Source organism: Vulpes vulpes, chromosome 14, assembly GCF_048418805.1.
Source record: "Vulpes vulpes isolate BD-2025 chromosome 14, VulVul3, whole genome shotgun sequence".
Classification (NCBI taxonomy): Eukaryota; Metazoa; Chordata; class Mammalia; order Carnivora; family Canidae; genus Vulpes; species Vulpes vulpes.
Window position 1 is genome coordinate 106523606 of NC_132793.1, and position 263027 is coordinate 106786632.

Sequence of the window (263027 nt, forward strand, 5' to 3'; positions counted from 1 at the left end):
TAACATCTTCCTCACTGCCCTCTTCAACCCCTTCTGGTCACCATGGCAACTGGCACCGGAAGTGAGCCGCAAGGATGCATCAGAGAAGATGCAGGCTACAAAGCTTAGGAAGGTGGCCTGCACAGCACCAACCTGACCCGCTCTGGCCCCTCAGAGATGTTAGCCCACTCCAGCTGGGTGCACTCCGGCCACCTTCCTGCCTTCTTGGTACCCTTACCGTACCTGCGTACCTGCCCGTTAGGGCCAGCAACGGCCTCCGTCATGTTGGAAACATGCCTTGCATCTGTGTCTGCCCTCCCTACTGTCTAGGATACACTGTGCTCCAAGGTGTATGTCATTGGGAAAAAAATCTGTCTTCACGGAGTCCCTGGAGAGTTCTTTGCATGGGACCTGGAGTGCATGTGAAATTTTCTTCTACTGCACACTTGTAAATTGCACAGACCGCTGTGCTTATCCCAGCCTTCAAGCTGCTCCATCATCAGCATCCCAGGTGTGGATAGCTAGAACCCAGGGCACAAGTCCACCGGGGTCGTTGTTCAGGGGCTTGCCAAGATCGGAGGTTCTCTCTCTACAGTGCCCTGTCTTTATTTATTCATTTATTTTTAACTCTTATAGAAAATTTGAAGTATCTGCCACAGTAAATAGTATAATGATTCCATGCACCTATTACCCGCTTCAACAATCTTTGTCGCCAAACTTGTTTCATGTACACTCCCCACTCTTGGATTTTTTTGAAGCAAATCCTAGACAATTTATGATTTCATCTATAAATATTTCAGTGTGTCACTAAAAGTTGATAATTACCTTAAAAGTAACCATGATTATCATACCTTAAAGATTAAACGTAATTCCTAATATCATCAAATATCCTTCCAATATTCAAAGCTTCCTGATTGTCTCATAACTTCCTTTGCCTGATTGTTCAAATCGGGTTTGTAAAGGAGAGTACTTTGTGATTGGTTCATCTTTCTTTTAAGTCTCTTTGGATCTCTAATTCCCCCTCACCCCACCACCACCTCCTTTTATTTTTAGGTGTGTTTGTTGGAGAGATTGGTTTTTGTCCTGAAAAGTTTCTCACAGTCTGGATTTTGATGGTTACATTTCCGTAGTGTTGTTTGCTGTATTTCTTGTAAAACGGTGAGTATGTCTAGAAGTTCAGGCAGATTCAGGCTTGATTTTTCTTGTGAGACTGCAGCAGAGGCCGTGTGTGCAGTACCTCCCTAGGGGACTCGGAAGGTCCAGTTCCTCTCTCCGTGCTGTCAGCAGCCAGCGGTGGTGGCTGCCGAGATCCATGGCTTCACTGGAGGTTAGGACACAGGGTATCCTAAAGCCAGCATTTCTTCATTTATAGCTAGATACTTCCACGAGAAGTGAAGCCCCCTCATCTACCATGTGGTGATCCTGCCGGGTGGGTTACGTGGGAAAAGCAGATGTGTTGGATTCTTCTCTGTACCTACTAGTTTTCAAAGTAAGGAGTTGGTTCTCTTGTCATTCTTCAAAGGGAACCAGTGCATTTTGGTGTTTTGGGTTTTGCTGGGTTTTTTTTTAACTTTTTTTTTGGGTGTCACTATGAATTTGTAGATTGAAATATGTTTGCCTTTTGCTCCCCTGCAGGTGCTGTCCACGATTGGCCAGAAGAAGCCTCTTTGAACTTACTCCGAAGCCTTTGGTAGGAGCCTCGTTGTTTTTGAGAATGTCCTTGCCGTTTGTGTGACAAGAACCCCCATGTTCGTTGGGTACGTGTCCTGTGTCAGCCCTGCTGTCGGGAGGCAGCATCCAGGGCCGGGAGAGGGCTCTAGTTTTGATTCTAAGATAGAAGCAGAGTCTGAGGGCCCCAGAGGCAGGCCACAAGCACAAGAGCTACTCCGTCCTTCGTCTGTACTGTCTTTTGCCCAAGACAGCACTAACAACTTTCAGATGTTCCCAGCACTGTGGGCTGCTGGTCCTCTTCCCTTGGACTCAGGAATCCAAGCCGTTTCTGACCAGCCCCTTGGTGCAGGGGCCTCAGTGGAGGCAGCAGCTTCCAAGAGCATGTGACTCGATGGGCAGGGGTCACTTGCAATCAAACTCTTACCTCGGGGAGGAGGGTTTCCTGGGCCTGTTGCTTAGTCGGAATATGGAGCTTAGTTTCTGGGCAAAGAGCAAATTTTCACAAGGATTCTGCAAACATTACATGTTCTATCCCTGACAAGTGGATCGTTTATCCTTCTGGAAAGGCTACCTACAGGACTTGGAGAAATTTACTTAACAGCAAAACAGATGACAGCCACAGTTTTCTAATTCCATCGGTTCTTACCAGAGGGAGAGACCTATCAATCATGGTGCATGGGGGGGGAGGGGGTACTCAGGGGCTAAAGTGAGGCTTGGCCAGGTCTCACAGAGCAGCTGTACCGCGGGGAACAGGATTTCGGGATGCCAGCAAAAACAACATTCGCTTCAGAAACAATGTGTAGGAAATATTTATGGAGTCATGAACTCTTGCAAAGAATATAATGAAATGCAAAAACTCGGAGAAAGTTGGAGAAAAAAATCCAGTTCTCAGAAACTCATGGGATAGGTAACGAGTTTTTTTCTCTTCTCTACTGTCAGGAGAAGGTTCAGAAAGATATTAAGTTCCCTTTGAACATCTTTTTAAAACATAAACGTGTGCTGTGATTGGATTCAGAGAGCAAGTCAGGGAGCAGAGGTATCAATCCCGGCTCTGCCCCTGCCCTTCCGAGACCCTGGGCCTCTGCCTGCCCCTCTGCACAAAGCTGGGGGACAGAGGCTTGACTGGCTGCGCAGGAGAGGCAAGCAGAGCCCACAGCGTCCACCCCTGGGGGGACGGTCACTTTGACCACGACAGTCATGGGATTCTCTGTGGCTATTTAATGGAATGAGGCGGTCCTACATGTCCTGGTGTGGAAAGATGCTCAAGCTATATGAAGTTTGACCAAAAATGAGCGATGGTGATTCTTGTTTAGTGGGGGAAAAAAAAACAAAACTATATGGTCCACTCTTTCCAGTAAAAACACAAGACCCTAGATTACACACACCACACTGAACAGCAATTACCTCTGAGGATTGGGTGTGTTTATTCATTATTTCTGTATTGTTGGAAGTCGTTTAGAATGGGCATTATTACTTTGGAAATTTAAAACACATTTTCATTTAGAAAGTGAGAGAATCTGATCCCCTATGTTTGGGCTGGAGTCCATGAATCTGAATTTTCATGAATTTTCTTGTTCCCCAAGTGATTTCAGATAGACCACCTAAACTAAGGGTCACAGGGTTCTCTTGCGGGTTGAACACTATCCACCCTCTGCTCCCCAGAATGTATTTGCCTTGTGACTTTGGAAACAGGCAGAGAAGGACCAAATGGGAGAAAAGGAAGGAAAACACCGTGCTGGAGGCATGACCAATGACCTGCAAGGTGTCAGCTCCAGCCTGTGGCTGCATGGCAGTCCTGGGGCCTGCATAGGACCTGCGTCACTGGGTTCCCCATTGTGGCAAGAACGCAGGGTTCAGAGTGGTCATGCCCTTGGAGTGAGTCACCCGGTTGGTAAATGGCAGAGCCACGGTTACAACCCTGGGTGATCTGAACCTGGAGCCCGTGCACCTTACATTGCATTAGCTGTCAGGGACATGAAGTATTTCCCCTACTGGGATCAAGGGTTTTGTTTGCAGTTTAACAGTATCAGATCGTTTCTATGGAAAAGGACGGAGGGAGAAGGCCTAGCAGTTAGCACCTAGGCCTCACTGTGCACAGGATCCCGTACTAAGCACTGTTCATAGCATTCCTTTTAATCCTACGGGAAACCAGCCAAGAAGGCAGTTTCCACCCCCATTTCACAGGCAATCAAACTGAGGCTTAGAGATGGAATAACTTTGCCCCAAATGAATGAGTTGGTGGTGGGGTTGAACCTAGGTCTTCCATGTGAAGAGAAGCAGACAAAGAGCAGGAAATGGAAAGAAAAGACAGACAAGTGGGTGTGTTCCCCGAGTCTCCATGGGACTCCCGTTTCTCAGCGCTGTCATCACCCCACATGGCAGTCCTGGGGGCCTTCCCGCCAGCCCAGCACTGCTGGGCCGCCAGCCAGCCTCCCTCCCTCCCAGGGTGCATTTCCTTTGCCTACATAGATAGGTATCCAGTTTCACCAAAGGCCCCCAACTCCTGGATCTGTTTTTAATCAGGAGCTCCAGCTGAGCCCTGGAGCAATTGCTGGCTGTCCTCAGCAAGGCCCAGATGGAGCCCAGCCACCTTCTCTTCCCCAGAGGGCTCCTGGGGAAAGGCGCTTGATTTCTAGAGCTCTGGCTTTGGGTGGTGGCCCTCTGGACACAGCATTCAAGGCCCTTCCTTCAGGCAATGTCTGCAGAGGCTGGGAGATATGCAGGATCAGGCCAATAGCCTCTCTTTACCTAGTGGAGGGCTCTCATTCCTCGGTGATTGTTCAATTGCAGATCTCACCTGCATCTCCTCTTCCCTTCCTGGAAGTGCAACGTGGCCATACGTGCCATGCTTGAGGAATCTGTCTTTGGCCAGAAGAGACAGACAAGAAATCACAAATGAAAACCTGCATGACCACGTCTGAGGCAGAAGCCACAGTTCTGTGGGCACATGAGGAGCTCATGACTTATCCTGGCCAGTTCATGGAGGAGTAGGGTTTGGATGAGGAAATGAAGGTGAGGAGGAGTTCTCCAGGTCGTACTGCAGCACCAAGGAAAGGAAAGTGTGCTGGACATTGCAAACGCCAGCAGTCATCCACATGGCCACCTCTGTGTGGATTAGATAAAGGAGCCCCTTCAAGGCAGACACAGAAGGCATCCCATCCCCCGTTTGTACAGTGCACAAACTATGCAACTGTGCTAGTGGCCCTGGGAGGAGGCCTTGGCAGCTAAATTTTGTTTGTCTTTCACATCTTCTTTCCCCTCCTGGTTATGGACCCCCCTCCCCTTTTCTTTAAATGAAGTGATTCTGTGTGGTTACAGTGAGGCTCTCAATCCCAACCTGGGGTCGGCATTTGGTTCAGTCATGGCCAGCCAGTCAGAATACCACGTCTTCATGGCCATGGCGATTGGTTCTGAGAAGGGCATGCGATCCAGGCTGGGCCAGTCAGACCCCTCTGTATGACTACAGTCCACACATTCAGGGAGGGATGCCCTCTTTCCACTGGGTTTGCTGGGTCTGACTGCTACGGGTAGAGCTTTTGAGACATCGGGTGTTACTTTTGAGAAGCTTCTGCCTGAAAAATGAAGCCAACACGGAAAAATACACAGTTGAGAGATCAGGAGAAAGAGAATTCTGCTATTGTTTGATATTCTTTAAACTCACTCCTAGAACATTCCACGTATAAGAACCAGTAATTTCCCTTTTTGTTTAATCTAGTTTGAGTTTTTATGCCTACAATCAAAAGAACTAACTATTATGGAAAGAATTGCTGGGATTCTAGCCAGTGGACACAGAGCCTTCAGAGCTTTGGAAATCCAAACCCAGAAAGCTCTGGCTGGGGCCTTGACGTTTCTAAATCAAGAGCCGGGGATGAGAACACGGCATGGGGACCAGATGGGCTCCACTCAAAACCTTTCCCAGGTGGCATCCCCTGTGTGCTTGCTGCCGCCCCGGGAGCCAAGGGGGGCTGGGCAGCTGAGGCACAGGCTTGATACCTGGTGCACGGTAAGGCTGGTGATGAGCTTGGGGTGCACTGGGGTCCGGCAGTCCGGGGAGGACCAGCGGGGGATGGCTGCCTTGTGAGTTGGCAGGAACAATGTCTTCGGTGAGCTCCTGGAAAATCTGACGGGACTCAGGACTCGTTTTGTGTAATGCAATCCACTCTTATGCCCCCGGTCCTTTGTATGTGCTGATCCCTCAGCCTAGGACCCCATCCCCTGACTTCGTCCATCTAGCAAACTTCTAGTCTGCCTCTGAAATTCAGCTCGAGGGGTACCTCTTCTGGGCAGTTGTAGACATGCCCACAAATCTCCTGCCTCTCCTCCCCATGAGAGACCCACTGCGTGTCCATGTACCTTGAATCAGCTTGGCCTTACAGCTCTGACTCTGACCAGTCATAAGTGTTGGAGGGGACGCTGTGTGTCTTCTGAGGCTACGTCATCAAAGGCCGTGCAGCATCTGTCTTGTTCACTTGGGGCATTCATCCCTGAGTAGGAAGTCTGAGGCCATGTAGGAAGTCTGAGACCACCACGCTGCAGAGCCCACCCAGAGGCCTTTGAGGGGGCAGTGGAGCCCCTTCTTCAGCCGGCCCAGTAGTTCCCCAGGCGTCACGAGGCAGGCAGGAGGCAGCCCCCCAGTGCCCGCCCCCCATTCCTGAGCCCTAGAATCTGCAGACACACACAGGTTCTTCTGGAGCAAAAGATAACTGGAACTCCACCCGAGTCCTTCGGGCAAACTCAGTGCTTTCTCCTCTGGTTTTCTTTTCCTCCTGAGTCCCTGGCATGTGGCTCCAGCAGAGCCCTGACCACACTGGCTGTAACCGTTTCAGTGCACACCCGTCTCCGCTGCTCTACTATGCGGTCCTGGGAGATAGGGGGCCTGGGGGCAGGAGACAGGGACAGGTCTCCATCTCCGTGTTTCCCTGCCGGGGAAGGGCACTCACGAGGTGTTAGCAGAGGGAGAGGGAGGGACAGTGGCTGGGGGAAGTTCTATGCAAGCTCCGTGGTCACAGATGGCCAGCCAGGTGGGCAATGCAGGCTGTGGGCGGTGACCCTGGAGGTCAGGGTGAGGCCCATGACAAGTATGATGGCAAATGAAGCCATTGCAGTAAATGCTGCCTCAGGCTCCTTCTGTCTGCACCAACCCTGGGCAGCACCAGCCCCAGGGACTGGGGAGGGCAAGCCCCAACGTGGGCGGAGAGATGTGGGCCAGCTGGCCTGCCTGGAACATTTCCTGGGAGACTCTCCTGTAGAAACAGAGGCACGATGAGCATGTGCAGCTATGGATCTGGTCGTCGTGATCCTCGGGGGCAATTCTTGGCTTGCTGAGCAGAACCTGGGATGAGCTCTCAGGGGTTCATGTGCGCTTGAAGCTGAGAGGCCTGCCGGGGGGAGCTGGAGGCTCAGGCCCAGAGGACCTGTGAGCGTCTTCTCTCAGGAAACCTGCCCAGGATGTGGCTGGGAAAGCCGCACCTGAACGTTAGCATTAGCGGACAGTTCTCCCCGCTGCTGGTGCTGCCCTGAGTTAGGAGGGGAGCTGGAGCAGATCTGCCTCTGGATCTCGGGACAGGAGGGCTGCCCCAGGCTTTCCCAGGGATGTGGGTGCTCTTGCTGGAGTCTCCGATCGCCCTAGGGGGTCTCAGGATGGGGATACTGGAAGACAGGGAAGACAAGAATCCTTGAGGCGCTGTGTGTGGAAAGATTCACAACTGTTGACACTTAGGTCCCAGCAGAACTTCTCGGGGAGACGGGAGCACCCCGCCTGCTAGCCTGCAAGGTGCAGGTGCGGATGGCTTCAGTAGGGCAAGCGGCAGTCTGCTCTGAGGTCCCCAAAGGGGTGGCGGGCCAGCGAGGCCAGGCAGAGACCTCTGGGCCGAGGCCTCTGTGACCCCACGGTGGCCCCACATCTGTGTCTGACCAGCTGCGGCCCTGGACACCCGCCTCCTGAGTCCACGCTTTCCCTGGCACTCCCTGGAGTCCAGCAAGAGCAACAAGGGATCGTGTCCAGAGATGAGGTGGCCCCAGGACCGTCTGCCACCCCCTGTGTGCAGTGTCCAGTACGGAGCGTGTGTGCAGGGTCGGGGGCACTTCCTCCTGCAGGCGGCGGGCAGGCCAGGCTGCGAGCTGAGGCCCTCCCCGGCAGTCTGCTAAGTGGCTGCAGATGTGCAGTGAGATCATCCAGCAGGCCAGCTGCCGATGACAGGAAGCGTCCCCTCCAGCTCGCACTCCACCCCTCCGCCCTTCCTCTGGCCAGGCGGTTTGAAGAGGACACTCGTGGAAAATTCATACAGAAGAAATGCTGTGCTGTCCCTTGGGGTCCACACAGGGGAACTGGGGCAGATTTTGCTGGCAGGATGTTTTCCAGTGTTAAAATAGAGCAGCCTTGGCCTTTCCAACATACCAAATGTGAACGTCAGGCAAGCATCTCGTTTCAAATAGGTGGTATGTACTCATGGAGCAAAACAAAAGTGCTGGGGGGTACCTACCACAAACTAGGTTTCCTCTGGGTCCCCAGCTCCTAGTGGCAAACACGGTATCACTTCTTAGGTGATTTCTGGGAGGCTATCTGCCCCGTATGAAGACACACTCACATGCACGGCACCACCATGCTGCCCAATGGACCTGCTCCTTGCCTTCCCCAGATCTTTGCACCCCAAGAGGCAACCCTTGCAGATCCCTGTTTCGCAAGGTCCTGGATCAGCGGGCTTTGGGATTAGTGGAGGGGTTCTAGGATAGGAGGGGAAAAGCCCTCGCTTCCCATGTTCTCTCTGCCGTGGGTGGCTTTTCCAGTTGTGTCTCCTTGGTGCATGGGGGACTGGTCTGCCGGGGCTCCAGACCCCCTGGGACTGAAACCCCTCAGCTCTGCTAACAGCCTCAGGCTGTGTCCTCTGCTTTTGGGTCCAGCAACATTCTTGGGTGGCCGGTGCCTGGGCTGCCTTACCCTCCCTGTGTCTGGCTCCTCACCTCTGGTATCATGTTGTCTAGCCATTTCCTGAATTAAATTCTCTTCATCTGAAAAACCTTGAATGGGATCTGTTTTTCTAATCAGTCTGATTCCCTCTTTCTTAAAGCTCCCGGTTAGCTGAAAACTTTCATGGATTCACATAGGTATTTCTAATTTTTTCACCCAGATTATGACATGTAAACACAGTTCTTCATCTCCCTTGTTTGTTTCCTAATACGCCTTGTAGGGCTGTTATTTTTTTATATCAACATATATAGAACCCCCTCTTTTTATAAATAGCCACATAAGATTCCTTTTATTCGACCTGTCATTGATGAACGCGGAGGCTTTTTTATTTTATTTATTTATTTATTTATTCATTCATTCATTCATGAGAGACACACAGAGAGAGAGAGAGAGGCAGAGACACAGGCAGAGGGAGAAGCAGCCTCCATGCAGGGAGCCCGATGTGGGACTCGATCCCAGGACTCCAGGATCACGCCCTGGGCCAAAGGCAGGCGCTTAACTGCTGAACCACCCAGGCATCCCCTGTTTTTGCTATTGAAAATAACTTCTGGGTAAATATTCCAGTGCATAGGTCATCTGTATGGAGGTCTGTCCACAGGATGGACATCTAGAGGTGGAAATGCTGAAACCACACTTACGGTTCTGAAGATGCGGCCAGTTTGTCCTGCAGAGAAGCTGCAGGATGCATGGCCCCCAGGCATGCACGAGTCTGAGCACGATGCATGGCTCCCATGGCCCATGAGTCTGAGCAGGCCCGGTGTGGACATGGTGTGAGAGCCCGAGTATAAGCGTCCCGAGGACAGGGAGCATGTCTCTGTTGCTCACCAGTGTGTCCCAGCGCCTAACATGCTTGTCACATGACATTAATACATGGAGAGGTGCGGGGGGCAAGAAGATCAGGTCAGCAGACTCCTGGCCCTCGACAAGTCTGGATTCCATGAACTCGGAGTCCTCTCCCACCCTTACCATCTGGGATCAAGGGCTTCCCAACCTGGCAAGCATCAGAATCATTGGCAGAGCTTGAAAGATGATGACTCTGGACTCTATCCAGGGATTCAGCTGCTCCAGGAGTAGGTAGAACCTGTGGTGGACTGCAGGCCACGACCCAGATGCCCCCCAGGAGCCAGTGACTCTCCCCCAGCTGTCAGCCCTCTATGGGGACTGCCTCTGCTGGAGAGAGTGGCCTGCCCAAGGTCATTTCCCCATCCCACGGTGATTGCATCCAGTAACTGGCCAATGTAGGGGTGCAAAGGCCTGGCCCCCTGACCCCAACTTAGGACAATTCAGTAGCAACATCCAGCTTCAGGATGGGATGTGGGGTCAGCTGGGGCCTCTAGCAAGCTACATCTGCTCCCTCTGCCCAATCTTGCTACCCTCCTTTCTCTTCCATAGGAGTTGATCCCAAAGGCACTGAACTCAGTTCAGAGTTGGCTTCCCAGAGAAGCCTTCCCAATATGTGATGGGCCCTGGAATCTGTATTTCAAAAATATTACCCAGCCACCCCCAGGGTATGTGACATATAGCTTTTGCCCACGGGGAACCCACACTGAGGACACTGAGGATTACTTTGTTGTTGTTGGTTTTTTTTTTGTATATTTTTTTATTGGATTTCGATTTGCCAACATAAAGTATAACACCCAGTGATCATCCTGTCGAGTGCCCCCCTCAGTGCTTGTCACCCACTCATCCCATCTCCCTGCCCACCTCCCCTTCCACTATCCTGAAGGTTACTTTGGATAACATGAGATCTTCATGTTTTTATTTGCTGGTGCCATAGATCCCTTCTCAGAATAATGTCTTTAAATATATAAAATAAAGTACATTGGATTACAAAAGAAATCAATTATATTGAAATAGGGCTAGCAACACATTTTTCAAGTTGTAATACGATGTTTCTTTATTAGCCCATCAACTGAGATGAAGCAGTGCTTCTAACAACTACCGTAATTCTGAAGCAGTGAGGAACGTCAGCCGTATCTCAAGATGCCTGTAAGGAGATAGCAGAACACCAGTGATTTCTGTTGGGAAAGAATCCCAAGTGTGGCCAGTACAACTGGGGTTTGTTGCTTGCATTCATAGTGGAGGAAATGCTCAATTCATCTAGAGGTTTGGGGAAATAAAAATGTTCTTGTTTGTTGTGATCTAAGTCCACACACATCCCAAATTCTATCTGCAAATCCCTGCTCCAGTGGGTGACCAGTTCTAGTAATCTAGTGGCTCCATGGCCTCATGGGTCCTTTGACGTCGTTGGTACCTTGGTCCTGTGGGTCCCTTGGTCCCATGGGTCCCTTGGCTTTGTGGGTCCCTTAGCCCAGTGGGCCCTTTGGTGAAGAGGGTGTTCTTGCTGTAAATATCCAGGTGGGCTCTACTGCCAGCCTGAGGACAGATTTTTAAACCAAGAGTAGGTGGGATGTGCAGGGGTCTCTCTAACCTCCTTGGTGGGAGCCTCAGGCACTGCTGAGCAGCATAGCAGAGCCCACGTTTCCCAGTTAGAGCAGGTTTCCAGTTACACCAGAACAAGGCACCAAATTGTTTTCCAGATCCTTCAGTGGGACTGCGTGTTCTTCCTGTAGGGGACTGAGGCTCATCTACTTTGGGCTCTGATGCTTCACGAAAGGCCGCCATTCCAGCCCTGGTGGACAGCCTCAGTCTAGGCCCACAGCAAAGGCACCGGCCTCACCCCTCTGAGTAAGCAGTTGTGGTTCAGCACAACTGAGCCTGTAGCGGGGAAGCGGGTTTAATCATGTGGGGAGGAGGGGTACTTGCTGAGTGTCCCAGACATGGGACCAGAAAGACAGAACCCTAAGAGCAGGGAGACATGGGCCTCTGACTGCAGGTGACCAGTGGACCTTGCCCCTTCCCCCAGGGCCACTTTGTCCTGAGAGTGGAATGAAAAGGACACTTCTCCATCCAGTCTCACCACCTACCAGCTGGTGACACTAACCAATCATTCTTGTCTTTTAGCTTCCATTGTCTCACTTCTAAAACAGGATGATAATACCAGTGAGGCTGGTCTCACAGTTGTGCAGCTGTGGATAGGTAGACACAGAGTCTGGTGAGCTGAATTCATGGGTGGCAGGAGGATATGGATGCAGCTGTGAAAGCAGGTTGCTGTGCACAGATGTGCCTGTTGCTACCGTTTGAAGGAGATCCCTGCCCTGCTTGCTGGGTGTCCAGCATCTACTCTACTTGCCAAGCCGTGCGGCCTGGCTCAGGACTGAGGAGAGCATGCCTTTTGATAGTGCACACGGTGTCCCTGCCTGGCCTGCCAACAGGCCACATCCAGCCGGAGGGAGTGTGCGATCCTCCTGCCTGTTCACTGATGGGCTTCTGCTGAGCTCTTAGATGATCTAACTTGTTCCTGTGATTATCCGTAGAGATAACTTTGTAAAAAGCAGTGGTTTTTTTTTTTTTTCTTTTTAGTAGCTTCATACACAGTAAGTGCAGCTGCAGTCCTGAGAGCAGACTGTCCGCCACTGAAGAGGCTGTGACCTGGCTGTGTGACACCCACAAGCCACAGGTCTCTCTCCCCTGACTCCTTGAGTCACAGATATATTGCTGGTTTCAGTATGAAAACCCTGATGTTGGAGGTTTGCAAAACTTCCATCTTCTCTCCCTGATGTCTGATATAAGAGGACAGTCCTCCTGAGTGACAGGGACGGGGTGGCTGGGACGGAGAGCAACAAGCCCTCAGCCAGTGGTCATGCCTCAAGTCTGTTTTCTGTACCCAGATGGAGGTCTTTCAAACTCAGATCCCTTGAAACTCACCCCAGTTTTGAGAGCAGCAGAGGCACAGTGAGACTGGGACTTGGGGAAGGGAGGCCTCATCGCCCAGCTCGGCCCAGAGCCAGGGGCTGGGCCTTCTCCGTCACCGGACATGCTGCTCAGCCAAGCCCGGGCCTCGGGCACTCCTTTCCAAGCCGTTCTGGTGCAGGGCATGGCATGGCATATGAGAGTGCCAGTCCTGGGGCCTAACTAGGTCAGGCTCATGGTCCTGAACTCCGCAGCCGGAAAATGGAGTGACACCGTGCCTCCCTCCCAGGAATGGCATGAAAACACTCAGCCCTGAACTGGTGCACAGCACATGCTTGGGCCTGGGGCTGCTGCAATTGGCTCCACCTGCTCCTGGCTTTGGAGACCCAGGAAGGACACCTGATCACCTCTTTTTGTCAAGGGACAGACCACTGTTTCTCCTTGGGCAAGTCCCTGTCCCATGGTGGACATCAGCCTCTTCCTTGGTGAAACACTGGGGCCTAAGTGGCAGCATGGGTTCAGCTGGGCCATCCCTGGGCCTTTCCACCACTGGGTTCACTTTTATTCATGCCTAGGCATCTCTGTCCCCTCCGTGAGTGTTCATTGAGCCCCTACTATTGCAAGGCCCTGAGTGGGGCAAGGGGACACAGCAGAGCAGAAGAAGGGTATGGGCCCTGGTGGGTACGGACCATACCACCCTGCCCAGAGGGATTGAAACTACGCATTTCTTGGGGCCTCCCAAGGCGAACATCAGGAACCCCCAACCGTGCTTTTATCTCTGCCCTGATTCTGAAGGGCCCTATCAGACCGCCAATGGTCTGTAACTGGTTGCAGCCAAAAACCACGCACCCTTGCTGGCCCCTCCTGCTGTCCCCTGATCCTTGCTGTGCCAGGCCTGCAGCTCCAGCGTGTTCTATAGGCTGATGACGACCGCACTTTCCCAACGCCAGCCCAGTGTTGTTCCTTGTGGATACAGAAGCGGTGTCTCCATTTTGCACAAACACTGATCACAGAAATACTGCTCAGTATTCCCTTCAGCCTTCCTGGTGGCACAACCTGATGTCACTGGTCACCCACTGGCTCACACAACGGAGCTCGACATCCATGTGAGCATCTGACTTGCAGAGAGACTTGTTGGCTCCCTGTGGCCCTGACCTCTTGTGTATCTCCACTTGAACCCAGGGCCTCTGTCCTCTGTCACCGGGAGCCCACAACCCCTGCTCCAAAGCTGCAGGCCTCTCTCTGAATGGCAGCGAGAGTGAGCTTTGGGAACACCCCTCCTCTGTGCCAGTGATACTCCGGTCTTCAACTGCTCCTGCTGTGCTTGCGGTAAAATCCCACCACCTCACGCCAGCCCCTGCTTCTCCTAGAATTCACCTCCCTCTGTCCAGGACGGGCCTCCTCATTGCCTAGAGGGACTCAGTTCACTTCCCCCAGGAAGCCCTCTGGGACCACCGCCGCGCCTCTCTGCTCCCTTCCTGAAACTACTCGTGTGCATGTTTATGCTCCAATGGGACCAGCTTCTTGAGGACAAGCTCTCCGACTTCACGTCATACTTTTTAATCCTCCGGCACCTAGAACAGTGCCTGGCCCACAGATGGAACTCAATCAACGTTTGCTGATTGACTCCTGAAAAGAAAGAGCAAGCTTATCCGTGAAGGATGGAGTTTGTAAGGGCTGGGAATCCTTCCTAGCTTAGTCAGAACCAGCTGTGGTCTCTTTAAAGCTAAAAAAAAGTTCTCGAATGCAGCCCTCTCCATCAATCAACCTCCTGACAGTTGATCCGACAGGTCAGAAAGCTGGTCCATTTAAGCCCCTTCCCTCTGTGCCCGTATTTCCCGTGATGTCAGGGGGACAAGCTGGCATCACATCAGACCCAGCAGGAGTGGGAAGGGCTTACGTGTTAACTTATCTCCCTGCAGGGGGACGTAACATTTGCCCATAAATAAAACGTTTTATTGTTTAGCTCGAACGTTACATTTCATGGGTCTGTAGCATGTGTTTCATTACAGCAGACACCACGGTGTACTTAGCAGTGAGGCTGTGGAGTGCTGCCCTGGCTTGCAGGACCCCAGCAGAGAGATCCAGCACAGCCTCAGAGCGATGCTCTGGGTCTCCCCTTGCAGCATGGTGCTGGCAATCACATTTTCCCTTCACGTGGCCCTTGGTGCTGATTAAACAAGTGGCATCGGATGCTCTAATCTGCCTCCAGCTGCTTTCGTCTGCTGTGGCCGCCAATTTACCGCAGGCTGGAAACAGTCCCACAGCCAAGCTGTTAGAATGGCGTCCAAAGTAAGTACCAATACTGCCCGAACACGCAAGGTCCTGAGGTCCGAAGATGCAGCAGAGGTTCCAGCCCACTAGCCTGAGGCTCTTTCCTTCACCCCTGCCCCCCTGCTCTTGGCTGTACTCCAGAGTAATGCTCCTCAGAGGTAAAAATCTGCATAGGAATCACCTGGGGCCTTGTTAAAATGCAGTTTAATTCTGTAGGTCTGGGGTGGGGCTTTGCTCCAAGGAGTTCTCAGGTGATGCTGCTTTGCTGGTTGCGGAACCACACTTGGGGCAGCTCTAGAACTGGCCTAACATGATAGCCACTAGCCACTGGTGGTCATTTAAATTAAAATTAATTAAAATTAAATGAAATAAAAAAGTAGTTCCTCAGTCGCAGCGGCCACTTCTTGAGGGCTCAAGAGCCAGTGTAGCCAGGGTCTGCGGCACCGGGGGACACAGATACAGGACGTTGGTCAGACAGTGGCTCTGCCCAGTGAGGCCACATCCCTGCCCCAGCTCTGTGCAGGGCCCAGGCGACAGGACTCCAGGGGGCAGCAAGTGCTTGAGCACAGTGTATCCTTGGGGATGGAGCCCCGGCTCTCACCGGCACCATTGGTCATCCAGGAGGCCAGGCTCCCTGCTGTAGATGCATGGAGGTTATGATGGTGGGAGACCAGGGGCCGAGATGCAGTGTGGGGGTGAGCTGCCCCAGGCCCTTCCCCTCACCCCATTTAGCTGCGAGGGTGGAGGGCAGCTGACGGGGCCCTTTGTCTGCTGCTCCTACTGCTCCGAGCAGCTTCATTCCGCAGGAGGTGGGGAGCAGGGAAGTTAGCAGAGAACAGAGCTGGTTCTACACACATTGGAGTAATAAGGCAGGAGACAGGCTCCCTCCCTTCCCAGGATCCTGCGCAGGAGGGAGGGAGAAAGGGGGAGAGATTTTTCAAGAATGCCTTTCATGTGGATGCAGAGCTGTCACTTTCCAGGCAATTCTGTGAACCAGGACCCAGGGCAATTTCCCAAAGTGCAGTTGGGGAACATGTGGCCAGCTGTAGTGGTTTCGGGGAGAGGCATCTATCCTACCCAGCGCCCAGGGACGCTGCTCCATCCACTCAGAGTTCAGGCGCTACAGGCTGGAGGGGCTGGAGGGGGACTAGAGGGGCTGGAGGGGGGGCACTGATACCAGGCCTGTGAGTGCTGAAAACAAGCAGCTTCCTTCCTTGGACCAGGACTCTGCTGGTGTTGGAACAACAGCCCGAGTCTATAAACTCACAAGCAAGGTCCATCTGTCCTACACGGCAGGGTTAACTCTCCCACTAACCCAATGGTGTGCAGCTGGCCCACAGGTGGGAGTGGTGCTGCTGCCAGGTCAGGAGAACCAGGCTCAGAGCCTGCCTCTGGCCCTCACCACATGTGTGACTGAGCCAGTGTCTCCTCTCCGGGCCTCAGTGAACTCCTCTAAGGAGGATCATGGCTCATCTTCATAGCTGCTTGGTCTCTGGTACATGGCACCAGGTGCTCAGGGAACGTCAGTCCTGCTCTCCATACTTGGAAGGTGTGTAGGCAGAGACACACTGCTCAGATTCACATGAAATCATGTGCCAGGCGGAGGAAGGGGAGCTTCAGAGTGCAGGGAGAGTGAGTCCTGGGGCCCACGGGCCAGGGAGGCCAACTTCCCAGAGGAAGAGCTGACCCAGCTGAGAGCTTGACCAGGAAATGCAGGAGAGGGAGACCAGTGAGGCTGAGGGAACAGCACCTGCGAAGGCCCTGTGGCAGGAGAGCACTGGGCCATCCTCAGCCTCGGGGCAGGGGAAAGGCCAGCATGGGAAACAAGGAAGTAAGGCAGGTGAGGGGAGCCAAGCATCTGGGTCATAAAAGCCAGGCTAGAGGCTGTGGGGCACTCGGACCACTGACGCCCGGGTCTCCAGGAACTCCATCCACAGACACAGGGTGGTGACTGTTCCAATATTCTTCAGTGGCTCAAATGTGTTGTTGCATCAGGGCCGTGTCCCGTAAGAAGTGAAAATGGCCAGGGTCTGAGGAAGTGTACAGAGAACACAGGGGCTCCTGGTCCCCAGGGTGGTCAGGGGCCACACGGGCACCATCCACCATGGTGGCTGGGTCTTAGTTGGGGGGGGTCGGGGAAGGCAGGTCCAGAAGTGAGGCTGTGGGGTTCAGATCCCAGCCATCCTGTTCCTGGCCCTGGACCCTGGGAGACATCATGTGACCCCTCACAACCCCAGATCCCTCTGTGAGACCGGGATAACCGCCCTGCTGACTCACCTGCTCCTCCAGAGGGCTCCAATGCATCAGTGCACCTGAGGTGCTTTAGGTGACAGACCTGCTCCTCTGTGTGGGGGCTGTGACAGTGTTACCCCATGCCCATCCCTTCCCAGTGGCCCGGCCTCTTGTTTTCCAGGACACCAGGTCCTATGCAGTTCCTCTGCAAGCAGGACCTCAAGGATGTGGGCCCAGAGAGGTGCTCTTGGACCCGGTCAGCCTGGACATGCCCCACAAGACTCCATCGGCGCCCGTGGTGCCCTGTGCACTAGACCTAGAGGGTGCAGAACTCGGACCCCTTTCAATGGGCCCCCAGCTCCCGGTCTTCACTCTCCTCTGCTTCCCCCCAAAACCCGCAGCCATAATCTCTTTTCTCCTCTAGAAACTGAGAACCACACCCTCACTCATCCCCAAGGACTTGGCAGTCGTGACTCAAAAGCAAAAAAACCCTCTTTGTTCTCTGAGCTCTGCTGTGTTATCTCCCCTATCAAGTCTCCCAGGACAAACCCTTTCCCTGGTAGGAGGGAGGGAGGGTCAAAGGGCAGGAGGAAATGTTGGGGGTGGGGTGGGCAAACAGTAAGATGTCAAATGTCTCCTCCCCACAGTGTGTTGTCACCTGACAGAGGACTCACCCAGGACTCACCCAGGACTCGTGCCTGGTCCTAGGAAGAGTTGTGTTAGGGCTGTGCCCCTGCCCACCCCAAAGGGAGCTGCGGAGCCCTCTGGGTCAAGGGCAGGAGCATCTGAGGATCCCCACAGGGTGTCAGGAAGCATGTTCTTGACTTTGCCAGTTGGTCCAGCCAACCACTGCCCCCAGGTGCACCAGGCACCCTGCCACATGCCAATGCTGGCAGCGAATGTGCTTCCTGCCAACCAGCCCATCAAGCTGTTTCTGATCACACAATGGGACTCACCCTGGCAGCAAGAGGACCAGCTTTATACATCCTTCTGGAGCCAGTTTCCATGGAGACCTCCTGCTCTTTCTTTGCATTCCAGCCACGCTGTTCTCCTTATTGGGCCTTGAACATGCCATGCCTGCAACCACCCCAGGGCCTTTGCACTCCCTATTCCTTCTGTTTAGACAGCCCTTCGCTCAAATATCCCATGGCTGGGCCCTCCACCCCCTTCAGATCCTTGATCAATTGTCGCCCTAGCAGTGAGGCCTTCCCTGAGCGTCCAGTTCTGAACTCTATCCCAGCCCTGCTCACGCTCCTCTCCCTTCCCAGGTGTTCTCCAAGACACTTAGCATCACGTGTCCTATTTCTTTCCTTTCCCACTCTGCATGAGCAAAGACTGTGTCGTGTTCACTGCGTTACGAGGGTTGGATGAAAAGGCCCTCACACGAGCTCTCTGCCTTCTCCCCATTGTTCACCCAAAGCACTACAGCCCAGTGAGTGTAAGTGACTTGCCCAAGACCACATAGCTGTGGAGAGAAGGGGAATCTGTCCTGGTTACTTTGTAGCGCCCTCTTCCTGCTCTTTGCAGCCTTCCTCACAGCGTCCATCCTTCCCTCCTTCCCATCTCCTGTGGCAGAGTCCTCCATCCTCCTGCCACAGGGCTCTCTCCAGGAGGACCCCCGCCCTGGGCACCCTCCCCGGGAGTGATGACTTCCCATGCACCTGCTTGGCTTTCTCTGCCTCGTGGGAGCATTTGGTTGTGTGTGTGTGCTGGGCTTCGTACAGCTCCGGGAGTGGGCTGTGCTCCCCTTTCTGTGCAGCAGGCCCTAGGAAGGGGGAGGAAGTGTCCACCCCTCCCCAGCCCTCCTGTGTGGCCCCCAAATACCCATTTTTCCCTGAGAGCTTGAGGGGAGGAGGGGGTGGCCGAGACCTGACCCAGGATGTAGAAGCCGGGCTGGAGGCCGGACAAGTGCCAACTCCTCCAGGTTATCTTTCTTCATGGACAGGATTCGTAGGCCCCCCATGGACCTGCCTCTGCATCTGCAAGGGTGTTGGGCCCCACTTTATGGAAGGAATTGTAGAACCCTGTCTACACCGATCTCAAGTTCATTTCCACTATTGTAAGCAAGCTGTAGGCCTTCCTGGATGGCTCCCTGCTTCTGCCCCCCACAGTCCGGCCCCTTGATGGGGAGGGCCAGGCCCGAGTCAATGCTCACCCCCAAGCCAGGAGGCTGGCAGGTGCAGCGGAGGGCAGACCCCAGCGGGGCAGGACAGGAGGAGTGGCAGACTGATAGGCCCCTCTGGTCTCAGCCCTCCTGTCCCAGAACAATTCAAGCGCCCGCTGGCAGCCCCGATAGGAGAGGCAAACCCGCTGGGCCTTCCAGCTTGGATTTCACATAATGAGCCTTTGGAATCCGGGAAGTGATTACAAGCGCACTGGGGAGGGACCACCTACGGGTTCTGGAAGCTTTCGCTGCAGTGACTACAGGCTCCCCAGGAAGCTGCACAGAGATGAGGAAATAACCCGTTTTGGAAATGTAGGGCTTGGGAACCCTTGGGGGGCGCTGAAGGCAGCCCTGACTGAGGGGTCAAGCCCTCACCAAGATGCAGGGCTGACAAGCCCCAAAGGCCCTGGCGCCCCCACAAGCCCCCCAGCCGAGGGGGTGTGCACACTGAGTTAAGTACCCTCCTTTAGAATCAGAGAACGTGAGTTTCACAGTCAAGCTGCCTCTTGTAGGCGAGACCACCAAGGCAGAGAGAGGGGAGATGGGCGGTGGGGAAAGCTCCACCAGGCTTAGGTCTTAGCACCCCCATCCGGGGTGGTCTTTTGGCCGCCCCACCATTCCTGCTCAGATTAGAGCTAGGAGGGACCTAAGCCAGCCTGGAATCCCACCCACTCATTTCTCCTCCAAGCTGAGCCTTGTGAAGCCCTGCCCCTTGGAGGTGCTGGGGTCAGGGTGGGGAGAGCAGTACGAGCCCTAAATGCCACTCACGGTGGGGACTTCACCACATCCTCTCACTCCCCAGACTGTCCAGAGGCATTGGTAGGAACTGCGCTCCTTACTTTTCAGATGGGACAATGTGGCTCAGAGAGGTTCAGTCACTTGCCCAGGTAACCCAGCGAGAGAGCAGTAGTGCTGTGATTCATACCAGGCCGAGCTGACTCCACGCCTTTGCCCCTCCAGTGTGCTGGGCTCAGGTAAGGTTACCTGGAACTGTTGAGGCAAGGGCTGCCATACAAGAGGAACAGCAGTGGGAACTGTAGCAAGGAAGACAGAGTATCATGTCTCTGAGGCCGAAGGCTCTTAGTCACAGAGGTATGGTTACCAGGCCCTCAGGCAGTCACTGACTTGCTGGGCAAGGCCTGCTCATTTCTGCTCAGACTGTAAACACACGGTTCTCTGGGCATGAAGGCCCAGCTTGTAAAACAGAGATGGGGCTCCAGGGAAAGGGCTGAGGGATCGTCCCCCATTTGGGGCAGCTGGCATCTAGAGGGCACTGGGTACAGGGAGGGGGCCGGAAGCCTGCCAGAGTCCAGCTGAGCCCTGGGCCAGGGCCAGAAGCCAGTCCTGCTAAACAAAGCATTACACAACCACCTCATTAACTGCATCAATCGAGAGGGTCAAACTAATTCATCCCAGCTCTTCGAAGCTCTGGCTGGAGGGGGTGGGAGAGGACGGCCCCTGAGTTCCGGGACCCTGTGTCCATGTTGGTTTAATTAGCTCCATGGTTGCTGCTTCCCTTGGGTACAGCCTTGCATGCCAGGCCCCGGGCAGCTGCCTGGTGCCCTTAGAGGACCCAGGAAAAGGAGGGTGCCCAGGGGCAGTGGGCCAGGGTGAAGGCCAGTGGGGATGCTTGCCCAGAGCCTCCAGGGCCGGGAGGCCGGGGGCAGCCACGCAGTGACACAAATACAAAGACCAAAGCCAGAGGATCTGTGGTCGACTCGGGTCAAAGCACCAGGAGCATCCGTCCCTGGGAAAAGGAGGTCAGCAAGCTTGCAGAGTGTAAGGCAAGTCAAGGCGACCCATTCAAGACAGACCATAGAGAGCGCGAGGGTGTCGTTGGCCAAGTGTGGATCGTTGCCAGCGACACTAACACAGACTGGAGGGGCCCTGCACAACTGGACCTGGGCAAGCAGCGAGGGTGGAGGACTCTAGGAAACATCGCAGAGTTCCAAGAGCTCCAGCCCAGGTCCGGAGAGAACACTGGAACTCAAGGTGCAGTCCCTGCAGTCCCTGCATCGGCAGCATTAGTATCAGTGAGACCTTCTTAGAGAGGCAGATTAGCAGGCCCCACCCGAGGCCTCCAGGAGAAATCTGGGGGTGGGACCCAGGAATCTGCAGCTTTACTCACACCTGCAGGTGCTTCTGACGTATGATAAAGTCTGAGGTCATCTGGAACTTGCTGGAAATGCAGTGTCCCAGGCTCCAGCCCTGCAAATCAGACTGCACTTTAACGGACGGGGCCTCAGGGGGGTCGTGTGTGCCTTAACAGTTTGACATGGGCGGCACCTGAGCTCCCGCCCCAGATTCTGCTGAGTGTGAACGGGTCTATGGGAGGGATACAGACAGATGGCGAAGGGGACGCGGACCATACAGCTCCAGACACAGGCGAGAGCTGTCCTTGGGTCTTCAGGAACCCCGTCGACTCCCAGAAAATGTCACACACACACACACACACACACACACACACAAGTAATAATGGCTTCTTTGCCTGCAAAGATGCACATCGCTGACATTGTGCAGAAAGCAGATTGCAAAGGCAACAAGACAAACAGCCCATCGGGCGCTATTCATATTCCACGGGAGACAGCTGGGGCTGGCGGTGCAGGCAGGCTCCCAGCCTCCGGGAGGCGCGCGCATGATTTAGGGAGAAGCAGCCGGGCTGCTGCAAGCAAGGGCTCAGCCCACAGAGATGCTCCTGAGGGGACAAAGCTACACAGGCGGAGGCTGCACCCGTGACCTGTCCTCATGGCAGCCCAGGGTGACCCGGGCTCTCATTTCTTCCAGGGAAACCAGCAGAGCCGCGCTGATGAATTACGGGAGGGGAGCGCCTCGGATGGCTCTGAGGCAGAGGGAGATCGGCTTTCCCCCGTGACACTAGAAGGAATTCCTTCCTTCCCCATCTCCCTGCTGGCTTCTCCGTGCTTGGGATTCTCCCAGAGTAACCTTTCCACTCCCTTTAATAAGAGCTGCTAATCAACATTAATGTTGATACATGCCCGGCTCTGGGCCCAGTACCGTGGAGGCACTTTCTCCTTTGATTCTTTCAACAATCCCACTAGGTAGGTGCCATAGTTCACATTTCTGCTAATATTTCTGTATTTACTAAATACTAACAGATATTTACTATTGTACAGATGGAAAAAGTAAGACTAGAAGTTAGGTGGCTTTCCCAAAGTCCGCTGGAGAGAAAGGATGCAGAAGACAACAGTGTCCCGGCTCCTGCCCTTGGCACTCAGAGCACAGTCCTGGGCACCAGTGGCCTCAGCATCACCCACGGCTTGTTATGCAGGAATCTCTGGCTGCATCCTACAGACTCTACAGACCCCCAGGATTGGCTGCGAGTCCCCCTTGCATGAGGGATGCAGCTGATTCCAGTCAAGGACCCCTCAAGAGGCAGGAGTGTCAGGTCCTCTCTGGGGAGCAGGATGTCAGGACCCCATCAGAGCTACAATCTTCTGGGGGACACAGGGAGGGGAGAGAAAGGAAGAACAGGGCGTGCCTTTGTGGCTGCCATAGGCACAGACAGGCTGGCCTGACAGCAGCTTTCCCGGAGGAAGCATTGTCTGCACTTTCTCTGCAGCCTCTGGGGAACAGGGATCCTGTAGATGCTTGAAGATGGGCCAGAGGGCACTTCTGCGTTTCTCTCCCTGGGCCTCAACAACCTCTCCTGGGGGGGGGGGGGGTCACTGTGCCCACCTCCCCCGTAGCTGTGCTTTCAGGACCATCGGTGGGAAACGGTTTGCAGGTTCAGAGCAGGGCATGAGTGTGGAGTGAGAGCCTTCCACTGGGTAGCCAGGTGCCCTATCCTGCTGCCCCATGAGCTGCTTGTGGCAGCCCCTCACCGAGAGGCTCGATCTGGGTCCCTCCCTGTGCCCCCTGCTCCTCATACTAACCTGGGGGCATCGTGGGCCTGCTGTCCTGCCTGTTGGGACAGTGCCAGCACAGAGCTCTACCCACGGATGACTCTGCTCTAAGAGACATGGCACCTCCTAGGCCCTTGATGACCATGTCTACGCCACTCATCACTGAATCACAGTCTACTTCCACAGGACCCGAGATGGCAGGGTCAGCAGGGCTTAGGCCCGGCTCCACACTTTATTAGCCACATGCGAGGCTGGGCCACTCTGCTTTCTAGAACCAACCAGATGCTGTGCGGTCTCTCTCCTCCCAGGCTCCTGTTCCCTGGGACACCGAGGCACTTGTGTGGTGGTGCTGCTGGGTGGGGGGCACTCTAGGAGTTATCCAGGCCAGGCTCTAAACCCACTCCAACACATGCTAGCTGTGTGATCTTGAGCTAATTACTTAACCTCTCTGGGCCCCAATGTCCTCATCTATACATATTTTCAAGTTGATGTGAGAGTGAAAAAGATCATGACAGTGTGAGAATACTGGAAATCATGGTGGACTATGTTCACCTGCTTCATTTTTTTTTAAAGGGTTTTATTTATTTATTCATGAGAGACACAGAGAGAGAGAGGCAGAGACATAGGCAGAGGAAGAAGCAGGCTCCATGCAGGGAGCCTGATGTGGGTCTCGATCCCAAGACCCCAGGATCACGACCTGAGCCAAAGGCAGACGATCAACCACTCAGCCACCCAGTTGCCCCTGTTGACCTGCTTCAAAACAAAACAAAAAAAGGGCAAAAACGATTGTTTATTGAGAGCTTGTGTGCCAGACATTGTGCTTTGCAGGCACCATCCAATCCAATTCACTGTCATCTATCCCCTAACACCCCCAAATTACAAGGTTAGCTTCATTTCCCCAGTGCTGAAATCAGAGTTCAGAAAGTTAAAAAATTTTGTGGACAGAGGAAGCAGAGTCTTGAGGCAAACCAGCCCTCCCTGTCAGCCACACAGCCTCCTGACGGCACCCACTGCCCTGGGTTTAGCCTTGTTAGAAACAAACGGCGTCCTGAGTCTCATTTTCGATGTAACATTTGTTATTTTATTGGAAAAAGCTGGTATTAACATATTTATAATTTTATTCAACAGTTGGATAATCTGCGATACCGAAGAAAAACCAGAATGCACCCATGAGTTATGGAGTTCAAAATGATCGAGTCTGTCTACCTACCACCACATACCCAAAGCCACCCAGAGCTCAGTCCTCAGAGTAGGAGAATAAAAACGAAACGACCCAACAACTTCACAATGACTATGTGAACGCTCATACATTCAAGAGCAGAAATTTTAAACAGAGTAAGAAGCAGAGTTTGTGACAATTTTAACTGGCCTGTCTGCCGTGTCTAGTCTTGCCCCTTCCCCCCAACACGTATCATTATTCACAACTTGCTTTGGACATCATGATTTTCCAGGGATCTGAAGACATGCTTTTCCTCCAAGATCTTTTTCTTTCTTTCTTTTCCTTTTCGGTTTGGTATCCAAAGTTTAAAACCAGAGTGAAGAAGCAGGAGCTGCATTAGGACCTCCCTCTGAATGCAGTGTAAGAGTCGTAATCTGCAGACGGTAGATGCGAAACCCACGACCTGACAGTAACCTCCAGCTGCAAATGCAAGTCTCCTCTTAGCGTCCGAATCACGAAGGGAAATGGATTGTGCCAAATATCCGCGTAGTTGTGTAAGGCCCTCAGAGCTGGATTTTGGCTTCAACGAGATTTCTATACAATGCACCACATTCTCGAACCTCTTTACAAAGGGGGAAAAAAGGAATGCAATCCTGTGATTGTTAATTTTAATTAGAATAGATATGTACATATAATACTGTCCAGGTCACCTGGATTTTACAGTGATATATAAACAAACATTCTTCATTCATGTTGATTAAAAAAAAAAATCAGAACAAAACAATGGACCCATTTCCTTGTGTAAATATCATATGGCCAGAAGTGAATGCACATGCGTTTTGTGCTTTGACACACACAAAAGTACACCATTATCCACTGAGAAAAATCTCGGGTGGGTCTGTTTCCTGGGTTGGGTTACATCTTGTAAAAAAAAAAAAAGTTGGCTTCGGCCTCTGCACGCACTGTTCTCTGAATCACGACGCACAGCCAGTGGTTCCCTGTAATTCCACGCCGAGAGGCGGAGTGGGTGGGGTGGGTGGAACCGGTCTCCAGGTCCACGCAGCAGGAGCAGGTGTTGTGGAGACACGGCATTCAGTGTGGCCATCAGGAAAGAGTCCTCCAAGGCCGGGTCATTAAAGAAAATGTATCTTGAAATGGTCATAACATGCAATTTCCTCTTGGAGGCGGCTCAGTACCTGAACAAAGGGCTGGGGCTGGGGTACAGATGTGGGTGCAGCCTGGCACTCCAGGGGGCGGGTCTGAAGTCAGCACACAGAGCTTGGCACCACCGGGGTCTTCTCCATTCTCTGCGCTGTGGCTTGGGTCACCCCAGACTCTCATCATTGCCCATCTGCTCTGTTCTGCTTCACAAGACGAAGAGGTGTTTCCAGAACCTTCCAGGCAAGAACGTTGCTTTAACACGAGCTGCCAACGTGGTGGACTAGAAAGCGCCCAGTGCAAGTGAAGCCCAGCTCAGGATCCCTGACTCCACCACTTGGTCGGTACGTGCTTTGGACAAACTGTTCATTCTTTTGGAGCCCGTTGCCTCATGCATGTAGTGGGGATGATAACAATTCACCTTTCATCCCAGGCACCTGGCACAGCGCCTGGCACTCAGCGAGGGGCTGGTGTGTATGGAATAAGTTAATGGATACCCACCTTAAAGGGTCACAGGCTGAGCTGGCATAAGCTCTCATGACGTGCCCAGTGACCGGGAAGCATGACAGGAGAGCCCTGCAGAGCGGGCACCGAATCCATGTGCCCAACGGGTCGAGCACTGTGTCTGGCCCCTGGCCCACACTCAGCAAAGGCTGGAATAAAGGGTGAGAAGAAGAGGCACACACACACCGGCAGATTTCACCGCCCCCTTTCCTCTCAGGGAACGCCAGACCTGGGGTACCGAAAGACTTTAAAAAGAGGAGCTTGCACCTGCCGATTCTCAGCATGAATTCACGATCCAAAAAGCAAAGGGAAAACCCTCAGCTCTGAGACAATGGAAACTGCTCCACTGATAATCAAAAGAATCCCTAACTGGCTTGTTCAAGTCCATCATCTGTCCCAGAGCCCTGATCTGGGGGCCCGGGAGGCTCCTAGGGCGCTCGCTTCCCCCTAAAAGTTGCTGCTGGAAGAAGGGAAGCCGTGAACCCGGAGACATCCACGTCCTAACAGTGGAACGGGCAGCACAAGGTTATATCCAGGAACAGAAGGCCTGGACCCCAAGGCGACAATCACGTCCATTTCACCGTTTGTGGCTGTGAACCCTCCTTACTCCTGTTTTCCAACAGAGAGTGGCCAGCAGAGGCGGCCTGGCCGGTGGGGAGAGCCGGGAGGGGACAGGGCCGCTCCTGCGTCGCCCTGGCTGTGCCCCATGCGGGTGGCATCGGGGACAGGGCTCTGCGCCCACCTAGTGCATCTCGGAGTTCACTTTGTCCTGGAAGATGTACAGGTTGTTGGTGGCCGCGATGGCGATGATGTTCTCGGCCGGGTGCCAGGCTGTGTGCAGAATCTTCTTGGTGAAGTCCAGGCTGTCCACGCTGATGTCGTCCCGCCTGCGCTTGCCCCCCACGCACACACGCCGTGGCTTGAGCACAGCCCGGGGCTTGCTGCTCTCCCTCGACGCCTCCAGGGTCACGTCGCGCTTCGTGTTCCGGTCAAACATGCGGAAGAAGTTGTTGTAGGCCCCGGTCATAATGACGCTGGTGGGAGGAGGAGAGACGTCAGGTGTGGAGGACACAGGAGGAAATGTGCCACGCTGCAGGTGATATGCCCAGGGCTGCAGGGCCACACTCCCTCCTGAGAAGGGTACCCCCCCGCCACACTCCCCAGGGTGGAGGAGAAGAGATGGGTCCCAGTCCCCACCTTCCTCTTGGGGTCCCCTCCTTCGTCTCAGGCTTCTGTCCTCCCTCATGGCTCAGCTGCCATCTGCACTTGGCCTCTGTGGCCGGCAGCTAAGACCCCTTAATGCTCTGCCCAAGACATCACTGAGAAAACCCACCTGTACTCTCCTTTTCCTCCAGGAGAGGCCTGACCTTCCAGAGAGACTAAGCACCAGCAGAAGAAAAGCCAAGGGTAAATAAACACAGAAGCTGAGGCCCAACTGTAGACTCCAGGGCCAACCCAGGGCTGGTCCTGAATTGACCTCACACCAGGCCCTTCATGGCAGGGACCCTGCTATTCTAGGGAGCTGAGGGACTACATACTCTTTGCACACCAGTGAAGTCCAAGTGTTCACGGACTTCCCTGTCCTGCTAAAGAGAATTTGACACTTGTCTTTGCACTCCATTTCTCTTCCCCCCACCTCCTCGAAGGAGAATGGGCTCCTGTGGCATGGGAGAGAGACCATGTTAGTCTGCTTGGTAAGAGCTGGGACAGCCATCAGGGCCTAGGCCTAGAGAAGGGGTTTGAGGGTTTGGCCCAGGAGAGAGGCCCCAGGACAGGCAGGGAGGGAGTGTGTGTGGGGGTGCAAAATAACTGAGGAGGGAGGGATCCCTGGGTGGCGCAGTGGTTTGGCGCCTGCCTTTGGCCCAGGGCACAATCCTGGAGACCTGGGGTTGAATCCCACGTCGGGCTCCCAGTGCATGGAGCCTGCTTCTCCCTCTGCCTGTGTCTCTGCCTCTCTCTCACTCTCTCTCTCTCTGTGTGACTATCATTAAAAAAAAAAAAAAAAACTGAGGAGGGAGGGAGAGGATTCCACAAAATGGGACCCCCTTCATTGTTCTTCAGGAGGGTGCCTACAGACTGGAGTTCCTTTCTTCCCTCTGGAAGCTGAATGTGTCCCTTAGAGGTGACACAGCGCCCTGCAGACCCTGGTTCACAAGGGCTATGCGTGTATGGTGTGTCTTTAAGCTCGCCCAAATCAGGGGAACAATGCTGGGCAGAGGGGCAGGAGATGCTGGAGGTGAGGTCCACCTGGACAGACCAGGCACCTGGGCTGTGGGAGTTCAGATGCATGGAGGGGCTTGGGGGCCCTGGGTGATGCTAAGTCACAGGCTGAGAGGGACATGGCTCCTGGTACCAAGTTCCCTTCTGTGGGAGAATGTGAGCTGATAGACATGGAGAGAGTGAGCACCCCAGGCCCCACCTGCAGCATCTCTACGAGAACTGGGGAAACCAGCCTCCCGGGGCCTGCACCAGAACACACAGGAGTCCCCGTCACCTCACCTGTGGACCATCTCTCAATGTCAGTCCCTTCTAGATGGTGGGGCAGGGTGTATGGTGGGGAGGCCTGCTGTTGCCTGGCTCCTGGACCTGCCCGAGGGGAGAGACCTCCCCAGCGGAGGGCAGGGGGTTTGCCTCCCTCTGCCTCCTTTCTCACTGAGAAGGCGGCCCCTCAGAGTTCTGATCCTTCCTAGGAAGGGCCTTGTGTTCCAGGGGCCTGGCAGGTCTGGGACGGCAGCTGCTTTGTGGGAAGTACAGGCTTTGGCTTCCCACCCATGAGTGGCATCGGGCCTCCCTTGCACACTCTGCATGCGTGGTTCCCGGAGCTGGCCTCCACCCATGAGGCGAGGCTTTCCAACGCGGCCCATGATCTGCGGAGGTAGCATCGGTGTCCCCTCCCCCTGCCACCCAAACTGCTTTGTCAGACCTCATGTTGAGAGATCTGTGAGTGAGGATAGGAAACCTCCTCCATAAAGCGCTTCTTCTGCGATGTTCCTGGGGTGTCCAGGCAGGTCCAGGCGAGGATCAGAGGGCAGAAGTCACACGCCAAGTGGGTGATTGGAGGACTCCGTAAAGAGGCTATGCACAAATGTTCTGGAAAGTTCTAAGGGAACCACAGGGAAACTGCCGTGCCCTGGGGCTGGAACTTTTGGAGATTTTGGTGCCACCCACCCAGGCCTGAGTGGGGAGGGGAGGAGAGCTGATGGAGCCAGAGCTACAGCCAGATCTGTGTGGAGAGGCTGGCTGATGGGAGAAGCACCCAAAGGGACACAGTCGGCTGAGAGGACAGGGAGGGAGGTGGGACAGATCACCTGTCTCTCTCTCCCACCTTCAGACCTCCCTCCACTGTCCCCACTGCTTAAAGCTGGCCAGAAGCCAGAGGTCACCAGGCCTGTTAAGGCAGGGCCTGCATGGTTGGCCTCAGGGCACAGGCTAGGGGAGCCAAAGGGGCAGGCGGGGGACCCTCATGGCGCTAAGCTAATCAGCATGGGCCAGTGTCTGCGGGGACCTTGTCTCCACTGCTGGGTGGGGGTTCCTGGGGCAGGAGTGTCTTGTTTGAGCCCCAAGGCCCAGCTTGGCCTCTTTGGGGAGAGGGAGGGAAAGAATTCAGAACCTCAGCCGCAGACACAGAGGTAGACCAGACCAGACCAACCCCTGGCCTGGTGCTCGAGGAGAAAGCAGCGAATGCTCTGTAAACCTCAGGGAAGGAAGTGCCCAGGAGCTTCTCTTACTCACTATTCACAGCCACACCTGTGAGTTCAGAGTACGTGCCCCCCAGGTGCTCTTGAGGATCTGCTGGAATGAGGGAATGCAGCAAAAGGGTCACAGGCCCTCACAAGGACCTGGCCCATCCACCCTCTGACCCCGGATGGAGCAGGGGGTGGGGGTGGGGGCTTCTCTGCAGCTGCCTTAGCCTGCAGTTTAGAACAGACCAGGCCACAGGAGGGAGAGGGGTCGGCAAACTCAGAGACCCAGAGCTGTTCTCCAGGGGGAAAGACAGGTCCCCAACATCAGGCCCCCAGGAGCCCACTGGAGACCTAGGGATGCCAGTTGGGAACACCCAGCCTGTGGAGTGCTCATAACTGGGGCTTTACATGGCCCATGCCGGAGGACAGAGCTAGGGCCGGGGACCAGGTGACGTTAGCATTGCCACCAAGGCTGGGGAACGGCAAAAGGGGCCACCCTGCAGCCCAGTGCACAGTCCCAAGGCCGAGGGGCTGGGGGCTGCAGGAAACAGGGCTCACTAGCTCCTCTTGATATAATAGGCAGACACTTGGTGGCCTGTTCATCGTCAGATCCTCGTGTAGCCCAGGAGGTCATGACCTCTCTCGGGAGCTTCTGCATTACATCTCTTGCTTCCCAGAATCGGGTGGGGGTGGAGGGCGAGGGGGGAATGTTTTTTCTAAGGCTCCACCCAGGTCCCTGTGGCAGCCAGTGGACGGGGACCCCCGGGCCCTACGGCCACCCGCAAGGGTGTATGTGACCCGGCACCTGGGGTGGTTTGACTCTAAACCTTCCCCTCTACCTTCACCGCCCACATCACCCTTGTCCCTGGCCCTGAGGGACAGCTGCAACAGCCTGCTCACTGGTCACCCTGCCTCTGACTCCCAGCCCAGCCCCCAAGCCCATGACACCCATGCTGGACTCTCATGGCACCCACCCCAGGGAGGCCCTAGAGCACCTATGAACCCTGAGACTTAACCTCTGCCCTCACCTCCAAGCTATGGCCACAGCAGTTGTTCTTCTTTTCCTGAGGCTTCTGCTGTGATGCACCTCTTCCAGGAGGCCATCCCCAGCTCCCTCCCCTGATAGGCCTCCACCCACTCCCCTCCTGCCCAGGCCTCCTGCTGAGCTTTGCTCTAGTCTGTGCCCTATAAGCCACACAGTCCTCCCATGGAGGCACTGGATCCCATCTCCGCTGTGTCCCAGGTGCCCTGTGCTCTCGGGGATGCCAAGGCTGGAATCTGCAGATCCCAGCTGACACCTGCCCAGACTCTGCCATGTGCCTTGTAGAGAGGGATGCTCAGACCTTGGGGGTCACCAGCTGGGATGAACTCTGACCTACCGACCCAGGTCAGCAACCCATCAGGCCTGTCTAGCTCAGCAGACAATAAGTGGCGGCGGGGGGGGGTGGTGGACGGGGGGACCCGCCTGTGGCCCTGCCGATGCTCCCCATCAGTCCCACAGTGGGTGTCCACTGGTGTCAGGTGCTGGGCCAGGCTGGGTCACAGGGAAGGTCCCACCTGCCAGGATCCCACAGCAAATGTACAGGGAGTAAGTGCTGATAAGCCCAGATGCCCATGGCCCCAGTCTTTATCAGAAGGTGATTCCTGCTTTCGCTCCCTCCTCATCACTCGCTGTGTCCAGCCCTGGGACTCACGGGGCAGGGGCAGTACTGAGATGTTAGCAAGAGAAGGTGGACTCTCCCCCTCCCCCAGGGTGAGCAGCTGCAGCACCTATTCCCTCATCTGGCTTCCACCCTATTAGGTGGTCACTGCCAGAGCCTGCAAAGGAGAGGCATCACCGGTTGGCCACAGACCCACCTGGGGAACTCCTAGAACCCATGCCAGCCCTGCCCCAGAGTGGACTCAGCAGCCTGGGTCCAGGGCACGGCTGTGGTTTCTGACACCCAGGCTGGATGGGGACACCTGAGATCCCCATGGGGTCAAGGTCTCCCCTCTCTGTGCCCAGAGTGGCTGCTGTGGAACTCCGACTGGGGTCAGGAACCTGCCGGGCTGCCCCAGGCGCCTGCGGTGTGGGCATGGTAACTGGCCTCACTGTAAAAAATGGGATCTCTCCCCACTTGTTTGCTTTTCTTGGGCCTAAAAGGCAAAGGCATGCCCCCACACCCAGGTATTGCAGGCAGGTGCTCAGGCCAGCCCACCTGGGTCCAAATTCTAGCTCTGCCTCTACCATGCTTCCCATCTCTCCCTGCAGGTTTTTCCATTGATAAAATGAGGGTAACAAGGGACCCTAGCTCCCGATGAGAATGGAATTTTCAGTAAAACGGGGCAGTATGGTGGCCCTGGGAAACTCTGCCCTTCGTTATACTACATGCCGACAGGTATTTCTTGATTCGAATCATCTTCCTGGCCTGAAGCCCCGCTGGCTAGCTCTGAGAGGGGATGCGTAAAATAGAGGAGCAGAAGGAACGGGGATGAGAACCAATTCTCAGTGAAGGTTCCTGTCAGGAGCCACACCCTCCCTCCAGGCCAGGAGGGCAGAGGAGAGAGGAAGGCAGAGGAGAGAGGAAGGCATCCCCCCTTTGCTCACTTAGCCAGTGACAGCTTTCATGCAGCTCCCCCTCTTCTGGTCCACCAAGGGGAAGGTGGGGTGAGGTCACTAAAGTCCTGGCAACCCACACAATTGTTAATCCTCCTCCGTTGAGATGCAGGATCCAGCTGACATGGGCAGGGTTGGGGGGAGGGAGCCTCCTCCCCACATGCAAGGAGAATGGTCTCTCTCATCTCAGAACTCCAGGTCCCAGTACCCTGCGACCCACGCCAGGACAGAATGGCACACTGCTTCCATTCTAGAAGGTTCCTTTAACAGAGTAAAGGGCAAGCCCCTGGCCTCTATGGTGTCTAGGCAGGTTGCTTCACCTCTGCTAGCCTCATCTTCTTCACCGGGGACCTCAGTGACTGCTCTTTCCTGGGTGGGAAGGCTCTGGTCCCTATGCCAGCAGGTGGGGGGGGCTCTACACGCCCCCTGCTGGCCAAGCGTGGCATGCAAAAATCACGTGCATGCTGACAGACTCCAAAAGTGAGCGTGTAACCCAAAGGCAGTCCAACCCTGACCCTCCGGGAGAAATCCCATTGACCCGGGGACAGCAATCCCATTGACCCGGGGACAGCGGCAGGCTGTGATATCAAGGCCAGGGCAACTACTTGGGACCATCATCCCCAGCAGCGACTGGAGCTCAGCACAGGTTGAGGCTAGTGTGTAAAGAGAAGCAGGGAGGCACAGAGATAGGAGTAGACAGGGAAAGCGATGGCCCAGGACACACCAGAGCCCTGGGGTAGCCTTGTCTCCACCTGCTCAGAGCAAGCTTAGGCTTGTCTGACCTCTGCAATTGGAAGACGCCTGGTTGACGCAAATCCCTTTGTCTCAAGCAGAACAGGTCAAGGAGAGCTTCCTAGAAGAGGTGGCACTTGAAATGGGACTGGGAGGCTCAGCAGGGTTCTTTGACGTGGGTAACCGGTATGCGCAAAATAACCAGAACTTCCACTGCCCACACAGACCCACAACCTTGCCAGGAGCCTCAGATGGCACGGTCTCAGCTGTGCGTTTATTAGAACTGTGCACCAGGTGAGCAGACTCAGGAGACCAGCAGCTCGTTCAAGTGCAGGACTGGAGAGTGGTGGAGGGTAGACCAGAAACCCAGGGTGTCTGACCCTTCCCTCTGCACCAGGCTGCCTGTCTTGGTCTTGCTGGCATTTGGTACGATGCCACCGTGAGGGACATCAGACAGCCAGCAGACCACTAAGGCTCCCCACTGATATCAGAAGCACCACTCATGGTGAGCCTGTGGGGTTCAGAGGGTTGCTTTGCTCTGCAAGAGTGGGGGGTCCCCGGGGGCCGTACTTGCTTCTCTCCTTAACCCCTGAGCTCCTAGAAGACAGGGACTCTCCTCCACAGGGCACAACAGGCTCAGAGGAGCGTTCAGGATGAAGTAGAAGGGGGTGACACACCCCTGTGCCTTCTGAATATGAATAGCCACCGGCTAGACACTCCTAGGGCCCCGCGTGAACTGCTCAGGATGGGCTGGGCCACAGTCGCACCCTCACGGGCACGCCAGCCAACAGGGCAGGCAAACAGAGACAAGGAGAAAACATGATAGATGCTAAGACACGAGGGGCTGGGGGGGGCAACAAGGTGGAGAGGGCCCTTCCTGGAGGAGGCGGCCTTCAGTTGAGTCCGTAATCTCAGGTGCCAGCAGGAGTGAGCTAGGTGCAGTGCGGCCAGGATTTCAGGGCGCGGGGAGTGGAGCTCGTCGCAGAGGGGGATCCCCTGAGGTGAGTAGCAGGACCCCCAGGGGTGGGGGTGGCTGTCATGTAAAGTGCATGGCAGGAAGTGGTGTGTGAGGCAGGACAGCTGAGCTCCAGGCTGGGCTGCAGCCAGGACAAGCTTGGCGGCTCCTGTCTGTTGGGAGCCAGGCATTGCCTGGTCACGAGTGCCCCCTGGTGGTAATGTGGAAGAAGGGCGTGCAGCGGCCGCAGCCAGAGGAGACTCCCCAACACATGCACACGCACACACACACTCACACACAGTAGTGTTGGAATCCCCTCTGGCCAGCAACAGTCCCTCACCTGAGATTCTAATGAACCCCTATCCCAAGACCCACTGCCAGTGCTCACCAGGGAACCCCGATGTGTCAGTGTCTGCAGCTCCGGGGTATGTGAGAAGCCCTGTCCTGGGTGGGGGTGCGAGGGTGTCTGGGGTCAGCCAGGGTGCGGGCACCTGGAGTGCCATGTGTCCCCTGTGACCTTCTGAGTCAGCCTGGTCTCCAGCCAGGGCCTCCACCCTGGTTTTCTGAGTGTTACTCAACAGACCCACTGAGACCAGCATACTGGTCCCTGATGGAGAGCACTGCCTTGCTCAGAGACCCCAGGGGGCTAGGTGAGCCCCAAGATGTCAGCAGCAGCTATAGGGCATCCCCACCCCTGGACACGGTGGCCTAGCCCCACATGGGGCCAGCCTGTATGCAGGTGGCTCCCTCCCGGCCCCATCCCTGTGGTTTCTGGACCTCCTCCCCACCCCGACCCTATGGTCTCAGTGTAGGCCTTCCTGTCCGCACCTGCCCTGGGCTGAATGAACCATCCATGGGGAGTCAGGAGCTCACATCAGGCCATTTCCTGGGTGGGTGGGTGGGGCTGTGAGAGGTGGCCAGACGTGGGGAACCCCTGCCAGCCCCAGAGGCGTGGGAGCTGAGATACGCCCTCCTGCTCCAGCGGGACTGATGTAGGGGAGCTGCTAGAAGGAGGCAGACGCAGCCACAATCCAGGGTGGGGGTAGGGTGCACACAATGGCTGAAGCTCTCTGCCCCATGGGTGCCCAGACGCTGGAAACACCCCTCCTCCTGACAGCCCAGCGAAGCAGCCGTGTGCTAGGGACCCAGAATGGACTGAATGCTTCCACTACCACTCAGGAAACCAAAACCGGGGCTCAAAGTGGAGGCAGGTGTGGTTGAGGATGTGTCCTGAGTCCTTGTGGGCGCTGCAAGAAGAGGTGCTCGGCAACCTCCCCCTGCAACCCCAACACCTTCATTCACCAAGGCTCATTAGCAGCAGATGCTAGGTCAGCGGCCGAGGCCCTCTCCAGCTTGGGGATCACTGTTCTAGGATTGGGGGGGGGGTTACCTGTCGCTCCCGTTCCAGGCACATTCAAACTTGTCGAAAATGCAGTCATTCTCATACAGGGAACAGAGCTTGCTCCGAAGGTAATCATGGACCTAGTGAGAGAAGGGGCAGGGTGAGCTGACGCAGGGGGCACCCCAACTGTCCTGCCCCTGCAGGAGGAGGGTCTCCCTAAGTAGTGAGAGGCTGTGCCCTCTGGGGTTCCAGATGGCCCTCCCAATCCAGCCCTGTTCATTGAGATGGGCCCACAGCCTGTCATGGCCAATCCCTGAGCTGTGGACAGAGAGAGGACAGTTGCGATGACAAAGGGAACAGCACATCGGGACCAAATCCTGGCCTCTCCCCTCCCACTGCTGTGTGATCCTGGACTAGTGACTTCACCTCTCTGAGCCTTGGTTTCTTCTTCCTTAGAGTGCTTAGAGCACATACCTCATGCGCCGTCGTGGGATCAACCAGAGACTGCCTGGTGTAGGGTCATGCCCCCTGAGGACAGTGACAGTCACGTGAGCCCAAATCATGGACGAAGGGGAAGGGGAGCTCACACAGGCTCCTTAACATGATCTCAGTAGACGTCACTCGTCCTGTTTTGTGGATGAGGCACTGCCACTCAGAGAGGGTAAGTAACTGGCCCAAAGTCACACAGTCAGGACCCTCTTCCAGAGTCACCTGACACCCTGGGAGAGATGGCGATGCCCCCGTGGACCATGGCCACCTGGCAGCAGCCTCATCCCAGAAGCTCTTCCCCACCCGAGGGCCTCGTGAGCACCAGCTGTCAGCCGGGGGTGTGGCCCTGCCTTCAGGGTGGGGGAGTGGAGGGCACCTGGGTCCCCAAAGCCCAAATGCCTGTCTCGACCCCTTACTGTGTGACCCAGAGGGTCCCTTAACTTCTGTGTTCTGTGAGCCTTGGGTTTCCCATCTAGAAAGGGGGTCGGGAACCTCTTAATTCATCTTTAAAAAGATGGGTGCCCGCGGCAGCCCTGATGGGTCCCAGGCTGTGCCGTCTCATCCCCTGCGGCTCTCCCTGGAGGGGCGTCTGTGGCTCCTGCCCCAACTTTCTGTGTGGACCCCTCCTGCTCCAAAGGTTCACCCCCATCTTACATAGGGACCTCCTCACGGAGGGAGGAGGCCACAGGGATGGGTGAGAGGCCCGTCCAGGCTGCCCACGAGCCCCCACTGACGAGCCCCCGGGCCCTCCACCAGCCTCCGTGCTCCCCAGTACTAAGGTCACAAGCAACAGCATCCCTCCCCCAACCTCTGGCTGGTCACACCCCACAAGCGGCTGGTCCAGAATCCAAAGTGATCCGGGGCCCAGCTGCTTCTCACCGCGTCCTGCTGCCACCTGCTCCCAGCACCATCTCTTGGCAAACACCTCCCGACCGTTCTCCCCGTGCTATGCCCCCAACTCGTCTGTCTCCATAGGCAGCCGGAAAAACCCTCAAGAAACCACTGTGGATCACGGCACACTGCTGCTCGAGACCCTCCAGTGCTCACAACCCACCCCAGGCTCTGTCCCCAATTGCTTCTCTGACCTCAGAGTCTTCTCTCCTCTCTGCTCACTCTGCTCCAGCTGGCTCCCCACCATGGCTTGACCACCACACTAACCATGTGTGCCTGCCTCAGGGCCTTTGCACTTACTGTTCCCGCCTCTGGGAGCACCTTCTTCCCCAGATGGTGGATGCCCTCACCTCCCTCAGACTCCAGCACCCCTACTTTCTTTGCCCCAGCCCCTGGTTTGCTTAATTTGTCACACTTTCTGCAGTTTGGGATTTGGGATTATTTTGTCTATTTGCTCAGTTTCTGTTCATCTCTCCCATTGGAACGGAGGCCCCTCGAGGCAGGATCTATCTTGTTCCTCACAGTTTCTCAATGGGGTGCACAGGGTCTGGTACAACACAGGAGCTCTATGCAGTTTTTTAGAATGAACAAATGGGGGCTAGAGACCCGGTTTATGGCTCCCCAGGTGCCACAAGGCTCTGGGTCTGGGGGAGGGCATGCAATGGGAGGATGATGGGCCTTCATCCCCAGCCAGAGGCCAGAAGGAGAAGGGTGAGACTTGCAATGGGCTGAGAAGGCCAGAAAGGGGAGAAGCAGAAAGGGGAGAGCCCAGGGTCTGTGCTGCGGGACCCAAGGGAGGAGGTGGGATGGCGGGGGGTGGGTGGGTGGGGTCTTGTGCATCAACAGCACCTGGAGGGAGGGAAGCATAGGGCAGGGCTCAGGGACACCTGGGATGGAGCCACTGTCAGGGACTCCTGCTCTCCTCCCATGGTGAGCCCCCCTCCCCTGGTGAGCATGTGGGGTGGGGAGCTCCCTCCATGGGAGCCGGCAGGGCCAGGAATAAGGCTGCACAGAGCTCGGGAGGAGGAGCATTGCCAGCTGCACACTGGAGCCCCAGGCTGCCTCGGATGGGACCAGGGCACAGATGAGGCCACACAGAGGGGACCCCTGATGGCTTGTGAGTCCCTGAGGAGCCAAGTGACAGAGGCCAAGGCAGCCCTGGGGGAGCCTGAGAGGAAGGCTGATGGACACACATGAGACCACCAGGGGTGATGGAGGATGCAGAGCGGGGAAAGGGGAAACAGATGCGGGAGGGTGCTGCTATCTCCTTCAGACAGGTGCCCCCCTCGGGGAGCCGCCCCCTCCCAGAGAGTCCCCTGCTCCTGCAGCGGCACCCGGTCGAGGCTCACCGGGTCCCTGTCACCCCCTAGGGGGTGAGGCTGTGGCCCCTACCTCTCTCTGAGCCCAGGCTCTCGCCAGGCACAGAACACACCTGCCAAACATGTGTAACCACCCAGATAGATGGGGGTGAATGGTGACTCTCAGGGGCTCATGTTCACCCCTCCAGATCAGCACTATCGTGTGTGCTCCGCTCCCTGTGGGGGCACAGCAGCCTCACTGCTACACTCGTCCAAGCACCTCCACGCACTGTCCTGGCTCTCCCTCTCCAGAGAGGTGAGCGCCTCCCGCCCTCGGGTGGCAGGCCAAGGAAGAGCGTGGGCTCTGGGGAAAGCCGCGAGCAGCCATCTCAGGTGTGTGTTTGCTAGCTCTACTCCCACAGATGTACCATTTCATTCCATTTTCTCCAAATAAAATGCGATCAACAGAACATTGGCCCCACTTCCCAGGGCAAATGTGAGGCTTTAAAGTAGAAAACTCTGCCAAGGACTCAGCTCGAGGCGGCACAGGCTGAGGGCTGGCTCACTGACGCCCTTCCCCACCCCTTCTCCTCTACCTTCCTCAAACACAGAGGCCATAAAACTCATTCCCCAGCCTGGTCACAGATCCATTCTGGCCAATGACTTGTAAGAAGTCTTCTGAGGAGCGCTCTGGTACTCCCAAGAAGACATCCAACAGACCCAACTAACACAGCCTTTCACATTTCCTATTTCCTTCTTGGAATGTAGGCATAGTTCCTGGAGGTGTGGCAGCCGTTCTGCCACCATGAGGTGTCACACATGACGGCAGGGTGGACTTGATCACAGAAGGAGCTGCTGGGATACCATGGAGGTCCCAGAGCCATTCTCTGTTCTTGTGGCTTCTTGTGAAAGGAGAAAAGTCCCTGTGTGTTCATCACTATGCATCAACCAACCGCACCCCTGCTGAGCCCAGTCCTAGAGCATAATAGCCAAAAATGTTAGTTACCATCTTGGTTTCATGTAACTATTTTATGACAGGGTCAACAGGCCAGGGGGCCAGAAGCCAAGCACCCAGCTCTTGGCCTTGTCTCCAAAATAGTCCCCTTCCACGTTATTGGGTCCCCACATACTTTGAGGATCTCTGGAGGCTACAGACCCTCTCTCTGCAAAATGCCCATGTTAAACATCACACCTAGTTTTGGGGTCTGTGGGTCTTTACTGATGACAGGGCCATGGAAGGCTGTCACTCCTGCATCCCTACCCCAGGCCCTGACAGGGAGGGAGGACAGGGAATGGGCTGGAGGGGCCCCCGGGCTCTGCGTCCACCACCGGCCAGCTGCGAGGCAGCTCCCACTTGTCCTGGCCTCTTAGCACCCAAGTTCCCTTCCAGCCAAGTGGAGCTGATGGCACCCCCTTTGCAGGGGCGGTAAGGAACTGAAGTGACGACTGTTAAGTGTGTGACACCTTGTGGGCACCTAATATTTGGTGACACTGTGAGGGTCTGACCGGGGGAGCTTCCAGTGGGTCTCACTTTAACATCACATGAATTTCGTTTTCTACCCCCTAATATACCTGGGTAGATCCTAACAGAAAACTGATAAATTATAACTTTCCTGGAGGGGTCCCTGGCTTCAGCCTATGTGCTTGGCTTCCAAGGCCTGTGGTTGAGGATGTAGAAACAGAGCGTGCCACCCTGTCCCCACTGCCCACGCTCAGCAGGGGTGTCCCCCGGGGGAGGGCACTGTTTCTCCCATTTTAACCTAGGGCTGCAGACGCTGCTCCGAGGAGGCACAACATCTGTACCCTTAATCATCTGAACCCTCAAACTGGGCTGAGCCTGATGCTCAACCTTGTTCATCTGGGCCCTGGACCGCAGAGGCCAGCAAACAAGTGGACAGCACCCACCGACCCAGTGAGGCAGGACAGAGCAGGTGCTTCTGCTGGGGCTGGGGACAGGCTCCCTGATTACCTGAGCCTTAGCATCTTCGCCTACAATACAGGTGTATGAAGGCCACTTCTGTGGCTGGGGACACCCTGTCTGGGGGAGTTCTGGGCACAGGGCACGGAGGCCCGGGGTGGGAGGGTCTCCTACTCTTCAGAGGGGCTCCGATTTTTCTGGGCTGTGGCACCTACCTGGTAGGTCTCTATGGGCCTTGCCTCCATGTTCAGGTCCCAGACTTTGACCGTGAGGTAATCCCGGGTGAGCATGTACCGGCCGCTGTGGCTGAACTTCACATCCGACACAGAGGAGATGATTTCCGAGAAGAAGGAGCGGTTACTGGGGTCCTCAGGCTCTTCAAACACTGTGAGGACAGAGAATCCATGGCCATCACAGGGCTGCACGCCCCCACGGGCCAGAATAACAGACCGCTCTGTTTTCCATCCTGGGCTCTCGCTGTAGGGTCACTCATTCATTCCTCAAGCCTGTAACTGAACACCCACTCTCCGAGGCAGTGGGCCCAAAGGGCTGTCTGAGGAGGGAAAGAACAGCTTTCGGGACAATGTTTATTGAGCATTTATTCTCAGCCTGATTCTGTGCAGAGCCCTTCCTGTTCATAACTCATCTAACCACCTAATAAAAACATCTGGTCAGTACCACCATCATTCCCTTTTCATAGCTGAGAAAACTAAGGCACAGATGGCTGAAATCCATGCCTGAGGCACTGAGCTAGAAGAAAGTTGCGGAGTGGGGATTTGGACCCAGCGTGGCACTCGCTGTGCTGCACTGGACGGCCGCCTGCTGGTGATGCTGAACACCAGGACAGCGAGGGGTCCTGACATTCTCGCCTGTGTTGGGCAGTGTCCTGGGCTAGCCTGGGCACTGCTGGTGGCCCTAGGGCTCTGCCCATGCAGCACTGGGCACTCGTGCCTGAGCCCTGCTGGCGGGCACGCTGTTTGGTTGTCACAAGGACTGTGGCAAAATCAAATCTCGCTGCCACAGACGGAGCTTGAGTCCCACCTGCCCTCCATCTCCCATCTCCTATTACCTTGGACCAGGTGCCCCACACAGGGAATTGCTTAGGCTCCCAATGGTGACAGCTTGCTGCCCCAATCGGATGATCCCACTCTGGGGCGGAGTGCACGGTGAGCACCTCCCCAGGCAGTGCCTCCTCTCTGCTGCCCCCAAGCACCGGGCTTTCCTGACACGCAGAGGACCCCACACAGCAGGACAGGCTCTTCTGGGCTCAGTCTGTGGCTGGCTGTCCCACCAGTCTGAGCACCAACAGCCTCATTGGCTAATCAGATCCTACAGTGGTCCTGGTGCTGGAGCAGGTGGGGACCAAACATGACCCAAGCCTCACCTTAGCTAACCAAGCACTAACTCGTAGGAGCTGGGGCACAGGGGGGCCCGGGGAACACGGAAGAGGATGGAGCGGTGGGCTGGCAGCTATTCCCCAGCCAGTCTGGAAGGTCTTAAACATCTGACAACCTGCCTAGCTGTCCCCATGGAAACCAGCTGAGTAGCTGCTCCACCTGCTGGCCCCTGAGCCCCTAGACCTGAAACAGGGAAGCAAGAAGCAAGAGAGCTGATCACATGTCCTTAGAGGCTCACAAACATGCCCTGCCTGCCGGCACCGCCCGCCCCCATCCCAAAGTCCCTCATCCTACTTCCCAGGTTGGTCTGTCCCAGCCCTGTATTCCCCCGTATTTGGGACACCAGATCTCTCTTCTGTCGCAGGTAGATGCCAGTTCTTGCCACTAGGGGTCAGAACAAAAGATGAGTTACAAAGACAAAACGTGGTCTCTTAACACCCCAACTCTGCACCCCAGGCCTGCCCTGGAGGTCTCTGGCCAGCCTCCATCGAAACCCCCAGGGCTGGCACTGCTCACTTCACCCCTGCACCGTGCAGAGCATCTGGCATGCCTTGCAGGGTAGGTGGTGGCTTGGGATCAAAATCACAGAGCAGCGTCTGCACTGAACACCACGGAGCCATGGGCTTGTCTTCTGCCAGCTTCAAGGAGCAAGACACCGCAAAGGTCAAAGGCTGAGAGGATGCTCTAATCAATAGCTGAGAACAGAAACACCAAACGGCCCTCTGTAACCCGAGCTCTGGCTGTATGCGGGCATTTCTGATGGCTTGTTGAGCACAAAAGGACTGGTGCTGCACACAGTTGATGGGAAGAGATACTGACAGGTGTGAAAAATTATATCCAAAAGTCCTTTTTATTTTTCAAAAATTCCTGTGAAATTTCTGATACCAGTATTTTTTTTGTCAAAAGGTTGCAGAATGTCCTCTTCCATGTCAATTCCTGTCCCCCCCCCTCCCGCTACCACAGGCAAGCCGCACGTCCCCCAGGGCGTCAATAACAGATAAGGGAGTCTCCCCTCTAATTGATGGAATCACGAAGGACAGTTCACAGTAATTATTGCTGCCAAGAGTTTAAAGAAATGCATCCCAGAGCCCCTGTCATTGTGACAGGCTCAATCCGCCTCCCCATTCTCCCCGTTCAGGTTGTAGGGTTCCTAATCCCCAGAAATGTCCTATTTCCTTTTAATGATTTTGCTAATTAAGGCTCTGTGGCCCCGGTTGGTTCCCTGAAAACCACCTCCTCCTGTCTGGGTGTCCATGGCATCGCTGCTGGCATACAGTGGGGAAGGGTGAGAAGCCCTTCACACTCCCCAAAATGAGGTGAAGGGGTCCTAGGGAGCCCAGCTCTGAAGCACCTGTGCACCCCAGGAATGGGAAGGTGAAGCCAGAGGTTGGGTGCGGGCCTTCCTCTCCAGCCTCGTCCGCAGTTGAACGAGCATTCCTCTGTTGCTTAAAGCTCTCTATGGCTTCCACTGCCTACAGGATCAAGATTCGGGTTCCTACAGGTAGACGACAAGCTCCTTCCTAACCAGGCCTTCACCGGCTGCTTCTCCAGCCACCCTCCAACTGCCTCTCTGCCCAGGGCCCCAAGGGCCTCGAAAAAGGCGAGGCCAAGCAAGGCCCCCAGGGCAATACCCTGAACAATTCACTCTCAGGGTCCCCTTAAATGAATGCCTCTTCCAACACCCTGTGCTGCCATACCCGGCATCAGAGCAGAGCAAGCTCTGTGTGCCCTCTGGCAAGCCCCTTAGCCTGAGCACAATGTGCCTCACCTGGACAGCAAGCACGATGGGATCTCCAGAGGGAATCACTGGAAGCACCCAGCTCAATGAGGGGCGGGTCAGTAAAAACGTGTAGCTATTTTTAGAGTAATTTTTTTTCTCATTTTCTCTCCCTGAAATTTCCTTTCTCATTTTTACTCGTCTTTCTTACCAACTCCTATACATCCTTCAGAACCCTAATTCAAATGCCCTGTTCTACATGTATCTCATCCAGATTCTCTCCAAAGAAAATACTCAGCCTTGCTGCCTGCACAGCCTGAGCCTGGGGTACTCTCCTGGATGGCATCTGCAGGGATATGTGGTCACAGTCATGGGACTGTGAGCTGTTCAGGCAGGGCTCCTTCCTCTGTCCTTGGTCATCTGAGCATCCTTGCCCAGGCTGGAGCCTTACTCAGACCCCAGCCCTACTCACAGGGTGGAAAGAACCTTCAGTGCTGCCTGTCAATGCCACCTCTTCTCGACATTTCTTCCCCAACCTAATATGATCCCACTGAAGTTTCTAGGCTTCACTCACCCACTGAAGCCTGTATCTGCTAGAAGTGGCTTCTGAGTGCCTGCAGCTCTTGCTCTGTGTCCCTCTGGGTGGCACCTGCTCCATTGCACTCCTGTCTCTGGTCATGGGTGGGTAGGAGAGGGTGAAACGGAACCAGGAGAGTTGATCAGATGGGGACAGGATGAAGGAGGGATCAGACTTAGAGCTAGACCTGCACTGACTTGAGCCACACGTTCAGCCTCAACTGTGCAGGCCAGTGAGGCCTTGGAGAGAAACAGACAGATGCACAGAGGAGGGGCTCTGGGGGGACACAGGAAGATGCGGGCCTGAAGGAGCAGATGGGGTCCTGCTGGGTTGTTGCTCATGCTGCCCTGGCATCGAGCCCCTCCTCCGCCCTGAATGATGAGCACAAGTCCAGGCTGGCCCCCCATCAGGCTCCAGGAGCCCAGGCTAGCCTTGCTGGGCACAGGAGGAAGAGTGGATTATGGGTCACAGGGTACCCCCCTCCCCTGACAGGCACCTCATTGCAGCCACTGCTGGGGGAGAGGCCACCTGCATGACAGCCTCCCGGCCCCTGACCCCTGCAACCCCCGGCCACTAGGAAGGTAGAGGGGGTTCCAAGTGGGGAGGAACAGGGAGTTGTTACAAGGTGGTGGGTATAATGAATGTTAGCTGATGAAGAGCTGTCAATTGTCCCCTGCTCAGCACCGTTTGATGGACCTCAATGGACAAAATTAAACCCGATCCTCACTGTGGCCCTGGCCCTGCATGATTTGTCGCCACCTCTCAGCCATCATCCATCAGCCTGCTCCTTCCCTAGTGCTGCAGCCAGGCTCCTCCCACCCGCTGGACAACCCCCTCAGCCCCGCCTCCTGCCCCCCCTTCCCAGGCTCCTTGCATCTCCTGGGGGCCCTCAGCCCTGCCTTCTGCCTCCACCTCTTCCCAGGCTCCTCCCACCTGCTGGGGGGGGGGGACTCAGCCCCGCCTTCTGCCCCCTCCCTTCCCAGGCTCACTTGCTCTCTTTCATCCTTTGAGGTGTGCCGAGAAGCCTCTTTGGACCATAGTAATCGTAATCGAAAGCCAACTGCAGCAGGAGACATCCTCAGAAACGTCCCCCGCTCGATGCTCCTGTTTACTTGGCATTTGCCTACCTCTCCACTCAGCTCTGTAAGGGCAGGAGCCTGCTCTGGGCACAGAGCCTGGAGGGCCAGCAGGCTGGACTTTGCAGGGGGCGGATGCAGGACCTGACTGCCTCCCCTCCTCCACCGTGTCCCCCCCCCCCCCCCCCCCCCCCGACTTGCGCATCAGGGAAGGGTCCCTGTGGCTCCTGTCCTTTCAGAGTAAACCCAAAGAGCTGGCATGGTCTGTAAGACCTCTGCCTGGGGACCCCTCTCTAACCACACACCTCTCTGCCCTCACTTCCCATCTCTGCCTGCTTTACTCCTGCCTTTGCACTGGGTGTTCCCTCTGTTGGAGACCTTTGCCCTGGCTCTGTCTCCAGATATCTGGAGCCTTCCTGGCAGAGGTGGCTGGGTCTGGTCTTCCTACCCCAGATTCGTGATCAGGAGTGAGTCCTGGGAGTCGGCCCCACCTGGCCCCTTTCAACAATCCTCGCTCATCCACAATCCTCATGAGAGTTCTTAGTTCTCAGGCTGTGAATCTTAGTGAAGATTAAGTGAGAAACATAAAAGTTTATAGGCGTGGGACCATCAGAGCCTGTATCCTAGCTCCACCTAGCTGTGTGATCTTGGGAAAACACCTTAACCTCTCTGTGCTGCAGATGTGGGAAACAGTAACAGCCCCTAAAGATGTCCACTTTCTAATCTCTGGAATGAGACACATGGCAAAAGACTCTGCAGATGTGGGTGAGTAAAGGATCTTGAGCTACAGAGATTATCCTGGATTCTCCAGGCGGCCCCACTGTAACCACAAAGGTCCCTATGAGAAAAGTAGGAAGGTCAGAGGCAGAAGGAGACGGGACGATGGAGCAGAGGTTGGAATGCCACACTTGAGATGACGGAAGGGCCGTGAGCTGAGGGATACAGCAGCCTCTAGAAGCCAGGATGCCTTTGCGGCTGTTGCAAATCAGAACACAAATGGTTGTTGTTGAAGCTGAGTTTTTAAACAGACCCAAAGATGAGATCTTTTCCTTGATACCTCGCTTCTGTCCACTGATCCAGTTGCTGCCCAAACTCAGGAGTGGCTGGTAGTGGCACTCAGAGATTCATGGTCAAGACAACTCCTCCCAACAGGTGAAACAGGGACTTTCCCTTCACTGGATGAAGGGTGTCCTGGATCACGAGTGGATGTTGATTCTGGCACTGGACAGTTAAGGAAATCGAGGCACAGAGAGAGGTGCGGTGGCTTCCCTGGGTCCTCTGTCAGGGGCAGAGCTGGGCTGCTCGGGCCACTCCACTGCCCAGCCTGCATCCTCACATCTTCCTCCATAGCAGTGGAAATTCGAGTCTTTTGTCTGCTAGTCATTATGACAGGGTAACCATGGAAACACCATCCATGATGCCTCAAAATAGACAGTTATTTCTGCTTTTGACAGCACAGAGCCTGTGCTGTGCCGGGGCATGGAGTCCCTCAAACAGGGGATCACGTTGGTCGCTTCCCCCTGTGGGATTCCTGTGATGCGCTGGCCCAGAGCTCGGGCAGCAACAGCCCAGCTGACGTTTGTTGAGCACTTGCGGCACACGGGGTGCTGTTCTGAGTTTATGTCTCGGATCCTCCTCCGATCATCTGCTCTGGGGAAAGCAAACACTCCGTCTGCTCACTACTGAAGGCAGGTGACGCAAGAACTAGAAAACAAGCCGCAAAGCACGCTTGGCGCCAAAAAAGACTGTGGATGATCCCTTGACTGGCATTAAAGGGAAAGTTTCTGGCAAGATACTGAGTTTGAGAACGAAAAAAAAGAAGTCTAGAAAAATTGAAAATACAGAATCTGTTCCAATAGCAAACCTGCATAATCCAATCATTGAAACAGATCTACACATGAGTTTCACTAAGACTTCAAGGAGCAAATGCTAAAATAACTGTTTTAGGCAAAGAAAGAGTGTGGCCCACCTAGCTTGTTTTATAAGAGTTGGATAATCCTAATAAAACTGGACAAAAAAAAAAAACTGGACAAAGAGTGAAAAAAAGACAGTTGAAGATTGTAATCTCCTTTATAATCATTTACATCACTTGTAAATGTTTATACAAAAAGCAGAATTTTTGCATTTATGGAAAAATGTCTCTGCAAGAGCCCTGACCCCAGGGCTGCCTGGGCACAGCATGAGGTCATAGTGGTCAGAAGCTACAGAGACCACTCCCTCTTCATGCCTTGGCCCTACAAACGCCTTCTGGAATCTCAACGTGATCTAGGAAGAGGCAACTCCAGTTACTATGTTCACGGCCACTCCGGGAGAGGAGGCCAGAAACACAAATGGAGTTGAGTCATCCAACATGAAGGTCTAATTCTTGCACTCTTGAGGTTGTGAGTGATTCACCTGCAGCGCATACACCCCAGGGTGTGTGACAGCTACATGCCCGAAATCCACGTGCATGTGCCTGTGCTCTGGAAGCCTGCAAGTGACGGCTGCCCTGGTAGGTGGCCACTCACTCAGACCTTTGGGGAACCAGATGACAGAAGCCAAGGGGGACTCTGACTTCCCCTCCAGCCCCTGAGAAACATCATTCAAAGAGTGTAGGGTGCACGGAGCTGTCTCTCTACTCCCCAGATCCCAGCCTTCCTGCACACACACGTGTTTCCTGATTAAGAGTTAAAATCCAAGCTAAAATGCAAATACACAGACAGCTTAGATAGAGAAGAATACTGTATGACTTTCTAGAGCCCGCCATGCAGGGACCATTGCTTGGCATGTTTCTTGCCCCTGTTTCCTGTTGCCACTGTTGGGCGAAAATAGTTTTTGCCTGGCTTTCTTACCCCCACAAAATACTTTAACATAACCTTTTCCTCGTGTCATTAAAAATCTTCTAACTCAATATTCTAAATGACCAGACAACCTTCCAGGATACAGATGGCACCGTCATTCACTTGTCGTTTGCTCTGTTGGATGTTTAGAGTGTTTCTGAATTCAGCCCCTATAAAAAAGGCTGGACCATGAAGTCTCATCCTTCTTCCTTCCTATGGGGCTCACATGGGCTCAGGCTGGGCCCAGGAGCAGAGCCCAGGCTCTCCTCTCTTCACCTTGTTCTGTGCCAGTCTGACCCAGAGCTGCACACGGACAAGTCTCCATCCTGAGCCACAGGCTGCGGGCACAAGGTGGTCTGGGATGGGGGTGCAGAACAACAGCCCCAGAGCGGTCTGTACCCTAATTCACAGCACCTGGCAATATGTTATGGTATGTGGCAAAGGGGAAATTAAGATTGCCTATGAGCTCAATCATCCAGGTGGGCCCACTGTCATCACCAGAGTCCTTAAAAGTGGAAGGGGAGCAGGAGAGGCAGGGTCAGCAGATGCAGCATGAGAAAAGCCAGCACTGGCTACGCAGTTGGAGGGAGGGCTGCAGCTGGAGGGAGGGCCGAGAGCCAGGCACTGCAGGCGGCCCCAGAGGCTGGAGATAGGGATGCATGGATTCCACCCCCTGTCCCCGGAGCCTTAGAAGGAACCAGCCCTGCTGACACCTTGATTTTTGTCGGATAAGACTCATGTCAGACTTCTGAACTGCAGAACTATAAGAGAAAAAAAATTTGTGTTGTTTTAAGCTACCAAGTTTGTGGTTATCTGTTTAGGCAGCTCTGGGACCCCAATGCAGCCCTGGGCTGCTCTTAGGGGGCTGGGCACTGTCCACACTCACATCCTGGGCTTCCTGTCCATCCACACACACTGGAAACTTCATACCTTTATCTCCAGCCAGGACCCTGTCCCGACAGCCCTCCTTGGGGCCCAACACAATCCCAACGTACCGTGTCCAGAACAGGCCTGTTGGTCCCATCTCTGCTCCTGGCTGCCCTGCCCCCAGTATGTCTGCTGTCTGGCCCCTGGACAGGACCCCACCTCCACCCACCACACAAACCAAACCTCCGATGGAGTCATCATGGTCCACACACCACTTGGCAAAGCCTGTTAGCTCAGGCTTCAAAGAACACCCAGGATGGGACCTGTCTCCCCACCTTTGCTATCCCACCCAGGGTCCACTGTTTATTCTCAATGAACCCTGGCTCCTCCCACCCCTGCTTCCATGTTGACCTCTGCAGTTTCTTTTTTTTTTTTTAATTTTTATGTATTTATGATAGTCACACACAGACAGACAGAGAGAGAGAGAGAGAGAGAGAGGCAGAGACACAGGCAGAGGGAGAAGCAGGCTCCATGCACCGGGAGCCTGATGTGGGATTCGATCCCGGGTCTCCAGGATCGCGCCCTGGGCCAAAGGCAGGCGCCAAACCGCTGCGCCACCCAGGGATCCCAGTTTCTTTTTTTCAAACACGTGTCTTGTGACATCCTGCCCTGCCCTCAACCTTCTGCTGGTTTCTCTTCTCATTTAGAATAAAACCAATCCTTCCCCTGACCTGCAGAGCGCTGGCCACTCAGCGAGAGAAGGCTGTTCCTGGGGCTGAGTATGTGCATGAGGGCTCTGTCTGGGCTCCCCTGGAGAGGTTTGGGGCTCATGGATGGGTGACAGCTGCTTGAGCAGGTGCAAACCCAGAAAGGACACTGTGCCCAGTGAGGAAGCCCCGGACGCTGGAGCATGGACGTGCCCAGGAAAGAACAGTGTGGTGAGAGGTAGGGGGACGGAGCTTGCCAAGGAGTGGGGAGGGGCTGGCAGCTGCTGAGAGTCCTGAGCCTGAGTCCCTGTGCACCAACTGAGAGCCACCCTCTTGGACTGTCTAGGGAAACTTCGTTCCTGAGGAGAAGAGAGTGACCCAGTCCCTTCCAACAGACCTCTGATAAACCCGCCTCTGCCAGCCTACTGGTCACTCATTCATTTGTTCACTCAACAAGTACTTATTTCCAGATGCTGTTGTAGGCACTGGGGTGCATACAGAGATGAACAGCAGTCCCCGCCCCCCTGACTGGGTCCTGTCTGTCCCTGTACCCCTGCTACCATGGCAAGGTTACCTAGGAAGGACACTGTGGCCTGACTTCCCCTGATCCTCTGCCTTTGGGGGCCTCTGGGGATGCCAGCACCAAGCAGCCCAGCCTGGTGGTGAGAGCACCAGCTGGGACATCCCAGAGGCTTCAGGTCCTGCCTCACCACTTTTCACTCTGGGTGATCTTGGACCCATCCCTGGAACCTAAGTTTCCTGTTCTGTTCGGGACTTCGTCAGAACTCAAGTGAGGGTGAGAGGATGTGGCAGAGTTGTCTGGGCACCCAGCTCAGCGCATCCAGTAAGTGAGAGCTGTTGTGTGGTCGTGACAGTTGTCCTCTGGCCTTCCCTGGACCTTGCTCAGCCCGGATCCCCACAGCACCCCTATGGCATCCCCCCAGCTGGTCCTGTAGTGGGTTCCAGCACCAGGAATTGACCTTGTGGAGCTCACAGGCTGCTGGGGGAGACTCCCCAGCCCACAGAAAGGTCTACAGGGTGTGGCCAGTCCATGAGAGGGAATCTCTGGGGACTCTGGGGGCACAAAGAAGGGGCCTGAACCAATGTGGGGGTCAGGGAAGGCTTCCTGGAGGAGTTGACCACTGAGTATGGTCCTTCCTAAGCTTCTGGCTCCCAGCCTACTCCCTGACCTTTGTTTTAGCTGCCTGCTCCCTAGAAGCTGGGCAGCTCCTCTCGGGGAACTCGGGGGGCAGTGGGCGGCAAGACCAGGATCCCCCCAGCCCCAGACAGTGCAAAACACACCTATGCTACTCCCACCCGCCCCGGGCCACAGCACCAGGATGGCTGCTGCCCTGCCACCCCCACTTTGTACGGGGTCCTGGATGGTGTCGACACTTACGTTTGGAGTGCTTGTCACACAGGGCGGCTGCACGCATGTCGCAGAGACGCAGAGAGCCCTTGCTGCTGCTGTACACAAAGAGGTTGCAGTGGTGGGGGTGGAACTCAGATGCTGTGATCACCTCTGTGAGGTCTTCCATGTTGGCCGGCTTGATGTCCACGATGTCTGGCGCTGTCAAGGAAAGGGCAGAGAAGGGAGGGCACCCTCGCCGCACTGCCTTCCCATCCACCCTGCATCTGTGCTGCATCTCCATTCCTGAGACTCCTGGACAAAGCCCCAGACAGTATCTGAGCTGCAGACCTGCATGCCCAACCGCCCACTGGCTGCCCCTGCTGGGTGCCGTCTACTGTCCCCATCCGCCTGGACCCGCAGCCTCCCATCTGACCTGTGCTTTCTCCCAGCTGGCTCCCACCAGGTGCCCAGCCTCCCCTCCAGCCCCCTCACCAGGGGCCAAGCAGAAGGCAAGGAGGGTTTGAGTGCCTAGTATGTGCTGGGCTCCTGGTAAACAATTTCGGTTCTCCCCATCACTCAGTGAATTGTGCCTGGAGCTGAGCGTATGGGTACCCCCACCCCCGGAACCCACTCCCCTTCTGTCCACAGCATTGAGATTCTCCCTGGCAGAAAAAGTTCTCTGCCTGTCTGGGTTCTCCGCTCTCATCTGTGCCTTCCCCTCCACTCGCAATCACCATGAGTGATGAGCACGTGGCCTCGGAGGTGCCAACAGAGGGGCTCCAGGCTTGAGATGTGGGGGATGCTGGGAGCAGCTCTGTCCTCTGCTGGGCTGGGTGGTGTGCAGAGGAGGGGTGCATACTTGCTGCTGTGACAAGGGAGACCTGGAGTCCATGGGTGGGGTAGATAGCCCCAAAGATAGACTGGGGGGAAAGACCTGGCAAGGCCATTTGAATCCTGAATCAGGATTCATCAGAAGCCAAGGCCCTTGGGTGATTAAGCGTGGAAGCCAATAAATCCATTTTCTGTTTAGGATCAAGTATTTTGTCGCCTGCAAAGAAAGTATCCCTGACTCTAGAGGGATGCTCTAGAGCCCAGAGAGGGTAAGCAACTTGTCCAGGATGGCTCAGCAGTGAGCCCCATCCATTGCCTGTTGCCTATAGCAGTGAACCGGAACCGCCTGGTGTAGCCTTCAGAGCCTGGCATCGCCCCTCTTCCTCTCCAGCTTCAGATCTGACTAGTCACTGGGCCCTAAAGTCACTTTCCTCTCTGACAGCGACATCCTGGTCTCTGGTCTCCCCAGCCCTGTATGGGGCTTTTGCCCTCTCCTCCCTATGAATGTGCGTGTGGGCCCAGGAGTCCAAGGTTCAAATCCCAGCTCTGCCACCTTTTGCCTGTGCAGTCGAGGGGCTCTTCATGCCTCTGGTTCCTCACCTATAAAATAGGCCAACAGTTCTAACGCAGTCTTGCTGTGAAAATCAGAAGAGGCAAAGCCCCTTGCTCACTGCTTGGCACATTACAGAGCTCAGTGAGTATCAGGGACATAAGTATTTTTTATCATGCGGAAAATTCTGATTGAAAGTCTGAGACTCACCAGCCATCAGCCCTCCCTCCCCCTCTCACCGCAGCCTCATTAAGAGGCATTTTCTGACTTTTGTGAACATGAGAGTTTATAAAACATCATAAAAGATGGATCTAAGTGACCAGAGGCAGCAAGGAGGGTCTGTGCACTCACATTCAAATACTGCTGCTGGAAGCACCTCACTATATAACCAGAAAATTAGAATCACATAAAAATAGAGAGAGGAGGAAGAAGGAGCCTGGGCTGGTTTCCCAGGAAACTGCGGTTTTCTGGTATGATAAGAAGCAGAGATTAAATCATGAAAAATGAGACAGAACAGTAAGAGCCAACACTTCTGTGCCAATTCCCTCCCCATCCTCCGGGGGCTAAGCGCCTGCAGACACCTGCTTGGGAACAGCTTCAGTTTCTCCCCCAACTTATTTTTTTTTTCTCCCCCAACTTAAAGTGGTGTCCAGGGAAAATGTGCGGCTGTTTACGAAATATCATGCACATTAGCACAGCACCTGTTTGATGCTCTGCACCAGAGGGACTGAATTCTCTTTGCAGAACGCAGGCCACAAAGGTCCAGTGAAGCCTGGGGGACACAGAAGCGCCCAGGCCTCAGGGGATGCAGGCTGGCTTGCAGTCGACATGTGTTTACGCTGTGTCATAGGGCTATGACTCCCAGGGAGCAGGATGCAGTGGGATAAGGTGGAAACGCCCTGCCAACCACTGCAGCTTCCCTTCGGGGGCGGGGTGAGGGGGGGATTTGTCCACGGGCCCCCGGGCCCCCGTGGGACTCAGGGCAGCCACTCCTTTATTGCTCTTCCTGATGAATGGAAGGCGGAAGTGACAGGTACCATGTGTCACTCCCAGGCTGTAGTGGTGAGAGCCAGCACGTGGTGTGCGGTGACATGTTCCCCTCTGCTCTGAGACCCTCACCTTGGGTGGCCTGCTCTATGAAATATCCCTGGGCTGTTTCAAGCCTCTGAGATTTTCCAATCGTCTGTTTCTTCCGCACATAACCTACCCTCTCGACCCACTTGGTGTCCAAAGCCTCTTCACAGGCCCGCCTTCACATCCCACAGGATGTTCGAGAACACACCTCAATGGAGAAGAATCAAAGGGGTGACGTCTGAACTCCAATGGCGCTGCCTCCACAAAGACCAAAACTTTTACGTACCCGACGACAACGACAACTGTTCTGTTTACGACCGTTGTTCATTGTGAGTCATAGGCCATGTGCTCAGTCACCGGCCACCCACATTTACTTAGCGTCTGGCTCATGGGAACGGAGGCTGGTGTTCATGAAAATCTTTTCACAAAGATAGGAAGACCGGGACGCTTTGCACACTGGTGCCCATAGAGGAAGCGCAGTGTGGGGGCTCAGAAGCCTCCTCTCCAGGGCCCCACCTGCCACTCCGAGACTCATGAGGGGCCCATGGCCAAGCCTTTTTGCTCAATTCCAGAGTGCATGCCTCCTGTGACCCCATGATGCTTAACCAATCCTGGCAGCCTCATGACAACACTTGTTACAAATATGTATGAGGCATGACGGCTTTTAGAAGTACAAGGTAGTCCATTATGTCTGCAGCCTTCTGCATCAAACAGGCCAGAACCAGGTGACACAGAGCTGGCTAAGGATGATGCACATGGATGGAGGGTCCTGTGTGTGGGCTCAGGAGACATAGCGTCCCCTGCCAGGGTCCCGCTGACAGCCCAGGACCCAGAGTTCTTAGCGCTCAAGCAACACTCAGGAAATCTCTTGCTGTTTCAAACAAAGGACTCTGGCTCCAGTGGGTGCTGGAGAGATGAATGGGAAATATTTCTATGTGATCCCAGTGGAGGAAGACAAAACCACAGCCATGGCCAACAGGCCAGGGCCCCTGTAGGGCAAGGGCTCCTGAGGCTCAGCAGGCAGTCTCACGCCTCTGAATCCCAGGGCAGGGCCCAGAGCTGTGCCCACATCTCCCGGGACAGCACAGCATCCTTCAGTGCATGGGCACCAGACCTGACTCCAGGGCAGCCTCTCCAAGACCTCGGGCTCTGCTCACCACAGGACCTGCCCTGCACCTGCTCCCTAGCTCCCTGCAGGTGCAGGTGGGTATTGAGTGGGGCCATTCCTGTTGAGTTCCCTTCATCACATCACAGAGCCGGGCTGGAAGACAGACTCCTGACAAGGGACGTAGGTGAGAATGAAGACTCCACGGCATGATAATTACATTATATAGATACTGCAAACCCTCCTCCTGGACTCACACTGAGTAGCCTTGTGCACGTGGGCCATGGGACATTTGGTCCAACTGTGACCATATGTGGTGGCTTTGGCTTTGGCGGGACTTGTGCTGGGTCAGAAGCTGGAGGCCTTGGGCTAAGTGTGTGGTCTTCACGCTCTCTGGAATGTTCAGTGCCACGCGCAAATGTCATTCCTGTTCCTAAAGCCTGTTTCTCCCATTTGCAAAATGAGGGGTTGGGCATGATCCTGGAGAACCTTTTCATTTGGAGCATTGACCCCCAGGTGGCCTCTCCCCATTTCATGGTCAGTGGCATAAAACCCACTCAAACACGGTGCTTGATGAGGTTCATGGCAGACTGGCCTCCATGGAGACTGAGCATAATTAGACTCATCTACAAGCACCCCCCTGCTCCCCACCCCAGCAAAGCTACGTGAATTATTCATGTTCTGTTTTCAATCTAATTGCGCTCTACCTGTCTGATGGGCCTCTGTTTAACCTCCAGTCACACCTTGACAACTAAGTTTGCAGACTAGGGAGGTGGAGAGAGGAGCAGGTTGTGTAGGGAGGAGGAGGATGATGACGATGACGACTCCCCTGGTGCCACAGCCCCTGACTGAGCATGAGGGATTTTCTCCAGAACAGTAGGTTGAATGGTAGCCCCTTAATACCTATCCGTATCCTAACCCCAGAAACTGTGAATGTGGCCTCATTGAGAAAAAGAATCTTTGTAGAATATACTGAAGCATCTTTAAGAGGAGGCCATCCTGGGTGTCTGGAGTGGGCCTTAAACCAGTGACAGGTGTCCTTCTAAGAGACCCCCACAGAGGCCACGTGACCATAGAGGCAGGCTGGAGTCAGGTGGCTGCCAGGAAGGCCTGAGGCCACCAAGAGCTGGGAGAGGCAAGACAGAGCCTCCTGGGTAGCCTCCAGAGGGAGCACAGCCCTGCCAGCATCTGGACTGCAAACTTCTGGCCTGCAGAACTGGAGGAAATTTCTGTTGTAAAGCCACACAGTTTGCAGACATTTGTTCTGGCATCCATGGGAAACTCAGACACCAGGCTGCTTCTGGGAGCTGGGCAGCAGTGGCGTGGCTATCGTACTAGTAGCCCAGTGCTTCTGGTTGACTGCCCACCTTCCTAGTCTGTCAGGGTCACTGCTGCAGCACCCAGCACACAGCAGGGGCTTCTTAGGACAGCTGCTGAGGTCAGTGAGCCAATCAGCCTGTCCTCATGGGTCCCTGTGACCCGGGCCAGGCGGGGGCAGCTCAGGAAGAGTAACACCCATCTCAAGGGTAAGAAGCCCTTAAAGTGGAGACGAACCTGGGCTCAGGGAGACGCCAAGCCAGGGGAGCAGGGTGGGGGTCCTTTAGCAGGGGGCTGTCACTGACAAGGGCCATTTAAAAAGCCATCACCCTGCAGCACACAGGAAGCCTTGCTGCAGCCACATGAGTGCTCAAGAGCGCTACTCATCGGGTTTCTGCAAGGTTCTTGGGAAGGTCGGATTCCCCACAGTGCCTTCCTTAGGTCCCCACTGCACTCTGCTCATAGACCTGCTAGCACTGAGCTTTTCAGGCTGCAAATACTATCTGTCCTGTCTGCTTCACTCATCTGAGTGCGGGCAAAATCGTGTTGCCATTTATACACCTAACTCCAGCCCAGCACCTGGCACCTATATGCACCTGATATGCCCTGTGGAATGGCCACAATCATCCTGCTTCACATCTGTGTCTTGTTCCAACCTCTCCACCTGCAAGTAACATGCACCCCATCCTGTGGATGGGGACGTGGAGGCTCAGCAAGGAAAAGCCGCTCCTTGGGACTTGGCAGAGGGTCCCAGCCCAGGACTGGCTAAGCTGGATTCTAGAGCTAGCAATATACCCGCTATGACAGGGGCAAAGCAGAGCAAGGGTGGGAAGTGCAAACCCCAGCCCCTGACAGCCTGAGTGGGTGGAGAGGGGTGCCGCTCCCTGGAGCACTAGCCTCAGGGGAGGTCTCTGGCTCCTCCCGGCTCCTCTCCTGCCTCCTGTCATACAATAAATCCATTTACCTTCAGTGTGAACGGGTGCTCTAGATCCAGGGCAGGTAGATGTCTATAAAAGGCTAGAGAGTAAACATTTTAGGCTTAGCAGGCTCTAAGCTCTCATCTCCACTCACCAACTCTGGTGCTCTATTGCAAAACAGGCACAGACAACATGTAGATGAATGGGAGCAGCTGAGTGAATGTAAAATACCAAGAGGGGCGTTCGGGGCCTAGGGCTGTACTTGGCTGGCCCCAGGCCTAGAAGAAGGACTGCAATCTTGCTTTTGTCACAGCAGTCTCCCTCCTTGATCCCACACAGGACCAGGGTATAAAGCAGCCCCCCTGGCCCGACCCCACCCCCTGCCGCCAGCATGAGGCCATCCTCCAGTGCCCCCTGTACCCTGTGAGCTCCAGGCCTTCCCTGGGGGAGTCCGCAAAGCTCAGAAACAGGCATTCATCCCATCCTGGAGCAAAGTCTGTGGCTCTTGCTGTCAAGGACACTGGAATGTACTCCAGGCGGGCCTTCTGCAGAGTCATCAGGTTTGCAGAGATTTTTATAGAAACTCCTTCATCTCCTGCTGCCAAAGGCATGGCCTGATGGCCTGAAGCCAGCCAAGGTCATATCGGCATGGAGCACCGATGTCAGCCCTCAATCCCTGGGCTGCAAGCCCATGAGGCCCCACCCGGAGAGCCCCTGAAATGTCGGGGAGAAGGTCACAGGACCTCCAGTGGTCCCATTCTTCTGAGGTTTCCCTCTGAGCCTCATCTCCCCTACCTGAACAGGGGGTGGGCACAGGTACACAGGGCCATCTCTCATCCTTGGCCAAATTTCCCCTGGCCATGAAACAAGTCAGGCACACGAAATGAATAAATATCATTGGTTTGTTTGGGAAGGAGTTCAAGTGAGAAGTGGGTATGGAAACCATCCCAGAAACATCAAAGAAGTACACAAATATTAACTAACATCACAACAGACTCTAGCGGCAGCACCGCAACAGATGATGCTATAAAGATGCAGCAACTAACTGAGGTTGGAGACACAGTCAAACCTTCAGAGAGCTGTGGAGGGCAGCCCTGGACCCCGCATCTATGGGCCAGGCACCTCGCATCCCTGTGGGAAGGACTACCTACGCTCCACGCCCATGGGTGCTCCACAGGGCTGGCAAGTGATGTGCCAGGGACCACATGCAGAGCCCAGCAGAGCAAGGATAGAGTTCTGGCTTCCTAACTCCCAGCCACTGCTCCTCCCTGTACTCCCTCTGTTCTGGAGTGAGAGCATCTCCACACAATATATACAAACAAACCCTCAGGCAATGCTTCTGGGGCACCCTGGACTGGCTTGTGACCCTGCAAGGAGGGTACTAATAGCGTGGTAGGGAGAGTTCAATGATGAGAAGGATGCAGCCTTGGGCTCCATTGATTGAACTGAGCAAAGCGTGGTTTATCTAGATGTCTCGGCATGAACACGCTCTCAGGATGGGGGAGGCGGTTACCATGGTGACTGAGCAGCCACCACATGAGAATGGAGGCAGCTCCGCCAAGGACCACGCCAGAGAAGCCTTCCCACAGGCTCTCCAGGGACACTGGGTGCAAGTAGCCCAGAAGGCCTCCAGCACATGGAGATAGTCCTGTTGCGGCATAGCCAGCAAAGCTGCCTTTTTTTTCAGCAAATTTTCTCCAAAAGATGACCTGGTTACAAAGATGAGCTAGAAGTACTCTGGCCAAACCCTATCAGATCCTGTAAAGAGGTTCCTGGCAACCTTTGCCTCTGTATGAATTTGCTAGGGGTTGCCACAACAAATGCCATAGATGGGTGGTTTAAACAAAAAGTTATTCTCTCCTAGTCCTGGAGGCTGGAAATTCAAGATCAGGGTGTCAGAAGGTTGATGTCTTTGAGGCTTCTCTCCTGAGTGTGTAGATGGCTGTCTTCTCCCCGTGTCTTGACATTATCTTCCCCATTATGGGTCCTAACCTCCTCCTCTTGTAAGGTGGATTAGGACCTATCCTGATATTTGTTTCACCTTAATCACCTCTTTAAAGACCAAATACCATCACATTCGAGGTCCCAGGGTTAGGATCTCAACATATATATTTTGGTGGGACGCAACTCAGCCCATGACAGCCTCTTTCCCTTCTCTGCTCAGAGCCTTACTAACTATGATGGTACCATCCTGCTCGGGGAGGATGCAGTCCTGCTCAGAGAGAAGAGCCAGATTGCTGGGACTATGTGGGGCCATGAAGAGGGGCGATCCTGTGTAACTGCTCACCACACAAGCCCACGGAAGCCCTGTGGGTCTTCTCTATGTGGTGAGCCAGTCTACCCATCTTTAGCACAGCCAGCTTATGTGATTCCCAAATACTGAGCCAGAGAAGAGAGTACTCAGTTCTGAGTCACAAGGACCGAGGCTTGAGGGTCTAGCCCCATCACAAACAGCTGTGAGACCTCCAGAAAACTTCTCAACCTCCCTGCACTTTGCTTTTCTCATCTATAGAATGGACTGATAAAATCTGTTTGCAGGCCTATGATGAGGATTAAATGAGATGACATAAGTCAAAGGCCCTCACAATGAAAATAAATAAAATGACTTAGACATTTATTTTTTTTAAGTCCCTAGAACACAGTACTTTTAGCAAGAATTAAAGTTCATTAAATCAGAAGCAGAGTCTTTCTCTTCCTCTGGAAAAGCAGGAAATTAAGCAGATTGCCAAAGGAACAGTCTATTCCCCCCTCCCGAAAAAAAAAAAAAACAAACAAAAACCAAGGACTTGAGGGTTTATGCTGAATTGTGTGCTTTGGCTCCTAAGATCTGGGAGAGAAACCCCAGACAGGACGAAGCAGGACGCACACCCAGGTGGCTGTCTTCTCATGGTCACTGAGAAAGGGCAAACCAGAGCCCATCCTGATCTCCCCATAACCAGGGCTTCCAGCCCAGCAGTGAAGCCAAGAGGCCCACGATGATGCTCCAGGAGAAACACACAGGGTACATGGGATGGGATTTTTGGGGAGGTCCTGAGCTGGTCTGGAGAGTCAGGGAGGCAGGGGCATTAAGCTGAGGACTTACAAGAGTAGGAGTTATCCAGCCAGCTGGAACCCGATGGGGAGAGGGTGGGAGATGAGGCTCCGGACTGGGGTCTGGGGTGGGTGGTTAATCTGGAGCATGTCACAGAAATGCCACAGAGGCCTGTCAGGAGGGATCAGAAGCACAGAAGAGTCATGCATTCCCACCACTAGAGGACACAGCAGCCTCACTCCCCCCCCTCCCCGTGCACCTGGCCACCTGTGTCACCTGTCACCTCTGTCACAAAACAATCCCCACTCTGGCCTGAAGTGGGGAAAAGCACCCGCTCTCCCTTAGGATCTAAAAGTAGAGCCAGGAAATATCACTGCCCAATGGGGCTGGACGAGCTTCTCAGAGCTTGTCAGGGCTCATCTCCATGCCACCCACAAAACAGAGAGAATGACAGGACCCCATGACAAGCTGATGTAAGGGCTCGAGGCGCTCGTGCTTGCAGACTGGAGGTGAAATAACAGTGGCTGCTGCAGGGGTTGCAGCTCTCACCACTGAGAGGCAGTGTAGCATGACAGTGAAGCGTGTGGGTTCTGCACCAAGAGGGCCTGAGTCTGAATCCTAGGCCCTGGCACTTCCCAGCTGGGTAACTCTGGATAATTACTTGCTCTTCCTGTGGCTTAGTTTCCTCGTCTACAAAAGAGGAATGTTAATAATGCCTACTCCACTGTGTTGTCAGGAGGATTAAAGAGAATTAGTATGTGCAACGTGCTTAGAGCTCTGTTTGGCACCGAGTGCTCAGGAAGGGGTGACGGGGTGTGTGAGGTGGTGGGGAGGGGGACCCACAACACCAGCTGCCAGCAGAGTCAGCACCAAGGACAGCTGCACGGGCACTTGGGCCCCATTGGAAGCCCGGCCTTGTTGAGCCCGGAAAGCAGCTGTGTGCAGGCAAACAGCTTAACCACAGGCTTTCTGGTGGAAACCAATTTGGGGGATTCAGATTCGGGGCATTTCTGAGCAGATGTTCTTGTTCCTTCTCTGTAGAGTGGTACTACAGGAGAATGGAAAAGGGCAGCCTGTAGGGTGCCTGACAGCGGGTCAGGGCCCGTGTGGGTTGTGTCTATAGCTCATCAGGCCCTGCGCTCATCGGCTACTCCACCCTTAGGCCCCAGCACAGGAGACACACCTGCACTGAACTGATGAGGAAAGCAAGGCTGGGGAAGGCTAAGTGACCAGCAGGGTCACCTATGAGTGAGCAATGGAGGCAGGCTGGACGCCAGGATCCAGGACTTTTGGCCATCACAGAGCCTGGCACATGGAGGGGCCTCAGCCAGTCCCTTCCTTTGTTTCCTGCAAGGGGAACATGCCTAGCCTGCAGGTGGCCATGTGCAGACTGGGGTTTGCAGCCTCTGCCCCTACTGCCGCAACATCCCGCCTAGCTTCAGGACCTGCTCTCTAAAATGGCAATTAGAAACTTGCTCCAGACCGAGGCTTGGTGCAATGCCAGCTTCCACCATGAGAAATCGCTCAGGGGGGAGAAAAATCAATTGAACCATCTTTGCAATTCTCCAAGTGCTAAAAATAAAGCAGAGGCCCATCAGCTGAGACCCTCTGTGCAATCTGTTACCTTTAAGAGGCATCGAGCTCCAGAAAAATCACTCAGAGCCGCCTGTCTCAAATGTTGGTTAAAGGACGTGAGAGGTTGTTTAAACAGATGTGGACACAGCGCCAGGGAGGAAAGGGGCCTTCAACAATCAGAGACGACGCAGGGGTTTTATGAGAGCCAGCCTCAAAGATCTGGGGAGCTGCTGTTTAAGGAGGGAAACACGGGCCACCTGCTGGGCCCTGATTACTGCCAGGTCTTTAACGTGCATGATTTCTTTATTCCTTACAAATATCCTTAGGACAAGGTAATAGGCCCATTTTACACTGGGGGAAATTGGTGGCCCAGGAGGTTACACAATGAATCTAAGCACAGGTCTGCTAGACCCCAGATTACTGCTCTTTAGGGGCTAGGGTCTCTGAGTCCCCCGGAATCCAGATTTATAAGGAGGTGTCTACATCCTAAGACTACATGGGGACTGGAATCCCTCATCCAAAGTCACCATGTGTAGCCACTCCTAAGCACCTACTATGTGCTGGGCCCTGCATTATGTATGGGGATACAGAGAGGGCTCAGACTGGGTACACCAAATCTCAAGGTTTTCACCAGAAAACGGCGCAGGCATCATACTAAGAGATGAGGAAAGCCCAGTGTGACCAGGGAGTGAGGGGCTCTGACAGCCTAGGAGGCAAACAGAGTGGACAGAGTCAAGATGACTGGGTGAAGGGGGCTGTGAGTGACACTTATGGGCAAATGGGAGCCAGCCAGGCTATGAGAAGGAGAAAGAGCGAGCCAGGGAAGGAAGAGCAGAAGGCAGAGCGCCCCCTCCTCTCAACCCCCCATAACATGAAGAAAAACCCAACAGCCCAGAGGTGTGAGGAAGCCTGATGCACAAGAGTCACCAAGAGCTTTAAGCCAGGGCCCCACAAGGTCAGACCAGAGTTCTGCTGAGACGTGTGGGATTCAGGCAACGGGCCAGGCAGGAATGGTCTGGCTCCAGCAGGGCCTCTGGCAGGGATGGAGACGAAGGCATGATTCCAGAGCTAACTAGGGGGAGAAAAGAAAGGGCTTGGCACCTTTTCCCATCTAGCGGGTGAGGGGGAGGAAGGAGGCGCTGCACCATGTGTGTGCCCGGCACACAGAGAGGCTCCGTGAGCACCAGGCTCCCCTGCCTCTCCTCTCAGAGCAGCCAATTCTCAAATTAGCAGCAGAAAGGTCCTCTAAGCTTTCTTACTATCTATTCTCATTGGTCAAAACAACGCCCACCTTTTCTTCTTTATTACAAAGGTTTTCCTTTCTCTTAAAACCTTTGCTGGAGATCAATTCTGCCTAGGTGGAAATCGTTGCTATTTCGACATGAGGAGGTGGTGCTGCTGCAGAAAACTTCTGGTGGCTTGGAGATGGAACAGCAGCATTATGGCAAATCAAGACACCAGAAGGCATGAGTCAAAGGGAGGGGAAGCCCCAGGCCCAGACGCCCCCCCAACCACGGGTTTGCACAAAAGGGGTCTCCCAATGCAGAGCCACTCTCCAGCTTGGCAGGCCTTGCTGGCCTCCTCCCATTTTGGAAATGAAACGCCTTTTCTAGTTACTCCGCTGCACAGGACCATCATCACGGCCACAGCCCATGGTCCTGAGGCCTTCCCTGTCAGGAGGCCGGCCTCTGCGGGGCGGTGCTGGTCTCTGTGCTGGAGTGGGAGGGGTGACTCTTGTCACTCTGGTGGCCAAGCAGCAGCAGGCCCTGGGGAGCTCCCTGGGCCTGCTCTCCAAGGAGCAGGGAACCATGCAACATAGTTCCCTGATGAATTGGTCTCAGCAGGGGAGGTTTCCACAACCACCACGCACCCCTGGGGACTCCTCTCCGCCCCTTCCATCAGCCTACTGGGTACTCCCCTTCCACAGGCAGGGGCTGCCTGGAGCCCAGCTTGGCAACCATCAGTGTTCTGCAGTACCCACACTCCTCCACCTCAAGGGCCAGGTTGTCTTTACATTGTGATCAACTACCAACTCACTCGCACAAAATGAAGACGCAGCACACATGTTTTAACACGGAGTTAGGAGGCAGGACAGCAGAGAAGACTCTGGGTTCCCAGGAGGTCCTCCCCGCTCCAATGACTGATGTTCCTCTCTCGTCACTAGCCATCTCCTCCTCCTAGATTCAGGCACTGTCAGCTTCCTGTCTGCTTATTTATTTGGCAAAACCCCCCATCCTGGCTCATACTCCACCTAGCCCACACCTGCAGCCACAGAGATAAACAGGGCTGGGAAAAATGCACACCACTGCTCTCCGTGGCCTCACTGCACTTGTCAGCTGCTTGCATGCTGGGTATGTTATTTGTTTACTATATTAATGGTTTATTGTCTGCTGGCTCCAGGAGGGCAGGGCTCTTTATCTATCTAATTCAAAGTCAGGCACAGAGCCTGGTACACAGAAGGTACTCAATAAATACAGCGGCGAATGGCATGCTCTCCAGCATATGGACAGGGCACAACCTGCAGTGGATCAACCCTCTTTTCTTATTCAGGCCTAACTTGTTCCAATGTCCTGTGGCCACCTTGGTCCTAAAGACAGTTATGAGACAGCCCACTGCCCCACTATGCCACTGCAGCCTGCCCATGGCCAAGCCCCTGCCTACCCATTGCCACCTCTCCTTGAATCTCCTTACTGGGCTCCTGGTCTCTGGGCTTGCCTGCTGGAATCCAGTCCACCCAGGACACACACGCACAGCTCTCCTACCATCCTTACCCACCATGCCCCGCTATGACATGCCCACTGCAGCTCGTGCTGGTGCTGCCCTGCTCACAGCAAGGGTGATGTCCCTGATACCACCTGGAGGCCCCCACTGGCAGGGCCAAGTTTCTTTCATTGTCCCTGTGTCCCCGGGGCTCAGCATGGGCCCAAGTCGGAAGACATACCAATTAATGGCTGAATGAAAGGGAACAGTAACCCTTACACAGCTGCAAGGCTTTACAGTTTGTAAAGGGCATTTGCAGTGTTCCTGAGTCCTTACAGCAGCCCAGCAGCGTCAATTGGGCAGGGGCTGCGTCCCCAGCCTAGCCTGCGATGGTGGCTGCAGCCAGCAGCCCAAGGGCTGGGCCAACAGCCTGGGGCCAGGCTGTAGAGGCCCGAGCGCGAGTCCCACTCAGCTCTGCTTTGTCAGCCAGTTCTGTCTCCCCAAACCTCTATTTCTGCATCTGCAGAATGGGGTGATAATGCACCACTGCTTCCAGCTTTCATGCCAACATGAAGGCCTTGCGAGATAACGAATGGCAAACTGGTCTGTGCACTGTAGAGTGCTGGGAGGAAGAGCTGAGGACAGCGAGCTGCTGTGACACAAGTCCCATGACCCCATGCCCACCCCGTTTGCAGATCCGGGGCTCCCACATGACTCATTTTATTCTGCTAGGAGGCTGGTCAACACCTCAAAGTTGGCAGCAGACATCTGCCTGTGCATCCCACCATGGGAGCCCCCAACTGCTGAGGGAGTGCCTGCTTCTTCTGAGGGGACCCCCCGCTACACACTGACCCTCTCCAGCTCCCTTGGCTCAGACCTGGCCAGTCAGAGCTTTGCATCCCTCACCCACAGTCACAGGTTCAGAGGGGCCCCTGAGGCCTAATCAGAGCCATGGGGTGCCTGGGGGGACAGTTCACAGAAAACTGGTCTCTTTTCTCTTGGGCTTTATTCTGGGAGGACAAGGCATGTGTCACTGGCCCTAATTTGCCACCATGTGGCACCTGAGACGAGCCAGAGCAGAGAGTAGAGGCAAGAAGCAGAGAGAACCATCTAATGACATTGTTTCAGCCCTTGAATCCACCTGTGCCTGAAGCCTTATCACGGTCCCTAAGTCAGTAGAGGCCTGTGTTTTGCTTGAACCAGGAGTGATGAGGTGTTCTAAGCCTTGCAACCAAGGGTCCTGATCAACTGAAGCTCTAAACACCGGGACAGGGGTAGGGCCCACTGGGCTTCCAGCCTGAATGGAGGGCCAGACAGATGCCTAGCCCAGCCTTCTCCACCACATCAAATCTGAGCTTCCATTTCTTCTAAGTGGCTGCAGCTTCAGCCCCTCCTTGAACTTTTGTGACCACCCCAATCCACTTCCACCCTCCTGGCTCAGAGGGCACCATACCTTCGGGGCAGGAAGGAGACATGCAGAGCACTAGCTCTGTGCTAGGTGCACCCAGGAGGGGCGCACCGAGTGTGCACGACAGTCCTAGTGGAAAGGGGTGAGTGAGGCTCACAGGGATCCATTACTCACCAAGGTCAGCGAGCTGGAGGGAGCAGAGCGAGACTCCCACAGAGGCTCACACGGACTGCAAAGCCTCACACCCTCCTGCTGGGCTCAGGGAACAGCATGTGCTTGCTCGCTTCTCTGCTCCTCTGAGCCCCAGGTCTCTCTGCCTAGTGGCCTCCAGCCAGTCCCTGGCTCTTGGGCCTCAGAAGCTATTTGCTACCCCCTCTCTCTCCTTCAAACCCTCCAGACTGCTGCCTCCTACTCCCACACTCCCTCCCAGTCCATCCTGGCTTCTGCTCTGAGGGACACAACCCCCTCCTGACAGGTAAGGCAGCTGCAGTAGCAGGTCCGACACCCTGTGTTGGGAGCTTCTGCAGCAGGAGCTCCCTGGCACCCAGCACAGAGAGGGCACTTGGGGGACCATCAGCTGGCATGAAGCTCTCAGGGGGGGCCTCCTACCCCGTTCCATTACACATCTTGGGGGGCAGACTTCACAAAGGGCAGTTGAACATAAAGGTTAGAAATAGGGAGTTGGGGCCAGGGAGCCTGGGCTAGACACTTGCTAGACGTAAGCTTTGAGCAGGTCAACTTGGCTCCCTGGGACTCGGTTTCCTCATTTGCACAGGAGGTCATGATAGCACCTGTCTTCTGGGTTGTCGTGAGGGTGATATGAGTTAATATGAACATGTCGATGTCAGGCACAGAAATGCACTGTGTAGGTTTATTATTATTGGTCTGCACAGAGTGACACAGTAGCAACCTGGCTGCTCTGTCCCCTGCGGCCCCTCCCAGGTCCATACTTGCCTACCAAGTTCTTCACCAGTCAGTGGGACCTGGAGTCCAGCCTATTGCTCCTAGCTTGCCTAGACATGGGGGACCACCAGGCTGAGCCCTCCTTTGACCCCATATAACGGGGCTTCTGACACCTTTACTGTCTGTCATTCTAAGCCCTGGGCGGGGGGCAGACCCCAAGGCTGCTCATCAAACACTGAAGCCCCTGCCTTGGGCAACAGGGAGGAGGGTCCATAGGAGCCTCTGGCTGACTCTCCCGTGGCTCACCCTTCCTCCAGGAAGTCTGACCCCAGGCCTCTATCTCCTTTGTCGTCCCTGATGAGGTCCCATGACAGAGAACACAGCCACTTGGAGAAGGCAACAGGTTGAATACAAGCCTTGGCAGCCATGGCTTTAAAGTTTCATAAATCAGCTCATCAGGATTCCAAATTTGGGCCTCGCTCACTGAAGAAGCTGAACAGAAACAGAAGCCCCCAAGTCGGCTCGCTTACAACCAAGCCAACCAGCCCCACCCAGAAGCACCCTGCCCTGGGAGATGGTGGGTGGCCACCGCTGGAAAGGATACTGAAGCTCCTGTCAGTGATGGCCAGGTGCCACAGGTTGATGCGCAGGTCATCCGCTGACATGTACGTCTCGCAGTCGCTATTGACGGAGATGGAGTTGATGTGGTAGGTATGGCCATTAGCGAAGACTCTCCGTGGGCTCACCTCCACCATCAAATCCATGGGCTTCAGCACAGGTACCTGCAGAGAGGAGGGGGCAGTCTGCAGGATGATGAGGTGATAGGAGGGGAAGTGCAGGGGCGGTAGGTGCCCAGGGCAGGAAACGGCATGCCAGGGCTACATGATCAAAACTGGACACTGGGAATGTGCCAGTGGGCATCCATTCTGCACATGCTAGAAAGAAGCAGTGCCATGTGGCTAATGTCCATCACCCGCCAGACCTGCATGAAAGCCTGGCCTCCTGGGATTGGCGCTGAGCCTGCTGCATGACTCTGAATAAGCGGCTGAACCCCACTGCCCCCAATTTCCTCACCTGTAAAATGGAATGAGAAAATATCGTGGCAGCACCAGCCAATTATCCATTTTTGTTCCGTTGTCACAAGGAGGTGGCTGCCCCGGCAAGAACTACATTTCCCAGCTGGCCATGTGACTAGTTCTGACCAATAGATGTGAGCACAGTGACACAGGGCACTGGTGAGCTGGACTGTTAAGAGGCAAGGTGTGCCTTCTCTACCTGCTTTCCCCTTCCACTGCTGGAAGGTGAGGACCCAAGCATTAGGAATGAAGGCCCATGGGATGGAAGGAGCCTGCATCCCTGCAGGAGAGTCATGGGTCAACCAGGAACGCCGATCCTGGACCTTTCTGTGAGTGAGGAATACATTTCTATGTGTTCTGTCCTGTGATGCCGGGGTTATTTGTTACAGCTGCTGTTAGCCTAACTCATACAAAGTCCACCCTGGAGGGTTGGTGTGACAAGTCCCTGGACAGCACTGGATACTGTGCTTTTGCTTTCCTCCACATTCTCTGCCTGGAATGTTCACCCTGTGAACACTTAGTTAACGGACTCCTCCGGCAGGGCCTAGAAGCAATAGCCCCTCAGACGTACAACCTGCCCTGGGAGTGGGGCCCCAGGCCCGCTCACCCCTAGCACACTGCACACATCTGTATCAAGGCTCATAGCATATGTTGTACTGTGTGTCGGGCACAACACCCCATCCCAGGAAACTGCGAGGTCTTTGAAGGTATAGAGATAGGCAGACAGATGGACATGGCTGCATCAATCTCTCCCAGGCTTGGCCCAGACTCTGCTCAGGAAATGGGGACGGGCATGGCCATCCCATCCTGGGTGGGAAGACTGGATGCCAAGATGACCTGACATGTCAAAGTCACAGAGCCAGGAAATGCAGAGCCAGGGACGACCACCCCTCAGAGCATCCTGTTGGAAAGGCAGATACTTGAAACCCTACTGCCCTGCTGCCCACTAGGGTTACCCTCACTGGGGACCTCACTACTCTGGGCCTTAGTTTTTTAATTTCTTTCTTTTTTAAAAAAAGATTTTGTTTATTTATTCATGAGAGACACAGAGAGAGTCAGAAACACAGGCAGAGGGAGAAGCAGGCTCCATACAGGGAGCCAGATGCAGGACTCGATCCCAGGACCCTGGGATCACGCCCTGAGCTGAAGGCAGATGCTCAACTGCTGAGCCACCCAGGCGTCCCTGGGCCTGTTTCCTTAGCTGTGAGGAGGGGTACGCTGGCACCTGCTCAAGGGCTTCTGTGAGGATCCCACGAGTTCCTGCAGGTCCAGTGCCCTGAGAATGGAGACCCATATAGGGCTAGGTTGCAGCCAGAAGTAGTGCCCGATCTCCTCCTCAGGAAGTGATAGAGGCAGGGCCCAGGCTGGAACCCATGTGGCTGTGTGAGGGCTTCTAAGTCAGCTCCTAATCTTCCCTTCCCTTGCCTCAAGGCACAGCCACTGCCTCCCCCGCTATCACCCCCCCCCCCCAAGGCCCCTGGACTCTCTCAAGTCACACCTGTTCCTGGAGAAGGTCAGAGCATTACTAGCCTAGCAAAGGCTTGGATCTCAGTCTGCCTTCCCTCCTTCTGGCAACATCACTTCCTCCTGGCAGCCCTGACCTACACCCAGGGCTCCAGTCAGTCACTGCCATCCCCAAACCATATTTCAAAGCCATTAAAAGAACAGAGGAGAAGAAGAGTGAAAATAAATTCGCCATGAAGGTTTAAGTGTCTTGTGAATAAAACACCTCCCCTCCCCCAACACTTCTAGAAGCCCTGGTCTAATTAAGGTGAGAAGCAGGAACCTAAACATTAATGACAGAACACTGTGAGATACAAAAAGCTAGAATGCACAGAAGCAGGATGAGGTTTCTTATCTGACTTGCCTAGAAACGGCTTTATTTTTTTTATTTTTTATTTTTTTTTAGAAACGGCTTTATAGAGGAGAAGGCTAATAGGGTTTTAAAGGATGAATAGGAGTTCGCCAAATCAACAAGGTGGAGAAAGGCCTCCCTTGTGTGTCCATCTGCCCAGCGCTGACCACCAAGGTTGGGTGACCCCATGTCTGTTTCCTTGGGGGGCTGGGGACACTTTGGGGTCAAGGACTCAGCCTGCTCTGGCCCACCTCTGAAATCTAGGGATCTAGAAGAGGTCTAGCGCAGAGCCGCTTGTCAGTGAGTAACAGCCCAAGCCTCCAGTGAGCTCGGCAGGGATTGGGGAAGAGCTGCACGTGGCTGGGTGGCTTCGGGACACAGGAGGAGACAAGGAAAAGGCAAGAGCAAGAAAGGCCCAGGTGCCCCCATTCTCTCTCCCTTCCTCCTCCTCCAGCCTCAGCAGGAAGGTCAAGGGCCGCCTTGAGGCGTAAGTGAGACACAGAGCAAAGTCTCTGATGCTGGGAGGGAAATAAATGGATTCCCATGGGCCACCAGCGCTGCCGCAAATGCCAGGCCCATCAAGAGGTGATAATTGCATCCTTCCCACTAGATGAAAGCCTCATAAACTTCCTGGGGGCTGGGGGTGGGGCGGGGGTGGGGCACGTCACTCCCATTACTCAGCGTGGAAGCTAATTGGCCTCCTTTCTGTGTTCTAGCTTTCTCAGAATTTATTTGCACAATTTGCCAGTCATTTAGAGGCGGATATGTTTAAACATTTATTTCTCCATCTCAAGAACAACACTGATTACCGTTTCGTATTTACGACAATAGGCTGGCCATGTAGTGAGCGCGTACGCTAAGATGTTTTGGGGAAAGTGAGTCCTCATCCCCGTTTGGCTGGTGAGGAAACGTAGGCATAGGGCAGGGCCCTGCCTACGGCCGCCTTACAAGCCTTGGGTGGCTCTGGGAGCAGTCGGGGAGCCCAGGGCAGGAGCTAACACCCCTGCGCCAGGCCTCGCCATTGTCCCCCCCCAGCCCCAGAGTGGTGCACACTCATAGCTGTGATCGGTCCTCCTCTCCCAGGAGGGCAGGCAGTTCCTGGGATGTGACCCCACCTTTTCAAACTGGCTAGAACATGGAAATGGGAGCTGAAGAGAACAGTACCCATGATGCTCACTCATGGGACTTGGGCCGCCTCCTCGGAGCCAGGACTGTCCCAGGAACAGGGACACTAAGACTCGGACCCAATCTCGCCCCCAACCGCTCTGTTTCCCTGAGAGGTCTCTCAGGGCTGGGCTCAACGTGGGCACTCAGTAAGTGTGCGATGAATGAATGCATCCAAATCAGCTGTGCCCCGACATGACCTCCAACAGACGTGAGGGGGGGCACCCACTGTGTTCCAGGCTCCGATCTGCAAGCCAGGCACAGACAAGGTGGCCTCAGTCTACTTCCTGCCCTGCTGGAGAAGGATGGGGATGAACTTTCATGGAGTCTTCCAGCAGGACACCACGGAGCACCCCCATGGCCTTCCTGTGAAGTGGGAACCGCTTCACAGGGGAGCCCGAGATGCCGCTTCACAGGGGAGCCCGAGATGCCGACCCTGGAGCCGGACTTCCTGGGCTTGGATCCCAGCTCTCATTTCATCTGTAAAATGGGGTTGATAATCATGTGCCCCTTTTCTAGGACTTCAGGGAGGACTGAGTTACTACTATAGGCAAAGGGCTTGGAAGACATAGGCTCGCCACAAGAAGTGTTTATCTCACTCCAGATGGGGAGTCGGAGGCTTATGGAGGCCAAGAGCCTTGCCCAAGGGCAAACCACTAGGAGGTGGCTGAAGCAGGATTGGAACTCAGATCCTGGGACTCCAGAACTCTTTCTGCCACATCTCATAGCCCCTCCCCTGGAAAAAAAGAGGATTTCTTTTGCCTTTTAATCATGTGTGGATGAGAGTGTGCTTCAGCGTGGCCCTGTAGCTCAACCCTCCCAGCCTCTTTTAAAACAATAGCCAACCTTCTGGCTGAGCCTCTGTAGAGGCCACAAGAATCATGGGTTCCAAGCCTCTCTCAGACCCTCAACAAAAGGGCTTTGAATCCACAAAGTCTGGCCCATAGATTCTTCTTCCTGGCTCCACCACTCATACAACTGAGTGGCTGTGGGGGGACCTGCTGCTTCTCTTTGGGACTCGGTTTCCCTCCTGGTGCAGCAAGGGGTTCTAGTACTTGCTCTGCACCTGCACTTGCAGCTGAAGAATGCTTTATAGACACACATCAGCCCGGGAGGAAGATGACCGTCCCTGCTATGCTCACAAGGAGACCAAGGCTTGGAACAGATAAAAGCCTGTGGCCACCTTACACATAAGTAGCCCTGCCAGGCCCTGAAGCTGGCTCTGGCTCAAATCTCAAAGGCCCTTCAGGTCCTACAGTCTCACTGTTTCATAAAAGCAGCACACACTGCTTCCCACTTGCCGGAATCTGCTGTGTGCCACATCTTACCTGCAATGACGTCACCGTGGACAGGTCCTTAAGCTTTCCTTCTTCATCTTTTAGGTTATAGCCCTCGGGCCTTTTATCTCGTTCGGTAATCTTCCATAATTTGATAGTTTTGTCTTTAAAAACAGAGCAAATGAGACAAGATGAAGAATTAACCTCAGCCCAGAGAACAGTCCACGAGACAGGGGCACGCTGAGCCAGGAATTACTGGGCTGTTAGCGTGCTCTTGGACATGCGGGGTCTTTCTCCTTCTGTGTACCCATGCATGAACATGGCTGCGTTCTCTGGTTCCTCACAACCAATCCCAAAGGTGGAACTGCTAGGTCCAAAGGGAAGGTGCCTGTGAGGGCAGCTAGCACACCCTAACTAAACCCTCTTCCAGAAAGAATAGACAGATGTGGCTTCCTACTTTTTAAAGTCCTGCAGCAGCAGACAAAGAGAGGGTAACCCCTTGGCGATTTCTGAGCTACCTCCAGACCCTGCAGGGGACAGCTTCTCAGTGACCTCCCTTCTCTGGCCTCCAGCCATGAACAGCACAAGAGTAACCTAGTGGCTATGATGGTTCATCTATGTGTCAGTGCAGAGAAGCCAAGCCACCCAGATATTTGGTTAAACACAGACGGGTGTTGCTGTGAAGGTTTTTTTTTTTTTTTTTTTTTTCAGGTGGCATTAACACTTACATCCCTAGGGTGCGGGCTGAATGAAGCTTAATTTGTTGTTGCAAGACTCTAGTGTTTTCCTGCCTCAGTTGTGGAAGCCCATATAGAAACAGGGGATGGAAACTCAACGTAGTTTGGAATGCTGAGCCCCCATATGGAGAGCAGTTGTTCTGGAGAGTTCCACAGCCCTGAGATGGACTTTATGGGAATGAGAAATAAACTTTTGTTAAACCACACGCACACACACACCAAAGGAAAAAATCTATAGAGTGAAGCAGACTGCTCTCTATACTGCAGGTGGGCCTCATCTAATCAGTTGAAGGCCTTAAAGACAAAAGACTAACCTTCCCCCACAAAGAGGGAGTGCTGCGAGCAGATGGCCTTCAGACTCAAGCTGCAACATCAGCTCTTCCCTGGATCTTCAGCCTTCCAACCAGCCCTGTGAATTTTGGATTTGCCAGCCCCCACAATCATGTGAGACAATTTAAAATAAGCCTCTTCCCATATATCTCTATCAACATGTACATCCCTACCTACACACCTACACACACACATATGCTCATCGTATCTGTCCTGGGTCCTGTTTCTTCAGAGAACCCTGACTGCTACTGCAGCCAAAACAAACACAGCCATGCTCAGAAGGAAGACGGAGACAACTGGTATTGATTAAACCCTTGATATATACGTAGGACATGCCATTAAGAAAGATGGGATTTAAACCTGGAGTAAAGAAGCTTTGAGGGGGAGTGAGGGTATAGGGAGCCCCTGAAGCTGACCCTCTCCCCAGAGGGGCAGGAAGAGAACGACACGTCCCACTTCCATGGTTCAAGTAAAAGCTGCACATTTGTGTGGCTCAGGAAGCACTGACCCTGTTCTAACCCATGATGGCCTCGTGTCATTTCATCCTCCCAATGCCTCCATGATGTGAAAGTGGCAGGGCCAGGATGTGAACCACATGAGGGGCTCTTATCCTTGGTGGCGGGGGGAGAGTATTCAGTGCCCCTGCCGCCATGCAGGGAAGGTTCCCCAATGGCTGAGCATGGCCCCATGCTAAGCGCCCTGAGGATCTCAGATCCTGCACCTGCCATGGTGAAGGATGAGAACAGCAGGAGCCCGGGGGGTCAGGCCTGGGGTTAGGAGGGGCCTGAAGGGGCCAGGATTGCCTGCAGGAGGGAGAGTAGGCTCAGCTGAGAAGTCCATGAAGGCTCAGGGGGGAAGGGAATTCCAGTAGAGGTCTAAGGGACGAGGAAGGGGTTGGCCAGGTGAGGGACAGAGAGAGCAGCCTTCAGGCACAAGGACGGGCTGGTAGGGTTGAGTCCGAGCAGTTTGAAGGATGCCTTCATGGATGCTCTGTCAGGGAAGGCAGGTGGCATCACATTGTGAGGTTGACACACTTATACACGTGACTCACAGCAGGGCTGGCTGATCTCAGGTGCTGGCTCGGTGTGTCCCACGACCCTTCATCACAGCCCAGGGAGCTGTGTCCACATTGCTACACAAGTGAGGAGGGAACCAAGGCTCAGGGAAGCAAAGCCAGTGCACCAAGGCCACCAGGCAGGGATGGAGTCCAAGCCTGTCCAGGATGGTGGTGATGTCTCACCACTGATGATAGGGGCGAGACATGCAGGACGGGGAGCAGGGGGAAGCAGAACCTCTGGCCTCGGGAGCCATGCTGGGTGGGCGACAGCATAGCAGGAGTCTGGCCAGGGGAGTACCTGAGGTCTGGGGGTGCATGTGCTCTCTCTGGGGCAGAATGGTCAAGTGGCCAGCCAGGCTCTTAAACCCACGCCTGTCCCGTAGCCCAGCCCACACAGCTGAGTGACAACCCCACCCGGGCTGCTCCAGGATTCCAGAGCAGTTATGTTTGCCTCCTTCATCGGGAATACCAAGCTCCTTCCACCCCCCAAAGAACAGTAATCGCAGAGATGTTCCCGGAGCAGCCACCTGCAACAGTGCAAACAAGCCTCATGTCCCACTGTGGGCCAAGACTGAGGAAGCCCCAGGATGGTCACTGAGTGGAATCTTCTTGCTGCTCAAAATATTATTTTTGAGCTCTCAGGACCTAGAAATATGCTCATGATATAAGTGAGCTGGAAAAGAACATTTGACAGCCAGCGGTGATAGCGCCCCCGCACAGGCCCCTCACCGTTGGTGGACAGCAGGGAGTGGGCGGCATTCTGCTGCGGAAGCCACTTGATCTTGTTGATTTTTTCCTCTATCTCCAGACTCTTGAGATAGTCAAACTCCGGCTCGTGGCTCTGGAAGGTGCTGTAGACGTCATACTCGCCCTGGCTGTGAGGTGCATTTTTACTCTGCAAGAGAAGCCAGACAAGGGGGCCTGAGCTCCAGGATGGCAGGGGAGTACGCACCCCTGACCAAACCCTCAGAGGGCCTTACGCCACTGGCAGACCCGTGTCCAGAAGTGCTGGTGGATCCGATGCCAGGGTTAGAGGAAACTCTGTAATTTAAGTGAACAATAACTTGCCACGTGGCTGTGGCCAAGCTTCGTCTCCTCCTTAGTCCAGTGAGTAAAAACAACAACAACCAGGCTGGCTCATGTTTACTGAGCACCTACTATGTGCTGGGTGCTGAGCTAAGTGCTTCTCACTTCCCATCTTGTTCTATCTACACAGCCCGTTGGTAGTGGGCACTGATTCTCCCCATTTTACAGATGAGAAAGTGGAGACTCGGGGGTGAACTGACCACCCTCCTCAAGGCCATGTGTCCACTAAGTGCTGCCACTTGCCCCTCTAAGGTCTGTCTGACACCAAGGCCAAGACTCTGTCCTATTCCTCCAGTTGAGTGTCTGACCTGGTCGTGACTCAAGGAATGCATGCGTTACAGAACAGATTTTACACTGAGGCAGAACATTCTAGAATGTCAGACTGGAGCTAGACCATCGTCCCCCCTCCATAGGTTTAGGCAGCAGAGTTCCTAATCACAAGGTCCCTCTTGATAGAGCCCTCAAAACAGTGGTGAGTCCATCGTGGGCACAGGGAGGGCTTTCACAGTAGACAAGTTCAGAGTTTGTGGCAATATGGAGCTTCAACCGGATGTATAACCTGCCTGGGAGCAAAACAGAGACATTCAACCAAGCACAATCTCAAGTTTCCTGTTCTTTTTTTTCTAAAAGCATGTATTGCTAAGTTTCTACATCTGTCCTGCTTCTGGAAAGCTTTCAAGTTCTGTACGGTTGCCTCTAATTCCCTTTATCAGCCATGAGCATGGTCTACGACTAAGGTCACTGGGACCAGAATAGAGAAAAAAGATTAAAGGAGAAAAATCCCAAAGTTGAGAAACTTGCATCTTTCCATTTAATTTGTTTCTGCAAAAAGGAGGCTTGGCTTTGCAATCCCTGGTGGGCTATACCCTGGTCCTTCTCGTGAAATCGGCACCCTCCGGCCACAGGACGGTGCTTGGGTAACCCATTCTCAGCTGTCCGCTTTCTGGCTTATGGTCCTTGCTCAGCTACGGCACTCGCTCTGAGATCTGGTCTCCCCCTGCGGCATGAGGATGCCAACAGCACCTACTGGCACCACCGGGGTTGTGGTGAGGGAGGTTACGGTGGGGGGCACACAGCTAAGGACAGACCTCAAGGAACAGGTGCTCTGGAATTGAATGGGGCAGGGATGCGTCTGCAACATCTGCCCTGCCCCTCCATCCCCTCCTTCCCGCTTTGCTTCTCACTCCTCACCCCTCTTCCCTCTCCCTCCCCGCTGCCCCATCTTCCACCTCCTTGGTTTTCACAATCTTGTCTTCAGCATCTAATCCCCAGGTGTGTGAGTCATCCCCTCTCTGGGGCAGGGTGGTGTGTAAGCAACAGAACACATGGTCTTGGTTTCAGTCCCTGGTCTTTGCTCACCAGCTGGGCGACTTCTCCAAGTGTCCTTATCTGTAAAATGGGTGTTGGTCTCCACCTTCTGAGGTGGGCAGTGGAGAGTAAATGAGAAAAGTATGTAGAGGACATAGCAAGGTTACGGCACATAGTAGGTGCTCAACCAGCAGGGGCTTTTTTTGTCATGAGGCTCTTGCAGCAGTTCAGAAACAGCGCCGCTGGGGGGATTGTTCCAGGCTGCTCTCATCTTTCCTGGAATTCTGTTGGACAACCAGCCTCGCGAGGATGAGCCTGGGATTGAGCCAAATAGCCAACCCCAGCCTGAAGGCAGCCCCACAGCTGCAGAAAACTCAGTCCTCCTGTCCCCCCACCTCTGGCTGGGTCTGTACTGGCTCACCCATGTGGAGGGCAGTAATTGGAGGCTTAGCCCAGGGCAGCAGGTGGCCCTGCCTGTCCTGAATGCATCCCTGGGGTCCAGGACAGAGCAAGCGAAGGCCTGGGTTGGGTGTGACCCTCCTCCCACCACCACCAGGTCCCGCCGCACCTCCGGCTCCCGCTGGAAGATGACAACCCGGCCACCCTTGTCGCCTGTGGCCAGCAGCTCTCCGGTGTGGTTGAACTCAACGGTAGAGATGATATCGGCTGTAGGGGGAGAGACAGGAAGGTGTGGCTCATTAGGACCCCAGTACTCTGCAGCTCAATAGAACTGAGCCTGCCCACTACCCAGAGCCTGCACCCTTGGGCCACCATCCAGAAGCAGGGGCCCAAGGAGTCAGGAGCACTACTGAGGGGCCGGTAGTTTCCCGTCCCCTCCCTGCTGGCTGAGGACAGAGACCTTCCCTCTGTCTCCTTCCTCCTTCTCTTGCTTCTCTAAGAAGCATGGGGGTTTATGTGCTGACCAGGTGACTGGGCCACAAATCTGACACTAGCCCTACTCTTGAGGCCACCAGGGCCATGGGCTTCTCATCGGGTGGGACCCCATAATCTTCACATTCCTGGCCTGGACTCTGTAGGCACCAGGATCTCTGATCCAGGTTTAGCACAGTGGAGCTACTTTCAAACAAACCACAGCTCTGATCACTGCCCCCACTCCCTTCCCCTACGGCCGCCAGGGTGGTTTGCCTCCTGAGTCACGGTGTGCTCTGCCCGAAACCCTCCACTGATCCCCCAAACCAGATGATGTTCCCTCCCAAAGCCCTTCTGGGCAGCGTCCCCCTCAGGTGGTGGCAGCTCCATTCTCCCCTGGCTCAGACCCAAGCCTTGGAGTCTCTCTGCCCCCTTTTTCTGTCTCCCTCTCTGTGTGCCACGTCTAATCCTAGTAGCTTGGCCATTGCACTATATCCAGATTCCACCCGTATCTCCCCACCTCTCACCTGGAAGATTCCAAGAGCCCCCTAAAGAATCTCTTCGCTTCCTCCCTGCCCCAGCTATAAGCTAACCCCAGCAGAGCAAGAGGAAGCCTGCCTGAAACCCTTTAGATCAAATCCACATTTGATCTGGGAGTAAAGCAAAGGTCTCAGAGTGGTCTAAAGCCTGAGTGGTCTGCAGTCCCAAGAGCAGACCACATCAGAAGCCCAGACCTTTACCCTTCTCCTGCACCTGCACACAACCTGGCCCTGCCTCCCGTCCAAGGCTGGGTGATCACCCCGACCCCCACCCCCACCACACTCCCTGACTCTGGGGTTGGCCATGTCATTTGCTTTGGTCTATGGGACACCAGCAGACAAGCCACCATCCAGCCCCTGCCACTGCCAGAAGGACCTGCCCAGGAGGAGGGGGACGAATGCATCTGAGTCACCAGCCATGCCAGCCCTGAGCAGGGCCCCTGCCCACCCGTTCACGCAGCCCAGCCCAGCCCAGATCAGCAGGATCAGCAGGTGCGTGAGAAAAAATGTTCATTGTTGAACCCACTGAGTTTTGTGTTTTTCACTCTCTCCCCCAGCCTCATCTCCCCTCCTGCCCACCTTGCTCTTCCACTCAGGCTGGGCCCCTTGCTGCTTCTCAAAAGTCCCGACCATCTCTCATCTCAAGCCCTTGACTGATTTTCACATTCCTATTCAATAAACGCCTTTTGCTTTGCCAGTCAGTGCCTTTCAGAGGCAGCTTCTGGCTTGCACGGGCTTCTGAGCCATAGGTAACTGCCAGCTCCGACAGCAAAAGAAAACAGGAGAGAGAGAAGGTGGTTTAGAAGCAGGATGATGGGCTGGATATTTTCATTGATCAAGATAAAAGCACATTTCATTGAACTTAGAAAAACAAGACAAGGAGAGCAGCGGTCTGGGAGCGAGTAAACGCGTGCTGAGCACAGAGCTGGGAGTGGGTATGGTCCTCCACGGGGCGACCCGCCCAACCACCAGCAAAGATGAACTGGAGCCAGAGCCCCACACTGCTGGGTTCCCGGGCGGACAGCCCGTTCCTTCTCCTCTATGAGCACCCCCAAGGGGCAGAGAGCAGGACGTAAAATTGTATATAAGATGTTTTTAATTATATAGACCAGTGATCACAGCCGTGTTAAATAGCAAATACAATGGGCAGAGGAAGAAAAGCTGAAAAATGACCACCCATCACATGAGCAGAGGGTGCTATGGGGAGGCCAAAATAAAATATTTTTGCTTCTTTTTCTGCTTTCCTATCTTTTCTTGATTTTCTGTAACAAATGTAATTTTTTTAACAAATGCAATTTTTAACAGCTTTATTAGGATATAATAGATATACACACATATTTAATATGTACAATTTTATGAGTTTGGATGTATGCATAATTTATATTATTTTTACGATGGAAAAATAAAATGCTATTAAATTAAAATACCAACGTGACCACTGGTACCCAGAGTGCATGCAGTCCATAAATGCTGGGCGGTTACCACAGTAACAGACACTAACATCTACAGGCAATTTACAATTTATGTGTCAGTTTCCCATCCGTAGCCTCCTTTGAAACTCACTCCATCCCCTGAGGGGGATACCACTATTATTTCCATCGGCAGCTGGAGAGACGGAAGTCCCTGCACCGGGACAACCTCCTGAGCTGCTCGCAAGCTGGTGGGAAGTCCTGGGTGGGAGTCTTGGCTATAGAGCCTTGGCTGTGTGGCCTTGAGTTGGTCACATAACTTCTCTGAGCCTCAGTTTTGTAGCATGGCTATAATAGAGTCTGCTCCGGGTCAGAAGCTCCATAGGGGCTCTAGGGTGTGAGGGTCAGGGAGGAAGGATTATGACTCTGAGGAACAATGAGTTAACAAATTTATTGGATAGGAAACTGAAGCTTCTTCTCATCGTCGCTTCTGGCTTCCACAGACTTCCCAGTAGCTAGCTCAGAAGTGTGTGTGCAAGATGAATGGTGGCTCAACTTCACTGTGCAGGTTTGGAAGTTTTGACCTCCAGCACTGTGCTAGTTCCATGCTACGAACACTTATGGAGTAAGCAGACCATGACATTGCTTCCTCAGGCCTTGGGGCTGGTGGATGTTTCACATCTATTCATTGCAACAGGAAGCATCTTCTAGGGTTTACCTTAGGAAAGATTGCCTCCCCTGAAAGCTAAAAATTCTCATCAATAAAACTTTGAAATCAGAAAGTCTATTCTCTCATCTTAGAATGTCTGACACATGTCCAGTTCCAATACCACCTCCTCCAGGAAGCCTTCCTAGAGAGTTCCCTTGCCCCCCAGTTCGGTGGTCTCTCCTACAACTACAGTCTCATGTCTACTGTGTGCCCCTCATTGAATGTGGACCCCTTCCTACGGGTGTGTCTGTGTCCATGTTGCTTCTCATCTTGACCACAGAAGGGAACTTAGCAATGTGGTCAATAACATTAACTCACATGTTTTATGTGCTCATTTGCCAGGCACTCTGTTTCTAAATCTCTCCACATGAGTTTTTGCTTCTGGTAATAGCCTGATGGCTCCTGTTGGATCAACTCCCTCACCAATCACAACTATAAAGCCTGAACAGAAAAACAGCAAAACCTAACTACCTGAAGGCACAGGAGGGGACCAAATGCAGGTGGAATCTGCAGGAAAATTAGCAATTGAAACTCACCCAGTGAGCCATTTTCATGGCTTTTACTCTGAGGACAGGTCCCCGTGTGTGCATGTAGCTGCTGAAACTCAGGTAGAAAGTCCTACTCTTAAGGCTCAATAAACTAGGTGACAGAGGCTGGGGAAGCTCCAGTAGTAGCTAAAAAGTGAGGGAGTAAATTCTAGAAATGGGATGTCCAGGGGAGGTCCCCAAAAGCAGCACAGAAACTCTGCCCAAAACTTTGGTCACAAAACATTCATGCACATGACAGATCTGCAGCCCCACTAAGGCTAAAAGAGATGAACAGGGGTTTGTGTCGCTGCCTATCACCCCATCACCCCAGAGATGGGGTCTGCTGTTGAGTTCAACCAAGTTAACTGTTCATAAGATAAAATAAGACAAAAATGCTACAAAAATGATGTAATAAACGTCTAGAATCTCTACAATGTTATCATTCCCAATGCTTAGTATATAATCCAAAATTATATGAAGACACACAAAGAAATAGGAACACATCACCCATGCTTAATATAAGGATAATTGATGGAAACAGGCCACAAAATGCCCTGGATGTTGGAATTAACAAATGAAAAAGCTTAAAGTAGATATTATAACTACGTTCAAGGATGTAAAGGAAAATTTGTTCCGTTGAATGAAAAGAAAGGACATTTCAACAGAGAAAGAAAACTATTTTGAAAATAACCAAATAGACATCCTGTAACTAAAAAATACTCTATCTGCAATAGAAGACCATTAAATTGCTTAATAGAATATTTGAGACGACAGAAGAAAGACTTAGTGCACTTGAAGATACATCAATACAAATTACCCAATATGAACAATAGAGAGAAAATAAATTTAAAGAAGAAAGAACAGATCTTCTGGGATCTGTAGGTCAATATCAATTGTCTAACATACATGTAAGTGGAGTTCCAGAAGAAGAGAGAGATGATAAAGTAGGAGAAAGACTTCAAAGAACAATGACTGCAAAATTCCCCCAAATAGGAAAAGACATCAATGCACACATTTAGGAAGCTCAGTCAACTCTGAAGAGGATAAATATGAAGAAAACCACACCTAACTGTTAAACTGCTGAGGACCAAAATAATGATAACATTTTGTAAGTAGCTAGAATAAAACCATGTTACATTCAGAGGCACCAGGACTCAAATGACTGCTAATTTCTTATCAGCAATACTGGAGTCCAGGGGCACCTGGGTGACTCAGTCAGTTGGGCAAACAGCTCTTTATTTCAGTGTGGGTCATGACCTCAGGATCCTGGGATGAGCGAGCCCCTTGTGGGGCTCCATGGTCAGTGGGGAGTCTGCTTCAGATTCTCTCTTGCCCTCTCCCTCTGCCCTCCCCGTTTGCATGTGCATGCTCTCTCTCTAAAATAAATCTTTTAAAAAAGATGTTCTGGGGTCCAGAAGATGTGCTGAAAGAGAATTTAAAAATCTGTGAGCCACAATTCTGTATCCATTACAAATATTCTTCAAGAATGAAAAGCAAGTGAAGATACTTCAGTTAAAGCCTTCTTCTGTGGACCTGTAATCTACCTTTGAAACAATCCTGTGTTATCATTCTCTCTTTACAGATAAGGAAATGGATTCACTGAGAGGCAAGACACTTGCCCAAAGTCATACATGCAGCAGGGCCTCTGCAGTGTGCACTTCTGGCATGTCCCTGCATCCACACCACAGCGCCTCATGGTGCCACTGGCTAAAACCTCAGAGTGCCACTGGTTAAAAGCTCAGTGTCCCAACTCAGCCACTCAGTGAGGTCTGCCAAGTCCACCCATGACTAGTGGGTGCTCCCAGTCACCCTTTCTTGGGTGAAGAAAAATCCCATGAAAGCCCATGCTGCTCTTTCACTTGGGAGGTCCCTTCTGCCTTCTGCTGCAGCTCTGGGGAGTCCCCCAAATGGCAAGGCAGGGTTGGAAGAGGCAGCTTGGACTATGGCAGAAGGAGACACCAGTTAACTCCCTAGAACTGGGCATCATGCAGCCCTGGCAGGAGAGACCCAGAGCTGCCTGGTCAGGACACCAGAAAGCTACACTGTGACCCAGGGCAGGCTTAGGGAGAGGTCAAAGGTGGTGTCCAACATGAGCAACCAAGTGACAGTTCCACACTGGAAGCTGGACCAGGGATGGTGCTGTGGATTGAATGGTGTCCCCAAAAAGAATTGATGAAGTCATAACCCCCAGATGATCAAGTGAAGATGTGGTCATACTGGATTATGGTGGCCCCAAATCCAATGACTGGTGCCCTAATAAGAAGGCTAAGTGATGACACAGGGACTCACAGACACATCAGAAGGCCATATGACAACAGGGACAGAGATGTGATGCATCTTCAAGGGGAGGAACATCAGGGATTGGTCGGGGATTGTTGGCCACCACCAGAAGCTGGAAGAGCCTGGAACAGATGCTTCCCTGGAGGTTTCAGAGGGAGCAGAGCCCTGCTGACACCTAACTCTCAGTCTTCCAGCCTCCAGATTGTGATGGATGGGATCCCTGTAGTTTTAAGCCACTGAGTCTATAGTCCTCTGTCTCGGCTTCCCTAACCAATAAAGAGGGAGAATAGGACTAAAACAAGAGGTAATGCACACCCCAGCCCCAAGGACGCAGGCTGCACACACCCTGGGCTGTGGCTCCTGCTGGGGTGGGGGGGCTGGGTCAGCCTGAGGGGAGGATCAGCCTGTGATCTCTGGGATACCCACCATGGCTGACAGCAAAAAGAAGATATTTTGGTCCCAGCCCTAGTACTAGCTTGCTGTATAATCCCCAAATCACTCATCCCATCTGAGCCCTGACTATTGCGCTAGTAGGATGGGAAATGTATCCCTGCCCAGTCACAGTTCTCCTAGGGTTTATGCCTGGACTGGGAAGTTCCCTGGAAACTCTGGCAAAAGCCTGAAAATGCAACAGGGAGATTAAGATGCTTGGGGGGTGAGGGGGGCTCTTCCCTGCTCGTCCTTCACCGTCCATCACTGTAAGTGCTGCTGACACCATTAATGATCCATCAGATGTCGGGGCTCACTGCAGAGGGGGGCCTCGGGAAGCCCAGCCTGAGCCTTCTGATGGGAGCATTGCCTTTAATTAGTATTGTCAGAGGCATCAGGCTGATGAGGTGGGAGGTGCAGGCAGAAAGAGGAGGGGAGGGCAGCTCAGTGAGAGAGAGGCGGCCTGGCAGCGGGCACCAGCCCGGGACAGGACATGGTGAGGGGGCTTCCCCAGTATCTTCTCTGGGCTCCCCTGGGAGGAGGGGGCCACGTTGACAAGGGAATCCAGGGAGCCACACGCAGGAGGTGAAGATGTGGCCAGAGGGGAGGGAACTTCAGGATGGGGAGCAGCAGGACAGGGTCTGGAGGAGCCAGGAGGAGTGGCTTCCTGGATCCACACCTGCTATGGTGTGACTCTGCAGCTCTTCCCATCCAAAGGCAGAGCCTGTTTCTCATGCTTGACCCCACACGAGCCTGTCACCTGCTTTGGCCAGCAGAATAGGGTGGACACGAGAGGGGCTGGTTCTAAGCCCAGGCCTCACAAGGCCCTGTGGCTGCTGCATTCTTTCATGAGGACCCCCTGATCCACCACGAAACCCTAGGCCAGCCTGCCGGAGGATGACACGCAGGTGCAGCAGGGATGAGCCACCGCAGCTGAGGCCATCCTGGGCCAGCCTACAGCCAGTTGGTCCCCAAACATGGGAGACGGCCTGCAAAGACCAGCAGAGACGCCTTCCTGACCAAACTACCACCGATGTGAGAATGAGCACAGCCAACATGCAAGAACACCCAGTTGACCCACAGCAAAAATAAATGCTTATTGTTCGAAGCCACTGAGGTCTGGGAAGGTTTCTTACCAGAGGGGGTGCCAGGCAGAGCTGCATCACAGTGTCTTTAAAACAAAGAATGGTCCCCCATCCAGCTCTGCTCTGCAGATTGCCTGCTTTTGGAGGTGAGGCAGTCATTGAAGAGGGAAGACTTTCCTGATCAGGACAAGCTTTCAACTACTGGCTAGATTTTCAGGTAGGTGCACACTCCGTTCCCCGCCAAGGTGCCTCTGACCACAGTGCCGTCCCTTCCTGGCTCACCTGGACAGCTCTGATCATTCTCTAGGTCTCAGCCCAAATGTCCAATCTCTGGGGGAGCCACAGAGCCCTCCATGCTAACACCTGGTTCCTTCGGGTCATGGTGGCCTATGATGGCCCTGGGGGTGCGAGGCAGTGGGAGGCAACAGGACAAGAGGCTCTAAGACCAGAGTCGGGCTCAAGGCTTCCTTGTGCAGTGACCTGTGACCCAAAGCAAGTCTCTCCCCTGAGACTCAGTTTCCTCCATAACAGGGATAATGTCATCGGACTTCCAAGTAGCCCAATATGACAGGGATCAGGGAAGCAAAGGGAGCAGGAGTTCTGAGAACCCAGCTGTGTGTGGCTCTAGGACTCTGAGCCCTCGGACCAGAGCAGCTCGGAGTAACAGTTAACCCTCTGGTACTTCCCAGGAGTGACGCCATTGTCCCCATTGTACAGATGAAGAAACTGAGGCAGAGAGTGGATTAATAACTTGCCAAAACCTGCCCACCTGTTGTGTATGGGGCCAGGACTCACTCTCAGGCAGGTGGCTTCACAGTCCTTGAACTTGACCCCCAGCCTGGCATTTCTCAAGATGTTTACAGGGGTCAGAGATGGGAGTGGGGGGTGGGTGAAGACCTTTGCTGGGAGAACGCAGGTGCTGAGGGGAGGGTCCCACCCATACCTTCCTTCCTCGGGCCTAGGGAGAACTTTGCAGAGCTCCAAAGCACGCCTCCTGATAGTAGGGGAGGGGACCCAGGCCCGAGGCTGGGAAAGCCAGGGGTTGGGGTCTGGCTATGCTGGGGACACAATGGCTTGTGCCCATGTGCTTCCTGGGGACAGCAGACAGCTGGCCTTGGTCATCTTAGCCTGTCTGCTGGCTTCCCAGAAGGGCAAGGAAGATGCAGGAGGGGGAGGCCACTGCACCCAGAAGCCGAGGAAAGCCACCTGACGTACACCTGTGATTGCCTGGGTCAAGGGTTCTGTGAGAAAATGTTTGGCAGGAAACTTCCAGAACAGCTGGGGAAGGACCCACGAGAAAAACAGGCAGCTGTGTCCACTTGCCAGGTCCATCCAGAGCGGACAAAGCCACCAGAAGTAGGAGGTGGCCTGTCTCCCTGGTGGCCCTGCCATGGGGGGCAGGTAGCAGCAGAAGCCTACAAGACCCTCCAGCCCCTTCCCCTGCCCCACTGTCGGCCTCCAGCATGAGCAGGCTGCTGTGGGGGTGCAGAAGGGGACACACCCAGTCTGATTTGGCTTCTGCACCATTACTGCATATGTGACAAGAGGCTACTCAGCTCCCCAAGGGTGACCATTGAGGCACTGACCTATCCAAGTTCTTGTTTAAAGGGAACATGTTGGCTAGAATTTGATGTTTTTAATGCAGACTGTTGGATAAAAGACACACAAAAAAAAGCACAGAGTTTCTGTTTAGGACAATGAAAAAGTTCTAGAAATGAACAGTGGGGTTGGTTACAGGGCACAATAAGTGTAGTTTTTTTTTTTTTAATAAATGCAGTTAATGCCACTGAGTTGTACGTTTAAAAATGCTTAAAATGGGGGACATCTGGGTGTCTCAGTGGTTGAACGTCTGCCTTTGGCTCAGGTCATGATCACCAGGTCCTGGGATCAAGTCCCACATCGGGCTACCACAGGGAGCCTACTTCTCCCTCTGCTTGTGTTTCTGCCTCTGTCTCTCATGAATAAATAAAATCTTTTAAAAAATGCTTAAAATGGTACATTTATCTTATGTATATTTTACAATAAGAAATTTAACTTATTCAGGCCCACCCAGGGATGCCAAAAAAGTTTTCAATTTTTTATTTTATTTTATTTATTTATTCATGAGAGACACAGACAGAGAGAGAGGCAGAGACAGAAGTAGGCTCCATGCAGGGAGCCCAACGCGGGACCCGATCCCAGGACTCCAGGATCACGCCCCGCAGACACGCAACTGCTGAGCCACCCCATGTCCCAAAAAAAGTTTTCAATTTAAAGAAAGAATAGTAACTGAGTACCTACTGTATCCCAAGCAGTGTTCCATACATGGGGAGCTCTGCAGTATACACTCCCTGCAGGAAGCTCACTCTAGTGAAGGACACAAAGAGTAAGCAGATGTTTGTATACATATGTATCACTTTTCTGGGGACAGGGGAGGAGCTAAGATGAAAAGTAAAAGTAAAGGGGATGGAAGCGGTGGGGAAACTACTAGTTTAGTTGGGGAAGTCAGGGAAGACTTCCTGGAGGAGGGGCATTTCAGGAGAGACCTGAAAGAAACCAGGGAGGGAGCCACACAGGTATTGGGGGGAAAGGGCAGCACATGCAAAGGCCCTGAGAGGTAGGAGGGGTCAGCTTGGTCTGCAGATCAGTAAGGAGGGAAGCGTGTGTGTGAAGGTGACAAGGGCAGGATGTGAGATCAGAGTGGCAGTCTGGGTGAGGTTCCTGGGTGAGGCAGGCCAGGGGGACTTGGGATTTGATTTCAAGTGACAGAAACTGCAGAGCATTTTGGGCTGGGGCACCTCGATGCGACAAGGATTAATGGCTGCTGCTACCTTTGTGTATGTCTCTCACTGAGGAAGATGAGCTCTTTCAGGGGTGCAAAGTCCCTTCTCTGGGGACTGCACTTGGACAGTTTGGGGCCTCCTGTGTCTGACCTCTTTACTCTGTGTGTTCTCGACGTTCATCCACATGTAGCGTAGACCAGCGCTCGGTCCTTTCTCGGCTGAGAAATACTTCACTGTGATCAGGATGCTCTCTAGAACAAGTCCTATTCCTTTTAAGCAGAAACTCAGGCCCCAGAATGTTTGAGTGGCAGCTGGGAACCCGTGAGTGTCCCTGCACCCTGGGGCCCCTGACCCATGCAGCACCCAGCTCTGCTGGTAAAAGGGCTGCTGTGGGAGCCAGAGTGAAGGGGGAAGACTGCTGCTTCTTCCACGGGTGCTCCCCAAGGGGCAGGGGCTGTGGCTGCCAGTTCTCCCTGCCAGGCCAGATGGGCGCCTGCCGGGTAGCTGTTGGCCTGGCCGGCACAGAGGCAGATGGCCTTGGGGGAGGGTGGGGACAGCGGTGGACTTGCCTATGGTCAGCAGGACCTGGTCAGGCCACCGGGTTTGATTTTGGGCCAGGTCAGCTTGTGCTCAGAGCAGGGGCAATGCCTCAGATCCAACTCCAACAGAGCCCCAGGCATCATCCCTCAATCCGGCCCCCATGGTCCCAGAAGGTGGCCAGGAGGCCTGGGGGCAGCAGCTGGCCTCGGGACAGGGGCAGGGTGAAAGGGACCCAGAGCAGACCACCTGCTCCCTGTCTGCTTCCTCACAGCATAAGCTCCAGGAAAATCCCACAGCTCGGTCACCTGGGTTCTCTCCTAAAGTTGAAGATTCCTAGCATCCTGTCCAGACCCAGGGCCCTGCCTAGATCCAGTGGATCAGAATCGCTGGTGCCTGGAGTTTGCCTTTTGACAGTTTCTGTGATGTGCCAAGATGTGTGAGCCACTGGTGAAGTGCTGGGAGGTTTGGGAGTGAGAGAGTCTCAGTTCACTGGGGCTGTCTGGGCCTCAGCTCCTCGAGGTGCATGCTATCATGCACAGTGGGTGAACTGCTATCATCTCTCAGGGCTGGTTGTGCAGACTTGAAGATACATATACAAAGGTGCCTGACAAGAAACTTCTCAAAAATTGAGCTGCAATCAGTAGAACATTGTTATTATGCACACAGACCAACAGAACAATCTGGATGCTGCAAGAAAGGGCAGAGGGGAAGAATTAATACATGGGTAGGGGAGTTGAGATGTGCTGAATTTGCTGTTGGGGGACCTGGCTATGAGCCCCACTGAGTCTCAGTCCCCCCACTGTGTAATGGTAATGGTCATGGTATGAGCTGCCCATGCTAGAGGGCTCTGGAAATGGCAATGTGCTTTCTCGGGCCGGGATGACAGTGTGCTGTGGAAGAGAGGATGGAGGCCCGATGCTGACCTAGACTGACCACTAGTGTCAGGCTGGGCCAGCTGGCCAGGCCCTCCCAGCACCTGGGGCCTATAGGCCCCGGCTTCGCTGCTCAGGATGCAGCCAGTCCCTCTGACTCCTGCTGGCAGATGGGCAACCAGAGCCAAATGGCCCGATGACAAGGACACCCTTCGGGCCTCATCACATCAGCGTGTCCACCAATCCCTTTGCCAGACCTGTGTCTGCTCTGCTCCAGGGCTGGGCACAGGGCTTGGGCGCTGAGGTCATGGCTGGCACAGCCAGCCATCCCCTCTGCCCGCCTCTCCCACCTCTGCCCTGGTCCCAGCCATTGCTCCTTCTCTCCTGGAAGATTAGAGTTTCCTGCCTTTGCCCAGCCAGGTCAGAGAGCCTTTTGTGAAGCTGAAACCCTGTCACACCATGACCCTCCCTAAAATCTTCTGTGGCTCCCCATTGCCTTCTCCTGCCTCTCTCTCTCTCTCCCTCTCAACACAAACCCAACCCCTTAGCCAGCCTGGAGTTTCTGTATTTCCCCAAATGGGACCATTCAGTTATTCACTGAAAACTTACTGACCACCAACTAAGTGCCAGACCTCACGCTAGGCAATAGGAATCCAGCAGTGCACCTAACAGGCACTGCTTGCTGTACACATTCTTCCCCTTCCTCTTGGGAGGGCCCTGTGGCCCACCCTTGGGTGCCTGGTCCAGTGTGGGATGACAGTGCTTTCCTGCTAAGGTGTGGCTAGGGTGTAGGCAGTGCCTGGATACCCCCACAACAGGGGCTGGAATACCCACTGCAGCCCTGAGATCAGGGGTGCCCCACAGTTGGAGGAGAGTGAGGTGAGGGCATGGCCTTGGCAGCAGATGGGCTCTAGCTCTGCAGTGGCTGAGGACCACTGGCAGCTCAATGTCCAGAGGTTCACTTTCCTCATCTGTAAAATGAGCATGACTGTGCCTATGAAGTGGGATGCTGCTGGCAAAGGCCAGCAGGGAGCGTACCTGATTTCACTGCTGCTGCTGGTCCTCCATGGGACCTTGTTCACTGGCAAGGAGCATCCTCAGGACACAAGGCTCCCTGCCCTACTCCCTGGTAGGAAGGAGTCCTGACTTCCCTGGGGTTCCTCTCTCCAGGCCTTGAGGCTGACTGGGTGATGCTGCTGGCAGGGCCATTCTGTTTGGAATACCAAGGCCATGGACAAGGAGACGTCCCCATTGTGGTCTGTCCAGGAACCCTGGTAGACCTGGGTCCTGGGGGATCTGACTCACTAAGAGCCACCAGGTGCCGGACAGTGGCCAGGAGCCCTACCCACATGGTGCATTAACCCCATTGCAGCTCTGGGGCTTTGGGCCATTCTACCATTTCCATGTGGGTAAACCTAGGCTCAAGCACATTGTATCCAGGAAACGCTGTGTGGGTGCCAGCTGTGGGGTCAGCATGGTGGACTTATATCTGGCATCACAGGGGATCCCTGGGTGGCGCAGCGGTTTAGCGCCTGCCTTTGGCCCAGGGCGCAATCCTGGAGACCCAGGATCAAATCCCACATCGGGCTCCTGGTGCATGGAACCTGCTTTTCTCTCTGCCTGTGTCTCTGCCTCTCTCTCTCTCTCTCTCTCTCTATCTCTCATAAATAAATGAATAAAAAATATGAAAAAAAAATAAATCTGGCATCATGATCACTGCCAGCACTTCGTACCTATGACCTGACTTAATGGCTGTGATGGCCTTCTGGGGTAGCATTACTCTTTCCCCCACTTACAGATGGGGAAACTGAGGCTCCTTGGGGATGAGGTCCTGCTGTGCTGGTAAATGGTTGACCACTGGCTCTTTAGGGAGTTAGGGGTGAACAGAAGCAACCACCCTGATTTGTGTGTTTGCTGAGCCTGAGACTTCAAACCACTCACAGTTTAACAACTGGCTTGCAAAATCCCCAAAAACTTAATAACCAGGGCTGAGCACAAAATTTCTGACACAAGACAGGTCTGCCACACCCTGGGCGGAGTCCCCCACATCCATGCCTATGTGGGTCCCAAATCTAGCCCCAGTCCCAGCCTTTAGCCTCTAAGCAAGACGCCTCTCGCAGCCCCACCGTGGCCCTGCGAGGGCAGCACAGCCCCTGGAAGCCCCATGTCTAAGTTAGCAGGACCCTCACCCCAGCCTCCAAGCCCCCATCAGGGACACCCTCCCAGCCCAGCATCACGGACGCCAGGACCAGGGCACCCATGGAGGACAGCCAGACTCCCAGGACACCCACACTCCTTCCAGCTGCAAACACTGTAGAATGGGCTAAATAGTCACATCTGCCTCAGGGGGCATTAAGGATTAAATGAGTGAACATGTGTTCATGTTAGATCAGGGTCTAGAGCAGCCAAAACAGTTTTACAGAACAAGAGCCAAGTTGGAGGCCCTACCCAACCTGATTTCAAGACTTCCTATAAAATCACAGTAATTAGACAGTGTGATATTGATTCAAGGACACACTTACACAACAATAGAATGAAGTCAGAAATAGATCCACAAATCCAAAGGTGCCCGGGCAATTCGATGAAGGAAGGATGGTCTTCCCAATACATAAATAAATGTATGGGAAAAAAAATTAACATCAACCCTTACTTGTTGTCATGTACAAAATGACACAGACCTAAATATAAAAGCTAAAACTACAAAAAACTAGATGAAAAGATAGGAGAAAAAAAAAGATAGGAGAAAATCCTTGCAGCTTTGATTTCTTAGGCAAGACATAAGAAGCGTGAATGACGGGAAAAAATGAATAAATTGTACTTAACCAAAATTTAAAATTTTGCTCTTTGAAAGAAGCCATTAATAAGAACAAAAAGGCAAGCCATGGAATGAGAGATAATATCCACAATACATATATCAGACAAACCACCTGCATACAGAGTGTGCACAGACTTGACTTTGTATAACTCAGTAATAAGACTGTGAACCACTTAAACATGGGTAAAAGATCTGATCAGATATGTTTTTTTTTAAAAAAATATTTTATTTATTTATTCATGAGAGACACACACACACACAGAGGCAGAGACATAGGCAGAGGGAAAAGCAGGCTCCTCGAGGGGAGCCCAATGTGGGACTTGATCCCAGGACTCTGGGATCACACCCTAAGCCGAAGGCAGATGCTCAACCAATGAGCCGCCCAGGTGCCCCTGATCAGATACTTCTTAAAGCAAAATATATGAATGGTTAGTAAATATATGAAACTCAACATCACCAGTCACCAGGGAAATGCACATTTAAATCCCAATGAGAGGGCACCAGAGTGGCTCAGTCAGTAAAGTCTGCCTTTGTCACAGGTCATGATCCCCGGGTCCCAGGATCGAGTCCAGCATCAGGCTCCCTGCTCAGCGGAGCATCTGCTTCTCCCTCTTCCTCTGACCCTCCCCCTTCTCATGCTCTCCCTCTCTAATAAATAAAATCATTAAAAAAAAATCCCAATGAGAGGGGTGCCTGGGTAGCTCAATTGGTTAGCCATCCAACTCTTGATTTCTGCTCAGGTCATGATCTCAGGGTCATGAGGCTCTGCGCTGAGCATCGAGTCTGCTTAAGACTCTCTCTCTCCCTCTATCCCTCCCCACCCAGATCCAAGTTGGTGAGGATGTCACACAACTGGAAATCTTCATTGCTTGCAGGGAAGCACAATGATACGAACCCCAATAGCTGGCCAGTTTCTTACAGAGCTCAGCATATGCCGCTCATATGACCCAGCCATTTCTTGTCACCACGGAATAACAAAGCCCATGGACACAGAGACTTGCACATACATGTTCATAGCAGCGTTATGCACAGCAGCTCAAAACCGGAAGTGATCAAATATCCATCAACAGGTGAATGCAGAAAGAAACTGTGGTGTGTCCATACGGTGGGATGCCGCTCGGCAATAAAGATGGACATGCCAGTGATACATGCAACAACAGGGGTGAATCCCAGAATAATTATGCCCAGCGAAAGAAGCCAGACAAAAGAGTATGTGGTCCATGTATACGAAGCTCCAGAAAAAGCAAACTGATACGCAGTGCCACAAGGCAAATCAGCGGTGGCCAGGACACTGGGCATGGTCCAGGACAGACTGCACAAGAGAACAAGGAAACTTTTGAGGGTGATGGAAATGTTCTGAATCCTAAGCCGGCCGTTTCCTAAGTGTATACAGCTGTAAGAACGGTGAGACTCTGCACCTAAGCAGATCCAGTGTACAGCACTTAATAACACTGTTTTTAAGTTTTTGTTTGCATCAAAGGGGAAAAGGAAGCCACCACAGCAGGCACCTACCATGTTCTGAAGCCTCCAGCAAGTGCTGATTTAATACTCTCAGGGCTCCATAGGCAAGCCAACCACCCGAGTAATTACATTAAGGGAAACAATCATTTGGTTCATTTTTCATCAACTGAGATCATTCATATTTATCAAGTTGCTAATTCATCTCGATTTGTCCAAGGAGGTCTGACCCACCCTGGCTTGGGCATGAAAAATGCATTGTGCCAGGCACTCAGTAAAATCTTAGTAATTGCACGTTGAATTAATTAATAATCATCCTGCTTCCCCAGGCACATGGAGCTCATCAGCAGCCGATGGGAAGCCAGAAGCCCGCGTGGAGAGCCTGAGCTGACCCTGAGAGAAGCCCAAGGTGTGCCCCCCTCCATGGATGGTGGCTTTACCAGGGCGTTCTCAGGTGCTGAGGCTTGGACCAGCCAGTGAAGGCAGAGTCAGGACCATTTTGATGCGATGTTAGGGGGTGGGTGGGCAACATAGCAGTGAAGCTTGAAAACTTGTGAGCAGCTGATCCAGCGTCAAATGCAGGCTTCCACCAGAAATGTCCAGTCCAGCCGGATGATAGAAGTCTACAGCTGGATATAACCTGGGGACAGTAGAGCCAAAGCACGGGAGTCTTGGCTGGGGTTCTCAGGTCAAGCCAGTATTTTCTGGATACTGTCAGGGCTCTAAGATTCTGAGCTTCCCTATCCATGGATGAAGTAACCTGGGGTAGTGGGGGTGGGGGGGGGTGAGTTATGCTTTCTTTTTGGGCTTCATCCTGAGCTTCATCCATCACCTAAATCAGCAGTCCTCAGAGCTTCCAAGGACCCCCGGATGCTCATGGGGTCATGCATCTTCCAGCTATGTATTTGCACGAGGCTGGATGTTCTCCCACTTTAACCAGACGACAGATCCAAACAGGCTGAATGCAGAAGCAGGTGTGAGGATCCTGCTGTCATCTATTAAGCCAGACATTAAAGAGGTTTACAAAAATGCTACTCTTCTCATGAATGCTTTTTGGTTTTGGAAAACAGGGTAATTTTCCAGAGGGGGGAAAAAAGATTATTTATGTTAACATATAATGGACTTTTTTGATTTTTAAATAAATAGATACATAAATCTTTTTAAGTGTCTCAATTTTAATTTCTAATATGATAAATATCGAGGGCGATAGCCCACATACATAGAAGCTCTTAGGGAATCCACAATAATTTTTAAGGACGTAAAGGGTTCCTGACACCTAAAAGGTTGGCAACCACCACCCTAAAAGCATGGTAGGTAATTTGGGTGTTTGATCTATTAATGTGTCTACTAATCCACGCAACATTCCTTAGCTCTTAGAGCTCTTTGGTCCATCAAGGACCCTCCCACGCTCCTAGGCTGGTGCCATTTGTCACAAGATGCCCAGAGCCGAGAGGAGACATGAAGGTGAGCCAATGAGATCCTGACAGCACACATCCCAGAACTGCGCCAAAGCTTGCACCAGCAGGCTTGCGGCTCTCGTCTCTTATGATGCCCTGCCTCTGCTCACGGGGTTGCTGTGGTCAAGGCAGTGAGGGAGGGAAGCTCAGCCGGGAGGCGCCAAGAGAACATCTCAAGGGGGATAAAATGATCTCAGCTCACAGAGACATTCTGCCAAAAGCAGCAGTGTGTCCACTACACATTTAGCCAAATGGTGCATGGCTGGATGCTACCATCAATACTTGGCCAAAGGTAAATATCACCGCCATAGAAAAAACTTCCGGATTATGAGAATAAATCTGAAATTGTATTCAACATTTGAGTCATGAATCCTATTGGAAATGTTAGCACACCATTCAGCTCACTTGTCCTAGAAAAAAACCGGTGAGGTTGACAACACTTCTCTCCATCCCCTGGACCCAGCTGACAGCAAGGTTGCAGTCTCAGAGATGGACACTTCGGCCAATGCTTAAGGAAGGCACTTCTGAGTATTTCCAGCCTTCCGAAAGCCTTCCTCTGCTGTATATTGTTAATATTTCTGCACAAGCTTGCCAGCGAGTCGTTATGCACGATGTCTGTAATAGCAATCTCACTGATCCCCATGAGTTCAGACAACAATGAGTCAGTTACTTGGCCTTCCAGAGACGAAGGACAAGGCCATGCATGGAACAGAAGCATGGGACTCCACGCAACTCAGAGCCCTATACCCTAGTGCAACCTGGTCTGAGATGCCTCAGAGCCAGGCTTGCATGTAGCATCCATGAGCCCAACAGCCTTCCATTGTCATACTTTATCCAAGTGGCTCCAGGGGTCACAGGTCAGCTCCAAAGTGTCCTGGCTGTGAGCTCACAGAGAAAAATTACGAGCAAGACAGGAACACGCCCGAGCCAACTCTTCCTGCTGAACAAACAGCAGAGTCTAGGAGGGGAGTCTCCCACTTGGACACAGCAGGGGAGGTTACTGCAGAGTGTGTTGGCATGGTGATAATGGTGCCTGCCACTTAAGCACCCCCAGCAGCCAGAAACAATAATGGAAGCTTACATACTGGAGGCAGTGGAGCAGCACAATCAGTGGCACCAGTATCACAGCCAGAAGATTCAGGTTCAGATCCTGACTCTGCCATGCACTGGCTGTGTGACTTTGGGCCAGTTACTCAACATCTCTGTGCCTTGGCGTCCTCATCTGTACACCAGGGTTGACGATGAGGCGGGTGTCAAGTTCCTCGTGGGGCTGTGGGGAGGACACTCTTAGAACACTGCCTGGGCCGGTTTTCCCTGTTCTGACCATCTCCTCTGACCCACCAGCAACCCAGGAGGTGAGTGAGGATTGCGGTCTCCACTTTAGGCAGGAGAGAAGCCACACTGGAAGGCTGAAGTGCCCTGTCCAAGGTCCTGCCTGACCCCAAGTCCTCTGCACTTTGCACTTCACCTGTGGCTTTTTCTTTAAACCATTCCTGTTTCACCAAAGCAAAAAGACACTCTTTGCTATTTTAGGCCTAAGATGGAAAGTAGGAGTGGTTTGGTGCTTGGCTCTGCCCATTCCCAGTCATGCATCCTCAGTGTTCTCATCTACAAAATGGACATAGTACTACCTGCCCTCATTTCCTTCCTTCTTTCTCTCCTTCCTTCTCCCTCTCTTCCTTTCCCCCTCCTTCATTACAGCAGACACATGCTGTGCCACCACACGATGTAGGAATTCAGACATGGAGGCCCTGGTCTCATGAGCTCCCAGTCTCCTCAAGGAGTCAGACAGCTAAACAAACACCATGTGGTGTGGCCAGTGCTTTAAAGGAGAGAGACCTGGGGACTGTGAGGGCCCAGCCAGGGCAATCAGAAATGGCTTCCTGGGGGAGGTGGTGCAGAAGCTGGGTCTCATAAGGTCAGTATGAGCGGAAATAAGGCTGCTGGGGAGGCATTCCAGGTGGCCAGGGGCATGCACACGCACGGCTGGAGCACCCACACTGTGAAGGGGCCAGCAGAGAGGGGAGGTAGACGGGGTCCTCAAGAGCCACCTCTCTTCGAGGCTCTGACTGGCCTGCTGAGAAAGACCAACTGAGTCAGGAAATTTGTGCATCCTCTTGCTGTTGCGTGACTAACTCACAGCTTCTAGGACCAGCTGGTAAATCTGGAGGCAGAGAAGCTGTAAACTCTACCGGAGCCAGAAGGAGCCAGTCTGGGCTAATTAGAACCACAGAGCTGTCTGAGGGTCTCAATTACTGAGCTCGGCAGGACGCGCGTCCCCACCGTCTGCGGGGTGATTAAGTCCACCGGGACATCGCTGGCGGCGCGAGGTATTAAAAAGAAGCGGGGTCCCAGAGCAATTCTGTCTTGCTTAAATGGGCAGATTGTTCATCTGAGGGGTCAGAGCCTCAGAGACAGAAAGGCAGGACTGGGGCAGAGTCTGCGTTGGGAACTGGTCTGAACACAAGAATGGGAAGAATGACTCCCTCCCCTCCTCCCCTCCAGCCACTTCCTGGTGTTTTACTTAATTAAAAAATATATAAGACAAATGAAACTATGCTGAAATCACAACTCTGTTTCCAAGTGTGTAGAGTTTATCAGACATGCGGGACAGAGCAGGTGGCCGCTGGCCGGGCCGGGCTGGCGGGAAGCCGGCAGGGACACCACTCAGGGAACGCACTGACCTGCTCTCTGAGCCCCGAACCTCTTCCCCTGGTGGGGAGATTTAGTCCTGGGGGTTAGATATATGAACTGCTACCTCTGCCATTCTACCCAGTGACGGTGAGGGGACAGAGGAGCACCAGAAAGCCCCAACTCCCTCCCAAGCCTGCCAGCGCCTCGCTGTTCAACCTTGGCTCCGGCGCTTGGCCTCTCAGGGTCTTAGTCTGGTCATCTGTGAAGTGGGTAGTGCTGGCTGGAAAATCAGGAAATTAGAAATTCTGCAACTCTACAACTTCCCAACATATAGAGGGATGGGAGTTGCCACATTGAGACACGACAACCAATTAAATCTGACCTTCACATAAACCACCAATCATTTTTTACCATAAGCATATCCCAACTATTATAGGGGACATATGCGTCCTAAAAAAAATTGTTCTCCAAAATCAAATTTAATTGGGCAGTCTTTATCTTTGCTAAATCTGGCACTCCATCAGGCACAAAACTTACTCTAAATAGAGGAGGCAGTGATTCTGGCAGGGCGGGAGGAGGAGGGGAGGCGAGGGGCAGGGAGGTGGATTTTGGGCCTCCCATTGGAATCTCTGCATGTCACTCCCCTCCGAGAGTCACCAAGACAGGAACAGCAGGTGCCATGACTTCTGAGAGGCAACCACAGCTCCTGGGGGTGCATTGTGCTCCTGACACTCAGGTGTGCCTCTGTGTCTCCCGACAACCCAGGGGGTGGGGCGGAACTGTCATGCTGCTATTGTAAAGATGAGCAAAGGAGACCCAGAAGTGTGGAGGGACCTGCCTAGGCTCACATAGCCAGTCTGAGGCCAGAGCCACCCTATGCTCCAGGAGCAGAGCGGTCCCCCCAGGCCTACCTGGAGTCTCCCTCAGACCCCATGTCCCACCCAGATCCTGGGCTGAGCCCTGGCCTCTGCAGCCACCCCCACTCAGTGACTCCCAGGGCCTCCCTTCCAAACTTCCTATCCTTTTAGCTTAGTTCTGGTCAGCTGACAGTTACCGACCACCTGCTGCGCTGGAGCAGAGAGGTCAGGCCCGCGTGGGCCTCCCAGGAGTGCACATCCTCACTGGTTAACACCTTGACTGTGATGAGTGAAGCTCCTGCCACGGCCTTGGGAATGCATGTGCACCACGCCACTGACCCTCCCACACCTCCTCTAAGGTATTTATTCCTATATCCATTTCTCAGATGGGGGAGCTGGGGTGCAGAGGGGTTAAATGGCAGGGCCAATTGTCAGAGCTGGGACTAGAACCCAGCTGCGGTGTCCCAGCTCCCTCCTGGAGGTGCTCAGCGCTTGTCTCCCTGGGAGGATCTGGAGTCTTTGGAGAGGGACTGTGGAAATTTCCTTCCTGAGCCAAGAAGTTGGGTTGCTCCCCAGTTCTGGGCTCTGTAGCAGGCCTCTGGAGAGCAACCTTGAAAAATGGGAGGTGTTGTGGGTCCCCTCCCCCATGCCTCCATCTCCCTGAAGTCCAAGTTTCTCTGGTGGCACCAACACCCAACCACCTCTCGCTCCCAAGTCAGACGAGGCACTGGCACACAGAAGGTGCCCCAAAACTGCATGTGGAACTTGCTCTTCCACAGCCAGGAAAGCAGCCACTGGAAGTAGATGCTTCCAGCCTGTCCAACCAGAACCATCCAGGTCCATGGGGAAGTGCTGCCCCTGATGACCTTGCCCAACCACAAAGCACTTTGCAGATTCAAGGTGCATTTGTTCTGTTCACTTCCTGCGTCTGGGTGAGTGTTTGCAATGTTACCTGTGAAGCACCTGGGCAGCTGGCCATCCAAAGACAAAGGAGCTGAGACGTGAGAGCATAACCTTCAGTTCCCTACAGGGCAAGTTATCCACCTGCAGATGCATCATAATCTCCCAGGGAGCCTGTAAGGAGATGATGGGCCCTGATATTTCTGAGTTGAGGGGGCCAAGAATCTGTATCTGTCAGGCTCTGCCGGGGAGGCTGGAGCACCTCGGGGAGCAGGGGCTGCATCAGGCCTGAGGGCAAGTAGGTACAGAAAATCTGGGGCGGAGGGGGGAGGTTCGGGGCACCAGGTAATTGCAGTGGAGGGCCTGATGTGCAGCATGGGTGAGTGGGGGACCCCGTGTGTGAAGAGGCAGGAAACTATGGGGAGAACTAGATGGGTTCATGGGTATGAAATTCTCAGAAGAGCCTCTGGTACAAAATGAGCACTACAGAAGCATCAGAGTCCTCACTGCCTTCACTGCCCCATGCCAGGTGTGTGTGGGGGTCATTCCGCCACCTTCTTCAATTCTCAAAGCTGCTTTGTAAGACAACTGCTATTCTATTAGTCGCCCCCAAATGAGAGGAGTTACAGGACTCTCCCAAGGTCACAGGGCTCCCAAGTAGAAGACCTGGGTAAGGTTGGCCGGGCTGCTCTTTGAAGACCCCACAGCCCTTCTTTCCCATTCCACAGGAGCCTGGCCACCTCCTACATCCTCTGTTGCAAACAGGAAAGACAGCACTGGAAACTGGCTCTAAGTGGGCACTTGACAATGGTTTCCTGAACAAATAAATGGATGAATAAATGGGTAAGTGGGGGTGGTAAGGAGTGCAGGGACAAAGGGAGAAAAGGGAGAAAGAACTTTCACGTCCAGCTCAAAGGCAGAAGAAAGATCCCCACTGCAATGACGGGGAAGGGCAACCCCATGCCCGCAGTAACACAAGCTCTTTCATTACTGTTTATGGTTTCCTGGGCCCATTAGCAAATCCCCCAGGCTCCTGGGGGTGATTAGATAGTGGGAGGGGCTAGGCCTGCTCCTAGGCTACACCGGAGGGTCTAGGTCTGGGAAGCATCCCATCTTGAATCCAGATGCTGACATGACAACATCACAAAATCTCATTTGCAAACCCAAATTAGTGCCATCCTGATGATCATATACAAGAAGGATGGGCATATAAAGTGAGCTGTGAACAAGCATGACCAAGGGTAATGGCATCACCAAGGAGCCAGGAGAGCTCATAAAGAAAGGCTTTTGTCACCAAAACCCATTTGGTGACTTACAGACTCAGCTTAATTCTTTGTTTTGTACTTGGCAGGGGCCTCTTCTCTAATTCATCGATTATCTTCCTCAATAGTAATATAAAGGTGTATGATATGGATATAAATATAAAATCATGATAATCACCATTGCAATGATGAGATGTAGCATTTATTAAGTGCTTGTACTGAGCTCGGCCCTATTCAGAGCATGGGACAGGTATCACCATATCTACTTTTGAGCAATGTAAGGCATCCTTGTCTTTCTGCTGTCTTTCAGTCTGTCTTTCTGCATGCAAATGACTTACTTATCTATTAACTCCTGCCCAGTCCTGGCCAAAACGGTTTAAAGCCCAGCCAACATGAACCAGCACTTGTCCCCGGCACTGGCAGATGTGCTGGGTTAGTGTGCCTTTCCTACAGCCCACCATTGCTGCAGGCATTCTGCAGCCTAGAAAAAGAAAACCACGTCTCAGCCTCCTCACATTTTCTTTTTCTTTTTTTCAAGATTTTATTTTTTTATTCATGAGAGACACAAAGAGGCAGAGACATAAGCAGAGGGAGAAGCAGACTCCCTGCAGGGAGACCGATGTGGGACTCGATCCCAGCACCCCAGGATCATGACCTAAGCCAAAGGCAGACGCTCAACCACTGAGCCACCCAGGTGCCCCAACCTCCTCACATTTTCATCTGTACAAACACTAATGTTTCACTGTGGTGGGCCTGCAAGACACATGCCCACGTTCTAGCCCCCAGAACCTCTATGAGTGCATTAATTATAAAAAGGGTCTTGGTAGACATAGTAAAAATTAAGAATCTTGACATGAGATCATTTAGGGTCAACCCCTTACCTGCCACCAGCTACATAGTGGTTCTCTGCGGCATGACTATGCCTCCACGCTGCCCTCAGCGGATTGGATCAAGGGGCAGACACACCCCCTTGAAAGCAGCCAATCATCAGGCTGCTGAAAGAGCTGAGCCAATCACGTTGTCCCCCCACCAGTAGGCCCACGAACAGTAGTGGGCCGTGAGTTCAGCAGGTGTAAGGCTTCCTAGGGGTTGCAGGACGGGTAAGCCAAGGCCACAAGAACACGAATAATCCAGACCAGAGCATGATGACTTCCGCAGTGCTTGTTAAGAATGCAGATTCCTTGGCCCTGTCCCCAATCTGGGTGGGACCTGGGAAGCTGTGTCTTAAACCAGCCCCTGAGTACATCTGCCACAGGAAGTCTGTGTGTCACATTGTGAGAAATCCCAAGGGCAAGGGTTGCAGAGGTTGGTGGGTAAAGAGAGGATAGGACAGATCAGGGGTGGCTGCCTTGAGTCCAGCTCAAGGGGCCAGAGCCAGTCAGGGATGTCACTGTCTCAGGGTCCCCAGAAGGATCCCAGGGCACTCACACCACAAAGCCCCCATCCTGTGTGGCTTCACAGCTTCGTGGAAAACTGGCCAGTGGGTGCCAGGTGCTCAGCCCTCTAATTTGAGCAGATGGATCTGCAACACTCTTCCTTTCTTTCTTTTGGCATCTGTTTGATGAAAACTCCATTTCACCTCCCCTTGAAGTCCTAGCTGGTTCCAGAGTTAAGGGCAATCTCTCAGGAAGCAGTTTATAGGAGGAGGTACACTGACGTCACCATCTGAACTACATATGTCCCTCATAAGCCCTTAAACTGAGGGCCCCAGCTCTGTGCCTCCGGCAAGCCAGCAAGAGATGGGTATGCCTGCTTAGAACTGGGCTCCCGAGCTCAGGGCCACTTTCTGTGGAGCCTGAGGTAGAAGCCCACCGGTGGCTGCTCCGAGCTAACGGAGCCACGTGTAACTGTAATTACACCAGCTCACGAGCCTGCACCGGGTGCTGGGCGTGCTTGTTCACGCAGGGCCTAATGAAGCATCCCATGTTCTACAAACCTTGCTGTGTGATTTAATTAACCCTCTGCTCCAAGCATGCCCTAGTCACCCACTGTGAAGGAGGGGACCCCAGCCCAACTTGGGGAGCAGCTGCAGAGACCATGTAACTGGGGGTGTGCACCAGAGGGAGGTCTGGTACTAGGAGAGGGGAGCTCATGCACCAGCTAGTGGGGGGTCTGGGATTTGAGTTTGAATTGAGAAGGAAGATAAAATATCAAAAAAGATAATGAAGGGGATGCCAGGTGACACATAGCATTTGGGGCAGTGGCAGGAAGGTCCAGCATGAAGGAAGGGGCCATCAGGCGGCATTCTAGCTGGTGTGTGGACAGGGCTTGGTCACACATGAGGCGGTGCAGTGTATCTATAGCCAGACAGATGAGGATGAAAGGGCGCTGCCACTGACCACAGGAGCAAGTCTGGGCAAGTGGCTCTCTTTTAGAAACACACAGGATCAGAGTCCTTCACATACACTGAGCACTTGATCCTCACAGCAGCCCTGTGTGAGGGACAGTCATTACTTCCAGTTTAATGATGAGGGGACCGAGGGTCAGAGAGGACACGTAAGGTGCGCACAGTCAGGCAGGCAGGGAGTGCGGCTGAGATTCCAGCCCGGGCTGTCTGTGCCTACCTCTAGGGCACATAGGAGTGTTAGTGCTAACGCGTGGCACTCAGGCACAGAGCCTGGTGTGCAGCAAGGAGAAGCGGGAGAGAGGTTCGCTTCTCCCAGCCCATCCTGCCTTCCTCCCACCTCTCCTCTTCTTCACTCCTGCTCCACACAACCTGTGTTTTTCCCTGAACTAACTGCACTCTATACATTTTCAAGCTGGCGTCTCTTCTCCACCTGGGCTGTCCTGGTGTCTCTGCCATTTACATAATATTCATAGGGCCTCAGTTTCCTCATCTGGGAAATGAGAATAATAATACCTCAAGGGATTGTTTTGAGAACTAAACGAGTTAATAGTCAAAATGACTTAGAACAGTGCCTGGCAAACATCAGGTTGTCTTTAAGTGTTAAATATGAAAGTCGCTGTTTCCCTTCTTTTCCTTAGCGCTTCTTGCTGGTGGGGATGAGGGTGGGGGTGGCAGGCCCTGCCTCTACCAAGCTGGCGGACCAGATTTGGTATCAGGTCATATATGCCAGCCCAGCTCTGCAAAGGAGCTCTCCAGGGTGTCTGGACCAATAATAAATTGACAGTGACCATGGCAGCCAACCGTGACTGGGAACCCATGTGCCATGCCCCATTTGGGTACATGACTCACCTGCTATACCTCCTTCAATCCCCATGACAACTCTATGAAACATTGAGTGAATTCCCCCATTTTATAGATAAGGAAACTGAGGTGTAGGGGGTAGTACTCCTATGATGTTACCCATTTGTCACTCAGCAGGGGGTGTGCTCATAAAGACCAGGGTGCCCATGACAGCCACCAACTTTGAACAGGGCCACAAGGACCAGGGCATATGACAGTTGGAACTGCTGTGTGCTGGGCAGCTGGTTTGATCACAGACATGTTATTTTAGAGCAACAGAGACAAACTCAAGTGCATTCTGAGCAGAACACTAAGGGGGCAGAAGGAATCCAAAAGCCTGTTCCAAAAGGCACCCTGGAAGGAATGTGGGATGCTTAGGCAAGAGAAGACAAGGCTCAGTCTTCAGGTGTCTGATGGGTTTTTATGGTTAAGAGGGAGCAGAAATTGGTCTGTGTCCAAACTGGTCCAGTGGGTGGACACTTAGGGAGGGAAAGTCAGCTCAGTTTATAGATAAACCCACCAGGTGGAATGGTGGGGAGATGGTGATTCCCTGGCACTGGACATGTGTGAACAGAAGGTGCAAATTCCCATGTAGAAAATGCTGTATAGGGAAACAAGCCATGCCTTAGGTGCTGGGTCCCCTCCAGCCCTGAGATTCTAGGAGTGCACGTTCCTGGGAGCCTTCCTACTCGGGCGCCCCCAGGGCCCATACCCAGGGAGGAGCACACAGAGGGAGCCTAGGAAATCCTCACTGGATGAGAAGGTTTTAAAAAAGCTACCTTGGATAAAAGGTCTAAAAGGTTTATATATAAATAAATAAAACATACATATATAAAACATTCCCTTAACAACTTCAGAAGTCTGATAATCATTTGCCAGTCAAAACCAGGAGGAGGATGTGAAGAGATGGAACAGAGTATTTATTTACAAACCATGTGTGGGGCCCTTGCTAAATGTTGTCATTGTTCAATGCACTGAAATAACCTGAAAATATCCTGCCCCATAGGTGGCATCACCCCATCTTATAGGTGAGGAAGATAAGACTCAGAGAAGTCAAGCTGGATACCGAGGATGGCAGTGACTCCTGCCTCTACTGATATGTCCCCAGGCACACAGTAGGTGTCTTTAGATGCCAGCTGTGTGCTTGAGCAAACAATGAAAAACCACCCAAATAGCACCACTGCGGGCGAGTAAGGGCGCAAGGGCGCAAGGGCTCTGAGAGCTTCACCGGCCCCACCCTATGCTTTTGTGCACTTGGAACAATCCCATGGGAGCCTCATTCCACATCCTGCACAGGAGACGTCAGCTGGGTTCCAAAGAAAGTTCTAATAGAGCCATAGCCCCTGCCCACAGAATGGACATGCAATCCTTTCTTCAAGATTTCCTGCCCTTGGGACACCTGGGTGACTCAGTAGTTGAGCATCTGCCTTTGACTGAGGTCGTCATCCCAGGGTCCTGGGATCGAGTCCCACATCAGGCTTCCCGCATGGAGCCTGCTTCTCCCTCTGCCTATGTCTTTGCCTCTATTCTCTATTTCTCTCATGAATAAATAAATAGAATCTTTAAGAAAATATTTCCTGCTCTTTTCCCCCAGAATAAACAGAGTCACACACACATAGATTTGTGCACACACATGTGCACACTCCCACCAGCTGAAACTGAACCCTCTGTTTATTCAGCAGTTTGGGGGCAAAGCCAGGGCCTTCAGATGTGGGGATTCACCCAATGTTATTGCTGCCGAAGCCCCACCAACGACCCCAGCACCACCTAGCTCCACCACAATTGCACTACCAGGCGGTCGGTGCTGAGGCACATTCAGAGCCCATGCATATTTGTCTCGGCGCCATCTCCAGAGCCAGAACCTGTCCCCTGTGAGTGGAGGCCACCTCCTAGCTCCTTGGCCTCTGCAAGAGCAAAGGCCTTGGGTCCCATGATGACAGCAAACGTCGACTTGGGTCTCCCTTGTGGGGTCTTGCGTGACCCGCATTTTTTAAATCTAGACACCCAACAATCCTCTTGTTGGCAACTGGAGACACCTGGGCTGGAGAAGGGGGAGTGCCTGGCCCAACAGCAAAACTATCAGGAGGCAGAGCTGGACTCCCACCCAGGGCTAGCCAGCTCCCAGCCACCACCAGCCTCTGAGGCCCCTGCTCATGCCCTCCACCCCCTCCTATGGGTTCATCCTCCTGCATCAGAATCAAGAATCGTCACTCGTGGCTCTGCAGTCAATGCCATGCTGCCAGTCAATGGCCAGAAACAGATCAGTAGGACCCAAATCTACCAAATAACGCTCAGGACAGCAATAGAAATTGTGCGTGTGCATGCATGTGGGTATGGTGTGTGCTTCGACAGATAAACATTCAAAGAAACGGAACACTGCCGATATGTCCTGCTCCTGGTTGGAGCTAGAACTGGTCTGAGCTGGTAAGTTGCTCAAGATTTATTCAGAAGTGCTCGGTATTGGGGATCCCTGGGTGGCTCAGTGGTTTGGAGCCTGCCTTCGGCCCGGGGTGTGTTCCTGGGGTCCTGGGATCGAGTCCCACATCGGGCTCCCTACATGGAGCCTGCTTCTCCCTCTGCCTGTGTCTCTGCCTCTCTCTCTCTCTCTGTATGTGTGTGTGTCTCATAAATAAATCAATAAAACTTACCAAAAAAAGTGCTCAGTATTATTTTCTACCTGAACGAGAAGAGCTGGTTTTCGAAGATCTGCGCTAGGTGTGGGAATGCTCTGTCCATGTGTGCAGTGGGAATTCTGGTGGAGGTGCTATGCGGGCAGCTCTGTTCCCTGCTGGGGTCAGGGCAGTCAGACAGGGAGTGGGAGGCCATGGGTGAGCACCAGGCAAATGCTACAGTCCCTTTAACTGTATAGGAAGGTGACAGACACTTACAGTTTATACAGAGCTATTATCAGGCTCTCAAGTCACCAGTTCAAAGAGCCTTGCAAAAGGGGCAGGTGTTCCTCCCATTGTACAGATGGGGAAGCTGAGGCACAGAGATGCAAGAAGGCAGGGAAGAACACTCCGGGTAAGCTGTTGGCGTGTTCACAAGGCCCTGTGATGGGTGCCATCTAGAGCGAGGCCCTACAGTGTGGAGGGAGAACCAGGGAGTAGAGACCTCAGCTCCTTCATTGATCCTGGCTGTGAAACCTCAGCCCAGTCACCCAATCCCTCTGAGCTTCGGGGCCTCCTGTGAAAGCACTTCCTGCCCAGGGCAGTGAGTGATGCTCAGCATGTGCTGCCAGGTTCCTGCACCAGCCTGCTGCCCCTGACTCTCCCAGTGGCCAAAGCACCATCTCACTCATGCTCACGATGATGGGATGGGCAGTGACAGCAACCAGTGCTGTCTGGGGGGACAGGACCATGAAATGCCAGGATAATGGATGGACAAAGAGCCCTGTCCTGGCACATAGCTGATGGATCACAGCCACACTCTTGACCACATGTTCAAGGACCAGCTGCACTTCCCTTCCTCAGAGGTAAACATCCGGGACAGGATGCCTCCCAAAGGGCCCATGCCTGCCAGTGCCAGCGGGTCGGCCCTTACAGCCCGCAAGGGCTCAGAGCCCCTTGGAAACCACCAATGACACGTCTCAAGGTTAGACTTCGGTGTTTAAATCTATTTGCATTTGGCAGACGCTCAGCAACTTATTTTAAAGGCAAATTTGTGCCTGCTTTACTATTTCTTGCTTAACACACACACACACGCACGCACATGCACACACACAGAAACCCTGGATAAGCTTGTGCAGCCAAGGCTCAAGCATGTGGGGACCAGGGCGACAGTTACACTTTGAATCCTATGCAGAGGCCAGGCAGATGCCAAGGGCTCTCGAGAGCTTCGGACACACAGGAGGACACCTGAAGGTCATCCAGACCAGCCCTCTCTGGTGTCCTCTTTCCATGCCCCCACAGGTAGACCTCCAGCTGACTCTCATACCTCCCATAATGGGGAACTCACTACCCCCTTTCACAACCCATTCCAATTCAAGGTAGCTGTGGTGGGGAGAACATAGTTCCCTAAGTGTTCCCCTGCTGGAGTCCCCTTTTCATCTCAGTCTGCCTTCTGGGCCCACACAGAGCACCCAGCCCCTGTACCCACAAGACAAGGGATAGGGACCCCCGGTTCAATTTTTTGTTCCAATCCTTGTTTGTCATATTAGGTCTTTCTACTTGGATTTCTCACAAGACATTGAAATACAACATGTCCAGGACTGCACCCACCGTCTTCCAAAACAAACCCACTCCTCTGCTATGTCCACCCATCAGCCCAGGTTCAAAGCCAGACTCAGCTCAATGCCCCTCCACCTCCCTCGGGTCAACATGCTAACCAGGATACCATACCCATGAGGCTGTCCAGCCCTGGGCCAGGTGCCCTTTATGCACACCACAACTCCACAGTGGGGAGCCTCTCCCATTTTACAGATGAGAAAAGTGAGGTTCAGGGAGGTCATACAACTTGGCAAAGTCAGTGACCCAGAATGAGAGCCAAGATTCAAACCCAGGTCTGAATGAGAAGTCACGGCCAATCCAGCAGCGCAGCCCATCCCTTCTGTTGTCTTGACACCCTTATCGTGCATTTCTGGGATCTCCCAGCCTCCCCTCGGCATAGCGTTCACCACCACTGCCTCCAGCCTGGCTTTTCCCACACAGCAGACCAGCTGCTAGCTCCAGGAGGAAGTGGGAGCCCTGGCTGAGCCCCCAGCACCCCAATTAGGCTTCTCTCTTGCCATCCCCCCTCCCTCACCTCTGCTCCAGTTACACTGACCCACTGACTGAGTCTGTGCTGCCAATATGCCCTCTGGCCACACAGATGCCAAGTGGCAGAGCCAGGCTCTGTTCCTTCTGTTTCTTAAGATTTGGGCTCCTCCCACTGGGCCACACAGTCACCACCCCCACAGGATGGCCGGGACCACTTGCCAGAGTTGGGGGGACACCTGTTCCAGACTCCTGCTGCATCTCTGCAGGGGAGGCCCTCCTCCTGGGAGGGAGGGTGACTAACTGGTGCATCTGGAAGGAGGACTGGCACAAGGACCCCCACCTCTCCCTTCCCCTCCCCTCCCCTCCCCTTCCTCCTCAGAGCTAGGTGCCCGCAGGGAGGCCACCCACTGTGCTCTGCCCCTGCATGCCTGCCAGAGTCTAGAGATTGGTGGGTCTGCCAGGCCAATCCCGGAGTTCACTGTTAGGAAGCCCATTTGCCAAGATACCTAAGCCATGTCCCCTTATAGCCTGGGCACCCTGTAAGGACATCCTCAAGGATGAGCAGGGGAGGGAGTGAATGGAAGGAGATGGGGACGGGGTAGGCGGATGCTGCTTTTGAGAAAACTAAAGAAAACAAGAAGAGCTCAGGGGTGCTTAGGCCCCAAAGACAAGGTGTTCACTCATTAAAGACATGGCCCTTCCTTCAATCCTACCACCTGTGGACGCAGGCTTTGGGCCTTGGACTCTTCTAAGCAGCAGCCCCTTTCTGGGGCTCCTGGTGCCCCCACTCTCTGTGGCCCTCCTGGGGCTCCCTCCCTGCAATATATTGCAAACAAGCTCCAGCTACTCGAATCCCAAGGACAGCTCAACAGGATGCATTTCCAGGCCCCAGCCTGCCTGGCTCCCTCTGGACCCTGCTCCAGTTTCTGAGTAAACACATTCTCCTGCAGAGACTCTTGAGTCAGGGGCCCCCAGGGACCTCAGCCCATGGCCTCAGCCCTGTGGCAATAATTCAAAGATGCCTCCTATGTGAGGACAATCAAACAGGCCTTCTTGGGACAGACTACAGACTGATTAAAGCCAGGAGAATCTAATCAAGGGTAGGCTCCAAGCTGTATGCGTGCCTGGAGAGGGATGGGGGGGAGGGGAAGGAGGAAGAAGGTGAGTCCATGGAGCAGCCAGCCGGGAGGTGCTCAGTGGAGTCACCATGCCTCAAATGGCAGTGTTCCTGATGGATTTCTGTCATTCAATCCAACGACTGACGGAGGCTTCTCTTAGCTCTGGCCAATGTGGCCCAGCCATCTGTGGCCAAGACAATGAATGCCTTGAGCAGGCAGTGACTCTGGGGGGGCGGGGGGTGGGCAGGAGGAGGACCAGGCTGCAATCCATTCTGCCCTGTGCCTTGCCTTGTGGCCTCAGGTACATCACCTCCCTTGCTGAGCCTCTATTTCTTCATCTGTAAAATGAGGGTAGCCAGAACAACCCTTGCACAGTGCCAGGATGGGAAGGACCCAAGGGGACAGGGGACACAAACCCACTCCGGAAGGAGAGAGGCTTGGCAAAAACATGAGGGTTTATCCTTCAGAGCCACCTGGCAACCAAACTGTTAGGAACAGCAAGTGCCCCCGTATGCCAGGCTGCTCTATGCCATGCACTTTCCTTACCCTGTCCTCAGGACACACCCGACAGGAAGGCCTGCTGTGCCCTCCTCCAGAGGAGCCTGAAGCCCAGCAAGGTTAAGACATTCACGCAGGGTCACACAGCTGCCATGCTGCAAAGCTGGAATCCCAATCCTGGTCTGACACCAAACTCCATGCTCCCAGGACCGATGGCACTGCTTTTAGAAATCATTTCCCTCTTTTCTAGGTTCTGCATCTGGGGGGACCAAAGCCGGGCCCTAGCACTTCAGCTGTTGCCAGGGTTGGGTGCGGTTCAACTCGCCCGACTAGCTCAAACACCCGTCGGACATGCCTCACTTTCGCTGGCTCTTCTCCTCCATCATCAAATGCTGTATGGAGATGACTCAGCCAAAGGACCTGCCCTCCCGAAGGGACAATGACAGCATGAAGTCACTGCTGTGAAAGCGGGACCTGAGAACACCTGACCCAGAGAGAGCTTCTGGAAAGCTCCCTTTTCTTCAAACACTCCTCTGAGCTCCTGCAACACACCAGACCCTGTGTCTAGCAACCCAGAGTGAAACGTGAACAAGATGGACAGGCCCTTGGCTTGGACACAGACAGGTATGCACCCGCCTAGCACTGTCCCATGGCCCTCACTCAGGAAAACCAGCCCTGTTCCCACTGACAGGTGGGAAAACTGAGGCCTAAGGGGCTCCAGGCCGGCCCCTCCAACAGCATGTGGCTGATGGCAGAATGCAGGACCCTCTGGGCCAGGACAGCTGTGCGTGGGGCTGAGGCTCCCCACAGGCAGGGTTTATGCCTCAAGTCCAGGGGCTGGCAAACTACAGCCAGTAGTTTGGGCCAAAGCCAATCCAAGATCAAGAATGTTTTTGCGTTTGTTGGGGCATCTGGATGGCTCAGTGGTTGCGCATCTGCCTTTGGCTCAGGTCATGATCCCAGGGTCCTGGGACTGAGTCCTGCATCAGACTCCCCGCAAGGAGCCTGCTTCTCCCTCTGCCTGTGTCTCTGCCCCTCTCTCTGTCTCTCCCATAAATAAATAAATAAATAAATAAATAAATAAATAAATAATCTTAAAAAAAAAAAGAATTTGTTTTGCATGTGTCAGGGTGCATGTGTGGCTCAGTCGGTGAAGCATCCAACTCTTGATTTCACCTCAGCTCATGATCTCAGGGCTGTGAAATCTCAGGGTCATGAAAGCTCAGGATCCTGAGATTGAGCCCCACTGGGCCCGTGGAGCACACTTAAGAGTATCTCCTGCTCTCTCTGTCCTCCCCACCACCACCAAAAATGAGTGCCTTTTCCATTTGTAAAGGGTTGTAAAACAAACAACAGACAATGACAACAAAGCAATGAAAACTAGGCAACAGACACAGACACTGTCGAAAATATACTGGATCTGGCTACTGACAACGAAAGTGTGCCGCCCCCTACTGTGTCCAACACCTCACTTTGCAGAGGAAGAAAATTGGGGTCAGCGAGCTAGGGGCTGGGCTGGGTCTGTGTCTTTTCTGGTACACATTCGGAGGCTGGAAACGATGGAAATGTATTGTCTCACGGTTCTGGAGGACAGAGGTACAATGTCAGGGTGTCAGCAGGGCTGGTTCCCTCTGGAGGCTCCAGGGCAATACCAGTCCTTTCGTTCTCCTAGCTTCTGGTGGTTGCCTGCAGCCCTTGGCCTCCCTTGGCTGGTATGCGTGTCACTACAGTCTCTGCCTCTGCCTTCACATGACATTCCCCTTGTGTCTCTGTGTGTCCCTTCTCTTCTAAGGACACCAGTCATTGGACTCAGGGCCCACCTACTCCAGTATGACTTCATCATAAGTAATTACACCTGCAAAGACTCTATTTCCAAATAAGGTCATATTCTGAGGTTCTGGGTAGGTTCAAATTTGGAGGGGGACACTATTTAACCCACTACAGTCTGGAGCTCCCAATTTCTGCCCCCCACTAAAGCTGCCTCCCCTGGGGAACTGTGTTATCAGGGGTGTGGACAATTCTGTCTCACTCGCGCATGCACACAGATGTTCTACTCCACAGGACAGGTGGGCAAGACTTCCCAAGGACAGGCTGTGTGACAACACGCAGGCTGGCACATGGCCACAACAAATGGCTTATTTTTTGCCAAGCCCCACTGACAATGCCTCCTTCCATGAGCACGAACCACCAGCAATAAAGGTGAGAATAACATCATTTGCCGTGTGAGGATGGAGAACGTCCCCTCCCTCCTGTCAACCAAGCAGGCAGCAAGGCTTTCATAGGGCCTGGATTCAGAGCTGCCTGCGCAGCTTGTAGTCCCAGGGACCAGACTTGTTCCAAAATTGTCAGCTTCTTCCAGTGAGCCAGCTGCAGGGGCAGGCCCCTCGCTGCTTCCCTATGATCACCTCTAGCTCCCACCTGCTCAGGTCTGGAAAGGGAACTGCTGGCGGCTGAGCATCTATGATCTGCTGGGGACACTGTCACCCATGAGTTTGTCATCATGCTCTTCAGCACACCATGCAGATGGAAGTGATGAATTCCAGGGCCCTGTAGAGGGTAGAAACAGAGTAAAAACAAAACTACTGCCCAAGAAAGAAGGTTGTTAAGACAAGGCACCATGGCCATATATGTGCAGTGCCGCTGACAATGACAGGACCGATGCGAATCTGACGTGTAGAGATGGTCCCAAAATTCCTGACACCAGGGCTGTGCCTGCACATGGCATGCTCACTAAATACATGGCTGAACATCACTAATCGGATATTTGAGGTGACTGTAGCATCACCTGTTTACCAAATCTACGCTTTCTCCAACTGGCCAAGCGGCTTTGGGAGGGGCCTGAGTAGGTGGTCTGCTGGGCTTGAGGGCTCCATGGAGGAGGGGTGCAGGCCTGGGCTGTGTAGAGGATGGAGGGTATTCCCGGCAGAGGGATCACTGGGCCAGAGGCACCAAGGCTTGACCCCATGTCAGTACCCTTCACCCCAAGTGCACTGGGGGACGTGCAGTGGGAATGGTGGGCATCTGCTATCCTTTTGGCTGCTCTGTGTGCACCGCCTTCCTATTTGGGGTGAACCCCAACTGCTCACAGCTGCAGAAATACAGTGGTCAGAGACCCCCCTCTGTGCCCCAACCACAGGCAGGTAGGAGACCCGGGCTTGGCCAATCATGGGCTTCCTGGCTGCCACATGACCTGCGTGGGCCAATCGGATGCCCATAAAGAGAAGGGGCCCTGAATTCGGTGGTGGCCATGGTAGCTGCACCTGCAGCCTGTCTGTCCCATCCAAGGTCAGTGCAAGCTTCCTGGCTTCCCAGGCTGCCTGTTGACAAATCTGGCTCTGCAGCTCCTGCCTGGTCTGTAGGCCCCAGCTGGGACCAGTACCCGGTCCCATTCCTGGCAATCAGGCACCCCACCTGGCACCGAGGTGTTACACTGAGTGTTCATGGCTCACCGTGATGGACAACTCTGGAGAGAGAGCATCACCTGCTTTGTCCCAGGTGCCCACCGGCTGCCGCAGACCTGGCTGGCATAGTGCCTACCAACCAAGTGGCTTCCACTGCCAGTGAGCTGAGGGAAGAGAGAAGGGCGCCAGACACAGTGCTGCAGAGGAGTATCAGGCCTGCCCCTGCTCAGATGTGGCTATTTGTGGGGTGTGGTCAGCATCAAATGAGATGCCGGTGAAAATGGGCTTAGTAAGTAGGCCAGGTTACATATGTACATACATTCTACAAAAGGGTTTGGGCAGGAACCTCTGAGCTTAGTGGCCTTGGGGGTGAAACCAAGTCCACCCACTTGGCCTGCACCAGCTCTGGAGAAGGACACAGTCACACTGGGAGGTGCTGGGGGTTAGGACCCAACATATGAATCTGGGGAGGGGACACACAGTTCAGCCCACTAACAGTAACACATGGAAAGGCTCTAGCACATAGCAGAACCTCAATAAACGTCACATCTGCTTCGCCAAAGTCTCAAAATAATAACCAGCACTGAGTGCCCACCAAGTGCCAGTAACATGTGCATTTTATACACATTGTCTCTACGCCAGGGAACGACCCAGCGGTTCACAGCCTGCCCCACGGCCTGCTAGACACTCCCATATTCTCACGGCTGTGCCCTACATGGGAGGGACTGCAGTGCATACACCCAGCACTGGCTCATTCCTTCAATGAATATTCGGAGCCCTGCCGTGTGCCAGGCCCTGTGCTATCCATGGGAGGAGGGGGAGCTTAGTAAGCAAAAAACCTGTCCTTAAGAAACTTCATTCCTGCTGGGGAGGCAGATGTCAAACAGGCAAGCAGTGTGAGTGAAAAGCACCTAGGGGAGCCCAGGAAAGGCCTCCACAAAGCAGGCCCTGTGCAGGGGTCTGGACTGTTGGTGGGGTTTGACACTGGGGGAGTAAGGACACTCTGGGCAGAGGGGCCAATGTGCAAAGGCTCAGGACTGTGCCCTGTGTGTAGAGCTCTCTGGCAGAGGCAGGTGGGGCAGTGACCCTTCCAGCCACCACACCTCCCACAAGACCCGGGACAATGACCCCACCTCAGAGAGTCTACTTCTTCACTCACAAATGGCCTCCACTGGGAGGGCCAGGATGCAGCTCCTTGGATCAGAGGTAGCCAGCAGTCTATAGCCCTCACACGACACGCTCATCATGGAGGGGAGAGGCAGCCTTGCAGTCCCACTACTTCCATGGTCAGCTGCTAAAAATCCCATCAGCCACAATCCTTCCATTTGCAGATGTGTTTCTACAAGCTCCTCCTGTGGGCCTACTGTGTGCTGGGCTCCAGGCGGACTGGAGAGGGAGACTGGACACAAGACAGTGCCTGGCCCTCAGGTGCTCATGGCCTCAGGACACAGGGTTTGGGACCTGCATGGGGAGCAGCTGGCTAGGTCTGCTCAGGGAGATGTGTGTTTGCTACAGGCATTCACACCTGCACGACCATGTGGTCCTTATGTTTCAGATCCAAGGACCACGTCATCCGCATGAAGCCTACAGCAGCCCCACTTTATTCTGTGCACCCTGCCAGCATTCCAAAGCATTCTCAATGGCAATGTTAGAAGACAGGATGGACCACTCTAGAGCAGAGCAGGAATGGCACCATGGAGGGGGTGGTGCTGGCCAGGAACCTCTAGAAATCAAGTCCAGCCTCCCTTTATAGAAAGAGGAACGAGCCCCCAAGAAGTTGGGTCAACTGCCCAAGGTCATCCAGTAGTCACCTGACAAAGCAGGATGCATGCTCAGCTCTGACAGGAAGCCTGCAATCTTCCCACCCACACAGTGGCCATCCCCAATCTCCTCTTTGGTCCAGAGCCTGGCTCTTTGCTAATAAGACCCTCACAGCTGGGTTGGGCCAGCTTCAGACACCTACTCACTGCTCTCAGACGGCTCAGAGGGATCTATCAGGCCCCTGCTACATGCCCAGTGCCTAGAACAGGTCTGGCACACAGCAGGTACTCTGGACATGTTTGCTGAGCGAATAAAAGAACTGAGCAGAGAATGAGGGGGCTCAGCCTTCAGTACCTTGGGGCTCAAATGAAGACAAGGAAATCCTCACAGGACAATTCCTTCCAACTAATTCAACAACCACATCCCGGGTGTTGTCATCTGCAATCGGGCCAGGGGCTTCCATGCTGGGGCCTTCCCAGGACGATGCCCCTGACAGCATCGCAGCCTCCTCACTCCTTCTCCCACACTCAGCTCCAGCCAGACAGGAATGGGAGCAGCCTCCCCACTGCACCTATGGGCTTCATCCAGCTGACCCCTCGCTTGACCTACATGCCCTGTCTTGCCCTCCTCCCCATGAAACCTATCCATATACCCAGTGATGAAGCCACCGCCCCCCCCCCCCCCCCCCCGCCACCCCTCTCTGCCACAGTCACTGGCTGAGATGCTCCCTGCTTATGTGTCTGTTTGCACATCTCCTGCTAGACGGTGAGCCCCCCACAAGAGTGGCTGCAGCAACAGAAGCCCCATAAGCAGCTAAAAGCAGAAGGAGGTTCCCATCTCACAGGCATGACAGGTATAGAGGTGGAGGCTCCAGGTGTCCAACCTACATGGGCACAGCACAGGCAGGGTGGTGGGAAGGAGGCTCCTGGGCCCAGGTCACAAATAATCTTAGCTCCCCCCTGACACGGAGTGCCACTGAGATGAGTACTGGTGCTTCTGCTTTGCAAATGAGGAAACAAGCCACAGAGCAGGCCAGGTGAGCAGCCACGATTTGCACACACCTTCCAGGTCATCCAGCACTGAAGCACTTTCTGTACCATCCTCTTCATGCACTTGCCACAAGCTCACGCCATCTCTCCCCGCAGTGATTCCAGATCCCTAGATGGGCCCCCTGGGAGAAGACCTACATGGTCTCTGTTGCCTCTGGTTCCTGTCAGTGTGGCTGTGCCTGACACCTTGTAGCAGCTGCCTGGATAGACACCTCTCTACAAGACTCGTTCACAGCAAGAAGTCAGGACACGGCTGGCCTGAAGCGCCCATCTTCCGACCACATTCATAGGAGCTGCTCCCAAGTGACACCATCCCAGTGTCCAGATCCTGGGCCCAGGTGACAGTGCAGTCCAGGGGCTTGTTTGGTTCTATGGAGGGTGCTAGGAGACTGTCACAGAGCCACCTGTGATTCTATCATCAAAGGCCAGGGCCTCCATTTTTTTTTTTCTGGCTCAGAAACCATATCTTGGGATGCTGGGTGGCTGAGTGGCTGAGTGTCTGCCTTTGGCTCAGGTCACGACCCAGGGGTTCTGGGATTGAGTTCTGTACTGGGGTCCCCGTGGGGAGCCTGCTTCTCCCTCTGCCTAAGTCTCTGCCTCTCTCTGTGTATCTCTCATGAATAAATAAATTAAATCTTTAAAAGAAAGAAAAAAGAAAAAGAAAGAAAGAAAGAAAGAAAGAAAGAAAGAAAGAAAGAAAGAAAGAAAGAAAGAAAGAAGGAAGAAATCACATCTTGTCAGGGCAGCTGGAGTTTAGCAGCCCTGGCAGGCCAACTCCTCTGAACCAAACTCACAAGAGACTGATGAATAAGCCAGCCAACTTACTTACAGTGATAACATTGACAGTGATGGGAACAGGCACTAGGCCCCTTGTTAAGTGTCTCGGTAATGAATAATGGCCCTGCAAAGTGGGCAGCAGGTGACCGCAAGCTCCAGGAACAGAACCAGAATCCTGAGAGATAAAGGGATCAGCTCCAAGTCCCAACCAAGAAGGGCCAGAGCTGGGATTCAAACCCAGGTCTGCCTGACTCCGAGGATATGCAGTCTTTCCCTATGGATGGGTCTGACCCTGAGCCACACACTTTCTTCATATAGAGGGTTGGCATATGAGTCAGGGAAAACTAAATAGGATGTTTATACAGAGAAAGAAATCTAATAAGGAATTGGCTCATGTGATTATGGAGGCTGAAAAGTCCAAAAGCTGCAGGGTTGGCCAGCAGCCTAAAGACTCAGGAAGAGGTCATGTTGCAATTTGAGTCTGACGCTGTCTTCTGCCAGAACTCCCCCTTGCCCAGAGGACGACAGTCTTCATTCTATTCCGGCCATCAACTAATTAGATAGGGCCCACCCATATCATAAAGGGTGTTCTGCTTAACTTGATGTCTACTGATTTATTTTTAAGATTTTATTTATCTATTTATGAGAGAGAGAGAGAGAGAGAGAGAGAGGCAGAGACACAGGCAGAGGGAGAAGCAGGCTCCATGCAGGAAGCCCGATGTGGGACTCGATCCCAGCACTCCAGGATCACACCCTGGGCTGAAGGTGGCACTAAACCGCTGAGCCACCCAGGCTGCCCCGATGTCTACTGATTTAAATGTTAATCACGGCTAAGAAGACCCTCAAGGAAACACCTAGAATAATGTTGGACCACACATCTGGGCACCACAGCCCAGCCTAGTTGACAAATAACCATCACAGTTGGCAAACTCTTTCTATAAAAGGCCGAAGAGTCAACATAGAAAGAGCATGGGCTGCACAGCTTCTGCGGCAGCTCCCCACCTCTGCCGTGGCCATGCAAAGGCAGCCACACACAATCTGTAAATGAGCAGGGGTGGCTGTGTTCCCATAAAATTGCATGTAGAACAGACAGTGGGTTGGTTTTGGCCCACGGGCTGTCCTTGCCACCCTGGCCCTAAACCACACGACGGGGCAGAAGCAGCATGAATTTCTGACAGTGACATTGAGTTTCTCTAACTTAAACATCACATCTTTATTTTCATGTCTAGGCTTATTGTCACATCCCTTAAAAAAATTAATGTGTGGCTCAAATCAGATAATCAACAGTCAATTAATAGTAAATCTCAGGCCCTCATGCATGGTTAAAAAAAAAAAAAAACCATGATGAGGACTACAAGCCTCACTAAGATGTGTTTTAATTCAAGACCATAAAGAAGGAAAACCATGAAAGTAATAACAACAAGGGGCATCTGGGTGATTCAGTGGTTAAGAGTCTGTCTTCAGCTCAGGTCGTGATCCCGGGGTCCTAGAATTGAGTCCTGCATTGGGTTCCCTGCAGGGAGCCTGCCTCTCCCTCTGCCTGTGTCTCTGCCTCTCTCTCTGTATCTCTCATGAATAAATAAAATCTTTAAAAAAAAAGGAATCAACAAATATTTAAGGAAAACCCAAAAGCAAGCAGTCCAGTATGAGAGAAAATGAATTCCAGCCCATTGATCAGAATTACACCCCAGTCCATGGTCACAACCAGGGCAAGGGGCCTTAGTAGTCCTGGATGTTGCTCCAGATTAAGCTCACCCCAAATACATTGTGCTGCTCTCTCTTCTTCCCTTTTTCTGTAGTGAGAAGGCTCTGACAGGGATGAAAAGCTGAATTTATGACCTGTCTCATAGCATTTAACTGGCTCCTTGAAGCTTTATTGTATGCTAACACCATGGGCATCAATTCTTGACAGAACAGAGTTCACGGTCAGGGGATAAACGAATGCCCAGTCACGTCCAAGAAGCAAGGCTCCAGGAGTACAGGCAGGCTCCCAGGAAGCTTCCAGAGGTCTGAGGATGAGGGGTTCCTTGCTGGACATGGCCTGCTCCAACTGGTCCGTGCAGAGAGGGTGTAATGAGGGCACAGGCTCAGAGGGGCGGACAGCCTTGCCCAAGGTCACACATCACGTCTACAGGGGCCTGACCCCCATCTGAATGTCCCAGGTGCCTAGGCTAAGGGTGCCACTCAGAGCCTAGCCAATCATACCACCTCCCAATTGGGCCTAGACCAAAGTTAGGATGTGAACGTCCACTTAAGTGGCCACATGAATCCATTTCCTTCTCCACAATCAGCTGCATTTTGCCTAGTACCAAAATCAATGAGAGTCCGCCACAACTAGACCCTTGATGGGCGTGCTGCTTCACAGCTGCCACCCGCATGGTCTCCGCTGATCAACCCTGAAACTCTGGGAAGTCCATGGTGATCATTCAGATTCCCTAGAAGGAAGGCGAGGCCCAGTGACGTCTAGCAAGCTACCTGAGGTCACACAGCCTGCACCAGCGGTCTGGTTCCCAAATCTACGCTTTCTCTCCTCCACTTCTCCTGCCTTGTTATCAGCAAAAAGCCAAAGGCAACCATAGGTTCAGGAAGAGAGAGGGGATCCCCCCCATGTGACAACAACCCCCTCACCCCATCACAGGGTGCTGGGAAAAACTGGTTTTAGAGTCTCAGTGTGCAGTAAGGCCCACAGCCAGACATTCGCGGTTATACCGAGCACATAATCTCAGAGTGAGCCTACCCAACACAGCAGCTGAACAACAGAGGGAGGAGGGGGCTTTACTGTAGTATCTGCCAATCTCCCTGGAGGAAATACTCATACTATGGCCGAGTTCAGACTACTACCAAGATAGTGACCAGCTCACAAGACTAAAAGCTTAATAATTGGCTCTTGTGAGTAATTGGGCCACTTCAGAATGTGATGAAGTGAGAGGCTCATTTCCTGGGAGAAAATAAGGCAAGGCCACGGGACTTCCAGGGGCCTCCGCAGAGAGGAGGGCAGGGCAGAGAGAACAGCCGGCCGCCAGAACCCTGGAAGAGCCAGAGGTGAGACCACCTCGCCCTTCCCCAGTCTGTATCCCCAAGGGGACTGAGCGCCAAGCCTGCACAGAGGACACTGTCTTCCATCCATTCCCTGTTTCCCATTTCCAAGCTCCCCCGCCCTGGTTTCTCTGTGTGCTAGCTTCTGCCCATCTGCACCTAGAACTCTCTTGGAAAGATGCCCTCCAGCTCCTGGAGCTGCCTTCCCACACCCAAAGAGAGCAGGGAGGGCCTGGGAGTGGTGATGACCTTCCCCAGCCCCAGGCCCATAGGAGTGATGGCTGCCTTACCCCGGGTGAGGACAAGGCACCAGGATCACCAGAAGCTTCTTTCACCTGAAATCATACCCTGCCCTGCCCCGCCCTGCTCCCCCACATCCCTGCTAGTCACCCCTGGGAGTACTTCCTTAATCACTTGCACACCTGTCTTGTCTCAGGTGTGGGGGACAAGGGTGTCAGCTTCTGGGGAAGCCATCCCTTAGAGCCTGGAGTCTCAAGATCTCAAGCCTACCTCGGACACTTTCCAGTTGTGTGGTCTCAGGGTGAGGCTGGGCCAGCTCCCACTGACACTTCTCCAGCCATCTGCTCTCGGCTCTCCCCTCCATCCATGCCCTCAACCTGGTCTCCAGCTCCCTTTCCATGCTTGCCCACTCGGAGCCGTGCTCCAGCAACTGGCAGGGGTGGGTGGCGGTGAGTGAGCGTAAGTCAGAGGAGGTCCCAGCCCTGCCTTCCACAGACTACACACCCCGCCAGGAGCTCCGATCTGGGCCAGTGCCCCATGCTGAAACACGTTTCTATTTCCGTAGCAAAACATACGAAAATTCACACTGAAGGGATAAACAGAGACTAGAAATCAACTTGAGACATCAATTTAAGTCAGGTTTTGCTGCCAAACAAGTTACAAAAAAATCTTTTTGGAGCTTTAGGATTTGAGAAGATCGGTGAATGGTTCTCGTTGGGCAGAGCTGAAGAGTTTTTCTGTCCCACTACCCCAGGGAAGGGGAGAGCTGAACCAGAGGTGGGGGTAGCTTTCCCATGTCTCGACGTTAGCAAATCCCCTCCCAGGAGCTTGCTCTCATCTTTGCTTCTGATGGCAGTGCACGCGCATCTGTGCATCTCCCTCCGACCTCTGCCTGGTGCTGGTGTCGTGAGACCTAAAGGGCTTGGCACATCTGAGGGGTTATGAAAGGGGACAGTCTCATTTCCCCATCTACTCGTTGTGACCCAGCAGGATGGCGAGCCCTGCGCAGCCTCCCCATATCGCCCAGGATGGACAGGTTGTCCCTGCTGGGCACCCAGCACCAGACCTCTTCCTTTCTGGCTGTGGCTGATCCAATGCTGGGCTGAGAGGCACACGGGCTCTGAATCCAGGCCCTACTTGTTCAGTCATGGACACAGTAACTGTAGCGCTAATTTTCCCGTACTTCTTACGGTTTGCCTAGTCATTGCACTTGAATTACGTCAGTTAATCCTCCACAACCTTACATGGTAATACCCAGCCACTCCAGCTGCTACAACAAAATACCACAGACTGGGTGGCTTATGAACAACAATTATTTCTCACACTCTAGAGTCTGGGAAGGGGAAGTCCAAGGCCAAGGCACCAGCAGATTTGGTCTGCACTGAGCACCCACATCCTCAGCTGTCTTTTACTATGAGTCCACATGGTGGAAGAGACAAGCTAGCTCTCTGGGGTCTCTTTCTGAGACAGTATTCCTAACATGAAGGCTCTGCCCACACGACCTCATCTCCTTCCCAAAGGCCTCACCTAATACCACCCTCTTAGGGGTTAGGATCTCACATATGCATTTTGGACCACAGCAGGCAGGTACTACCCTTAACTCCACTGTACACATCAGAGGCCACGCAGATGGTAGGTGGCCCAGCCAGCATTTGGGCTCTGCAGACTCTAGGACTTCCGGTCATAACATTTCTAAGCTCTGATCATGCAAATGTACAACAAAGCCAACAGTGACAACGAGCCTCCCTCACATGCTTCTCCCTCCTCACCTGCTCTCCTGCTTTGTGGCGACCTCTGTGAAGTTTCAAGCTATCATCCTGCCAGAAATATCGTATAGAAAGCAATGACAACATGTCCCACTTTCCTCATCCATGGTATCCCAGATCGCCCACTACCCTGCACCTTGCCCATTTCACCTAAAACATCTTAGACATCAGCACACATCAGGGTGCCTATGGCTGCCTCACGCTTTCCATCATGGAGCATCACCAGACTCTGGGAGAATTTGCCTGGCCAGTCCCCTAATGATGGCTATATACCCCTACCCTTTGGTGTTGCCAGCAACTGTACGATGCATCTCCTGGATCAGTGTCAGTCGTCACTCATTGGAGTGTCTTTAGAAAGCAGTGGTCAGAAGTGGGCTTCCTGAGTCCAGCACTGAGATCATTCCCTCATTCCTGCCTCCCCTACACTCTCACTGGCACCTGCATGATCAGCCATCAGATCCTCAGCTCTATGATGGACAAAAATGGTACCTCATCTTCACTGCAATTCTCCCCAGTGTGTCTTTCCTCTTACTCACTCACTACACTTCCTTTTGATCCACAATTTCAAACCTTCTCATGTTTAGAAAGTTTCCTTGAAATTCTGGTTTACTTAATCCTTTCCATTCCCACATTCATGGACCCGTTAAGTGTATGTTGGATCCTCTCTGTCTCCTGTGTCACCTGCCCTTCTCCTCCTTGATGTATATGCACCTGCCTGGCTTTTCCCAGCCCTGCCTGCTGCAACTCCCAGTGTGTCTCTGTATTTCCGGATGGGGTAACGCCATGGTGGACTTGCCCTCTCGGAAGGGTCTATTTTTCAGTCCATCTGCTTCACAGGGCCCTACCATGTTGCCGCATCTCCTGAGTTCTTGCAACCCAACATCGCACTTCCATTTTACAGGTGTGGCCACCTCATGTGCCTCTCCTTCCAAGATATTCTGCAAAGCTGAAATTGTCCTCAGCTTTGTGGCAACTTCTTCCTCGTGGACATTCTTCATCTCTTACTTTCCTGGTTTTTCAGAGTAATTTTGTATGGAGTCTGTGCTGGTTCTTAGTGACTATGACTCATCTTTGCATGAGGTGGGTTCTTCTCGAGCCACACATTCACACAAGATCCAGCCCCAAAAGTGAGACAGTTCTCATGATACTGGGCAGCTCTAACAGCCTTTACTGTTTTCCAGGCAAAGATCAGAGGCCACAAGCATGCACCCCACACAGAACCTCTTTTTCCCCCACCCTTCCTCCCCAGAGGAAGCTTCTGGAAAATGTGGTAAGTCCACTTGAGACCGTGTTCAACCCACACTTCCCTGTTTTCCTTTGTATAAAACTAGACTGGGAGGGCTCCATGCCAGGAAGGCATCATTTCTGCTGTTCCAAGGTATGGAGAATTCGGCTTCCCTGCTCCATCTGAGCTCTGCAGCCCCGAGCATCTTCTTTCCCTCTGGAGGCTTCCTGCACCCACTTCTGACCCTTGCTAACCTTCCCCATACATGGGGTCCCAGATGTCACAATGAAATCTCCATTGTTCTACTTGTTGCTTCAGGATAACTTCCAGAGGAAACAAAAGGGGGGTGGAAATACTGTCTACGCTGTCGTTTTAAAGCTGGAATTCTCCAAGCCAGGCTTTGTACTCAGGTCATTCTGGTTCCAAATCCAGAATGTTTTCCCTGCCCCACAATGACCCCCTCAGGGGCTGGCACTCTTTTTCTGTAAAGGACCAGGGAGGAAACATTTTAGGCATTGCAGGCCTCACTGTCTGACAATCGCTACACTCCACCCAAACTTCATTTACAAAAACAAATGGCAGTCCAGATTTGGTCTGTGGGACATAGTTTACCAGCCCCTGACATGGACTATAATGTAGAGATCTCAAATGCCCAAGCTGTTCCCTGGAACCCTGACCCGCACATGTGCTTTGGCCCAAATAATGTTTGAAAGCCTCTCAATGAACATTTGGAAATTTGCCAGATTTGACATGCAAACCTGAATTTCTGATTTCTTCTCAGAAATTGTACAAGCTGGCCACCCTCGAGTCCACCATGGCTACGCTTGCCAGCACAGCACACTCCCCACCACTCCCTGATGCCCGCATGGAGTGTCCCCCTGCCACTCCCAGCATCATACACATGCTGTGTCTCTTTAGGTGTGCCCGACCTCCCTGGCTTCTTTGGGCATGCAGGTTTAATGGTCACCAAAGTAAAGGACAAGCCTCTTGCTCCATTTCCTCAAAAACATTGGTAGAGTGCTAGGTGAACATGGCCATCAGGAGACATAACTGGAGTTGCTCAAAAGGAAATCACACTTCTGGCTTAAGCCATCCTCTGACCTTCAGGCAACAGGGGAATCTGAGACATGAGAGCTGGAAAGGTCTTGTAGCCATCTGGTACAACCCTTTCCTTTTATTTATTTTTTATTTTTTAAAAAGATTTTTGTTTATTTATTCATGAGAGACACAGAGGCAGACACAGGCAGAGGGAGAAGCAGGCTCCCTGTAGGGAGCCCAATGTGGGACTTGATCCTAGGACCCCGGGATCATGCTCTGAACTAAAGGCAGATGCAACCACTAAACCACCCAGGCGTCCCAACCCCTTCCTTTTAAAGATGGAGAATGAGACCCCAGAGAGGAACTTGGCTTGACCAGAGCCAGAGAAGCCAGGAATAGATCTCTTATCAATGTCCTTTCACCCAGGACTCTGTCATTATAAACCTGAGAGGGTCCCATCTTCAAAGATGAGGCTTTGCCTCCAATGAGGCAAAGAGGGAGGGCAGAGAGAGCTGTGTCTCTTGCCATCTGGCTCCTGTGTTCACTGAAATGTACTTGGAAGGTCTCAGAAACAGGCGTAGGAACTTGGTGCACAAAGACACGCACAGTAGCTTCCTGCAGAAATGACAGGCAGTGGAGTTCAGCTGCAGGAGCGTATCTTTGCAACCTCAATGGCACTGCAATGCCACAGCCACCTCTGCTGTCTGTCCCTCCATACCACAGTTCATGGAATCCTCACAACACCCCTGGGCCTCGATCGAGCACCATCCTCCTCCCCACTGCCCTGCGTGAGTGAGCTGCCGATTCCTGACTCCTTAAGCAGATTTTCTCAGAGAACAGAACTATGGACCCTGGTGAGGGAGGGGATATAAATGTTTGAGCTAGTTTCCCTCCTCTCAGTCTGGACCAAGCCCCAAGAAGCACTGCTGTTGGCTTAACTACAGCTTTATCAGGTCTTCTGGAAGGCAAATAAGAGCACAGAAAACCTCTCCTTCCTGCCCTTTGTCATCATAGGTGCTGGATGAACAGTCCTGGTCCCAGCCCCACTACGGCGTCCCCAGCCCATGCTTGACAACACAGCTTACCGTCGCACAAGTCAGTTGGGTTGCAAAGCCCAGTGGCTCACGTGTGATTTGCAAACGGGAGAATGATGTCAGGGTAACAGGAAAGTTGGATTGGCCCAGGCATGATTTTTCTTGGTGGGAGAATGTTTTGTGCCAGCCGGTGGAAGCAGCTGAACACAAAAAACTCTCAGAGCTCAGCACAGCAAGACGCCAAGAGAGACCGCATGGGAAACCGTGCCAACAGGCTTGCTCCTTCCTCTTGGCTCAGTCTGGAAGGGTTTGGTGGGCAGGTCTCTCTTCTGTACGGGGACTTGTCTCCACCTGTACATCAAACAACCTTCACCTTGTTTTGCAAGAGCAAATTATATAATTGCTCCAATATTTATTAGGAATTTAACATGGTTTTTTAGATTTTATTTATTTATTTGAGAGACAGAAAGAAAGAGAGAGAGCACATGCATGAGTAGGGGAAGGGGCAGAGGGAGAGGGAGAAGCAGGCTCCTTGCTGAGTGGGGTGCCTGACATGGAGCTTGATTCCAGGACCCTGAGCCACCCATCCACCCAGCACATTTAACTGTGCTAGATGTTTAGAGGATTGTTACTGCATTTGGTAGTATTCTGATTCAAGGCTACATAGATTTCCAGTGCTCTGCCCTGACCTCATTCTGCCCACCAGCCTGGGGTCAATGTGTGATTGAAAGGTTTCTCGGCGGCAATCTATACATCCTGCTCATGCAGAGACACCCACACTTATCTTTACAGTTACTTTTCACTTTTGGCCTGATTTGCTGGTTTTCCATTGATGGTAGAGGGCCGGTTTTTAAAGAAAAATATTAAGCTAATAATAACATGCACAGTGCAGAAGTAGTCCCTGACCCACAATGGTTTACGTGGTAGAAACCTGACATAGCATGGGCACAGAGCAAACACAGGATCAATGGGAGGACCAGATTGAGGTGGGAACACACAGAAGTGATTACAGCATGTTCCCAGGAAAAGCCTGAGGTCAATCCCAGGACCTCAGAACACAGAGGGCAGAAGACATCTGGACAGAGGATCCTTTCATGCTGAAGCCCTCAGCAGTGCTAGGGATGTGGGAAGAACTCAGGAAATCATGTTTGTTACTATTATTGCCACACCTATTTATGGAAAAGGCAAGAATGAAATAAATGAGATGTTTCCCCTCTACAACCAGGCAAAAGAGCCCACGGTGACGTCCATTCAACAGCAGAAGCAGTTCAAATAAACTTTCTTTCCATTAACCCTGCATAGGTGCTGGTTTCTCAGCATCAGCAGAAATTACTAATTACTCCAGTCCGAAGCCCAGAAAGATAAAGAATTAGATTTATTATAAATGCAGAGTGTGCACTCATGTAGAGATGACTTGCTCTATAGCTTGTGATGTGCACTGATTTACAGTAAGACATTCTATGCTGCCTTTCCAGTTTCTAGTGCTCTAAATGAGACACAGATTACAAAGACCATTAGAAATCTAACTTTGGCATGGTTCAAAATAGTTCACTTCCATCCCAGAAGAGCAGAGATGAAAAGTATCTCTCTTTCTTCTCAATTAAGGAGGCACGATTTGGGCTGACGGGTGCTTCTGGTCACAGCCTCACAGCCAGACACTGGGACCAGCCTTCTCCATTCCCCTGGAAAGTCTGCAAGTCTCCCCATTGCCCTCTTCCCACCAGACTCGCTCACCTCATCTCCTGTTCCCTCCAGATCCAGAGAGATCTTTCTACATTGAAAATGTGACTCCACCACACTCCAGCTTAAATATCTTTGTTGGATGGCTATCCCTTCAGGGTCAAGTCCGAATGCATTGGCACATGCCCAGGAGTCCTTGCTAACCAAAGCCACACTTCCAGCCCCAGCGTAGCCAGCTTAAGCTTAACCCACACGTGGCTATTTACCATTCTTCATGCACATCGTGCTATTTCACATTCTTCAGGGGCCAACGCAGCCACCCAACCTGCCCTCTGCTTTCACTTCACTGCCTGGAAAACTCTACTAATCTCTTAAGACCAGATCAAAGAATGAGCCACGTTCCCCATCCCTCCATTAGCACATAGAGGTTTCACAGTTCCTGTGGCATCTTCCCTCCCAGAACTCATCAAAATGACACATACCGTAGTTGTCTCTTTGTCCAACTGTCTCCTCCCGTCCACAACTACTTCCCCAAAGCATGACCTTGGGGACAGAGCCATCTCTAGGTCCTCAGTGCCCAGCATGGGGTCAACAAAGGGAAAACCATCCACACTAGATGGGTGGATAGATGGACCAGTGAACAAAGGCTTCACCGATTCATTTCCTGGGAAGTCCTCAGGAAAGTGTATCTATCTACCTTCATACCAGTGAACAACAATCCATCCTATGTCTCAGCAAGCTCAAGGCAGAATTCCAATCCCATGCACAGGAAAGCAGAAACTGGGAAATCCAAAGTCCTACCAGATTCTGTCCCCTGGGGCCAAGGATTTGCAGGGTGGGTGTGGAGGGAGCAGACTAGCAATTTTCTAAGGGAGGCCCAAGCCCCTCAGCACAATGGCACTGATTAGAGGATGGCCTGGTTTTCAGCAGTGGCCAAAGAGGCTGGAGGTGAAATGCCCAACTTTTAAAGACTCCATTGTGGTCCTCGAGGCCCAGCCAATGGGGAGACACAAGGTAAAGAACCCAGGTGCCCACTCCCACCCCACCCCACCCATCCCTGTGCTGTCCATGGTGCTGACTTCAGCTTCCCGTTCTGCTTGGGCCTCAGCACCTCCTTCCCCATCCGCCTTTGCCTCCGAGCCTCCTGGCTGAGCTGACAGCCACTGCCTGGGTCCTGTCTCATTGTATTTCCCCTGAACATCTTTTTGCATGAGGACCTCAGCTTCTTTGCTGCCCTGTATTAGGCTGGGTCCAGATGTGGACTCTGAGGCAGGTTCTGAGCAGAAATGATTGGTGCATGTTCCCAGGAAAAACCAGGAAGAGTGCAGGGAATGGGACCAGGGCAGGAAAGGAGACCAAGAGGGCAGTGAGGCCAAGAAAAGGCTTAAGGAGGACACCCTGGCTCAAACCTGAAGGGAACTCTGGGGACAGAGTAGGTCACCCCGCATGGTGTCCCGATCAGGAGCAAGGGGCCAGGGTATTTGTACCATGGCACCTGCTAGTCACTGCTGGCCCTCAGAGGACACAGATGCCCAGGATCCTTGAGCCCCACCCCAGGGCACGGACAAGGGGAGCTCCAGCAGCCTGAGGGAGACCCAGCTGCAGGCTCTTGTAAAAGAAAGCACTTCGGTGGACCTCATGCACAAAATAGGTACAGGGCTCTGAGGGGGCATGGCAGAGACCTGACAACATCAGCCATGGCCCCTCCCCCAATCTCCTCTCTCACCGATGCCACAGTGGCCTTCCCAACCCAGCTCTGGTCTCTCCCTCCTCAGCAAAATACCTTTGCCACCCCCACCAGCTGCCAGGAAAATCCAGCATCCTCAGCCTGTCCCACGGGCCTCCACGATCCACAGCCCCCGATTTCCACTCTGTTCTACAGTTCTGCCTTACTGGGAGGACTGCAGTCTTCCCATGCACGCTTGGCTTCTGCCCTGCCTGTGTTCAGCTGTGACCTCCTCCTGAGAGCCCTCCAGGCTTGCCCACCTGGCTATCGGCCTAGGCATCACCCCCTGCAACAGGGTTACCAGTCGGTACACCTATGTCCAGGCTCTTCGCCCTCACCTAGACCTCTGTTCCTCAGCCTGGGCCTCTGCTGCCCTACTGGCCATCCCCATGAGAAGCAGAGGGACCTTGGAGGTCAACTGAGTAAGTAATAAAGGGGTAGTGTTGTACAAGGAGAGGGAATGGCCCTCACACACGTGAGCCGATGGCTCCCCCAGGCACCATATGTCTCTGCGCAAGGACCCAGATCCCGTGTCTTGTGTCTTCATGGGCAGCTCAGGATCACAGACCCTCCTCCAGCCACCCTGCTGTGGCAACTAAACACCTGCTGGGCAGCAGCTCCGCCCACCTCCCCCCAACCCCACCCACATCTCACACCTGGCCACCTGGGTGAGACCCAGCCCAGAGCTCATCTGAGTCAAACATGGACTGCTGGTGGGAGAAGCCAGTTGGCCAAAATGACCACCTCACTCCCCGATTCATCCTGTTCCTTGAGCTGCTGATCTCGGGCTGTCATATTCTGATGTGATTCAGAAAGCTGTGACATGTGGTGTCGTAGCATGCAATGAAAATGCCAGCGGCTTGGGCGGCCCCAGGGCAAGGAAGCCACCAGAGGGTCCAGCATGCCATGTCCTGCATCCATTCCCAGCACCTGGGCTGCTACTCCCCGCCATCTGCCACACCAGCAGAAGGCCCATGTCCCTCCCAGCCAGGGGCTGCAGATGATTCTCCTGCCCAGGAGGGGGAGGATCAGCTCCTGCTTGCTCTTGGCAGGAAGGTGGGCGAGTGGGCAGAGGTCTGGGCTCAGGACCAACCTACTTGGACACTCCAAAACTCACAGGGGGAAGCAAAAAGTGCCCTCAGCCACCTGCTTCAGCCCCTGGGGCCGCCAAGCCATGATCATGATGCTCTGCTGACCATTCAGTTCAGTTTAGTTTCAGGTGGCAACAGGCCTCATTGCACACCACAAACGGCCTGGTGCCAAGGGGCTGGGAGACACACGGTGATAATGATGTTGACCATGGTGGTAATCAAAGCCACCAAGACAAACAGCACTTTCTGTGTCCCAGGGACTCACGAAGTTTCTTTACGGATTAAATCATTTAAGCTTCCAATAATCCTAGAGCAGGATTGAGTCCCCTTTTATCATCCCCGTCATCCCTGTTTTACAGATGAAACTAGGCACAGAGTGGTTAAGTAACTAACTCTGGGCCACACAGCCAATAAGAGGAATCAGGCTTTGAATACATGGAATAGCTGCAAGGCTGACTCCAGTGTTCTCCATAATGAGTTCTGGGTCCTCAGAATTCACTGAAGAAAGACATCTATATTTTCCCTATCACTGCTGTGGAAACTGAGCCTCAGAGAACTTGCATGACTTGCCCAGGGCCACACAGAGGACCTGACCTTGAGTCTGCTGGGCTCTAAAGCCCGTGTCCTGAATTAGTGTGCTTGACTGCCTCCCTGCAGGCTCCTCACCCTCCACCACCCATTCCCACACTTTGGGGGAATCTTGTCTCCTCAGCATCATGGAAAATAGAGCCCTCCCATGGCCCCAGTTTTTTAAACTTCCAGAAGAGATGAAGCCCCTTCCCTCTCCCTTGCTCTGGTAAGGACCTGGTAATACAGCCCAGCAGCCACCTGGCAGGACAAATTTTGCACACACACCAGCCTAATCAACCCTAATACTGTCAGCATCATTTCTCAGAAGTGACTCTGGCTTCTCCATCTTCCAGTGATTTTATTAGAAAGGTTTTTATAGGCAATGGGTATCTCATGACACACATGGGGTGCCCTCCACCCCAAACCTTCCATCCTGGCTGTCCAACACTGCTGCAGGAAGCAGTCCAAACTGGTGTGCAAAAGCCCAACGATGCCCTGGGACCTGGGGGTCGTCAGGCACCGTCAGAGGAGCTGGCTTACTTCTGCATGAATCACTCCCTATTTATGGATGTTTCCCATAAGTACTGCAGCAGTATTCAGCTACATGATGGTGAACCTCAGCAGCCTGGTAGAAAGGATATAAGCTAAGAATCAGGAAGCCCTGGGTTCAAATCTCACCCCACCACTTCCTGACTGTGTGAACTTCACCAGAGACTCAACCACTCTGGGCCTCCTGTTCCTGGTCTGTCTAATCACAATGGCAACGCCGGGCTTATAGGGCTATAGAGAGGCTCCGGAAGGCGCTGGGTGCTCAGTAAATGTATTCCCTCCCCACTCCACCCCCGGGTGTCCTTGCAGACCATCTGGTCCAAGGGCTGGGAACAGATGGCTCCTGGGTGCATCTTATCTGGCTGCCTTGTTCGGCCCACGCAGGCTTGCAAGCAGCATGATGAGGCCAGTGTCGAGCCAGCCCAGCACAACAGCAGCATAAGCCACCAGCCCAGTCACAGATTCGGGCTGCCTGCAGCCCTTTGCCCATGATCGAGAGAAGAATTGACAGATCAGGAAAACTATAGTCCAGAACCAAATCATGGACAAAGATGGAAGTACAGATGACTACCAAGTGCTCAATGCAGACTAGAGGTAGTCTCCCCAGGTACAGAAACCAGACTGAGAAATAAGACCTAGGCCCTGACACTTAGTCCAGGAGGTGTGTGTCTGCAGAGGCCAGGGTGGCCGGAGGAGGCAGGAGGCATGTCAGTCACTGTGACAGCCACTGTCCACACCCATTTTCTTTCTCACTCTTCCCAACAACAGCAGAGCCTCATTGCTACTTCTCCCATTTTACAGATGAGAAGACAGAGGCTGCAGGAGGTCACATAACTTTCCCGGAGCCAGGAGTACTGGGAATTGCATACTCTCAAGGATTGTCTCAGGGGCAATATCCCCCAAGGGTCTCAAAGTTACCACATCCCTTCTCTCTGCCTCTCCCTGCCCCACTGTTTCAGAGACAGGGATTCTGTACTTCCAGGCTACTAAGGGTGGAGGGACTTAGTTTCTAAATTTCTTTGAACATAAGGAAGCTGCACATGGAAAGTTGCACAGACGCGCAATGTCCCCATGTTTCTGAGCGATGACTAGCTGGGCAGATGGTCCTACACTCAGCAGTTTTTACGGTGACATATTACAATGGTCCCACATAGATCAGAGAAACGTCCAGGGATCATTTCTGCGGGGCACCTTTCCATCCATGGCCTGGCGGCATCAAAAACCTCCCCCCCCCCCCCCGCGCCTTTTCAAGGTGAGTCCTGGTCACCTCTGTGTACCAGCTAAGAATGTTCCAGATTCTCACATTCACTGCCCAGGTACGACAGGACATGCTGGGATCATTTGCACATCTGCATCAGCAACTGTGCATTTAATTAATCCAACTGGAACCAATTTGGGGAAGCTAATTAACTAAGTTTGCAGAAGGACAAACCGTCAGAGAAATTCAGTTTTTCTTCATCTGTTACCCAAGCATCCAAAGAACAAGCGAGGTGGCTGCTCTCATCTTACACAAAGGCATTGCTTCATAAATAGGCTAGAGAGATTGTAAAGTTAAAATTGCAAGAGGGGCTCCTGGGTGGCTCAGGAGTTGAGCGTCTGCCTTCAGCTCAGGTCATGATCCTGGGGCCCAGGGATCAAGTCCCACATCGGGCTCCCTACATGGAGCCTGCTTCCCCCTCTGCCTGTGTCTCTGCCTCTCTCTGTGTGTCTCTCATGAATAAAAAAATAAGATGTTAAAAAATAAAAGTCAAAAAATTGCAAGAAAAATGGAGTTCTAAATGTGTAACCTTAACGAATGCAAGGTTCAAGAGGCCTTTCTGGGACACCAAGGTTCCTGCTTGCTCCAAACATTCTCATGCCAACCTGGTACTCCAAGGGAATCGGAAGGACCTCCCAGCCTCGGCCCTCATGTGTCCCAGAACTCGAAGATCCGCTGCCCCTGAGTGGCAACATGGCCTCAAGTCCGCCCGAGGGGACTTATCTGGGTGCTGTCCAAGGACCACGCCCTGGCCCTGAGAGCTGGCATCTCCTGGCTGAGGGACTCTGGGCACAGTTTCCTCACCTTCAAAAAGCCAGTGACAATGGCAATGACAACCTACCCTATGGGGTCATGTTGAAGATTAAGGCAAAGAGCTCACACAGTACCTGATCCATAGGAGGTGCCCCCAAAATATCAGTTATTATCCCAAGACTCTGGAACTCAGAGGTGTGCCTGTAGCACCTGAAGCTGGGCACTGCCTGGAGCACCAGAGTTGGATCAGACCTGGGCTTGAGCTCCAGCTCTGTCTCTTCCAGACGTGGGCACAGATCACGGTGCCTCCTTGAGCCTCAATCTCCTCATCTGTAAAATGGAAATGAATGTCAACTGCCTCCCCGGACTGGTGGAAGCATCAGCAAACAGGGCACAAGCAGGAAAGCCCGCAGCACGCTCAAGTGCGCTGAGCACACACAGGGGCTTTCGAGACCTGATGAGTCTCACCACCCTGAGGACACCTCTGCAGGTCACCCCCCACCTCCAGGAGCTTGCTCCCCATGAGTCATCTGTGAGGCAATCAGGGCAGGTGCCTGTATCCCCATGGATCAGATGAGGAAAGGGAGGTAGCGGGGTGGGGGTGGGGGGCTATGCAATCCACATGAGCACTTCTTTTTTTTTTTTAAGATTTTATCTATTCATGAGAGAGGCAGAGACACAGGCAGAGGGAGAAGTAGGCTCCACGCAGGGAGCCGGACATGGGACTCGATCCTGGGTCTCCAGGATCACGCCCTGGGCTGAAGGCAGGCGCTAAACTGCTGAGCCACCCAGGGATCCCCCACATGAGCATTTTCATGGAGCAAAGGGTTCTTCTGGTAAAATGCAAGCCTGCAGGATGGGGGGGCGAGGGGTGAGCGATGGTCTGATCCAGGCAGCAGCTGGTTAACAGGCTCAAAGTGCTGAAGCGGCGCCCAGAGAACCTGGGGAGGCTGCCGCTATAGCCTCCACCTGCTGAAGCAAAGAGCACCGGGAGGGCCAGCTCTGGAGGTCCCTGTGGAACCAACCTGGGGGCTTGGGGGGCAGGGAGAGCATGGAGGGGAGCCAGCATCCCCGGGGCCCGGCCTCCCAGCCTGAGTCCCACCAGAAGCGGAGGACAGGCCTGGCAGAGGCCTTACAGCCTTCAGCCAGCCCGCGGCAACTCCCAACACCCAACACACAAGTGCCGAGGGAGCCTCCCACTCTCCGTTTCCATGGGGATCCCCTTGAAATAACCCCGTAACAGGCTGCTGTCTTCCCTGCGGAGGAAGTGCTCAGGATAAATGTGATGGAGGGAATGGAGGGAGGCGGACGCCATGGAAATTTCTGGAGGCCCGGGCTCAGCCTCATGCCGCCCACCCCCTCACTCAGGCAGCAGAGGTGAGGAGAGCCCGGGGAAAGATTTAACCTTTATTCCCTGCCAGCAAGGGGGTGGCAGGGGAGGCAGCAAGACCACTTCCTTGGCAAGTAAACAAGGAAATAGCCCACAGCATCTAAAACAACATCCATCCGTGTCCCTTTGGAGTCAGATCCAGGGTCTGTCATCCCAGCATGACCCGGACAAGCTCTGACTCTGAGCCTGCATGGTCTAAAGTGCCTCAGGTAAGAGCAGGTACAGAAGCACCTGCAGCTCAGAAATCACTGTTGCCCTCCCCCTGCAGCGGGATCTTGCTGGCCCAATAATCCTAAAATACCAATGGAAGAGTTCTTTGGTTCGCACAATCAAAGGATTTTGAGCTCCTGCTACGGGCAGGGAGAGTGGGGGGGTCCCCATGCATTCCCTATGGGGGCGCACCAGCCTATAACTGGCAAGTGAGAAGGAGAGCACCTGGCAAGCGAGAACGGCACAGGCCACAAACATGTACTAGGCCCTTTCCCTGTGCCACACAGTTCTCGAAGCCACCCTTGAACTTTGAGAACTGTTGCCCCTACTTTGCTGATGGGAACATGGAAGGCTTGTGAGGTCACATGGAGAGGGTAGCAGGGCAGGACTTAGGCCCAGATCCCCTGATGCTTGTTCACAGCCTGCTCTGGGCCCCCCAGCCATGCCTTGCCCAGGTCGACCCACCTTCCGCAGGTCCAAGCCATGGCTGGATGAAGGCTCAAGCTCTGGATTCAACCTGACCCTCGGGAGAGGCCCCCCAAGGGACATGCTGCAGTAAGGCGCCTGCATCAGGCTAAATGAGGTCCTGGTTAACGAGGGTTGGGGGGCAGTGCTGACCCCAGCAGGTAACCGAAATGTCCCTGCTGATGGCACTTCCCACAGAGAGCCCCGTTTGAAGCCCCACAGTCAGTCCTAATCACCAACGAGCCAATCTCCATCCCCCAAGAACGTGCCTGTGGGACTAGCCAGGTGTAGAGAAAGCACCTGCGGGCAGGGCCCTGGCGCACTGGGCTCAGTGGCTTCCCTCCTGGGTGGCAGGCAGCACAGAGGCGGCCCCAAGATAGTTTCTGAAGGAAAGGCTTTGCAAAGGATAGAAAGCCATAAAGCCCAGCTCTGGTGAGGACTGGGAAAGCAGGCACCACAGACTTGGCTATGTGAATCAAAATACATGGGATGGGTGTTCGCAGCATCCTGCAAAACAGGGAACAGAATAAAACGACACAACCTAGTCTCTACAGGTGACGGCTTTCCTCGGAGGTGCTCCGTCCCTGCCATGAAACACAAAGGGCACAGTGATGGGCCAATTCAGAAAGAACTGTGTTTTCATATTATGCCTCAGTGTGCTCCCAGCATTTTTTTTTTACCATATCAATATGTGACTTTGATTTTTAATAATAAAATGAGTTTGACTCTTTTTTTTTAATGATTGTAAAAGCAACTGCTAATAAAAGTCCACGAAACATGTATTTGGGATAAAGGAAAATACGGAGTGGTCCAGACACAAGGACCTTGCGGCCCCCAGCCATCCAACTGCCCCGTGCCTTCTCACAGGCCCCAACCCTGGGCTCTGTGGCCGAGGGACTCTCGTGTCAGGATACTCATCCCCATGAACAGGTGGATGCTTTGCACAACAGACAGGAGACTCATATATATATTCAGCAGGGAAGCAAATCTCTAAGTCTCAGGACGCCAGGCCACCTGGGCAGCACCCAGTCTCCCTGCTCTGCGGGGCCAGAATCTTCTCTTCTTTCACCAGAGGCAAATGTTGGTGAGCTATGACTGCCAAGGAAACAGCAAGTCCTGGGTGCAGGAATGGGGCCGGGAGGTAGGGACAGAAAGCCCTGAAAAGAGGCAGATCCCAATCTGCTGGGAGAGCCACCACACCCCGTTTTTGTAGGATTCCCTCCTAATTCTCTCTCACTCATGCTGCGTGTCCTAGATAGCTTTGGGGGTGGAGTCTCAGGCAGCAGCAAAATTAGCTCCGGGAGATGCTGGGAGTGGTGAGAATGGCATACACTTTGGAGTCAGGAAGGCTGGGTTGAATCCCAAGTCCACCCTCCCTGCTGTCTGTGCAACCCTGGGCAGGGAGCCTGACCTCTCTGAGCCTCGGTTTTCTCATCTGTTGGGGGGCAGGAGGCAAGGGGGGACCAAGTGCAGATGGTTTTGAGGACAAAGACCATGGTTGGTGCCTCTGCCCAGTCTCCAGCATCTATTCCTTGAAAACCGGCTTCCTTCACCTGCCATCCTCCGTCTTAACCTGAACACAGGGTCCATTAGTGGGTGAATGGCTACCCAGTTCTTCATCTGGGTCAGAGAAAAATCAAGCAGCGGCTCAGCCGTACTCTCGAAGTTTGCCAAGTGCTTGAAGGAAAAAGCCAGATGATCCGCACAGTGGGTCAGCCCTGGGGTGCAGGGAGGTCTGTGCGCACCACAGGGGGGCTGAGTTTGGCATCTGCAGGCCTGGATTCAAATCTCAGCCCACCCACAGAGGAGCTGTGAAGCCCCCACCTCCATTTCCTTGCCTGACAATGGGAGGTGATGACAATCCCACACCCACAAGAAGTTCTGAGCCAGGCCTTCTTCCCCTTCTGTGCCACCCACTCCCTGCTCACCCTCTAAAACCATCTTAACCTCTCCTTTTCCTCCTTAGGTCCTAGAACTTGCTCAGGACCCTGTCTCTCCTGTCTCTCCCAAACCAATCTCAATGCCTGCATGTAGCAGGCCTCAAAAAATACATACTGAATGAATGCACTTCTTCCAGGAAGCCCTCTCTGACTTCCCATCACCCAGGAACTCCTCTGGGAAGCCCAGCCCCTCGGCTCCTCCCTGCTACCATCCCGGCCCTGACTCCCTGTCCACCCAGACTGTTCTGGGGGCTCCTCAGAACACAGACCTTATCTATCACATCGATGGCCATATTCCCCACTCCCAGCAAAGCAGCTGACACACAGCACATGCTCCATAAACTGCAGGCCAAGGATTCACACCTCACGTAAATTCTCTCAAACACATGAGTCTCTTTCCCAGCAAGGTAAGCCTTCCTCCCCTTCTGCCTCTTTCCTCCCCCAAACATCCCATGCACCCCCAACTAACTCCAGTTTCTTCTCTATCGGGACAAAGTTCATCTAACACATGAACACTGGACATGCCTTCTCTCCCGGCCCCTGTTTTTTTGTGCTCTCTACAACTGATGACATCAGCCTTCAGAGCAGAGATGGCTGCTTTGCTCCTCCTCGGAGAGCAGCCCTGGACGAGGGCCTCGGGTTATAAATCCAGTGGAGCCTGTTTTATGGAGAAGGTGCTGCACTGCTGATAGGTTTTTATAGCTGCCTGTTTACAAGGCCGAAGCATAATTAGTTCTCAGCCACCTCCCTGCCACCCCAGCTGTCCCCTGGGGCCTAGTTTGGGGGTGGTCAGGGAGGCAGGGGCAGAGAGGAAACCTCCACCCTCAATGCTCCTGGGTGTACTCTGTATTCCCTGACAGGGAGAGAATTCGGTACACAGGGCTGGGCTCAGCTGGGAGGGTGGGGTATAGTGTAAGCTCTAACACCAGCAAGACTTGCTCTTCTCACTCACCCCCACCCCCACCCCAGGCCTGGCACCTTAAGTCACAGCTTATCCTGGACAAATCAGAACACCTTCTCACCACCCCTGGAGTGCCCAGAGTAGGGAGGGTATGGAGGACCCCTCCCAAGAGCAGGGCTGGGGGTCACAGCCTCCCAACAGCCTGGACAGGAGACCAGAGGGCTGGGTCCCACTCTGCTTGTGCTTTCCTTACACACAAATGGGTCCAGCCACCTCCTGCTGGCCTGGGGGCCGTCTGTCCCTTCAGAATGACTTTATTTTTTTTTTAAGATTTTATTTATTTATTCATGAGCGACACAGAGAGAGAGAGAGAGGCAGAGACACAGGCAGGCTCCATGCACGGAGCCCGACACGGGATTTGATCCCACGACTCCAGGATCGCACCCTGGGCTGCAGGCGGCGCGAAGCCGTTGAGCCACCGGGGCTGCCCCAGAAGACTTTAAACATCCCTCTCAGACCCCGAATGTGTGAAAACTGGAGTTGAGCCTGTCAGGGTACAGTGGATCTACCTCGCTTCCCATCCCCTGCCCACCACCACCACCACCTCCTATAGTGGGACCCTGCTCCTGGGACCTGGGCCTCATGGCTTCACGCTGCCTTCTGCAGAGAACACAACGGGCATTTGTGCCTCAAGATAGCCTTCATTTCACAAACAAGGGAACTGAGGCCCGGGGAGGCCTTGTGGCTTCCCCAGGGTCATGCAGTCACCAGGATAGTCTGCATCACCACGGGGTCTCCAAGACCATCATCATTACCCATCATCTTGCCACATGGCCCCTTGCAAAGATATAGCTATCAGCAAACCCCGACCTCCAGGTTTTCAGCCACTGCTCCAGTTTATCACCTGCTGTACCACTGTCCCCATATGGACACACAGGTAGCTGGCCAAGTCTCCCAGTTCGGGGTTTTTTAAATTGGGTCACCCACAGGGAAGAGACAATGAGGTACACTTGGGGTTCACATAGGGTTCACAGGGTTGACCAAGGGGCCTCCTGAACACTTCCAAGTCTGGGACTCAGGGAGCCACCTAGAAGCAAAGTCATCTATGGAGTCCTTCACACAAAGCCTGTGTGGGTCCTTGGGGCCAGCTCTGTCCCACTGGCTGTCCCAGCTCAGCACTCTCCTGAAGATACATTCACCCTCTGGCTCAGCACAGATCAGGATCCTCCCAGGAACACTACAGGCACTGCAGGAGCCATCGGGGCTGGGCTGGCCACGCTGCCACCACAGCAGGCCTGCCTGCCCACTGCCTGGACAGGTTGCTCCCTTCCCTGGGCCCTGCTCCTCATGGCCACAGTGCAGGATGCCCTTCAGCCGGTTAAAGGGCAGGGCTGGGATTGGGGTGGGTCAGAGTCAAGGGTCAAGGCTTTCAGAGCTACCCCACAGCATCTTTCCCTGAGATGCCTACAAGCGCATGGGGGGAGTTTGATGGCTCCCTCCACATGCAGTTCCACTGTTTGGTGGAAGAGGAGCCTTTGATGGGACCTTTCTGAGTACTAGGCACACCCAAAGCTTTACCTCAGTCCAGCCTCTAAGAGACCCCCAAAAGACCTTCTTCTTGGCCCTGATCTAGAGATGAAGGTACAAGGGCACTATGAGAGGCAGGGGCATGTCAACTGCACGCAGGGCAGTGAATGCAAAGGAAGGCTAGCCCAGGGATGATTGGGGTCCCTGCTGGTGCCCTCCTGGGTGGCAGGTGTAAAAGCACCAGGGACAAAGCACAGGGCAGGCCCTAAGACAGGAAAGAGTGGAGTCAGAAGTCAATGCAAGTGCCTGCAGCATCCAGAACCACCACCAGCCCACCCCAGCACCCCCTCCTCCTAGTTGGGGCAGGGTGTGGTGGGGGGGTCCTATCTCCCTGGCCGCTCCGTTTTCTCAGCTGTAAAATGGGAGAATCACTCCCACTTCTAGATGCAAAAAAAAAAAAAGGTAAGGCACTGGTTGGCAGGAGGGGTGCCTCTGTATGTCATCCAGGCACAAGCAGATGCTTAACCAACTGAGTCACCCAGGTGCCCCGAGTTGTACACTTTACATGGGTGAATTGCAGTGATTGTACCTCAAAATAGCTGGATTTTTGTGTTTTGTTTTGTTTAATTAAAGGTATGAACATCAACAGGCTGATGGAGCCTCAGGCTGGTCCGGAAGGGGCAGGCTGAGCCCATTCATGTCAGCCGAGCCCAAGGCACCCATAACCTACATGCGCCCTGGTGGACAGATTCTTTTCATTACCTTCACTGATACTTGGAGGAAGGGAAACACTCCCCTACACTTACTCTGAGGCCAGGGACCCAGGGGAGCCTCTCAATGCTCCCCTGCTCCAGAGAAGGGTCTGGAGGGGAAAGGTCATTGCCTGGGACTCAGAGATTCTCAGCCTCACCTTACATTGGGAACAAGACCCAAAAGTGTTCCTCTCTCCAGCAAAAGTGCAGCCTGGTAGAGCAGGGAGCCAGACAGGCTAAAGAGAGTCCTAGCAGTGAGACTCTGGTCGCTTCATCTCCCTGAGCTCATAATGACAGCATCTGCCTTGGAGATGATGCCAGGACACCACCCGCCCCACCCAGCAGGCCCACATGTGCTCCCACTGAATGGCAGGGCAGCTTCCGTCCCCTTCCCCACGTTCACTCAGAGCATGGTGTCCATCGCGCAGTGGGCAGATGCCATGGACGCTGTGTCTGGGACCAAGCCATCAGGCCATAATGGTTTCCAATAAAACTGCTTCCATGAGGCTGAGCAAATAAGATGATCTGGGAGGTCAGTGTGTCCTTAGAGTCAAGCCAAGCAGAAAACCCAGCCAGCTCACCTGTTTCTCTTCTGCGGTCCTCCCCCACTGCAGGGGCCCTGGCAAGAAAGAAAGCACCGCTCCACCCAAAGCCAACCTTCCCTGATGTGGGCACCACACGGCGCACCTGCAGAGGGGGAGGGGCGGGGGTGACTTCTGCTGCGCCCAATCCGGCCCTCAGCCGTGTTCATAACTTTTGCCTGGTGCACACACAGAGCGGCAGATCTGTAGGAAACATAATCTACCTCCTAAAGAAAGCTTTTATTCACCTCTTGTTTTCTATATTTGTGTCCAGCTTTACTGAGATATAATTACATACATTGTGTAAGTTTCAGGTGTGTGAGTTCAACTTGCTGATTTGAGTGTCTTAAATGCTGCAAGATGATCACACCATAGCATCAGCTAACATCTCCACCATGTCACATGATTACCATTTCTCTTTTGTGATGAGAATAACCTAAGACCTACTTTCTTAGCAACTTGCAAATACAGAAGACAGTGCTATTAACTATAATCACACCATGTGTCCATTAGATCCCAGAGCTTCTTCATCTTGTAACTGGAAGCTTGTACCCTTTGGCCAACATCTCCCCATTTCCCCCACTCCCAGCTCCTGGCACTCACCATCCCCATCTCTGTGACTTTGGCCTTTGTAGATTCCACATATGAGTGAGATCATATTGACATTTGTCTCTCCCTGTCTGCCTTATTTCACTTAGTATAATGGCCTCAATTTCATCCACATCACCACGAGCTCTGTATTTAAACTGGCAAAAAGTACAGGATGCTTTTTGTACTTCTGATCAGGGAAATGATACAGAGGAAGAGGCCTCTACTTCCACTGGCCAGCCAGGACGGCAAGGGAGAATGTCGCTCTCTGGAGATGCAGCAGCAGCAGGAAGGTCAGACAAAGCCCAGTGCAGAGCTTGGCCTGGCCGGCGTCTGCGGCAGACGGCTTCCCAACAAGGGCCACAGCACGGTCTCCCATCCCATCTGCTCTTCCACGGTGGACTTGGCCTTTCCCACATCCAAGGGCAGAGTCTGCCTCCCCTTGAACCTGGGAAAGCCGGTGACTCAACTGAACTCAAGCCACACCCAGGAAGTCAGATTTTCCACCTGTTTCCTAACCCTGATCTGGGAAAGCCAGCTGCCCCCTAAGGAGTCCATCCACCCTGAAGCCACCATGCTAGAGAGGCCATGTCGACTGTCCCAGGGGAGCTCTGCCTCCCAGCCGTCCCCACCACACCCGAACATGTGAGTGAAACCCTCTCAGATCCTGCACACCCGCCCACCCACCAGCTTAAAAGGGAGACTCAACACATGTCATGCAGAGCCAATTTGTCCAGCCAAGCCCTGCCCAAATTCCTGACCCACAGAATCCAGAAGACATAATAAAATGGTTGTCACCTTAAGTCACTAAGACTTAGAGTGGTTTGTCAAGTAGTAATAGTAACCGAAACACCCATTGTGTGACTTCAGGCATGCAACCTGACCTTTACAGGGCTCTGTTTCCTGATATACAGAAAGGAGTCACTCTTACCACCCCCCAGGGTAGGTATAAAGTTCCAATGACACATGACACTGTAGCAGTCAACAAATGGTAGCATCACCTGTCACCCTGACCGCCACCACCACGGTCCTTCTCCCACACAGCCAAGAGACTTGAAGATGCAGATACAGAGCATGAGTCCTCCCCAAACAGTCAAAGTCCATCACCATCAGACACACATCAAGAGACAACGAAACAGCCATAAGTCACCATGCACCACAGCTGAAATCGATTCTTTTTTTTCCCTCAAGCAGGAGAGATGGAGACTGATGGGTTGGCTGTAATCTACAGTTTGTGCCAGAGGTGCATATACACATGGACTTACTCTTTTAAACATCACCCAAACAAAAATCTTTGCTAAATTTTATTTTTCTTTTAGTAGAATACATGATATTCAAATCTTTCATTCAAGCCCTTAAAAGCTCTCCAATCCTTTCACCAAGAAATTGCATTCCCATTTAGCCAGAGACAAGAATATCCTGAAATATGGGAAAATATACATTCACAAGGATGCTCATCACACCTTACTTTAAAACACCCAGAGTTGGGATGCCAGTGTCCAGGAGTGGGGAGGCCTGTCCACCCTCGACCCATGGTGATCTGCGCTCCCAGCCTCCGGAGCACTCTTGCATTGACCAGACCACGAGAGGAGGCTCAACCCTCTTCCCTCTACCAGGGCACACCACCAACCCTCCCAGCCAATTTCCCCTTCCTGCAACACTCACCTCCACCTCCACCATGGCCCACCCCAGCAGCCTTACTGGCAGGAGGTCTTTCCCACCTCTCCTTGAGATTCTCACACCCCACTCTGATCTTCATCCCCCTCCCCACTTTACTCTCCAAACTCCCAAAGACCTCTGACAATACCTTCTCTCCCACTCTGATGGGCTGCTCCTCTGCTTGAGACTCAGCCTCTCTGCCCTACCCCCACGCTTCAACGGGGTCCCAGCTATGGGGCCCCACTGCCTCCCAGCCCCCATCACACTGTATCATGACCATCTGTGTATGCCTCCCTGCTTCCAGACCTTCTCCAGGGAAGGGTTGCACCTTATTCCTCTTTCCCACACCCCCACCTCACCCCCTACACACACCCACTGCCGGCAAATACCCCAGTCTGATGAAGGAATCCATACCTAGCTATTGAGTGAAAAATTATATCTATGTGGTGGACTATTATGCAGCCATTAAAAATTATTTACTTGGGCATTATGATAATATGCGGAAATGTTTCAGCATGTTAACTATTTTAAAAGATACAAACTGTATTTCTGACCATCTATAGGGGAGTGGTAAGTAGGAAATATAACAAAACTGGAACAATGTTTCTGGGACCAGCGACATCAGGATGTTATTACCCTACCCCCCCCCCTTTATTCTACTCCCTGCATTTTCAAACATTTCTGTAATGAGAAAATAAATAGGAAATAAAATTAAAATCTTCTTGCATGGAGCATCTTAACATACACGAAACTTGGCTCCCGCAGTCTGATGATATGGGACACATTATGATGATGGATTATATTTTCACAGCTTCAATAAAGAGCCTTACCTCTCCTTGAGGCTATAAAATATTCAGGGTTGTTTTTATCACCTTTCACATTGAAAGCTGGTGTAGCAGCCACTATTGTCAGCCTCTGACTCCTTCAGCCAGTTCATTCCATGATGGATGGTTCCAAAACAGACAGGCTGGCTGGAGGTCTGCGCAATGAGCAGTGGAGGGAAGGCGTGTGTCCCTCTCACAGTGATCCATGGGCTGCCTGGCCATTCCCACAGTGAGGAATTTGCATTATTTAATATTCTTGAAAAAAAAAATTCTTGAGCTGCTGCCTTCAATAAGGAGGATATTGACTGTAATCCTCCAGCCAGGGTTTAGAACATTGTGGAAGGGCCATTCAGTATTAGATACTGCAATTTGGAAAGAGCACAGGGAGCTCTCAGTTTGGGGAACCAAAAAAATGACTGTGTATGCCCAAATTATTCAAAGGGATCTTAATAACCAATCTGGAAATTACTTTTTTAAGATTTTATTTATTAACTTATTTATTTGGTGGGAGGAGAGAGTGTGTGCACACGAGCACGAAGGAGAGAGAGAATCTTCAGCAGACTCTGTGTGGAGTATGAAGCCCGGCACAGGGCTCAAACTCACAACACTGAGAGCTGAAACTAAGAGTCAGATGCTCAACCAAGCCACTCAGGTGCCCCATCTTAAATTTAAGTTCTGTGACTTAAAAAAAAAAAAAAGTTTTAAGTCTTTAAAAACTCTCTTATTGATGCCTATAAGTGTATATACAAACTTATATATAAGTATAAAATTAAATAGTAAAACCAATAAAATAAAATAGTAAATAGTAAACCAATAATCTTTTTAAGATTGCATTTATTCCTGAGAGACACAGAGAGGCAGAGACACAGGCAGAGGGAGAAGCAGGCTCCCTATGGGGAGCCCAAAGCAGGACTGTATCCCAGGATCCTGGGATCACGACCTGAGCCAAAATCAGACACTCAACCACTAAGCTACCCAGGTGCCCCCAAACCAATATTTATTTAGTACAGCAATTTAAAACATTAGAAACATTGATAATTCAAGTGTTTTTATTTCTTTGTAAAAGCAAATGCAAGGAGAGTAGTTGGGACGGTGCTGCTCCTGCTGACCGTATGACCGCTGGCACCTTGTCTGTGCCCAGAGACCCGTCCTCCCAAGCTCAGGTCAGCTTCCAAGATTTTACTCCGTGCACTTCTAACATCATGAAACATCTAGAGTCCGTGAGTTCTCTTGTACTCAGTGGCCCTGTATTTAGCAGCTGTAAGTGAGAGTCTCACCAGGCAACAGCTTCAACATCCCCAGGATCGGCAATTTCCTCTGTAATTCTGCTCACATTCCGCTCACGTTTCCCCTCCAGGGAATCACCTTTCACTCCCTTGTTGAACATCATCTTTGTTGACCAACTCCCTCTTCTTGATTTTCCATTTTTGTAAAGCGTCACATGAGTTTATCATGGGGAGACAAGGAGGTAGCACTACCACGTGCTTTGCTGTTTGTGTGTGAACTAACAGGTGTGTGGTGGCCAACCAAGGACAGACACAGAAAGAAGTGACCTGGTCACAGTCCACAATGCACATCTGTCATTTATTTAGCAATCTGTACACTGAGAAAGTAGTAGCAAAGTTTGTACTCTAGGCAGTCCTCACGGTTACCTTGCCATGGTAGCTCAAGTTTGATCCACGTGGCCGTGGGTCTGGCGTGATTTAACTGGAACTGTGGGAACTGAAATCTGTACAAACCTGACCTTTGCAAAAAAGAAGACTATTTATGCTCAGGGAATTTGGCCAGGGGCAGGTGTGGCATTTGTTCACTTGGTCACTCAAACATGTGCCCACCTAGCATCTGGCCAGTGGCAGGTGCTGAGCCATGTAAGAGGAAGCAGATATGTCCAATATATGTATCTACTGAGGTCTCATGGGGTAGGATTCTAGGTCCTGTGTTTCAGAAAGGTCTGGGTTCCAGTCCTGTCTTATGATCTGAGCTGAGTCACTCTCCTGGTTGGGACTGGGAATGAAGATTCTTTAGTCGTAAGTAACAGAAATTGACACAGGCTGACATACACAAGAAGTTCCTGGAAGGTTCTGGAAGAGCTACAGAATCAAGGACAGCATAGCAGTTGGACAAGGGGCCTCACAAGGAGCAGGAACTAGGCACAACTGGGAATTCAAAGTGAGAATCCATGACTAGTTCAGTTATCTACCACTATATAACAAATCTCAAAATTCAAGGGCTTCCAACAGAAACCACTGCTCTTGTTCATGAATCTGCCATCTGGCTAGGTCTTGGTAAAGATGCATGCACCCCCTGAGCAACCTGCCCAGGGTCTCCCAGCTGATAAAGGGTGAGGAGGTCCCTGGAAGGAGAGAGGGGCACACTCCAGGGGCTGACTCCCAGGATCCAGGCAACCACTTGTCAGCCGTCTAGACCTGTCAGGCAACTGGGAGCCAGTCACAGGTTGGGGACACTGGGCAAAACTGTAATATTTCCAAAAGAATAACAAATGTCTTCTGCAGTCAGTAGTCTGAAAATGGGATAGAGGACTGGCCTCAAACAGGAAAGACCTAAGAGACAGAACAGCCCCAAGCAGGTGTGGGACTTAGGATCCTGCTTCAAACCCAGCAACCAGAAAAAAGCATTTTGAGACAAGTAGGGACCTTGCCAAGATGGATGAGAATTCAGATGGGAAGGCATTAGTGCTCGTTCTGTCATGGAGGGTGGCGGCACTTGGTCAGGTAAGACACGTCCTGGCCTACTGAGGTACAGGTAAGATGACAGGAGTCCTAAATTGGCTTAAAAATTCTTCAGTCAGGGGATCCCTAGGTGGCGCAGCGGTTTGTAGCCTGCCTTTGGCCCAGGGCATGATCCTGGAGACCCGGGATTGAGTCCCACGTTGGGCTCCCGGTGCATGGAGCCTGCTTCTCCCGCCTGTGTCTCTGCCTCTCTCTCTCTCTGTGTGTGTGTGTGTGTGTGTGTGTGTGTGACTATCATAAATAAATAAAGAAAAAAATATATTAAAAAAAAATTCTTCAGTCAGGGGATCCCTGGGTGGCTCAGCAGTTTAGCATCTGCTTTTGGCCCAGGGCGTGATCCTGGAGCGCTGGGATCGAGTCCGATATTGGGCTCCCTGCATGGAGCCTGCTTCTCCCTCTGCCTGTGTCTCTGCCTCTATCTGTGTCTCTCATGAATAAATAAATAAAATCTTTTAAAAAAAAATTCTTCAGTCAGAAGGAGAGGAAAGTTAATGAAGGAGGCATGGTGCAATCTTCAGAGCAGCTGGACCAAGGCCATGGGCAAGGAGCGATCCCAAATACTACTTCCTCTACCTTAGTACATACTTGAAAGTTTCATTCAAACTTTTTTGAAATTGGGGTGCCTAGGTGACTCAGTTGGTGAAACGTCTGTCTTCAGCCCAGGTCATGATCTCAGGGCTCTGGGATAGAGTCCCACTTCGGGCTCCCTGCTCAGCTGGTAGTCTGCTGCTCCCTCTCCCTCTGCCTCTCCCTTCTGCTTGTGCGCTCACTCTCTCATGCTCTCTCTCTCTCTCTCAAATAAATAAATAAAATCTTTAAAAAAAAAAAAACTTTTTTGAAATTGAAAAAAAAATCTAAAAGCTGATACTAACAATACAAGTAGCTGCGTTTTATGGAGATTTATGTCCTGTATACAAACTATTTCACCCAATACTCACAGGAAGCCCAGGTGGCTAGTAGTTCTCTCTGCCTCACAGGCAGGGAACCAGGTTCTGAGGCCGAAGCACCTGCCAGCTGGGCCAAGACCAGAGCTCAGGCCCCCGGAGTCTAGGCCCCAACCTCCAGCACTGGCGGCCCCAGGGTTCAGGGCTACAACCTCTGCAGGGTAGAGGAATACAGGAAGCCAGGCGAGCCCAGAGGAAGCCCCAGGCCTGAGCTGGCGATCCTATCCCTGCTTGGGGCAGCTGGGACCTCTGAGCTGCTTTGTTCTGCCTCAATGGGCCATTCAGCCCAGGACTCTGGGGGACAATAGCTTCCAGTGTACAAGGAAGGCAGTGCCCATCCTGGACAGCACAGTGGCTCCCAGGTGGGCCCTTCACCCTGAGCTGGCTGGCAACTGCTTCTTGGGTTCAGACAGAAGAGCCTGGATGCTATTTGGGACAAGCCTATGTATGTTGCTTTGCACACGCTATCCTGCCTGCCTGGAATGTACTAGAATGTCATGTCCCAAAGGGCATCACTCCCTCACCTGGGGAATGCCACTCCCTTCACAGTGCCAAAGCACCTGTCCTCTCTAGAGCTGCGACCATCCCCTGCCCCCACCCCTCATTCTGTGAAGGTGATCCCTTCTCTCCCTGGCCCTTCTCAACTGCCTTTAACCACACACATGGATGTAACGGATGCACTGCTGCATGCTCAGCATGACCACACCAGGCAGTCCTGGGTTCAAATCCCAGACCCTCCTAAGCCAGGCATGTAATCAGAGCTCAATGGATCTCCTGTCCCTGCCCTGTCAGTTCCTCCATACAGTGTGGAGGTCAGGAGTGTGGGTTCTGCAGGCAGATGGGCTGCATTCAAACCCCAGCTCTGCCCCTTATGGGGTTTGACTCTGGGCCAGTGCCCAAACCTCAGCTTTCTCCCCTGTAAAATGGGGAAAATACATACAACACCAGGTTTTGTTAGGATCCAATAAGATAATGGACTTAACATCACATCTGCATATAGTATGTACTCAATAAATGCCTAATCATAATGATGGCTTTTATGTTTGTTTTACAGTTATTTAATACTAAAGTCCACACGGGTCATTCTGCGCGAGGGCCGTAGGATACCACTGCAGTGAGAAAGAGGCATCTCTCTTACAGGGCCTGGTCTAACTAGAAGGACTCCCCAGGGTACTCTGCCGGACACAGCTCTATCTCAATGGCACCCAAGACCCTGGGAGAGACAGGCCCACATTTCAAGGACATAGCCTGGACTGCGAATACAAAACCAGGAGCAGAGTTCTCGAAATGTGCTTTCTGGGACCTGGAGCATTGGCCCCAGAGGCAGTGAGACCAGAGAAGGGATTCAAGGGGCTGTCTAGGAGAGCAGAGAATAGAGAGCAAACTGTTCTGTGTGCCAGCTGGGAGACCTGAGTGGAGAGACAGGGCTGCAGCCCATGGGGGCTCACAGGAAGACATCACCAAAGCAGAGCCCCAGGGGACACGGTGCCAAATGGGTGTGAACACCTGAAACAGACAGCCAAAAAGACACTTCTCGATACTGTCCTACCTGGTGGTGTGGCATCATTTAATGCCGGTGGTCCATCCTTCTTCCCTCCCCTGTCCCCTCCTAGCTGGACTGCCAGGCCTGGGACTCCACAGCCCTCCTGGTCCATTCCCACCTGGGTGATTACCCCACCTGTGCCATAGACTTCTCATTCTCTGTCCTTTAGATGTTGGTGAACCTCGGATTCTATCTGAGCTGTCTCCTCTCCCTGCTCTTACCCCTCCTCACCCTCCCCACCCCAGCAACATGGGCATCTTCTGTGCCCAGAACACAGTGGCAGCTCCAGAGATATTCCAGGGAATGAATGAGTGAGTGAGTGAGTGAGTGAGTAAATGAATGGCAGCAATGAACTTGCTCCTTAATACTGCACGTCCAGCATCTAACATCACCCCTCCCTCCCCCAGCTTCTAAGGGGGAGCAGTAAATGTCTGTTGAACAAAGTGGGAAAAAAATGTCCCACCTCATTGGTATTCAGACATAAATTAAAACAAATATTTTTCATCTATGATATTTGCAGAGGTCAAATGAATTAGGATACCAAATGCTGATTAGCATGTGGCAAAACAGAAAAATTCTCTGGAGAATAATTTGGCAGTGTCAAGAACATTAAACACATTCATAATTTTTACATAAAATTGCATGCATAGGATTCTCTCTTAAGAAATTATTCCAAAGTTAGGGGGAGGGATGGGACTAGGGTATCATCTTATATGACTAGTGCTCATTGGCTCAGCATCAGGAATGCTTATATAAAGGGGAAAAAAGCCATCTCATTATCCAACAATCAGGGGGTGATTAATTGAACTATGGCACACCTAATACAGGGATAGTGCACAGCCAATGAAAGATGGCATCTTGGGGCGGGACTGAGGTTACCAGTTAGGCATCCCTCTCACCTACTGGACTTGAGACCACACAGGGAAGGTGGACAAGAGGGAAGTTTTTTTTAAAAATCTGCTTTATTAATGGTAATGCGGGGGGGGAGCCAGGGACCCCTAGTCTACAGCCCCTCCCCTTGGGCCTGTGGGGGTTGAGAGGTCTAAAGGCTGGCATCTGCAATGAAAGACCTGAAGGCCCCTCCTTGGAACAGCCCCCAAGATGAGGGGCCCAGTGGGTAGGGGAGGAACAGGTGGGACGCCAGCCAAGGATTCTTAACCCCCTAGAATTCCAGCCTGTCCCCTACAGCAAAGGAGGGCCAATTTTATCATTTATAGGGCCCAGTGCAAAAATGCAGAGCACCTTGTTCAAAAAGCAGGGGGAAAGTATCATTTAAGATACTAAAATATAACGCTCTTTCATTTTCCCCATGACTTGCCATGGTGTTGTTGCCACTTAATGCCAATAGAAAAAAATAAAAGTTTAAATTACTAGTAAGCATGAATAGTGCCAGTCATCATTCTATTATGCAATTCCAGTTTTAAATGCAAATGTGAGAGTATTTAACTGGAATGCAAAATCACTGAAATACACAATTCCTATCTGGTAGCTTCCATATGCACGTGTAGTTCACTCTTACAGGGCAGTGGGAAACCAGCTTATCTGGTTTTATTTCACTTTTTGATGTTTGCACATCCCACACACGCTCCTCCATCCTTGGCTCAATGATGAATAAGGGTTGAAAGGAAAGGACCATGGATGTCCCATCCTCTCCTTTCCTTTCTTTCTGGGTCATCATTTTCAGTATCAGTGATTAGCTCACACAAGGATATAACATGGGTAAGAGGGTATGATAACCAGCTTCCTTGGTCCCTCATGCGCTTTGGAATGTCACTTCCTCCCTTCAGTATCCAAATCAAGTTCTGGTTCAGAAGAGTGGCTTCTCCAGGCTGTGAGCACCCACCGCTGCCTGCAGAGTCATGGGCACGCTGATCCGGGCATGGGCACAGAACACACAGGAGCTCAGTGGCACTCAAAGCCCACATGTGGTGTGTACAGGAGCCGCACAAAACTGCCAAAACACATGTTGTGTGCATCACCTCAGCTCAGGTGCCCGCTCTACCATCTCATCACATGTCACTTACAAAATCTGGGTTCAGATACAAAATTAAAAAATTTCAACAAGGCAACAGCACAACATGAAATCAAAAACAGGAGGGTGCAACTGGACAGGTTCCAGCCAAGCACTGGAAAACTATTATAGGGTCATGCTTCTTTTAAAAAGTCGCCTTCAACATGGTTTATGTTTATATAGAGCGATTATAGCTCTTATTAAACACAGATGTGAGCATTAAAAAAGACTGGAAGGAACTCCCACAAATTGCTAACAATGTGCATAACTGTGCGGCACTCCGGAGACTGTCCTTTCCCCTTGGTCCCCGTGGCGACTCCAGTCCTGGTCCTTAAACCCAGGGTTACACATAGCCATGCTTCCCCTTCTCAGGACCCATAACACCTCTTGCCAAAAACGTCCCCTAGCTCAGTGGGCCTTCAAGGATAAAACCCAAAAGCTGTAGCAAGCGTAAAACAACCAGGAGACGATGTGGAAAAATTTTATTAGAATTCGATTCCCATCTTGCAGGAAGAAAATGAGAAAAAGCCTACTCCATGACTGCACCAATCTTTCAGTTAGGATTGATTAAAAATAAACAAGTGTGTTGCTTACAGCGTGGGAGCTGACCCCCTCAACAGTTTGGGGAAACTGGTAACAACAGTAACCCCTCCACATGGGCAGACCTTTAGTGTCTACGTGGCCTTTGCGCCTCAGGGCTGTGTGACTACCCAGGGCAGGAGGCAGTGCAAGGAGCCTGAGGCTCAGAGAGGTGGTGTGGCTGAACCGAGAACACCCAGAGGTGTGCCCCCTGCAGCTGCCTTCACTGCCCCCACCCCTGAAATGGAGACAGCATGAGCTTGGAAAACTCTGGGATTGTGATGGAAGTGATGTTCCTAACTGGAAGGGAAGGGGTGACGATTCAGCCGTCCATCCACAGCTTGATTTTCCAAACCAGAGGCTGGATCTACCCACTGTTCCTTGGGGCTGGCTTTAGGGCAGTGGCACAAGCAACACCATCTGAGCCTCCACTGCCCTGTGGAGTGCCAATGGGGTGAGGTCAGCCAGTCTGACGATGGTTCTAAGGGCTATTCTAACTCTCACCCCTAAGAAGCAGGCATTACTGTTGGCAGACCACATTTATTGAGCCCTGACCAGGCCCCAGGCTCTGGGCCGTGCATGTTTACACCCATCGAACCATCTCACACCATGAATGCACTGAGGGTGTTCCTTCCATGGAGCAGGGTGGGGGGCTCATGACATGTCACAGCATCAAACAACTGTACATCTCGCATTTCAAGTGCTCTAAGCAGCAATCCAGAGAAGACGCTAAGGCTCCATGAGAACGTGTGACCTGCCCAAGATGTTGAACACAGAGTCAGACCCCACTGGGAACGCAGGTCTCCTGACACCAGATCCTGGGATATCTCATATGGCTGGAAATGCATTCTCAGGAAGGCCAAGGACGAAAAACCAGAACACAGCAGCTTTGACTACAATAAAAGAGATCACGGATGGTTCCTAAAACACGAAGCAAACACGTCAAACTCCCTCATGGTTTTGGGGACATCAAATCGTGGCCATGAGTGCCAGGACAGCCCCCTGGTCTTCTGGATAACTGGGAGAGAGGGTGTTGTCAGCTACAAGTCACAGAATCTTGGCCTAAAATGTGATGCAATGAGGAAATGTGCCGGCTGATGGAACTAGACGCCCAAAGGTGGGTAGACAGCAGGCCTGATTAACCCAGGGAATCACAGTGTCCTCAGCTGCCACTTGCTCTCTGCCCAGACACCAACAGGGTTGTTGGCTTAGGACTTACTCCCTTCATGATCTCAGAGTGGCTGCCGGCAACAATGGGGGATTCCCTGTTCCTTCACAAGAGAGAGACCAGCTTCCTGCAGTTCTGCTTCCCACTCAACCCCCAGAACTGTTTCCCATGTTCTGGAACCAGTCAGTGCAAGAGGGACACACTGCTCTTAGGACCAAGCTGGCCCAGACTACGGCCACAGGTCTCTGGCTGGAAACCACTATGCTCTTGGTGGGGTGAGGCACTGGGTATTGGGGAGGTTAGTCTCAGTACCCTCCATAGGGGGCACATGTGGCTGAATGCTGGTCTCTCACCAACAGCACGCCTTTCCAGTGTGGTCTAGGCCTGGGCAGAAGGTAGACATTATTCCCACGCTAATAGTTCAAAACACAAGGACATGCAGTGGAAAGTGCCCAAATGCCAGGTTCAGACAAGCCTGTAACATCCCCCCAACCATACCAACTCCTTGTCTGAGCCCTGCTTTATTTCTTCAACCACACAGTCTGTGGGAATATGCCCATGGCCCTGAAATCACATGGAACTTATGCGGATGGCAAGCATATGGGGTCAACAATGCAGAGGTGCCTCTTTTTCCGTGGATAGGAGAGGTGCGCATGTATGACAGAGGTTAATGGCTGAGATGGCTAAGGGAGGAAAAGCTGGGACTATGGTCCTAGTAGGAAAAGGTGCCCTCAAGTGCCTTCCCCTCCAGGCGCCTGGGAGAGGCTACTGCTTCCCAAAGAGGCCCAGCCTGTGCCACCTGCCCTGGGCCGTGGGCCCCCCGTGTCTGACCCCTCACTGCCTGCCCAGGGCTACACCCAGCAGAGAATGGGCCTGGAAAACACAGCTAGGTGAAAGGGATGAAGGGATATGCAGACCAGTCTAGCCTAGGGACACCCACTTCACTCACCCCAAAGCTCAGCTCTGTGGCTGCAGCAAGGGAACACACAGCCAGACCTCCCGGCACTCTCCTATCCCTGGCAGTCCCTCTCTCAAGGGTCCAAGTCCTTCTACTGTCTTTAGAGACTTAATCGTACTGTTCTTCTCAACACCCACCCAATCTTTACAAAGTTCTCTGTGTCCCAGGGTGGCTTGCACCCATGCTTAGTGATCACAGCAACACTCAATCAGCTGAGCTGTGCCAAGAGTTGTGGGAAGGGGGGATTTAAAAAAAAAAAAAGCTGCTCTAATTCATACCAAGGTATGAATGACTAACAACACCTAAACTCTTCCCAAAGTATTTGAGATTTTATAAGAAGAGACTCAGGAACTCAAGCAGGACTCCCACTGGCAAAGATGGTGTTAAACGTGAGAACTAAAGGATGAGAAGGAGTCAGCCATGAGAAGAGCAGGAGGAGGATATTCTAGTTAGAGAACACAGCCAGTGCAAATACCATGAGGCAAGAAAAAAAAATAACCTGCAGGTCATCTGGATGGCTCAGTTGGTTAACTGTCTGCCTTCAGCTCAGGTCATGATCTCAGGGCCCTAGGATAGAGCCCCACATCTGGCTGCCTGCTCACCGGAGAGCCTGCTTCTCCCTCTCCCACTGCTCCCCCTGTTCCTGCTCTCTCTCCCTCCCTCTCTCTCTCTCTCTCTCTCTTGCTATCTCTGTGTCAAATAAATAAATAAAATCTTTTTAAAAAAATGACCTGCTTAAGGCACAGGAAGTAGACCAGAGCCACTGGGGTGTAGTGAGCCAGCATTTGTAGGCCAAATGACCAGGTGGAACAGGAATCTGTACACCTGGGTCATTTGCAAAATCTCAGCATCTATTATCTGCTCATGAAGCTCTTCCAGAAACCTTATAAATTATACCAGTGTCATTGATTACATGCCTCCGATAGACCAAGCACTGTGCTGGGTATTTTCTGTATTAGCATAATCACTGATTGTCCCAACAAGCAATAATGCAAGATAAGTTATTATTCTTTCTCCCTTTATAAAGGGAGAAAGTGAAGCTCAGAAAGGTTTAATAACTTGTCCAAGATTATACAGCATATGAAGAGTCAGAAGCCAGATTTGAACACAAGTCTATCTGACATCGAAATCTGTGATCTACCCTGTGCTCTGAGCACAAAAGGCAATATACAACACTGGGCGAGTCTTTCTTCATGCAAGGAGGCCAGAAATCTCATATAATTCTAACAATTATAGTTTTTGCTTTCTCTCCTAGACCCTAACATCCCTAAGAACAGGAATTTCTGATCTTGCTGGTCTCTGATCCCAGCCTCCAAGCTCTATGTCCCATATATCCTGGCACTCAGTCTGGGACATGGACAAGGTCAAAACCCGGTTTCTTCCATAAAATGGGGATGTGGGATACGCAACGTCTTGTGTGAGGTCCCAGCATACAGAAGGTGCTCAGCATACTTCAGCTGCCAGTTAACAATTTAGAGTTCCGAGCTGGCTCCCTCGTCCACCAACCCACCTGACCCTCACAACCCACCTGACCCTAAGACCTGGCAGGCAGGATGGTATTATTCACCCCCTTCTACAGATGGGGAAACCAAGACTTCGTGCGAAGAGCTTCCTCTCAATATCACAGAGTTCCCTTCTAGAACATAGGCTGCCCAAGGGCAGAATCTTGGTCTAGTCCCCAGGGCTAAAACAGTGACTGGCACATAGAAGGTGTTCAGTAAATATTTGTTGAATGAATGAAGAGGAATTAAAAACATCACTTCTTCCTCAAACTATGCACCTCGCTCTCCTCTGCTAAGAGCTGGTAAATGTATGGAAGAAAGCTGGGAAGGAAGAGGGTGGGATGAAGAAGGAATTAATGTTTGCAGATGTCCACTATGGGTCAGGCATGGGGCTTTGTACTTTTAATTACAGAGTCCTGCATCCTATCCCATCATCCTCAGTATAGAGATGAGAAAACAGAGACTTCCTGCAGAAAGCCAGACCGGAATGACCTGCCAAGATCCCCTCTCAGCCAGAGCCAGAGCACTAGGGCACCTGCCAACAACCCAGAGGCCTCTTCACCCTCCGACGCTCGTGACTCGGCAGCCTGCAAGCAGAAAGCACACCCCAACGCTGGCTGATTCTTCCTCAACCTCACCGAGGCAGGCGATAAAGGGCCGCCTTCAGCTCCCTGGGCCCCTGGAAGCCCTAGCTTGGGGGCTGAGCCCTCACCCAGCCAGGCAGCCCTGTCCCCACTCCCCCCACCCCCATCAGCAAAGCATGACTCAGCGGTTCTCCTAGGGGAGCGGGGAAGCGCCACCCCTCAGCATCCCTCCACCCAGGTTACACACCCAGCCTCTGCTCTCGGGGGACCAGGGCCCGACAGAGGGGTCCTGCCTCGCGCTGGTCCCGCGGTCCCAGGCCTCTGCAGGGCTCAGGCTCCCACTCGGCCTCCCACTCGGCCTCATTTCCGGCGGGGCCAGGCACTAGGTACGCAGACACCACCCAGGAGTCGAATCACCGCCTTCAAGCCCACACAGGTTCCCTGACACAGGCACCCACGCGCGCCAGGCCCGCGGAGCGCAGTGCCCACGGCCCCTCCCACCGGGGCACCCACCAGGGGACCTCTTGCCACCAACCCACAAACACTTATGCTGCCAGTCTAGCAGCCCCTGGGGAAGGTGCAGCCAGTCCCTAACCGCCCCCCACCTCCGAGGTCTCGGGCACAAGGGTCCCCACTGCTGCATGCAGACACCCCGCGGCTAGCTCTCCCCATCTTCAACCAAGCATTCTCTCCGCGGGCCCCTGGCTGCGGCTTGGGAGCTGTCCCCACCGTTCTCTGGGCAGGGTTGTAGGGGGACCCTGGGAAGTCACTGATCCTTCAGCTCTGACCAGCTGGGTTCGACCACCTCGGGGTGGGGGTTGGGCTTGGGCCAATTTAAGGGATTTCAAACGCAGGGCCCGTTTGGGATGGCATGTCCCACTTTTGGGGGGAAATTCTGACAGTTTGGGGCCAGCTCCTTCTGTCTCAGTATAACTCACTGGGAATAAAAGACCAACCCCAAACCCGCCGCCTTCTCCCACCCACTCCCACCCACGAGGGGCCCCTGCCTCTGGAAGCACAGGGAGGGGCCCAGGACAGCGAGCCTCTGGAGGGATGGGGGGCGGGGGATTGGGAATCTGGCAATGAATTCCGCCCCCCCCATCCCTCTTCGTCTCCGGGGAGTGGGCAGCCTAGAAAATTCTGTGGGCTTTGGGCAGGGCTGAAATGGCAAACCCAAGATTCTAAGCCATTAAATTTCCCCGGTTTCTTCGCCAGGTTAGCCGCAGAAACGGCCTTTTTGCAAACGATGGCCAGGGCCGATTCGAGATGCCGCCAGGCCTGGGGGCCGCAAGCTGCCCGCCGGAGGGCGGCGCGGAGGAGGGCGCTGGACGGCGGAGGCCGGCACCCTCGGGCTCCCTCCCTCGGGGACCCGGGCGGGGCGGGGCGGGGCGGGTGGGGTGGGGTGGGGTGGGGGGGACACGACACACAGCGCGCGGTCCAAACCTTCGGAGGGCATTCGGTGCGACGGCATCCCCACGCCGCGGCCGGCCGGAGGGGGCCTCAGACAACACGTACGTTACCTTCAGTCACATAGCTGTGGTCCCGCAGGAAGCTGTGGTTAATTTTCCGCGTGTCCGTGTCCTCGCCCATTGAAGGCCGTGCCCGGTGCCCTGGGCATGCCCCGCCGCCGCACACCGATGCAATCCGCAGAGGTCGCGCCGGGCGCGCGGGCCATGCCGCCGCAGCCTAGCAGGGGCGCGGGCCGCCGGGGCCCCGGGGGGCGGGCATCGCGGCCGGGGGGCGGCCGGGGACGGGCGGGGCGGCCGGGGCGGGCGCCGCGGTCAGGCGAACGCGCGGCGGGCGGGCGGCGGCCGCGGGTGGGGGCGGGCCGGGGCCCGGGCGCGCATCCCGGCCGGTGCGCGCTGCGTCGTGCGCCCGGCGGCGGCGGCGGCGGCCTGGAGCCCGGGCGCCTGGCTGCGCGGCGGCGGGAGGGGACGCGCGCGGCGCTGCGCCGACCGAGCCGGGGCCGAGCCGGGCTGCGCGGGCTGGGGCCGCCGCCGCCGCCGCCGCTCCGCAGGCCCCTCCCTCGCGCCGCCCGCCCTCCGCCCCCGCGGCCCGCGCCGCCCGCCGCCCGCCGCCCGCCGCCCGCGCCGCGCGCCCGGCCCCGCGCCCTGCAGGTGGAGCCGCGCCCCGGCCCCCGCGGGCGGGCCCCTTGGGCGGCCGGGTGTGCGCGCGCGGGAGGGGAGGGGGCGCCTTGGCCGCCCAGGTGCGGGAATTACGGCAGAGATGCCCCCCGATGGAGGGGTTAGAAGAGGGAGGGAGGGCGGGCGGGCGGGCAGCTCCGGGGGGCACACTGGAGCCCTGAAGACTCGGGAAATGCGGTGGGGGGCAAGCGCCCCCTTCGTTGGTAGAGGAGGGCGGGTCGTACAAGTTGAGGACCCCTGGAGCGCAGAACTGGACCGGTGGGGGCGGGGCGGACGGGGCGGGGCGAACCCCATCCTCCGAGGGAAAACTCCGGGAAGTTGGCCTCCCCCAGGCAGAGCTCCGTGATCTGTCCTCTCCCGCTCGTCCTTCTGCGTACCGGTAAAGATGAAGTATAGAAACAGCGCTGGGAGCACTCCAGGCTGGAACACGGGCCCCTCTACCCGGCTCCCTGTCCACCAAACCCAGGGCTTCTGCCAAACGGGAGCCTCCCGGCCTCCTTTCCCTTAGTCACCAGGTCGGCTCTGCATCACACACAGTGCCTGGCACAGAGCAGGCCCTCAAAAAGTATGACCCCCTCTTTTGTCCAAACTAACCACTTGCCTGAGGGATGGAGTTCCCTGCGGGGAGCACAGGTCTTACTGGGGGCTTCTGGGGGAGGGGGGAATGGACCCCCCAGTACCTTCCTAGGTGCTCAGCAAAACCACTTTGGAAAAGGAGAAGGAAAGGTGGAGGCTGCCCGGGAGGGGTAACAAATGCTGAGAGGCCTTCAGCCCCAAGTGGGAGAGGGAGCACGGAACCCCCAGTCCCACAATGCTGCAAAGCTCTGCTTCTTTCAGCTGATTTTCTGGGGACTCCAGGCAGCTCCCCAAACTGCAGGGGAGCCATAGGAGTCCAGAAGGGGCAGGGGCAGAAGGACGGGATCAGGGAGACTGGGGCAGGTGGACACTGCCTGAGGTTTCTCCCCCCGGGACTGGGAGTTTGTCAGCTAGAGATGGGCTTTCATGTGACAGAAGTGCCCAGAATGGACCCATGAGGAGGCCCAGCCACCCCCGCCCCGGGTTTGATGGAAAGGGCTGGACTCCTAAGAGTCCTGGGGGCTCTGTCAGCACCACCACCTGCTTCCAGAATGACCCCCCACCTGTCCCACCCTCAGCTTGGGCACGGTGTCCGCCTCAGCACAGGTGTGCAGGTTTAGTGCAAGGACCAGGTAAATGCAGGTCAGATGTGTTTGCTCTTCCTTGTTGTGAAGGAGGCTGACGTCCATGTCCTCTCCCACCCACCAGCCTGGCCCATTCTGCTCTCTCCCTCATGCCTGAGCTGCCCGAACCTCACATCCAGAACCCAGCACCCCACTCTCTTTCCATACTCTGCTCACCTCTCTAGTTCCATGTAGCAAAAAGGCGGCAGCCTCCAGCTCCGGAAGACACAGGCTGGGTTCAAGTCCTGACAGGGAGGGGGCGGGCAAGCACAGCCTCACCTGTGAGATGGATATGATCACAGAGCTGGTGTGGCCAGTTCATGCTCAGTAGGGGCCTGGCCTTGTCCACGCTCTGGAATGTTAGCGTTACCATCATCATGCTGAGACTTGCCTCCTCTCTGATCTTAGGGAGGACCCCTCACCCCATCCTCCCCAACTAACAGTTCTGTGGAAGCATCCACCCCACCTTCCAGGATACCCTGGAACACCATAGAAACAGCCCTTTCCTGGTCTAACACAACAACACACCCCTTGGCCAGCTTCTGAGCCAAGCGGGGGACCCCGGACTTGGTGGGGACCTCAGGATACAGCATCAGCCCCTCTGCACTCTCCACCTGCACAGTCTTCTCTGATTTCCTCCAGGCTCCTCCAGACTGTCTCCTCCAATCCCCTGAAGCACCTCCCCCATCAGAACCAAGGCCCTTACCTCAACCTCCTGCCCACCCACCCCCCACCTGCACTCATCCCTGTGCAATCCATTGCTTCCTCTTCGTGTCTGCAAATATCCCTACCTGCTCAGTGCAGGGCTGAGCTCCAGATCTTTCCTCTTGGTCCCCCCATCCACAGTCTCTCTCTCTCTGTATACCTCTCCATTCATTCGTCCATGACAAGTGTTTCTGGAGCATCCACTGTGTGCAGGCACATTCCCAGCACGGGGGTAACATGGGGAACAGAACAGATAAAACTCTCCCCTCCCGTGGGGTTGATCCCCTAGTGAGGTGAGATCAACAAGGTGAAGTAAGTACATAACATGTAGGGCAGGCAGGGACGGGGATGGATGGGGGGGGGTGTCTATTGTACAAAGCGGGAGTGGCAAGGACCTCTGTGATACAGTGAAATTTGTCGGCAATCCCCTTGGGGCTCCCCACAGCAAAGCCTGACTAGCTACCAGCATGGTGCCCTTCCCCTTCACAACCAGAATGCCACAGGACACACCTGCATTCCACATCTCCTCTCTGCACCCCATCACTTGCTGCTAGAGCCCTCCACCAACCTGGCCTCTTATCACCATCCCACCCTCCTCCCCAGAGGGAAACTGGTCTTAGCCGGTTGAGGATGACTTTCCTGTTCCTAGAACCAGTGGATAAGTCTTTGGCCTCCTCCCGTGGCTGACCTCTCAGCAGCCTTCATCCTGTGGGCCACCCTGCCACTCCTTCCCTCTGCTTTGGGGACCCCATCTTCTTCTGCCTCTCAGCTGCTTACCAAGTTATGCCCTTTCTGGTGGTCCCTGAAATATTGTGTCTCAACTGATGTTTAGTTTGTGTAGAGAAAAGCATACAAAAGTTAGATGTGCTGCTCCCTGGACTGTCACGGGGCAAACATTGATTTAACTACCACCCCAGTGGGGAAAAGAAGACCTTGCCATCCTCCAAAGGCTCCTCACCACCCACTCTGACCACCCCGCAGAGAGCCCTATCTTGACCTTGACTTCTAACTCTGTGATTTTGTTGTCTGGGGGGCTTTCTGCAAAGAGAATCACAGAGCATGAGTGTTTGGGGATCTGGTTTTGTTCAACATTCTGTTTCTGAGGCTCACTCCTCAATGGCATATTTGTGACCTTATTTTATTCTTTTTTCATTATTGTCTAATATTCCATTGTGGAAATGCTCTGCAGTTTCTTCTGTGGATGGGCACTTCGCTTGCTTTGGGTTTGGAGGTTCTTATGAATACAGCTATGTCTCAGCATGCACCTGTACCCACTTCTGTGGGGTGCGTGTAACTCAGCGAGGAATTGTGGGTGACGGGGTCTATGCATGCTGGGCTTTAATAGCTGATGTCAAAGAGTTTACCAAGGAAATAATACAGGAGAGTTCCTGTTGCTCTCAAACCTCCTGAAATGAATTGTCGTTGTCTGTGACTTTAGTAGTTCACCGCTTGCAGTGCGGCACTCACATCCTCTCTGGCAACCGAGACTGGCTCTCCTCCTCATCCCCACTCAAGATGGACTGGAATCAACCTCTACCCATCACCCTCAAGTGATTGTGTCCTGTGAATCTTCCAGTCCCATTGACTTGCCCTCAGAGCTCACAGATCACCCTCCTCCCACCAGCCTCTCTGCCCCACCAGAACTCAGGGGTTCACCCCTTCCTCACATGGGCAGAAAGCTGACCCTGTTCACTTTCCTGTTTACTACATTTCTAGGCTCCCAGCTGCCACATACTAACATCTAAATCCAGAGGTCTTCATGGAAGAACTCCAAACTGCATCTCTGGCCAATTTCCTGTGTGCACCGTTGCTCCCTGAACATCTACAATGTCCCCAGCAAGGCAGGTGCCTTCCAGACTCTGCATTTGTGCATGTTGGTCCCCTGCCTAGAATATGGTCCCACATGCCAATTTTCCCCATTTGGAGTCAGCCTAAAAGGTCATGGTGAACAGTAATTCCAGCACCAGCCACCATTCATCAAATGCCCCCAAGGAAGTCCCAGTGCTGACCTCACATACCAGACTTCCTCCTTCTGTGCAAAGGGTGGATTTGCACTCCTGCTCCTTTTAAAATTGGTTATAGGCATGAGTCTTGCTCTGGGCAGTGAAATGAAAGGGAAATGACTTGCATCTCTTCTGAGCTGGAGCTTTACAAGCCTGACTGTGGTTTGCCAGATTCTTTTTTTTCCCTCCTGACTCAGGGTCTTGAAAAAAGCACCCATCATGATAAGGCTTCAGGATGCATGGGTGGCTCAGTCTGTTAAGTGTCTGCCTTTAGCTCAGGTCATGATCTCAGGGCCCCAGGATCAAGCCCACTTTGGGCTACCTGCTCAGCAGGAAATCTGCTTCTCTCTCTCCCTCTGCTCCTCTCCTTGCTCACTCTCTTTCTCTCTCAAATAAAAAAATTAAATCTTAAAAAAAAAAAAAAAGAGTCTCCACCAGCTGGGGTCCCTGAATAACTACAAAGGACAGGGACTCCTACAAAATGTATAATGTGAATGAGAGATACACATATGATGTGTTTGGTCATCAAGATTTGCAGGTTGTTTATAGATGTGTATGACTTCTCTTCTCCCAACTGTGACATCCCTATACGCCACATGGTGGCTATGCACTTCATGTACGTTATCTCCTTCTGTCCTCCAAGCATGAGCACCCTGTCTCAGGCAGAATGGACTACAAGGCTAATGAATAGCCTTCCACATGCAGCAGCAGACAGAATCTGTCTCACTCAGGCCCCCAGCTTGGCTGCACCTTTGATCCTCGCCATCTGTACTCTGGGGACCAGGCTAATGGAGCAGCCCCAAAGCTGGACGAGCTGGGCTCCTGGCAGAAGCAAGGGAAAGATGGAGGCCTTGAGTTCACTCATGGAGCTTTATTGCCTCAATTAGGTCCCATAACCACCACCCATGAGTTCAACAGGGCAGAGAGGGACACTGTAGGTCACATGGCCACGTGACCTCAATGGAGCACACAAGACAACCCTCCCCTAAGAAGGAGTTGCAAATGGTTTGCACAACAATGCAATCTACCATAGTACTCAACTTATAAGGGAAAACAGAGACAAAAACAACAGGCACCAAGTCACTTTTCCCAAGTCACCTAGCTAGTCAGTGGCAGAGCCTTATTCATCTCTTGTGAACCCAAAACTTGAGTCAACTCATACTAGCCGGTACTAATTTATCTGCTTCTTGCCACTTTTGCCTCTGTGACCACCCAGATCCCCAGATCCACCCTGGGATCTGGGTGGTCTCTCAGTATCGCCACCACCATGAACCATCTGTTTCATCCTATAGAAGTTTCCTGGAACAGTGCCAGGGTGGATCTTCTCACAGTAAAACACCAGACAAACACCCACACCCCAGACTCCTAGTCTAGTCACAATGCCTCAGGTGGAGGCGGTCTGAGAATTCTGACAGGTGCTGAGACCATCAAATAGACATGCCAGCATGCATGGGCCCAGAGCCCTTACCCAGCCCAACACTCACGAGCTCAGTGGCTTTCTGCCACTGTGAAGTCACACTTACCCAGAAGAGAAAATGTGAAACTAAAGGACAATAGAAAAGCAATGGTCAAGGGACTCTCAAGGGGGTTCTGTTTTTATATAACCATGATCATATTTTATTTTTGCATTATATTTATGTTAATAAGATACTGGACTGTGTTTTAACAGTCCCCTCCCCCTTTTGAATATTGATTCAAAAGGAATCAATATTAATATTCTGACATATTTGCATCAGCTCTTTTAATTTAAGAAATAAAACTGTGGAGATATGCTTAAATTATTTGTGTTCTTTCTCATATCCTTCTCTTTCCAAAGGCAAATGCTACCCCCAAATTTTTGTTTTCTTCCCATCCATGTTCTATTCTTTAATGCATATATGTAAATTATATCATTTGGTGTAATTTTAAAATTTATATAAACATGATCCTATTGATTATACCATATTGCAAATTGCTATTTTTCTAAGCATTATTTTTTCAGCTCTACCCAGTTTCTTCATTGATCTTAGATGCTAGGAGAAAACAATCAATGGTGTCCTGGAGCCTACCCTGAGGACCTTACCAGGAGCTGATTGTGTGTATCTCTTCCCAGTTCTGCATTCAGTGATGTCACTGTGGTAACCAGAAGTTAGCCATGGTGGGAACATTTGTATCCTGGAAATCAACAAATGCTACAATTTAAGGCTTTTTTCCCTAGACAGTGGGTTGTTTAACATTTATCAGCATACCGGTGACCACAATTCATTTCTTATTTCTCCCACCCAACTCTACCCATGTTAGTGGGTGTTTTAGGTTGTTTCCAACCTTTTGGGATTTTAAACAACATTGCAGTGACATCACTGTACCTACTTTCTCTTACCCAAGTATGAGGGTTTCCCAGGATGGACACCTGGAGACAGGGACCACTGGGTTGTAGTATCTGTACCTTTGTAACCTCCTACATGTCACCAGATCAAGAAGCAATTTATGCTCCTACAGCAGTGTATCACATTCCTCCTCCTAACACTTGGAATTGACTTACATGCATGTCAAGTTGATGACTGAGCTGATATATGATGACTGATTAATTTGCATTTCTTGATTCCTAGTAAGGTTGAGAATCTTTCTGTTTAGCCTTTGCAATTTCCTCTTCTATGAAGTACCTGTTCTTTCTCTGCCCATTCTTCCATGAGGTTACTTGAATTTTTTTCTTACCGATTTCCTGTTGTAGCATATAATTTTACTGTCTACCCTCTGTCTGTTTGTGTTTCACACATTCTCTTATAATTTGTTGCTTTTCTCCTAACTTTGTTTATGGTACTCTTTTCCTACAGAAGAAGCTCGTTTTTGATGTGGTGAAATTTATCAATATTTTCTTTTAAGTATTTGGTCTTTTGTGTCCTGTTTGATAAATAGTTCTCTATCTCCTGAGTTGTATCAATGAGCTACAGAATGTTCTTTATATTTATATTTTAGCCCATCTGGAACATGCTGTTCTGTTTGGGGTAAGGTAGAGGCCAAATTATATACTTTTTCCATATAAAAGAATCTAACATCCAAATCATTTTTTCAATAGCTCATTCTTCATCCACTGATTTATAATGCCTCTTTCTTTCTTTTTTTAAGATTTCACTTATTTATTCATAAGAGACACAGAGAGAGAGAGAGGCAGAGACATAGGCAGAGGGAGAAGAAGCAGGGAGCCCAATGCAAGATTCGATCCTGGGACTCTGGGATCACGCCCTGAGCTGAAGACAGATGCTCAACCACTGAGCCACCCACGTGCCCCTGCCTCTTCCTTTCTATTCCCATATACATGGAGGTCTATTTCTGGACTCTGTTCTGTTCCATTGGTCTTTCTATCTGACCCATGTGCCAGTAATGCCCTATCTTAGATTGTGTAGTTTTATATTGAGTCAATATCAAGTAAATCAAATGGCACAGGCTTTGTTTTTCTTCAAAATCGTCTTGATTATTCTTTGAACTTTGCTTTTCTACATAAATTTTCACTTTTTCAGATCTCATTGAAGAATTCTGTTAGTGCAGTACCTAGGTGGCTCAGTTGGTTAAGTGTCTGTCTTCAGCTCAGGTCGTGGTCCTCAGGTCCTGGGGTCCTGGGATCCTGGGATCCTGGGATCGAGTCCTGAGTTAGGCTCAGAGGGGAGTCTGCTTCTCCTTCTCCCTCTCCCCCCCCCCCCCCGCTCATGCTTTCTCTCTTTATCTCCCTCTCTCTCTCTCAAATAAATAAAATTTTTATTTTTTTCAAAGATTTTTATTTATTCATTCATGAGAGACAGAGAGAGAGAGAGGCAGAGACTCAGGCGGAGAAGCAGGTTCCACGCAGGGAGCCCATATGGGACTCGATCCCGGGTCTCCAGTATCATGCCCTGGGCTGAAGGCAGCACCAAACCGCTGAGCCACCGGGGATGCCCTAAAATCTTTTAAAAATATTCTTTTGGTATTTTCATTGCAACTGCAAAGACCTTGCCAATTAGCCAGGAGAAAATTTATATCCTTCTAGTACTGAAATGTCCCATCCATGGACATGGTCTATCTCCAGATGCATTCAGGTGTTTTCTCACATCCTTCAATTAAACTTTGTAATTTTCTTTGTAACAATAGTAGCAAACATATATATGCAATATTTGTGCAGCTACTGTTGTAAAAACTTTATATTTAACTCAGTTAACCTTTCTGACTTCCCTATGAGGTAGATATTATTATTGTCTCACTTTTACAAATAAGGAAAATGAGGCATGTGTGATCAAGTAGTTCACCCAAGCCAGTAAGCAGTAGGGATGCATGTGGAACCAGGCATTTTTGTATTGGAAGCCCTGCTCTGAACCACTCTGCTAGACTACCTCCATAAAGGGCTTATACATCTTTCCTAAGATTTGATCTTGAATACTGCTTTGTTGTGTGTGTGTGTGTGTGTGTGTGTGTGTGTGTGTGTGTGTGTGTGAAAGAGAGAGAGAGAGAGAGAGAGAGAGAGAGAGATCAAGCCCTGCACTTGACCTCCATACCCAGTGCAGGGCTTGATCTCACAACCCTGAGATCATGACCTCAGTAGAAATCAAGAGTTGGATTCTTAACCAACTGAGCCACCTAGGTGTCCCTAATCTTTGAGTACTTTCTAGATTTTACTGCCTTTGTGAATGGGGTTTGCCTCTAAACAATGTAGCATTGATAATGCTGTTCAAGAGGAGTGCTGTTGGTTTTAGTAGTTGTCTTGTACACAGCAGTTTTGTTGAACCATCATATGGTTATAATAGTTTGAAAGCAAATTCTCTTGGATTTTGGTAGACAGTCATATCTGCAATTAAAGACAGCTCTGGCTTTTTCTTGCCTTCTTCACCCATTTGCTGTCTGGTCCAATTGGTTCCAATACAAGGTAGGGTTGAGTAGAAGTGGTGATAGTAGGTGTCTTTGTTGTGGGTCTGTTTTTTTTTTCTAACTATGTTTTTAAGGTTTCACCATGAATATTGTTTGCTATTGGGTCCTTATAGATACCCTTTTTCTTCCTCCCTAGTTTTCTGGGAGTTTATTAAGAATGAGTGCTTAAATTTATCTAATGTGAGTGATTTTTGTTTGGCTAATTACTTTGTGTGGTTGTATCTATTGATATGATAAAATGTCTTTTTGGCTTTAATCTGATAATGAAGTGAGTTACATTAACAATTTTATCTTCAAATGAGTCTTGTAGTCTCACTGTGGACCCTACATAGTCATAAGATATATATTTTTCCCTCTTTCTATATTTTTATGAAATAGTTTGTATATGATAGAAATCATATTCCAAACTGTTTCCAAAGTGGTTATACCATTTTGCATTCCCAACAGCAGTGTATGAGAGGTCCAGTTCCTTCACAGCCTCGCCAAAATTTGGTATAGTCAGCCTTCTTCACGTTAGCCATTCTAATAGGTATGTAGTGGTATCTCACTGTGTTTTTTTTTTTAAGATTTTATTTATTTATTCACGAGAAACAGAGAGAGAGAGAGAGAGAGAGAGAGAGAGAGGCAGAGGGAGAAGCAGGCTCCATGCAGGGAACCTGACATGGGACTCAATCCCGGGACTCCTGGAACACACCCCGGGCTAAAGGTGGTGCTAAACCACTAAGCCACTGGGGCTGCCCTCACCGTGGTTTTTAAATTTGCAATACCCCAGCAACTAATGATGTGCATCTGTTCTTGTGTTTGTCATTTGTATATCATCTTTGATGAAGTGTCTCCTCAGACATTTTCCCCATTTCTTATTTAGCGTGTTTGTTTTCCTTATTATTGAGTTTGAGGATTTTTAAAAATATAGTCTAGTTACAGCCATTTATCAGACATATGTTTTGCAAAAATTTTCTCTGAGGCTAGGACTTGTCTTTTATTCTCTTAATGATGTCTTTCAAAGAGAAGACATTTTTAATTTTGATGAAGTCAATTTGTGAATTTTTTTTAGCTGCAGATCCTGCTTTGATGTCATATCTAAGAAATCTTTGACTAACTCAAGGTCATGAAGGTTAGTGTTGTATGTCTTCTTCTACAACAGGTGTCAGCAAAACTATGACCAACAGGCCAGCTGCCTACATTTATATGTAAAGTTTTATTGGAACACAGCCACACCCATTCATTTCTGTATTTTCTATGACTACTTTCGCATCACAATGGCAGAGTTGTGCAAATATTTACTGTGTGGCCCTTTAAGAAAAAGCTCATCAACTCCTATTTTAAAGTTTTCTAGAATTAGGTTTTATATTTTGGTCTATAATCCATTTTGAACTAATTCTTATGTATGATGAGAGCTATGGTTCTTTTTTTTTTAAATATAGTTCAGTTTTAAACACATATATACACACACACACATACAAATTGTTTTAGCACCAATTGTCTATATATTCTCTACTGAACTATTTTTTCACCTTTGGTGAAAATGAGGTGTATCAGCTGCTATATATGTGGCAATCTATTTCTGGACTCTCTATTCTCTTCCATAGAACTACTTGTCCATCTTGACACCAATATCCCCTGTATCAATTAACAAAGCTTTATAGCAAGTTCTTGAAATCAGGTTATATTGATCTTCTGGCTTTATTCTTTTTCTTAGGACCTATGCATTTCCATATGAATTCTAGCATCAGTTTGTCAGTTTCTAAAAAGAAAAGAAAGGAAGGAAAGAAAGAAGAAGGAATGTTGAGGTATCAACTGGATTGTGCTGAATGTATAGATCAATTCGGGGAGAACTGACATCTGAATAATATAGAGTTTTCCAATATATGAACATGGTATCTCTCTCCACTTATTTAGCTCTTTAATTTCTTTCATCAGTTTTTTTTTAAGATTTTATTTATTTATTTATTTATTTATTTATTTATTTGAGAGAGAGAGAGAGAGATCACAGGCGGGGGGGGGAGGCAGAGGGAGAAGCAGACTCCCTGCTGAGCAAGGAGCCTGAGTGGGGCTTGATCCCAGGACCCTGAAATCATGGCCTGAGCCCAAGGCAGATGCTTAACCAACTGAACCACCCAGGTGCACCTCATCAGTGATTTATAAGTTATAGTCTGTAGGTTTTTCACATCTGTTGTCAGATTTTATTCCTCTATATCTCATATTCTAAATAGTATTTAAAGCTTTTCAATTCTGATTGATTTTATCCTATAAACTTGCTAAACTCATTTATTATTTCTGGCAGCTTTTTTTGTGGGTTCCATTGGATTTCTTTATAGATAATCAGGTTGTCTGTGAATAAGGATGGTTTTATTTCTTCCTTTCTAATCTGAATGTCTTTTATTTCTTTTTCTTGCTTTTTTTTTAAAAAAGAATTTATTTCTTTATTCATGAGAGATATGGAGAGAGAGAGGCAGAGACACATGCAGAGGGAGAAGCAGGCTCCATGCAGGGGCCTGATATGGGACTCAATCCCGGTACTCTGGGATCGTGCCCTGAGCCGAAGGCAGATGCTCAACCACTGAGCCACCTAGGCGTCCCTTTTTCTTGTTTTATTGCACTGGCTTTACCCTCCAGTAAAATGTTGCATAAGCATGGTGACAGTGGCCATCCTCACCTTATCACCAATCTTAGAGGGAAAGCATTCAGTCTTTCACCAGTAAGTCTGTCTGTAGGTTTTTTACAGATACTTTTCATAAAGTTGAAGATGTTCACTTCTATTCCTAGTTTGCTAAGAGATTTGATCAGTAGAGGTTAGGTTTTATCAAATGTTTTTGTCTGCCTACTAGAATGATTAAATAGCTTGCTGTTTGTTTTTTAGGTTGTAAGTATAGTGAATTACATTGATCAATTTTCAAATGTTAAACTCACCTTGCATTCCTGGGATATTCCCACTTGGTTATGATGTATTATCCTTTATGTTGTTGAATTAGATTTAAGAATTTTTTCTATTGACATTCATGAGGTATTGGTCTGTAGTTTCCTTTTCTCATAAGGTCATTATTTGGTTTCGATAGCAGGGCAATGCTGCCACACAAAATAATTTGGGACATACTACCTCTTTGATTTACTGGAAGAATTTGTGTAGAATTGGCATCATTTATTTCTTAACTATTTGGTAGAAATCATCAGTGAAGCCATCTGAGCCTGAACTTTTTTTTGTGGAAAGGTTTTAAATTATAAATTCAATTTCTTTAATAGTTATAGGACTACTCAGGATATCTCTTTCTTCTTCAGTAAGTTTTGGTAGTTTCTGTGTTTCAAGGAATTTATTTATTTATTTATTTATTAGCTTTAAAAATAGTTTATTTCCTTCTTCACAAACACTTGAGCCTTCTGAACATTATGCAAGGCACCACAAATTAAATAAAAACATTTATTAGATTCTAATTGTCTTACATGATTCAAAAATAAGTGGGATTTTTCAAAGCAAATAGGTGCTAACTGTGGGGGGCTGGAGTAGGGTGGTAGGGGGCATGAATGCAGGCATCGGGACAGGGGGCACATGCTTTCCTACACTGTCTACTCAAACAGGCAGTGACAGTATGTGAGCATCAGATGAGCAGTTATTCAAAATGAGCACACCCAGGAGAGGTGCTGCATCTCATGGATTCTCTGTCTACAGGATACAATGCCTCAAGAATCTCCCTAAAAACACTTCTCTAATAGTCTTGATACCACTAACAAAGTACGATTATTAAACATCTTCAATGTGGTTTTCATTATAAAAAAAAAGTTTCACATAAAAGCTTCATAATATAATCCAGAAATAGAATTAGTATATGTTTAAAATCTGAAGCCAAGCTGGCTAATTCTGATCTTTTTTTTTTTTCATTACTTCCAGTGTTGGGTTTTTTTTTTTTATAGTGATAAATATGCACCCAGTTTCCTACCAGTTGAAACATGCATGAAAACTTTGCTCTGAGCACCATGCTTTATTCATTCCATCTAAGTTGTTGAATTTATTAGCAAAAAGTTGTTCATCATATTCCCCATTGTTATTATTTTAATATCTATAGGATCTGTAGTGATGCAACCCTCTCATTCTTGATATTGGTAACTTGTCTTCTCTCTTGTTGTCCTGGTCAGTCTGGCAAGAGGTTATCAACTTTATTGATAAAAACTCAAAAGACTCAGCTTTTGGCTTCATTGATTTTCTCTATTTTATTTGTTCTATATTTTGTTAATTTCCATTCTGATCCTTATTATTTCCTTTTTTCTTCTTACTTTAGATTTAATTTAATTTTCTTTTTCTAGTTTCTTAAGATGTAAGCTAAGATGTATAACTGACTTGAGAACATTTTTCCCAATTAGATGTTTTAGTGCTATGAACTTCCCTCCAAATATTATTTTAGAAATATTTCAGATTGTGATACAATATAATTTCATTTTCATCCAAATTATTTTTTGTAATTTTTATTGGAGTTAGCTTTGCCAACATATAGCATAACAACCAGTCATTTTCATCCAAATTAAATTCTAATTTTCCTGTTGGTTTTTTCATTTATACATGCATTATATAGAAGTGTGCTACATAGTTTCCAAATATTTGGAGGTTTTCCTGAGCTCTTTCTGTTATTGATTTCTAATTTAATTCCATTGTAGCAGAGACCATACTTTTTATGACTTGAATTCCTTTATGGATTTTAAAACCTCTTTTGTGGCCCAGAATATGGTCTATTTTGGTAAATTTTCTGTGGTGTGTACTTGTAAAGAATATGTGTTCTGCCCTTATCAGGTGGAGTGTTATTGTTGGTTGACAATGTTCATGTCTTCTATTTCCTTACATATTTTTGTTCTACTCTTTTTATTAATTACTAAAAGAAGGTTGTTGAATCTCCAACCATAATTATGGATCTATTTCTCCTTGTAGTTCTATCAGTTTTTGCTTTGTGTATTTCAAAGATCTGTTATTAGATGCATAGACATTAAGATGGCTGCATTCTCTTTATCATTATGAAATTACTTTCTTTCACCCTGGTAATATTTTTTTGTAAATCTACTTTGAGATTAGCATAGCCACTGCAGCTTTCATTTGATCAGTACAGCATATCTTTTTCATTGTTTTACATTTAATCTATTTCTGTATTTATATTTAAAGTGGGTTGCCTGTATTTGAGTCTTTTTCATCCAATCTGATGATTTCTGCCTCTTAATTTGAATATTTAGACAATTGCCATTTAATGTGATTATTGAGGTAGTTAGGTTTAAATCTACCACCTTTACATTTGTCTTCCATTTGTCCCATCTTTTCCTTGTTTCCTTGTTCCCTTCTTCCTCTTTTTTTGCCTTTCTTTGGGATTAATTGAGCATTTTTTAAAGATTGCATTTTATCTACTTTGTGGTTTATTAGCTATAACTTTTTGTTTTTTTATTTTAGTAGTTGCTTAAGGCTTACAGTATACTTATCACAGTCTACCTTCAAGTGATATATCACTTCACATATAGTTTAAGGTAGTTATCTTTACTTACAATAATGTACTTGCACTCTCCCCTCACAACATTTTTGCTATGCTGTCATACATTTTTATTTTTACATATGTCAGAACCTCCTATTACATGATTATTATTTTTGTTTCAAGAGCCAATTACATTTTATTTTTTTTTATTTTTTTTTGAGCCAATTACATTTTAAAGAGACTAAAATAATAGCAGAAAATATATGTTCACCTACAAAGTTACCATGTCAGGTGGTAATGCTCTTCATTCCTTTCTGGAGATCCATATTTCCATCTAGTATCATTTTCCTTCTGTTTGAAGTACACCTTCTAACCTTTCTTATATTCAGGATTTTCTAGAGGTAAATTCTTTTAGTTTTTATATGTCTGAGAAGTCTTTAATTTGCTTTTATTTATGAAAGATTTTTCTTCTGGTTATGAAATCTAAGTTGACAGTTTAAAAATATCAGAACAGTATTTTAAAGCTGTTGCTCCACTGCCTTCTCACTTGCATTGCTTCTTACATGAAATATGCTGTAATCCTTACCCTCATTCCTCTGTAGTAACATGTCCTCCCTCACCCCTCTTCTGGCTACTTTCAAGAGTATCTCTTTATGACTTATTTTGAGCAATTAAATCACAATATGCCTTAGTATGATTTTCTTCATTTTTGTTTTACTGGGATTCTCTGAAATTTTTATATCTGTGAAGGCATAGTTTTTATCAAATTTGGAAATTTTCAGCCATCATTTCTTCAGATATTTTTCTGTTCCTCTTACTCCTCTTTTTCATGGGCTCCAATTACACATTTATTAAACCCCTTGTCATTGTCTCATAGTTCACCAAGGCTCTGTCCTTCTTTTAAATTATTATCATAATTGTTTTTCTACTCTATGTTTCTTTTTGGGAAATATCTATTTCTGTCCTCTAGTTAACTAATCTACTCTTCTGCAACATCTACTCTGCTGTTCATCCCACCCAGTGTGTCTTTCATCTCAGACATTGTGATTTTCTTCTGTCAGAGTTTGGTTTAGGTCTTTCTTACATCTTCCATGTCCATCATATGTTCCAATTTTCCTCTAACTTTTTGAGCATATGGAATATGGTTATAATAACTGGTTTGGCACCCTTATCAGCTAATTTTTAACATCTCTGTTCATTCAGGATCAGTTTCAATTGATTGACTTTTCTCTTCAATACGGGTTGTGTTTTCCTGCTTCTTTGGATGGCTAGTAGCTTTCTACTGGCTTCTAAACACTGTGACTTTTACCTTGCAGGTACTGAATATGTTTGTGTTCCTATAAATATCCTTGATATTTGTTCTAAAATGTAGTAAACTTACTTAGAAATAACTTGATCTGTTCAAGTCTTGGCTTTGGTGATTTGCTAAGCATTTGGAGCAGTTCTCAATCTAAGACTAATTATTCTCCACCAGTGAGGCAAGACTTTCCTAAGGAAGCTATTCAATGCTCCATGAATGATGAGTTTTTTTATTTGGCTGGTGAGAGCAGACAGGGTCCTAACTACATGTGTGTACAAAGCACTATTCCCTCAGGTGGTTCTTTCCCTGAATTTGGATAATTTCCTCACATTGGCTGATTGGTACCCAGTTGAGTACTCCATTTGGACCTCTCCATATCCCCAGAGCTCTCTCTTTGCAGCTCTCTCTCTCCATGATTCTTCCCTGTGAACTCTAGCTCGCATGGTTTCCCCAGACCCTCAGCTCAGTCTTCTCAGCTTGGGGATTCTATCAGGCTTGACTTGGACAACCTCTCCCTGCAACATGGGAAGAAAATTCTCAAGCTAGAGCAATCCTTGAGCTTACCTTGTTTGTTTTCATCTTTCAATGATTGCTGTCGCTCACTGCCTGATGTCCAATCTTTTGAAAAAGGTTGTTTCATATGTTTTGTCCTTTTTTTTTAATTGTTTCTGGTGGGTAGGTAAATCTGGTCTCTGTTATTCCATCTTGGCTGGAAGCCCAGCAGCTACATTTGAAGCTTTGAGTCATCAATCCACACTTAACTTTAGAGAAGGGGCAGGCCTCTCCTCTTCTTCCTGCTTAGCAGGGATAGGATTCCTAGTACATACAGTCCCCAAAGACATACTCCCCACAACCTCCTTTCATTACCCATCACTCAACACTTTCATCTTTGTCAGCAAGGAGTGGAAGAATCCTTGCAACCAGATTTGGGCAATTTTATTTGAAAATCTGTTTCTTTATTTCGTTCCCCACTTTGGTGTTTTGTATTTATTTTAGTGGAATATCTCAGTGGTAATGGAAGGAGATAATATACACAGAGTCTGGTACATCACAGGTGGCAGGGAGTATACAGTGCCCCTCATTTCTCAGATTCCTCCAGCCCATGACTCAAACAAGTAAGTCAAATCTTGGCATGATGGAGGCACACAGAGCAGCACATCTTTGTAATGCCAGCTAGGACAGGAACCCCCTTTAGCACCTGAATTAATCCTATCCACAGTTTTAAAACTTTACACCAAAGAGAAATGGATGGCCTCCCTTTTCACCCCAAAGACTGGATTGAAGCAAAATAAATGGGCACAAAGCAAATCCGTCCTCTAGGCCAGCCCTAGGGAAATTTGGATAACAGACAATTAAGTGTGATCGAGCAGTTTTGCCTAAGAGGGAAATGACCTTGCTTACACATTGCTCTCTGGTGATCAATAATTCACAGCACTGCTGAGTATGCCCCCTCCATTCATCTATTTCTCGGCCAGCTGGCCTAGACCTTTCAAGAGGGTCCTGAAGGCCAGCCTCTCATCCCCACTTCCCACCTGGAGCTGGCCATGTGAAAGGAAGAAGACTCCAGGCTTCCCATGGGTAGGCTTAGCAAACCAAACCACAGCCAAACTCTCTGGGGACACATATTCATTATAACGTTCTCTGCAGTGGAGGAAGACATGGACATGGCCAACATGCACATGAGAAAATGCTCTGCATCACTTGCCATCAGGGAAATACAAATCAAAACCACAATGAGATACCACCTCACACCAGTGAGAATGGGGAAAATTAGCAAGGCAGGAAACAACAAATGTTGGAGAGGATGCGGAGAAAAGGGAACCCTCTTACACTGTTGGTGGGAATGTGAACTGGTGCAGCCACTCTGGAAAACTGTGTGGAGGTTCCTCAAAGAGTTAAAAATAGACCTGCCCTACGACCCAGCAATTGCACTGTTGGGGATTTACCCCAAAGATTCAGATGCAATGAAACGCCGGGACACCTGCACCCCGATGTTTCTAGCAGCAATGGCCACAATAGCCAAAATGTGGAAGGAGCCTTGGTGTCCATCGAAAGATGAATGGATAAAGAAGATGTGGTTTATGTATTCAATGGAATATTACTCAGCAATTAGAAACGACAAATACCCATTTGCTTCAACGTGGATGGAACTGGAGGGTATTATGCTGAGTGAAATAAGTCAATCGGAGAAGGACAAACAGTGTATGTTCTCATTCATTTGGGGAATATAAATAATAGTGAAAGGGAATATAAAGGAAGGGAAAAGAAATGTTGGGAAATATCAGGAAGGGAGACAGAACATAAAGACTCCTAACTCTGGGAAACGAACTAGGGGTGGTGGAAGGGGAGGAGGGCGGGGGGTGGGGGGGAAAGGGTGACGGGCACTGAGGGGGACACTTGACGGGATGAGCACTGGGTGTTTTTCTGTATGTTGGTAAATTGAACACCAATAAAAATTAATTAAAAAAAAAAAACGTTATCTGCAGTGAATAGAGATCTACCCAGCCTATGCCAGTGAGACGGCATTCTTCTTTCCCACTGGCAGTTCCAAGCCCTCCTCCCATGACACTTCTTCCATGGAGTCCTCCTTGATTGCTTTGGTGCTTAAAGTCATCATTAGGTCCTTATTCCCCACTCATTAATTTAATTAGAAATTATTGATCACTCATTAAGTACCAGGCCTGTAGTAGACATACAAGCAGAAACCAATGAATAATACACATTTCTGTCTACAAGGCCTCAAGGAAACCAAAGTGCTAATGGACAGATGGACAAGAACCCATCCAGGTGATGCACAGACCACACTGGCACCAAACCTCAAACAACTGGATTGTTCTCCCTGTGTCTCCCAAGCTTGGCATTCCAGGGAGAGAGACCATGTCAGGGCACAGAGCATTAGAAGATCTACACATCTCAGGCCTAAGAAGAAATATTACCTGTGGAGAGAAACTAAGGTTGAGGCCACTCACATGACAAACACCATGCAAACACTCCAAACGTGCCATTCCACTCCACCTCCCAAACCTCCATGGGTAAGGACTGCTAGCATCTCCATTTCACAGATGGGAAATGGAGCTGCTAAAGCTCAAAGAGGTTGAATGACCTGTTAAATCACACATGAGCAGAGGAGACACTCAGACCCAGGCAGCCCAGCTCCAGTGCTGGGCTGTGAACTCCACCCTATGCTGAGAATGGGATATCCCCCCCGTTACCTCCCCCCATGGTGCCTCCCATAGGGAGTGGTACAGACTATGCCATGGGCACATGGGGCAAGGCCAACTGGGGGCAGCGGGGATGGGGAGGTGGGTGAGCCAGGGAGTCATGCAGGGCAGCAGAACCATTCCAAGCATCCCTTGGGACCCAGAGAGGCAAGTCCAACGAGGCTATTGAAACCCAGAGGACCTTGAACAGCCAGGGAAGTAGGGAGCAGTTGGGCATCCTAGACCAGGGCTTGGCAGGAGCAGCTGTGCCAGGCTCTACCTGCTGGCCTTCTGCAGGCCCTGAGAACCACTCTCCTTGAGGGCCTGGTGGTGCTCAGGATGATGAGCATTGCTCAGCACTCTTGAGCTGCAAGTGACAGAGAGCCAGTCTGAACTGGCTTAGCAAAAGGGGACATAAACCCAAGCCTTTGAAGGTGGACCCAGTCCAAAGAACAAGTGGAAGCTAGGGTTTAAATGCCGTAGGACTCTGTCTGCCCCTCTTCTCTGTTGCTCCCAGTGGAGAGCCTCCTTCTCCCCTGCTGCAGGCTGACTTTTGGGGTGTGGGGAGCCCATGGCCAGCAGCAGCTCAGAGGCTATGTCTCATAGCATCTCAGCCGGAGTAGAAGAGCCCCTCATCACCTGCCTCAGCTACAAACCCCTGGGGTGCACTCTGGTTGCATCAGCTAGGACACGCCTACCTCTAGACCAGTCCCTGCAGCCAGAGCAGTCCTGTCCGTGGCCTGCCCAGGGTCATGGTGATGAAGAATGAGAACGGGGCTGGGGAAGATGTCATGAGAGCCTCAGCCCACCTCTGGTTCTAGCCACAGCTGTGCTGGACCATCAGCCCAGGCTCCAACTCGCCCTGATATATATGGCCTCACCTCAAGCTCTGGCTTCATGCTGCATTCTATCCCCAGGCCTTCGAAATGCCACTGGGTCTTGGGCTATGCATTGCCTGCAGTGTAGGAAATCAGTACCTGAGGCCTGAGGCACCCACCACCAATTTAGAAGGCAAAGCCCTGGAGAACTGTCTCTGTCTTTGCCTTTCAGGGATCAGTTCTGGAACCTTCTGGATACATTTCAGGGGACTGAAGCCCTCATTTCCTGCAGCAGAGACCAGATGATGTGCCCTGGGATCCCCTTCCACATAAACCACCTGCACCCATTTCTGAGAGTGCTTCTCAGGCTCTGCTTTCCAGGATCCCAAACCCAACTGCACTGCAGAGAGAGCCCCTGGGAGTCTGGGCACAAGCTGTAGCTCATTCAGAAAGGGGCAGGGAGGCCTGTCTGCAAGGTATGGGCCCCAGGTGTGGGACTGGATCTTGGGGTCAGGATTCTGACCCAGGAGTGGCAGACAGGAGAGGAGCATCGAGCAGTCACAGACAGCCTGAGGCCCCTGAAGGAGCCTCTCTGCGCCAGGAAGCTGGAGGAGTGCCCACTCCCAGAACTGGAGGCCCTCGAAGCTGTCCTTGCTGCCCCATGATTAGCACCTACTGTATGCCGGGCATGGTGTAAGGCCCTTCGCTAGCACTTGCCCAGGTGGGTGTCATGGGACAGCCTGGCAGTTAACCAGAGTGTTCGGGTGACTATGAGTGGCTGAGCTGAGTTAGGATCTCATTCTCCTCTGGCTCTTCTGCTGGCTTCCTCTCTTCCTGTGGCCTCAGCTCAAATATCCCCTCCTTAGGTAGGTCTATCCTGATGTGACCACATCCTAGATGGCAATTCCATCATTGTGTAGTATTTTAGAATAGCATAGTAGACATGATATTATTGTCTGCTTGTCTATTTGTCCATGTTCCATCTTTGTCTAGAATATACTCTTCATGAGCTGAAACAGCATTTGGCTATACTCAATGTCCAGTGCCTCTTGAGGGGCTGGAGGGAGGTGAGGTTCATGTGGGAGACACTGGGTGTCTCCTGGCCTATCTCCTGTGCACCCCACAGGACATACCCCCTCCCTCCTCCTCTTCCCTCCCATCATTCATTTGTTCAGCAGCCACTCGTGAGTGGGCTCTGGAGCGGGGTATAAATCAGCTGGGGCTCAACCCCTCAGTCCAGAGAGGGGGGCCTGATGTGCTATTACAAGAGATGGTCTCAGGGGACTGAGGGTTCCAAACATTGAGGGCAAACGTGGGGTCAGCAAGGCTGCAGGTGGAAGGGACATTGAGCTGGGGCTAGAGGAGGAAGTGGGAGTTTGCAGGAGGAAAGAGCAGGAACAAAGGCAGGGAGGGTCCCTGGAGCCAGTACCATTGATGAAGCACCTTCCAGAGCATCTGCAGACAGTGAATGGATCACAACCCCACCTACTGGGCACTGTCGCCTCCCTTTCAGAAATGGGAACATTGTCTCAGAGCCCTGGATGAAGCTGGGCTGGCCGGGGCTGTGCCTTACGCCCTTTCCGAAAGAACCCGAGGGTCCTGGTACAGGGGAAGGGGCAGGTGCCTGCTTCAGACAGAGGGTCTCCTTGCACCCTCCTGCCAAATGACATGCAGCAAGTTCAGCTCACCTCCCAGCTCTTCCAGAAGGCTCCACAGACCACTCAGCCCACATGTACCTCTTTCCATGCTCACTCTTTCCTTCTCTACCTTCCCACCTTCCTTCTTGCTTCTCTCCTTCCTTCCTACTCTCCCTCCTGATCACATTTTCTGAGCACCCTCCCTGTACTGGGCATTGGGGACCCAGAGGTGCATCAGACCCCACCCCTTTATCCAGGGTGCTCCCAGCCAGTAGGACATGGCTGGCATCCCTGGCATCAGGGAACCAGTTGTGAAGCATTAAGATAAAGGCTGTGAGCTCATGCCAACTCTGAGTGTGGACATTGGTTGCCCGGAGTGCCCGCCTGAGCAGAATCCAGAGGCCGAGTCCATCGGTGATCATGGTCAAAGTCGATCATGATCACTGTCCATCAACAGTGATGCCTGCCCCAGCTATGGGACATGATGGAGGCCAGCGTCCAGGTCCCTATGTATTTGCCCCACCTGTGCAGGTAAAGAGTCACAGGGGACTCTGGATGCACAGAAGGGAGGGTGGCTAACCCAGCTGGGGGTGGTAGGAACCTAGGCTTGCCTCCAGGGTTTGTAACCTGACACTGAATCCACTTGTTCAGTGAAGGCATGCTTCTTCTTCATGGGAGGGAGAATGCAATCATTCAGTGTCTATTCTGTGCCCAGTGCTGGACCAGCTGGCCTTTTTCAAAACCCACAGCCATTTCTGGCAAGTAGCTGTCACCACCTCCATTCTGTAGATTGGCAAGGAAAACAGGGGCTGGAGGGTGAAGTCACTTGTCCCAGGTCACACAGGGAAGCCCACAAAAGAGCATCTGACCCTCACCGTTTGCCCCTGGTGCCTGCTGTCAACCTCTGCTCCTCACACGTCCCTCCCTCTGTGGTTGACAGGTAAGATGCCACCAGGTAAGGACTCTGCAGGTAAGGACTGGGCAAGTGAAAGTCCAAGTCCAGGCTCAGCCACTCATCAGCCTCTGGACCCGGTGCCAGCCAGAATGCACCTCATGGCACCTGGTGGCACCTGCAGGTGCCGCTCAGCCTCCTTGCCCATGAACCAGATAAATGAATCACACACCCTTCAGGTTCAAGACACCCCCAGCACAGCCCCTGCTACAGAATGGCCCAGGGAACCACGGCTCCCTCTCCCCACCGAGCCTGTGGCTCTTCCTACCACCATGTGCTCCCAGTGGCCTGAGGATCCTATACCACCTTCTCACTTTCCTTGCTCTCCCACCAGCTCACTCCATGCCTGCCAGCCATGTTGGCCTCCCTGCTGCTCTCCCAGCACCTGCTGGACTGTCCCTCCACCAGGACTGTTTTTCCTTTGGCTGTCTTTAAGACTCAGTCCTTCATTCCTTCAAGGTTTTGCTGAAATGTCACCTCCTGGGTGAGGCCGGCTGGGAGCCCCCTACTTACAATTGCAACCAGCCACTCCCCTCTGCATACACCACCACCACCCCCCCCGCAACTCCTCTTCCTGTTTACTCAGCTCTGCTTTTTCTTTTTTGCATAAGATATTATGTGCTTGTTAATTATGACTATTACTTGGTGTCTACCTCCCCCAACCCGAAAGTCAGCTTCACAAGGTGGCAGTGGCAGGGAAGGTGGGGGAGACTTCTGTTGTGTTCACTCTTGAACCCCAGCAGGCATCGGTATCTGTTCGCAAATGAGAGGTGGGAGCCATTTGTGATGTAAAATGAGGACAATTAATCCTGACCATCCGGATTACACACTTCATACATTTTGTATACTAGCGGTGCTGTGTTAGAAACCTGACACGTACTAAATTGATTTACTGCAAATTCAAAGATAAATTCATGCTGGTGCCTTTCTGAAGGAGAAGCCCACGTCAGCAGCTGTTTCTCCTCACCGGCAGCCTGCAGTTGAATACCCCAGTGAAGGATTGCAAACACGGAGGGGTGGATATCCTTGGCTTTGCTCTAATTGCTTCTTACAGTATCCGATCCTCTGGGCTGCATTTAAACCCAGCCCCTCAGCCCCCCAGCCCAATTAATGGTTTTCCCTTTCTGTCGACTCTTTGGTTGGGAGCCCTGGCTTTAAAATCACACCCGCCTCGGTGTACTCGGTGTACTGTTACCTAGCAACAGCCATAAATCACCAGAACATGCTGGAATGTTAGAGCAAACCACCCTGGCTGTTAGATGCTTTGGCCTTTTTCAATCCAAACATGTTCATTTGCCCCCACGCCCCATCTGCACCCACCTTTCTGCTGCCTGGCTTCATAGAGCCCCTGGGTTTGTACATTTTTAAGCTAGTTTACAGCCTTTCTGATTTCTCAGCTTGAGTCTTTTGTGCATTTTCAGCACTCTGGCCAGTGCCCAGGAACAGGACTTGGCCTGTCTGTCCACGCAGAGTGCTTCCATTGCAGCTCTATAGCCAAGGGGAGCTGGGTTGGCCCCGCAGAGTGTCTGGATGGAAAAGGAACACTAGTCCTTTCTGCAGATCCCCCAGTAACCCACCATAGTGGGCCAGACAGGATGGGTCGATAAGGATATGAAGGCACCTCCTGGGTACCTGACATTGGCACTCATCCTGCATTCATTCACTCATCTGTGCAATCACTTAGTCATTCAACATTCACTGAGCACTTCTCTCCTGTAAGAACTTGGGCCAGGCCCCTGTCGGCAGAAAGGAACAAGGCCTGGGCCTTGCTCTCAAAGAGTTTTCATCCCACTGGGGAGGAGCTGACTGGAACCCAGCAACACAAAAGCAACAGGATTCCCCAGACCAAGGGCCACCTAGGCTGGACTGGACCCAGACACTCAGCGTACAAGAGGCAACAAGACAAACCCAATCCCAAATTCAGGATGCTCCCAGCTCATGGCAGGGGCCACAAAGCATGCAGGGTGGGCAGGGATGCCATTCACGTAAGTACACAGGAAGGGTCAGGGTGGGCCAGAGAAGCCATGTGAACCCACATGCCTCCAGAGAGGCCTCCACAGAGGAGGCATCACCTGTACTGAGTCTGAAAGAGTGGGAAGGTGTCCACTGGGGTTCCAGGAACAGGAAATGGGGGTGCATAGCACATCCAGCTCCCTCCTGACTGCCCACCTGTCCAGTGCAGCTGGAGAGCCAGGAGCTGAGCATGCAGTGCAGACATGAACCAAAGCGCTGAGTGCCAAGCTATGGCCGAGAGGATGGGAAGCAAGGGGATGACTCCATTAGAATGGTCTGATTCAGAAACCACTCTCTGGCTGCTGTGTAGACAGAGGCTGCCATGGAGGTGAGGCCAGAGGCTGATACAGTGGCATAGGCCAAGGTGGTGGTGGCCTGGCCGCGGCCATGCTTCCTGGAGGAGGCAGGAGACGCTGAGTGTCTCAGAAGGGGTCGAACAGGTTCAGGGGCCAGGGGAGTGAGGTGTTGAAGGAGGAGGAAGGGATAGAGGAGGTTATTGCCCATGTGACAGGAGAAGCTGTCCACAGTGGGAGCAAGTGCCGGAGAAGGTGCGACTCACCAGTCACCGACTAACCCAGGGCCCTAATTCTCTAGCTGCTCAGCCTGTCCTGCCAAGTGGCCTCCACGGCCAGAAGGGAAGTCCTCAAGATGAGAGCCACAGTGTTGACTAGCTAGCAAGCGGCTCTCTGAGTACAAGCTATGGACAGGCCATCCCATAACCTGACCCCCCTGCCAATGGCACATCTGTCACACGTGAGCCCAAGGAGTGGCAGCAAGTCTGTGAGTCTGTGTCAGTGTAGCAAATGCTGCCCCAACCAGGAACAAGCTGGACTCCAGGACTCAGCAGCAGTGGGGTGGGGGATGAGGGTGTGTGGGGCTGAGAGGTGTCTGGTTCCAGAGGGCTGAGCCGGGCTCACTGCAGGATCCAGTAGGGTTCAGAAGGAAAACAGTGCTGAGTCAGGATATGAGAGGGGGGGGGATGCTTTCTCTCCCTGGAAAATGGAGCTGTCGGGTCCCTGAGCCCTCATCCCAGGGCTATGGTGCCGTCAGCTCGAGCTGACACAGCAATGCTGTCTAGAAGGGAGGGAAGGGTCAGAGGCTGGCTTTCCCAACTGTCTCCTGCTGGATAACTTCTGCATGGTACATTACTTTTCCTGGGGCTGCCACAACAAATCATCACCAACTTGATGGCTTAAAACTATAGGAATTTATTGTCTCACTGTTCTGGAGGCCATAAGTTCAGGATGAGTCTTACAGGGCTAACACTGAGGAGTTAGTAGGTTGGTTCCTTGCAGAGGCTTTAGGGGCAAATCCATTCCATGTCCGTCCTGGCTCTTGGAGGCTGCTGGTGATTTTTGGCATCCTCTGGTTTGTAGGTATATTTCTGCCTCCTCTTTATCTGTCCAGTATCTTTTCTATTATGAGGGCTCCAGTCTTTGGATCTGCAGCCCACTCTAAATCCTGACATCCTTCCATTTAACGACATCGGCAAAGACTCAATTTCCAAATATGGTCACACCCACTAGTACTGGGGGTTAGAACTTGGACATATCTTTCCAGGAGTGCAAAATCAACCCACTACGCATGAAAAGAGAACTCTAACTTTATAGACATTCATGGGCGTAAAGACTCAGGTCAAAGATAATCCTGTGTGGTGGTCAGCCTGACCAGGCCTCTGAGGATGGGATTCTCTGAGAACAGGTCTTTGAAATGGGTATAAGATAGGCTTTGCTTGAACATTCTTCCTTTCATTTTCACTAAGAAAACTCACCTATTACAAATATGAGATGAAGGATTGTGGGAAGGAGCATTTTAGGGAAAGATGAGGCCAGCTGAGGTGGAAATATGATTAGTTCTGATGGGCATCCCTGAGCACCTCTGTGCATCAGCTCCTGTGGTGGATGTGGGGTGGGTGATGAGGGAGTCAGGACCAAGGGTGGGGGGTGGCTGGGGCCAGCCAGGGGTAGAGAGCTGTCAGGAAAGGGGGCAGCAGCCCGGGGTGGTGGGAGCCAGTGGGGGGAGGGAGCCAGCTGGGGATTGGAGCTAGATGGGGGAAGGGAAGGCAGCTAGGATTGAGGGGTATGAGTAAGCAGCAAGCAAGTGCAACACAGCGCATGAGGATAATTGAACCCAAAGAACAACTACCTAGCTCTTTATGGGACTGCTCTAGAAGCCTTTAGGACCATGATGCTTAGAGCAGAGTCTACTACCGAGTAGGGCTTTTGCAGGCAAAGGGCGGAGACGGCACCCCAGAGAAATGAAACAGCACTGGAGGCAAGGGCAAGATGACAAAGAGCTGAGTGTTTCTATGAATGCAGAAATAGGAATATTGTAGCTAGTTACTTATTTTTAGAAGAAGAATGCACTTGGGAGGAGGCAGTACTGGAGGGGGCGGGGGTGCCCTATAAGACGGCAGGACTTCATCGTAAAGCTCTAAGCTTCAAGCAGTATGACATTGGTCAGTGGAGCAGAACAGAATTCAGACCACACACACAAGGAAGCTGGTGTAACGTGGAAAGGATGTATTGGTTAGACGAGCAAGAAAGGGTAGACTTCATGCAGTAGTCCTGGAGGAGTTGTTCTACCTTTGGGAGGGAAAAAAAAACTTCATTTAGATCCCTACCTCAAACCCTACACAAAAATCAACTCTGAGTAAATTAGAGATTTAAATATGAAAGGCAAAACTTGAAAACATTTAGAAGACATTATAGAAGGCTATCCTTATGACCCTAGAGTAGGATGGATTTCTTAAACAAGTCAAAAAGAGGAAGACACTTTACTACAGTAAACCACAAAATTGAGACATCATAAACAGAGTGAAAATCCAAGCCACATGCAGGGAGAATGCATTTGCTACCCAGGAAATGAACAATTATTAATATAGGAAATGCCCAAATAACTTCTAAATGTCAACAAGAAGTCAAAGAAACCAATACAAGGCTTTGCAAAGACCAGCATGAGTATTTCATAGATGTGAGGTCATGAGAAACTCCTGGAAATATATGAAAAGGTAACCAGGGAAAAAGAAATCAAAATCACATGAAAGACCATACCCACCAGCTTGGTAAAAATCTAGAAAGTGTGTGAATGTGGACAGTCGGCATGGTCTCAGGTCACTGAGGGATGGTGCACTGGAACCAATGCCTCAGAACACTAGTTGTCAGTACAAAATACAGCTGATGTTGTACACACCCCAAACCCAGCAACTTCTCATAAATGCCTAGAGAAATTCTTCCAGTCACATCCTGGGAGATGCATATAGTCATGGTTGTGGCTCATCATCCTACCAACAAAGTAAGGGCAACAACCCAAATGTCCATTCACTAGAGGATGGGTAACTGCTGGCACATCCACGTGGGGGAACAATGCATAGCAGTGAAGATGAATGCAGAACCACGACACACGTCGACACACACATTGAATGTCCTTAAAAAACCACTCAAAGAATATTCTATTTATATAAAGTTCAAAAGCAGTACTCACTACACTAGATGGTTTCAAGCTATAGCTTTGTCATAAAGCTGTAAAGAAACAAGGGAATGATACAGAAAACATTCAGGATAATGATCCCTCTGTAGACAGGGAGGCAGCGGGTTTAGGGTGGAACAGAAGGACCGAATATCATGCTGGATGCTTGGCATAGAGTTCACAAATGCTACCATGCTCCATAATCTGCACAACCCCTATCTTATATTCTTTTGTACATATCAAATATTTCATAGTTTAAAATATAGAAAAATAGAGATGTAAGATGCCAAGCATTACGAAAAAGAAGTGAGAAGTGGAACTGACTCACCAAGTATGCTATAGAAGAAGGAGGGACAGCAGTTAGCAAGGGGACCATGAGAGGTGACACCCTGAGGCAAGGGAGCTGACATTGTGCAGAGGCCAAGGAGCCTGGGCAGAGGGGAAGCAGGTGAGCCACCCTGAGCAGCCAGCTCATCCACTCCTATGTGTGATCCCAAGGAGCACCCAGGCTGTGTGAGGGCCCAGTGGGGACACAGGTGGCTCAAACAGCCATCCACAGGGAAAGTATCTCTTCCCTGAGCCCAGAGAATCCAAAGACCTAGTGTTTAGATCTCCAAGACCTGTGTTGAGAGGCTGGAGCAAAACCAAAGAAAAACCCAGACAAACAAACAAACCAAAACCCAACCACGAGCTGCTTGGAGGAAGGACTAACTCATTTCCAAATCCTCCAAAGCACCTGACTCAGGGTAACTGAAGGAGTGAAATAGGTGTGAAGTCCACTTAGAATGATCCAGAACCCATCCCCTGCAGGCTCCACCACCCACTCCAACCTCATGTCCCATTCTTCTCTTCTTCCTCCACCTCAGCCTTCTCCTGGTTCCTCTGACACCCGAGCACGGTCTCACCCCCGGACCTTGGCACATGCCGTTCCCTCTGCCTGGAAACTCCTGCCAGGTGGCCTGCACCCCTCTGTCCCAGGCTTCATTCAGGTCTCGGCCCCGGGTCACCTTCTCCTCTGACCACTCTGTGGCAGGTGTCACCAGCACTGCCTCTCCCCCTGCCAGTCTCCCCTTCCGGGCTTTGCCTTCCTTCACAGCCCTGCCCTTTGCTGTCATGGCTGGGATCATCTGTCTCCTACCACTGGATGTGTGCCTCACAGAGGAGGAAGCGTCTGGTTTTCCCCCTTGTATTCCTAGGCTGTAAGCAGACGTAGGCACATGTGGCCTTGATCAATGTTTAATTCCTGAATCAAAGCTGCAGGGACGAAGGTTGTCTATGGTGTCTACTTGGAGGAGAATGAAGAGGGGGAGATGGAGTCACCCTGACCCCACTGACCTTGTGCATCCAGGGCAGTTGACCTGGGACTGACCATCACGTGGAAGGGCCCATCCCCAGGGACCCTCTGCCCTGGGGCCCCTCAGCCCAGCCCCAGCTTTCCCCAGGAGGGGCCCCATGTGCAGTGTCAGGGCTCTGGGTGATGAGGTCAGTCATCTATAGTGAGCCCTGGGGTGTGTTGGGGCCTTACAACCCCCCACCTTACAGTAGCCCAAGGGCCCTGCATGGCCCTCACCCTGAGAGCACCCAAGGTTAATGGTTCAAAGGCCATGACATGGGGACAGATTGATCTGATCTGAGGATTATCTGAAATCCTGCAAGGACCCGAGGGAGCTGGGTGTCCCTGGTAATAAAAGCTGACATGGGAGATCCGGTCACATCAGCCGAGGCTGCCCGGAGGGCACCGCACACCTGCTCCCGGCCTCCTGCAGCCTGAACTGGGCTGAGAGGCTGATATGCAGCACTGGGACCTTTACAACTCTGGGGGGAGAAGTAGGAGTTTGATCCAAGGCTTCTTTTAAGCTGGAATATTAACCATGAATTATTCAGTGATCTGGATCCGGTTTTCTGGCAAACATAAGCCTCACTCTGCTCCCTCTTGCCCTGTGCCTGGGATGCTGCTCTCTGATCTGATGCATTAACCCAGCTGCTGCCATAAAATGTACGTGGCTGGTTCTGGAACAGACAAAACGAATACCCACTGGGTCTTTGAACTGCAGGCAAGGGGCTGGAATCTGTGTCCCTTCCCCTCAGGCACACACTGAAGGACATCCTCAGGGTCATCAGAGCTTGCTCTTGGGATGGGCAGTGCAGGTCAGCTGGGGTCCCCCCAGAAGGATTGATCAAGCCCCTACAGGAGTCACATGGGCTCATGTATGTCAGCACCATGAACCCTCATGACGCTTTGAGCTCTTCCTTCATTCAGTAGGTGGCTCTCCCCTGCTCTGGGCTCACCTCCAGAGACAGAAGCCAGGGGGGAAAGATCTGTGGTCCTGGCCATTGTCAGGGAGCCTGGTCCTTGGCCCCTTTCACAGATGAGGAAGCAGAGGCTTAGGGTGCCCCAGGGGGCTGTAGAGTCACTCCTCCCCTTTTCACTGGCCCCCAAATGCTCCTGAAGGCTGGAATCTGGCCTCTAGAGTGGAAGTGGCACATCTGCTCTAGGCACTCCCCAAGGCAGGTTCCATCATGTAAGCCAATGGGGCTTCTCTGTCTGAGTGGTCCAGGGCGCAGCCCAGAGCTGGTATATAACAGGTGCCCAGAAGTCACTGGTTGGAATAAATGAGGATTCAGAAGTGGAATCAGGGAGGGTTTGGTCTGGAGAAGAGGTGACTGGGGTCCCTCTCTGTCCTCCCTGGTGCAGGGCTGCCAGGAACAGCAGTCCTCCCTGTGGCTGTGACTTGCTTCTGGAATTTGCTGTTATCCACTTCGGTTTAACAAGAACCCAACATTAGTTCCTGTTTTCACTACTTGAAAGACATCCAGATTTTTGTCTTTTTTTTTTTTTTATGATAGTCACAGAGAGAGAGAGAGAGAGAGAGGCAGAGACATAGGCAGAGGGAGAAGCAGGCTCCATGCACCGGGAGCCCGACGTGGGATTCGATCCCGGGTCTCCAGGATCGCGCCCTGGACCAAAGACAGGCGTCAAACCGCTGCGCCACCCAGGGGTCCCCAGATTTTTGTCTTAACACAAAATGGCAAAACGCAAAAATCATGTTCAGTACTGGTTTTGTAGGGAGAGGAGCAGGTGAAGGGCAGAGCGCATCTGAGCAGCAAGTGGCACCCTCAGTGACTTCTCCAGGGTCCACACAGCATTTGGGCTTCAAACTGCCAGAGCTCAGAGCTGTGTCTGTGAGTTCTGGGTTTTTCTCCATTTCTTGTGTGTATCCATTAGTAATATTTGTCCTAAGGTACCAGAAAAACCTAAGAGAGTTGATTTTCTTGGGGTGAGAACACTCAAAAATTTTTTCCATAAAAATGAATGATAATTACTACTTGGCTTTATCCCATTTGGCTCACAAAAGGTTTCACAAGAATGCCCTATTTTCAGAGAGTTAAGGGAACCCATAAATGTAGGGCTGGCCTTAGGTGAATGGGGGCCCATCTCTGACCTTGTCAACTTTGGGCACTTTGAGGTCAGGGACATGTGCCTTGCTGCTGTGGAGGTCCTACAGGAGAGCAGAACCAATGTGCCAATGAAGACTAGACCACTTTCCCTTTCTGAGCTAGCCTCATGTGGGACCAGCTGCTTACAATGTGGTGGAGCCCTGGCTATAGGTAGGACTCTGCCCTGAGAAGCCCAAGGTCATTTTCTTCAACAAAGCGTATTGCATCTACTTTGAGGTTTGTTCTGAAAGGAGTCACATGGCTCATGTATGTCAGCACCATGAACTCTCCTCAGGAAATATAGCCACTGAGTACTTCAGGCACCCAGGGGAAGAGAGACAATACATTCTGAACCATGAAAACCATTAGTCTCACGGCTGCCCTTGGCTTCAAACTTCAGCTGACCTCTCCTATGGGAGAGGCAAAGAGGGAATAGAGAGAAAGACAGCCCTTCCCTCCTGACTCATCCAGCTGGTGCCCCAAAAACTGTCCAAGAACAGAAGCAGTGGTCAACTAGGGTGACTTATCAAGTATCCACAGGCACATTTGGGCCAGACATGCACAAACAAACCTGAAAACCCTATGTTATCCTCTCTACCCAGACAGACCAAAGTCCAGAAAGCTTATGTTTGCCTAATATGCAAATGTGGTTGTTAAAAGCTCAGGTCTTGGTTGTGAGAGTGACCAAGCTCAAAAACTGCTCCATCACTTACGACCTGCCATGGATCTACCTCCTGAACACTCATTTTCTTCCTATTGCCACATGAATCAATAAAATACCCTGGTCATCAGATTACGGAGGATTGAGATAACCCAGGTAAAGTACTCACTGTAGGGCTGGGACATAGTAAGCACTCAGTAAATGTTGGCTGCTATTATTATGTCTTTCTAATCCCAAAGCTCTAATAATTGAACAGATGACTTTGATAATTATTGCTACCATTTGTTGGATTTTCAAGGGCTGGCACTGTGCATTTGTATACCATTTACTTTCAGAACAAACCTCAAAGTAGATGTGATACACTTAGGATGCATATGAGAACATGGAGCTTTATTAACCAGCTCAAGGTCACACAGCTGGTAAGAGACTTCCACTCACAAGCTGACATAGCAGTAGCCTGTCATGGATGGCCAGTCTCATCTAAGGCCTATTAGGTCTTTATAGAGCCCTGAATCAGAGGCCAGACCATCCTGGGTTCTGGCCTTTTCTGCTGCTCACAGGTAAGTAATTCAGTGTAGTTCAGCAGGCAGTCCATGAACTCTTGTCTGGATGAGGAGCCAGACCCTGCTGATTTGAACTGAATGACCTCAAAACAATCTCTCCCATTCCACATGCCCATTTATACCATGGCTTTGTCATTATTTCCAGTGAGAAGTAGAGTCTATGTCCCCTCTACTAGAACCCGGGCCAGTCTGTAACTTGCTTTGACCAACAGAAGAAGACAGAAGTGACACTGGGTAACCTAAGAGATTTTTAAAGCTTCCACTTCTGCACTTTTGCAGCTCTGAACCACCCTACAAAGAAAACTAGCTACCCTGTTGGACTTTCTGTGCAGAATGGGGGAGACTCAGCCAGGATCCAGCTGTTCTAATCATCTGGCTGATGCACCTTGGACCGGGTTGGCCCAGCCAGCATATGAATGACTGCCAGAGGTCACTGAGTAACCTAAGGTTAACCAGCAGAAGAACCACCCAGTTGAGCCTTGCCCAGATTGCAGAATTCGGAGCAAATACATGGCCATTGTTTTAAACCACCAAACTTGGGGGTGGTTTGTTATACCAATAGCCAACTGATATACTAAGTAAGACCTAACCTACCAATCCCCATATCCTACCCTAAACTTGTCCCCTCAATATCAGCTCTCACCTTCTGGGCACATCATTCATTACTTGAACCATTTCCTCGTCTATCAAAGGTAAAGTGCATGATTACTAAAGTATTTTTTAGCTCTGAAAATTCTGTAACATGGAAAGACCTCAAACAAGTTAGAATGAGCTTCAGAGCATAAAACAATGACTAGTGTTTGACTCTTAAGAAGGGTAATCTGACCATTGTTTTAACTGCAGTGTTTAAAACATCTTGAACTTCTGGTGTTTCTTCTGTGAAACTAGCTTTCCTGTGGTTGAGAAAGGACAATTGCAACATTAAAACGCTCCAACTTGAAAACAAAAGGTATAACCTGAACGCCTCAACCCAGAGCCCTTTTTTTTTTTTTTAAGATTTTATTTATTCATGAGAGACACAGAGAGACAGAGAGAGAGGCAGAGACACAGGCAGAGGGAAAAGCAGACTCCATGCAGGGAGCCTGACGTGGAACCCCATCCCAGGTCTCCAGGATCATGCCCTGGGCTGAAGGCAGGCGCTAAACCGCTGAGCCACCCGGGCTGCCCTCCAGAGCCCTTCTTGAGAAATGGTGAACCAGTTTGTGTCTTGGTTCTCCCCATAATCATCCACAGGGCCGCACCATGTGTCAAAGATAAAGCACAAGAAATATTCAGGAGGGGGGAATCCCTGGGTGGTTCAGCGGTTTAGCGCCTGCCTTTGGCCCAGGGCGTGATCCTGGAGTCCCGGAATCGAGTCCCGCATCGGGCTCCTGGCATGGAGCCTGCTTCTCCCTCCTCCTGTGTCTCTGCCTATCATAAATAATAAATAAATAAATATTTTTTAAAAAAAGAAATATTCAGGAGGGAAAGTTGAAATGCCATTTAGAAATTAGCAAGTGCAATAAAAAAAAAAAAAACAATTGATCCTCTGGCTGAAAAATGAGTTAGTGGGGTGGTGAACACTATAGGAAATGACATGTTCAGTAAATCTACCAGAAACCTAGCCAAATGAATCTGTTCTTACTTAATCACATTCAAGGGGTCTATCTCTGATCCACTGAGGCACCGCTGCTGGGAGCTTGTACCTGCCCTGGTACCCACCTGCACAGATGTGAGCAATGCCACTCTATACCAGCTTTTCCATCTCTTCTTGCATCTGGCTCCAGCACCTTCCCACTGCATGACCTTAGCTCTCTGTGACTTAGTTCTTTCCTTTGGTTTCCATGGTCCTAAGAGCAGTACCTACCCTTTCTTCCCTTCTATTCCAACAACAAACTTGAGTAGTGCCTGGTGAGGGTGAGTATTCACATCATCAGTGGTTCTTAGCCTCTTTCCTTGCACCCCACGTGTCTAGCTGATCCATTGTTCTTGTTGATTCCATTTGCACGACATATCTCAAATGCTTCTAACTTCCTGAATTTCCATGGCCACTATCATGGTCCACACAGCTCCCATCTTTCACTTGGATGACCCCCAGCACCTTCAGACTATTGTCTCCATCTCCTTCCCTGCTCCCTTCAACCTATTCCCTACAAAGTCACCCAAATGGCCTTTTAATACATGAGAAAGATACGCCACCTGCCTGCTTAACACCTTTCCTTTAGCACCCAGAGTAAACCCAGACTCCAACCCACACCCACATGGCCTGGCCCTGCCCATGGCCCAATCTCACCCCACCACCCTGTTCCCTGCTTAAGATGCTGGAAACTCACCAGCCTCATTCTGCTCCTAGAACATGGCTGGGTAGTGGCTGGTGTGAGGTTTTGGCACTTGCTGTCCCCTTCCTCTGGAACTCCATCCCCAAATCCACCCTTCCTTGTTCTTCCAGTCTTGGTTCAAATGTCATTTATTTCAATTTTTATTTTATTTTATTTTATTTTTTAAATTAATTTTTATTGGTGTTCAATTTACCAACATACAGAAAAACACCCAGTGCTCATCCCGTCAAGTGTCCCCCTCAGTGCCCGTCACCCATTCCCCTCCACCCCCCCGCCCTCCTCCCCAACCACCACCCCTAGTTCGTTTCCCAGAGTTAGGAGTCTTTATGTTCTGTCTCCCTTCCTGATATTTCCCAACATTTCTTTTCCCTTCCTTTATATTCCCTTTCACTATTTTTTATATTCCCCAAATGAATGAGAACATACACTGTTTGTCCTTCTCCGATTGAATGTCATTTATTTCAAATGTCAAATGTCATATATTCCTTGACCATCTAGTGTGAAGAAGCTCTGCCCCCTCAATTTGTGTCCCAACAAAGTGCTTTAATTTTTATCACAGCATCTGTATCTCTCTGAAATTATCTCCATTCATTTGTTTACTTCTTCATTGTCTGTGCTCTGACCCTGGCCCACCCACATGCACACACACATGCTTGCTTCCAAGCATATGCATGCACATATGCACACATAAGCAGAGTTACAACATGCAAGAATGTGTGCATGCATATGTGCCATACACATGCACACACACATATTCTGGGATGTAAGTCTCCTGCTCCTATCTTGTTAGCTCTGTATCCCTTAACCCCTGGAATGGCACATGACTTGTATAAGATCCTCTCAAAAAATATTTGTCAAATGAATGATGAGACCAAGTATCTGATTTGATCTCCAGCTCTGATACTCACTAGCTCTATATTTGAGAAAGTCCCTAAGTTTATTATAATCTCAGTTTTCTCATCTATAAAAATAGAGATCATAACAGTTGTTTCATAGGGGTTAGGTGAGGATTACCTGAGAAAAACACGTTAGACACTTAGACTAATGTCTGAAAAGGATTAAGTGCTCAATAACTGTTAGTTTTTCTGGTGATGATGGTAATGTAATGGTGGTGGTGGCAGTAACAATGGTGATGGTAGTGATGATGGTGGTGGTGGTGGTGGTGATGGTGGTGATGGTGATGGTGGAGATGGTGGTGGGGGGGTGGTGGAGATGATGGCGATGGTGATGGTGGTGGTAGTGATGGTGGTGATGGTGATGGTGGAGATGGTGGTGGGGGTGGTGGTGGAGATGATGGCGATGGTGATGGTGGTGGTGGTGGTAGTGGTGGTGGTGGTAGTGGTGATGGTGGAAATGGTTTGGAGTCCTAGGATCAGAGATGGTTTGGGGTGATGGTGGAGATGATGGCGATGGCGGTGGTGGTCGTGGTGGTCGTGATTACTGAAGGGGAGGAGGAGATTGACAATGAGACATTATTGGGCCTGATTCTGTACATAACATATATAAGGACTTAGGGTGATACTGGACAAATGATAGGTGCTGGTAACTGTAGTTTCCATTTCACAGTTCAGTTTAGTTCAAAAGCAAATGTGTCATCTTATGATAAGACTCAGTGAAACCAGGTCCAATAAAAGCACACTAAAAAATTCTGATTTAACAGCATTAGCTGGTCACGTCAGGATTACAGAAAGGACTTCACTGTATTTTATTGCATCTTGGGGAATTTTGTAAATAATATAATTTATTTTGCTCTAAATGTGAGGGATTTAAAAAGACTTACTGCAGTTACTATAATTTGGTTACATCTAAGCTAAAAAAAACTCTGCAAAGAATACATGATTCACTCATTCACTCATGCATTCATTAATTCACAAATATTTAATAAGCATCTACTCACTAAACGTGTTCATCTTTGAGAAACTCTTCCTGGAGGCTTTGTTTTTCAATTCGGTGCAACAGACCCCAGGGTGAGATGGAGTCTGTCCAAAGAGTGAGGACAGAGATGAGTGTCTTCAAGGAGCTGTTGTACAGGCATGGAGAGAGGAGAGTCCTCACTGGGTGGGAAGGAGGAGGAGGAGCAAGGGAAACCAAAGCTTCTTCCTAGGAACCTGGAGGGAGGGCGAGGGAAGCCACCTCAGCTGCATAGATGGGCACCTGTTTGTCCTGCTCCATTATGCTCCGCCAGGCTGGAGGGACTTTGTGTGAGCCAGGTGAGTGTGAAGGGGACAGGTGCAGCGTGTGAGGATGGACGAGGGTAGACCAGTTCACAGAGGACCCCCAAACCAAGTTAGCGACAATGTGGTGTCAGGGAAAGGACACACATAGGAGGACACCCTGGAAAGGGTAGGAAGGGAATACTTGGACTGGAGAGGCCAAGGAAGAACCCTGCAGGCCCCCACTTCCTCCCTGCTTTGCCTAGTCTTCTCCTTCCAGGAGCACACACTCCACAGACACCCCCCATTCACTCCCCTCATGAACGACCTACAGTTCAGAATAACTTAGGAAAATATTTTGCAAATCTCTCATGAAAATAAATTAAATCAACACTAACTTTGAGGCGTTCTAAAAACATTCAAATACAGATGGGATGTATAAATTGGGCCTCTTCTATTTAGGAAGCGGAAGAAAACAAAAACAGAACCGTGTTAGCCAGCACCAAATTAATTTTATGCAAGGAGAAAATAACTTTCTTCCCTTTGACTTTGTTTTTCTTTTTGGAAAGCATGAAACCTGGTATAATTGTGTTGTTCTTTTCTGATGTTATCTAAATAGCAGGTGAAAACACTGTATAATTAATCTTTGCAATTTTGTGAACCTATGGTACTAACCATAGTAGAAATTCAACTTCATTTATGGGATGAACCACTCAACAGAGGGGTATGATATTCTATTCAGGTTAAGAAGCATTTGTTAAAGACCTTGTGGAATCAGGTACTGCCCAAGTGTTGGCACATCTTTCCCCACTTCAACCTCACACCTCTCAAGGCAATATGATTATGGCCACTTTTATAAGAAGTTCCTGGAGGTCAAAAACGTTATCTGGTTGGTCCTAGGTCTCAGCCCTGGAAAGGGACTGACTCCAGAGCCCTGGACTTTTTCCAGGACTTCACCTCCCTGACCCGCATCCACGGGGATGCAATATATTGACTTGCTCTGAAGGGAGAATGTTCAAGTCACTTTAACTATTAAATTGAGGAGGAAGTTCAGATACCTGGGCTCTAGAAATTGCTGGAAGAAGGTGGAATGGAGGTTAGAACAGGATGAGCTCAAGTCAGCTTGTGGCCAAGCCTGGTGCATGTTTGTTTCTTGTGGTTGCCATCGCAGAGCACCATGAACTGGATGGCTTAAAACAGCATAAATGTAATCCCTCACAGTTCCAAAGTCCAGAAGTCTGAAATCTGGGTGTTGGTAGCACCACACTCCCTCTGGGAGCTCTAGGGGAGACTCTGTTCCAAGGCCTCTCTCCCAGAATCCCTTGGCTCATTAATGCATCACAATAATCTGTCTCTGCCCTTACTTGGAGTTTTCCCTGGTTGAGTCTCTGTGCCTCTTCTTATAAGGACACATTTATGTCTCATCAGAGCCGACCCCCCAATCTAATATGACCTTATCTTGACTTGACCACATCCGCAAAGATCTTATTTCCAAAGGGGTCATATTCACAGATACCGGGGTTAGAAACCTCAACAGATCTTTTTGGGAGAAACAATTCATTCTGCAACAGGATACTAATATAAATGGGGGCTGGTCAGGGAAGGCATCTTGGAGGAAGTGACAATTTTAAGGATAGAATCAAACCAGCTCTGCTTCAGTAAATCTTGACCAGTCACCCAGAGACTCTGGCAGACAGGTTGAAAAGTGACACTTCTCTTGTTTGAATTGAAGACTCTTGCAGAATCTCAGAACTTTGTCAGCACATCTGGGGAAAGGCAGTGGACAAGTATGAGGCGGTGAGCATTTATTGATCACCTATTATGTATTGGTCAACAGGCTGGGTGGCAATATTGCAGTGCTGCCCAGCAAGAGCTCTGGGGTTTGTGCCACTTGGCTCTGCATCTTAGCTCAGCTGCTTACATGACCCTGGGCAAGGGGCTTGTCGCTCTGTCTTGGTTTCCTCCTATGTAGAGTGAGAACCGTAGTAGCACTCGCCTCAGATGCTTGCTCAAGTGTCCTGCGAACTGTAATTGTACAACTATTTTCAACCATCATCAGATCCTGCAGCCCAGTGTCTGCTATAGAGCAAGCCCTCAATACACATCATTCACTCCTCATTCACTCAGCAAGCACGTATCAGGCTCCGACTGTGTGTGCCAGTGCTGTGACAGGCATTTGTGTCAGTTTCTTGGGGCTCCATAGCCAAGTACTGTAGGAAGGTTGGAAGTCTAAAGTCAGGTGTCAGCAGGGTCACACCCCCTCTGAAGCCAGCAGGGGAGTCCTCCCTTGCCTGCCCTAGCTTCTGGGGTTGCTGGTCATCCTGCTTCCTGGGCTTGTAGCTGTGACAATTCAGTCTGTGCCTCTGTTGCCACTTGGTGATGGTGGTGGTGGTGATGGTGGTGGTGGTGGTGGTGGTGGTGGTGGTGGTGGTGGTGGTGTGTGTGTTCTTCTCAAGACACCAGTCATACTGGATTAGGGCTCACCCTTCTCCAGTATGACTTCAGGGTAACTAGTGACACCCATAATGACTCCATCCAAAACAAGGTCATGCTCTGAGGTATGAGGGGTAGGACTTCAACCTATTTTGAGGGGTACACTCATATCATCATTGGAGACTTCTTTGCCTGGCAGGTGTGCTCAGAACTCACTTCATCATGTCCCTAGCCACCCACCATCCCCAGTGCATCCCCAGAGCCCTGCCCAAGGGGGCACTAGGCATTCCAGACCAACCTAGCTGTGCAACTTGCAGAGAGGATCATGACAATGACTTATTGTATGAGTCAGCAAATTGTTATCCATCATTCTTGTACCATCCTTGGTGTCACATAGAGATAGGCAACACTAGCCTTACTTGCAGATAAGCAAGCTGCATCTCATAGAGGGGCTGCTTTTCCTTTCAACTCTGTATCCGCACAACTGAGCCCAAGGCCCAGCCTCCTGATCGGGTTTGTTCACCCACGATGAATGGGTAGGGCGGTGCCTCAAAGCCTCAGGCTCTGGTACTCCCCATCACCAGGCTCTGTGGGCACGTGCTGTCCATCCCTGTTTTCATAAGATTCTGGAAGGATTAAGGCAGCTAGAACCCCAAAGACAGACTTCCATTAAAAAATGTATTGGGAGGACACCTGGGTGGTTCAGTGGTTGAGCATCTGCCTTTGGCTCAGGTTGTGATCCCAGGGTCCTAGGATCATGTCCTGCATTGGGATCCCCGCAGTGAGCTTGCTTCTCCTTCTGCCTATGTCTCTGCCTCTCTCTGTGTGTCTCTCATGAAGAAATAAATAAAATCTCTAAAAAAATGTACTTGGGCAGAAGGGGAAGTCAGAGAGAGAGGAAACAAAGCAGGACAAAGATTTGACACACTGCGGCTGGCTTTGAGGATGGAGGAACCATGCCGAAGAAACAGAGAGGCCTCTAAGAGATGAAAATGACTCCCTGTCTATTGCCGGCAAAGAAATGGGAACTCAGTCCTGCAAATGCAATTTGTCTGAGCTCCCAAAAGCCTCTAGGTAAGAGCCCAGCTCAGATGGCACCTTGCTTTTGGCCTTGTAATACCTGAAGCATAGAACCTACTGAGCCCACCTGGACTTCTAACCTACGGAACTGAGGTAGTAAACGGGAATTGTTGTAAGGGGGCAGGGGAGTATTCCATTTACTGGCCTGCCCTTCAGTCTGAGATGATGTGTTTTCTACTTTTTTGGCATTGTCATAGTGCTTCTTTTATGACACGATGGTGATAAGTGATTTCAGAAGCCCTTACTGGGCAAAATGAACAGCTGTCAACAATGCTGACCCCTGGGGTTTCTGTGGGGACATGCCACTAGTTTGTGAAATCCTGCTCTGGCTGACCCCAAACTTCCTTCCCCTGTGAAATCCTTCAATAGGTATGGGGAGCAGTACCCAGGCAGGGCGCTACCCACCTCACGTCCCCAAACCGTCAGAAGCTCAGAGCGCGTCAGGGGGGCTATTTATAGACAAGGCACAGTTTTCTTTAAAAAGCCCTGCTGCAGTTAGCTCCCCCAGCAGCCCCCACAGACCCAGAAATAACTCTATGTGGCCTTCCCCTTTGCCAGCCCCTGGTGATGAGAGACACTGATGCACATACGCACCCTTCCCCACCCCCAGGTGGCCCACCTGGCAGAAGGGGGGCAGGGCCTCCGGTGGAGGGCAGGACTGACCTGTTCTGGTGACGCCTACCCTCAGGGATCACCACTGGGAACCTGCCTTAAGGGGTAGGCACTATGCTGGACACGTGACCCATCTGACCTCAGCCTAATGCGGAGCCCTAGAGTCAGCCCTAGGAGCCAAGCCAGGCTGGGCAAACTGGTAGCTACAGGGAGCCCAGAAAATGTCCTTAGGCTCCCTGGACCTCACCCTCTCCTCTGGGACATGGCAAAAGTGATAACTTTCCAGGGACAGTAGGAAGGTGGCATGTGACACAAGCACTCCCTCCATGCTGGGTGCTGCTGTGATCAGACTCTGAGTGTATGGCACCTTCATCTAGCAAACGGGGAGGCGGGGGCTCTGAGAGCATCTGTGGCTGGTCTACATCCCTGGGACGCAAAAGAGAGAAGAAATGAGCTCTCGGGCTGTCCGGAAAGCCCTCCTGCAGAAACGCATCCCCCCTCCATGCTCCTCCTTCCTTCCATCCAGAGTTTCTGCACACCCTGCCCCGCTAGTGTCCGCTGTGCTGAGCTCTGCCTTGGGCTGGGGCAGGGGTGGCTGAACATGTGGGCTTGGAAGGCAGGCGGACGGACGGGGCTCCACCCGCATCTCCCACACTTCCCGGGCTGCTGAGTCTCCGCTCTTCCCTGCCCACAGGGAGCCCGCCAGTCGTCAGGGCTGCCTGGGCTCGGGCTGAGTCTGGCAGATTCTAGGGCTCGGCCTGAGGAACCCCTCGTCCTCAGATGTAAGCCACATTTTCCACTACCAGTTTTCTCGGTGACAAGACTAATATTTTGAGGTCACTTCTGCTCTGTCTCTTATCTTTTAATTGGCTCCATATCTGGGCTGAGAGGTTGCATTTTGGCCTCCTCAGATTCCACTACCAGCAATCAAAACCTGCATCCAATGGGCATTGGGCAGGAACTTAGACTTCACCTGTCCAGAACAGCAAACGGTCCCTCCCCACACCTGGGCCTCCTCTTCCCTCCCCTGTCCCCGCAGAAGGCATCACCACTGCTCATCTCACCAAGACCCTAGAGTTCAGCCTTACTTCCTCTGTCCCTGCCCTGGGCTAGAACCCTTCACCTCTGTCTCAAGACCTGCCCCAAGGCCTCCCTTGTTCCCAGCTCCAGTCCGTCATCCCCCCAGGACCCCACCTCTTACCTGGAGCAGTTGGATGGAAAGGCAGAGGGAAGACCCTCATTGGACCAGCCCCTGATCTGACCCTCAGACTTCTGCACTGGTCGGGCCTCCCATCAGCCCTGGCCCCTCCAGGCTGGCCCTGGGACACCTAACTGTCCCCGGTCTGGCCTACCTGAGGGTGTCCTGCCACACCTGCAGCTCTAGCTCAGCGCAAATGCCTCTGAGGACACCCCTCATAGCCCTTTCCTAAGGCTCAGGGGGCGGCAGAAGGGAATGGGATGCAAAAGAGACTGGTCTCCCAAGTCTTTGAGGCTCGGAACACCTGCAGGACTCTAAGCCGGCAGCAGACTGAACAGTGGCCCTCCTGAAAGACACGTCCATGCCCTCGCCCCTGAAACCTGCAGGGATGAGCCTCCTGGGGGAGGGGTCACAGATTGCCCTGGGGACCCATGGGGTCACAGCAGCCCTCTGTCAATGGCTGGCATTACCGTGGAGACTGGTACCATCTGCATCCCAGTGAAAGAGCACGTCTGTCTGTCAGCGTCTCACTGTCCATCCTCCTCTGGACAAGGTTTCTCAAGTCGCTGTGCTGAGTAGAGTGGCTTCTGTCCCACATCAGTGGCAACCCCGCCAATACCATCAGGAGGAGAAATGCAGTAACACACAGGTGAGGGGCTGCCCGAAACAGATCGTGACAAGGCCGTCCCAGAGTGCCAAGCCAGTCCCCAACAAGTGACACTTGACAGTGAGGCTCCAGCTGGACATTTGGCTGAGTTTCATGATTCAGGTCTGATGGCACACACTCTCCTCTGCCAGCAGGGCCCTCACCCCCACTTCAGAGCTGCGGCAAGATGTAGGGTGGGCTGGGCATGGGAGAGCACTGGACTTGGAGCCTGCTGCCTGGAGGTGCTGCTGCCGCATTGGGAAGGCCCATGATGTGCCAGGGAGGCTCCGAGCCTCCCCTCCAGTGGGTCACATATTCCTTCCAACAACCCTCAAGGTTGGTCTTATCAGCTGCATTGTACACACAGAGAAACTGAGGCAAGAGAGGCAAGGTACATTTCTCTCTCTCTCTTTTTTTTTTTTTTTAAGATTTTATCCATTTATTTAGAGAGAGCAAGTGGGGATAGGGGCAGAGGGAGAGGGAAAGAGAGAGAATCTTAAACAGACTCTCTGCTGAGCACAGAGCCTGATCCAGGGCTTGATCCCATGACCCTGAGATCATGACCTGAGCCGAAACCAAGAGTTGGACACTTGACCAACTGAGCCACCAGGTTCCCTGAGGCAAGTTACACTCTTAATGACCCACAGCTGGCAAGAGAAATCCAAGTATACCCCACTTCCATACCCTCTGGACGATGCTCTGGTACAGCCTTCCTCTGACAAACACACTGATTTCACCCAGACTCAGTTTCTTCATCCGTGAAATGGGGAGAATGCGCCCACATTAGAAGATTGTTCGGAAAAGCACAAGTTTAAATAAAAAGAAGCCCACAAAATCAATTTGGAAGCCTGAAATCTTTACTCAAATATTAAATGCTCTTATCATCTCTCACGGGAGGCAGAAGACAGCAGGAGATTGCAGGCTGTGGTCAAAATCCCACCTCGACCACATACTGGCTGAGGATGCTGGGCAACGTACAAGTCCTCGCCGGGCTTCCAGTTCCTTGTCTTTAAAATGGAAGTAATGACAGCACCTGCCTTGCAGGGATTTTGTGAGGATTGGCTGAGAAAATGCGAAGTTTTTAGAATGTGCCCGGCTCCTGGCCAGTCCTCTGGAAATGTCTTTATTCTTATTACCATGGGGACCTCCAGGGTGTGCAAACCTCTTTGTGCTGATGGGGCAAAACCCAAGAGAAGAGCAAATTCATCTCCGTCACTGAGCAGAGTCTGAAATGCACAAATCTCAGAGAGAAGGTTCAGAACGGTTAGGTGACTGCCTGGAGGCCACACCGCATCCGTGGCGGAGCTATGCTGGCCCGAAGCCTGCCTGACTCGGAGCCTCGTGCCCACAGGCTCCGAACGTGCTAACAGAACACCCAGTTCCGAACACGGATGCCACAGGAGCCTTCACAGCACGACTCCTGAGGGCTCTGTGCAATCTCTGCGTCTCCTCACACGTGGTGGGTTGTGCTCAGCCAGCAGGGAACCACTACTCACTCGAGGTATCCACTGGTCACCTGCTCTCACTGGGAGTGGCTCCTTTACTTGCTTTGACACCCATAACATTGTCATAAAACCTGTGGCACAATCTTAGTTCTTACCCCTATCCCTCCTCCAGTGGTTCCTTACTCAAAGATTCCCAATTTTCTTTGGGGTGTCTGAAAACTGCCCAGCATCCTTTGCAGCTAAGATGAGACAAAAGTGAAGATTGTTGGGGGTGGGGTGGGGAGGAGTCTTCCAGAAAGATCCTATAAAATGAACCAACCTCAGGCTCTTCATCCCTTCCTCCTTCTTCTTGCATGTAAAACAGGAGCACAGGGATGCAGCAGCCATTTTGTCACCATGAGGCTATATGCATGAGGACAATGGCTGCCCACTAAGAATGGCCAAGTGGAAAGGTGGCAAGAGGCAGGGTGCCTGGTGGTGTGAGTGAGCTTCTTTCTCACTGGCTCTGGACAACCCCTGGGCCTCTTGGTGTTGGAATGAATAAACCTCTTAAGGGTTAAGCCATGGTGCAAGGTTGTGGAAGGAAGTCTCTGGTGTCCTCTGGGGGAGTCTTGCATGGAGTTGTTCCTGTCCTTCCCTCCAGGAAGTTACCGTATCCTCGGTGCCTGTTCTGGTGTCTGCTGTGTGTGCCAGAACGTCCCTCTTCTTGCAGGGCATCTTGCAGGGCAGTGCTCTTGCAGGGGTGCCCTCCACTGCTGCCCCCTGCAGGCTTCTAGCCCCGGGCGCTAGATTCTCACTGGGCCCACTCAGCACGCTCCTCATCCGGGTACATAGAAACTTCAGTCCTATTGACCATGTGATGAGGGACCACACTTATCCCATCCCCCCCCCAGCCCGAGGTTTCTTTTTTTTTTTAATTAATTTTTTTAATAAATTAATTTTTATTGGTGTTCAATTTACCAACATACAGAATAACACCCATTGTTCATCCCGTCAAGTGTCCCCCTCAGTGCCCGTCACCCATTCCCCCCCACCCCCCGCCCTCCTCCCCTTCCACCACCCCTAGTTCGTTTCCCAGAGTTAGGAGTCTTTATGTTCTGTCTCCCTTCCTGATATTTCCCAACATTTCTTCTCCCTTCCCTTCTATTCCCTTTCACTATTATTCATATTCCCCAAATGAATGAGAACATACACTGTTTGTCCTTCTCCGATTGACTTACTTCACTCAGCATAATACCCTCCAGTTCCATCCACATTGAAGCAAATGGTGGGTATTTGTCGTTTCTAATGGCTGAGGAATATTCCATTGTATACATAAACCACATCTTCTTTATCCATTCATCTTTCGATGGACACCGAGGCTCCTTCCACAGTTTGGCTATTGTGGACATTGCTGCTAGAAACATCGGGGTGCAGGTGTCCCAGCGTTTCATTGCATCTGAATCTTTGGGGTAAATCCCCAGCAGTGCAATTGCTGGGTCGTAGGGCAGGTCTATTTTTAACTCTTTGAGGAACCTCCACACAGTTTTCCAGAGTGGCTGCACCAGTTCACATTCCCACCAACAGTGTAAGAGGGTTCCCTTTTCCGGCCTGAGGTTTCTGTGCACATGAAAGGAGCTCCCTAGTGAAGACCTGGCCTCCCCTGCCCTGTTCTCTCTTCCCAGGGTGATGACACTGAACAACAGCCTCTGCCCTGACCATCTCTCTCTCAGCAATAACAGGCCCAGAGATAGCCTGCGTTCAGCTCCACTCCTCTAGGGCACCAGATAGACAGCTGGTGGTGGGCAGGGGTGCTGCCATGCCCACAGCAGAGGTCCTGGGCATGACGAGGTGAGTGAGTTTGATTCAGGGGTTCAGGATACCGGTCCTCTTGCTGCCAAGCACCCGAGCCATGCTCTCCAATATCACATTGCTTAGGGAGGTGCCATTCAGTTTCCCACAGTAAGGGGCTGAAGTGTGTCCCCCCAAACTCATACGTGGAACTCTAATCCCAGCATCTCAGAAGGTGGCTGTATTTAAAGATAGGCCCCTGGATGTAATTAAGGTAAAATGAGATTGTTAGGGTGGGTTCTAATCCCATCTGACTAGTGTCCTTATAAGAAAGGGGGATTAGGAGACAGACACATGGAGGGACCTCCGTGTGAAGACACAAGGAGAAGGCGGTCATCTCCATGCCAAGGAGACAGGCCTAGGAGGGGACCAACCTGCCATGCCTGGGTCTTGGGCTTCCAGCCTCCAGAATGTGAGAGAATAACTGTCAGCTGTAATGCCCCTGCCCGTGGTGCTTTACTGTGGTGGTCCTAGCAAACAGAAACACCCATCTGCCTTCATTGAGTGTGATCACTTGGGTGGTTTGGAAGGGAATACCATTCATCGAGCCCCCCTCAAAGCCCTGACGAGGGACATCCTACAGAATGGCCCATCCCAGAGGTCGCTGTAGGAGTCTGCCCATCTGGCTTTCTGGGTTCTCTCTTCACCCCCCCCTTCATGCCCTACAGGGGTGAGGGGAGCTACATCGGTTTTATCTTTGGAACCCAAAACCCATCTTGGCCCTCTGAGGCTCTTCACTCCTGCCCGTTGATACGACTCAGTAGGTGGAAGTGCTGCAGACAGAACTGGGTCGCTGTACACACTCCTGGGCCAGTGTTTGCTCCTGTCAATCATCCTCCAGTGGCCCACTGTTGCTCTCATTGTACCCTGCACCCAACAACTGCCAGTACCTACTGAGCACCACCATACACCACGAGCTGAGCACCACCGTACACCACGAGCTGTCCATGAGGTAGGAGTCACTGCTACTGCTGTGTTGCAAATGGAGAAACTGAGGCATGGTTAGAGAAAAGCCTAGGATACATCCAGGTCCATCGGCCTCTGGAGCCAGCCAGCCATCACTGTGCAGTGGCCAGGACTTTGCTCTCAGTGGGTTCTGCCCTCCCTACAAAGCAACAAGGTCCCTGAGCCCAACCAGCAAGGGACTCAAGACAAGAGGGGCTAGTGAGCTCTGAGAACAAAGACTTATTATTTCTGAGCCTTCTCCAGTCTATTCATGGTGCACTGCTCCAGCCTGTCACCCCCCAGCCCCATTTAAAGCTCCCTCCTGCACCATGTTTCTCCCACTGGGTCCAACAGCTAAGCCTGCTGGTTGCTCAGGCTGGGGCAAGACCCAAAACAAAAGGGCCCAGGAAGGTCAAAGTCCTGTAGCTGTTCATAGTGAACACAACCCCAATCACAGCTGGGGCTCTCCCCGTCACAGCTGACCCTTGCTCTGGAGACCAGACACAGAACCAGGAAGGTTTGACCCAGACCCTGCAGCCAATATTTGGAGCAGGGTCTGAGACTCCCAATCCTTCACACTTCCCCCTGCATCTGTCTCCAGAGCTTCCCCAGGACACCCCTCCCGTCCTGGCAGCACCCCCACCCTGTCCCCCACCCTCAAGTTCCCAGGTGTGGGTGGGCCCTGGGGGTGGACAGGCTCACTTATGGGGGCAGACAGAGCATCGAGCTCTGTACAAGTGTAGGCCTAGTGGCAGGCAGTGGGAGCTGTCAGGACGGTTCCTCAGTAGATGAACGGGGCCCAGGGGCTGCTGGGTACATGTGTTTCTGATGCCACAAGGAGGTAGTTTCAGCAGGCACCACACCCCAGGCCTACTCTACTTGGCCCAGTAACTCTTGGATAACATAGGCTGAGCCAGCTCTGCTGCCTTGCCACCCAGGAAGGAGACAGAGACATGGAAACAGGGAATGTCTCTGGACAATTCCTACTGGCTTTCTAAGCCACATCAGATCCCATCCTTTCTCACTGTTTTATAGAAGGGGAAGCTTACATGATGAAACCCGCCTCGGGGAGTGCCTAGAGCAGATGTGCCACTTCCACTCTAGAGGCCAGATTCCAGCCTTCAGGAGCATTTGGGAGCCAGTGAAAAGGGGAGGAGTGACTTCACAGTCCCCTGGGGCACCCTAAGCCTCTTCTTCCTCATCTGTGAAAGGCGCCAAGGACCGGCCTCCCTGACAATGGCCAGGACCACAGATCTTCCCCGCTGGCTTCTCTTTCTGGAGGTGAGCCCAGAGCCAGGGGAGAGCCTCCTACTGAATGAAGGAAGAGCTCAAAGCGTCATGAGGGTTCATGGTGCTGACATACATGAGCCCATGTGACTCCTGTAGGGGCTTGATCAATCCTTCCAGTGGAAACCCCAACTGACCTGCACTGCCCATCCCAAGAGCAAGCTCTGATGACCCTGAGGATGTCCTTCAGTGTGTGCCTGAGGGGAAGGGACACTGATTCCAGCCCCTTGCCTGCAGTTCAAAGACCCAGTGGGTATTCGTTTTGTCTGTTCCAGAACCAGCCACGTACATTTTATGGCAGCAGCTGGGTTAATGCATCAGAATCAGAGAGCAGCATCCCAGGCACAGGGCAAGAGGGAGCAGAGTGAGGCTTACGTTTGCCAGAAAACCGGATCCAGATCACTGAATAATTCATGGTTAATATTCCAGCTTAAAAGAAGCCTTGGATCAAACTCCTACTTCTCCCCCCAGAGTTGTAAAGGTCCCAGTGCTGCATATCAGCCTCTCAGCCCAGTTCAGGCTGCAGGAGGCCGGGAGCAGGTGTGCGGTACCCTCCGGGCAGCCTCGGCTGATGTGACCGGATCTCCCATGTCAGCTTTTATTACCAGGGACACCCAGCTCCCTCGGGTCCTTGCAGGATTTCAGATAATCCTCAGATCAGATCAATCTGTCCCCATGTCATGGCTTTTGAACCATCAACCCTGAGCGCCCTCAGGGTGAGGGTCATGTAAGGCCCTTGGGCTACTGTAAGGTAGGGGGGTTGTAAGGCCCCAGCACACCCCAGGGCTCACTATAGATGACTGACCTCATCACCCAGAGCCTTGACACTGCACATGGGGCCCCTCCTGGGGAAGGCTGGGGCTGGGCTGAGGGGCCCCAGGGCAGAGGGTCCCTGGGGATGGGCCCTTCCACGTGTTGGTCAGTCCCAGGCCAACTACCCTGGATGCACAAGGTCAGTGGGGTCAGGGTGACTCCATCTCCCCCTCTTCATTCTTCTCCAAGCAGACGCCATAGACAACCTTCATCCCTGCAGCTTTGATTCAGGAATTAAACATTGATCAAGGCCACGTGTGCCTATGTCTGCTTCCAGCCTGGGGATACAAGGGGGAAAACCAGAAGCTTCCTCCTCTGTGAGGCACACATCCAGTGGTAGGAGACAGATGATCCCAGCCATGACAGCAAAGGGCAGGGCTGTGAAGGAAGGCAAAGCCCGGAAGGGGAGGAGACTGGCAGGGGAGAGGGCAGTACTGGTGACACCTGCCACAGAGTGGTCAGAGGAGAAGGTGACCTGGGGCCGAGACCTGAATGAAGTCTGGGACGGAGGGGTGCAGGCCACTTGGTAGGAGTTTCCAGGCAGAGGGAACACCACTGGCGAAGCCTCTGGGGTGGGACACCCAGAGGAACCAGAGGGCTAAGGTGGAGGAAGCAGAGAAGAATGGGACCCAAGGTGGAGTGAGTGGTGGAGCCCAGCAAAGGGGGCAGGGAAAGTTATGGATCACGCTGACAGAGTCAAGAACCCAGACCACACAGCATGCTAGAGGCTTCAAGATCATATCAGGTGCCTAGGACAGAGCCTGACACACAAGAATGGCAATGGGGTACACGGGAAGGGTGCCTAAGGATGGCTGTGATGACAAAGGACAGTCCAGTTTCACTGGACAATCCGTCACATGAAGCTTGGAGTCCATGCAGCTGAAAGTGTGGGGAATCCCCTTCAAGCTCCAACTCCCACCCCAGGTCCCTGTCCTAGGAGAGGGTCACACGGGACTGGGTACTTGCACCATTTCCAATATAGACCATGGAGGGCCACGCAGAAGCCCTGAAGTGAGAACAGAAATACCCCGCAGATCCTGCCACCTGGTCTCAGCACCCAGTCTGTGGGGCTCAGGCCTCAGGTCAGCCTGCTCTTCCCATGACTCCTGCCCAGGACTGGGGGTAACCTTTCCATCCTGAATGGACACCAGGCCCTCATGCTACCCACAGGCTCTGAAGGCCCTTACAGTACCCACCCCTCCCACCCCATCATTAGCCACACAGTAGGCCCGCACGTAACACTCGTGACCTGGGTGAGAAGGGATGGGGCCTGTATGCGGGTGCCTTTGCTGTCACGCTGGGTATTTCACTGCCTTATGGGAGCTTCCTGAAGACTCCTGCACATGCATGGGGAGTGTGAGTGTGTGGGCAGACATCATCCAGGTGGGGGGATCACAGAGGCCGGCTCTAGTGCCCGAGGAGACTGTGTGGGTCTGTATAATGCAATTTTTATTTAAAGATTGATTTATTTATTTATTCATGATGGACACATAGAGAGAGGCAAAGATGTAGACAGAAAGAGAAGCAGGCTCCCTCCAGGGAGCCTGACACAGGACTCAATCCCTGGACCAGGGATCACACCATGAGCCAAAGGCAGACACTCAACCACTGAGCCACCTAGGCATTCCTATAAAACAAATTTTACTTAAAGCACAATGAGCCCCTAATCTGACCATTTTCTACATTAGCCTATCAAGTGGACAGCTGTTCATCCCCCATCCCTACATGCATGCTTTTTTCATGTCTTAGGTCGTCTTCTTTTTCTTGGGGTCCCTGGGGCCTCAGAGTCTGCCCTGGGCTTACTGCTATGAAAGTGGATGAATAATGTCCGGATTTTCTTCAGGTACATGGTGACCTTGGTGCCTTGCAGGGGTGTTGAGTGAGATCTGGAGCTGCCTAGGGGAGCAGAGATGTCTGTCCTTAGACCTTAGAGCCACCTGCTTCCACAGGACGTTTCCAACCAACAACCCCCTCATATACCGCACCTGCCTCCACTCTTTTATGGTTCTATCATGAAGGCTCTTGGGTGCCCCCTTCCTGTGGAGACTCCCACTGCCATGGACCCCTTGCATTCTTGCCTTCCCATGAGGGCAATGTGTAGGTGGTCCTGGCCATACATGGCCTCATTCCCCATAGGGTATAGCACTCAATGCCTAAAGCTTTCTCCCTCAGGTCATCTGGTGGGGCCTGCTCTTTGTATTACTGGGTTCCACTAAATTCAACCTTCAGAGGGAAATTTCATACATTCATCCACCCACCCGTCCAACCATCCATCCATCCATGATTCATTAGTCCATCCATGAATCCATTCTTCCTTTCACTCAAACACTCACACGTCCATACTCATCCATCGATCCATACATACATTCTTCTTTACATCTATCAACCATCCATCCATCTACGTGAAATGTCCAGCAATGTAAATGGCACTATGCTGTGTGCAGTGCATAGAGAAGATCCACAGCAAACAGGAAAGAGGGGGAGAGGACAGCAGGGAGGAACCTGATCCAGCACTGGATTTCATAGAGGCTTGAGTAGGAGCAGGTCAGAGGAAAAGGGACAAGGGCCATGCAGGCAGAGGGAACAGCATGGGAAACACTGGGAAGCATGAGGCTGCCTGTGGTCCCCAGGAGCTGACGGTGTGTGTGCAATGTGAGGCATAACATGGTAGGTGTCAGAACCCCCTGGAATATGCTTGCCAGGTCAGGACTCAGCCAGAACAGAGGCAGAGGGTGTGGTCTGCAGACACACATGCAGGTGTTCACCCACGCACTGACCTGTGGTAGATACAGGAGGGGGCAGATTCAGAGAAGCTAAGGAGCCTGCTCAAGGTCCCAAGGGCCATAAGGGGCAGAGCTGGATCTAACAGGTCGGCCCAACCTCTGAGCCAGGCTGGGGGCTGCTGAGATACCCAGGCAAGGCCTGATTCAGGGGCTCCCAAACCTCTGTGGTGGGGAGGCTCTTGTGTCCTCCAGCTCCAGCGGTGTAGTGTGTTCACATCCCAGGTCCCTGTCAGTGAGTGCTCCCCACAGCCCCCACGGACCCCAGCTACTGTAGCACGGCCTGCAGAGACAGGAGCACAGAGAGGGTGAGCTACCCCGAGCCCCAGATCAGAGCAGGTAAAGCAGAGTAGGGGGGGCAGCCTCATCCTGGGCACAACACACTTCCTCCTTAATTCTTACTGCAGATCCCCAGACAGGAACTGTGTCCCCATTTTAGAGATGAGGACACTGGCCGGGATCAACATGCTTCCCCTGGCACTGTCCTAGAAGAGCACACTCGGGGGTGGGAGGCACAGGAGCTGCCTCCAGCATCCAGACCCCTTCTTTCTGGTATGGCTCAGCGGGCAGCTCCAGGGATGAGGCCAGGCATCCTGATCCCTCCCCTGTGCCAAATAAGCACAGACCCAGCCTCCTGTGCAGGGAGGGAGGCAGGCGGCCCATTCTGGCCTGAAAGAAGGGACCTTCTGTTGTCCAGGAGATGGGAAGGTTCTGAAGAAGTTTCCTGGCATTGAAAGGAGGAGAAAGCACAGGGGGCACAGCCCTTATTGCCTCTGCATTCCCAGCTTCTGCGGATATATCTGCTTGGGAGGCCTATGCGGTGGGTGACCACAGGGACGAGCAGAAGCAAAGAGCCAGCACGCTGACCAAGGCCGGCAGCAGGACAATGTGACCCAGGAAGGGAGTATAGGAAGGAGAAACAACATGAATGCAGGAAGAGGGGGGTGAGGTGCCCTTGCGCCCCCAACAGCACCCACTCAGGGTTGAGCCAGAGCTCCCACAGGCATCTCTTTTCCATGTCTTCGCCAGAGGGGATTTTCACCCTGGGCTTGTGTCCCTGCTGGGCCTTCAGGCCACAGCCAGGAAGCCTGTCCCAGGTCTGAGGGCACTTACCTGCAGATTGACCCTCACTGGCTGAGACAGGACCGGGTCCTTGCCTTCCTCAAACAGGTGGTGGAGCCGCAGCAGGACATGGCAAAGGTCAGCCTTGGCCTTCCCTCCATGGCCTTCAGGGATAGAAACACCCACATTGGCCCCAAATCCTCCAGTCAGGGCCCAGCACGTGACTTGGCAGCTTCCCTGTCTAGTCTGAGAACTCTGTGAGTCCAGGGTCCTTGCCTACCATCGTCTCTGCTGATTACCCACTGCCTGGCACAGGAGACATTTGTTCAGGGAATGAATGGAAGCCCCGGATAGTCAGGCTTCCTGAGTTCAGAGGACGAGTGGGACTCAGTTGTTCTGGGCTCCAGGAGGAGTCCCTAAGGAAGCAGACTCCACGGCAGGCTGAGCATCCGGCAAAGGTGGACGATGGTTGGGGTTTGGTGGTGGGGATAGAAGGGATCCTCAGAGACTGGGTGTGGACAGGTCCTCCTCTGGGGCCCTGCCGACTGGGTGTCCTGCCTACTGAGGGACCCCGGTCCCCCCACTGCCTCTCTGTGGGCCTGGGTCTCCCCATTGGGCAGATAAGGGGAACAGGGGACCATGCAGAGCCAGGACAGCTCTGAGAGGAGCCCACTTTGTCTGGTGATGGGCGTGGGGCCAGGTTGACATGGGGAGGCAGGAGTGACTCTGGTTCCCTGGACACCCGGCTCACGTTTCTGGAGATCCTGCAGGTGCTCCGTGTGGTTGGAGCTGTAGTTCCAGCCCGGGATGCTCAGGATCTGCAGGTGCAGACTTGGGGGCAGGGTCACGGCTTCTTGCTGCCTCGGGGGGCCTGGAACAAGCTGGGCAGACTCTGCAGGGCAGACACACAGAGCCAGGATGAGGATTGGGCCCGGCACCTCCTCCTGGCACCAGGAGCTGTGCACACTTTGGCCCCCATTCCGGGCGATCCGGCTCCTGCCAACGCGTGCCCTGAGGGAGGACAGCCTGAAGCCCCTGCTGGTCCAAGGGCCTCGGGCACCCCCGTCTAGCCTTTGCCCACGGACATCCTTCCACCTGAATGCCTTCCCTCCCACACGTCCAGGGGCCCACACCACAGAGTCTAAGAGTTGGAAGGATCCTGAATCTCTAGTCCAGCTGTTTCCAAGTACAGATGGGGAGACGACCGCCCAGAGAGGTGATGTGGTTTGTTCTAGATCACAGGGCAGGTTCACACAGAGCCTCGGTTTCAATTCAAGGTCTGGGATGTCAGCTCCTCCCTTGTTTTGTCATCCTTGGTCCCCTGCTCAGAAGCACCCAAGGTCCTCCTTCCAGGAGAGGACCTGTCCTTTGCCCAGTCCCACTGCCTCTGCTCCCTGAAGCCTGGATCTGTATGAGCATGGCCCCCCAGCCCATAGCTCAGGAGAAATCCTGCAGGAGAGGCCTGGCCCTTGCCCATCCTCAGGGTGCAGCACACAGCAGGCACTCAGCCCGTGTTTTGTGCACGTGTGAGCAGCAGCCTGCCCGCTTCTACAGCCCTGGGAGGGTCCTGCTCTAACACTGAAACAAGGATAAATCATAACCACATTCTCTTCCAAACCTCTCAAGTGAGTAGAAAGGAACAGTTCAAGGATTAAGGGAAGGATACGAACTGTATCTAAATGATTCATTCTTTAAAAGCTGCTGCAGAGAACCATATTTACACATGATCATTACTTATTGTTTCTCATCTTCAATTATGTCTGTAAAGACATAGGCCGTTTTAAATCTGAAGAAGTTTGACCGAGGGACGCCTGGGTGGCTCAGTAGTTGAACATCTGCCTTTGGATCGGGGCATGAATACAAGTGTCCTGGGTATAAGTTCCACATTAGGGTCCCCGCAGGGAGCCTGCTTCTCCCTCTGCCTATGTCTCTGCCTTTCTCTATGTGTCTATCATGAATAAATAAAGAAAGTCTTAAAAAAAAAAACAACGAATTTTGAGTGGAGGCAATGCATGAATTTTGCACATCAGACCATGAACTTGAACTAACCTTGCCTGGTGACAGCACACCCAGAAATCAAATAAAACAAGTCTTTTAATGTTGATCTAGTAGGGGTGAAGCCATCTAGCCATACACGTCATATTATGGAAGATAAAGAGTCCTCAGAGCAGAAAGTGAGGGATACTCAGGGAGAGGATACAAAGAGGAATCTGTGTGATTCTCAGAAGTACTCGCTACTCCATGTATAAGCTTGGGTGAAGCCTGAAAGTATTTGCACACACTTTGCCCACACATTAAACGAGGGCTTGGATCAGAGACCCCTGAGCTCCTTTCTGATCAAAGTTTCCAGATCATGGTGGCCCACACGGTCCCCAGGTCCATCCCAGCCAGGGGGGCTCATCTGGGGTGAACACTCCCTTACCATTCAGCTCTCTTTTTTTTTTTTTTAAAGGGGGCTTATTTATTGTCACTGTTCCAAATGTACAAAAAAAATTAGAAAATAACCCCCCAATTCAGTCCCCCCACCCACCATTCAGCTCTCTTAATAGCACTACGGGTGGGTGCTGCAGTGCTAGCCCACACCTCTGACGCAGGCTGGTGGTGAGAGACTGGGGTCCCAGCAGGAACCAGAGCACAGGGTAGACCGTGGAGGTGTCATTCAGGGTGAGATCATAATCCAGAGCCCAATCAAAATTGTTCCAAAGCCGGCGATGGAGCATGACCTGCAGGGAAGAGCTGTCTGACCGGCCCCGCCACCCACCTGCTCCCACCCATGGGTGACCAGCAGGGCTCACTTCCTACCTCCACCTGCCCGTTCTCTTGGCTGGACATGCCGTGTGCCTGCTTGGACAGCAGCACCAGCCTGCTTCTGCCGTCCTCAATGAAGGCGGACTGAGCCATGGGGTAGTAATTCTGTGGGCACAAACACTGCCAGGTTGGCGGTCGGGGCAGAGGACAGGAAGGCCTCTCTGTCCGGGTCCCCCTCTGGCCACCCCACACCCTCCATCCCACGCACAGAGCACCAGCTCAGGGTGGAGAAGGGAGACAGAGGTTAGAGGCTCTGACGTTGGACTCCAACAGACTGTCACTCCAATCCAGCTCCACTGCTTCTGACCATATGAGCTGGGCACTAAGCCCACTGAAGCTCGGTTTCCCCACCAGTACAAAGGGCCCAAAGACGCACTGTGCACAGTCCTGCAGGAGTGAGGAGGGGGTGTGTTGGGTCCAGCCTGATAGGGGAGCTAGGTAGAAGGTTGCTCCAGAGAGAAAGGGCCATGTGAGTTCTGGGAGAGCGGCCCCTGTCCCCAGGCTCTGTGCTCAGCTGGAGCCGATGTCCTGGGTGGACCCATGGGGACTGTCAGCAGCCCCTGCACAGCAGGTGGCGGCTAGCGGGAAGGGACAAAGGGACCTGAGCTCACAGGCAGAGCAGGGTAGGGACACATCCCTCTGGGCCCCCCCCCCCCCAGGAGGAAAAAGAACTGATTACTGAGAGCACAAGAGGCTCCCAGCAGGGGCTTCACCTGGATTGTCCCCCCTGACCCTCACAGCCCTGGGTTTGTTCCCTTTCTCGGGTCTGCAGAGAGCCATAGGGAGGTCGGCCCAGCTTGCCCAGGATCACAGGGCCCGAGGCCTAGGACATGGGCACCCATCTGGCTTCGGGCCACGCTCAGTGCTTGGAAGAAGCTGCTGGGCAGAGTCTCTGCAGCATCACCTGGCATGAGTCAGGCACGCTCAACCTGAATCCTAGGACACCCCACACGAGGCGTTCATTTTCCACAAGAGGAAACCGAGGCACAGACAGGGACAGGGACGGTCCAGTGCAAGGGTGCACACAGGGAATTTGAGGTGGGGCTGGTCCCTCAAGCACTGTCCAGCTGGGGGACGAGGCCTGACTCAGAAGCATCCCAAGGCTAGCCTGAGGACTCTGCCTTCCATGTCCTGACCAGGGAGGCTCAGAAGTTGTCTGGCCCTCCCCTGGTTCCAGGTGCTCCCCATACCCCCTATGCTGGCTACTGGGCCATCCTCCCACCTGCCACCTCCTCTCTCAAGAGGATCTTTGGAGTGATGAGGACAGAATTGTGATGGACCCCACGGCAGGGGACTTCCTCATGCTCTGTGGCTGCAGGGCTGTGGACAGCTGCCTTCAGGGTTTGGATGTTTCATCGGGATGGGTACCCTCAGTGTCTGGACCCAGCCATCCTGAGTGGCTCCTGAGACGACAGGCATAGGTATGTGTCACCTGTCCGTTCTTTCCCCCCAGGAGCACGTTTCCCGTACCCTTCGCAGCTGTCAGTGGGTCCCGCTGCCATTCCGACCTCACTGCGTTCACGGGGACTGACCTGACCTTGCCTCTGGCTGCTGCGTGCCGGCCCCTGGGCTCTTATGTTTGTCCTCTTACCTGCAGAGCCCCCAGCACACCCAGTGCTGCCCTGGCCCCACTTCGTTGGCCAGGCAGGTTGGGGAAGCCCATCTCTCTGAGCACCTAGTGGACTGGTTGGTGCTCCTGCAGCAGGTAAGAGGTGGGGTTGGGAGGTGTACTGGACTGAACTTCATACCTTGCACACTGGAGACCACCTAGATCCTCCAGGGAACAGGGGTCACGACCATGTCATACAATCACCTTCACGTGCACTTCGGGGAGAAAGTGCCAGGAGAAAGTGCCTCATTCAGGTTTGAATCCTGCAGTGGCCCTACAAAGCCTCATGGCGGGCCGAGCTGTGGGTGAGGACGATGTGAACCACACACACATAATAGGGTCTAACAGAGTGAATGCTATGTCGCAAGGGTGGGAAGCCATGAAGGGGTCTCTGAGAGCCTTTCAGCAAGACAGAGAGGGAAAGAGGTGCTTCCCAGGCAGGGAACAGCATGGACAAAGGGCCTGGGGCGGGAAAGGCTGGAGGTGCTTGGAGAATGTGGCCAGGCAGCGCTGGTGGAGGGAGGAAGCTGGCTCACTGCAGCTGGATGAACCACAGCAGCCAGAACACGGCAGAGGGAACGGGTCATGAGGATGGGGAGCAGTGGGGCCCAACAGCAGCTGCCGGAAGGAATGGAGTCCAGGGGGTGGGGGTGAGGCCAGAAAGGCAGGGTGAAGAAATCTGAAAGGCTCTAAAACTCAGGCAGAGGATCAGGCTCTGGAGGGGAGACACTGGGAGCTATGGAAGGTTGGAGGCAAGAGGTTTCCAGGATCGAGGCTGTGGCCCAGAAAGTCAGTGGCACTGGCAGCAGCCCCCAGGCACTTTGACCAACAGACTGCCAGAGCCTCCAGGCCCGTCCCAGCTGCTGCAGAGCACAGATAACACTGAAGTCACAGGGATTAATTGGGAGATGGTGCAGGTGCACCTATCCCACAACCTCCTACAGACCCACAAAGGAAGTTCAGGACGTTCCTTTTTCTAGATCACCCAGAACAAGTCCTGGGCACCTAGTGGGTGCGGTGGCCCGGATCGGGGGCACAGGCCAGAGGACCCATGTGTGGCACTGGGCACACATTAACGTTGCCCCCAGGGAGCACCCAGCACCGTGTGTGCTTTTCCTGGGGCTTTGACTCAACTGTGCAGCGTCTGAGGGGCATCTCACTGGAGCACGGAAAACACGGCTCATACCGGCTTTCTCCAGAAAACGGTTAGTGACCAGGGACAGATGTCACAGAAGTCACAGAATCCAGAAACCAAAATAGCCTCCTGAGGCTGAGCATTCCAGGGCCTGTTCCCAGAGAGTTCTGCTCCTACTCTGCAGCAGCTTCGTCTGCAGGGAAGGCCAGCCCCCTCATCAGGGAGAGCTGGCGTTCGGAGGATGGCACCCAAGCGGCCCCCACGCTCTCCCCAGCCCTGGGGGCACCCAGCCTGCAACCCTGACAAATTATGTCTGGAGCTGGAGCTCCATGCTGTGGTATCTTGCAGCTCCAGTAGACCATGCTCACCCGCTACGGACCAAGCTCGGGGAGGCAGCGGAGAGAGAGTCGTCCACTCTGCGTACAGAGGAAGTGCCAGGTCCACCGTGACCTCTGGAGGGAGAGGGAGGGATCAGAGATTGGGCAGGTGAGCATGGGCTCCCAGGGGACAGTGTGTGAGGTGAGAAGCCTCTGGGTGACAGTGCTCACGGGAGGCCCAGGGACACTCGTCTTACCAAGCTACAGCACACAGGGAGCTCGGAGATGGACTGCCCCCAACCAGCCCGGCCAATGAAGTGGGGCCAGGGCAGCACTGGGTGTGCTGGGGGCTCTGCAGGTAAGAGGACACACATAAGAGCCCAGGGGCCAGCACCCAGCAGCCAGAAGCAAGGCCAGGTTGGTCCCCGTGAACCCAGTGAGGTCAGAATGGCAGCGGGACCCACTGCCAGCTGCGGAGGGTACGGGAAACGTGCTCCTGGGGGGAAAGAACAGACAGGTGACACACCCCCTGTGCCTGTTGTCTCAGGAGCCACTCAGGATGACTGGGTCCAGACACTGAGGGTACCCATCCCGATGAAACGTCCAGACCCCTTGCTCAGGTGCCAGCCCGACTCAGGTTCCAAACCCAAAACCCATAGATGGAAGGAGACCCCGGGTCCCTAGGAGAAAGGAGTTGCAGGGCCCGGCAGGGGCCTATTGGAAGCATTCCTCCACCCCTTCCCCAAGGAGGCTTCTGGTCATTGACTGGACGCTGGGGAGACAGGATTCCTAATGTTTTGAGGACCGCAACTTAAATCAGCACCAGACTTTCTGGGGTGAGGAATTCAGGAGTGATGCAGCTGGGTGAGTCTGGCTCAGCATCCTTCATGAGCATCTTCCAGTAAGGACTCGGCTGGGACTCTTGGAGCTGGATGGGGGCGGGGTCAGGAGGGGTAGCTGCAGAGCCAGTCCAGGCTGTGGGTGGGACGCCTTAGCCCCTCTCTGTGTGGCCCCTTCAGAGCTGCTACAGGGACCTGGGTATGGAGGCTGACTTCCTAGAGGTAGGGCTCCAAGGGGGGAAGCATCCCTGGAGAGCTGCCCTGGGGCTTGGGATTCTGCTTAGATGTGGACATTATTGGGGCACCTGGGTGACTCAATGGGTGAGCATCTGCCTTTGGCTCCGGGTGTGATCTCGGGGTCCTCAGATCAAGTCCTGCATTGGGCTCTTTGCAGGGAACCTCTGCCTATGTGTCTTTCTCTGTGTGTCCCTCATGAATAAATAATTAATATCATAAAAAAAAAAAGAAAAGAAGTGGAAGCGAGGACAGGACTGGAGGGGAGGGCGGAGCAGGAAAGTTGGTGTCCATGTGCCACCCCTGGCCTAACTCAGGTGACAGCAGCACCTCTGCTGGCCCTGCTCCTCCTGTTCCTGTCAGCTCCTCCCCCAAGTGTGCTGATCCCTGCTGTCTGTCTAGGGGACCCGTCCCTGGTGGCCTGCGGGGACAGCCAGAGCAGCCCCCGGCACCCCTGGCAGCAGCATGTGGTCGGTCGGCTGGCTCCCCGTGCTCACACAGCTGCTGCTGCTGCGGTTCCTGGTGGCTCAGCCCGTGAGCCCCATCAGGGTGTTCGTGGTGCCCCACAGTCACATGGACGTGGGCTGGATCTACACGGTGCAGGTAGGTGCCTGGTCTCTGCTCCCCACACACCCCTGGAGCTCAGCCTCCTTCTCCTGTCAGATCCCAGTGTGGCTTAGAAGCCTGGGGTCAGCTGCCACCTGGGGGGGGCGGGGGACCAGCCTGTGTGAGTCCTGACTCTGCTGGAGACAGAGGACACTGACCAGGGCTCGGTGCTGCTGTTCTCTGGCTTCAGTGTCCCCATCCGTGACAAGGAAAGTGGGATGAAGAGGTGGGAACCTGACTCAGGCCATGGTCCCAGTGCGAGACTGGGGCACCCTGGGTGGACTATGTCCCGTTTCGGAGCCTCCACGTCCCCCTTCCATAGGATGGCACAGGCCTCCCACCCTTTGCACTGGTTGTTCCTCTGCCCAGAAGGCTATCCTTCCACACACCTGCAGGACTCAATCTGCCCCATCCTTTGGGGGGGCTCCACAAAAGGTGCTTCCTGGCCAGGCCTCCCTGGCATCCCTGTTTGTGCCCTATTTCCTTCCCCATCCTCCCTTCCTGCCACATTACTTGAGGGCTAGTGGACAGTCCTTGTCCCCACTAAAGGCTAGCTTCACAGGGCACAGGTTCGATCATTTTATTTCCTGACACTCCATACATTTCAGACACAAGAGGTGCACCAGGAATCACTGAATGAAGGAATGAAGGAATGAATGATGAATGATGGAAAAGGAGAGAAAACAGCCTCAGATTTGTCCAGGAATCTGGGCTGGTGACTGAATATTGTCACCTAGGCTGCCTCCAGCTCTTTTGTGGGAAGAGGCAGGAAACCCAGTAGAGAACAAACAGTCTCTGGGATTAGGGATCTGGTAACTTTCTGATGTCGTTGCTAAGTGGGCAGCTGGACTCATCAGGAGAGAGAGGCAGCAGGAGGATGTGACTCTGGGCAGTGGGGGAGTCTGGTCCTGGACTCACTGGGCAGCCTTTGGGGGACACTCGTGGGCCCTTGGAGATGGCTAAAAGGGGGGAACGAGCTTGCACCCCTCAGTTACAGAGGAGGAAACTGAGGCCCAGAGAGGGTTGGTGACTTGCCTGAGGGCACCAAGGAATGACCCCCACCGCCCACTCCTGAAGCCTCTCAGCCCAGGCTCATTAACTCCTTTTTTTTTTTTAAGATTTTATTTATTTATTAGAGAGACAGAGAGTGAGTGAAAGAGACACAGGCAGAGGGAGAAGCAGGCTCCATGCAGGGAGCTGGACATGGGACTCGATCTAGGGTCTCCAGGATCCCACCCCAGGCCGAAGGCGGTGCCAAACCGCTGAGCCACGGGGACTGCCCTTATTCACTCCTTTCAAGGAGCAGGTCTGGGTACCGCCGTGTGCCAGCCTGGAGACAGCTATGAGAAACAGGTGCGGCTGCATCTTGGGAGCCCCCAGCCAGGGAGGGGAGGTTGGCAGGCAGGTGCCCAAGACCAGCCAGGGGGCCGGGGGCAGTTCTTTTCAGCTTCTGGTCTCAACACCAGCTCCCCTCATCTCAGCCCAGGCAGGCCCCGAGGGCACCCTGAACGCCCTCCCCTGTCACTCCATGGCTGCACTGCGCTGTCTCCACACCCTAAGGGCCCCCTGGGGAAGCTGTCCCTGATCCCTGGTTCAGGCTGGCACATCCTCCCGCCCATGTCGTGTGTCACGGTCTGGAACGTCACCTCCGTCCCGAGAACAGCAGGATCTCAGCAGAGGTGGGAGGGTCATGAGGCCCTCTCAGGCCCAGCCGGCACTGGGTGTCCAGCACCTACAGGGCACCCGGGGTCCTCCATGTGAGCAGCAGAGGGAGAAGCAGAGGAAGAGCCCTGGGCAGATGCCTCCAGGGGGTGGTGGGGCCCAGGGACACGATGTCACTCTGGAGTTTGCTCCTGGAGCCTTGGGGCCAAGAGTCTGGGAGCCTCCCCAAGGGCTGGTGTGACGGCGGCCCCCTCCCCAGGAGAGCCTGCGGGCCTATGCTGCCAACGTCTATACCACGGTGGTGGAGCAGCTGATGCTCCAGAAGCAGCGCAGGTTCATCGCCGTGGAGCAGGAGTACTTCCGGCTGTGGTGGGAAGGCATCGCCTCCTACAGGCAGAAACGCCAGGTACCCCCACCTGCAGGGGCCTCCTGGGGGAGGGTGGGGTGCCAGGGGCTGTGTGACTTGAAGCTCAGGCCCAGACACACTGGGCGGTTCCCAGGCTTGTTACCTCAGATTTGTGCTCAGACACCGCCCCCAGGACAGGTTGGGGGTTTTTTTGTTTGTTTTCTTTTGTTTTGTTTTTTATAAATGTATTTTTTATTGGTGTTCAATTTGCCAACATATAGAATAACACCCAGTGCTCATCCTGTCAAGTGCCCCCCTCAGTGCCCGTCACCCAGTCACCCCCACTCCCTGCCCACCTCCCCTTCCACCACCCCTAGTTCGTTTCCTAGAGTTAGGAATCTTTCATGTTCTGTCTCCCTTTCTGATATTTCCCACTCATTTTTTCTCCTTTCCCCTTTATTCCCTGTCACTATTTTCTATATTCCCCAAATGAATGAGACCATATAATGTTTGTCCTTCTCCGATTGACTTATTTCACTCAGCATAATACCCACCAGCTCCATCCATGTCGAAGCAAATAGTGGGTATTTGTCGTTTCTTTTTTTTATTATTATTCTTAATAATCATAAACATTTATTAAGCACCAAGAGTATACTGCAATGGTTGCTATATAAAAGCTTATTTAACAATATAGTGTCCCTGCCATTGAGCTTACAATCTAAAATGAAATACAACAAGAATGCTGTTAAGACTACCTCAAAATTTCCTTAACTTAGAAATGGTTATTTTGGCAAGTAACTGAGGCAAAATGGCCTATCATTTTAGGTACAATGTTAATAAGGCTTTGAACATGATCCAGATGTCAGTGTGCAGCCTTAAGCCAGCACCTCGACATTTCCCTCAATTATATTAGGCTTGGTAAGAAAAAGAGCACTTAGAAGTTGGGTAAGAAGAATGAATTATTTCAAATTGCCTTGTAGGACTTTAAACAGAGAAATGCTTACCAGCCTGAGTTTTTCCACAGCCAGGAAAAACTCTACAAAAAATATTATGAGCTCAATCAAGCCCATCTTCTATGTATTTGTCGTTTCTAATGGCTGAGGAATGTTCCACTTACACATAGACCACATCTTCTTTACCCGTTCATCTTTCGATGGACACTTAGGCTCCTTCCACAGTCTGGCTATTGTGGACACCTGCACCCCAATGTTTATAGCAGCAATGTCCACAATAGACAGGTTGGGTTTTAATCAGCCTCGTGGTGATTGGTGTAAAGTGTCAGCCTGGCAAGCCAACCGGGCACTCAGCTGGTGCTGAATGGGGTCACTTCTGACCTCAGCACTCCGGAGGGGCCCTAACCCCACCTCCTGCGTCACTGACCCCACTGACCCCTGGCCCCACGGGCACGCAGCTGGCTGCCCTCCCAGGTGCCACAGTCCCTGAGTTAGTGGGCTGCAGGAGGCATCACAGGCTGCAGGGTCACAGAGGCCTCACCCCACAGGGAGGCAGCCTGGGACCCGGCTCTGCCTCAGGCAGGGGTGCACGCTGTGAGCTGGGGGGCCCACCTGTGCAAATGGGAGTGACCTCCCCCTCCTCGGAGTGGACAGGCCAGATGATGCAGGACGGGAACACCTGGGAGGACGCTGTGGACCTGGTCCCCTCCCTGCCATTCACCTTCCTTCAGAGCAGTCACCGATCGTGAACGTCAGGGAGGCTAGAGACGTGCCCAGGGTAGTAAAGCTGAGAAGGCAAAGCAGAGAGTCAGTCCCCCCAATCAAACTGGGGGCTCTTCACCCTGCAGCCTGTGGAATCCCGAGGAGGAGCCTCGCAATCATGGGCGCGGGCTCTGCTTCTCACACTGGATTAGCTGCACTGTTGCATCCGTGTCAAATGTCCTATGTGCAGCCTTACACTATGTTACACTATGGTTATAAGCACCCTCTCCTGACAAGCACAGTGAAGGACCTGGGCCGAAGGCTGCTATGTCTAACTGGTAATTTCAAATGGTTTAGAGAAAACCCTCCCAGGGTACAAGGAGATGGGGGAGCGCTACGGCAAACAGGTGAAGAAGGTTCACAGTGAACCAATCTGCGGAAGGGCTCAGATTACCCGGGAGCCGCTTGCATACTTCTTGCAAGTCTTTCAGAAATTTCAAATTATTTCCACAGCGAAAAGGTAACAGATGTAGATACAGACATGGAGACACAGGAAAAGATAGACGAGGAGGTAGAAACAGAGGTAGAGAAAAGGTAGACATGGATGTAGAGACAGAAGTAGAGACAGAGGTGGACACAACAGAGATCAAGTACAGCCAAGGGCCAGGTGCCGGCGCGGGGGGTGGGAGGCAGTGCTGACCTGCTGCTCTTGCAGAATGAAGGCACAGGAGGACTTTGATGGAGGACACCATGAGACGCTGGAGGCATGTCCCCACAGACCCAGCCCTACTGTGGGGTTCTATCCTGGCTTCATTCTCTCTGCTTGTCACCAAGGTCCGCCATCTCCTGGCCACAAGACGCCTGGAGTTTGTCATCGGGGGCCAGGTCATGCATGATGAGACCGTGGCCCACTTTGATGACCAGATCCTACAGCTCACAGGTGAGGTCCCTCTTCCCCATCCCCCGGATCTCCTGGGGCCTCCAATCAGTCTGGGACTGGGTGTCTGAGCCCAGGTCTGAGCCCTGATTTCCCCTCTGAGCAGGACCCTGAGGCCAGTAGAAACAGGCATTGGCGAGTGGCGTCCTCCTGCCAGTGCTGCTGAGTGCAGGGGTGTGGACATGGACTAGAGACCACATGGCCTGGCGCTGTCCTGCCTCTGCCCATTCCCAATCCTGTGACCCAGGCAAGGGACGTCACCTCCCTGGGCCTCTGTTTCCTCATGACTTAAATGAGTGTGATGGCACTGCCTACGTCCCAGAGTACTTGTGAGGATCAAATTCGGACAATTCATTAGAGCACTGGGAGTGGAGCCTGTGGTTCCCAGAAAATGAGTAGTGAGGTTAGATGCCATTGCTGCCTTCCCCACCTGTACATACAAGGCCACAGCACCAGCACGGTCACCCTCCAGCCTTCCCCCAAGGGCCACCACCACTACCACCTGTATCATCTTACTACCACCAACCACACTGACTGCCACTGCCCCACATACACCACCTGTGTCCGCATCACGATGACCACCATCATAATTTCCAGCATCATCACAACTAGCTTCGTGACTTCACAGGCCCATCCACACCCCAGCAAATACCGCCACCCACTCCCACTTCATGGCCATCACCCCTCAGGGACCTCCTAGGCCACAAGCCCTGTCTCTGCCCGGTGCAGCTACCACTACGGCTACCATCACCACCACCACCATTACCATGCACCTTTGTCCTAGATACACTTTCCTCTCCATGTACCGAATGCCCTCAGGAGCAGCAGCTCACCCTGTCCTCTCCGCAGGCTGCTGTGGGCACACGGTGTGGGCACACGGTCTCCAGTTTCCATGTGCTCAGATGATCCTGACCAAAGAAGAGCCAAAAGTCAGTGGATGGGCCGGGTCTTCACTCAGGCCTGTGACTGCAGCCAAGACCTGAGGTCACTCCATGACACAGGGGCCCCATTTACCCTTGGTGTAAACCAGAAGGATGGAAAGGGATGCTGTCTAATGACCTGCTCACACTGTCTCCCCTGACCCCGGCTTGAACAATGGTACTTTCTAGCCATGAATAGCTAAAGCCAATGAAAATTGATCTCTTGAGCTGGGCAGGGTACCGTCAGGCCTGGCTTGCTCTGGCTCCCTGTCTGTAGAGAGGACTGTTCCTCAAGCTACCCGCCCCCGATCCAGTGATGCTGTTGAGCATTCCCTGACAAGCTCAGGCCCCACAACCCAGAGGTCTTCCCACTGCTGCTCCTTCATCGTCTCTTCTGCTTCCCGCCCTGGGTTTTCTGACACAGTACGTGGTGGCAGGCCTGGGGAACAAGAACCAATGTCTGGCATTAGTCTGGAATTTCTTTCCCCTGCAGCACTCAACCTGACATCAGACTCATGGGGTGGCTCTACAGTCGTGAATGAGTACATGGAACATCGGGTGATCCTGCTGTGGCACTCTCTGTGTTAGGCCCTCTTGCAGCACACCCCAGGATGGCACTCCAGCCCCCTGGAAAGGCAGGGGCCCTGAGTGAGCAGGTGGGGAGGGACCACCCTCCTGTCACCAGCAAGGCAGGGCTCTCTTTGCAGAAGGACACGGCTTCCTGTACGAAACCTTTGGGATCCGGCCGAGGTTCTCCTGGCAAATCGACTCCTTTGGTGCATCTGCCACGACCCCCACCCTCTTTGCCCTGGCGGGCTTCCATGCCCACATCATCTCCCGCATCGACTATGCCCTGAAGAACACCATGCAGAATTCACAGGTGAGCCGTGAGCCACATCCGCTGCTGCCTCTTGCCCCTGGTCCTTCCCTCTGTGTGCAGGGCACGTTACCAAGCCCCTGCTGTAGCGAGTATCGTGTCCGGGATTACTCGGGTAATAACGCTCTGGGACAAATGCTAGCTGCGGCCCGCAGCGGTAGACAAAGGTGCAGGTGGGCTCTAGCTGGGCAAGAGGAGAACATGGTCCTGAGCCCCACCTCATGCCACGCTGTGCGCAGAGTTCACTTCCCATGTCAGCTCATTTCTGCCGCTGCTGACTCTGTGAGCTGCGTGGGGCCCTCCCCATTCCTCCCATGCAGAAACCGAGTCCCGGGGGACTCAAGGAACATGTGCATCGTCCCAGAGCCAGTGCTTAATAGAACCAGGATTTCCCCCTGCTTTGTAACCCTGAGCGGGTCCCAGTCATGAGAGCAATGAAGAAACAGACCAGAGGATTAGTGAGAGGTGAGCGGCTCCTGTGCCAGGAGGTCGTCAAGCAGAGCCAGAATGAGCTTTGCTGGCAGGCCTTGGTAGAGAGGGTCCTTCCCCAGGGCAGGCGGCGGGGGTGGCAGGCAGTGAGCAAGCAGGCTGGCTCCGACTAGAGGGCAATTTCCACAAACATGGATGGCCTTGGGGGGGTCAGAGGGAATCTAGAGGAGGCAGTAGAGGGGATGGCCCCTGGAACCACTGAGGGAGACCCAAGTGGAGCTGGGGGAGGCAGAACCAGGGCTTCTGTGTTGCCCCTGGGCTGTCACTCTGTTCCCTCTGGGTTTGCAGGGGCTGCAGTTTGTGTGGCGAGGGTCCCCATCCCTGTCAGCTCAGCAGGAAATCTTCACGCATGTCTTGGACCAGTACGACTACTGCTCGTGAGCACCTTCCTGGGGAGCCCAGTTCAAAGCACTCTCCCTGTGTTACCTGAGAAACGACCCACCCTCCCGTGCATCCTCTTGGGACACTCTGGCTTACACAAAGAGAAACTGAGGCAAGGTCACTCAGCCAGGGTCCCAGGGCCCGCAGTGGCAGGGTCAGGTTGGTTTGGACAGACTATTTCCAGGCCTCTACAGCATGGGTACAGCCAGGCTGTGGGCTCTTGGGTTGAGAGGCCCTAGGTCCAACTCACTCTGGCCCTTTCGACCTTGATGCCATAGAGAATTGAGCTCCCCTATCCTGGAAAAGGAGAGATTATTGGGCAAGGTGAAGGATTTCAGGACCTCTTCTCTAGCCCACGATGTGCACCAGGCAAGGTCTCCAGGGTTTTCCACTGATGTCCTTTATTGATTCTAACAACCATCAGGACATTAATGGATGAGGAGACCTGAAGCTCTGAGGATCCAAGTGGCCACTCCTGGATGCTGGCCCGGTTCACCCCTATGTCACTCCATGCTGCTTGGAATGAGGCAGGGGGGACCCTAACTGGAGCATCCGGACCCTCAGGGTCGATCTCGGGGTCTGTGTCATACAGACCAAATTGGAGCCTAAGACAAAAGGGAAAATCCGAATACTGCCCTTGCGCTTGGGGGTAATGTTGGTATTCTGTTCATCACCATTTGTTTCGCATTAATTCTGAGTTTTGAAGTATGACACCAACTTACCTCCATGTCACCTCCTGAGACTGGGCTCCCCCTTACACTCGCAGCCCAGGGCACTGTGCATCACAGCCTCACCCTGCCCCAGCCCTGCTCTGGGCTTTGGACTCAGGTCTGAGGGTACCACAGTGGCCTCCGTGAGATCCCCAGTGGGAATGCAGACTGTGGGCTCCATGGGGCAGGGGAGGCAGTGTGGGCCCAGGAAGGGGCCGTGTTCCAGGCCCCACAGCTGGCGAACTGTGACATGTGGATTTGAGCCCCATCTGTCAAAGGAGCTCTTGTCGGCCACCACTGACCTGCCCATCACACAGGTGTGAGAAGAAGGCCTGAGCGCCGGTCTGTACACCCTGAGCTGCCCTGTGACCTGGCTGCACCTGCCTGTCCTCCTGGACCCCGAGCTGCCTCCCCTCTCAGGGCGGGGCTCTGCTAACCCTTCTCTCCCCTGCAGGGAAGGCTTTAACTGGGAAGGCACTGCTGTCTTCCGGAACTCACCGCCAGACAGGGTACTTCACCCGAAGTCTGTACCCATCACTTGGGACAATATCAATTACTATGTCAGTCTCCTTGTGGACAATGTGAAGGCGCGGGCCACCTGGTTCCGGACACCGCACCTCCTCTGGCCCTGGGTAAGGCAGGATCCCAGGCCTCAGTGTCCAGACCACAGCCCTGGATTCCTGTCCAGTCTCACCCAACCATGCTCTTTCCAGGGGACAGGCCAGACAGCCATCTCAGATCCGAGGCGGTGCCTCTTCCCTGCACACCACAAGGCCTCACCCCTTCCACCAGCTCCTGCCACCACCCTGGACTCCCTAAGCCTCTCCCACCTGAAATACAGCCCTGGCCCCTGCCAGCCCCCAGTTCCACCTGGATCCTCGATCCTCCTCTTCCCATCTCAGTGTTGGGACATGAGGCTGGGGTAGGAATCCTGAACCCCTGCTCAGACCCTGTGTGCCTCAACCCCTTTGGGTCTCACTTTCCTCATCTCTAACGTGAGGATCATGACAGTTCCTGACTCACAGGCTGAGACTGAGGGGAGGCATGCCCAGTGTCAGTGTCCGAGTGTCAGAAACTCCCTTCTCCTCTTCCTCTTTGGCTTCCTCCTCAACATTACATTCAGATCTAACCCTCACTAGCCTCCCCAGGGCACAAGGCACCTTCTATGTGATGCATTTGTCTCATCCTCTTAGTCTGCCCATGGGCCTAGGAGGCAGACACTGCTGGTATCCCATTTTGACAATGAGAGACCTGAGAACCAGAGAAGTCAAGGGATCGTCCTGAGGCCGCACAGCTACTTAGCAGGGCAACTAAGATGGGGATTTGTGCTCACACCCTGGCTGGGCACTCCCTACTCTGTCTTCTTATGTCTTGAGTGCCTATGGGAAAGTGCACAGAGGGTCAGTAAATGTGGGTGATGGCTGTTATCCCTGGCATTCCTAATTTTCATATTATTATTGTTCATGATATTGATGAAGAGTCATACTGCTGGTCTTTAAGAAAGGCCCACAGAGTAAAGTAAGTCAGAAAGAGAATTCCAACCCTGCACAACCTCATTTAATGTGGTTCTAAAAGCATCAGATGTAGAGAAAAGAGATGAGTTTTTTAGTTCCCAGACTTGAGGGGTGAGGGAGGGTCAAAGGTACAGACTTCAGTTATATGAGAAACATGTGTTGGAGGTGTAATGTAGAGCATGATGTAAAACCTAACAAGATTTTAGTGAGAACAGTAAGCAGAAAGGAAGGAAGAAAGGAAGGAAAGAAGAAAGGAGGGAAGGAAGGAAGAAAAAAGGAGGAAAGGAAGAAGGAAGGAAGGAAAGAGGGAAAAAGGAGGAAGAAAGTAGGAGGGATGGGGGAAGGAATGAGGGACAGAGGGAGGGAGGGAGGGAGAGAGGCTCCCAGGAAGGAAAGGGACACAGGGATGCACTCGGGAGCTGATGGGGCCTCTCCCAGGCAGAGCGGAGGGCCCTGGATGGCCGAGGGGGGCCGCTCTGCCTGGACTGGGCTCAGCCCGGCAATCACAGGGGTCGCACTGTGGCCCGGCCTGCAGGGCTGTGACAAGCAGTTCTTCAACGCGTCGCTGCAGTTCTCCAACATGGACCCGCTGCTGGACTTCATCAACAGTAACTCGCCCAAGCTCGGCATCTCCGTGGAGTACGCCACGCTGGCCGACTACTTCGCGGCGGTGCAGGCTCACAACGTCTCGTGGCGCGTCCACACCCACGGGGACTTCCTGCCCTATTCCTCCGGTAGGAGCCCGGGCATCCTAGGACGGCAGGACATTCCCGGGACGCCTGGGAGGCTTCCTGCTTCCCTGCCCTCATTCCCTTCCCTTCCAGGAGATGCCCCAAGGAGCCCCACGCGGGAGCTGCCTCCCGGGGGCGGGGCGCTGCCCTGACCCGCCCAACAGGACGGCTGCTCCAGCCCCTGGGCCCCCACCTCTCTCTGTGCGGCGACCAGGGGGAGCTGCAAGGCTGTCAGGCCTTTTTCTGTCTGACCAGCATTGGTGGCCGTCCAGAAAATCCCGCCAGGGAAAGAGGCTACAGGGATGTGCCCAAGGTTGCACTAGAGGAGGGAGGTTTCTAGCTGTGGGCGGGGTGACAGGCAAAGCGAAGCGGGCCCATGAGTGTGGGCCCGGTCACAGGGGAGTGGGCGAGGCTACTCTCAGTGGGTGGGGTGACAGGCCATGATGTGGGCGGGGCTGTCAGGGAGATGGGAGGGACACAAGGGTGACCTAGGGATAAAGACAGGGTGCCATGGGATTCGTCATGTGGATGTGGCTCACTCAAGACAAAGCAGCTACAGTGGAGATGGGATGGGCCACAGTGATGGAGGGGATGGGTACAGTCCAGGTGAAATTGGATATGTTGAACTGAAGGGCTGTTACAGGTGAGGTGCGAAGGGATACTACAGAGACCTGGGAGTGGATTCCAGACAGAGGAGACACGTGCAAGTGGGCGGGATTACCGTCAGGGTGGGCGTGGCTACCCTGAGGTAGACAGGCTGACAACTGAGATGAAGGCCACATCCACAGGGCCTTGGCTACCATCCTGTGTGAGGACTACAAGGGTGTGAGCTTGGCTAGGGTGGCGGTGGGAGGGGCAAATTGATGTGGGCTGGTTACAGGTGCAGTTCCAGGACCACGTGCCTCTGGGCATGGTTACGATCCAGGTAGGGGTACTGTCCAGGTAGGTCCAGACAGGGCGATGTCCAGCAGGTGTTCTGTCCTGAATGGGCGTGACTTGTTGTAACCCCCCAGCAGAGACAGTGTTTATGTGGAGACTGGACAGGTGCGGTGAGCCCTGGGCCCTGCTCTGGGTCACGGGGGCCTTAGAGCTGAGGCTGTGGAGAGCCCCTGCCTGGCCAGGACACTCAGCCTGCTGGAGGGGCTGTGGACAGCACGTCCACCTGACCCCATGGCCTGTGGCCTTTCCCTGGGCCCGTGGGGCTACCCTTCCTGGTGTCCTCAGGCCGTGTGGGGAAAGTCAGGTAATGGGGACACAGGCCAGCCTGGGAGGAGGCAGGGGGCGAGAACAGTGGGAAGAGTCAAGCAGCTTGTGAGACCCAGCCAGGGCCTGGGGAGGCACCTCGCACCCCCTCCTTTCACCAGAGCCTCGAACAGGCGTCATCATCTGGGTGCAGGTCAGCACAGCAGCTAGGGGATCCCTCAGTTCTCCCCCATTCCAGCTCCCTGGGCTGCCAGTGGAACCCCACTGATTGCAGGCTTCCCTGAGTCACAGGCAAAGGCCTCTGCCAGCACTCAGGGCACGTGCCAGCTGGTGCTGCCTGCTGGGCTCCCACTTCCCCCTGCACTCCTCAGAGGTCTCCCACACCCTTGGCTCACAGGCTCTTCAAATTCCCAGGTCCTCCCTGGACTGTCTGGTCCCCCATCCCAGGCCTGGCCCAGCCCAGCCTGATCCTCCCACCTGCCCCAGCCCCCACAACAGGGATCCGCGGGCCATTCCTGGCCTGGCTGGACAGGAGTCTCTGGCTGCCTCTAGAGGTGACCCAAGCAGAGCCAGACCCCAGGCTCCAGTTTCCCCAGCTTTACTGGGCTTGGGGTCTGGAAGCCCCCATGCCAGGGAGACTCATGCCAACTGCCAGCTCTTCTCTCCAGATCCATTTCAGGCCTGGACGGGCTTCTACGCCTCCCGCAGTGGGCTCAAGGCACTGGCGAGGCAAGCCAGTGCTCTGTTGTATGCCGGGGAGTCCATGTTCACACGCTACATGTGGCCTGCCCCCCACCAGCACCTGGACCCGGCCTGGGCCCTGAAGCAGCTCCAGAGGCTCCGCTGGGCAGTCTCTGAGGTAATGTCACACCTCTCAGCATGATGTCAGGTTGAAACCTCCTGTGTAGTGCACTTCCCCAGCCCCTGGTTGCTAGAGGTCGCTTTCCAGAGAAGAACACTGAGGTGGTGGGTGTGTGTGGACACTGGACCAAGGCTAGAATCACGTCCTGACAATGCTCAGCTGGTGGGTTCAGTAGGCTTTAGAGCCAAAGGGCAGAGGGTAAAGGGCAGACGGGAGAAGCGTTAGTGTCCTGTGTGGATTCAGTCCTCCTCTGCCGGTGGCTTCAGGCTCAGGACTGCCCTCTCTGAGCATGATTCCCTCCCTGGACAATGAGAAATTCACGCCCACCCCAGGGTGGCGAGGCTACCAAATGGGATAATGTACATAAGGTGCTGGGCACGGTGGCTGCCCCATAGCAAGTGGTTCCGATCTTCTGTCTCCACTTGTTCCCACTGTACAGATAGGAAAAGTGAGATCTGAGAAATCCTGTGACTTGTCATACCCAGCCAGAAAGGGTCATACTGGACGTGACATTGGCAAGCTCACCTGAGGGAGTCACTGGCAGATGTGTCACTGGGGCGAAATGGGTAGACCTTAGAGTCCTTCAGAGGGGACTGGACAAGAGGCTTCACTGGTAGAGCCTCAGGTTCCCTCAGGCCGGAAAGCTAATCCCAGTCCCACTCTGGCGCAGAGAACAGAGGGTGCCCGGAGCATCCCAGTGGCACTTCCCGGGAGGCTGGACAGTGGAGGTGAAGCAGGGGCAGGTCCCTGACAGAAGTCTCCTCTCTTCCTGAGCTAGGGGACTCAGTGGGTCTCCACAAGCCCCTGGGGAGCGGGAAGGAGAGCCAGCACCTAGGAGGTACCCGGGTAGGTGGTGTGCAGAGGCAGGCCAGATCCCATGTTTCCCCCAATCCTGTCGGGACACAGGTCCAGCACCATGATGCCATCACTGGGACCCAGAGCCCCAAGGTGAGAGACATGTACCAGGAGAATCTGAGCTCAGGGATGCAGGGTGTGCGGGAACTGATGGCCTCCATCGTCCGTGACAGGACCCCAGCCCACTCGGGTAAGCGAGGCCCATGTACGGTGGCCTGCAGGTCAGTGGTGGGGGGCGGCTCTGACCATTTCTGAGCACAGAGCCTGGGGTCAGGGAGAGGATCTGAACAACCGGAGCCTCAGACCCTGCCACCACATATCCCTGTGCAACCCTGACCTTGGCCTGAGCTTGGCAAGTGCTTGGCTGCTCAGAGCCTGTGTGTCCTGTGTGTGTGGGAAGAAGGGTGACGTTGCCATGAGAGTAAGGCCTAGCGGCCACCTCAACTTCACATTTGCTCAGCGCTCTGCACGCAGTGGTTACTGAATGCCGGGAGGGTCTGTAAGCTCGGGGCTGTTATCCTCACTGTGCAGCTGAGGACACAGCAGAGCCAGAGGCTATGGACCTGTCCAGGGTCACTCAGCCAGGAAGGAGCAGAGCAGGGCTTGAAACCGTGGCCCCGTGCTGCAGGGTTACAGAGCATGCAGGTGTCCTGGGGGATCTGAGCCTAGCCTGGGTCCCCCAACTCCCTCCTCAGTGCAGTTTGAGTGCTGATGTCCAGCCTCGTTGATGGTGAGGGTTCCACATGTACAGATAACTGGTCATGCCAGTTTGGGCCTGAGGAGGTTTGAGAACCTCCCCCTTGAAAGGCCCAGGCACCAGGACACCGTGGTGTCTCTCCCAGTGCCTGAATGTGACATGCACAAGGCCTGCTGAGCCTTCCCTGCTCCCCAGCCCAGCATGCACTCTGTCATGGGGCACCCCTCACATCGGCCCTCGCTGCTCCCTTGGCCGGCGTTTCCCTCCCCTCTGAGTCTGTGTGCAATGCCATTGGATTCTCTAACTGAGGAAGGCCCACGGGGACCAGGTTGCAGCACACAGGGTCCCAGCCGACAGATCCTGGGGTGGCTGGTACAGACCTTTGCAACAGAGCTGGAACCTGGGGTCGGATTTCCCTGCCAGGTGGGACCGGCCATTCCCGTGACCTCACCTGGGCGGTTGCCCAAGCAGTGAGCAGAGGGAGGTCAGGAGAGGTGTCCCAGCCATGGGGACAGCCTGGGCAGGGGCTCGGGCCTGGAAGTGTGTGATGTGTTCAGGAATCATCAGACATGGCCAGAGTTTACCTCACTGAGTAAATAAAGGATGGAACAGAGAGGGAGCCCAGGTGCACATCGCTGGGGCTCACACGTTGGGCTAGGCGATTGGACTGGACCCTCCAGCCTCCCAAAAATTCTCCCGTCCATCCCGAGGCCAAGCACTCAAAGCTTGGCAGCCACACTTCAGTAGCAGGCCAGGTGACTGTACATCTCCGGGCCTGTTCAGTCCAGTGGGGCTGTCAGGGGTGATGTATGAGGAGCATGGGGACCCTCTCTGTCAGAGGGACACTGTGTCTTCCCTTCCAGCCTCTCTGCCTGGGGACCGGGAACAGAGCACTGAACAGAGTATGGGGCCCCGGGGTGTAGCAGTGACTAGCCCACTAGTCCCTGTCCTCAGTTACCCTGGCAGCTATACTGGGATGTGTCTCTCCTGCTTCCAGTTTCCCATGTAGCCAGGGGTACCCAGGTATGTTGGGTGAGTCCAATGGCAGCAGATAAACTCAGTTCTCTGTGTGCAGACCAGGAACCTGTGGGACACTCTGCCGTGGTCTACAACCCCCTGGCCTGGACGGTCACCACCATTGTTACCCTGCCTGTGGGCTTCTCCAGGGTCAGCGTCACAGATGAGTCAGGCCAGCAAGTGGCTGCACAGGTATGGGTATGACTTCCTGCATGTGGCACAATTGCTGTTGCTGACACTTGCTCTCTGAGGGTGCGTCCAGAAATGGGAACAGTTTTGTTTTTTATGATAGTCACACACAGAGAGAGAGAGGCAGAGACACAGGCAGAGGGAGAAGCAGGCTCCATGCACCGGGAGCCCGACGTGGGACTCGATCCCAGGTCTCCAGGATCGCGCCCTGGGCCAAAGGCAGGCGCCAAACCGCTGCACCACCCAGAGATCCCTAGAAATGGGAACAGTTTAAGTGAACATGTGACAATGGGTGCTCCCTTGGAGGACATCCCCATGGGGACCCTGTTCAGTGAGGTTCCATGGGATCCACCAGGAGGGTGGCACTAGGCTATGGGCCTCTGAAGTGGCCAGAAGGGCCCCACTGTCCCTTCCCAGGAGGTTCTCCTGGGTCATTTGCACTGTTTGGGAGGCTCTTCTCCCCACCCCACTCCCCGCCATGAGGCATCTTTATATTCTGAATGCCAACTTCCACTTTGTGTGGGAAAGACCCTCAGGGGGCTTCCTGGGGCACTTGGTGGAGGTGCTGATGTTTCAGACTGGCCTGCCTGAAGGTGTGCGCACCCAGATGCCAGCATGCCTGTGATCTGTTCTCATGTCCTTCCACAGCCAGGAGCCAGCAGGGCCCCAGGGACCTGCCTGTCCCCCAATGCCAGTGTTTCCCTGCAGAGGGGCAGGAGCTGCTGACCTCAGCCATTTAGCAGACACTCCCGAGGGCACATTCTGCTCCTGCCAGGGCTGGGTGCTCATCCTCAGGACGGCAGTGCCACTGTGGGGAGGCTGTTGCAACACTTAAAGGACACGTGTGGTATGGAGTGATGACCTGGGGAGCCAGGGCAGCTGGCTTTGCTTGACGCAGAAGGAGGAGTTCATGTGACGTGGGCAGGGAGATGGGACAGGCTTGCTCTCACAGACCCAATTCCTAGCACCCCCTTCTTCCCCCACATGCAACAGCATGCAGATAAATGCTCTTAGCAAACATTTCTGGAGACTTGCTTTGTGTCAGGCCTGCCCTAGGGGCCAGGTTTCCTTAATAACCAGGCATATGAAGTCCCTGCCTGCGGAGGACTCATATTCTCACCCTGGGTGACAACAGGAAACAAATAAGATGGTATGGAATGTGACAGATGGTGGTGGCTCTGAGAGGAAGTCCTCCAGAGCAGGATGGGGGCAGGTACGGGGTGTCTGCTGAATGTCCCACAAGGCCTGGGTGGGACGCTGTGTGCAGACATCCTGGGGTGACTAATGGAGACCCCAAAGCTACCCCCAGGGACTGGGATGCTGCGTGTTTCCCCTAGAGAGTGAGGGGTTCCGCTGAGTGTACCCTGTGTCCTCCTCCAACCCTCCCAGTTCAGGTGACAAGGGGAATGGGAAGGCCAGGAGGGGAACAGGGAAACACCCCCTTGGGAAAGTTGGAGGATGTGAAATCAGGGTCCCCTCAGAGAGCCGACCCTCCAGGGAGAGGGCACATCATGAGCAAAGGCTCAGAGGCAGAAAACAGGGTGCTGAGAAAGGAGGGCACTGCTGATGCTGGACCCTGAGGAGTGAAGGGCCAGGGAGGGAGATGGGGATGGGGAGGGTCCTGTTGAGCAGGGAGGATGCCTAGAGGGAACTCAGCACAGTCCAATGATGCAAAGACCCTGCTGCCCGTGAGCAGTGAGCGCCTCGACTGGGAGGTGTGCAAGTCACAGGTTACTGAGGACGCTGAAGGTCTTCCAGGCCTGAAACCAACCACATTGCCCTATCCTTCTGGCCTGCAGATCCAGGAATCAAAGAAGACACAATCTGCATATGACCTGCATGTGCTGACCACAATCCCAGGGCTCAGTTACCGATACTACAGCATCAGGAGCACAGAGGGGACCCAGGAGGAGACAAACCAATTGGGTGCCAGTCTGGCCAGAACCTCCAACTTTGGCCGCAAGAAAAAGACACCTGCTGGTCCAAGGGACAGGCACCTGATTCGTGTGGAGAATGACTGTTATACTGTGTTCCTGGACCGGGACACTAACCTACTGCACAGCATCTGGGAGAGGTGAGGCGCAGCCATGGTGGCTCTGAGGCAGAGACGAGCACTGAGACCTGGGCACGTCATTTCCCCACCTGTCTCAGTGTCCTCATCTGCTAGGGGAAATCATCAGAAGGTGGTGAAGGCCCTCCCTCTGTTACCCTCTATTTCTGCAGTTCTGAGACTAGACAAGTACAATAGAGCCCTTCTTGAATCTGACCATATCAGGGCTGTTGATCCACATCTACCCACCTTTCTGTCCATCCATCCATCCATCCATCCATCCACTAACTTTTTGTTCATGCATTTACCAGTGGCCCAATCACCCATCTATCTTCTCATCCCCACAACCGTCTTTATAGCCACACACAAAACAACCCATCCACCCACCCATCCTCCCCTTCCAGACACCCTCTCATCCATCCATCCATCATTCATCCATACATACATCCACCCATCCATCCCACCACCCTCCTTCCAACAATCCACCGTACTCTCAGTTTTCTATATATTTATCCAATCACACTCCTTCCAACAATCCACCGTACTCTCAGTTTTCTATATATTTATCCAATCACACATTCAACAATCCATCTACTCACTCAACTATGCACCCATCCATTCACTACCCTTCCATCCACCATATATCTACCCACCCACATACCTAACCACACACTGGTCATCCATCCACTCATCAACTTTTCCACCCATCCATATATCCACCTACTTACCACTCATTCACCCCTACATCTATCCACTAACCACTTAATCTATCTATGTATCTGCTTATCTGTCCATCTCCACCCATCTATACATGCATTACATATCCATGCATTTAGCAACTATTTTGACAGCAGAGAAGGCAGGTCACCCCAAGAAAAGGACTCTCAAGTGTTTGGGGCCAGCCCTTTCCATCATCAGGCCACATCCCAGATAGTTGTCATGCCTCCCCAACTGCCTCTGCCAGAACAGCCAATTATGTTTCTCAATGTGACATCCAAACAGGATTGGAAGTGGAGGAGGAGCAGGAAGTCTGGGAAGAGTAGCTGGCAGAAAGTGAGGGGAAGGAAAGAGAAGGGAAGGGGGAGCATAGGTGTGAGGTGAATGGCCCCTGGAGCTCAGCCTGAAGGCAGCTGTCCACAGCTCTGCAGCCACAGAGCATGAGAAAGTCCCCTACAGTGGGGCCCATCACAGCTCTGTCCTCATCACTCCAAAGATCCTCTTGAGAGAGGATGTGGCAGGTAGGAGGAGGGCCCACTGGCCAGCATAGGGGGTGTGGGGAGCACCTGGAACCGGGGGAGGGCCAGACAACTTCTGAGCCTCCCTGGTCAGGACGTGGAGGGCAGAGTCCCCAGGCTGGCCTTGGGATGCTTCTGAGTCAGGCCTCGCCCCCCAGCTAGACAGTGCTTGCTGGACCAGCCCCACCTCACATTCCCTGTGTGCACCCAAGGGAGGCCTCATCCTCAGCCACATCCCCCACCCAACATTTCTGGGTGTACAGCTCATGGTTGCCGACCATCCACCTGGCCCCCAAGTGTCTCTATTACCTTTGGCTGGAGTGAGGACTGGGTATTTCTCATAAGACTCTGAAATCCCCTCCAGGGTAAACTGCTAGCTCAGCACCTGAACCCTGGTCACAGAGAAAAGGAGCTGTGGGAATGGAGAGTAGGAGGCACAGAGGACGCTTGGTGGGCAGGAGGCATCTGGAGCTGGGCCTGAGGACTGGAAGGGCCAGAGCATCCACGGGCACAGACGAGGGGACAGCTAATTCCACGGAGGCAGTCTCCTGTGCAGAGGACCGAATGGGAGGCCACCATGTACAGACCACCCCAGGCCAGGTTGTGTTGAGGTTGAGCTTCTCTTCTTACATGACAGCACTGTGGATATAATTCACTGACCATGCACTTCAGCCATAGAAATGGTCCCCATCTATGGTATCAGGACACTCACAGGCCATTAGCATCACCATAGTCATGGCCCTTCTCACCCTTCTCTGTCTGGATGTGTCTAAATTGGACATTTCATACCTTGGGATCAACTCCAGTTGGCCCTTTGGGGTTGGCTTCCTTCCCTAGAATCTTGTGTTCAATCTCCCTATCCATGCTGTCAGGTGCATGAGGGACTCAGCCCTCCTTGGGCTGAGTGTTATTCCCACGACAGATGGAGCACATTTTGCCCATCCAGTCTCTGGCTGATGACGCCTGGGGGATCTGATGAGGAGAAGGGGGCAGCCTGCAGCCAGAGGGAAAAGCCTTGGGGGCCTGACTCATGAGAAGGATTTTTTTCTAGCCACTCCAGAGGGACTACAGGGGCCCTTCACGGATGACTCCCCTGCCTTCCCTGTCCATCCCCCCAAAATTAGCACAGAAAACCCAAAAATGGCTGAGGAAGTGACACTTCTCCATGTTCTGTGGCTGCAGGGCCATGCCTAATCCTGGGTACGTGGCTGTGCCTCGACTTAGACCACACAGAGATGTACACCATACACAGGTCTACAAGGCTCTGAGTTCCCACCCACTCCTCCCCGCTCCTCCGACCCAAGCAAAACATTGGAACAGAATAGAAGGAGCGAGAATATACAGTTGAGTCAGAACCTGAGTCCTGGCCTGAGCATTTCCCAGACATGTGATCCTATGCCAGTGATGTCAGGGCCCCAGTCTTAGGTGACTCGGTAGCAAAACGGGCTAATATTCCCTGCTCTCGAGAGTCAGGAGAAGGTGAAATGAGTGACAGTGCTGGTTCCTGACATCTGGACACCTTGGGGTCAGCATGACAAAGTCTTTGTGGGTCCTCCTTGGGGTACCTCTGAAAGGTATAGGGTGGCCCTGGAGGCAGCCTGATAAGCAGGCACCATTCCCTGGGATGATTCCTCTGGGATAGCGTGACTGCTTCTTGTAGGCTCTCAGGGGCCTAGGGTGAGGTCTCTGTCCAGCTCCCGTTTTGGGATCCCAACTGGCACATGGAAAGATCTAAGGCAGTTTTGGCTCAGGGGAGGGGCGAGACCCAGGGACTTTATCTGAGGCAAGTGCACAGGTGTCACCGAGTGGCCTCCTGACTGTCACTGAGCTCTGCAGAGATCACTTTTCTTCACTTCAGGTGGAGCTTGGTGTCTGCATAGAGGGCTTCTTACCGGCTTCCAGATGAGAGGACGATGCTTGGGACATGTGTGCACGAAGATACTGCTGTGTCCCATTTCTTGTCTCTGCAGAGGGAGTAACCGCACAGTGCAGGTGACCCAGGAGTTCATGGAATACCATGCCAATGCTGATTTGAAATATGGTTTTGTATCTGATAATTTTGTGTTTATGCCCATCAACTCTGCAAAGCGCCCATGGAACAGTGTGGGAATGCAGATTGTGGCGGGAAAGCTCATGACTGAGATCCGGCAATACTTCTACAGGTGGGCTCAGGCTCCTTGGTGCTTGCCAGCAGGTGTGGAAGGGAACGAGGGTCCATGTTTGTGCCGGATCCCTGCTCCTGGGCCCGTGCTTGGCACATGGTCCTTCTGGATGGGAGCTTGAGAAAGACGTGATTGCTCTGGCCTAGGGCATCCTGGCTCCATCGCACGTGCTGAACCTCATAGGGGGTGTCCAGGTTCAGAGCTGGGACAGGAACCCACAGGGACAATGAGGGGACTCTTATGTTTTCATGAGAGCACACACCTAAGCCATCTGGGTGAGGCACCCAGCTCCACAGTTATCCCAGCTCCACATCATCAGGGGACCAGGTTCTTCCCATTATGTTGATGAGGAATGCTCCCTGCCCCCTGCCCCCCTGCCCTGGATGAGGGAAGAAAGGAGGGAGGGAGGGAGGGAAGGAGTGAAGGAGAAGGGAGAGAGAGTGAGGGGAGGGAGGGGCATATAAAAGGAACCCAGAAAAAAAAAAAAAGGAACCCAGAGCCCGAGCCACCCATTCCCTATTCTGCACCAGGAAGGTGGGGGACAGGAATCACACATATGCCATCTACTCCCGGCTCGCCCACTTGCCCCTGGCCCAGGGAGCGGAGCTGCTGTGCTGGCGCATGGAGCAGGAGTACCGGGTGGGCCCCTTGGAGCTGAACCGCGAGGCCATCCTGAGGACCAGCACCAGTCTCCACAACCAGCAGGTCCTCCACTCAGACAACAACGGCTACCAGATGCAGCGGAGAGTCTTCCAGAAATACTCAAGCAATGGCATCGCCCGGGTATGCTTTAGGATGCCTGTTTGCTCTGTGGTCCCGGAGCGCGGGGGTGGGGTTCCCTGATGGTGCTTTTCCAGAAGACAGGAGGAGGAGGCCCATTGCAGCTTCACCATGGAGCAGCGGAGGCCTCTGGACAAAACTCCAGCAGAGCCCCCTTGCCCACCTGTGCCGTTAGGAGTGAGGCCCAGGCTGGGCCACCTGCAGTGTCTGAAATCCGGGGCCACCACATGCACTGGACTGTCCCTGTCCCTGTCTGTGCCTCGGTTTCCTCTTGTGGAAGATGAGCACCTCGTGTGGGGTGTCCTGAGATTCAGGTTGAGTGTGCCTGACCCATGCCAGGTGCTGCTGCAGAGACTTTCCCCAGTAGCTTCTTCCAAGCCCTGAGCATGGCCCGAAGCCAGATGGGCTCCCACGTCCGAGGCCTCCGGCCCTGTGATCCTGGGCACGTGGGCCGGCTGCCCTATGGCTCCCTGCAGACCCGAGAAAGGGAACAAACCCAGGGCTGTGAGGGTCAGGGGGGACAATCCAGGTGAAGCCCCCGCTGGGGGCCTCCTGTGCCCTCAGTAATCAATTCTTTTTCCTCCTGAGGGGACCCAGAGGCATGTATCCCCACCCTGCTCTGCTTGTGAGCTCAGGTCCCTTCGTCCCTACCTGCTAGCCCTCACCTGCTGTGCAGGGGCTGCTGACAGTTCCCATGGGTCCACCCGGGACATCTGGCTCCAGCAGAGCACAGAGCCTGGGGACAGGGGCCGCTCTCCCAGAACACACATGGCCCTTTCTCTCTGGAGCAACTCTCCACCTAGCTCCCCTATCAGGCTGGACCCCACACACCCCCTCCTCACTCCTGCAGAACTGTGCACAGTGTGTCTTTGGGCCCTTTGTACTGGTGGGGAAACCGAGCTTAGTCCCCAGCTCATATGGTCAGAAGCAGTGGAGCTGGATTGGAGTGACAGTCTGTTGGTGTCCAACGTCAGAGCCTCTAACCTCTGTCTCCCTTCTCCACCCTGAGCTGGTGCTCTGTGCGTGGGGTGGAGGGTGTGGGGTGGCCAGAGGGGGACCCGGACAGAGAGGCCTTCCTGTCCTCTGCCCCGACCGCCAACCTGGCAGTGTTTGTGCCCACAGAATTACTACCCCATGGCTCAGTCCGCCTTCATTGAGGACGGCAGAAGCAGGCTGGTGCTGCTGTCCAAGCAGGCACACGGCGTGTCCAGCCAAGGGAACGGGCAGGTGGAGGTAGGAAGTGAGCCCTGCTGGTCACCCAGGGGTGGGAGCAGGTGGGCGGCGGGGCCGGTCAGACAGCTCTTCCCTGCAGGTCATGCTCCATCGCCGGCTTTGGAACAATTTTGATTGGGCTCTGGATTATGATCTCACCCTGAATGACACCTCCACGGTCTACCCTGTGCTCTGGCTCCTGCTGGGACCCCAGTCTCTCACCACCAGCCTGCGTCAGAGGTGTGGGCTAGCGCTGCAGCACCCACCCGTAGTGCTATTAAGAGAGCTGAATGGTAAGAGAGTGTTCACCCCAGAATGAGCCCCCCTGGCTGGGATGGACCTGGGGACCGTGTGGGCCACCATGATCTGGAAACTTTGATCAGAAAGGAGCTCAGGGGTCTCTGATCCAAGCCCTCGTTTAATGTGTGGGCAAAGTGTGTGCAAATACTTTCAGGCTTCACCCAAGCTTATACATGGAGTAGCGAGCACTTCTGAGAATCACACAGATTCCTCTTTGTATCCTCTCCCTGAGTATCCCTCACTTTCTGCTCTGAGGACTCTTTATCTTCCATAATATGACATGTATGGCTAGATGGCTTCACCCCTAGTAGATGAACATTAAAAGACTTGTTTTATTTGATTTCTGGGTGTGCTGTCACCAGGCAAGGTTAGTTCAAGTTCATGGTCTGATGTGCAAAATTCATGCATTGCCTCCACTCAAAATTCGTTGTTTTTTTTTAAGACTTTCTTTATTTATTCATGATAGACACATAGAGAAAGGCAGAGACATAGGCAGAAGGAGAAGCAGGCTCCCTGCGGGGACCCTAATGTGGAACTTATAACCAGGACACTGGGATTCATGCCCCGATCCAAAGGCAGATGTTCAACTACTGAGCCACCCAGGCGTCCCTCGGTCAGACTTCTTCAGATTTAAAACAGCCTATGTCTTTACAGAAATAATTGAAGATGAGAAACAATAAGTAATGATCATGTGTAAATATGGTTCTCTGCAGCAGCTTTTAAAGAATGAATCATTTAGATACAGTTCGTATCCTTCCCTTAATCCTTGAACTGTTCCTTTCTACTCACTTGAGAGGTTTGGAAGAGAATGTGGTTATGATTTATCCTTGTTTCAGTGTTAGAGCAGGACCCTCCCAGGGCTGTAGAAGCGGGCAGGCTGCTGCTCACACGTGCACAAAACCCGGGCTGAGTGCCTGCTGTGTGCTGCACCCTGAGGATGGGCAAGGGCCAGGCCTCTCCTGCAGGATTTCTCCTGAGCTATGGGCTGGGGGGCCATGCTCATACAGATCCAGGCTTCAGGGAGCAGAGGCAGTGGGACTGAGCAAAGGACAGGTCCTCTCCTGGAAGGAGGACCTTGGGTGCTTCTGAGCAGGGGACCAAGGATGACAAAACAAGGGAGGAGCTGGCATCCTAGACCTTGAATTGAAACCGAGGCTCTGTGTGAACCTGCCCTGTGATCTAGAACAAACCACATCACCTCTCTGGGCGGTCGTCTCCCCATCTGTACTTGGAAACAGCTGGACTAGAGATTCAGGATCCTTCCAACTCTTAGACTCTGTGGTGTGGGCCCCTGGACGTGTGGGAGGGAAGGCATTCAGGTGGAAGGATGTCCGTGGGCAAAGGCTAGACGGGGGTGCCCGAGGCCCTTGGACCAGCAGGGGCTTCAGGCTGTCCTCCCTCAGGGCACGCGTTGGCAGGAGCCGGATCGCCCGGAATGGGGGCCAGAGTGTGCACAGCTCCTGGTGCCAGGAGGAGGCGCGGGGCCCAATCCTCGTCCTGGCTCTGTGTGTCTGCCCTGCAGAGTCTGCCCAGCTTGTTCCAGGCCCCCCGAGGCAGCAAGAAGCCGTGACCCTGCCCCCAAGTCTGCACCTGCAGATCCTGAGCATCCCGGGCTGGAACTACAGCTCCAACCACACGGAGCACCTGCAGGATCTCCAGAAACGTGAGCCGGGTGTCCAGGGAACCAGAGTCACTCCTCCCTCCCCATGTCAACCTGGCCCCACGCCCATCACCAGACAAAGTGGGCTCCTCTCAGAGCTGTCCTGGCTCTGCATGGTCCCCTGTTCCCCTTATCTGCCCAATGGGGAGACCCAGAACCACAGAGAGGCAGTGGGGGGACCAGGGTCCCTCAGTAGGCAGGACACCCAGTCAGCAGGGCCCCAGAGGAGGACCTGTCCACACCCAGTCTCTGAGGATCCCTTCTATCCCCACCACCAAACCCCAACCATCGTCCACCTTTGCCGGATGCTCAGCCTGCCGTGGAGTCTGCTTCCTCAGGGACTCCTCCTGGAGCCCGGAACAACTGAGTCCCACTCGTCCTCTGAACTCAGGAAGCCTGACTATCCGGGGCTTCCATTCATTCCCTGAACAAATGTCTCCTGTGCCAGGCAGTGGGTAATCAGCAGAGACGATGGTAGGCAAGGACCCTGGACTCACAGAGTTCTCAGACTAGACAGGGAAGCCGCCAAGTCACCAGCCAGTGACATTAATGTTCACAATAAGCCCCCAGCCCGGCCTGATGGAGATGACACCTGCCATGAACTGACCCATCCTGTTGCCAAAGCTCCAGCTGCACCTTATCTTCCCCTTGGCACTGTGAGCAGCTCACAGGCAGGGCTGGCTGCCCCGCAGGCACCCTCTTGTCCCCAGAGCCCCACCAGGGCCTGGCAGGCACCAAAGATGGCTCAGTAGGAACCTTCATATTAAGAAGGAGGGAAGGAAGGAAGAGGCAACAGGCCAGATAACACCATCTGATCCAGTGGATCTCTGGGACCCTGGCACATGTCTGCAGCCAAGTAGCTTTATAACACTGAACCCCATCATCAGGACCCCCTCTTGTCATAGAGGACCCTGGACCAGCAGCCTCTCCTACAAGGAGGAGCATTCCCTTCCCCCTTCTGTGTGTGGCCACACACAAGACAACTGGTCTCCTCTAGACAGCTGGCTCCCAATAGGAGGAGAAGGGTCTGGCCTGGGGGTGTCCCCAGACTCACTGAATGAAGGTCTCTCCTCCCTGGGGAGCAGTGAGTGAGTGGCAGAGGGAGAGGAGCCTCAGGGATGCAGTGAGACACCCCCACTGCTGTCCTCGAGCTCAGGGCCACCTTATGAAGTAGGTATGTGGTCATGGACATCAACGTGTCTCAACCCCACCCCCACCCCCACCCCCAACAGGACACAGACAATGTGCCTGACCCTCGGGCTGATTCCACAAACACCACCCTGGAACACATCCAAGAGACTTTATAAACCCCTTGTTCTATAGGACCCAGGAGCCCCACATTCTCCTGACCCAACACAGCCTCGTTCCTTTCTCCCCTGTGCCACAGGTCCAGTGGGCTCAGCTCATGGCCCTTGTCACTGTGGCCACCAGGGTCCCCAGCTGATGGAGGCCATATTCAGCACCTGCTTCCTCCTTCCCGGGGATAAAGAAGTTTGTGCAAGGGCTACATCCCTCCTGCTCCCTGTGCCTTGACCTGGGAGGGTTGGGGCCACACCACAGCACACAGGGGGCAGGGAAGAGCAGTCCAGCAAGCACTGGGAGGCTTAAGAATGAGCCTAGAGAGGAGCAAAGCAGGAGACGAGGGCAGAGACTTGCAGGCACCCCTCCGCATTAGTCCCTGGGTGTGGGGGGAGGCCTTGGAGGCTGCCAGACCTGGGCTGGAATCCTCCATCTGGTGCCCACCAGCTATGTCTTTGGGCAAGTGACCAGACCTCTATGAGCCTGGTTTCCTTGTCATTAATCAGGGACTGGATCAGCTGCCTCCCAGGGAGGTGGGGAGTAGGAAGTGCTGGGTCCTGACTAGAGGATTTGGGGCCAATGTGGGTCCTTCTGTCCTGAAGGCCATCGAGGGAAGGCCAAGGCTGACCTTCGCCGTGTCCTGCTGCGGCTCCACCACCTGTATGAGGAAGGCGAGGACCCGGTCCTGTCTCAGCCAGTGAGGGTCAATCTGCAGGTAAGTGCCCTCAGATCCCTGGGACAGGCTTCCTGTCTAAGAAGCCCCAGCAGGGACACAAGCCCAGGGTGAAAATCCCCTCTGGCAAAGACATGGGCAAAGAGATGCCTGTGGGAGCTCTGGCTCAACCTGGAGTGGGTGCTGGTGGGGGCGCAACGGCACCTTGCCCCCCTCTTCCTGCATTTTTCCTGCATTTCTACTTCCTCTGCTCCCTTCCTGTGTCACATTGTCCTGCTGCCGGCCTTGGTCAGCGTGCTGGCTCTTTGCTTCTGCTCGTCCCTGTGGTCACCCACCGCACGGGCCTCCCAAGCAGATATAGCAGCAGAAGCTGGGAAGACAGAGGCAAAAAAGCCCTTGCACCCTGTGCTTTCTCTCCTGTCAGTGCCAGGAAGCTCTCCAGAACCTCCCTATCTCCTGGACAGCAGAAGGTCCCTTCCTTTTCAGGCCAGAATGGGCCGCCTGCCTCCCTCCCTGCACAGGAGGCTGGGTCTGTGCTTACTTGGCACAGGGGAGGGATAAGGATGCCTGGCCTCATCCCTGGGGCTGCCTGCTGAGCCATACCAGGGAGAAGGAGTTTGGATGCTGGAGGCAGCTCCCGTGCCTGCCACCCCCGAGTGTGCTCTTCCAGGACAGTGCCAGGGGAAGCATGCTGATCCCAGCCAGTGTCCTCATCTCTAAAATGGGGACACTGTTCCTGTCTGGAGATCTGCAGTAAGAATTAAGGAGGAAGTGTGTTGTGCCCAGGGTGAGGCTGCCCCCCCTACTCCTGCTTTACCTGCTCTGATCTGGGGCTCGGAGTAATTCACACTCCCTGTGCTCCTGTCTCTGCAGACTGTGCTGCAGGGGCTGGGGTCCGTGGGGGCAGTGGAGGAGCGCTCACTGACAGGGACCTGGGATGTGAACACACTACACCGCTGGAGCTGGAGGACACAGGAGCCTCCCCACCACAGAGGTTTGGGAGCCCCTGGTTCAGGCCTTGCCTGGGTATCCCAGCAACCCCATAGCCTGGCTTAGAAGCTCTGCCCCTTATGGCCTGTGGGAACTTGAGCAGGCTCCTTAGCTCCTCTGAATCTGCACAGGTCAGTGTGTGTGCACGCCTGCATGTGTGTCTGAAGACCACACCCCCTGCCTCTGTCCTGGCTGAGTCCTGACCTGGCAAGCACATTCCAGGGGGTTCTGACACCTACCATGTTGTGCCTCACACTGCACACACACCATCAGTTCCTGGGGACCACAGGCAGCTCATGCTTCCCAGTGTTTCCCATGCTGTTCCCTCTGCCTGCATGGCCCTTGTCCCTTTTCCTCTGACCTGCTCCTACTCAAGCTTCTATGAAGTCCAGGGCTGGATCAGATTCCTCCTCTGCTGTCCTCTCCCCCTCTTTCCTGTTTGTTGTGGATCTCCTCTGTGCACTGCACACACATAGTGCCATCTACATTGCTGGACACTTAATCATGTGTAGATGGATGGATGGATGGATCATGGATGGATGGACAAATACATAAATGAAAGGGTGGATGAATTGGTAGATGGTTGATGGATGATGGATAAGATGATGGATGAGTGGATGAATGTATGGATGGATGTGTGACAATTGGATGGATGATGGATAGGTGATAGATGATAGGTGGATGGATAGATGGATTGGTAGAGAGGTGATGAATGATGGATAGATGGCGGATTAATGGATGGTTGGATGAATTGATGGATAAATAAATGGACAGGTAGATGTGTAGATGGATGAGGATGATATATTGATCATGGATGAATAGATGGATAATCGGGTATATGGAAGGGTATTTGTGTGAAAAGATGGGTAGAAGGATTGATTGATGGGTGAATAGGTGGTGAATGGATAGATGGGTGGATGGGTGAATAATTGATGGAGGATTAGATGATGAATGATGGAGTGAAGGATGGATTGCTAGGTGGATGGATGAATGGGTCTATGGAATTATGAGTTTTTGAATGGGTGAAAGGACAAATGGATTCATGGATGGACCAAGGATCATGGGTGGAATGATCCATGGGATGAATGGATAAAGAAATTTCCCTGCCAAGGTTGAATTTAGTGGAGCCCAGTAATACAAAGTGCAGGCCCCACCCAAAGACCTGAGTGAGAAAGCTTTAGGCACCGAGTGCTACACCCTATTGGGAATGAGGCCATGTATGGCCAGGACCACCTAGCTATTACCCTCATGGGAGAGCCAGAATACAAGGGGTACATGGCAGTGGGAGTCCCAGCAGGAGGGGGGCACCCAAGGGCCTTCATGAAGGAGCCACAACAGAGTGGAGGCAGGTGTGGTATATGAGGGGGATGCTGGGTGGAAATGTCCTGGGGAAGCAGGTGGCTCTAAGGACAGACCACCTCTGCTCCCCCAGGCAGCTCCAGATCTCACTCAACACCCCTGCAAGGCACCAACGTCACCATCTACCCGAAGGAAATCCGGACATTTTTCATCCACTTTCTTAGCCATGAGTCCCTGGCAGACTCTGTGGCCCCAGGGAGGCCCCAGGGATCCCAGAAAAAGGAAGATGATCCAGGACATGGAAAAGCATGGAGGGATGGGGGATGAACAGCTGTCTGCCTGATAAGCTAATGTAGAAAATGGTCAGGTTGGGGGGTTTGTTGTGCTTTAAATAAAAATTGCATTAAACAGACCCACACAGTCTCCTCGGGCACTAGAGCTGGCCTCTGTGATCCTCCCACCTCACACTCCCCATGCATGTGCATGAGTCTTCAGAAAGCTCTCATAAGGCAGTGAAATACCCAGCATGACAGCAAAGGCACCCGCATACAGGCCCCATCCCTTCTCACCCAGGTCACCAGTGTTACGTGCAGGCCTACTGTGTGGCTAATGATGGGGTGGGAGGGGTGGGTACTGCAAGGGCCTTCAGAGCCTGTGGGTAGCATGAGGGCCTGGTGTCCATTCAGGATGAAAGTTTTCCCCAGACCCGGGGAGGAGTCATGGGAAGAGCAGGCTGACCTGAGTCCTGAGCCCCACAGACTGGGTGCTGAGACCAGGCGGCAGAATCTGCGGGGTATTTCTGTTCTCACTTCAGGGCTCCTGGGTGGCCCTCCATGGACTATATTGTAAATGGTGCAAGTACCCGGTCCCATGTGACCCTCTCCTAGGACAGGGACCCGGGGTGGGAGTTGGAGCCTGAAGGGGATTCCCAGCACCTTCAGCTCTATGGGCTGAATCTAAATGTCGACGCCCAGGGTGCCTCCTATATGGAAGAGAATCCTCTGGGTAATTCTGGTGAAGCGTAATAGCAAGTGTCCTCCCACACACACCCTGTGTGACACATAGCCAGCCTGCCGGGAGGAGCTACCCACAGGATCAGGGTCGGGAGGAGATCTGTGCCTCAGTCTGGGCAGTCCCCATCCCTTCCCCTCCTGTCCTTTTCTCCTTCCCTCTCTCTCCCCTTTTCTTCCTCTCCCCTCCCTGTCATCTCCCTTCCATTCTCCCAAACTTCCTCTCTGTCCCATCCCTGAGTTCCTATAAAACTGCTAGAACCTGCCCTGGAGCCTTGTGTTCCATCCTGTTGGGGACAGAGACAACAAGGTAGCAAATAAGACATTAAATGATTTCAAGATACCCTGGAAAAGCCAACACAGGGAACAGGATAGAGTGACTTAGCCTTTTCCCATTCCCATCCCTCCAGCAAGGGTCTATTGCCACTTGGCAGGTTCAATATCCAGCATTTAATTCGAGAGCACTCAATGCTCAGGTCATGATCTCAGGGTCCTGGGATGGAGTTCCAAGTCAGGTCAGGCTCCCTGCTCAGTGGATAGTCTGCTTCTCCCCCTCCCTCTGCCCCTCCCCCGCACACCCCTAATCCCTGCTCATGCGTTCTCTCTCTCTCTCTCTCTCAAGTAAATAAATAAGATCTTTAAAAGAGAGAGAGAGAGATGAAGTGGACAGAGCTTTGGGAAATAAGCAGACTCAACTTTTGGAAACTGGCACAGGAATGAGGAGAAAAGCATACATGGGAGCACCAAATTCTGTGTGTGAGCTTTACCCAAAACTCTGGCTTCACAAGGCAAACACCAAATAGCCCAGCAAATGTACAAGAACCACACTGAGATTCTAGCCACTCCCCTCTGCAAGGGAGACATCTTACAGTGTGAGTTTACATGTTAAATGTATATAAAAGGCAATGCCCTCAGGAGTAACAGAATAGAATTCAAACTATCTAGTACTCACAACATTCAGGACAGAAACCAAAATTACTTGATAGGAGAAGAAACTCAACTCAGAGAAAAGAGAGTCAGCTGATCCCAAATGTTGGAACTTTCAGATAATAATTTTAAAGCAGATGGGGTGCCTGGTTGGCTCAGTTGGTAGAGTGTGAGACTCTTGGTCTTGGGGTCATGAGTTTGGGCCCCTCACTGGGGGTAGTGTACTTAATAAAGAACAAAATTTTTTAAATAATACTTTTAAAGCAACTCTTGTCATGATGCTTGAGAATGTGAAGAAAAATATGTTCATGATAAATTGATATAGATAATATCAAACTATTAAATGAGCTACATGGAAAATCTAGAACTAAAATTATAGTATCTGGGGGGTGCCTGTGTGGCTTACTTGGTTGAGCATCTGCCTTTGGCTCAGTTCGTGATCCAGGGGTCCTGGAATCAAGCCCCATGTCAGGCTTCCTGCTAGTGGGGAGTCTGCTTCTCCCTCTGGCCCTCTACCCTGCTCATGCTCTCTCTCTCTCTCTCTCTCTCAAATAAATTAATTCTAAAATCTTCAAAAAATAAAATAAAATATAGTATCTGGGATAAAAAAAATTCACAAAATGTGCTTAAAAAACAGTACATATTCTACAAGGAATCTTCAGTTGAACTTGAAGAGAGATGAGTAGAACCTACCCAATTAGAAGAACAGAGGAAGGATATCAAAATAATGTAAACCAGACCTTCAAGGTACTGTGGGACAATACCAGAGTCTACAAGTGTAGGTCAGTGTTGTCACAGAAAGTGTGACAAGAGAGAACAAGGCAGACAAATGTAATGATGGCTAAAAATGTTCCCAATTCAGGAAGAAACATATACAATGAAAAATATCCCAAGGCACATGTCATGGTTAAACTACCAAAAACCAAAGAGAAATACTCAAAAGCAGCAAGAGAAAATAAAAGACATATTACAGACAAGGGAAGGACCGTGTGACCATCACTGACTTCTCATCAGAGATAATGGAGGCCAGAAGTCAGTGGAGTGACATCTGGGATGTATTGGAAAAATCTGTCACTGAAAAAATGCTATCTTCCATGAAAATATTCTCCAATAATGAAGATGAAATAAAGACATTTCAGATGAAGAAAAAAAAAACTCAGAAAATACAGTGTTAGCAGACCTGCATTCCAAAGAATGCTAAAGGCAGCCCTCCAGAGTGACAACCAACATGCAAAGTGGAAACCTGAACCTTCCAGAAGGAATGAAGATCATTGGAAATGGTGAGTACATGGGTAAATGTAAGAAACTTATTTCTCCTCATTTCTTTACAGTGCATGCAATTATGCACAGAGAACTGATTACATTGCGGGGGTTATAATGTACCTTAGATATAATACATACGATAACAATAGCAAAAAGGATGAAGGGAGTGTACCTTTCTGTTTGTGGGGTGCTTACATTCTTTGAAGTGGCCCAAGATTGACGAAGTCCTCTGTGAACAGCTGAGGATGTATATAGTACAATCCTAGAGCAATTGCTGAAAATTTAATGAGAGACAGAGACAGGACTGAAGAGCCCACAGAAAATTGAAAATGGAATTCTAAAAAAATGTCCAAGAATGAAATACCGATTCATGCAAAAATACAGATGAGTCTCATGGACCTGCAGAGCCCAAGAAGTCAAACACAAGAGGACACAGTGGAAGACTCCACTCATACAGCATTCTAGATCAGGCAAATTGATGCGTTGGCTCTTCAAAAATCAGAAATGGTTGGCTCTACGAGGCAGCGGACAGTCTACCAGACAGGAAGCAAGAGATCTTTCTGAGGTGATGGCAGGCATACACATTTGTCAAAACTCATCACGTTGAATACCCAGGATCTGTTAGCTTTACTGTATGACATTTATACCCCAATTTAGACTTTTTAAATTTAAAATGTTTATAAGAGTCTCTGTATCATGATTCTGGCATTTAGATGGAAAGCCAACCGCTGAACACCAACAGCACCGAGGATACAGCTCTGCCAACACCCATAGCAGATCTCATTCCTGTGAACACAGAGCACAAAGGTAACCAAAAAGCCACCAGAATGAGATTCAGCGAGGCCTCTCTGAGAAGTGCCTTCTTTTTTATTTATTTATTTATTCATTTATTTATTTATGATAGTCACACAGAGAGAGGGAGAGAGAGGCAGAGACACAGGCAGAGGGAGAAGCAGGCTCCATGCACCAGAAGCCCAATGTGGGATTTGATCCCGGGTCTCCAGGATCGCACCCCAGGCCAAAGGCAGGCGCCAAACCGCTGCGCCACCCAGGGATCCCTGAGAAGTGCCTTCTGAAGAAAGATCATTGAAAGGAAGGGATCAGTCATGAAAACGCAGAGGAAAGAACTTCAGGCATAGGAGGCAGGAGAAGGAAGGGACCGGAGTCAGTGTCCCAGTTCCCTACTGCTGCATCACAAACTGTTGCTTAAAACAACAACGAGTTATTATCTCCATGGTTTTGTGGACTGACAAGACCGTCCCAGAAACATGCAACTTCAGGTTCCTGAGCTGGGGTCCCTGACCTTCCCTTCTCTGAGGTTGGAAAGGAAGCAACCACCATGATGCTTAATGAAGGTGCAGCGGGAGAGGGCTTGGTCTGACTCTGCCATTCATAAGCTATTGGCCCTGGGCTGGTCACTCCACCTCTCTGAGCCTAAATTAATTGCATCTCCTAGAGGATTGTTGTAAGCATTACAGGCATATTGGAGCCATCTCACTAGCATTATTTCTGTTACAAGTACCACCATAAATACTTACTGAACACCTCTGATGTGTCAGAAACCCCTCTGGAGCTCCCTCGCTTCCAGGTGTGATGTCTGGATCTGGGATGAGCCAGCCACACCCTGCCTCACTGTGGCCAACTGGAGGACTCTGGTCAGACTGCAGTTCTGCTGTTGACCTGACACCTTCTTCTGCTATAAAACTCCAACCACAACCTTGACCTTGCGTTTCCTTAGATACATCTACAGAGGTCTGAATGCCATGGCCAGCACACAGTGGCACCAAAGCAGTGACAGCTGCCATTATTCTCAGGGCCCTTCCCATCAGCTGTGCACTGGTTCCATGCCTTGTGGGCAATTCCCCTATAGATCCTCAAATTTCTGGAGAAACACCCCCATAGGGGCTGGTGCATTGTACAGATGCCCTGGAAGCTTCCTGCCTCTATTGAACCCTTTAGAACAAAATCAACAATGTAGATACTTGGTTGACCATTTGGATTTAGTTACCAGTTTGAATGCACGTGGTGAGCCTAAGAGGAAAGCAAAGCCTGGCTTACTTGTACCCAGTTGATGGAGGCCCCCGGGAGAGAGATCACTTGCCACAGTTCCCCAGTGTTTCAGGCACTGGCACCTACCTACATCTCATGATTCATCTTCTGACTGACTCCACACGCAGGGACTTGGGGATCCCTGGAAGAGGAGGGGTCCTCAGAGATGACACAGAAAAAACTGTGGCCAGGGAGGTACAGTGACTTGCCGAAGATCTCTGAGTCAATTACAGGAGAGCTGGGAAGAGAGCCAGGCCCCTGACCCTGGATAAGCATCCACTGCTCTAAGCCTATTTCTTTGCATTGAGCCTATAGGTGCAGAGGAGAGTGGACCCATGGAGGAGAAATATGCCCCATTTTTTTTTTTTTACCTGTGACCCTGCGGACAGTAATTTCCAGAGATAGACAATCCAGACAATCCAGATATTGTCTCCCAGGGCCTGCAAATCAGGAATATCTGATTTCACACCCACCACACCTTGAAAGCATCTTGTTCATGCAGGTAATTTACCCCGTAGGTCCCCAGCTATACTGCCCCTGGGATGAATTGTAATGCGATTTGGTTTGTTTGTGTCACTCAGGCATTTGTTGAAACACAGGTGCACTAGTAGAGCTTTCTGAAATGAGCTTTCTATACATGCTTTAAAAATATGTGAGTTTTCCCTAATGCACTGTGAGAGGTAATAGGCCTGAATTTTGTAGATCAATGTTCTTCAATCCATAACATATTTCCTGGTCCTGAGAAGGGGCGGGTGAACACCTGCAGGCACCAGTGTGGCATTTGGGGAGCCTGTGTGACATTAGACAGCAAGAGCTACAAACAGTCTTCCTCCCTGATGCAGCATTTTCATTTGGGGGGACTTATGTTCGGTACATTAGATGAAGAAGGAACAATAAACTCATATCCCTAAACATACTCACTGCAGAATTATTTAGCAGGAGAGACTGAACAAAACAAATCTGGAATCAACCCAAAGATGCAACCACAGGGATGTGGTTTTCAGTTATGCGTTTATTTGCTTCTGTTACTTTGTATGAACTTGCTCCTTTTGGTACTTACAGACCACAGAGGAAAGGATGCGGCTGGCCAGTGGTGTTTAGTCTCAGAGAGAGACTCTTGCCCACACTTCCTTCTTGTCCACTATGAGAGTCTCTGTGGGGACGTGTATGTGCAAGTAAATGCATATCATGTAGGGAAGCATTTGGCTGCGAGTAAGAGAAAAATTGGCTCAATGGACTGCTGATGGCTGGAGCCTAAGGGGCTAAGGTTGAGCCCAAAATGTTAGAGTCTACAGTCCAGAAGTAGTAGTGCAGCTCCATGACATCCTCAGGAGCCAGGCTCCTGCCATCCTCCAGGACTGCCATGCTTGACCCTGGACCAGAGCCCCTCCATTGTATCTGCTTCTTTATCTCAGTAAACCAATGGGGCTGGGGTGAGGAAAACACTGGGCTTCCTTCTCCCCCTCCTCAGGGGCAATCCACACTGGGGACGTGGAGGTTTTCCTTCTGAGACAGACCCTCCCAAGCATCTGTGCAAGATAGCTCAGCGTCTAAGGAAGGTGAAGATGAGAGCCCATAGGAGAGCCTGTGGGGTAGCAGAGAACACACCCTCATGAAGAGGAACATTCCAGCTTTATGATCCCTAAGACATGGGTCAGTATTTTGGGGTGTGGCCTTCTTGTTCCTGGCCAAGAGGTGGCCGCTGCACACCCAATTACCAACCCGTGGGAGGTTGGGTAGGGGCCAAAGGACAGAACCTCCTTGGAAGGCTGTTTCTTTCTTTGGGGGCTCTCTTTCCTGTCAGTCCATGCTCCTGCTTCATGGGACAAGCTGGGTCATCTGAGCTGCTTCCCAGGCCCCACACCCCATGGGGGCGGGGGAGCTACTCTTGTCAGAGGTGTGGAGGTGTGGGGGCAGATTCCTGCCAGCTACAGCTGAAAGCCTTTCCAGCAGCTGGTCTGTGTCCCAAGACCGGAGCTGCAAGCCTCCACCAACGAGGCAGCATTTCTGGGGCCACTCTGCAGCATCTGTCAGTAGGGAGAACCTGCGGCCCCACGGGAAGAATTTGATCTTCTGGGAAAGATAAAGTCCTCTGGAGCTGAGCTGGTGGAGAAAGTTGGGAGCAGACAGGGGTCCTTCCTTTTTGGTTGGAAATAGGGTCTGAATTGCCCACCACACCCCCCCGCCAGCAGCTTCAAAGCCCTTTGGAAGACAATGAGTGCCTCCTTCAGGCCTCACATACCTGGGAGGCTGGGGTGAAGTGGGGGGCTGGGGGAAGAGCCACACCCTAGTGGGGAAGCCATTGCAGACCTGAGAGTGACTTTCACATGGGCAAGGATGGTGTCTCTGTGAAGGCATGGCCCTCTGTCCCCTACCTGCCCCAGACAGACACTTGACCAGACCAAGCAAGCTCTGCACAAACCTGCTGCTGTTTCCATGGGTTGGACGTTTGCTAAGGAAGAAATGTGCCCTTTTCTGAGCTAAGATTCTGCAGGGTTCTTCTGTCCACGTTAAGTGGAGCTGCAAGACTCAGCAAGTTAGGTACCATTCAGGACGATAGGCAAACCCACCTCATCAGACAAAAGGAGGGAGCTGACCTCTGCAAATCTCTTCTAGAACAAGTGTTTCACTAAACGCCACCTCCTTGGGCTTAGTCGAGCCTCAAGTTCAACAATCCTTGGGAATATCGCATATCTGTCCCCACACAAAGGAAGCTGTCTGTCTTAGTCAACAGACCTGCAGAGGGAAACCTGACTTTATGTAAGACACAGAATAGAGTGCGGGTCTGCCTTCCACCGTGAGGTGCTGGCTGCATAACCACCACCTAAGCTTCCCTGCAGTGGTTTAGCGCAGTGTCACAGCACCTCTGGACTTTGCCTAGCCTTCGCTGGCACCCTGAGCCACACTCCCTCTAGGATCTGGGTTCACAGTGGTGTCTTTTCAACCCAGGGATGAAGTACAGGTGACAGGAATGATGCTTTCGTGTTTCCCAGGCACAGACATCATCCTTCCTTTGTTCACTGTTGGCCCTATCCTTTCATGCACACGGATAATATATCACATATGTAACAGTATATAACACACAGATCTCCCTCTCTGTCTATACAAAACCTACATGCACATAAAAGTAATGAAATTAATTTCTGTGCATTCACCCCGCCCCCAGGTTGAGATAGAATATTCTAGGACACTTGAAGCCCCCTATGGCCCTCCCCTTGAAGCAGGAGTTCACTGGGATCTCATCCACTTCACCTTCTAAGGCAACCACCATATGGAACATTCCATCAACAAGTCCATAGCTTTCTTTATTGTCAGTGTTTCTAAAGGATGCATCATTCAGCTTTGCCTGGTTTTGCAATCTAAATGAAAGAGAGCAGGTCTTGCTTTTGGCCACCGGACAGTTTTTGAACACTTTGTTTTGAAAACTCTGTGATGCTATGTACCCCTAAAGGTCACTCATTTTCCCTGGCCCATGGCATTTCATCTCATAAAAAACCACACTTCCCTTATCTAGTTTACTGTTGATGCATATCTGGGAAGCTCCCCATTTTTGGTGTTACCGGGTTTGGCCCTATCTCCTGGTGCACATGCCAAGAATTTCATATGCTCAGGAGCAGATCCACTGACCCATAGAGCATGAGTGAGTTCAGTTTTTCCAGGTAGCTGCAAACTGTTTTTGCAAAGTGGCCACCAGCTCTGGAAAGCAAGAAACTGCAGCCATTCAAGCCAGGTGCCGCACAGGGGGATGGGGCAGAGAGGAGCTGTCTGCAGTCCTTCCATGGGGATTGGGACAAGTGGCCATGGAGCTGGTCTCTGCCTCCCCCAGGAGAACAGTAGACCCTGGTAGCCAGGACTGAGAGTTGTCCTCCTGCTGCAGGACCTTGGGATGATCTGAGTCCCTGTGGCCACTTGTCAACTTGCAAGTTGTGGAGGTGAGGTGGGAACAAGCACAGCATGCTGAGTGCAGTGCCTGACCCATTGGATTCTCAAAAAAACCCAGCTCTAATTATTTCATTTCCCTGTGTATGCCTCATCTCTCAGCTCCTCTCCCTTTCTCCTTCTCTCTCAGTACCTCTATCTCCATGTGTGTGTTGGGGCATCTTCCCATACATACAAGTAGGGTCCCCACTTGTCACTGAGGAGCATAGTTCTTCACAGCCCTCCACTAAAGCATCCCACACACAGGCCATCATTTAGGAAGCCCACTTCCTACTGTTGGACTTTTCTTAATTATAAATATGTGCAACCATTTCACCTTTGAAATGTATTGAGACACAAACAACATGGTTAGAGAATCTTAAAAATCTCCTAGGTGGCTCAGCAGTTGAGCGTTTGCCTTCGGCTCAGGGTGTGATCCCAGGGCCCTGGGACTGAGTCCCACATCGGGCTCCCTGCAGGGAGCCTGTTCTCTCTCTGCCTGTGTCTCTGCCTCTCTCTGTCTCTCATGAATAAATAAATAAAATATTTTTTATAAAATCTTCCATCCTGCATTTGGATACCATCATCAATCATGAACCGTAGACCTCAGGGCCATTCAGCCTTAGGTACCATTAACATTACAGTTAACTCCCCATCCCCATTCCCCTAGGCCCCTGGACAGGGCCCCAGGGCAGCTAGTGGAGGCGCCATGAGCACCAGGCCCCAGCACCTCAGGAGGCCATGACTTTGTGAGGATGACAGCCAAGCTGACTCCCTTCCCACATTTTCTGTGTCACTCTATTGGCTTTTTCATAGGAGGTTGGCAGGCTCCACAGTCTAGGACCACGTTCAAAGATTATATACCCCAAGCTGAGCAGATTTGGCAGTGGCCAACACCACTGTTTATTCTTTATCTGATCATGCTCTTCTAGGCCATGGGAGTGTGTTCATATGACTTCTCCATTTATACCCAAGGATGCTTCTGAATTCCAGAGCATCACATGCCTTTCAAGCACAAGTGAGGTCATTCCAAAATTTACTTTTGCAAGCCTGGATGAATTCTGTGTCATCAACCCTTGATCAGGAGATGTCTTCTCATTCTCCTGCTGGAAGTGGGCCAGTCCACCTTGTGGGCTGGGCTGAGGGTCTGAGGAGTGTAGCTGCTCCACATGTTATGTAAAGTGTAAAGCATGATATGGGGGGAGACAGCATGGAGGGCAGGGGGAAGCCAGTGGATAGGACAGCCAGTCAGGATGGGGTGCCACCCAGGGGGCCTCTGTACCTGACCCAGGTAAGGCCCCCACATCCATTTCTTTGCTGGTTCCACTGGGAATCCCAGCTGCCTCTGCCTGCTCCCTTTATCTCACACCAGCTTGGTGGGTACCCTCATGTGCCCCAGAGTGGCATCCGATATGTGAGCCTCAGTACCCACATGCTGGCTTCCTGCACAGCAGACAGGCAGTGGTGGATTCAGGCAGCCACATCATTTGCTCTCCACTCCCCCCTGGACACCACCCAGCTGGTGTCTGGGCCATGCTCCGGGCTTGTGCATCAGCTTCCAGCTAATGGCCTTAAGCAGCATTGGCTCATTTCCTAATCTGGAAAATGGGAATCATTCCTGCCTCCCAGGATTGCTTCAAGGATTCTATGAGGCCAGGGAATAACAAGCACCATCTGGTATCAGCATTTAACAAAGTCTCCTTGCAGCCTCATGGTACCAGCCCTGCCTCTTATGAGGCATCATGCTTCTTTGCCTCCTACAAGCACAGAAGATAGTTGTTACTTTTTTTAGGTTCCCAGCAGCTAAACCCTCTTAGTCTGGAAATCCTCTGCCTTATGAATCTGAGCTCACCTCCCACTAGAGGAATGGAGTAGAAGATGCCCCCCTTGCAGCTAGGGCACATGTATGTGACTTGGGCCCTACCCACCCAATGCACCTGCCTAGGACTTTGGCTGGGAAGCCAATGAGGTGACAAAACAGGGACAGGGGTGGAGGCACCATATGGGGGCCAGGGGAGGGTCCCCAGTAGTGGAGGCAGCCATGGAAAACACTGTGGACTTAGTGGTCCCTTCCCTTTGCAGCCTCAGAGATGTAAAAGTCTTGGAGCACAGTTCTGGAGGGTAAATGTGTTTTCAAAGAACCAGCAAATGTGGCAGCAGCCCCTCAGGGACCCATAACGTGGTTCGCCTGCGGGTCAGAATTTCAGGACCAGGGACAGCGGCCGCCTTAGGCCCATGGCGCCCTCTCGTGGCCGTTATGAGAAAGAGCAGGGCAAGACAGGAGCTTTCCCAGCTCCTCAGCCCCATCCCTGAAAAGTTGCAGAAATGAGGAGGGAAGGGGGAAGAAATGGGAGGACAGGAATGGCAAAGGTTGTAAACATGGAAGGGCACGGTCACTCCCAATGTGTCCAATGGCTCACTTCACCTGAAAACCTTGGCGGGGGAGGAGAGGGCTCAGATTTAGGTTTATGGAAACTATCACTCACACTCAACATTGGAATCACTCAGATTCAACAATTACCACCATTCTGCTGCCCTGGCTTCATTCCTCCCTTTTCCCTCAGGCTCATTTTCTTTTTCTGGAGAATTTAAATTATAACCACCCCCTTCTTTTCAGCAGGCTTATTTCTTACACAATCACAGAGCCATCATCATGCCAGGAACACAATCATTCCTTGGATCATCCAGTAGAGCCCCTGATCTAATCTTTCTGGCACTCTGCAGCCCCTCCCCATTTTACCTCAGCCATGCCTGCGCCCCTGATGCAACCTTGTATGTGTACCTGTCCTTTCCTGCAAGGTGCTCAGTGGTCTTGGAATGAATAAATATTTGCAGCTCCTCCTGGTGGCAGTGGCAAGGCTCAGCCGGGCACCGCAGTAGCCTCCAAAGTCCTCTCCTGCTTTCCACCTTGACCCCCAAAGGCACGCTCCACAGAGCATGAAGGGAGATCTTGTATCACCATTGACCCCTCTCCAGCTAAATCCCTGCCCTCACCCCTCGCTCTCTGCTCCAGCCACACTGACCTCCTCACTGCTCCAGAATACACCAAGCTCATTTCACTCCCAGGCTTACACCTGCTGTGACCTCTGCCTGGGACTCCCTTCCTTGCATCCTTCTTAATATTGAGATCCTAGCTAAAAGGTCACCTCCTCCGAGAGGCCTTGGATGACCACCCTCCATCTGGAGATGCCTGTCTCTGGATCCTCCTCCTCATTTTATACTGTTCTTATATTTGACACCATTGGAAACCATCTGATGTATATAAAGAACTTATCAAACTCAACACCCAAACGACAAACAATCCAGTCAAGAAATGGGCAGAAAACATGAATATACATTTCTCCAGTGAAGACTTACACATAGCCAATAAGCACATGAAAAAATGCTCCATATCACTGGGCATCAGGGAAAAGCAAATCAAAACCACCATGAGATACCACCTCACACCAATGAGAATGGCTAAAATGAGCAAGACAGGAAACAACAAATGTTGGCAACAATGTGGAAAAGGGGAAACCTTCTTACATTGTTGGTGGGAACACAAACTGGTGCGACCACTCTGAAAAACAGTGTGGGAGTTCCTCAAGAACTGAATGATAGAGCTACCCTATGACCCAGCAATTGCACTACTGGGTATTTACCCCAAAGATACAAAAGTTGTGAAACAATGGGACACCTGCACCCCAATGTTCACAGCAGCAATGTCCACAATAGCCAAACTGTGGGAGGAGCCTCAATGTCCTTTCACAGATGAACGGATGAAGGATATGTGGTGTATATAGAAAATGGAATATTACTCAGCCATCAGAAAGGATGAATACCTACTATTTACACTGAAGAGGGTGGAACTAGAGAGTATTATGCTGAGTAAAATAAGTCAGTCAGAGAAGGACAATCATTATATGGTTTTAGTCATATGTGGAATATAAGAAATAGAGCAAGGGACCATAAGGGAAGGAGTGGTAACTGAATGGGTAAAAAATAGAGAGGAAGACAAACCATGAGAGACTCCTAACTCTGCGAAACAAACAAAGGGTTGCAGAAGGGGAGGTGGGTAGGAGGGTGGGGTAACTGGGTGACAGGCATTAAGGAGAGCACATGATGGGATGAGCACCAGGTGTTACACTATATGTTGGCAAACTGAATTTAAATAAAATAATAAAAATTTTTAAAAGGGAAGCATCTTATTAGTCAACTCTTCTTACCTCTCTCGAGAGCAGAGGCCCTGTAGCTTTGCTCACTACAATTTCCCCAGGGCGTGGGACAGTGCATGGCCTGAACTGATACCGCTCTCACATGAATGAGTGAACAAATGAATGGATAAGGAAATGCATGATGAACACAGATGCTCATTAAATACATCCCTTGCTACACTGACTCCCCCAGGCCTGCTTCAGCAGCATGAACCTGTGACACCTGACACACACCTTGGTGAGCACATGGTGGTGGAGAGCAACTCTACTTCCACGTTTACATGATAGAACACTCTGCTCTTCACAGCTATGGGTTGTTGGACCAACGCGGAATCTTTCTGTACAATGGGGTAGTCAGCACACTTGCCTAAGAGGATCTTGGAGGGGGTGAACATGAGTTAGCATGTGAAGCATGCAGATGAGCGTGTGGAATCGACCAGGGCTATCGCAAGTGCTGTGTCACTGTCCCTGTGTGTGATGATCTCCAGAGGATTTGCTGGTCACTGTGGCACCCAGGACATCAGGGCCCCTTCCTGCCCCTCACAGACCCTGTCATTCTGGGTAAAATGCTTGGCTCCCAAATCTGCAAAAGGAGAGCTCTAATACCTGCCTCCTTCCCGCTATGTGGACAGACCACCAGGTCTGGAGCCAAGAGCCCTGGGCTCAGGTGTGGCTCTACCACCTGTTGGTCAAGTAACCTTTCTCTCTGGCCTCCATCCTGGTCTCTCACAGGCTAACCAAGGAGGCAGCTCATTGTACTGTGGTCTAATTGGAGCTAACGTATTAGCTTTAGGGGTGATCTACTCTCACGGCACACAATCGGCCCCACACTGGGTGTGGTGGCTGTTACTAAACCTGCCCTTGCAGTTCTCACGTGACTGCTGCTGTGAGTACCAGGCTTATTTCACAAACCATAGTTTCCAGGGGAATGTCCTGTGGAATGCCCCAAATCATAACTGATGAGGGATCAAGTCGTTCAAGGTCTTATCTAGGCAGGTTGGGTGCCATTTTCAATGATCTCGTTATTACATGTGACTCCGCTGGATTCCAGTTTGAAGCAGCCACCCAACTTCTCTCAGGTAATCAGGATCTGTTGCCCATCCCACAGTGCCCCTTCTCTAGCAGGCAATCCAGCAGCTGGAACACAGACATGTACACAGGGAGACTGCCACGTGTACACCAACGAGCCCTGCTACACCAAAGGTCACCAGAGAACCCCCAGAAGCTGGGAGAGGCCCACAACAGATTCTGCTCACAGCCTCCAACAGATCCAAGCCTGCAGACCTCTTGATCTTGGACTTCTGACCCCAGAAGTGTGAGACAACTGTTCCCTGTTGTTGAAGCTGCCCAGGGTGAGGTCCTCTGTCAAGGCTGCTCTAGCAAACTGATGCCAAGATCAGATGTCTTAGATTGCCCCGTGTCATTGCTAGCACCTTTTTCATCCTGCAAAGCACCCCAGTGTGTAAGACAGGAACAGGATACCCCAGCCTCTGCGAACAAGAGGGGCCACTCCTAACTCCACCCTGGTTCTCCAACCCGGGCCTGTGGCATGGAGGTGACAGCACAACACAGTCACCCCCGGTTTGTGGTCTCTGTTCTTGCCGTAGAAAAGCACCACTTACAGGGCGTGGCTTTGCACCTGGAGCAGACTGAAGGGCAGCTGCTGCATACTGGCTGTTAGACCTTAGGCAGGTCACTTTACCTCTTTGAGCCTCAGGAAGATGGAGCAGCAAGAGCGTCTCTTTTGTAGGATGTTGTGGGGATGAAAGCAGTTCACACGGGGAAAATCCTCGTGGAGTGCCCACCCTACCATCTGCTCCTCGGCAGCAGTTGCTAGCATCAGATGCTGCAGCCCCCTCACCAGCAATCACCACCAGGGGCTGGAGCACTACCAGGTTCAAGGGTGTGCGACCACAGGGCCCTGTGCTCAGAACAGGCCCGTGCTGGGAGTTTCCTTCTCTGTGATCACAGGCAAGAAATTCCTCATCATTTAGGGTTGCATTTGTTTTGCCAGCAAATCCAATGGAACTGCGCATGCATGGAGGCTTGGAACCTCGGCTCAAGCGTGGTCTCAGCACAGGTCCTCGGCTACTGGCTTACCCACCACCCCCGGCACCCAGGACCCCACCCTCCCTGCTCTTCTCTGTCCTTTGCTCCAGTGTCCCTGGCAGGCCCAAAATGAGATGGAAGCTGGGGGGGGGGGGTTATAGGTGAGACGCCTGCATCCCAGGGTGTCTCACCCTCAGCAGGTAGCTCTGCCAGGAGGTACAGGCACCCAGCTGCCTCGGCAAGATGCCCACCAAGGACGGCGTGTGGCCTGTCCTTCGTGTGGTGGGGCAGTGTGCCCGCGGGAAGGGGAGGTGGCCGGTGACATCTCCTGGGCGGCCAGGGCACATCAGCTTGTCGGCTGGCAGAAGGGACCAGACACCTCCAGGACAGTGAGACTCTGCACCCAACCACCAGTATCCCTGTAGCCATGGGACACAACACTGAATAGCAAATGGAAACAGCAAGATGTGGGAACATGAGGACGTTTGCACGAGGGCCCAGAAGAAAAGCAAAAGTGTTTCACTGAGTGATTTCAAGCACCCGTTCACCTGCAGTTGAAGCCATAGCTCCTCGTTTTACACCAGGCCCCACGAATGATGTAGCTGATCCTGGGTTGGCAGAAAGCAGGAGGGGACTTGGACCTTTTGCTCCAACCCTCCCAGGGTGACGACCATGCAGGACCCCAGCCCCGCCAGGAGCAGAAACTAGGGAGGCTCAGAGGGAGGAAGACAAGGCTCTCAGGACAGGCTGCCCACCCCATGGTGAGCCGAGGAGGACGAGGAGCCAGCCATCCACCCACGCCTGCACTTGGCTAGGGGAGTTCTGTCCACGACTGCACAGCTAAAGTTACCATCATCACCAACAGGAAGAGTCCTGGTCCTGCAGACGGGAAGCGTGTGGACCCTGCCCCCAAAGGAAGGGCTGAGGAGGATTTCTAGAGGCAAGGGCACCTGAGACAGGGTAGGTGAGAAAGATCTCCCAGGTGGGAGGAGACCCTTAGGCCTCAGGAAGTAGATGAGCAATGCCAGGAGGGCCTTCCGTGTGGCCAGGCGTGGTGGGGAGCAGGTGGGGGATGACGAGGCTGGGGACACAGCCAGCGCAGCCCATCAGCTCAGAGAGCAGCCCCAGGAGCCTGCCTGAGGCTATGCGGAACCCCGGTCCCAGCCACGGCTTCTCGCCTCTGCTTGCTGGACAGTCTCTTATGACAGCAAACATGGGCCAAGGAGACCGGACCCTAAGAAAAGCAGGGACTTGGGAGCTCTGCCCCTGCGGGCCAGGTGGCCTTGGGCACGCTGCTTCCCCTCCCTGGGCCTCTGTTCCTGCTCCGTGCAATGGGAGCCAGAGCGCAGGGGCAGCAGGCCGTGGTGAGGACTCAGTGGGATGGTGTTTGAAAGCCCTTAGACACGCAGGGCGCCATGGCGCGGCTGTCACATCAGGTGCTATAGGCCACCCCTCTGCACAGGCTGTGTCCATTGTGTCCTCCGTACTTCGGGTCGCCTGCCTTGGAGGCCACCCGGGAGAAAGGAAGATAGGAGAGTGCAGAAGCTCCCATCATGGCCACTCCCCACCTGCAGGCAACGCTGCCCTGCTGTGCAGAGGAGAAGTGAGGTCCTGAGGCGGTGAGTGATTCGCCTCAGGACACAGGCTAGGCAGGGGAGGGGTCTGGGTGGGCCAGTCCAGCCCACTTGCCACCCCTGCTCCTCCCATACAGAGCCCCATCGGAGGCTCAACAGCAGGGAGGCCGAGGCCCCCTGCTCAGCAGCTCAGGAGCCAGCCCTCCTCCAGAGGCCTGTAGGGGAGGGGGACATGGCCCCCTCAGCCAGGCCCTCAGGTGCAGCGCTGTTCATGGGGCTGTCACTGGTGGGGACCTGAATCACTCAGAGGGATGGGAAGAGGCCAGGATGGAGCCACCTGCATGGATCGCCACCAGCTCTGGCCCCACAGAGAGGTGGGCTCTCCATGTCTGTCCCCTGAGGCTCAGGCACAGACCACAGCACAGCACATCCCCACCCAGTGTGAGGGCTCCCTTGTGACCCCCCCCCCCCAAGAACCATGGGCTTCAGAACAACCGTTTCTAAGCCCAGCAGAGGCCACACTGCAGGGTGATGGCACCAATACCTGGCTGGGCTCTCTCCATCCTACTTATAGCCCGCAAAGTAGGTCTAGGTGGACAACCA

At 52.4% G+C, this 263027-nt stretch overlaps 2 protein-coding genes and 1 pseudogene across 3 annotated transcripts; 1 reads left to right on the plus strand and 2 right to left on the minus strand.

Moving 5' to 3' along the window:
- Positions 1-23961: 23961 nt before the first annotated feature.
- Positions 23962-155923, minus strand: PPP2R2C (protein phosphatase 2 regulatory subunit Bgamma). 2 transcript variants are annotated; one of them, XM_025999870.2, is made up of 9 exons: positions 155696-155923; positions 76009-76106; positions 73776-73941; positions 70974-71086; positions 66155-66332; positions 50188-50352; positions 39844-40013; positions 35081-35172; positions 23962-26758 (listed from the first exon to the last, which is right to left on the minus strand). In XM_025999870.2, the coding sequence occupies exons 1-9, from the start codon at positions 155763-155765 to the stop codon at positions 26467-26469; spliced, it is 1344 nt and encodes a 447-aa protein (XP_025855655.1). In that variant the 5' UTR covers positions 155766-155923; the 3' UTR covers positions 23962-26466. The 2 variants fall into 2 exon arrangements, with proteins under 2 accessions (XP_025855655.1, XP_025855665.1); XM_025999880.2 differs by having other exon boundaries at positions 155619-155922.
- A 49684-nt stretch (positions 155924-205607) lies between these two features.
- On the minus strand, positions 205608-213659 carry LOC112922750 (epididymis-specific alpha-mannosidase-like; annotated as a pseudogene).
- Positions 213660-216595: 2936 nt separating this feature from the next.
- On the plus strand, positions 216596-245768 carry MAN2B2 (mannosidase alpha class 2B member 2). Its single transcript, XM_072735173.1, has 19 exons — positions 216596-216733; positions 218658-218804; positions 221234-221339; positions 222964-223136; positions 223800-223999; positions 225168-225345; positions 226763-226961; positions 228830-229020; positions 229930-230068; positions 231651-231784; positions 233581-233855; positions 237037-237228; positions 237759-238011; positions 239131-239241; positions 239321-239513; positions 241043-241183; positions 243082-243194; positions 244026-244146; positions 245575-245768. The coding sequence occupies exons 1-19, from the start codon at positions 216596-216598 to the stop codon at positions 245766-245768; spliced, it is 3198 nt and encodes a 1065-aa protein (XP_072591274.1).
- Positions 245769-263027: the final 17259 nt, after the last annotated feature.

Coding starts and splice junctions, on each gene's coding strand:
- PPP2R2C (XM_025999870.2), bottom strand. CDS start 155,765: ATGGGCGAGGACACGGACACGCGGAAAATTAACCACAGCTTCCTGCGG. Junction 76,107..155,695: donor CCACAGCTATGTGACTGAAG/GTAACGTACGTG, acceptor CTCCCCCTACAG/CCGATATCATCTCTACCGTT. Junction 66,333..70,973: donor CCACGGTGACGTCATTGCAG/GTAAGATGTGGC, acceptor TCCTCTCTGCAG/GTACCTGTGCTGAAGCCCAT.
- MAN2B2 (XM_072735173.1), top strand. CDS start 216,596: ATGTGGTCGGTCGGCTGGCTCCCCGTGCTCACACAGCTGCTGCTGCTG. Junction 237,229..237,758: donor ATCCGGCAATACTTCTACAG/GTGGGCTCAGGC, acceptor ATTCTGCACCAG/GAAGGTGGGGGACAGGAATC. Junction 238,012..239,130: donor CAAGCAATGGCATCGCCCGG/GTATGCTTTAGG, acceptor TTGTGCCCACAG/AATTACTACCCCATGGCTCA.